The 288,358-nt window shown below is 41.5% G+C and overlaps 3 protein-coding genes across 11 annotated transcripts; all 3 read left to right on the forward strand.

The window, feature by feature from the left end:
* The first annotated feature begins 114,163 nt into the window (after positions 1-114,163).
* Positions 114,164-141,336, forward strand: ARHGAP11A (Rho GTPase activating protein 11A). 4 transcript variants are annotated; one of them, XM_030844093.2, is made up of 12 exons: positions 114,164-115,020; positions 118,964-119,034; positions 120,824-120,920; positions 121,453-121,706; positions 122,384-122,547; positions 122,714-122,860; positions 131,245-131,319; positions 132,119-132,283; positions 134,866-134,995; positions 135,471-135,579; positions 138,263-138,401; positions 138,805-141,336. In XM_030844093.2, exons 1-12 carry the CDS (start codon positions 114,892-114,894, stop codon positions 140,388-140,390), a joined length of 3,066 nt encoding a protein of 1,021 aa, XP_030699953.1. In that variant the 5' UTR covers positions 114,164-114,891; the 3' UTR covers positions 140,391-141,336. The 4 variants fall into 4 exon arrangements, with proteins under 4 accessions (XP_030699953.1, XP_030699955.1, XP_030699954.1 ...); XM_030844095.2 differs by having other exon boundaries at positions 132,119-132,247; XM_030844094.2 differs by having other exon boundaries at positions 122,390-122,547.
* A 2,622-nt stretch (positions 141,337-143,958) lies between these two features.
* Positions 143,959-197,905, forward strand: SCG5 (secretogranin V). 2 transcript variants are annotated; one of them, XM_060294514.1, is made up of 6 exons: positions 143,959-144,099; positions 145,589-145,821; positions 183,193-183,342; positions 187,027-187,139; positions 193,628-193,681; positions 197,522-197,905. In XM_060294514.1, the coding sequence occupies exons 2-6, from the start codon at positions 145,596-145,598 to the stop codon at positions 197,615-197,617; spliced, it is 639 nt and encodes a 212-aa protein (XP_060150497.1). In that variant the 5' UTR covers positions 143,959-144,099; positions 145,589-145,595; the 3' UTR covers positions 197,618-197,905. The 2 variants fall into 2 exon arrangements, with proteins under 2 accessions (XP_060150497.1, XP_060150498.1); XM_060294515.1 differs by having other exon boundaries at positions 187,030-187,139.
* Positions 197,906-199,318: 1,413 nt separating this feature from the next.
* On the forward strand, positions 199,319-242,216 carry GREM1 (gremlin 1, DAN family BMP antagonist). 5 transcript variants are annotated; one of them, XM_060294517.1, is made up of 2 exons: positions 199,319-199,416; positions 238,038-242,216. In XM_060294517.1, the coding sequence occupies exon 2, from the start codon at positions 238,039-238,041 to the stop codon at positions 238,591-238,593; it is 555 nt and encodes a 184-aa protein (XP_060150500.1). In that variant the 5' UTR covers positions 199,319-199,416; position 238,038; the 3' UTR covers positions 238,594-242,216. The 5 variants fall into 5 exon arrangements, with proteins under 5 accessions (XP_060150500.1, XP_060150499.1, XP_030700022.2 ...); XM_060294516.1 differs by lacking the exon at positions 199,319-199,416 and adding an exon at positions 226,322-226,631; XM_030844162.2 differs by lacking the exon at positions 199,319-199,416 and adding an exon at positions 228,311-228,477.
* The last annotated feature ends 46,142 nt before the right edge of the window (positions 242,217-288,358 follow it).

Here is a 288,358-nt window from a genome sequence, read left to right on the forward strand (position 1 = left end):
GGGGGTGGGAGGAATTGGGAGATTGGCAGCTGACATAAATACACTATTGATACTATGTATAAAATAGATAACTAATGAGAACCGACTGTATAGCACAGGGAACTCTACTCAATGCTCTGTGGTGACCTAAATGGGAAGGAAATCCAAAAAAGAGGGAATATATGTATACGTACAGCTGATTCACTTTGCTCTACGGTAGAGACTAACACAACACTGTAAAGCAACTAGACGCCAATAAAAATTAAAACAAAACCAAAAAAAGAGGTAAGGAGTGGGATGGATTTGAAAGGAAAGTGAGGTAATGGACGTGGTTTTGGCAGGTTCTAAACGTAGTCGAGGTAAGAGAGTTGGGTTTCTCAGAAGGGCCCACCTAAGAGATTCCAGTGGCGCCAGCCAGGTCTAGTTTTGATTGTCCTAACGCTTCGGCAGGGAACCGGCTGCCTCCGTGCAGTCCATTTCTCCTCATTGGGCAGCGGGTGGAGTCGTGAGTGCGAAAGGGCCTGTGTGGGCACGTCCCTGTGCGCTGCCTCCACGATGTGCAGGCTCTGGGCATCTGCTCCTACCGCCTGCCCAAAATAGAACGTCCATTTTGTGATGGATTAGTCCTTTGGCTCGGATCTTGTCCGGGTCATCAGCTCAGCCTGCGAGGCGTGTTGGGAGGGCGGTGAGGTGGGAACAGGAGACACTTAACTCCTTCAGCACATTCCCTCTTCTCTCCTGTGGGAGTGCCCTGTCCAGTTGCTCAGCCCTTATGTGGACACACAGATGGGGCCGGCAGGTGCTCTGATGGGCCTCCAACAAGAGGATTGTTTGCTTTAAGTGCCGCGTAGACCCCTGGGGACAGAGAACCTAAGGAAGGGAGACCTTTCTCTTCTCTCTGAACATTTACTTTCTACTTCTCCCTTAACCTATCTGTATTTCAATTTCCTCATCTGTAAAATGGGTTAATCATCTTACCTTACAGAGATAGTATTATGATTAAAAAGTTCATATACCTAGAGTGCTTATAACTTCACAAGAGGACAGATATTGAAGGATTCCAGTTGTATGAGGTACCTAGAGTAGTCAAATTCACAGAGACAGAAAGTAGAATGGTGGTTGCCAGGGGCGGAGGGGAGGGGAAAACGGGGGTTATTGTTTAATGGGTACAGAGTTTCAGTTTGGGAAGACGAAAAAGTTCTGGAGATGGAGGGTGGGGATGGCTGCCCAACAATGTGAATGGACTTAATGACATCAAACTCTACCCTTAAATGTGGCTTAAATGGTACATTTTTTGTACGTTTTACCACAATAAAACACACACAGACAAACTTTCCCAGGTATGTAAGGTGCTATGTTACTCTGACTATTATTTATTATTATTATTCCCTTCTTACTTTATTTTATACACATTTATGTAGATATATTCTCTCAAAAAAAAAAAAAAAACCTCTTGCTCATACATAACTCTCCTGTCACCTCACTCATGGGCAGCTTCATTTTACCCGCACAGAATGAAAGACTATATTTGGGGCCAGACAATAGAACATCCCCAGAGTAAACTCTGTTGCCCTTAACGTCTTGACTTCAAAGGAGACAGTGTCCTCCCCCCAGTGGTAATCCTGAAGGTAGCCCAGACGAGACGCTTGGAAAGGCTGCAACAGAGTGATGACTGGTACTGGTTCTGGAGTTTACTTGGTGAATTAGTTCTGAAGTTTAGGAAAAATCAAGGTTACCCTGTGAGAGCTGCTCCGGGACCCACCTCAGGGCATCCTGTGTTTGGAAGATTGTTTGGAGACAGAGTCAGGATGGCAGGACCTCCAAGGGTTTGGGCCCAGCCTAGGGTGAATTTGAGGCTCCTTTCAAGATTCCCTGATGCCGGTCTCCCAGGACTGGCTTCTGAGCAACCCAGCCTTTGGAGGAAGAAGCCGGGAGTCGTGCATCCTGCCACTCACTATAAAGTCGATCCTTTCAGAGGGCTGTGCTCTCAAATTTTCTTACCACCTTATCACCCATCCAAAGTGAGGGAGGGAGGGAGAGCGAGTCAGTAGTTTTCAGTAAGTGTTCCAAACCTAACTGTTGTGAGTCTTATGGGACATTGTTTAAAAAAAAAAAAAGCCCTTGAATCAACTCATAGAATTCTTTGGAAAGATCCAGAAATGATTAACTGTATCTTGTAAGCTTGGAGGAAAACAAAAGGGAGTAATTTGAGGCTACGTACGTGAAAAGTCTTGACTTTAACACAGTTAGCACGACGCTATTTTTGTGTGGAATATTTTCACAAGCTCACTGGGGTTGGGAGGCTTCGTCAGAAAGCAACCGTTCACCTTGTGGGAGACTAAAGTGAACTTTCAAGGACCTTAAATCACCTTTGGCCCTGGCTTGGGAGGCTGGGGAAGGAGGAGGAGTTGAGTGACACTGGGCAGCAGAAATGCAAAGCCACGAGGCCGATGATTAAAATGGTGGCTGAAAAGGGCAGGAGAACACGGTGAGCCAATGGCTTGAAGATGATGAAAGAGCATCACATGGAAAAAGTTTAGGCTCTGGTCCCCAGCCCTCCCACTGACCTGAATAGTTTCTGCCCCAGACTGACCTCCAGTTTCACACACTTTCGTCTTCTAAAGCGGATTTTGCTTAAATTCCCTGTTAGCTAGAGATTACAGATGAGTCACTGTATATAAAGGGTTGTACCCTCTGTGCCACCTTGGGAAGGCACATTCTGCTGGTGACAAGTCGATGCTTTGTCAGCCAAAGGCTCCCTTTTGAAGCCGCCCCAGGGGGTCTCTGCAGGGACCTGGGCAGGACGGCCTGTAGGAGCTGGGGAACAGGAACCTGATCTGAGCTGCGTCACTTCTGCTCCTTTGTGTGGGATCGATGTAAAGATGCTACCCTCACAGGGGTCCTGACCCACTCGGGCCCTCAAGATCGGCTTGGTGCACACACACCACAAGTGCGCGTGCGCGCACACACACACACACACACACACACACACACCCCGTAGAGCCTGGGACCAGCTTCTGAAGCCAGACCTGGGGCCCCATGGAACCTTGTTCCAGAAGGGGATGGAACTGCTGCTGCTTCCAGCCATAGGACTGAGATACACAGTCCATGTGCACTTTGCATGCAGATAGAAATCCAAAATAAAAATTAATTCAAATAAAAATATTTGACGTTCGTGCTAAAGTGAGGAGAGGCAGTGCCCAGAGAATCAAGAAGCAATCATTTCTAAATCCATCTCTGCTGCTGGTGCCCTTGAACAAATAACCTAACCTCTCTGTTTCTTGATTTCTCTAAGTGTAAGTCAGGAGCTGTGAGTTTGATCAGTTATTCAGCTATGAAAGGATAACTGGGGGGGGGGACGAGGGGGAGAGAGAATGTTAGTAAGATTCCTTGTCTATATGCAAAAGTATGAAGTGTTGAGGAATGCAATGACGCTTTTATAGTGACATTTGGATATGCATGTTGTAACTTCATGTCTCCATCTCATATCTTTGGGCTAAGTGTTCTCACTAACTCAAGCTGAGATACACCCACCCTTCAATGCTGAGCACCCCATAGACACTACTTGCCCCAGTGTAACCAAACAGAGCATACAACCTCACCTTACAACCTTACCTGCCAACTGATCAAGTAAATTTCAGTAAGAGCCCTGACTTATCACTCATAGACATCTATACTTCAGGCTTCTTGTTTTGCTCAGGTTTCTTAGAGATTTTTCTCTCCTCATATTCCCAAGTGGCAGTCTCCATGTAAAAATGAAAATGTCATCATTTTATTAATTTACATTGAATTTATCTAAGAGCTGACCACTTTGGAATTTGGATATAGAAATATTCAATTGTTCTGCACTTGTCAGAGGCAGAAATAATGGTTTCTCTTGAGAGTCATATTCTGTTTAAGGGGATTGTGAATTACAAACTAGTCTTTATTCATTCGGACAAAATCACATCTGCTATGAACCTCTTCTTCATGGCTTACATATTTAGATCTTCATGGGGATAGATTAAGAGAGATAGGCTGAAGAGTATGTATAAGATCTATAACATCCTATCAAGGGATGGGGTAAAGGAGGTTACTGGTATAAACATTTCATCTATGTCCGATAGCCAATTTGTTTGAGACAGTGAGACCTAGCCTGTTTGCTCAGTCCTCTATGGAGAGACTAATCTGGTATATTTCTGTTTTATTTGGAGTCTGTGCTGTAAAACTAAACAGTTGCTTTGAAGTGAAATGAATTAATTTCTCTTTAGCCAATGCAATTATTCTCACTGACTTGAATATTCTGCACGTCTGTGTTATTTTCTACAGCATTTCAATATAAATGTCTAACAAGGTGACCAGAAATAATAAGCTCTTGACATTTCCCTCCCCCTCTCCAACAGGACCTAATTATTCCCTGACACCAACTTTCCTTGTCAGAAGAGTCCCACAGAGCCTAGAAGCAAGGACATTTTAGACTTTACAGATTAGCAGAGCTGAGGAACTTGTACATGTAGCTTTAAAATAGCTGAGGTGTCAAGCAGGGGTCAGTTTTCACGTAGGACATTTATGGTGAAGAGACTGGTAAGTAACTCACATTGCTTAGCATATTTATTTATAGTAAATTAACTATTGCCAAGCTTAGTCCCAATTTATTTCAGGGGCTGTAGGGAATTACATACACACACACACACACACACACACGCATACGCACACAAGACACAGACATCATTTAAATACCAGTTCTTCAAGCTTATTCTACCTTCTAATAATGATTTAGAGAAATTGAGAGGAATTGCCAGAGTCAAATACCCAAAGATTTGATATAAAAACAAGGCTTGGGCTTCCCTGGGGGCGCAGTGGTTGAGAGTCCGCCTGCTGATGCAGGGGACGCGGGTTCGTGCCCCGGTCTGGGAAGATCCCACATGCCGTGGAGCAGCTGGGCCCGTGAGCCATGGCCACTGAGCCTGCGCGTCCGGAGCCTGTGCTCCGCAACGGGAGACGCCACAACAGTGAGAGGCCCGCGTACCGCAAAAAAACAAACAAACAAAAAAACAAGGCTTTATGCTTACAAAGGGGAATTTTCATTAGCCGGTTTTGCAGATTCGTGTTCATCTTAGCATGGGGCCACCCTTCATGGAGCAGGGAAGGCTGTTCCTAGTTCCCTACGTGGGCCCTTTGTTCCCCTTTTCTCATCCTAACCATCTCCCTCTTCCAAAGACCCAGAGCTCTTCCATGGGATCAGGGCTGAAAGCAAGCTGAAAAGGTCATAACCGGTAAGATATTAGGTGCTAACAGGGTACCCCTTTTAAAGGTATTTACATATTAAAGGAGAAGCCTAGAAAAGGTGCAGCCTGAAAGAACTAAATCTCTATCACTGAAAAATTGGGGTCTTCTTGGGGCATCTATAGGGAGGGGCATCTTCCCGATGACCTTAAAAACATACGATAGATGTCACCTTCTATTCTCTGTACTTATAAAGCCACTGCTTGGCCCTTCTGATGAAATTTGGTGTTTCAACAAACTAGGTTCAGTTCCACATTGCTTTCTTCGTTCCCAGAAGATGTTCATATGACTGCAAACGTGTTTATTGGTAAACACTGGACATGCTTTTAGCAGCAAGCTGTCTGATCAGCCTTTTCAGGGTTTTTGGCAGATGGCCACTGTGCACCCCATTTCTGCTCTTTTTCAACTCTTTCCTGACACAGTTCTTCTCCTGCAGGAAACTCACTCAGTCCTGTCCATCTTATCACTGCTGTTGCTGGGCAGTCTGCATCAAACAGTTAAACACTCCAGGTTCAAGGGGAGACGTATGTCAATCCACTGTACACAGTGACCTGCATGTGAGGACAGCTGACATGACATGCCAGGTCTGCGAGGCTCCTGCCTGAGGAACAGCAGGGTCTTGTTCTGAAAGACAGGGAACAGCATGGTCACCGGGGAGGGCTGAAGAGCAGTAAACACCATGTACTTTCCAGTCTCTGTCCGAGCCGTCCTGGCAGCTGGACAGAGCAGAGATGGCTGCAGGCAGCGAGGGCACATCTGTTCACCAGCCCTGCGTCTCTTGAGCCACAGACACAGTTCAGTTGTGAGGAAGCCTGTGTCATGACTTCCCTCACCCGGGCACAAAGAGCATATTCCTCAGAAACAATCATGAAGCATGGCTAGCTTTGCAAGTTAGAGCTGGTTTTTATACTCAGCCAAATTCTGGGGAGGGTGGTAAGGTGCTGGGCCCCAAAGTTTAAGGTAGGAATTCATTTGTGTTACTGAACACATTTTACTCACTGTGGGTCTGAAAGGATGATGGCTGCTGGTCAGGCTCCTTGGAGGTGTGTTGGTGGATGCAGCCTTTTCCACCTTCTCTGCAGTTTAACTCAGACTCCTGTACCCCAGAGTCCTTGGAATGAGCTCAAACAACTATGGACTCTTTCTGGTAGATGAACTCTGTCTGGTCAACTTGATTGTCCTTCACACATGATTGATATTTCTCTAACATCACTGGGGTGGCAGGACTTGAAGAGCCTTGGTTGCCGTTATTATCTGTCTTGGTTGGAAACCATTTTCATGGGGTCCCCTATGATGCAGCTCACGGAGCCCAGAATCCTGGTCTGGACTCTGTGCTTCTACGCTACTTGAGAAAACCGCTTCCACTTTTCTCTCTGGTTCTCCCATGTCTGAGATAAGAGGGTGTTTTTAGTCACTCCTCTCAGGGATTCTGTCAGGTAGGGAGAGGAGGAAGTGCTGAGGCTTGACACTAAGGCCTTCCAAGAAGGTGACATGTGTTGTCAGGGGAAAGACACTTTGGCTGGGAGACTTGGCCATAGCTTTAATCCCACCTCTTCAGCCTCTTCTACGGCAGCAGGGATCAAGCAGCCTGGAATTGGGTGTGGTGTGAAGCGGTCTTGTGGTTACACAAGCTGTACTGCAGGTGTGTTTACCCTGTGTTGTTTTCTTTCACTGGGACCTCAGTGCCTGCAAGCAGTTCAACAAGTACCTGTTGAATAAATGAATGAGTGGCAAAATGAAAACACACTTTTCCGGACTTTAAGTGCAGCGCCTTGTATGCAGCGGCCACTCAGTAAGTGCTTGGTCGATAATGTTATATTTCAACTCACTGCATGCACAGAACTTAGAGCCTAGTGTCAGCTGCTTTGGCATCGTGTTGTTTTAAGATGGATAAGGGGTGGTGTTCAGGGCTGCCCACACCAGCACCCTATTAGCAATGAGGGTGCAGATATCTCTGCAGTGCAGTGAGAGGCGATGCAATTCTGTGGCTTCACTTGGGAAACCCAAGCAGTCAGGAAGTTGCTAGGAAGTCACTGTTGACTCTAAAGCACAAATGGATCCATTCTTTCAACTTCTCATGGAGCACAAAAGCTGGATATAGCCATATCTAGCTATGCCCAGCCAACACCCTCACTGAGCCCCTACTCTTTGCTATTTATTCAGAAAACCCAGAACTGCATTTACGTTTATTTCTAGGTCCTTCTCCAGGTTGCACAGTGAGCGAGCACATCTTACTTACTGCACAGCTCCAGGTCCTCTGGTACCTGCGTGGAGTAGAGGGTGCAGGTCCATACACCACTCACGTGTTTTCTCCAAGTGAGAGCAGAGATGTGCTGGGCCTTTGATCCTGTCTCATATGCAAGTTTTCATATGTATGTGGTGAAGGCAATGCATCAGGGAGGTCCTTTTACTTAGACTGCCTCATGTCCATGTGTGGTTGCCATGCTGTTTCCATTTGACAAAAACTTATTGTATTATGAAATGAGTATTAAGTGAGTATTAAATGGGTAATTATTCTGGTTGCCAACAAATTCACCAGCCTCGGTATTTGTTAAGGTGAGTGGTAACTGATCATAGACGTGATCAGAACAGAAAAGACACCAAGTTTCAGGACTTTATCATGAAATGACAGGGGAAAATAATATTGAAATTGTGACAGAAGGCAATGGGAAATTGTGGCTGGATTCACATAAAGTGACACGCACCTGAATGTGATGATTTCCGAAAAGCTTAAGAATTTTAGTTTTAACCACCAGCCCATTGGAATAAATATCTTACCGTCTCTGAACCAGGCTCCATAAAGGCTATGCCTCTTTCCTACAAGGAGAGATGCTTGCCTGCATCTCTGTGTTGTGATGGGTGTAGAGTCTACCTTGTAAATGCTTCATAGGAACACTTAATATCAAATTACTGAAATAACAGTGCATTTTCCAAAAGTCCCTTCCATCTCCTCTGCTCCATCTGCTAAGTGCGCTCGAGGCCTTGCATGGTTCAGCATTTAGAACACTCCAAACATTTGAGGGCAAAGTGACCTTCCCCCAGGTTGGAGAACTTTGTGCTGTGACCCAATGAGGACATTCCCTTCAAATCTGAAGGCCAGGAACCCCTTCTCCTCTGGATGCTCTCAAGATGTCTGCTGACCACTTTGGCTTCCACTTCTGTGCATTCCTCCACATAGGGTGGCCTGTCAACAATTGAACGATATCCACTTTTTTTTTTTTTTTTTTTTGCAGTACACTGTTGTGGCCTCTCCCGTTGCGGAGCACAGGCTCCGGACGCACAGGCTCAGCGGCCATGGCTCACGGGACCAGCCGCTCCGCGGCATGTGGGATCTTCCCGGACCGGGGCACGAACCCGTGTCCCCTGCATCAGCAGGCGGACCCCCAACCACTGCGCCACCAGGGAAGCCCCACAGCCTCCCTTCTTAACAGAAGTGGGAAAGATGTAGGAGATGTAGGGTTCTGGGTAGAAGTATGTTCTGGAAACTGTTCCTAGTCCAGCTCTTAATGTCCCTAATGAGGATGCAAGCTCTCATCTCCAGACTTTCCGTTAGTCCTGAGCAATAAGTGATTTTTAGATGAGAAACTAAGGATTATGGCTACCTCAATGCTCACTATTTTTTTTTAAAGAATTTTTTTGATGTGGTCCACCTTTTTTAAAGTGTTCATTGAAATTGTTATAATATTGCTTCTGTTTTATGTTTTGGTTTTTTGGCCCCCAGGCATGTGAGATCTTAGCTCCCCAACCAGGGATCGAACCCGCACCCCCTGCATTGGAAGGCTAAGTCTTAACCACTGGGCAGCTAGGGAAGTCCCTCAATGCTCACATTTTTAAAGTACCTACCTGACCTTAGGACTACCCTCTTCCTGTGAAGTTATTCTTTACCCTAGCTCTAAAGGAAATGGCCATATCTTGTTTTTTTTAGCTGAAGCTACTGTGGTTGCTGAGGGCTTATTCAGAAAATATCTTCACAGGAGTGGAATGGCTATTCCAGGGCTGAGCTGCCCAGTTCAGTTTTTCAGATGACTCATGTGGGGAGAACTGAACTGACTCAAGGGAGCCAAGAGCCTCGCAGCGCTGGTAGGTGAGGCACTGCCCTGGCATTGGGTTGGATAGGTGAATCCATGCTGTCACATCCCTTTTTAGGAGCTGTGGAAAGGGAAAGAAATGTGGCTCTCAGAGCCACTCTAAGCTTTTCTTAGGAAGGGGGAGAGGATTCTCTACTGGGTTTGTTCAGAGCCTGGCAATGCAAATTGAAGAGGAAAGTCTGAGACTCATGAACTGTGAAGATGCTGATGGTGTGTTTTATTGTCCTTGTTGTTGTGATTGTGTTTATTTGTTTTAGAAATAATACTTTTTTTTTTTTACCAATTCAAAGTTAAGTGCAGGAAAAAAAGAGCAATTCTGATTTATTTAGAGAAAATGTTTGTGTATGGTGAAGAAGAGGGAGAATGCATGTCTCATTATTTTATAGCCATATCTTACAAAGATATTTTTTTATTCTGGAAGTGTTAAGCAAAGTTCAAGATAAACAAATGGGGAACACTCAGTTTTTGGGGAGACACCCTCTGGTAATGATGATTTCTTGGACAAATTAAAACAGATCTAAATGGGGGCTTCCCTGGTGGGGCAGTGGTTAAGACTCCGCCTGCCAATGCAGGGGACTCTGGTTCGAGCCCTGGTCTGAAAAGATCCCACATGCCACGGAGCAGTTAAGCCCATGTGCCACAACTACTGAGACTGTGCTCTAGAGCCCGTGAGCCACAACTACTGAGCCCATGTGCTGCAACTACTGAAGCCTGCGTGCCTAGAGGCCATGCTCTGTAACAAGAGAAGCCACCGCAATGAGAAGGCCGCGCACCGCAACAGAGAACCAAAGCAGGCAAAAATAAATAGATAAAATAAATTTATATATATATAAAAAAGATCTAAATGGATCTCAGCTACATGGACTGGGCTGCTGTTTGGGTCTGAGCAGTTCTGCAGAGGTTGACATATACTGCAGGAAATCACAACTGATGCATTTGTCCAGGTGAGTCAGTACCTGTCAAGGTACTTCCTTCCTTCAGGAAAGGAAGGTGAGATGTCTCCAGGATGAGAGTTTTCTCCTTGGAGGCATTATAGGCAGGATGCTCTGTTTCATGGGAACTAGTTCACAAGGTGAAGCTTTCTATTCTCGTTCATCAGTTCCCTAATATTGAGAGATTTGTAATATTCCAGATATTAAGAGAGAGCTGCTCTCTGCAAGACACTGTACATAGTGCTATAATCTAGGTCTCGACTGAAAAACATTTTCATGCGGTCTCCTATGATGCAGCTCATGGAGCCCAGAATGCTGGTTCGGCCCTTGTCCTTCTACATGACTTGAGAAAACCTCTTCCACTTTTCTGTTTTGCTTCCCCCACATCTGAGATAAGGGTTTTTTTTTTGGTCTCCCCCTCTTAGGGATGCTGTCGGGTGGGGAGAAAAGGAAGTGAGGAGGTGTTGAGGCTATGACACTAAGACCCTCCAAGGTGACATGGGTTGCTAGGGGAGAGTTAGTCCGGCCGGGAGACATGGCCATAGATTTAATCCCACCTCTATGGCCTCTTCTAAGCCAGGAGGGATGAAGCAGCCTGGAGTCGGTCTTGTTGTTACACAAGCTGTTCTGTGGGTGTGTTTACCCCGTGTTATTTTCTTCATCATTGGGACCGCAACGCCTGGGAGGAGTTTAATAAGTACTTGCTGAATAATTGAACGACTGGCTGAATGAAAATACCCTTTTCTGGATTTCAAGTGCAGTGCCCTGTGAGCCTGGATGTTGAAGAAATGTTTGGTTGATGATAAGCTGTTACATTTCAACCCACCTTAGGTACAGAATTCAGAGCCTGCTGTTGGCTGCCTTGGCATTTCGTTGCCTTTAAGATGAATGAGGGGTGGTGCTCAGAATACACCAGCACCCTATTGGCCACAAGGGTGCAGATACCTATATGGTGAAAAGTAGCGGCATTCCATGACTCCCCTTGGGAAATGAAAAGCCTGGTTTTTGGTCTTTCTTCCACCTCACCTGGTTTAGGGCTTGGGCTTTGCAGTGAAGAGCTCTGTTGAAAGGCTAGTAGCTAGGAGACAGTCACACTAAATAAGTCCTGTTGAAATCTGCTAGGTTTCTGCATCATAATGACCATGTTCATATGATGACAAAGAAGCCCCCTTAGATGAGAGTTAATGGCTTTGAGCAAATGAGTTAATTACTGGGTAAGCAGCACAGTTGGAGGAGAGATGGGAAAGTCTGACGCCTAGTGGTCATTAGGAAGGGCCTGGAACTAACCACACATGATTCAAGGAGGAAAATGTCTAAAGAGCATTACTGAATCCTAGATCTGGAAGGGACTTACTGAGAACCATTTCCACCTTAAAATTTTTTGGTTTGTTTTAAGACACCAGGTCTGAGATCCTGTCTGCACCCTGACTGTTGGTGTACATGGTGAAAAAAATTGTGGTGGAAAGGACTGATTACCAAAAACAATATAGACCCATTTTTTAAAAAAAGTCTAGAGCTTATAACACTGGAGTGGCAGGATGACTCCCTGTCAAGTTGCAGACATCAGCTTCCAGTTCAAGGAAGGACTAAAGAGAGAAGCCCTTGAATTCAGAAATGACACACCTTCCTTCCTCAGTTTGCTATAAAAATAGTAGACTTAGATGAAGTGATTTCAGTTGATATCTCCAGCTCTAAAACATCTCAAGTTTTTAACAGATGGATATATAGGTACCTCAGTGAGTGATTGGATTATCTTCACCAAGCCATTGAGATTCTCTCTATGCCATTGTCCATGAAAAAGTGAAAAGTAATTCTATTCCCTGAAAACCTTTCTGGAAGGTAACTTAGCTGTAGGTAACACAGGAGTTTAAAAGTGCAAAAACCCTTTAACCCAGAATCTGGGAATACCTCCTAAGAAAGTAATAAAGTAAGTCCTGAAAGATGTATAGATGAGTTATTCATCGTAAAAAAATGTTAAAAACAGTCTAAATGTCCATCAATAGAGAATCAGTTAAGTGAGTCAAGTACTTTTATATCATAGAATACTAAATATAAAGGAATTTTTAAGAAAATACAAAACTAGGTCTATATATTCTAATATTGTAAGATGTTAAGAATATCTTGATAAAAGCAGGCTACAAGACATTATGATCTTTTTTTGGCAGTGCATTTAAATATATATTGAAATGTTTGAAAATCTCAACACTCAGTGGTGGGATTATTTGTGTCATCTTTTACTCTTTACGCCCTTTTTTATTGTCTGATTTAGAAACTAACACACCATTGTAAGGCAATTATACTCCAATAAAGATGTAAAAAAAAAAAAAACCCCAGGGCATAGGAAAAACCATTTTACAGATGAAGAAACCAAGGCTCAGAGAGGTTACCGTAACTTCTATAAAACAACACTTGTCTCTTCTCACCCAGTTCTACTCCTAACTATGTTATAAACTCCTCTAGAGAAGGTCTTATATCCTATTCAACCTTGAACCTTTGGGCCCAGCTGCTTCAAAATCACTACTGCAGAATCTAAGTCAGCTTTTGAACTTATGTCAAGGGTCAGTTATCATTAGCAACAACCTCAGCAGCTAATAGTTATTGGACAAAATGAGGGGCAGTTTAGCAGAATAGTAATGCATTTGACTTCTGAAATAAGAATTCTGGCTCCAAAACTTACTGGCTGTCCTGATGGGTGCAAATGACTTAACGTCTCTGTCTCTAGTTTCCTCAGTTGCAAAATAAGGAATGGAACCCTAACCACACAAGGTTGTTGTGAGGAGTCAGGGAGTTGGTATCTAGAAAGTTCTCAGTAGAGTGTAGTACACACCAGTAAACATTATTCATCTTTATTATTATCATAACTGTGTTCTTAATGCTCAGTATCTTGCATGCATCATCTCACTGAATCCTTGCGGTAAGTCTATTCAGATAGGACACTAAGGTTCGGGAGGTTAAATAACCAGTGAAGGAGAAGGGACTAGCCTGTGGAAGGGCTGGGATTCCAACTCAGATCGGATTCCAGAGCGCACCCTCCGCAGCTGCGCAGGTTGCTCATCTGACCGAGACAGTAACGAAATATCACGGATGAAGGAGGACTGTTGAATTTGCTTTCCATGTTGTAACAGGAAGATTGCTTTCAGAGTACAAGAAAATACTCAGGTTTGTTCCTGAGGCTAGAACTATGCGATATATTTTTTAAATGTTTGTGTAAGTCAGAACTTTTTTGGTGAGAGTGACAGCAGCCAGTTTATTGGCTGACTAACTGAAACGCCCAAGGGTAGGTCTCCCCCATTTTCAGATGTGGCTTGATCCAAGTGTCGGGTGATGCCACCAGGGCTATTCCTCTCTCCATTTGTTAGCTATCTTTCCCTCTGTTGGCTTCTTTTTCACTCAGGCTTTACCCTCTTAAAGCCAAGATGATCACCAAGGGCTCTGAGCTTATATCTTAATAGTCACATCTATTGGACAGGGGCTTCTCTCTCCAGTTGTTCCAGCTGGAACTGGATGGCATCTCATTAACCTGGAGTCGCGCATCCCTCCCTGAACCAAACCCTGTGGCCAGGATGGAATACTCTGATTGTCCAGGCCTGGCTTAAGGGACACTCCTTTGCTCCCCCGAAATAAAGTGAGGCACATGGACTAGGAGTGGGGGTCAAGGGACTTTCCAAAGGAAACCTTAATTTGCTGTTACCTGAAGAAAGAGGAATGGGTGCCGTTTAGGCAGCAAGGAACTATGTCCCCTACCAGCGTGCTGTTCACTGATGGAAGATGGTGCTATGGACTGAAGAAGTCCATTGCTGACTAGCTGAGGAAACGTAACACAAATCCCTTAACTCCACAGCTTCAGTTCTCCTATTTGTAGTAACATCTAACATATACGTATAGCCCTACTTACTTCTTTTTTTTTTTTTACATCTTTATTGGAGTATAATTGCTTTACAATGGTGTGTTAGTTTCTGCTTATAACAAAGTGAATCAGTTATACATATACATATGTTCCCATATCTCTTCCCTCTTGCGTCTCCCTCCCTCCAACCCTCCCTATCCCACCCCTCTAGGTGGTCACAAAGCACTGAGCTGATCTCCCTGTGCTATGCGGCTGCTTCCCACTAACTATCTATTTTACATTTGGTAGTGTATATATTAGTCCATGCCACTCTCTCACTTTGTCCCAGCTTACCCTTCCCCCTCCCCATATCCTCAAGTCCATTCTCTAGTAGGTCTGTGTCTTTATTCCCGTCTTACCCCTAGGTTCTTCATGACATTTTTTTTTCTTAAATTCCATATATATGTGTTAGCATACGGTATTTGTCTTTCTCTTTCTGACTTACTTCACTCTGTATGACAGCCTGTAGGTCCTCCACTTACTTCTTATAGTAACCCAAGACTGTACATACTTTCATTAGTCTGTAACTTTCACTTTGCAGTTCAGAAAAACCAAGTACAGACAAATAAATCACTTGGCCAAGGTCACACAAATGGAAAGTGACTGAGCCAGGATTTGAGCTCAGCCAGGCTGACTCCTGAGCCTCCACTGTTAACCACTAGGCATTACTGTTATTTATCTGTATAATGATGAGACTGGACAACATGAGGTCTTTTTTTTTGAGGGGGGGGGGGCTCAATGTTTTTGCCTGAGTGAAGAAGGAGAAGAACAGGAAGAATAGTTAATAATAGAATGGAAACTCCTGAAAGCCCCCATTTTACAATAAATGCTCATTTGGAGGGATAATGTAGACCTGGTCTCTTGGTTTCATGCATTCTTATCTTGAGTGGATGTTCTCTGAATTTGTTAACAGGAAAGTAGTTGCTCGGCCATTTCCAAATGAATTTGGAGTCTGTCTTTTATAATAACCAACACACCAAAGGCTTTATTCACTGTCAGTTTAGTTGCAGAAATGTAATGATTTCTTAATGCAGTTGTGTAAAACACACCACTTAATGAAAACTTAACAGCTGAATATGATGGTGAAGAGGACATTTTTCTGGCCAACAGTAACTTCCTTTTCACTGTTTCCTTTTAATGAATTATTGAGTGAACATCAAGCTGACTTCAATATTCACCTACTTTAAGCGCTTATCTTCAAAATCTACTTCTGGAGCAGTGCTTTGTCACCAGATGACTTAGGGTAAAAGCAGTCTATAAATTAGTAACTTACATCAAAGTGAAAAGTAGCTACTTAGGTTGAATAATGAATAAGGCAAAGCCTTCCAAGGTTAGCAGCTCATGGTTAAATAAATAAAAATAGCCATGTAATGTAGAAAGTTAGCTTATTTTAGATGGTTCAATAATATGAAAGATTAAGCTATAGCTTTTGGTATAAAAATGTCAACATTAAATATATATTATATTCATTTTTAACTTGTCCAGCAAAAGAATACTTACCTTAAACTTCTTGGTGTCTTGAAGAAATTTTTGAGTTTATAGGTTGCTCTGTGTATGTTCCAAATTGTCATCTTCTTTTTGGGGATTATTTGTTCAAACTTCTCACCTCCGTGACATATTAAGATTTTGAAGAGGTTATGACTGGTGTTATGATTCTATTTTAATTGTCTATATGATAGTCATGTGACTTGTTCAGTACTAAGAAAAATATAGCAACCATGAATATTAATTTTCTTCCGAGTTCCCTTCCTAAAAGCAAGAGTGGTATGGACTTCCCTAGCCGTCCAGTGGTTAAGACTCCAAGCTTCCACTGCAAGGGGCACGGGTTCAATTCCTGGTCGGGGAACCAAGATCCCACATGCAGCAAGCACAGCAACAACAACAACAACAACAACAAAAAAAAAACCAAGGATGGTACGTGTAATAATAGCTACAAATATAGCATCAGCAACAACTCCTATTTATGTAGAATTTTCATTGGGCCAGGCTTCGTGCAAAGTATTTCACTTACATTTAGTCATGTAATTCTAACAAGTCTATAAAGTGGATGTCACTATATCTTTTTTTACAGTGAGGGTAAGAGAAGTTAACTCAAATTCGCCAAGTCACACAGATGGTAACCGGTAGACCTAGGATTTCAACTTTCTTAAAATCCTATTCTGAGGCTAATATCTTCCTCTCAGGTTCAGATAAATTTAAATTCCGGACTCAAACAGAGGCCGTGTATAAAATTTCCCCTTGCCACTCTGTTGAGAGCTTAAGAGTTCCTGAACAGAGAAGGATTTCTCTTCATGGCCTCCCAAGGACCAGATCTATAGACTATTTTGTAGGAATAGTCTTGAGGGTGAAAAAAGGTGACCATGAATTGGGTCCCATACAGATCATATGTCACATTGAATCTGTGCTTGAATCACTGGGAAGTTTTGTTCTTTAAGCCACTGGCACTGATTTTTTTTAGCACAAAACACCACAGGTATTATGTTGTCATCAGAGCCATCCTCGGTGATAATTGTAACATGCCAGCAATAAAAACACACAGCCCTGGCTCCCATGGCCTATTTCTGAAAGGAACTGCATGGCTTTACAATTATCACTCAGACTGGCAGGGAGAAGGGACGAGTGGCAGAGCAGCAGGAGAAGAAATCTTTTCAATCTGGATGAACAGATCAGCTGCCTTGGACACCATGCTGTTCTGGCCAAGCCAGGGTTCCTGTGACGTCATGCCCTACTCTCATACTGTCAGCAAAATTCCCTGAGGACAAGAGCTGCCGCTGCCTACAAACGAGTATTTCTGCTCACTCCATTCAAGAACGCATGGCAATTCCTCCTTTTCGTGAGGTTGCTCATCTCCTTTCTACCCCCCAAAGATGCTGAGTTCAGTGAGGATGAGGGTGCTGGAAGAATACTTTTTCATGATAGTTAAGAGGACCACAGGTGAGGTGGCCAAAACCTGGCCATCTCCAGACCTTCCCTGTCAGGGTGCCACAGATGGGTTCCAGGTGAGCAGAGAGGTAGGTCTCTTTTACCTTTGAGCCAGCAGGAAGAAGCACTGAGAAGCCAGAGCCCAGCAGCCTCCTCCATCTTTCCAGGGTGCCATTCACGGATTATTATTTACTATTTGTGCCAGGATGTGAGAGAGTTTGGGAAGTACTGATAAAATGATAGGGAGAGGCTCAACCATTTTCCATCTATCGATCGATCAATCTATCTATCTAACAATGTCATCACTTTGTGATCTATGTTAAGCCTGTAATTATGTCCAAATAACCAGAAAATGCAAGTGTCTAGGTTTTCATGGTTCAAAGTGAAGGTTCTGAAGCATAATCCTAGAGTGTGGTGGGATTATTAAGGCCTCTGAATTATTATTGAAAGCTAAGGTGTTTCCTGTCACTATTGGGTATTTGTTTGTAGTCTAATTCATCACAAAATTGTAATCCATTTATGATGTGATGTTAGAATATTTTAGTTTTATCACTGTGAGTTTAGCCCTTCTGAAGTACTTTGTGGTTAAGGTAATCTAGCAAATCCTCAATAATGAAACAGTGATTATGCCTTGGTTACGGAGTAGTGACATTATCACGTAGATTTCCTAACTTTGTTGCTTTGTCAACCGGGTTAATGGAGAGACTGCCTTGGTCTTCTACTCAACAGTCATTACGTTTTTTAAAAAATTAAGTATGGCAAATTTAAACAGGCTGTATCTCTGAAGGATGATACCGAAGGAGAAAGGAATAAAGTAATGGAGACATATTTTCTATTAATCCTTAACTTCTATCCATTAGGGCAGGGGTCCCCAACCCCCCAGGGGCTACAGACCCCTACTGATCCGCAGCCTGTTAGGAACCAGACCGCACAGCAGGAGGTGGGCGGCCGGCGAGGAGGAAGCGAAGCTTCATCTGTTTCTCCCCATCGCTCTCATTACTGACTAAGCCACACTCCTCCGCCCCTCCCCCGCCCCGGCTGTGGCAAAATTGTCTTCCATGAACCCGGTCCTTGGTGCCAAAAAGGTTGGAGACCGCTGCATTAGGGCATTAAGTTGATCATTATGTCTAGACCACAGTGGACTTTTTTTTTCTTCACTCTAAAAACAGACCATTGCTGGGAATTTGTCTGTAGGTTCCTAGGATTCTAGACTCATTTGGTATCAAAAGTCTCTGGGATAATTTTCCCAGACAACAAAGTAACCCATCACTGTCTACATTTGACTGCTGGTCCTAAACCATCACTCTTGTCATCCTCTTGGGTTCCACCAATCTTCCTGTTTTACACTTAACTGCAAATGTCAAGACAGACTGTCTTATTAGTATGCTCTCTATATGTAGTATTCTCCACTCTTAGCTTTTTCAGTCAAGGTATCTTCTGTTCAATTTTCAAATAAAATTTGTTCTCCAACTCTTCCTTTCTGCATTCAGGAATCTAGTTTCTAAAGTGTGTTTACTAGTACTTTGTATATATCATGTCCTAAGTGCCCAATATCTTGCCTGTAACAAAACACCTGTTTAACAAAATCTTAGTTTACACTAGAGACTGTTTTCTGAAAGTGCTAATGTTTGAGAAAATTGCTAAACAAAGATTTGAAAGCACCTCAAATGTGGTAGATGCTCAATGAATATTAAATTACGTATATACAATTTATTTGATATTTATTTTGCTGTCAGTCAATAAAATCTTATTAAACTGTAGCCTCTGCACTCTAGGGAAAATGACAAAGTATAAAGTATTGCCTCTGCCTTACTGACCTGGCAATGAGCTGGGATTAAAAACTGACAGTGGGCCCATGATAAAGAATACAAAGTAGCTTAAGGTTAGCTGCTGAATGTGTGGCAAAGACCATGCATACTGCAGAGCGTAGAAGCATGGCCGACATCCTGAGAACTGGAGTGGTCAAGTATGGACTTCTGAAGGAGGACAGATGGGCCTGGGAAAATCTCAAACACAGGGAAGAAGACAGTGAAAGCATAAGGGCAAGAGCACATACAAAAACCACCCCTGAGCTTAACCATTTTCAATACATTTGGGTTAAATTAACTTAATTCAACTAAAAAGAGACATATTACTTGATTAAGAATGACTTTGAAAGGCTAACTGGTACACCCTCCTATCTTCTGATACGTCATTTCTTAGCCTACTCCCAGGCAAACACAGATTCGAGCTATTTTTAAAGACCTAAGGAGGCAGATTTCAGAACTTTCTTCAGTGACCTGGCCTGTTAACAGCCCTTGTTAAGAAGTAAGCCTTCATGTGAAGATAATATTATAGTCCTGCTACCCTGTAAGCTGGCTTCTTTCTTGTTCTGTCCTCTGTGATGTTAAAAAGACATGTTGATTACTCTTCTTTTGGTTAGATGCCCTCTGTGTAATTAAATCTCTTGTTGGCTTTCTCTTTCATGTTACCAAACTATTTCTGAGTTGAAGCATCCTTTTTCCTTTTCTGTCTGGTTTTCCCTTGTTCATTCTGCCTGTGGCAGTGAGAGGCCCACGTCCCCTCCATTCCCTGAGGGCCTAATGAGGAGTGATGACCTGCCTGAGTGAAGACTGCCCTCTCCCCATGGCCACTAAAGTCACACTGTGCCTGCCCCTGTGGGCGCCTGGGACATGCAGCAGGTGAAGAGAGTAGTTTGGTTTCTAGAGAAGGCTAGGAAGTGAATAGATTATAGCTGCATCTCATTAGCAGCCTTTGGAATATCTAGCAAACCACATCACTGTGATCTGAGAGATGTGGGTAACAACAGGGAAAATGAGAACTGTTAAAGGCGAGAGAATTGCCTTCCGTTCCCATTTCTGTGCTATGTATCTAGGCCAGAGGGATGTTAATTTCCTATTCTAATTGGAAGTGTTCCTTTTCATTAAATTGTCTGTATAATGGGAGGGAAGTGTCACTTTCACTAGTGATGACCATTGGTTTCTTGTCCTAAAGAAACTATGTTCTTCATAGTGTCCCCCAGCTCAGGGTCATGACAATGGCTATCTCTCCCCTGTAGTACCAAATTGGAATTCCTTTGCCCGATATTCAAGACATTCAATAGCCTGGTCCAGTCTACACTTTCAACCACATTTCTCATTATTTTCTGGAGAAAATCTTTGCTCTACCAGAGAGATCTCTCCACCCACTCTAGCATAAGCCACTACTGTTCCTACCAGTGTCCTTTGTTAACATGTTATGGAAAGCTGTCCCTTCTTGTCTCCTCTCTACAAAATCCCATAAATTCTTCCAGACCCACTTCAATTTCCTCTTGGAATTACTTATTCTCAAATTTGGAAGGGATCACTAAGGTGATCCAATTCCAATCCAGCACCTAGCTTATAACAGAAACATTTTGTAAATATGTGTAGATGAATTAATGGGCTACATCTCGCCTAGAAACCCCAGCTGAAAAAAATATAAATAAAATATATTGTGAGTCAGAGCAAAGGCTAATTAGATTCTCCTAAAGAGCTCGCCCTGAAAACTTCAGTTCTACTTTTCAAAGATCTGGGAAAAGCAATTTGATGGCTTGTGTTGGTTATTGTAATTCATTGTAATTATGAAAATGTACAACAATTGTTTCAAATGGTTAGAATGGACCATGGAGGGTGCCTTGGCTCAATAAGGCCTCCATCAGTGCTTAAGGAATTTTAGACCAGGGAGCTCTTTGTTAAGGGCATTTACTCTTTTTTTTTTTTTTTTTTTTGCGGTACACGGGCCTCTCACTCTTGTGGCCTCTCCCATTGCGGAGCACAGGCTCTGGACACGCAGGCTCTGCGGCATGTGGGATCTTCCCGGACCGGGGCACGAACCCGTGTCCCCTGCATCAGCAGGCGGACTCTCAACCACTGCGCCACCAAGGAAGCCCCAAGGGCATTTACTCTTGCTAATTCATTCTCTTAAGTTGGCAGAAAGAGAGGGCAGATAAGGAATAAGGGATGCCCACCAAGGATGTGACTGAACAGACGCCATCTCATCTTTTAGGAAGTACAGAGAGGACATACCAGTGCCAGAGGAGATACTGGAGTTTCCCCATGTGTAAACTGAGGAAAATTCACAGTAACTGGGAGGATTTTGGGGGAAAAGCAAGAGTTGCTTCAATCAAGCAGTAAGCACTGCATCTGCCACAAGGTAACTTTTCATTAAACGTAAGGGGAAAAAAATGACTTATCGTGTAGAAGGGAAACAATGAGAACTAAAAGGGAGAATAGTAGGAGTTTTTCACTTTCTGAAACACCTCTTGTTGGCAGGGGCAGGGAGTAAGGCTCAGGAAGAGGAATGAATATTTTTCCAGGGGGAAGAGATGATAATGAATGAAAGATTTTGTGAATCAGGAGACACGAGGTCATGTGAAAGAGTTTGATGTAGCTTCACAGTGAGAACTCAGTGTTGTACAAACAGTATGGAAGGTTATGGGTGTGAAGTTAGTAAAAAGTAAGAATAGGTCCCTTGGAGCCTGGGCTGAGGGTTCCAGCAGAGCAGCAGAGTTGGGAATGCAATGGGTGGCTTGAGAAAGGGGACAATTCCTGGGTATGAGAATATGGAGGAAAAAAATACTCAAACATTTTATAGACTAGTGGCCGAAAAGCCCAAGGTGGAGTCCTCTCAGTGACCATTGGATTGGCCCAGAGTAAATACTCAGGCTTCCTGAAAGTAGTCCATAGAGGAGATGGGGCAAAGGGATGTGTATTGAAGGCAGGTGAGGGAGGCATGTGGTGGGGAGGCTGGGGCAACCCCACGGGTTTAGGGACCTGAGCTAACATACTGTTCTTCTATTAAGGTTCGATGTTTGGAAGATGGTTTCTTAGGGAAGAAGTGGTCCCACGGAAGGTCAGTATAAGCAGAATTTGCCTGCCCTACTTTACAGAAGTGTTCATCCTAGGGCGTGCTCTAGGTAGCTCCAGGAGTTCTGAGCAAGGCATATATGCCTAAGTTCATGTTTGGTTACTCACATTCTGAAGTCACTGACACCTATTGGTCCATCTTTGCCCTTGAGAAAAGACTTTGCATTGCAAGTTCTGCTTGGGCTGTTCCCTGAGAAGCCAGGAGATCAACGGGTGTCAATGTTGGCTCCTTGAGAGAGGTCACTTTGCTTGGTGAGAGACTATAAGTAAAAATAGAAGCCCCAGTGTGGCCTCTTGGGCAAATGACTTATTCATGGGTTCTAAATTATTGAGGTCATTGAAGAGAGTGCTATTTTTAATCTTTGAGAGAGGAAAAAATGGGGTGAACTGCGTTTTAAGAAAGGCTGTGCCTTCATAGGGCAAAAGGTGGACGGTGCCAACAGTGACTGAAAGAAGAGGGGTGGGTGTGCTCACCTGTGATGGGCATGTGCTCCATGGATGACCTTCAGAAGCCTTGTGTCTGTAGACCAGTCTGCCTCATCTGTGGCCCTTGCAGAGCTGGGCTTTAGGCACTTTAGCTAGAGCGATGTTACAGAGTGCTGGGAAGAGCTCTCTGCCCCCGAATACTGTCCCCGCCTTTTGTCACTCCTCCAGAACTGGAAGGCCTTGCTTTTCTCTTGAAACGGAAGTGCGTGCTGAGGAGCTGCATACATTGACGACTGGTTTATCAGCTGCCACCTCCATCATTGGTGAACACCTTTGCCAACAAACAAACAAACAACATGATTTAATAGTTGATTAAGAGCAGAAATGGAATGCAGAACAGCCCTTGAGGTGAGGGTAGGGGAGGAGGGTTGCAGTAGATGAAGGGCCTGGCATGTGGGGACGTAGAAGTGAGGACCCTGAGGAAGGAGGGAGAAATTGACAAAGGCAAACTTCTGTTTAAAAACATAGTATTTCCCCTGCACTGTCCCTGAGCTCCTTAAGGAATCCCAGATGATTTTCTCTTCTGTTAAGTTTTCATCCTCTTATAAAAACTTCTCACCCACATTGATCAATAAGTACTGTAGATAGCCTATAATTTATCAAGTCTGTGTGTGGATTTGCTGGTTCTTTCATTTCAGATTCTTATAATCCTTCTTTCTTGGTACCCCCTACCCATTTAGCACTCTTGTTGACTTCCTACTGAATTTCATTTCTAAAATTGGGGGATCCCCAAATTTGTGAGGCAGAGCTTATCTCCCACTGTAGAAGCTATGATGTGAGCCCTAACCTACCCCACCCCAGATATGAGTGCCCACCCTAGACATGGAATTGGAGGGTGAAGACCCAAGGAATCAGGGAGGCTATAGAATGCCCTCTGGGGAGAATGGGGGCAGCTACCTGCAGTTCCCAGTGACAGCATCCTGGGTCCAGCAATGTGGCCTTGGCAACCTGCAGTGTCTGTTGTGTCTTTGCCCTTCACACCTATACTGTCTTCATGGGACAGCTCTGTGGTCTGTCCACCTATTCTTCCCAGACATTCTATGAGGAGCCAATACCCTCTGAATTAAGGTCCAAATCTGCTTAAGTTGACAAGGATTGGTATTTGCTGTGTGCAACTTAGAGTTCTGATTTTTAGTTTATTTAACACATACAAATGTTTCTATGTACCGGCATTTTACAAATATTAACTCATTTAATCAATTAGCTCTTTAATCCTGATACCCAGTAGGGACTATTATCATCCCTATTTTATACATAAGGAAACTAAGATACAGACAGGGCACCTAATTTGCCTTAGATAACTCAGTTGGTCAGGGGTAGAGCTGGGATTCAAACCCAAGCCCTTAACCACTATGTTCCCCTGCCTCCTAGGCAGATCTTTCCCCATTGTCTTCCTTGGCAATCTTCCCCACTACTTCTGTCTGCTTTCATGCTTGGGCTTCCACATCCTGTAATGAAACAGGGCCTGTTTCTCAAATTGCCTGGTTACTTCACCAATCTACAAACCTAAGTTGTTAAAAAAAAAAAGAAAAAAAAAAAGGTTAGGTGTTTTGTTCCTGAGACCTAAAAACATTTCATTACAATTGTAAGAAACAATTTCTCCTGAAAGATCTTAACTAAGTTTGTCTTAACTAAGTAGCTGTGGGAATTTCTAATACCTTTAGATAAGGAAGAAATATTGCTATCAGTCTATCAGTTAAGGAAGAGCAAGGCCAAAAGAAATACTGATATTAATTCAAGCCAATTTATGAGACCTTTCTCTGTGTGCAATAGCTTATGATGAAATTTTGAATAAAGTAGGTTATTTCTATGTAGGATATTGGATAAAGTAGGTTATTTCTATGTGGGATAAATATCAAGGCTGTTTCTGATGGTGTCTTCATTTCTGTTTCTCACTGTCTGTCTTGGTCTTTCTCTTTCCAAGCCTTCTGTCTTTGTATTTATTTGCTCATGATCCTGAGCAAAACACTAACTGGTGTCTAAGAGGACATGCCTTTCACTTGACAGGAAGCCATACAAGGAGAACTGTGGTCCCGAAGACCTGTCAGTGCTCTGTTATCATTTATTCCTTCCAGATCTGTCAAAGCCTCCTAACAACTTGATTCCTTCTGCTGGCTGTTTCTAAGTGTCCATCATTCCCTTTGAAGAGGTTAAAAACCATCCCAATTACATTCCACTTAGGTACCCTTGAGAGATTTAACCAGAAGGTTCCAGTATGTGAAGACACTTTCCACAAGTGAGAGGCAAGAGTTGAGAACTGGGTAAGAGAACAGTGGTTGTTCACATCAGCAGGGGGATCTGAGTGAAAGGTGGAAAGGAATTCTCAGATGGTGAAAGGCAAAAATACTGCACAAGAGAGACTCTTGGATTCTCCTTCTTGGCTGTTTTTTTTTTAAAGTACAGGCAATTGCCAGTTAGAAATGAGAGAGTCGAACCTGCCTCAGAGCATGAGTGTAGATATCCCACTTTGCCACCTGAGTGGCACTGATAGGCTGAGAGTACGTAGGAAGTGCCAAGAGGACCAGGGAGGGAGAGAGAAAAAGAAGAGAATGGAATTAGGCTTTTCTGTAGTGCTGTGCTCTTCAACATTCCCAAGGACTTTACAAAGCTTGTGTTTGAATTAACAAAAATGCCCATAAAGGGTAGCCAATGTACAGATGAGTAAAAATGATAGGTTCACATGTTCTGCAACGTAAGGAAATACATACTTTGACCCTAGGAACACTTGTAGCCAACAAAACAAGACTCTGGGTGGCATTTTAAGGAGTGTCTCCAGTTATCTCCCCCAGTGGCATGAAATGCTATTTATTCCCTCTTTTCTCAAACCTCATTCGTTCTTTATGACCTGACCCAAACCCCATCTCTTCCATGAAGCTGTCACTGGTGGCTCTAAGCTTGATTAAACTTTATTCTGAAATCCTATTAAATTCAGAGTCTGTGCCACTCAGTGTAAAAAACAGATACTTTTAATCTGTGTTAGATTGTTTGTCCTTGTTTCCTGTAAGTTAGTCTCATCTCCCAGTCAGAAGTTGAGCTTCCTAAGAGGCCAGTTTATCCTGTGCTTTTATATCTCCCAAACTCCCTTCAGAGTAGGAAACAACCTAACTTTCAGTTGCAAGTAACTGAAATCTCCAACTCAAACTAGCCTAAACAATAAGGACATTGATTATGTCATGTAACAAGAGGATAGGCGATAGGGTGGGCTCCGGGTGTGGCTTCCAGCTCCACCTCTCTCTGTGATACTGATGGCTCTACCTTCCTTTATAGGTTGATTTCCCCCAGCTGTAGGAAAATGGCTGTGGTCACTCCTGACACTCTCATGACACTATCTGAGAGAGAAAGGGAACGGACCATTTCTCCCTGTGCCCTTTTTCTAGGAATGAGGAAACTTCCTCCACAGCTCCTCCAGCAGACTTTACCTCATACCTTCTTAGCCAGAATTGAGTTACAAGACCTTTAACTATGCAAGGGGACTGGGATTACCAGGGTTAGGGTTAGGGACAGGCTGCCCCTAGAACTGAGGACAAGGTCATCTTCCTCCAAGTCATGTATGGCGATGGTGAAGGAGGTGAGATCTTTGAACACAAATGAAGGAACGAGCGCTGGGTAGACAACCAGTGGTGTCCTGGGGCTGCCTTTTGCAGGCTTGTAAAAGCCAGCTGCTAGATTCAGGAATTTTGAGTGCTGGTGGTTAAACACAGTCACTAAAAATTGAATTATATAATCTTACAATTAAAGTATATTAAAGCAAAGGTAATAAATACTCAAAAGTCATCACTTCCTAATTATTTTTATTACATCATACTATTATCTATGCTTCTGATGTTATTGACAGCTGTGTATCTGTACAGTGGAAATGCTATAATGGTGAGCTACAGTGCATCATTCCCAACTCTGCATTCAGTAACTTCATGTTGGCTATTTGAAAAAGACAATGGTGCTAGTATTCCACCATGGGAATAGTCAAATGATACAAATCGGGGCTCGATTTATTGTTTTGCTGATTGTCTAGATGCAAGAAAGTGACAGAGAATATGTTACTAATGCAGATTAAACTTAAAATTCTGTTGTCTGTAGACATTTTATTGTGAATAGTACAAAATACTGAAGAAGTATTCTTCAGTTTTCAAAAGCCATTATTTGAACCAGCGAAGTCATTCACATTGACAAATGAGTGAAGTTTTGACATATATCTTCTTTGTTTCACTTTCATATTACTCAGTAACATAAATGAAAATATCAACCAACATTCAGATCAGAATTACACTCATTTATTAATTGCAGCCATAAAATGATTGTGAATACAAGAGTTCAGAAAATAATCCACAAAAGCATGCTGTGAGAATTGGTTTTATGGAATTTATAACGAAAAGTGTTGTATACTTTATGATTATTTATAAATTATATGTGGCACATCCTTTATATTAGTAAAATTTGTAACATATATAAGTACTAATATATAGTATAATACTAATATATATATAGTTTAATACCTGACTGTGTGTGTGTGTGTGTGTGTGTGTGTGTGTGTATCTCCCTGAAAGCCTGTTATTACACATTTATCAGTACAACACTGGGACTGTCAATAGATTTAAAAATCTAAAGCATCCTCAATGACCAACCAACTATGGTTACTTTTCTTCAGGTGCCATTTAGAAAATATATTTATCTGATTTTAGATTTCCTCAATAAGTTAAAAAATGGTTCACTAAGTTTATCTTTGTGGAGGTAAAGGCTTGAATGAACAACTCTGCTTTGGTTTAGTTTGGTGGTGATTTCAGCAGATCAGGGAGGTTTATTTCCCCATTGAGTCCATAGTTTGAATCAGTTCAAGTTCCTGGTAATAATAAGCCACACTGACAAAGAGATCTACCATAATCACATTATTCTGTCTCATCATGATGAATCCTCCAGGACAGGGCACATCTAGGTATTTTGACACCCACTGAGCCAGTGTTCAGCTCTGAGCTTATACCAAGGGAAGCAAGGCACTTCATTCATAAAATGTTTCTTCCTCCTTTTTGAGTTGCTTTACCCAGGAGAACAGATTAGCCTTCACCTGCTGTTCTGTACCTTTATCACGTTACCCGATGGTGAGCGGGAAGAAGAGGTTTTGGCCCCTGGAAATGCACGTTCAAGATTTGACTCTCAGGAATTCCCTGGCGGTCCAGTAGTTAGGACTCAGCGCTTTCAGCGCTGTGGGCCTGGGTTAAATCCCTGGTCTGGGAGCTAAGATCCCGCAAGCTGTGCGGCACAGCCAAAAGGAAAAAAAAAAAAAAAAGATCTGACTCTCTTCTCAGGCCAGATGTGAGTTGATGATGTGCCCTCTTTGGGGAAGTTGCCCTCTGGGCTTTAGTCCTGAGGGATGGTTTCTCTTCTCAGTAAATGTGATATATGTTGAAATGGGGAATGAGGGGAACCCAGTCATTATGGTTTCCTCCATTATCTTACATATCTTTGTTGCTTATTTCAGCAATGCTTCTCTTTTAGGTTCTCAGCGTGGTTAAACAAATCTTGACCCCTCATCTATGGTTATTGTTATTATTATTATTATTAATATAAGGGCAATGGTGGTTATTTATTTGTCCTCTGCTATGTGTCAGGCACTAGGCCAAATACTTACCCATATCTTCTCTAATACTCAGAACAACCGCACAGATAGAGATAATCATTTTCTTTTCTAAATAAGAAAACTGAAACCCGAAGAGATTTAATAACCAAGGTTTTAACCAGAGTCTGTCTGACTCTAAAGCACATCCTTTATATTAGTAAATATATTTTTTCCCACTATACCAGGATTTCTCTCCTCCCTCAATAACTCATTAGGGCTGAACCCTATTGGAGCAACATATCGAATGATGAAAAAATTCAAAAGTTGCATTTGGGTAATATAGGCCAATAATCCACATTAAGACATTCTTACTTTAAGCTTGACCATTTGCTAATGGGTTCAACGGATACCAATTTTATTTTTTTTAAATGCACTTTCGGTGTCCTTACAAGTCTACAAAGGTCAGGTAGAGCCAGGGCAATAAGGGCTCAGGGACACTTCCTGAAAACCTAGTGACTATCTGGGGCACAGAGTCCTCTGTTTCATTGGTTTCATGAACCTCTTTGTATTTGAATCTCAGAAAATAGGCTGAGGCCACACAGAATTTTTTCATTGTGTAGGTGTAATGCTGTAGATAGAGGTCCAGCAGTTCCAGAAACAAAATGTGCCCTGCCTGATGTGACTAGTTTTCCTGGTGGAATCCCAGCTTTCAGGTCAGAAAAGGAATGCATTAGGTGTAAGGCCAACCAGACAAGGAACAAGCAGCCTTTCAACAAGATGATCCTGTACTAGTTACAGACTATTATTCTACATCCTGCATCATGCAATCAGAAGAAATTAAAAAGGCCGGATCATCAGCATAGAACCATGGCAATTCCTAGCACCCACAACCAAGTGGCATTATGCCTAGAGAGAGAAAGGCTATTGCTGGCATCCTTTTTCTTCCATGGATCGCTTCTAAACATAAGAATTAAAAACAGATGGAGGGCTTCCCTGGTGGCGCAGTGGTTGGGAGTCCACCTGCCGATGCAGGGGACACGGGTTCGTGCCCCGGTCTGGGAAGATCCCACATGCCATGGAGCTGCTGGGTCCGTGAGCCATGGCCGCTGAGCCTGTGCGTCCGGAGCCTGTGCTCCGCAATGGGAGAGGCCACAACAGTGAGAGGCCCGCGTACCGCAAAAAACCTAACAACAACAACAAAAAAACAGATGGAGATGCTTTATATCATAACAGTTGAGATGCTCCAATGTCATTACAGGTCAAGGTGGGCTTGTCCACATTTATAAGTTCAGCACAGTCCTCAGACACACAAGTAGGTTCAGCCTCACCCAAGAAGATTCTCTCCAGCCCTCATGAAATCATTGAAATGAGCAATTGGGGCATCCTTGAAATAAAGGAGGTATCACTAAAGGGCAACCAAGCCTATGGCAGTGTATTCAAATTGTTTTCCTCCTGTACCCACTTAAAAAATTATGAAAAGCTATATACCCCTCATGTATTTTTAAGTTTACAAGTTTTATCATCAATTTTTTATAGCTGCAAAGGATGTAGTTTCTGACATACCGTGTCGTACAACACATTGGCATTCAAGATCTTTTCAACAAAATCTTGAAGTCACGGAGCTAGTAGCATCCAATCTATTGAAAATATCTACCATGTGTCATTGACAAAGGCAGTCCTCATTGTCAAACTAATAAAGAAATCATGGATAGTTTGTGTCAGAAAAAAACAGTAATGTAAAAACTTCAAAGTAAAATATACATTTCCCCTTGACAGTCTTCTCCCTTCTGAATCCTAATTGTGAGAAAGAGGGAGATTGAGAGACAACAGTGTGTCGCCTGGATGACCTAAAGCCACTGCCCTCTCCAGTGTCTGTCAGCCAGTCTTTCTTGGCTTTCTTGCAGAGACCTCTCCTGCTGGAATGATGTGTTCTTGATTTGACCCTTTGTTTTTACTCCCAGAGCAATGGACCTTGGTAACATTGGGGGTGGTTAGTATGCTTTTCTTTTTAAAGTGGGAGAAGGTCTGTTGTGAAAGTGGAGGTGGGAAGGGAGAGCCTGTGACAGCAGGAAAGTTCTCAGGCGGAGGTTTTAGCAAAGGGTTATAGGGAAGCTGAGTCTGAAAATTTATTCTCTCAAAGCTCTCAATACTGTGTATGGCTTGGAAAGTCTTCCTTATGCCCAGCAGTAAGCAAACCGTTTCTGAAAACCACTGTTCTAAGCCATGGAAACAAATAGGGTTTTGTTGCTAGGACACTGTGTTTATGAATTTTAGGGTCGTCTTTTCTTCTTCTTCCCTTTTCCTTCTTCCCTCCCTTCATCAATGGATAGGATCAGGGAGCATGTGTTTCTCCTCCACTATCTGATGTTCCCACAGCCATTTAAATTCCCTCCTCCCCGAAGGGGAGAAATCCTTCCCTACTTGCCATACCTTAGGGCTGACATACAGAGTTTACCTTGAGAAATGGCACAGAGGGAAATTTACCATGAAGCTCATGAAGATGAAGTGTCTAGTCTCTCACTTTCACGGCCTCTTCCAAAGTCTTGGGAGGGTCCCGAACGTGTGTTTACAATGTCGTGTATTTCTGTAAATTCTTTTTTTAATTAATTAATTTATTTATTTATTGGGTCTTCATTTCTGTGCGAGGGCTTTCTCTAGTTGTGGTGAGTGGGGGCCACTCTTCATCGTGGTGCGTGGGCCTCTCACTATCGCGGCCTCTCTTGTTGCGGAGCACAAGCTCCAGACACACAGGCTCAGTAGTTGTGGCTCACGGGCCCAGTTGCTCCGCGGCATGTGGGATCTTCCCAGACCAGGGCTCGAACCTGTGTCCCCTGCGTTGGCAGGCAGATTTCTCCACCACTGCGCCACCAGGGAAGCCCTGTAAATTCTTTTTTTAAAAGTATGTCTGTATTCTCTTACTTAAAGAGGATCCCTTCCCACAAATATAAGCTTCCCATCCCTTGAGGGTTTCCAGATTTAGCAAATTAAAATACAAGATGCCCAGTTAAATTTGAATTGAAGATAAATTATTAATAATTTTTTTATTATTCCAAATATTGCATGGGACAGAGTTATACCAAAAAAATTATTTGTTGTTCATCTGAAATTTTGTCTAGCAGCAAATTTTGTCTATCAACTGCCCTACCTCTCTCAAAATTTTGATTCTATACTGTTTGGACACAAAATGGTAAGGTAAGCCTTGCCCTTCCCAAATCATATGAAGATATATTGAGTTTATATTGTAAACTCTTCTTAAACTATAATTTGAGACTTTGAAAGTCAGTCCTGACAGATCTTATGCAACCTTATTTTTTTGGCACATTTTTGCTACAGAAACACAGATCAAAATAATTTCCCAACTCTGTGGGAAAATGAGAAACTCTCTTGTTTGGTGAGATACAAGAGAATAGTGAAATGTCACTGTTGGGCTTTGAATTGGGATCCAGTGTGGAACATGAGTGTTGGGAAAGGAACCTCTGTAAGTGGCTGCAGGGGAACAATAACTAGTGGGGGAGGAGAGAATCATGGCTCAAGAAGATTTGGGTCGCAATAGGAAGTACTAGAGAGTATTTCTTAGTTTTACACCCTGACCTACAGTGAGAAACACATTTTCCACTGTGACCCAAAATTTACCTCCCTATGTATGTGATTGAAACAAAAGTTTCATGAAACATTCACCATTACTACATGTACAATTACTGTGTGTAACGCACACTGATATTTTCTACTCTTATTTGATTTTTTTAAAAAAAGCTAATTGCACTCAGTTGATTTCACAGCCAACTGATAGATCATGAACTGTGGTTTAAAAACCACTGCATGGGAGCACTGCTACTCAAAGCAACTGTTCAGGGCACTGGCTGTGGTGGTCTCCAACAGAAAAGGAGCTTGTGGGAATTCCCTGGCGGTCCAGTGGTTAGGACTTGGTGCTTTCACTGCCAGGGCCTGGGTTCGTTCCCTGGCTGGGGAACTAAGGTTCCACAAGCCATGCGGTGAGGCCAAAAAAAAAAAAGAAAAGAAAAGAAAGAAAGAGAGAAAAGGAGCTTGTGTCACAATGTAAATCAATGAGCTGCTTTCTTCATTGAGAAAATCTTTCTCTGAAAACAATGTCAGCTGAAGAGCATGCTTAGGGACAGCTGAGTCATCTTCTGGTGTGAGTTCCTTACCCTGTCACAACGGGTGACAAACAGTTCGCAGGTGAGTGCCAATCCTCAGATGACCCTTTGAGAAGCAGTGTGAGCTAGAGTGTGGCCCAGAAGAGATGAGCTAAACCCACGGAGCAGGGGGCCAGAGGAGCACAGACAGAATGCAGTCTAAAGTGTGAGGGGAGGGGAGCAAGAGCAAGTGCTACCTGCTGCTTGGAACGTCCATGAATACACATCACTGAGACCAAGGGGCCTGCTTCAGAGAAGGGCGAGCCCCCTTTCCACGGATGCCGTGCAACTGAAGGAGAAAGTCCGTTTCAAACAACTGGCTCAACAACAGAAATTTAATTCCTGCATTCAGAGGGATGGGTCGAAGAAAATGTGAAGATTTTACTGCAAAGAACAAGATTGGTTTTTCTTACCCTGAAGAAAGTAAACTTCATCTCTCGCTCTCTCTAGCATCTATGTCAGACCCTCTCCTTTATCCTGGAATCACGAGTTCTTTCATTTGGTCCCCTCCCTCTAACTTAATGACCTTTCTTTACACTTCATAAAGCAAACAGAAGCCCATGTAAAGGAATTCTTTCATCTTTTCTCCACTAAAACTACCAGTCCACCAGCACAGCCCTCAGTCTGCCTTCCCAAGGAATGTACTGCCTGTTGATGTGAAAGATTATGAGAACTTTCATTGCCCCGTTACAGTGGGGGTCTATACTCCTTCAAGCCCAGTACACAAACCTTAAATTATATTGCTGTGTTCGTTAACAGGGAAAAAGACTGATGACTAACACTTAACAAAACAGACCCATTCTGGCTGCCAAACAGCTTTATTCTCTTTGCACTCTACATCTCTAAATTTAAGAAAATACCGTGGAACCACAAGGTCCATTTCTCTTTAGGTAGTAAAATATGTTAGCCACGCCTTTGGGAAGTTGTCTCTGTGTCATATTGGTTGGGAGAAAACTATCAAATGCTAGTCCTTCCGTTTGTGACAGGACCCTGTGTCCCATCTGATTTTCAGGCACTTGATTACCTTCTCTCTTCTCCATCTTCTAGCATTTGCTCTCTACCGGATCCTTTCCCAAGCACTCAGTATATCCCATCTGTTAAAGCATGCCTCCATTTATTCCATGTCCTCCCCCAGTGACTGCGCTCTCTCTCTACACTCCTTCACAGATAATTCTCTCTAAAGAGTTGCCATCTCCATTTATTTCCTTTTGCTAGTCCGCCTTCAGTACCTACCACGCCACCAAAAATACTCTTGCTATAAAAGTCATCAGTGACTTCTGTATTGCTGAATCTAACAGAGACTTTTCAATTCTCACCTTCCTCAACATTTTAGCAGCTTTCGACCCAGTTCCAGCTCCCTTCTCCTTGAAAAACTCTGATCTTTGCTTCCCTGATAACACACCTACTCTCCCAGCTTTTCCTCCTATCCTTCAGTCGTCTATTCTTTACTGGCTTATCCATCTTTCACTGATCTTTGCTTGTTGGGAGATCCCCTCCTTCCCTCAAGAAAAAGTTACTCCCTTGGTCTCCTCACCCAGGTAAATGGCAACTCCATTCATACAGTTGTTCCCTAAAACAAGCCCCCTTGATTCCACCTCCATTATACATCTCAGGTCTGTTCACTTTACACTGTCTCCATTACTCTTACCCCAGACCAAGCCACCATCACACTTCACCTCTACTCTGCAGTCATTTCCTTATTGGTCTCCCCATTTCTACTTTTGCCCCCTACCACCATCCCACCCACCAATCTATTTCCCCTATAGCAATTCTAGTAATATTTCTGACACATAAATCAAATTATGTCACTTCCTTGTTTGGAAATAATAAATCATTTCTCACTGAACTTCAGAGAGAATCCAAGCTCTTGAACATGGTCTGCAAGGCCCAGTGTGGTCCAGCCCCTGCCTACCTCTCCAGCCTCACCTCCTTGCCTTTCCCCTTCACTGACTACTCTCCTGCCACACAGCCCTTCTTTCATTTTCTTATAGGATCAAGATCTTTCCTGCTTCGGGTTCTTTGTACACACTCTCCCCTCTTCTAAGATTGCCAGGCCCTCCACTTCCCACTTCACCTGCTCCTCTACTGCTCATCTGTCCTTCAGGCAGAAGTCGAAATGTTAATTCTTGAGAAGAACCTCTCCTGAGTCACTCACTCCCAGCTGATCATCAATCTGAATTAAGTTCCCTTGGTTATATTCTCTTAGCGTCCTGTATTTTCTTCATAACACATACTGCAATTCATAATTAAACAATGAGCTCTGTGTTCTCTTGTTTGCGTAATATCTGTTTTCCCCATTTAACTGTAGGTCCTATGAGGCTAGTGCCTAGAACAGTACCTAAAACATTAGTAAATGCTCAACAATTTTTAAATGAATGAATGAGGGATATGGTGACTAATTTTTCTAATGTATGCTAAACATTGACACACTGTATCTCTTTCAACCCCAAGGTTGCTGGCAAGTGTGCTTCACACAGTGGGTGCACAATGGGTCTTACACCTGTTTATTAGCATCTATCAGTGTTGTGCTGGAGCAGGCTTGTGTAGGCTTGATAGAGCCGGTTCTGGGCATCTTTCTTCCCAGCTTCACACTGAGTGACACTGTGTTGGTAGCCATGATAGTATACATACCACAAAAATCAGCAAATGCTACAAATCACAACTTGTTTTTCCCTTTGGTGAGCCACTACTGGCTCACCACTTGTGTCTACTATATATCCAACATGTTAGGTATTACAGAACCACCATTAAAAAAAAGTCATAGTCCCAGGCCAGCATTAGTTTCCAGTCTAATCTGGGGAATATGACATACATCAAGACTCAAGGAGAATCAGGGTATAGTTGTGCCATATGAGTGCATCCATGGTCAGAAAAGGATGAGACCAGTAGGGGTTGGAGTAAGTACCAGTGGGCATCCAGGAGGTGGAACCAATGCTGAAACTGGGGGACAGAGAGGATGTATGTAGCTGAACAGGACCATGGAGGGTAATCCCAATGGAGGAGCAGTGAGGACCCAGGGCTGGTCACAAGTTGGGGAAATGTAGTTGGAATGGAAGTAGGAAGAAGTAGAAGAGATTGTCTTAGTTGGAAAGAGTTTCCCTTGAAATTTCTTTTTACATGTAATTTTGCTAAATCAGATCTTATTTTTTAAATGAAGGGTCCAGATGTCAAAGAATTCTTAAGGCATATCTTATTTTGAAAATGAAGTAAAGGGTAAATAATCTTCCTTTATTTTTCAGATTTGGGTTTTGCTGGAATAATTTTTCCTTGAAGCCATGCACATCTCTACTGCATACTCCCAGCCACATCTTCAACCTGACAGATCTTCTGGCAGGCTGGGGATTTCTCCTGTCTTTGCCCTCAGTTCCTCATCTGTGAAATGAAATGGTCCAAGTTGATTGTCTCTCAGATCCTTTATAGCTCAGAAAAATTGCATGGTTCTAAACGGTTAGACATGTGAACCCTATTTCTAAATGAGTCTAAGAAGAAGGCCAGGAAAACACGATTCTGAAATGCCTTTGCCTGTGATAAAAGGAGGCTCAGCAATTCCACTTGGGGATAAAAGGGTGAAGTAAAATGATCCACTTGCTACAGAGTTAGGTCAGTTTTCTTTTGGCCAATGAAGAGATTTGGCGTCTGAGGATAGCAGGCGATCTCATGGGTTTTCCACTTGGGCATCATTAGGTAAATCCAGTGGCCATTTGACAGGAAGATAAGGTCACTATTTTTAAATCAACAGGAAAAGGGCAGAGCAGCAAGATAGAAAGAACTGACTGGAGAAACTAACCGAATCAGGCTTGATAGAGCTGATGCTGCCTTAGATCCCCTGTGCGTAGAAGCCTTGTTGGAGCTGGTCTGCCACAGATCCTGATTTAAGAGAATGGACTTGAGGAGATGGGGAGGGGGAAGGGTGAGCTGTGACAAAGCGCGAGAGAGGCATGGACACATATACACTACCAAACGTAAGGTAGATAGCTAGTGGGAAGCAGCCGCATAGCACAGGGAGATCAGCTCGGTGCTTTGTGACCGCCTGGAGGAGTGGGATAGGGAGGGTGGGAGGGAGGGAGACGCAAGAGGGAAGAGATATGGGAACATATGTATATGTATAACTGATTCACTTTGTTATAAAACAGAAACTAACACACCATTGTAAAGCAATTATACTCCAATAAATATGTAAAAAAAAAAAAGATATAGGCTGACTCATTCACCTCTTCTGAGTAGCAATTCAGCTGCATGCATTTCAATTACACGAGGCTTTGATGGTGCTAAGTAGTGGCAAAAGCCTGGTATCTGCTGAAGGGACCTGTTCCCAGGCATCCATGGACCCCCAGGTAGGGCTGGTTCTGGGCCCCCAAGGCCCTCTTTTCCCTCTCCCTCTTTGCTTCCTCCTCTTCTCTAAAGGCAGGAACAGCTGCTGCCAGGTTGGCTAGTTCAGCCCACTCATCTCAAGCCTCCCTGAAGCTGCAGGACAGCCGGAAGCCAGAGTCATGTGCCTTCCCCATCAGCACAGCCCAGCTGTGGCTCTGCACTGCTGCAGGCAGCCATGTTGACATCTGGCTCAGAGAGAAGAAAGGCCGAATGAAGTCTTCTGTGTGTGGAGTTACCCAGCCCAGGTGGCTGTGGCCCTGGCAGAAAATGCGGGTCAGGGCTCGGCCACCCCAGAGGGCAACTAGACATTTGTTTGCCCCTGAACCTTTTGATTTCTCCTTTTGGGGGATGAAGACAGTAAAAATCTGGTTCTCAGAAAGGTTTGATTCACCACAGATTTAATAAGGACCTGCACCAAAGGTAGACAGGTGAGTACTGTGGGCCAAGAAGAAGACGAACACAGTTTCTGCATTTGAAGAGTTCACAGTCTCCTGTGTGACATGAGAGTGAGATGAAAGGCAGGCAGGTCCTTTGTGCAGAGGGATCGGTGCTCCAAGGCAGTAGTGGTGGTTATAGAAAGGAGTGGGCAAGTCTGAGAATCATTTAGGAGGTAAGCTCAGAAGAACTAGAAAAACTTGATGATGGACTGAATATGTCAGATGGGAGAGAGGGATTTGCCTAGGATGGCTGCCAGATTTCTTGCCTGGGTGACGTGGGTAGATCTGCATTTCTCAAAGTATGTGCCTTGTAACACTGGATGTGAAAAGGTATTGTGTCAAGAGTGGCTATATCCTCAGATAAATCTGAGAAATGTGGGCTTAAACAAAAGTAAACCAGATCTCTTTACTATAGGACTTCTCAGAGCCCTTGATATGCTGCTACTGCCGCAAGTAATAGTAGCTATCATTATTAAGCACTTACACGAGTTCCACTTATTATGTCTTTGAGCAATTTGGAAAGAAGGAAAGTCCCGAGAACACTGTTCTGTAACTTGAAAATAATGTGTGAGCAAGTACACAAATACAAACTAATAACGTAGTAATCTTGGTCACCAGGCAAGAAGCTCCTAGGGTAGGCTATATGAGCCAGAGGCACTGTGGGAACTGGGCGGTGCACGACTAAATATTTGATATACATTATTTCAGGTTCCCATAACAACACTGTGGGGTATGCACTTTGTACCTATTTTGCATGTGGGGAAACTGGGGCTCATAAAGATTAAACAACCAACCAAAATTGCCACACATCTAGTAAAGAGTAGAGTCTCAGCCTTAACAATTACATCATATCATTTCTGTGTGCTAATGTATATAGCGAATCTGCAAGGAAGGGAAGGGTATAGTATGCTGTGTCTCCTGTTAAGCTAAAACAATAAAACAGCCAGTTATTTTACCAGCAAAATGGGTTTATTTAGGAACAGCAAAGGATTGCAATTCAGGACATGCAATCTGCGGAAACCACGGGCAAGTCTGGAGAACAAAGGAGAGGAACGTTCTTTTATAGAAGAGAGGGGGGTGCTGGAAGGGGCTGTTATAAACAGAGTCCATTGGAGGAAACTGGGAGTCCTTTTTAGTGGTCGAGTTGTGAGAGTCTCTCACTGGCTGGACTGCTGCCAGGCAAGGAGAAATGCTTCCTTCCTCCTGCTGGGTAGTAAAGTAGTAACCTTCTTCCCATGGACATGAAAAGGTACATCTTTTCCTGTTGGGTATGCAATTGCTGTTGAGTGGTAGGGTGTGAGAGCGCCCCCTTCTGGTCCCTTGACTCCATTTTAAATGACGCGTCTGCTTATTAATTTTCAAACTCCCAAACTTGTGACCACAGAACCCTGTGTTTATGGAGCATCTCACAGGATTAGTGGTACTTAGAGGGCATTTTGTGGAGAATAATGCTATTAATGGAGATCAGGAGTACAGATAAGAGGGAAATTATATTTTTGTAAGTCATGGTAATACAAGGTTGAAAGTTGCCATAATAGAAATGTGGCTAAAACGTTATAGAAATTCAAAGTGGGCCGAGATTACTTCCAATATCAGTGTTCAGAGAAAATGTTTTGTTAAATTGTTATCAGCTTCAATTAGCAGAAGACCCAACTAAACATGGCTAAACAAACAAATTTATTAAAGCCCAGAACCAAAGCCCAGAGGTAGAACAATTCCAGTGTTGGTGAATTCAGGGGTTTAGCATCATCATCAAAGATGCAAGATTTTTTTTTTTTTCTTATTTTTCTGCCTTGCCATTTTCAATATGTTAGATCATCCTCTGAGGCTCCAAGGTGGCTGGCACAGTTCCAGGTGCCGGATGCCAACAGCAGCACAGAGTACCAAGACTGCACATCAGGCTCTCAGGAAAGAGTGGTTGAAGAGGGAAGCTATTAAGTGATGCTACTAAGAAAACATCTCCTTACACTGCAAGAAGAAAGTGATGCTTCCTCCTAAAAAGCATTTCAATCATTTCTCGAGTCCATTGCACATACAGACTGAACTGGGCCAAGTGCACCCAGACACAGTGCACTTGGGTTGAGAGAGACAGGCTACCATGAGCAAGCAGGGAGCTGGTGTTCCCCTGAACCAAACCTCAGTGAGTACTTTCCTGAAAGCTAATTGTGAGTCAGCATAGGATGAGGACTGATAACTTTGAAATAAAGCCTATCCCAATGCAAGAAGCATCCTGCTGCAGTTGGCTTAGGCCAGGGGCATTGTGGGCCCAGGGACACAGAGATGATCAAAGTTGATTACCAGTTCCCTAGTGGATTGCGTGATAGACTATCACTTGGGACCTCAGACAGGAGGTATGTTAGGAGTGTGCCTCCTGCCAGTTCTCAAAAATCCTATTGTTACCTTCATAACTGAGCAATCAGAACACTTCATGGTTTGTTATTTGATGTACCTGGACTACGTGAGGTCTATTTCTGGCTCAAATTGATTCTAAGCATCAAAATGAGCACAATTTAAGAATTCTGTCCTATGGAGGCTCATTTCTGAATTACAAAAGCACTTGGTACACTGTAAGCCCCCATGCAAATAGTAGCCTTGTTATTAGGAAGCATGTTGAATGAGTTCTTGGCATGCACTTTGGAGGACAAGAAAATGCACACGAAAAAGGAGGGGGAGGGATGGGAATTCCCTGGCGTCCCAGTGGTTACAACTCCGAGCTCTCACTGCCAGGGTCTCGGGTTTGATTCCCTGGTCGGAGAACTAAGATCTCACAAGCTGGGCAGCCCGGCCCCCGCTCCCCCAACAACAACAAAAATATATGTATATATATACATACACACATATACATATAAAGTGGGGTGGGGATTAAAAATAAAATAAAAAGAAAGTATATGTGTAATAATTTAAATAATAGACAACAAAAAAATCTAAGAGAACATCTCTGGTGTCAGTTTTCTTGCAGATTATTTCTGTTTTTCTGTGGCATCAGAGATGTGGTAGAACTGATGGGTTCTCATTTTATGATGCACTAATCACAGTGTAATGGAGTATCAGGGCAAAAACAGAGGGCATCTCACACTGCAGCCTCTGGAACAGCTCTATCGTCTAGTAGTTTGGAGTTTCAAGTTTTAAGGCAGGAGATGACAGTAAAAGTGTACCCAGTTAATATTTCATCTGCAAGTGTTACAGAGTGGTGAGAAAGAAGTGCTATGTTGAAGAGCAAAGTTTTCAAAAACAGAACATCCCAACCTACAAAATGATATTGGAAAGAAGCTGCAGAGGAGTATGTGAAGGCCAAGGACCTAAAAAGGAAAAGCAGACATGGGGGAATGGGGCTGGAGAGGCAACAAACATTTATGGGCATGCAGCTGCTCTGCTAAGTGCTTTCACATGTCAAAACATTTAATCAGGAAGGTATCATTTCAAGGCCATATCAAACAACGTTTAGACTTATAAAACAGAATTTATGTTACGGGCTAAAAGCAATATCAAGTTCTGGAGGAAGAGACACAATGTCTGCCCAAGAGACAGATGTGGTAAGAACATAGCAATAGTTTGTCTCGGAATGACCCATAATAACCAATCACTGGCCAAGGTTATCAGGAAAGCAGTAGATATGCTGTGGTCAGAAGGAAAGCCTTGTCTGGGGCCTTATTAAACAGCAGGTGTTGTGGGATCTGCAGCTTTTCTTTCTCCTGGTTTCAAGTTACTAGTGGAGGAGGCTATAGCTTCTTATTCCATCTGTTCCTCTCTCTCCTCTCCAAGAAAGGAGGAATAGCTCATATAATTGACGAGCTTGGGAGAAGCTAAAAGTACCCATCTCAGCCCCTTTCTCCTTCCTCTTTGGGAATCTGCCACCCCTCAGAGAACACACATCCCTCCACGGTACCCACAGGGGAGACTTGGAGACCTGGCACCACCATGACCAACGGGAGCTAAATCTGAATCAGGGATGCACTTTGGGGAATTCATTGTTGCTGCACTCAAAACCCATGTCCTCCAAGTCCAACCGACCCTGTAGCAGAAATGCAGGCAATATTTTTATTACTACCTGCCTGACTCTTACATCTATGTCTCAGTTGTCTCTAAACCCAAGGGGACTGGGAGGGATTTCTGACCATTTCTGACCTCAACCCCCAATATCCAGAACTGAGGAAGAAGAACCAATCAAAATTTTTTTTTTTTTTTTTTTTTTTTTTGCGTTACGCAGGCCTCGCCCTCACTGTTGTGGCCTCTCCCATTGCGGAGCACAGGCTCTGGACACGCAAGCTCAGTGGCCATGGCTCACGGGCCCAGCCACTCCACGGCATGTGGGATCTTCCCGGACCGGGGCACGAACCCGTGTCCCCTGCATTGGCAGGCAGACTCTTAACCACTGCGCCACCAGGGAAGCCCCAGAATCAAAAATTTTAAGCATACAATTAAATGTAGTAGGCTTTAACTTATTTTACTAAATAAAATTCTGATTCTATTGCCTTGGCATTCAAGGCCCTCTATGATCTGAAACTATAAGCAGATAGGGTAGGGGGTCCGTAGAGAAGGAGAACCAAGCATGGCTTTCTTGACATAAGAGAAGCCACTTTTGGCCTAAGCCATCTTGTGATCTAAGTCTGGCCACAATGCTTGGCCTCGAGTAGGTCTCTTGAATAATGGTATTAAGGGAACAAGAGGACAAACTGTTATCAGGCAAGAGAAGTAACAATAGCAAAGATAATAAATCGGGTGTAAAGACCCCCAGTTCTGTTTCAACGGTAAAGACTAGGCTGAAGGACTGTCTTGAGCTGTTTTGCAGAATTTAAACCCCTCTCAGGAGTTCAACCAACAGACCAACTGTAACTTAAGGGATGATGATGTTGACCTTTTCTGACTCCTGACTTCTGTCAACTGAAGCTTGGACTCTTTCGACCGCCCAAGCCCCTTCGTGAATATGCATGTATCTTTAGCTTAAAACATCCCCAGTTTTGCTGTTCAGTGAGACAATGCTTTGGGAAGGATCCCCGGTGTTCTCCTTACCTGCTGCAGGTAATAATAAATCCCTCCTTCTCCTGATCCTTGGCTTGGTTGTGTCTTTTGGCTTGACAGCCACCAAGAGGTGAACCCAGTTTTTTGGGTAACAATGTCAATATATCCTTGCATGTGATCTAACACTACTTCCCCATATGCACACCCCCATCTGATAGCATCAGGCAGAAGCACGCTCAGCGCCTTTCTGTCTCTGTGCCTTCCCTCAGGGTGTTCCCTCCAAATGGAAAGCCCTTTTGCCCATTTTTTCATGTCTATATCTGACCCATTCTTCAAGGACTAGCCCAAATTTCACCAAATCCATAGGTGCTTCTGTAGCAGGTTCTATTTAGAGGTTCCCTACCTGATAGTCACCCCCACTTTCTTCTTTTTCCACAGAATCCCAATTTCTTTTTTTTTTTTTTTTCGTTTGTAGGTGGCTATACACTTCAGAGGAGGCAGCATCTCTGAGTACCTGAATCAAACTAGGTAGTGCCATTCCCCTTGCCAATGACTGATATAGGAGTGAATGTGTGACTCGGTTTTGGACATGAGCCATTTAGAAAGAAACTGTCAAGGCTGGGAAAATACTTTCCACCTGAGTCTCGATACTCTGGAAATATTGTGTCAAAACTCTTCCAACACTGGAATTTTCTCTTTTAGCAGCATTTTAACCTTCCTCATTTTTCTCTCTGTAAGAGTGCTACCACCATTTCTCCTTTCCTTTTTTTTTTTTTGTATCCTTAGTGACATTCCGTTTTATTCTTCCTTGCCCTTTCTTGACTTTTTCTCATAACCTTGAATTGACTTTGTTTCACCTACCCTGCTACCCCTCACCAATTAAGTGTATTCTAGTGAATTCTCTCCCAGAAATGTCTATTTTGGTTTGTGAATCCTTTTGTTTGACTCTCCTGCTTGAGAGATTTCTAGATATCACACGTTCATATGTTCCACCTCTTGGATACCTTTTATTTCCTTCCTGTTACAGAAGAGACGTGCTGCTGTCTTCAAACAGGATTCACTTAGCTATTCCAGACCTCTATCTTTCACTTTACATGTAACCATGTCTAATCTTTCTTGCATACAAATTATACCAATTCACCTACTTACTCCCTTTTTAATGTAAAGTACAAATGGCCAAACTACAATAAATAAATAATGTTCAATCTTGTTTAATATCCTGATTCTAAAAATTTGGTTTCATGGGTCACTTCATTACTTCTATTCCTTCTGCTACCGACCCTCCTGATTGGATCCCCCAACAAGCGTCCTTCTGCCCAGTGTTGCTCGGGCCAATAGAACGAGACTGAATTCAGTGCAGAAGCAAAGGAAAGCTTTATTTTTCGATCAAAGAATGGAGAAGTGCAAGCTTGAGCTCTAGAGGACGCGCTCTTCCTGACAGGCCATGGGTGGGGCTTCTTTATAGGATTCTGCTCTGCAGGGAGGGGGTGGAGTCCTTGCGGTCCTGCACATGCGTGTTGCTCACAGCTCCGCCGCCGCCATCTTGAATCACAGCGTCCCGCACAGCTTCTGAGCGAGGGCTGCTGAGCTGAAGAGTCTGCACAGGCTTTTTGCGCGGGGAACGAGGAACTCCGGTCTGAAGTGAAGCGTACAAGGCCTCTGCATGCCACCGGCTGTGACTCAGCGTAAAGGAAAAGAAAAAAAAAAAAAGGTCAGACTTTATTATTTTTACCCAGGTTCCATTTTTATTTCTCAGGAATTGTTAATGGGCTCCGCCAGTGACATTTTCACTTTTGCCCAAGGTTATGTTTCAAAATTTGTTCTAAAACCAACTTCCTGGTCTCATAGGAATGGCTCCCAAATCTTAAGAACCTGAAATCGTTTTCTCTTTCAGATTTCCTTATGGGTTGCGTGTGGAGGTGTTTCTTTCTAATGCACATGGCAATCCTATGTTCATGGAAGTGGGGGGAATGAATAGATTTATAAGTATCCGTTATTCACCAGGTTTCCCGTGCCCTTCTCCCCCTCCCCTGCTAGGACTAGGTAAAGGAGAATACACAGGCTTTCTTTTTATAAGAGAGAGAATACGTAGAGATGGGAGCCCCTGGTAAAAGCTGGAGAAAGGCGCTAGGACTTAGCAGAGAAGCTAAGGTGATGCATAGAATAAAAGTCTGGGTGAGAAGGAGAGAAAACCTGGAGAAAAAATTAAAGGGGAGGAGGAATGGGGCGGGGTGTGGGGAAGAGAGACAGAGATTTGCGTTCATGAGGCTCCAGAACATCCTCCCTCAGGGGAAAACTAGGGAGGGAACGAACAGCTTTTGAGAAGTTCCTGGGAAGAAATTGCTGGTAGAGTAAAACTCCTGGTACCATCTTTTCATCAGCCTCACTTAATATTAAAAGCAAATGGCGGGGCTTCCCTGGTTGTGCAGTGGTTAAGAATCCGCCTGCCAAATGCAGGCGACATGGGTTCGAGCCCTGGTCCGGGAAGATCCCACATGCCACGGAGCAACTAAGCCCACGTGCCACAACTACTGAAGCGGGCATGCCTGGAGCCCGTGCTTCGTAACAAGAGAAGCCACCGCAATGAGAAGCCCGTGCACCACAATGAAGAGTAGCCCCCACTCACCGCAACTAGAGGAAAGCCTGCGCGTAGCAACGAAGGCCCAATGCAGCCAAAACAAATAAAATAATAAATAAATTTATAAGAAATAAATAAACCAATGGAGATCTAATCAGAGCAGAAAGAATTGGCACCCCAAAACCTACATTTCTATGAATGTGTGAGACTTAGATTCATTATTTTTAACAATGAACCTTGACCTTAATGTGTAATGTGCCTTCAGGTGTTTGCTGAAGTCATCATGGCTGACTCAATGTTAAAAATATTATTTCTTCCATCTTTAACTCATCCCTTTGATGTGTTTGATTTAAAATGAGTGGTGTATACTAACACAGGAAAACATATATATGATTTATGAAGGAAATATAAGTATACTTGGAGGCAGGTGCTCAATATTTTTTATTGATGGGGTTCATAGTCAACATTGTTTAAAGACCACTCCTTTATATTCTACACTAGTCGTGGGTCCAGTCTCCACTGTGTGGCCAGGACTTCCCAGGCCCTTTGCTCTCTGAAAAAGAGGTGGCATGAGGACATTAGATAATTAAGAGACAGTGAAACGCGAAGTGAATCTTCCCTGACCCTCCTATTTAAAATATAACCCATGCTCTTCTGTATGCCTCTCCTAACCTGATTTCTCTCTACAGCGGTTATCACATCATATCCTATTAAATTCCCTTATTCCATTTATAGCTATCCCCCTCCTTACTAGACTGTAAGCTCTTTGAAGGCAGATTTTTTTTCTGTTTTGTTATTTCCTATATCCCTGTGCCTGGAACATTGCCTGGCACGTAGTAGACCCTCAATTCATGTTGGTTGAATGAAAAGGATAAATACCCATTCATCTCTGAGAAGCAGTTCCAAGAACACTCAGTCGGGTAGATTTGGTAGCAGTTTTAAGCCACTGAGTCTTCAGCAGCATTGGCCTTGTGTTCGTAAAGTGGCCAAGACGGGAATTCTTCTCTGGCATGTTTCCATCTCTGTTGTCCACATTCTTATACTGCTTCCCCGCTGCCAAGAGGGATACCATGTCCCCCCTCCCTGCTCCCACAATTCGGGTACTCATTGTGCTGTACTTCATCTCTCCTCCCTGTCCCATGATTCACACACACTTTAGGTTTCTGTTTCGAATATCATTTCTAAATGAATTGGTGTGCTGCACCGGGCCATGGCTGACTGTTGACCGGGTACATACTTGCATCACAACTCGTAACTGATGAAGCAGTGCCTCAGCTAGGGAGCCTCACTCTAATGGGAGCATTTCAGGAGGGTGCAGAATCCAGAGCAGAGAGATTTTGGTATTTTAGGGTTTCTTCAAATCACCCTCTCTGGGCAGCTGCCTTGGTGTCAGCCTTCACCCTCAGAGGGGTACGGACTCCCTTGTGGCTGCTTTTGGGTTTCCGGGAATTGCTGAGTTGAGAAACGGGCTGGTGATGATGATCAGTAGGCACTGCATGGGCGCTGCTTTCCCTCCAGCGAGTCTTTCAGTGAAGGACCTGAGTCTGAGGTTTCAGATTTTTTGTGCTCTGGGTGGCTGGTGTCAACAGAGGCAGAGAAAGAGGCTCTTGCTGTGTTTCCTTCTGCTCTAGTTGGTACTGAGTGTTGCTGACACTAACCAGGACTGAACAGGGTGCTCCCTAACTTGAATCTTAGGTGGGGAAGGCAGTTGAAATCTCCACATGCCTGAAAACCAGAGACTTGTTTTTCTGGCACATTCTTGGTTTGGAGATAAAGCAACAGATGTTTTGTTTTCGCCTCTTTCCTTTCTGTTCGTGGCTCCAAACATGGGTGATACTAAGTGTGACAGGTTTCAGGGTTTTATTTACAGCAGTGGAAAACGGTTTGCAGGTCTTTGCAGAGTTCTGGGCCTCGGAGGCTGTCTTTCTACAGCCTCAGCTTAAAATCCTGAAGGCTGGGAGTGCAAGAAGCTTGAAGGTTCTAGAAGTTAGGAGTTGCATTCCAAGGGTGGGAGAGAGCATGAGGAATCTGGTGGAACTTCCTCATCCCTTTCACTAAGGCAAGATACATAATGGCTTAGCTGGAAGTGTGGGGTTTATAATTACAAAAAGCTTTACATCATCATAGTAGAAGGCCTCTTGTCTGACATCATTAAAACTGCTAGCAAGACTGAAAAACTATTAAGTTGGGGAATCAATATGATGCCTATCTTAAACATTGTATTTTAGGTCATGTAAATATACATATTCATTTACCAATCATTTGATGTAGAGCCAAAGCCTTTACTTTGAGATGGACCTACTGAGTATAGTTCTGTATTATCTTTCTTAAATAAATCACATCTATAATGCATTTTCTTTAATTTACAAATTATTATTTCTCAAGTGGAAAAATAACTTTAAAACACTTGCAAAGCACTCTAAGTACATCTTCCTTTTGGATTTTAAAAAATTCTTCCCACCTCCCCCATCACCACACACACTGCCCCATCTGTAATATTTGCTTTTTCTGCACCTAATTGATGACGTTTTTAAAATAAAAATATAGTGGGTTATTCCAAAGCATTCAACTATATTTTTATAGAATCAATAACTCCATTTAAAATTCCTTTTTAAAAACAACGAGGTATAATTGACAAACAATAAACTGCACATATTTAAATGGTACAATGTGGTAAGTTTTAATATATGTATGTAACTGTGAAACCATCACCACAATCAAGATAATCACCCCAAAAGTTTCCTCGTGCCCCTCTGTAATTTCTCCATTCTGTTCCTCCCAAACCATCACCCTCTCCCTTTCCCCCCAACCACTGATCTGCTTCTTATCTCTATGGGTTAGTTTGCATCTCCTAGAGTTGTACAGAAATCAAATCACACAGTATGCACTCTTTTTTGACTGGCTTCTTTCACTTGGCATAATTATTTTGTGATTTACAATGTATCAATAGTTCATTCCTTTTTATTGCTTAGAATTCCATTTTGTGGACATACTACAATTTGTTCATTCACCTACTGAGCATTTGGGTTGTGTCTTAGTTCATTTAGGATGCTTTAACAAGATATCAGAGACTGGGCAACTTATAAACCATAGAAGTTTATTTCTCACATATCTGGAGGCTGGGTAGTCCAAGATCAAGGCACCAGCATGGTGAAATCTGTTGGGAGTCCTCTTGCTGGTTCATAGCCAGTGCCTTCTTGCTGTTTCCTCACACGGTGGGAGGGTGTCTGTGGGGTCTCTTTTGTAAAAACACTAATCCCATTCATGAAGGCTCCATCCTCATGACCTAAGAACATCTCAAAGCCTGCACCTCCTAATACGTCATCTTTCATGTTAGGATTTCAACGTCTGAATTTGGGGGGAGCACAAACATTCTGACTATAGCAGATTTTTCCCACTTGTTGGCTATTACAAATAAAGCTGCTATGAATATTCATGATCAAGTATTTGTATAAAGATCTGCTTTCATTTCTCTTGGGTAAATACCTAGGAATAGAATGACTAGATCATATGGTAAAAATATACTTAACCTTTTAAAAAAACTGCCAAACTGATTTCCAAAATGAATGTACTATTTTACATTCCCCCCAGCAATGTGTGAGAGTTCTAGTTCTTCCACATCTTCATCAATGCTTGGTATGGTCAGTCTTTTTTTTTTTTTTTTTTTTTGCTGTACGCGGGCCTCTCACTGTTGTGGCCTCTCCCGTTGCGGAGCACAGGCTCCGGACGCGCAGGCTCCGCGGCCATGGCTCATGAGCCCAGCCGCTCCGCGGCATGTGGATCTTCCCGGACCGGGGCACGAACCCGTGTCCCCTGCATCGGCAGGCGGACTCTCAACCACTGCGCCACCAGGGAAGCCCGGTCAATCTTTTTAATTTGGGCTATTTTAATAGGTGTGCAGTAATATCTCATTGGATTTCAATTTGCATTTCTGTGATGTCTAATGATGTTGAGCATGTTTTCATGCTGTTATTTGCCGTCTATATGTCTCGGTGAAGTGTCTATTAAAGCCTTTTGCCCATTTGTAATTGGGCTGTTTGTTTTCTTAGTATTAAGTTTTGAGAGCTCTTTGTATATTCTGCATATAAGTCCTTCATCAGATGTATGATTTGTAAATATTTTCTCTCAGTCTGTGGCTTGTATTTATTTAATTGAAATTTTTATTAAAATAATTATAGATACACATGCAGTTATAAGAAATAAGATAGAGAGATTTTCCCCTAATGATAGGATTTTACAAAATTATAATATAATATCACAACCAGGGCAGAAATCTTGATACAATCCACCCATTTTATTCATATTTCCCCAGTTTTGCTTGTACTTATTTGTGTATATGTGTTTGTATATGTGTGTATGTGTGCATTAAATTCTACACAATTTTATCATTTGTGTAGAATCCTGTATCTGCCACCCGTCAAGATATTAAACAGTTTCAACACCACAGTGACCCCTCAGGTTGCCCTTTTAGAACACACCCACCTCCTTCTAGCAACGCCACCCCCATCTGTAATCCCTGGCAATCATCAATCTGTTCTCCATTTCTAAAATTTTGTCATTTCAAAAATGTTCTACAAATGGATCATACAGTTTGTAACCTTTTGGGATTTGCTTTTTTTCACTCAGTATAATTCTCTGAAGATTTATTCAATCATTGTGTGTTTCAATAGTTCATTCTTTTATTGCTTTGTAATATTTCATGGTTTATGTGTAGAGTGGTTTCCCCTATCCATTGGGGATATATTCCAAGACCCCCCAGTGGGTGCTTGAAAGAGCAGATAGTACTGAACACTATATATACTATGTTTTTTCTATAGATGCATACCTATGATAAAGTTTAATTTATAAATTACAGCATCACTACTCTTGTACTTTGGGGCCATTATTAACTAAAGGTTACTTGGACACAAGCACTGTGATACCATGATAGTAGATCTGGTAACTGAGTCTACAACTAAGTGACTAAAGGGCGGGTAGCATATACAGCATGGATACGCTGGACAAAGGGTGATTCACATCCTGGACAGGATGGAGCAGGATGGAGTGAGATTCCATCCCCCTACTCAGAAAAGGCATGCAATTTAAAACATGAATTGTTGGGAATTCCCTGGTGGTCCAGTGGTTAGGACTCAGCGCTTTCACTGCCGTGGCCCAGGTTCAATCCCTGGTCAGGGAACTAAGATCCCGCAAGCCGTGTGGCAATTAATCAATCGTGAATTGTTTACTTTTGGATTTTTCCATTTAATATTTTTGGACCACAGTTGACCATGGAAAGCAAAACCGTGGCTAATAAGGGACTACTGTACTATAATTTGTTTAACCATTCACCTGTTGAAAGACATTTGAGCTGATTCTAGTTTGGGGCAATTACAAATAAAGCTGCTATGAACGTTCATGTATAAGTTTTTGTGTGGCCATAAGTTTCCAGTGTTCTGGAATAAATACCCAAGAGCACAGTCGCTACGTCACATGGCAATTGCATGTTTAGCTTTATAAGAAAATTTCAAGCTGTTTTCCAGAGTGACTGTACCATTTTAGATTCCCATTAGCAATGCATGAAGGATCCATTTTCTCTGCATCCTTACCAGTATTAGGTGTTATCACTATTTTTTAAATTTTAACTCTTCTGATAGGTGTGTATTGATATCTCATTGTGGTTTTAATTTGCATTTCCACACGACAGCTAGTAATGTTGAACATCTTTTCATGTGTTTGTCATCTGTGTATCAACTGCAATGAAATATCTGTTCATATCTTTAGCCCATTTTCTAACTGTATTGTTTGATTTTTTTACTGTTGAATTTTGAGACTTCTTTATATATTCGAGATACTAGTCCTTTGTTGGCTCTGTGGGTTACAAATATTTTTTCCCAGCTTGTCTTTTTATCCTCTTCACATGGGCTTCCACAGAGCAAAAGTTTTCCATTTGATGAGGTTCAGCTTATCAATTTTTCCTTTTATGGATTGTGGTTTTGGTGTCAGGTCTAATAACTCTTTGCCTAGCCCTAGACCCTGAAGATTTTCTCCTATGTTTTATTCTAAAAATTTCATATTGTTACATTTTACATTGAAGTATGATCCATTTTGAGTTAACTTTCATGGAAGTTGTGAGATTTAGGTTGAGGTTTATATATCAGTCCTCCAAATGCCTCCTGTGCTCTTTGCATGCAGAATCACTTGTGGTTCCCTGGCAGGAGATGTTCTCCCACACCTCTTCCCCAGGCCTATGTGCACACTTCCTCCTCCTTTCTTCTCACCAAGCTGGTTCCTTGTCCACTGAGACTGTACTCATTCTGCCTGCACTCAGGATCCTACTCCTCTTGCCTCCACAAGAACTTTGCCTTTTTAGTTGTCCCCCCCTCTCTTCCACTGTTAACTTCTCTCTCTTTTTCCTGGACCATTCCTATCACTGTACAAACATGCTTTTATATTGCCCTTTAAAATAATAATCCTTCCTTAACTCCATATCCTCCTCTATCTATCTGCCCTATATCACTGTATCTTGCATAAACAAACTTACTGAAAAGAGTGATCTGTACCCTCGCTACTCAAGTTGAAGTTTGTGGACCAGCAACATTGGCATCACAGGGGGCTCCAGTTGTGAGAAGTGCAAGGTCTCAGGCCCCAACCCTCAAACACTATTCTAGATGTTTCTGTGAAGGCATTTTTTAGATGAGATTAACATTTAAATCAGTAGACTGTTTTTTTGTGGGGGAGGGGCTGCGCCACGCAGCCTGTGGGATCTTAGTTCCCCATCCAGGGATCGAACCCATGTCCCCTGCATTGGAAGCACAGAGTCTTAACTGCTGGACCTCCAGAGAAGTCCCTAAATCAATAGACTTTAAACTTAGTCGATTAACTTCCATTATGTGGGTGGGTCTCATCCAATCAGTTGAAAGCCTAAATAGAAAAAGAGGACCTCCCTGGAAGAAGAGGGAATTCTGCAAGCAGATGACCTTTAGACTAACTACAACTCTTCCCTGGGTCTCCAGCTTGCTAGCTTGTCTGCCGATGTTAAACTCGCCAAGCTTCCACAACTACATGAGCAAATTCCTTAAAACAAATCTCTCAATAAATAGACACAGGTAAAGATACCCTGTTGGTGCAGTTTCTCTGGAGAACTCTAATACACAAACAAACTTCATGTTGTCAAAAACGAATGATTAATTCTCTGCCTCCCATCTTACCTAAACTCTTAGCACTTTTTTTCTTGAAAAATTCTTTGTCTTAGGTTCCCTGACAGTATAATTTCCTGGATTTCTACTTCCCTCATTGGCCACTCCTTCTCAGTTTACTTTGTTGACTTCAAAATATAATATTGAAGTTCCTCAGGACTACCTCAGTCCTGGGTGCTTTGCTCTTCTCTCTCTTCACTCTTTCTCTAGGTTATCCCATCTAGTCCTTCTGATGACACCCAATTTTTCATCTCAAAGTAAGCTCTCCACTCTAAATTGATATGTGCATATCCGTATCACCTCCTCACTTCCTCCATCTGGCTGTCTCATTGCCACCTCAAACTCAGCACACCCAGAACTAAACCTCTGATTTCCACTCTCCCCCTTTTACAAACCTGTCCTGCCCCAGCCTACTCTATTGTGGTAGCTGACACTAGCAATCCATGTAGATGCTCAAGGCAGAGTCCAAAGAGTCATCCTGGATACCATCCTCTTTCTCAACCCCCCATCCAATTTGACAGTGCTTCTGATCCAGTCTATTTCTGTAGTATCTTAAATTTGTCTACTTTTTTATCTTCACAGATCTCCTAGTCTAAACCTCATTTGTGTCTCTAACACCATGCCATGCGTTTATTTTAAATTGAAATATAGTTGATTTACAATGTTGTGTTAGTTTCGGCAAAGTGACTCAGATCTATCTGTCTGTCTGTCTGTCTATCTATCATCTATTCCTTTTCAGATTCTTTTCCACTATAGATTATTACAAGATATTGAATATAGTTCCCTGTGTTATACTGTAGGTCCTTGTTGTTTCTCTATTTATATATAATAATGTGTATCTGTTAATCCCAAACTCCTATTTTATCCCTCCTGCACCCTTTCCCCTTTGTTAATCATAAGTTTGTTTTCTATGTCTGTGACTCTATTTCTGGTTTGTAAATGAGTTCATTTGTATCATTTTTTTTAGATTCTACATATAAGTGATATCGTGATATTTGTCTTTCTCTGTCTGGCTTACTTCACTTAGTAAGACAATCTCATTCATGTTACTACAAATGGCATCATTTCATTCTTTTTTATGGCTGAGTGATATCCCATAATGTTTGTGTGTGTGTGTGTGTGTGTGTGTCACGTCTCTTTATCCATTCATCTGTCAATGGACACTTAGGTTGCTTCCATGTCTTGGCTATTGTAAATAGTGCTACTATGAACATCAGGATGCATGTATCTTTTCGAATTAGAGTTTTTGTCTTTTCCAGATATATGCCCAAGAGTGGGATTGCTGGATCATATGGTGACTCTATTTTTAGTTTTTAAAGGAACCTCCATACTGTTCTCCATAGTGGCTGCACTAATTTACATTCCCACCAACAGTGTAGGAAAGTTCCCTTTTCTCTATACCCTCTCTAGTATTTATTATTTGTAGACTTTTTGATGATGGCCATTCTGACTCCACCCAGTGTCTTTTAATGTGCAGTCATCATTCATCACCTCCTCTGTGAAGCCTTCCTTGACTTCTCCCTCCTAGTTTGGGTTAGGTGCATGTCCTATATACTTTCATGGTACTTTGTTTTTATAAGTAGCATAGTGCCTATTATACCATATTATACTTTTACGTTTACTTGTTTGTCCATCCTGTTAGACTGTGGTCCTTAAGAGTAGGAAAATGATTTTTAAATCTTTATTCCCAGTGTCTAGCATGATGTCTGGCATGGAATATGTCTTCTATAAATGTTTGTTGAAAGTTGAGTGAGTGAATGCATAGCGTGGTAGAATTGGGAAAACCATATTTGGACCTAGTTGCTACTTTACAAAATTATCTTATGGCTCCAAAGATTTCTTTATTTCATATCTTGCTAAAGATCCATAAAAATGAAATTCCTTTAACACTCTTTACCCAAGACATTTTAACTATTAGACTATGATTCATTCCCTACACAAAGCACTTAATTTTTTGAGGCTTAACTTTACATCTTACTCTTATTTAAAGTTCAGTTATAGGGACGTCCTCTTAGCTGTTTCTATGCAGTTACTGCAGTGTCCCTTTCTTTCTTAGTAAAACAGACATAGAAATACGACTTAGAACACAAGGAGAAAAGTCAGGACACAGTTTTTCTTCAGTTTCACAAGCTACCCATGCCCATGAGATTTTCTGCCTTAGAATCATTCTGCCAGCCTATTAAATATGTTCTCTTGCCTGGGGCAGTATTCCTGAGAAGGGAGAAAGTTGCCTAGAATCTCCTTAGCAAGTTGTAGAATATTGAGTAATGAGTACCCTTCCTGCCTGACCTTCATTATGTTTACATACCCTCTGCAGTGCGTAACCTTCACATATTTTATTTCACGTATTAAGGCAGAGCAATTAAGTTTTTCAAGGATTCAAACAAAATTCCATGCAATTTCCAAATCTTAGTCTCCATTATGTCTCAGTACTTGGTTGTTAGTGATTTTTATCTGCGTTGGATCTACTTTATTAAGCTTCACGGAATGAGTAACAGCTACTAAGATGGTACCAGTAGATGTCAGAGACTGGGACAGAATGGCTGAGTGAGTGGGAAACTGCACAGCTGAGAGCAACCATGGCAGTTACAGAAGTAGGACGTGGGCGTTGGAAAGCGCGAAAGGATAATTTTTAAAAGAGGATATAATCATGATTCCCTTGTAATATGAAGATATGTCAAAGGTTCTATTTAACTCACTAATTAATGAAGGAACTAGTAAGATGTTACAACTGGCTCAAATGAGGATTTGACTTAATAGAGATTTACATTCTTTACTGGAAAAAAAATCCACTTGCCTTGCCACATACAGGAATCATAAGAACGAGAAACATTTGCATTGTTATTGATTTTCTACAACTTTTCTCTCTAAAGAGCTGTAAAATAAGCCTGTCAAAGACAACCAAAGGTGGAAAAGACCCAGATGGACGAGCTAGACAGGACAACCACTAACCTCTTTTGTTGCCCAATTCAAAGTCTTTCATAATTTTTCTTAATAGAAGAATATAAACATATGGACAGATGTTCTGCTCCTAAAGAGAGACTAGAGAATGTTGGAATATATTAATCTTAATGGATACTTACTGAGCACTTACTTATTATCTACCAAGAACTATTCTAGGCCTTTACCTGTATTATTTCATGTTCCTTAAACAAGCTAGTAAGGAAAGTATTACAGATAGGAAAGTGGAGACTCGTTGATTTTGGGTACCGTGACCAAGGACACACAGCTGAGTCAGGACTGAGACTCAAATCATCACACTGGATTATAGTAAACCTAGCATCCCTACCCGCAACTGTGGTTTTTATATTTGGAGCAATGGGAAAGTTGTGATTTTCAAGGTCACAAGTCTCCGAGCCCAGAACTCTTCTCACTCACCATTTTGCCTGTTAGATCTGGTGATGAAAGAACCAGAATAACACACAGGAGAGATGGTTCCGCTCTCGTTATCTAGCTGTATTATCTTGGGCAAGTCAGCTGTTGAGATGTTATTTCATTTTTGAAACAGGAGGAAAGTATCATACCTACCCAGGTCATGAAATTCTTTGAAAATCAATTGAAAAAATATATGTGTAACTCTTTGAAATATAACATCCTGAGTGGGTGTTAGTTTTCCCTATTATTAAGTTTTAAAAGTGAGGGTAAATGCTGGAAGCAGGATATTTAATGGAATGAGCCATAGCATGCATTAAAACAATATATATATAATATTTTAAAAATAAATTTTAAGTTTTGTATATATACACTTTCCCCCTAGTATACAGCCCATAACTTCTGAGAATAGAGAGTATCTGAAAACTGAAAGGCCCTATAGGAATGCCGACAATGTCTCAGAACTCTTCAACCCAAATAAAAGATGAAAAAGTGAAGTTGATGATAAGTGTAAGTGGCTTCCCATACTCAGGGTCCCTACTGTTTAATTCATGATTCTCTCTGGGAAAGCATCTGATTCTGACCTAATTACCTCCCCATGGAACTCACTGGCTCAGTGATAGGCTAAATCAGCAGCTTCAGTGGAGCCCTCAGCCCTCAAATTAGAAGGTGGGGTTGTACCCCTGGTTCATAAGAGGATTCTATAAGGTGTTTGCCCTGCTGAAGTAGAGAGAACTTTAATAGGCATCTTATCAAACTAAGCACAGAAGGTACTGGCTTAACTCTTCATAGCCTTTCAGCACTTTCCATCTCTCTAAGTAGGAAAATTCTGCACTTCTTGGTCTGGTCGGATTGCTGATTCTATTTTAGTCCCCATATATTATACATGATAAATATAAAAGGAATTCATTTTTTTCTGATGAAAGAGGCTTTTATTCCTACATAAGAGAATCATAACTTTTAGTAAAAAATGGAAATTCACCCTGTTTTCATTAAATGTTTTGGATTTGTTTTGTTTAAGTGGAAGAAGCCATGAAGAAAAGTGGGCACAATTCTACCCTAGCACCTAGTGGTAACTGAACTGTGTGATTAGAAAAAGCATCCTCTTCAGACACACAAATTGTAGAAAGGCGCCTCCACCGGACATGGCAGTTAGACCAGAGCTTGTGGCCTTGCCCCAAGAGCAGAGGTGGAATTCAGCCCCCACTGCTTCCTTCTTACCTACTGGAAGGGGCCCAAACAGCACAATGTAGCCCTCTATGCTGAACAGTCTATTTCTTAACACTCAACCTTCTTAGAAAGTCAAGAATGGGAGAGGGAGGGCTGTATAACTAAAGCATATCTTTTCTTCCTATCTCAACGCTATGACTAGCACAACTGTAAATGCTGAATAATAATAACAAGGATGATGAGAGTGTACCCTGAAGAGGAGGGACAGGTGAGGGATGTGTCAGAGGGCTGGAGGATGAGTAAACCTCATGGGGACAGGGATGTGGGCTTTGAAATGAGTTCTAGTGAAGGGAGTCAGCAGGAAGAGAGAGGTTGTTCTATGAACAGTTTGGACAAACCTCAGAAGTTATGAAGAGAGGAAAGTCGGATTGAAGCTAACAATGGAGAGGTGTAAGCTAGACAGTGAGTTCTTTGAAAAGATGGCTGGGTCGTCTTCAGTCTAACATCCGCATTGTTTAGCGTGGAGCCTGGTTCAATTTATTTACTTAATAGATTGATTAATTAATAGATTTTAGGCAATGTCAGATTGACCTAGAGTCAGTCAGTGCAGCAGCAGGTGAAGTCATCCCCTACTCTTTGTTGATGACCCAGCCAGTCCCTTCTGCCTTCACACTGCAGCACTCACATCTGCCCGTGACAGCTGCACTTCCAGAACTCCCCGATTGGCTCAGTCATTTCAACCAGGGATTGCAAAAACTGAGTAACCACTGAAACACTCAGGGCACATTTAAACACAGCTCCTGGGTCCCCAGATGCTTCTGGTCATCAGCCAAGTGGAGCAACCATTCAGTTAACCAATAGCAGGAAAGAGGAGAAATTAGAGGCCTTAAGCTGAGGGAATGTGGGGAGTGGGAGCTTGCTGACTTCAGGCTCTGGGAGCATTCCCTTCTTATGCCCTCTCCCTGCACATCTCGGTTTCCTGTATCACCTAATGTTGACGCTACAGCAGCATCTGGGCTACTTCAGGTTCACAACCTTCGGGGCCACAGCATCATGTCAGCTGTCACTTTGAATTCAACCTAGGTCGTCAAAGTAATTGTGCAGAAAGGCAGCAGAATGCTCAGGACCCAGCCCCTCATATGGTTCCATCTTCCAACCTTTCCTATTCAAAATACACCTTCTGAGCTGAATCACTATTTTTTCCCAGCTCCCACCTCCATCCCCTGTCTTCAACCCCACTCTTCGAAAATCCTCCTTTCTAAACTACACAATTGTTATAGGATATTTCTAAGGTATAAGGGATTATACATATTCCAAAAATTTCTTTGTTGGAATTCCTTTGGAACTCAAAGCACATTTCCCAGAAAAATGATGTCAGACAGATTCTTAGGTCACCCATAAAGTTCTATTTAACATATGATTAAATTAATTCATGACCTTTTACTCTCTCTAGTTGCTACTCATTTAACTGATGAGTAAACCAAGGCCCAGTGAAAGTGAGTTGCCCAACCCAAGGTTCTCAAGAAGGTTGGAGTGAGGACAGGGAATGCTTGGTGGTTGTGTGACAGGTGGCTTTGATGGGCTGGAGCTCAGGCAGTGGAGAACAGCTGGAGACAGGGTTATGTGGACACAGTTTGAAAGGCATCAGAGGAAAAGGGCTGGATGGCCACCTGGATTCAATAACCAACAGAGTGCTACTTGCACAGTGTAGGGACTACCCATCTTCCCCCATGGGCCCTCCGTGACTGAACATAACCCTCCTCTTTTAGGAAGGAGGTGGTGTCTTGCCCTGACTCATGCCTAGTGTGTAGGTGTCCAGAAAGCAGGGAGGCCCTTGAGTTTGTAGACACACCGTGGTTCTCAGGAGGACTCCAACACTGGAGAAGAGGGAGGCTGGGGAATGCCTTCACTTGCACCCAGGAAGAAGTGGTGTGGTGAACGCGAGCGGCAGCTGCCACGGTGGTCCTTTCATTTAGGTGAATATTCAACATGTAATGAGCACCTACCATGGTGTGACGTATTTCCATATATTGTCCTTGAAGTTTGCTTTAAGTTGATTCTACCTATATAAAAGTAACTAAATGGGGGCAGGGGTGGTGCAGGAAGGCTACTCTCCCACTCCTGCTTTTATAAGTGGATATATATTTTACAGTTTTCATGTCATAAGCATATGAAGAACGCCTGCTTTGTGTAAAACCTTGTGATCAATTGTATGTTGTGGCAGGAAGCAGGAAAGTTTGCAAATATAAAAACAGTCTTTCAAAAGACTTTGCAATTTATATGGGGAAGCAAATGTGCCTCAGTTATATGGGAACGTCAGGGAGAGGAATGCTGACTGTGCAAGGGATGCACAGAGGGTCAGCCTTGATATCGCAAATTGGGATTCTGCTCCTAAGAATGCACTTTTTCATAGTTTATTTCTTATGTATAAGTAAAGCATGCACAGAACACCAACTCCAGTAGGGACAAAACGATATTCAATGAAAAGCCTATCTCTCCTTCATCCTAGTCTTCTTTCTGTCCCCAGATGCAGCCATATTTACAGGTTCTCATACAGCCTTCCAGGGTATTCTCTGTATTTACATACATCAGTTATGTTTTTCCTCTTTGATTTACTTCACTTAACAACATATCTTAGAATTTTTTCCAGAGTAGTATATAGAGAGACTTCCCTCATTTCTTGAAATTTTCTTTAAACTACAGCCCACAGGTCAAATCTGGGCTCTATCTGTTTTTGTAAATATAATTTTATTGGAACAAAATCACCTCTGTTCATTTACACATTGTCAGTGGCTGCTGTTGCACTACAATGGCAGGGCTGAGAAACTGCAACAGAGAATGTATGATCTGCAAAACCTAACATATTTTCTATATCCCCTTTGCAGAATAAGATTGTTGACCCCTGCTTTAAATGACTACATAATGTTCTGTGTATGAACTGTTATAATTTATTTTAAGAGTCCCCTATTAAAGGATACTTAATCTAATCCTTTGTTATAATTAACATAGCTGTAATGAACATATTTGTGTTATTCTCAAATATGTGAGTATATCTGTATAAGAACCCAGGAGTGGGATCACTGGGCAAAAAATATCATAGGTTTTTCGTAAATTTATGCATTAATGATGTAAAGGAAGTCTAAGGCCAGAAGATGGACCAATAGCGAGAATGAATTGAGAACTCTGGGCTGCTAGGAGATGAAATGAAGAACACTATTGTAAAGGAGAGTAAAAGGTAGTTGCTTTCAGCCACATGCCTTGAATGGGACTGTAGGAATCTGATGGATGGAAAGTATGTATCTCCATTCAAATAAATCTACTGATGTATCAGGACTGTGGAAACCAATGCAAGAGCATTCACTCCTGTTAGGGTCACTCTTTTTTTTTTTTTTTTTTTTTTGACGTCTTTATTGGAGTATAATTGCTTTCCATTGTTGTGTTAGTTTCTGCTGTATAACAAAGTGAATCAGCTATATACATACATATATCCCCATATCCTCTCCCTCTTGCATCTCCCTCCCACCCTCCCTATCCCACCCCTCTAGGTGGTCACAAAGCATGAGCTGATCTCCCTGTGCTATGCAGCTGCTTCCCACTAGCTATCTGTTTCACTCTTTGTCCTAATTGCAAACTCCTCTCCACATCCCTCCCTGTTCTCATTCCCCAAAAAGAGCTGCGTCAGAGCCTTGGAGGCAAACACATTTGACTGTCAGAGCTGCTGCTTTTGGGGACAGCTGCATAGATCACTGGGGTCAGGGAGTTTGACTTTGTGTGGACAGGTTTGCTTGACTTTGCCTTTGCTAGACTGAACAGGTCTTGGCGATGGGGCTGTGGGTTCCCCAGCCCTGGGAGACCAGTTTGAGCTCATTCTTAGAAAAGGGGATCTGGAATCAGCAAGCTTTGGGAAGAAAATCACCCCAGGAGGCGCAGAAGAGTTCAGATCTTCTCTGTAGAGAACAAGAGGTGGATCTGAGAACCAGGAGCAATTCAGGCCTCTCCTTTCACCCACTAATGCCCTGCTATGTGCCAGGCCGTATGCTAAGGGGGAGTGTATAGGGATAAAGAAGACAATTTGGCTGACTGTCAAAGGGCTCACAGCCTAGTGGAGGAAAATAGAGAGACCTGCAGTCCCCAAACTGTGTATACCTTATACATTTTCAAGAAAAACACATCCATGCTTGACATCTGTCAGACCTGGCACAAACAGCTAACTCAGAGTAGTCCACAGCTTCAACATTAGGATGAAGCACTCCTTTCAATGATGCCATGTCTTTGCAAAGCTAGGTTTTTGGAAGTTATTATGCTAAAAAAGAAGTAACACATAAAACTCAACATGGAAGAGAAAATGAGGGTGGTGGTATCCAGTTTGACACCAAGTTTGGGAAGCTATGCATGCCAAACATGTACACACATCCCATTAGTGAGTGAGTGTGGTTAAGAATTAAATAAAACATGATATTTTTTTCTCCCAATTTATATGTGTTGTTTTTTGAAATGACTACTAAGTTGTCAGGACAGAAATATTTATAAATAAATGGAACTGTTAGTTATTTCTTTTGGCCTTTGTGCACTGGAAAAAAATTAATGAAACACTAGGGCACAGAGAACTGAAAAAGTTTGGGAACTCTGAGATGGACATGTAATGCTACTTCCAGCATTGTGGCCTTGAGAAAGTTAACACTCCAAGCTCAGCTACCAGTTCCTCAAATAGGGATAGGATAACAAGGATAATAAGGAAAATAGGGATAATAAGACTAAATACTTTTGGGGGCTGTTGTAAAAGTTAAATGAAATAGTGCAAGTAAAGAATTTAGCACAGGGCTTGGCACATAGTAAATGACCAAAAAACACTGGCAAGTATAAATCCACAGAACCTTGGAAACTGTAAGTTTAGCCCTAACTACCCTAACAACGTCAGCTTCAAATTCATTTTTAAGCCTTCTGTTTCTCAAATCAGGTGCTGTTGCCATGGTAACTGTTGTAATGTCCCTAATATCTGGTGTCAACCAATTCATTCTGAAACCAGGAAATTAACAATCCCCCAGGAAATTAACAATCCCCCTGAGATTTGTCATGGGACTATGTGAATGATTTCACTGTCAGTCTTCCATTAGGGCTTTCCTCCTTACATTAGTTCACAGATTGCTTATTCTGTTTGATAAATCTAAGGATCCTTTAAGAAGCAAATTTAAGACAAATTGCATCAACATTACTTTCTGGTGTCTCTGAAATATTTCTGTTTCAAAAACTCAATTGGCTTGACTATGGTACGGTTTTATCATGGTTTATATTTTTTTAAAACTAATTTTGTATGTAAGATCTTATTTCCCTCCCAAAGACAAATTTATAGTAAGATCCATGAGTCCTCATTAAAAAAAAGAAATCCTGGGCTTCCCTGGTGGTGCAGTGGTTGAGAGTCTGCCTGCCGATGCAGGGGACACGGGTTCGTGCCCCGGTCCGGGAAGGTCCAGGAAGATCCCACATGCTGCGGAGCGGCTGGGCCCGTGAGCCATGGCCGCTGGGCCTGCGCGTCCGGAGCCTGTGCTCCGCAACGGGAGAGGCCACAACAGTGAGAAGCCCGCGTACCGCAAAAAAAAAAAGAAATCCTTCCATTTTGGACGCTACCTTAATTCCAAAACATCCATGAAGATGGCTACTTCTACTATTAAACAGAGCCTTCCAGGCCTTTCAGCAAAGCTGGTAACTTTTCTGCTAGTTCCAGATGGGTTTTAAGAATTTATTAGACATGTTAACTTTAGGACAGTTGATCATTAGATAAAAGAAGAGAGAAAACCTGCACTCTAATTGTCTAAATCATTGGTTCTCAAATGGGATCGGGGAGGGCGTTTACGCACCAGGAGACATTTGGCAATGGCTGGAGACATTTTTGGTTGTCAGAATTTGGTGGGGGGAGTGTAGGGAGGCGGCACTGCTACTGGCGTAGAAGCCAAGGATGCTGTTAAATTTCTTACAGTACACACAGGGCAGCACCCACAACAATTATCTGACCCCAAATGTTAAGATTACTGAGGTTGAGAAACCCAGGCTGGTGTTGATATTATTCCTTTTCTTCATTGAATCACACTTTTTGGTTCTTCATTCTAATACCTCTTCTCCTGACCTTATGGATTCCTTTGAATAATTAGCTTCTGAAATTAGGTTACAGTAACTGCAGAAAAGTATCAGGCTTGTCTCCAAGTCAGTGGTCCTCAACATTTCTGCACATTAGTATCACCTGGGGGAACTTTCAAACTATGTCAGTGTCTGGACTGCATCCTTGACCAATTTAATCCAAATATCCAGAATTAGGACCTAATTGCAGTTTGTTTCAGAATTTTCCCAAATCACCGTAATGGGCCACCAGGGTTGAGCACCATGATCTAAATAAATAGAAAGGTTATTTACTGTACTAATCATGCACTCACAAAGAGAGAACTCAGTTGCAGGAGGGGGGGATAGTGATGTTTCTGTCAATGTAGAAATGCTGTTTTTTCCCCCTAAGCGTCAGGTTGACTATTTGAATCAAGGGCTATTTGAGATTTTCACTCATGTGGCTTGATCACCTGCGATATTTCACTTTTGGTGGCTGATCTATGCATGACCCAAATTTTATATACCTATAAGTTCTCAAGGGTTTTCTTAATCTTTTTCAAAAAATTATAAGTTAAAGAGAATTATGTAGCGCTCCTCTGGTGCCCCAAAACTTGACTTTCACCTTTACTTGAGTCTAAAGAAGACAGGAATATTTCTTCTTTGGATCTCATGCACCAGTGGAACCCAGATGCCTCTTAGCATCCTGAAAGGCCAAAGGACGGTTTTCCAAATTCACCCTTTCTCTGTCCCTTTCGCCCTCACTCCCAATCGCCCTAGAAAATACCGCTTGAGCAGATGGTTTTGGTGTGATGCCCCAGAGGCTAACAGATGTGAATTCTGATGGAATAACAAGAGGACAGAACTTTTCCACTGCCATATTCAAACTAAACTCATGGTTTTCCCCCCAGCAAACAAAAGGTGCTTCAGATGGCTGACTTTAAACATCTAAGCCAGGGTCAGAGACTTCTCAGAACAAGGGGAGAAGTAGAAGCCAATAAGAGAGAGCTGATTTCATCATCACAAGAAATGAACACTTGTTAGTATGCAGCCTACTTCTCATTTTCCAAGGGTTGCCACCTTCTGGCCCTGCCCAGTGCCCTCCTTGAAGGACACCAGATGTTTAGGGAAATAGGCCTCTTTCTCTTGATGGACTGTGATAAACGAAAAGTGTTTTATCAAAATGGGGCACAGGACCATAGTTGTATCCTCAAGAGTCCAAGAGTTTTAATGAATATCTTTAATATTATGCTGTCATGTCATTCTAAACAGTATGTTAGCACAATTCTGATCATCTGAATAATTACCTTAAAATTAAGATGCCACTTGCTATAGGTACCTGAAATAGTGTTTATGTTCTAACCCTGCAAAGGGTCGGTGATGTTGCTGAGTGCTGCCCTAAAACTTTGGTAGTTGACTACAGAAAGATGGGACAATGGAGTCATCACATTTTCATAGCATAGCAGTCCCACAATATTTGCTTTGTGAATGGATACGCCACACGGATACCAGTCGTGAATATACCACCTTGAGACAACAGGTGATTGACAGTGAGCAGAGTGACAAACAGACAATAAAGCATTCTTTTATTCAATTCTATAAAAATATTTTGATTATTACTACTAATACCATTTTATAATAGCTACTTATGAAAACCAGCATTCACTGCTTTAATGCTTTTATTTTGAAATATAAAAATGACTAAATTTAGAATTGTACCAGAGGCTACTTCTTTCTAGCATTAAACCCAAAATCATGTTTTGCTTCTGCAAATCATTAGTTATCATATTTAATTGGTATTTTAAATTTAATTTTCATTAGTCTTGTATTTTGTTTGTATTTAATATACAAATTTGGGTTTTGTATTTACATAAGAGCCATAAATATATGCATGTTTGTATTTAGGTAACATTAAACATGTTGGTTCATGCTGGAATTCTGTGTGCACTTATTTTTTCCTTTAAGAAAGATTCACACATTGGTCAATTTTGAGAAATGCAGGACTAAAAGATTTCTTTTGAAACCAAGGCTGGTTGAAACCTTAGATTTGGACTAGGTCTGAGCCTGGAGACTGACTGGGCCAACTTAGGATGTTAAGGCAGATTTGACCCAATTTCCCCTGCCTTCACCAGAAGGCGAATAGCCATATTTTCTTCCTTCCTAGGTATACTTGCTGAATACTTGTTCAATGATAAAGAGAAGGAAGAAAGAAGTTTAAAAATAGACAAAAACAAGTAAATCTGAAAATAAGATTACAAACAGGAAGAATACAGATTGTGAACTTTACTTCCTATTGGTATAATTTCAAAACTAACACCCATAATCCTTGTATCTAAAATCTACTGTAACCTATTCCACTGCATGATCTCAGCCCCCTGCAAAGTCCTTCTAACCAAATATTTCAGAGTGTTCTAGTCTCACAGATGCTCGTGAAGGCATCTAGTCAGATACCATGAGCTGTTCACCACTTCTTTCCCGGCCCCTCCTGGTAGCCCTATAGCAACCGGTCCTCCTGTCACAGTTACCACTTCGCTGGACACTGCTCCTGGTGCCCTGTGCTCTTGAGTTCAAAGCATTGGGAATGGCCCCCATCTCTCTTTTTTTTGGGGGGGCACACCCCCTGGCACGTGGGATCTTAGTTTCCTGACCAGGGATCGAACCCACGTCCCTTGCAGTGGAAGAGTGGAATCTTAACCACTGAACCGCCAGGGAAGTCCCGCCCCCTCACCTCTTTTTTATGTAACATTTTGTTACCAGGATACCAAAGGCTTTGTGCTTTAGTGTCTTACAGATTTTCTATTTAAAGGAAAAGAAAAAAAGTTTTTACCTTCAACTCTCCTTCCCTAGGATCAAGAAGTAGAATTACTAGCACAGAGGTAGAAGGGAGAAGACAGTCATGTACAAGGCAAGGAGAGAGTTCTCAAAAGATGCTAACCCAACCCTGCTGACACCTTGGTTTTGGATTACTAGCCTCCAGAACTGTGAGAAATAGATTTCTGTTTAAGCTACCCTGTCTGTGGTACTTTGTTGTGGCAGCCCTAGCAAACTAGTTCAGGGAGAAAGAGCTCGGAACTTTCAGAAATCCACAAGTATTATGGAGGGGCCCATTATGTGGTGTCAGTCTTAACTTTTCTTCAAAATGCTCTGTGTAATCGAGTGACTTGTCAATAGATTTACTTAGTACATAGTGAAACATTAGTTTCACCATTTCCATCCCAAATTCTAATGTTCTCTGAGCTCCCACAGGCATCTTACTTGTACCTTTATTATAAAACTATATCCTGGGCTTCCCTGGTGGTGCAGTGGTTGAGAGTCTGCCTGCTGATGCAGGGGACACGGGTTTGTGCCCCAGTCTGGGAGGATCCCACATGCTGCAGAGCGGCTGGGCCCATGAGCCATGGCTGCTGAGCCTGCATGTCCAGAGCCTGTGCTCCGCAACGGGAGAGGCCACAACAATGAGAGGCCCGCGTACCGAAAAAAAAAACCCACAAAACTGTATCCTATGTTTAAACTGTTTCAACCATTATCTGTTTCTCCACAAGACCATGAGCCCCTGAAAAACAGGGACTGTGGTTGTATTTCAGTCTTCTTTGTATGCCTGGTACCTAGTATATAGTAGGTGCTCTACAAATGTTTATGGAACAAATGAGTTAATAAATGAATACATTAAAAACAAAAGCCACCTTTATCCAAAAGATAACTTGAAGGAGTTTTTTTTCTGGGAGATTTAGACACAAGCAGCTAAAATTATTTATGCAGCCCTTAAGTCTAAATTGTGGTGGCAGCTGGGCACCAGAGCAGTATCACTTTTTGGAAGCCACCCAAAAGCCACTGCACATTTGCCCAGCTATGGGTGAGATCATCTGCACCCTGTCTTAGCAAGTATTTTGGAGGGAAGATACCCCAAGGTACACTGCCCTGGGAAGTCTTCTATGGCCTAACCCTGGGAGGAACCTATGTTATTGTTTTGTTTTGTCTTTCGTCTTTTCTGTTACATTTTATTTTTATTTTTTTCTTAAACATCTTTATTGGAGTATAATTGTTTTACAATGGTATGTTAGTTTCTGCTTTATAACAAAGTGAATCAGCTATACATATACATATGTCCCCATATCTCCTCCCTCTTGCATCTCCCTCCCACCCTCCCTATCCCATCCCTCTAGGTGGTCACAAAGCACTGAGCTGATCTCCCTGTGCTATGCGGCTGCTTCCCACTAGCTATCTGTTTTACATTTGGTAGTGTATATATGTCCATGCCACTCTCTCACTTTGTCCCAGCTTACCCTTCTGCCTCCCCGTGTCCTCAAGTCCATTCTCTACATCTGCATCTTTATTCCTGTCCTGCCCCTAGGTTCTTCATAACCTTTTTTTTTTTTGATTCCATATATATGTGTTAGCATATGGTATTTGTCTTTCTCTTTCTGACTTACTTCACTATGTATGACTCTAGGTCCATCCACCTCACTACAAATAACTCAATTTCGTTCCTTTTTATGGCTGAGTAATATTTCATTGTATATATGTGCCACATCTTTTTTATCCATTCATCTGTTGATGGACACTTAGGTGGCTTCCATGTCCTAGCTATTGTAAATAGAGCTGCAATGAACATTGTGGTACATGACTCTTTTTGAATTATGGTTTTCTCAGGGTATATGCCCAGTAGTGGGATTGCTGGGTTGTATGGTAGTTCTATTTTTAGTTTTTTAAAGAACCTCCATACTGTTCTCCATAGTGGCTGTATCAACTTACATTCCCACTAACAGTGCAAGAGGGTTCCCTTTTCTCCACACCCTCTCCAGCATTTGTTTGTAGATTTTTTGATGATGGCCATTCTCACTGGTGTGAGGTGATACCTCATTGTAGTTTTGACTTGCATTTCTCTAATGACTAGTGACGTTGAGCATTCTTCTATGTGTTTGTTGGCAATCTGTATATCTTATTTGGAGAAATGTCTGTTCAGGTCTTCTGCCCATTTTTGGATTGGGTTGTTTGTTTTTTTGATATTGAGCTGCTTGTAAATCTTGGAGATTAATCCTTTGTCAGTTGCTTCATTTGCAAATATTTTCTCCCATTCTAAGGGTTGTCTTTTCGTCTTGCTTACGGTTTTCTTTGCTATGCAAAAGCTTTTATGTTTCATTAGGTCCCATTTGTTTATTTTTATTTCCATTTCTCTAGGAGGTGGGTCAAAAAGGATCTTGCTGTGATTTATGTCATAGAGTGGAACCTATGTTTAATGCTAGCAAAGGAGAAGCTAACTGAAGTAAAAGCTTTGCTCACTCAGACACATTTGTTGTTGAAAGGGTATATCGTTCCCCTTGTGAACTGCTTTCTTCTTGGGAACTGTTTGCTTGCTGCTCAGCGTCTACCTAGAGACGGCAGCAAACATTTTCTGTAAAGGGCCAGATAGTAAGTGCTTTAGGCTGTGTGGGCCATGCAAATATGCACATGTGAATATTTCTAGAAAGTCATGGACCCTCTGCTCAGTCATTTCCAGCTCCCTGGGAATGAGTAAATAGCTAAGGCCTTTCCTCAAAGGCTGGAAGAAAATGAAGGTCAAGGATACTTGAAAGAAAATAAGATAAAGCCAAATTTAACCCAGCAAAGCCTTGCCTGACACCTGCAAAACAGCTTGCTTTGGTTACAGCTCAAGTCAGGTGGATTTTTCATTGAAAAAGAATGAGCTTATTTCTCTCATCAGAGGAAATGCTCTCATTTCAGATAAAGCAAGGAAACTGTTGACTCGCTGACCTCAAATTAAGTGAATGCCTGTGAGCGGTTGGTCTGGGCCTCGGTGTGAAGGAAGGAGGACTCACAGCTGATATGACTTGGTGTTGTGCCAGTCTGTGCAAAATTAGAAGATGGATTATTGTGGATTTGTTTTCCTTTAGGAATTAGGGCTGGCACTGGCTTAGCTTCAGTGCAGCTGAGCTATTAACTGAAATGCATTTTTATCTTAACAGCCACATCCCATTTAGCCATAGTGACTTTGGGGTGACTTCCAAAGCAGTCTCATCAGAATGAGTCGGCAGATTAAGGCTAACCTTCATGTCAGAACTGTAGGCAAGAAGAAATGAAATGCACTGCATTGATCCTACTCCGGCTGCAAAAAATGAAACTGAACTGTGAGGTGGGCTAATGAATATTGGTGGAACTTTCAAATGGATCTCCTTTAGTCAGCCAGCTTCAGGAAGATTCAAAGCAGTATAAAACACTCACGACAAGGTAAAAATGTGCTGCTGTGTCTGGCCATGCACCATGCTGGAGGGCTCTTGTGATTCCATGTCAGGTCTGATTTGAAGTCTTTCCCTTGTCTCCTTACCTGTTTGGTAAATTCACTCAGCTCAATCGGAGCATGTATGTGCATGTGCACGGAGCATGACTCCCTCTAGATGGCCCTCCCCTTCGCTGAGAAGTCAGCTAACTCTGGGAGCCTCAGCTTTCTCATCTGCAAAATGGGGCTTAGCGTCCACATCTCAGGACTGATATAAGGATTACATGAGATAACACATGTGAGGATGGCTTATAAACTCTACAAATATTGGCTTTTGTTTTACCCTCTCTCCTTGCCTAGAACCCAAACAGAATGTATTCTCTTCAGCTGCCTGCAAACTGGGGAATGGACAGCTGAGTCAGCAACCCAAAGGACTGTGCTCTTGTGGTCTTCTTGCCTTTTGCCTCCATCAATCAGCACTTATCAAAAGTATGTATGCATTAGAGCAGGAGACATTTGATTTACAGAAGCATGGATTTCTTCAAGGATGCAGTTCAATTTGTTGGTAGCCTCTAATTTTTACCTGCCCACCCCTGCCAAGCCAGTTCTGCACAGATCTATCCTTCAAACACACATAGAAAATTCCCAACACCGTACCATGCAAATGAGCACTACATACGTGCAGAATCAGTCTTACAAATAGACAGCTGGGTGATCACCCCTATTCTGTAGTATAGGAATGCCACTGTGGTTCCTCTGCTATAAAATACCTCCCTACTAACTTGGATTGTATATGCAAAATGCCACCATTATGGAGTTGTTCACTTAAGCTATAGAATTGCCCCTTTTCAAAAGCAAATATTTCTTAGAAAGGTAATATTTTGCTACCACCAGATATTAACAAATTCATGTAAATGTCTTTATTATATCTTCTCTAGAGTATGAAGCCAAGGGCTTCCTTTAATCTAGTAGAATGGGTAGGGAAACTGGGGGCACAGAGATGGAGGAAGGACATATCAAAGAAAGGAAAATTTCCATTCCATTCTGTTTGCTGTTCTGCAAAATTTTCCAGTGAATTCTTGGCTGTCTCTTCCGCTTTGTGTCAAAGGCACCCTGGGGAGCATTCATTTGATTGGTCAACCCCAGGCCCCATGCCTATGCCCTATCTACAGAGCTGGGGATATAAAACTGCCAAGGTTTTCACTTCTTAGTGGGAGGTGTACTCTGTCTTAAACTGTTAAGAAACAAAATCCCATTGAGTAAATTTTAAAGATCTTACTGGCTCTATTCAGTAATTCCTGAATCAGGCAGCATCCAATCTAGCAGAGAGAAAGGAGCTCTGAAGACCTGAATAAGGCAAGAGAATTTTATAGGCCAAAGTGAGCAGGAACAAAGGAGATATGCTGGGCATTTGCTGATTGGTTAAAGCAGGATTTGTTTCCTTATATGGAACAAAGGGAAGTCTTAGAGCCAGGTCAGGTAACTAAGCAAAAGCCGATTGGCTGACCTAGGACTGCCTTTTCTGGAAGAGTTAAGCATAGAATCGTAATTAAATCTGGGCTTGCTGATGTGGGGCTTAGCATGAGTGACTCCATCTTGGGCCCAATCTGGCTACTTTAATAGCATCGAGACTCATAAAGTGAATAATTCCCTCAAATATAGAAAGGGAGCAAAATGGTGAGCAGTTCCCAAAATGATAAATACCTTTTACCGGCCTGTTATGTGTCAAGCACTGTGTTTGATTCCAAGAATAAGACACAGCCACTGTCCTCAAGTAACTGATAGTGAAATGGGAGAGACAGGCAGGTCAGGGGACAGTTACACTGCAGTGCCCATTGTAGCAGCATTTAATATAGTGCAGAAAGTGCTGTTGGATCCCACTGCAGGGAGTGACTAATCCCCAGGAAATAGGAAAAGGCCACAGAGAGGAAATACCATTTGAAATGTGTCTTGAAGGATCAGTGGGAGTTGCGTCCTGGAGAAGAGAGGGAGGTAGCCACCTTTCTTGTGTGTGGGGAGGAAAGCTTATACAAAGGTATGTAATCATGAGAAGTGAACAACTGAGAATTCTTCGTTATAATCAGCTTCCACTGATTCTGGCCAACTTAATTTGAAAAGGAATTCATGAGATGCATGGCTGATAGCTCAGAGTCAACAGAAAGGCAGGAACTAGGGCTGGAAAACTGGCAGGAATCAAGGGATTGTTGCTAAAGGGCTGGATCTTAACCTAGGAGCAGCCTGTCAGGACCCCAGTCACTGGACGAGGACCCCACCACTGTCCTTGCACACAGAATGCTGCTGCCACTGCCACCAGCAGAATGGATTATCAATGGCCTTTGCATCTTTCAAAGTCCTGGGCCAGAACACTCAAGTGACCAAACCAGAGGATACACCCATACTGTCAGTGCTCCCCAGTGAGAATACCCTTGGACTCCCACCCAAACTCACGCCTTGAGATTCTCCCCAGATAGGAAAGGGGTTCATAAACTGAGTAGCCAGAAAATAAATAAAACTGACAGATGTCCTTGGCAAAGGGTACGGCCTAATCTGAGAATATTCAGAAACTCTGCTTGTTAGTTCCTAGAATGTGTGGAGCAAAGTAATGCTAGAGGAGGTTGAAGAGAGATGAAACCGAATTTTTGAAGACTTGCATGACCACCTCATTAATTTGAACTTACTCCTATAGGCAGTGAGAGTCAGCAGAGGTAGTAACAGCCAAATGACTGTGTGTGGGTTCTTCTTTTTCGAGAAAGATAACGTTGGTGGCAATGTGGACAGTGAACAAGAGTGGAGAGAGATTGGTATCTGGGTATCTGGAGAGTCAGTCAGGGCTTGTTGCTATATTACAAATGATAGACTTGGAGAGTTTGGGCTATGACGGTGCTCGGGCTGGAACTGAAATACAGTCAATGGGATTTGATCAACTTGAGGTTGCACAGATTTTATCACCTTCGCTTAACCTGCTCAGTGACTTCAGTGTGGAGAGAAGTGGAGGGCCAGGAAGCAGCTGGGGATAAAGAAGCCTTATGTTCGCCCCTTGTCTGTTCCAACCCCAGGAGTGAGATCCTTTGTGTTTCCCTCATCAAGGCAGGAGCCTGTATCCTGAGGCTCCTTAAACAATCGCAGCTGCTGGCAAGAACTGAGGGTGTGGTGCTGCCCTGGTACCCTGCTGAGAATTATGTACCTGCTCCACAGCTAGCTCCTTTTAGACGAGGGAACCTTTGGTTCTTACCAATTTCCATCTGTCTCCAGCTTCCCATCATGGCGGAAGCTAAAAAGGTGAGGCAGATGGGTCTTATAAGCCCCCGGAAGCCAGGGGGTGGAGGAGGCTCTAGGACCTCAGGGTCCAGCTATTTCCCTTGTCCTTTATGCATTCATTTTCAATGTTAATGAAGTTTCCACTACTAGCAGAGCCCTGCACTAGATTCTATGGGGTGTCAGAAGCACTATAAGACACAAGCGTCACTCTAAAGGAAATTACAGTTGAATGGAGAAGACGAGGCATGAAGCCAAGTCAACAAGTGTCTGTTAACTGTGTGTTGTGTTCCTGGCACACTAGAGAAAAATTACAAGGCTCCATATGTCATGCATGCTAGCAGTGCTTGGCTAAATGCTAAGGATGCAAAATATAAAGAAATGAAAAGTATTGGGCAAGATAAATTGGAGAAGACTGCTTGGAGAAACTGATTCTTACTCTGGGCCTCAAAAGAAATGCAGCATATAGGTTCCTCAGTAGAGAAGAAAGGAGGAGTATTCCAAGGTGGGGGACCCTCAGGAACAAAGGCACTGAGGAGAAGTGAACAGGCAGTGCACAAGGGACAGTTCAGAGGCCGGCATCACTCTAACCAGGTGGCTGTGCAATAGAGTAGAGAGAGATGAGGATGGAGAGTAAAGTGGACCCAGCCATGAAGAACTTCAAATATCTGGCTAGGGGATTTCTGATGCACTGCCACTGAGAGTTGCTGTGTGGGTGAATCACATGTCAGATGATATTCAAAGGGGGTTAATCATGGGATTGGTCGGCATCATGGCCCAGGACAAGAAAAATTCAAGATCTCGCCCCTTGGGGAATAGTGTAGTAGTTTGGGTGTGGGTAACCAAGGGTCTGGAAAAGAGTATTGGGTATAGAATGAAGAGAAAAAAGTCAGATCTGGAAAACACATTGAAGCATTGAAGAAAGAGTGCATATTCCTGATAGGATCAGGATTTGGAGGTAGAATCAAAAAAATCCCAAGGCCTCCAGGAGCCTTGGAGAATGGTAGTATCAATAACAGAGAAAAACAAACATTGACCTGGGCGGGGAGGGAAGACTGGGCAGGTCAGATTTTGAAATGTCCTACATGGAAATAATAAATACCTCTTCTGTCTGACCTGGTCATATCACCTCTGAAGACTGTAAGTGGTTCTAGTCTAACTGTGGAGACAGAGAGGAAGTATTATGGAGAAAAAATAACATATCATTTTCAAGCTTACACATTCGAAGGTGAAACCCTAAAATATTTTGACTACACGCTTCAGACTGTATACTAACTCATCATTTCATATTAATCTCTTGCATTTGTGACCCACTTTATATTTTTTAAAAGATTCCCCCATATTTTTTCCTGTGAGTTCATAATAACTGTAAAATAAACAGGGCAGGAACCACTGTTGGGACTGAGGTACAGAAAAGTGAAGTGATTGGTCCAAAATCACATAGCTAAAAATCATTGGAATGTTGATTTCTGGTGTTGTGTTTTTACCATTATCCAGGTTACCTTCCTCATATGGCATGGTGACACTAACCATTATCTTATGATACAGTATTACTGAGTCTAGTATGGACTAGCTGCAATGCTAAGCCCTTTAAATACACTACCTCATTTCATTCTCCCACCATCTCTGCAAAGGTTTGATGATGGGCTAGCAGCACTGTGCTAGTTGTTTTAGATACATCATTCCATTTAATCTTTACAACAACCCTATGAGGAAGATACTGTTATACTCATTTTATAGGTGAGGAAAACAAGGCTCATAGGAATTCAATCACATGTACAATGTCATGAAGCTAAAAAGAGGCAGAGCTGGGATTTGAACTAGGACATTCTGGTTTCCAAGCTCATAGTTTTCCATTATTTTACACCACTTCTAAATTAGCAGCTAAGAGATGATTTTTTAAAATAGTCTGCATTACATAGTGTTACATTGTCAAATGGAGCTGGATTCTGGAGGCTATGCTTAGTGTACTCTGTAACCAAAGTGCTCGTGATATTGGGTTTTCTTTTTGTGATAGGGAGAATGATTTTAATTTTCCTCTTTCACTGCTGAAGCCTACAGATCAGTCCAGGATACTCCCTATTGTTTTTTTTCATTCACTCTTTCCTTCTCTTTCTACTTCCTTTCCCAAGCTAAAGCAAAAATGCTCACCTGCAATGATTCTATCCTGTAAATTAAGAAAGGAATTAGAAATGTCATAGATGACTTCTTTGGTCACGTGTACCTGGCCTCCAAGGTTCACGTTTCAAGAGTTCATCCTGAAAGGATATGAAGGTCTTCATAAGCTTGGAGGCTTTTCAAATACTATAGATCTTATGGCAATAATTACACTCCTCCAGAATCTCCATTTCAAGAATCACAGTCCATCACCGTCACATCCTGTCCTTTGAGTGAGCGCCCTCACAGTGCCCACACCCTTTACTCTGTTGTCTCTGACGCAAAAGCATAACTAGCCTATAGAACTGACTATGAGCCTTCCTGCCACAGTATGGTGGCCTCTCAGGTTCTGCTCCTTACTGGATAAATCACCTGACCTCAATGAGCTTCCACATGGGTATCATAATAGAACCTACATCATAGGTCCATTGTGTGGGTTAAAGAAATGTTTAGCACAATGCCAACCACTAGAAAACACTCATTAAATGATTCTTATCATAAGAAAACTTCAAAAAAATAGTCCCTGAGACATGGGACAACTGGCTTTGGGGAATTACCTGGCCCAGTGCAGAGCCTGTTGTATGTAGGCTTCTAGGAGTCAGTACCAGCTAGATCTGCAGTGAACAGTCCCCACTTAAGTGCTACTATCCTGGGGGGCTGAGTTCACATGCATACCCCAGCCTCACACCCTTTTCTTGAAGCACAGCACGTTGGGCACTTCCAGAGGGAGCCCAATGCTGGACCTGAGCACGAAGACCAAGGGTGCAGCAGCTCTGCAGCTCAGGAAGCTGGGACTGCCTCAGAGTACACAGAGGCTGACCCCAAGCCTGCACGTCCATCCTGACATCTGCTGAAATGAATGGATTGAAGCCTAAGGGTGAATGGAGGCAGCAGGGAAGCATTTGATTTTTCAGTCAGGTTTAGAGAAACCCCAGAGCAGAAGTGGATTTTTTAAAAAGTAATTTTGAAATGTCTTGTTGTATCATGAATGAAATTAATAGGGCCTCCATCCCTGCCTCAAAGGGGGGAGTTTGACAGACAAACTGCCCCAGGAGGAGCTTGGTGCCTCTACATAAGGCCTGACTCAGCCCTGGGAAGCAATCCCAGTGCTCCCTAGGACTCATGAGGAGACACCACAAGGCAGGGTGGAGTAGGGTGTGATAGCCATCCTCTAATGTTTGGAAGGCTGTCACATGAGAGACAGAGTAGACTATGTGGTTCCAACAGGCAAAACAAGGACCATTTGTTAAAATTACAGGACAGACGTTTTTCACTTAACCAAATAAAGATCTTTGTAAATCTACTACAGTCAAACAATTGACAGGCAGTATTGTGATAGAAAGAACACCTGTATAATGCTTTCCAGTTCTAGTCTTCCATAAGTCAAGATGGACTTGGCTGTCTTGAAGGGATAAGAAGGATTCTGCACACCAAAGGATCAGAAGTCAAATGCATGTTTCATGCTTTTTAATGTCCAAAGTGTTCTGCTGTGAGAACAGGGCACACCTCAGGAAGCCAGGATAGCCATGGATGGAAGACCTAGGAAACACGGCCTCTGCTGGAGCCCCATATGCAGTGGCCCCTGATGCGTAACTGCCGTGGCTCAGGCATACTCACTAGCCCTTCTGGCTGTCACCTGTGTGAGCTGCCTATCTCTGCTACACCTGGAACTTATCTGGTGCCTGCCTAGGTCTGCGTTCTACAGTTTCTAACCTGACTCTTCAAATAGCCCCTTCCTGGTTCCCTAAGCTCCCAACCTAATCCAGAATAGTGGCTGGATCCGGTCTAAAATGAGTGGGGACGGGGGCGCGAGAGGGGATAGCCCGTGACGTTCAGAGGTGGCTGGTACTCACAGCTGAGCCGTGTGGCTCTCCTCTTAGATCTGAAAATCTCACAGAACTCCAGCTTCAGACAAGGTCACTCTGAGATCATGATAAACAAGGCCATGTCATAGTTTTGCCTAAGCACAGACAAAAACAAGGTCACCATGCCAACTACAAAATACCAAATACCTTTCTCTCAGCCAAAATGAGCAACCGTTACCTCTTTACCAATTACAACTTTATACTTATTCTAGTCTTCCTTCTCTGTAGATAAGACTTACTGAGATACCCAATTAAAGAATTGCCCCCACTGACAGCATCCAAGCTAGAGCAAATCTTTTACGAGCTTAGACCGTCCCCTGAGTAACCCAACAAAAACCCAAATCTCATAACTGGTTCTTTCTATACCCTCTTACTGAGATGCCCTAAGGCTCTCTGTGGTGTGTGTTGCCTCTCACTGCAATGAGTAATAAGCCCAACTTGTTCAACTGCAAGTGTTTTCCTGGTGTTCTCTGGCTGGAGTGTATTGACAGCCTACCCTTTGTCTAGAGAATGAGCACCAAACCTCCTAGCCACCATTGTATTTTGCTTTAAATTTAGAGGCAACTTCATTGGACTGCCTCACCACCCAGTGAATTTAAAACCATCATATTCACACTCATGGGTCTCCTCCAGGTGCTCATTTCCACAGCTAGCCTTTCTCTAGTTATGATGCCTCCAAGCTACCCTACATACATTTGATGCACCAGATCCCCTCAAGTCCCTCTGCCATCAGGACTTGCAGTAGTTGATGCCACTCTCACAGAGTTATCTTTTAGCCACGATGAAGAGGATCAGAACCAATATTTCCAAATTCTTGACTACTATCTCATTATCTACCACGCTTATCACTTCACCCCCATTGACTCTCCCAGTACTGATTTGGGGATTTTTTTCTGTTTCCTACAGCTGGTCAGCATGGCTTCTTAGGGTCCTGGGGTAACTTAAGGAAGACAAAAACATGTTCAGCTTCCAAATCTTAATCTTACTGATTCCTGTTGGTATGGAAACAAAGCATGAATGTCTCCCTCCTTGCTCAAAGGCGACTATTTTGACTCAGGTTTATATAAATCACCAAAGCCCTTCTCTGATTGCAAATATTCCTAATTCCTTCCCAGTTTCAACGCTTTTTCATTACCCTAACTGCCTATTTACCAAGTAGAGCAGCAGGGGAAATAGCAAATGAAAATGAAAGAGTCAGCCTAGCAATACAATCTTTGCCACCAATTTGGAGATGTCTGTCTTCACAAAGCCTTCTCCTTGGGAACCCTCAGCATCTTATGACATTATTTTATGGATTTTTCAGCCTAACTCATCTTCTGGTATCAAGGTTATCTCTTCTGTCCTCCCCAGTGCCCAGCTCTAGCAGATCAGAGAAATGCAGACTTTACCTAAATGCTGAGTATTAACTAGACAATACCTAGCAAACTATTCTAAGGAAAAAGAGACAAAACCAGACAGTTTGCTTTGTTGAGCAGATAAGGAAATGCAGGATGATGTACGGATGTGCTTAATGCTGGAGAACAAAAGAGAAGAAACATTTAGGGTTTTTTTAGAACTTAGATTCTTTCTTAGTTTCTGCCATTTTAGTTCCAGTCTTGTCAGCTTAATTGAGTCCAGTGTTGACTCTCCACTTCTATTTGAAACACATTCAACATAAGCTAATGCCCACTGTTTGTTATAGATCGGCAGTTTGGCTCCAAATTCCTGCAAACTCATGAAGGCTCCTTTTGTCTAGAACAGAGGAAATTCAAGTGGCTTGTTCCTTGACTCCTTTCCTCTGAGTCTATAGTAAGTCTGTTTTCTTGATCTCTGTACTTTATGGGCTTCAGGTATAGAAACTAGAGTCTTCCCCTTAAGAACTGACCACAAAGGCTCCCTTTCCCTTGGACCCCACCCTGGCCCTGCTAGGCCTTCCAGGATGGAGGGCAGGACTCCCCCAAAGGGGTACAGTTGAACCTCTGCAACAGTTGACATGGAGTACTTATCATATGCCAGGCCCTATTCTTGAGAGCTTTATTTCCTGAATTAATTTAACTCTCTCATCCATTCTATGGGCTAAATGCTATTATAATCCACATTTTACACATTAGCAAGCTGAAACACAAAATTATGTAACCTGTGCAAAGAAAACTGACGAGTAGGAAAATCAGGACTTAAACCCTGGAATCTGACTTCAGAGGCCATGTTCAGCTGCCCCTCAAGAAAGGAAAAGGAAAGAAGGAAGTGATCCAAAAATGCTTTGCATATTAGCGCCACCGTCCATATGGGTATGTCTGAGTACATCATGGTATCCATGTCTTGGAGTAAAACTTCTCTTCCCCAAGGTCAGCAGTGGTCTTCACACCTGGGAATGAGTGCCCCTAGGCATATGCAGAGGCTTTCCAGGGTAGTGTGGGTGCAGTCAGTTTTAAGGGGACTGATTTCCATGTCCCCACCTTCCATGTGTTCTTTCCTAAAATGGATCTTCTTCAGAACTTACCAGCATGGACAGGCAGGCTCTCCCTCCCATCTCCCCTCCATAGTAGCCCTTCTTCCAATTAACAGAAGAGCACACCTCTCAACCTTCCCAAATATTGATACGGTTCATTGTCCCAGGTTGTAAACATCTAGGGCCTCAGTTCTGGAGCTGAGAAAGTGAATAACTCTAATGATTGGCTAACATATTCTTTAGAAAATCAGTGTTTCAACAAAACTGAAACACTACCTAATAGAGATGATGGATCACTAAAAATAATTGTTGATGCTAGAGTACCACTTGACTTTAGCATATGATTCAGGAGTCTGAGAACTGAATGACATTGCTATAAAAAAAAACTCTTCAGATGTGTATGTGAACAAGATTATTTAGTGCTTACATCTGTTAAAATGGAACTAGGAATATAATTGTACCTTCATTTGTAATATTCATCCATGGATATATAATAATACTGTTTACCCACAGATATATGACTAATTGGGGGGCTGGGGGTGACACCCACTAGAGATGTATTTCCAAAATTTTTTACTTTTATGTTTTTTTATTGAGGTATATTTGATTTACAATATCATGTTTCAGGTGTACAGCACAGTGATTCAGTTATACACACACACACACACACACACACATATATTCTTTTTCAGATTCTTTCCCCATATAAGTTATTACAGTGTATTGAGTAGAGTTCCCTGTGCTGTACAGTAGGTCCTTGTTATCTATTTTATATATAGTACTGTGTATATGTTAATCCCAATCTCCTAATTTATTCCCCACTCCCTTCCCCATTTGGTAACCGTAAGTTTGTTTTCTATGTCTGTGAGTCTCTTTCTGTTTTGGAAATAAACTCATCGAATCTTTTTTTTTAAGTAAGCCAGACAGAGAAAGACAAATATCATATGATATCGCTTATATGTGGAATCTACTATTATCTTTAATAATCATCAAAGGTTATAATATAATTATATTGTTTTGATATATTACATACCAATAGTCATTTTGATAATATCTCAACCCAGAAGACTGTTTTTAAAACTTAGACCAAAGGTTCTCAAACTTTCTTGTTTCACGGCACCCTTAATGAGCCAGCAATATTTCCAGTGTCCCCAGACTAAAAGAATTACCTATCGGTTCCATTTATTAACTGCTTAGATCCCAACAACGTAATAAGTATTTATATCCTAACAACATAGTAGCCATTGGCAACAATAAAACACGTAAAGTGGAAGAAAAATTAATATTTTTTAATTTCATTCTTAAACAATCACAGTTACTTAATGAGATGTGTGCACCTGTTGTACTCTGCACAGCTTCTCAAACCTGGGGATCAGATTGGGCACCACACCCTCATTTCCTGTCCCACGCCATCTTTCGCGCTGACATGCTTTCGAATCACAGCAACTGCCGAAAAACCAGCTTTGCAAAAATATAACCTCATCAAAGGAATGTAGTTCAATCTAACGGAGAAGCTATAAACTACTTCTAAACTGTTGACACCGTGTTTCCTTGCAAATTTAAAGTACCCCACAGTTCCCCTGCGGATTCACTGAAGAGCCCCTGGCACACCTGGGTAAATAGTTGGGGAGTAGCAGACTTAGAGTCTCAGGTTCACAGGAAATAATTTTTTAAATCTCAATTTATTTATTTTGTTGTAGAGAAAATGGTTGTGTCATAAGTCTTACAAGCATAAACTATATGCTTGTAAGCTTATGCTTATGCTTATAAGCATAAGCATAAACTATATTATGTTGCAATAATATTCCACAGAGGAAGTGGAATGGAAATACCCTTTTTTATGTATCTTTTAAAAAAGATGATGTTAGATATCAATTTGATATGGTGCTTAAATATCATTGGATATCTTTAAAACAATGATATAACTTGTATTGTTAAATATTTATTTTTAAATATCAGACTTAATAATATACCAGCCATTACAATCCTTTGCCACTGTTTAAACTTATGATGAAATATTTACATGTCAGCCTATGTGTAAAAGGGTCATATTTTTCAAAATTCTTTTAGGGCAGAGCTTCTCAACTTTAGCACCATTGGCATTTGTGGCTGTATAGGTCTTTGCTGTGAAGGGCTACCCTATATGGTAGCTACCTTATTAGCAGCAGCCCTGGCCTCTTTCCACTAATGCCAGTACTATTTTCCCCACATTGTGACAACCAGAAGTGTTTCTAGATATTGCCAAATGTGTTGGGGGGGGGTGGTTGGCAAAACACCCCCAGCTGAGAACCATTGTTTTCAGGGTATTTAAGCAAAAAGTTATAAAAACCACAAGCTAGACTTATATGAGACGCAATAAAGAATGATCGTTAGGAACTCAGGTTTTAGAACTTCTGGTCCTACTGTTACTCACCTTGGGCAAGATAGCTAATTTCTCTAAACCCATCTCTTCAACTGTAACTGAGAATAAACTTTATTACCGCTCCAGAGAGTTGTTGTGAGCCTTAGATAAGAATATTCATGTGAGAGCCTTAGGAGAACCTGACACACAGTAATCTGTTAATAAGTCTTAGACATTATTAAATAGTTACTCCCAGCACCTCTTCAGTATGTACTTCCCTACAGAGGCCACTCGTCTACAGCATCATCTGCCTGAACTCCTCTGGCTGATATTCATGCCTTTTATAATCTGTCCCCACACTATCTAGCTAGCCTTATGCCCTAGTGAGGAAAGCATTGCACATCAGACTCAACATGATGCAGTCTGATTTCTTGTCTGAGTCTAGTTCCCGGTTCTGTGACTAAAGACCTGTGTGAGCCTGTGCGTGTGTGTCTTTCTGTGTGTATATGTGTGTGTCCGTGTGTTTTGGGAGGTGTGTAGCAAGACTTGGTAATCTCAAATTGTCTCTTTAAACTTCAGAAAGAGGAGGGGGAAAGGAAAAGAAGAGGAAGAAGAAGAAAGAAGGAGAATGCTGTGGACTGTGGCAGGAAATTCTTTTCCTAAGGCAGGACTCTATTCTCTTAACAGGCCAGACTCCCTGCCTTTATTCGTGTTATCCCTGCTCCTCTCTGCTCTTCTGATTCCCTCAGGGCAGCTTACATTCCACCTCTTCTAACCCTGCCCTGCTCACCCAGCTCACACAGCTGTCTCTCACTTCTCTAAACTCCTGTAGCACTTGTGGTCTGTAAACTAATTAAGTGTAGCACTTAATTATATACCATCAATTCTCAATGGTCTCCCTTTATGTCTTGTGTCTGTCATATGACCCCATTGAGATGACTTACTTAGGGCAAAGAGTGCCTCACATCCTTTTTAATCTTTTCTTTTTTTAACATCTTTATTGGAGTATATTGCTTTACATTGTTGTGTTAGTTTCTGCTGTATAACAAAGTGAACCACTATACATATACATATATCCCCATATCCCCTCCCTCTTGCGTCTCCCTTCCACCCTCCGAATCCCACCCGTCTAGGTGGTCACAAAGCACCCAGCTTATCTCCGTGCTATGCGGCTGCTTCCCACTAGCTATCTATTTTACATTTGGTAGTGTATATATGTCCATGCCACTCTCACTTCGTCCCAGCTTACCCTTCCCCCTCCCCGTGTCCTCAAGTCCATTCTCTCCATCTGCGTCTTTATTCCTGTCCTGCCCCTACGTTCTTCAGAAACTTTTTTTTTTTTAGATTCCACATATATGTGTTAGCATACGGTATTTGTTTTTCTCTTTCTGACTTACTTCACTCTGTATGACAGACTCTAGGTCCATCCACCTCACTACAAATACCTCAATTTCGTTTCTTTTTATGGCTGAGTAATATTCCATTGTATATATGTGCCACATCTTTATCCATTAGTCTCCTGATGGACACTTATGTTGCTTCCATGTCCTAGCTATTGTAAATAGTGCTGCAGTGAACATTGTGTACCTGACTGTTTTTGAATTATGGTTTTCTCAGGGTATATGCCCAGTAGTGGGATTGCTGGGTTGTATGGTAGTTCTATTTTTAGTTTTATAAGGCACCTCCATACTGTTCTCCATAGTGGCTGTGTCAATTTACATTCCCACCAACAGTGCAAGAGGGTTCCTTCTCCACACCCACATTTATTGTTTGTAGATTTTTTGATGATGGCCATTCTGACTGGTGTGAGGTGATACCTCATTGTAGTTCTGATTTGCATTTCTCTAATGATTAGTGACGTTGAGCATCCTTTCATGTGTTTCCTGGCAATCTGTATATCTTATTTGGAGAAATGTCTATTTAGGTCTTCTGCCCATTTTTGGATTGGGTTGTTTGTTTTTTTGATATTGAGCTGCATGAGATGCTTGTAGATTTTGGAGATTAATCCTTTGTCAGTTGCTTCATTTGCAAATATTTTCTCCCATTCTGAGGGTTGTCTTTTGGTCTTGTTTATGGTTTCCTTTGCTGTGCAAAAGCTTTTAAGTTTCATTAGGTCCCATTTGTTTATTTTTGTGTTTATTTTCATTTCTCTAGGACGTGGGTCAAAAAGGATCTTGCTGTGATTTATGTCATAGAGTGTTCTGCCTATGTTTTCCTCTAAGAATTTTATAGTGTGTGGCCTTACATTTAGGTATTTAATCCTTTTTGAGTTTTAGTGTATGCTTTAAGGAGTGTTCTAATTTCATTCTTTTACGTGTAGCTGTCCAGTTTCCCCAGCACCACTTCTTGAAGAGGCTGTATTTTCTCCATTGTATATTCTTCCCTCCTTTATCAAAGATAAGGTGACCATATGTGTGTGGGTTTATCTCTGCTTTCTATCCTGTTCCATTGATCTGTATTTTGGTTTTTCTGCCAGTACCATGCTGTCTTGATTACTGTAGCTTTGTACTATAGTCTGAATTCAGGAAGCCTGATTCCTCCAGCTCCATTTTTCTTTCTCAAGATTGCTTTGGCTATTCGGGGTCTTTTGTGTTTCCATACAAATTGTGAAGGTTTTTGATCTACTTCTGTGAAAAATGCCATTGGTAGTTTGATAGGGATTGCACTGAATCTGTAGATTGCTTTGGGTAGTATAGTCATTTGCACAATGTTGATTCTTCCAATCCAAGAACATGGTGTATCTCTCCATCTCTTTGTATCATCTTTAATTTCTTTCATCAGTGTCGTATAGTTTTCTGTATACAGGTCTTTTGTCACCTTAGGTAGGTTTATTCCTAGGTATTTTATTCTTTTTGTTGCAGTGGTAAATGGGAGTGTTTCCTTAATTATTCATCATTAGTGTATAGGAATGCAAGAGATTTCTGTGCATTAATTTTGTATCCTGCTACTCTACCAAATTCATTGATTAACTCCAGTAGTTTTCTTGTAGCATCTTTAGGATTCTGTATGTATAGTATCATGTCATCTGCAAACAGTGACAGTTTTACTTCTTCTTTTCCAATTTGGCTTCCTTTTATTTCTTTTTCTTCTCTGATTTCTGTGGCTAAAACTTCCAACACTATGTTGAATAATAGTGGTGAGAGTGAACAACCTTGTCTTGTTCCTGATCTTAGAGTAACAGTTTTATCTCTTCTTTTCCGATTTGGATTCCTTTTACTTCTTTTTCTTCTCTGATTTCTGTGGCTAAAACTTCCAACATTATGTTGAATAATAGTGGTGAGAGTGGACAACCTTGTGTTGTTCCTGATCTTAAAGGAAATGGTTTCAGTTTTTCACCATTGAGAACGATGTTGGCTGTGGGTTTGTCATATATGGACTTTATTATCTTGAGGTAAGTTCCCTCTGTGCCTACTTTCTGGAGGGTTTTTATCATAAATGGGTGTTGAATTTTGTCAAAAGCTTTTTCTGCATCTATTGAGATGATCATATGGTTTTATTCTTCGGTTTGTTAATATGGTTTATCACATTGATTGATTTGTGTATATTGAAGAATCCTTGCATTCCCTGGATAAACCTCACTTGATCATGGTGTATGATCCTTTTAATGTGTTGTTGGATTCTGTTTGCTACTATTTTGTTGAAGATTTTTGCATCTATTTTCATCAGTGATATTGGCTTGCAGTTTTCTTTCTTTGTGACATCTTTTTCTGGTTTTGGTATCAGGGTGATGGTGGCCTCATAGAATGAGTTTGAGAGTGTTCCTCCCTCTGCTATATTTTGGAAGAGTTTGAGAAGCATAGGTGTTAGCTCTTCTCTAAATGTTTGATAGAATTTGCCTGTGAAGCTATCTGGCCCTGGGCTTTTATTTGTAGGAAGATTTTCTTAAAAATAAATTTATTTATTTACTTATTTATTTTTGGCTGCATTGGGTCTGCGTTGCTGTACACAGACTTTCTCTAGTTGCAGCGAGTGGGGGCTACTCTTCATTGCGGTACATAGGCTTCTCATTGAGGGTGGCTTCTCTTGTTGCAGAGCATGGACTCTAGGTGTGCAGGCTTCAACAGTTGCAGCATGCAGGCTCAGGAGTTGTGGCTCACAAGCTCTAGAGCACAGGCTCAGTAGTTGTGGTACATGGGCTTAGTTGTTTCGTGGCAAGTGGGATCTTCCCGGATCAGGGCTCGAACCCATGTCCGCTGCACTGGCAAGCAGATTCTTAACTGCTGCACCACCAAGGAAGCCCTGCTTGGAAGACTTTTAATCACAGTTTCAATTTCAGTGCTTGTGATTGGTCTGTTTATATTTTCTATTTCTTCCTGGTTCAGTCTCAGAAGGTTTTGCTTTTCTAAGAATTTGTCCATTTCTTCCAGGTTGTCCATTTTATTGGCATATAGTTGCTTGTAATAATCTCTCATGATCCTTTGTATTTCTACAGTGTCAGTTGTTACTTCTCCTTTTTCATTTCTAATTCTGTTGATTTGAGTCTTCTCCCTTTTTTTCTTGATGAGTCTGGCTAATGGTTTATCAATTTTGTTTACCTTCTCAAAGAACCAGCTTTTAGTTTTATTGATCTTTGCTATCATTTCCTTCATTTCTTTTTCATTTATTTCTGATCTGATCTTTATGATTCCTTTCCTTCTGCTAACTTCGGGGTTTTTTTTCTTCTTTCTCTAATTGCTTTAGGTGTAAGGTTAGCTTGTTTATTTGAGCTTTTTCTTGTTTCTTGAGGTAAGATTGTATTGCTATAAACTTCCCTCTTAGAACTGCATTTGGGGTATTCCATAGGTTTTAGGTCATTGTGTTTTAATTGTCATTTGGTTCTAGATATCTTTTGATTTCCTCTTTCAGTTCTTCAGTGATCCCTTGGTTATTTATCAGTTTGTTATTTATTGTTTAGCCTCCATGTGTTTGTATTTTTTAGTTTTTTTCCTGTGACTGATACCTAGTCTCATAGTGTTGTGTTCAGAAAAGATACTTGATACGATTTCAGTGTTCTTAAATGTACCAAGGCTTGATTTGTGACCCAAGGTGTGATCTATCCTGGAGAATGTTCCATGAGCACTTGAGAAGAAAGTGTATTCTGTTGTTTTTGGATGGAATGTCCTGTAAATATCAATTAAGTCCATCTTGTTTAATGTGTTATTTAAAGCTTGTGTTTCCAGCACTGAAATTGAGACTGTGATTAAAAATCTTCCAACAAACAAAAGCCCAGGACCAGATGGCTTCACAGGTGAATTCTATCAAACATTTAGAGAAGAGCTAACAACTATCCTTCTTAAACTCTTCCAAAATATAGCAGAGGGAGGAACACTCCCAAACTCATTCTACGAGGCCACCATTACCCTGATACCAAAACCAGAAAAAGACGTCACAAAGAAAGAAAACTACAAGCCAATATCACTGATGAACATAGATGCAAAAATCCTCAACAAAATACTAGCAAACAGAATCCAATAACACATTAAAAGGATCATAAACCATGATCAAGTGAGGTTTATCCAGGGAATGCAAGGATTCTTCAGTATACACAGGTCAATCAATGTGATATACCATATTAACAAACTGAAGGATAAAAACCAAATGATCATCTCAATAGATGCAGGAAAAGCTTTTGACAAAATTCAACACCCATTTATGAAAAAAAACCCTCCAGAAAGTAGGCATAGAGGGAACTTACCTCAAGATAATAAAGTCCATATATGACAAACCCACAGCCAACATCGTTCTCAGTGGTGAAAAACTGAAACCATTTCCTCTAAGATCAGGAACAACACAAGGTTGTCCACTCTCACCACGGTTATTCAACATAATTTTGGGATTTTTAGCCATAGAAATCAGAGAAGCAAAAGAAATAAAAGGAATCCAGATCGGAAAAGAAGTAAAGTCTTCACTCTTTGCAGATGACATGATACTATACATACAGAATCCTAAAGATGCTACCAGGAAACTACTGGAGCAAACCAGTGAATTTGGTAAAGTAGCAAGATACAGAATTTAATGCACAGAAATCTCTTGCATTCCTATACACTAATGATGAAAAATCTGAAAGAGAAATGAAGGAAGCACTCCCATTTACCATTGCAACAAAAAGAATAAAATACCTAGGAATAAACCTACTTAATGAGACAAATGACCTGTATGCAGAAAACTCTAAGACACTGGTGAAAGAAATTAAAGATGATACAAAGAGATGGAGAGATACACCATATTCTTGGATTGGAAGAATCAACATTGTGCAAATGACTATACTACCCAAAGCAATCTACAGATTCAGTGCAATCCCTATCAAACTACCAATGGCATTTTTCACAGAACTAGAACAAAAAATTTCACAATTTGTATGGAAACACAAAAGACCCTGAATTGCCAAAGCAATCTTGAGAAAGAAAAATGGAGCTGGAGGAATCAGGCTCCCAGACTTCAGATTCTACTACAAAGCTACAGTAGTCAAGACAGTATGGTACCAGCACAAAAACAGAAATATAGATCAATGGAACAGGATAGAAAGCACAGAGATAAACCATGCACATATGGTCACCTTATCTTTGATAAACGAGGCAAGAATATACAATTGAGAAAATACAGCCTCTTCAATAAGTGGTGCTGGGAAAACTAGACAGCTACATGTAAAAGAATGAAGTTAGAACACTGCCTACCACCATACACAAAAATAAACTCAAAATGGATTAAATACCTAAATGTAAGGCCACACACTATAAAATTCTTAGAGGAAAACATAGGCAGAACACTCTATGACATAAATCACAGCAAGATCCTTTTTGACCCACGTCCTAGAGAAATGGAGATAAAAACAAAAATAAACAAATGGGACCTAATGAAACTTAAAAGCTTTTGCACAGCAAAGGGAACCATAAACAAGACCAAAAGACAACCCTCAGAATGGGAGAAAATATTTGCAAATGAAGCAACTGACAAAGGATTAATCTCCAAAATTTACAAGCATCTCATGCAGCTCAATATCAAAAAAAATCAAACAACCCAATCCAAAAATGGGCAGAAGACCTAAATAGACATTTCTCCAAATAAGATATACAGATTGCCAACAAACACATGAAAGGATGCTCAACATCACTAATCATTAGAGAAATGCAGATCAGAACTACAATGAGGTATCACCTCACACCAGTCAGAATGGCCATCATCAAAACATCTACAAACAATAAATGCTAGAGAGGGTGCTGGAGAAGAGGGAACCCTCTTGCACTGTTGGTGGGAATGTAAATTGATACAGCCACTATGGAGAACAGTATGGAGGTGCCTTATAAAACTAAAAATAGAACTACCATATGACCCAGCAATCCCACTACTGGGCATATACCCTGAGAAAACCGTATTTCAGAAAGGGTCATGTACCACAGTGTTCTTTGCAGCTCTATTTACAATAGTCAGGACATGGAAGCAACCTAAGTGTCCATCAACAGATGAACGGCTAAAGATGTGGCACATATATACAATGGAATATTTCTCAGCCATAAAAAGAAACAAAATTGGGGCATTCGTAGTGACGTGGATGGACCTAGAGACTGTCTTACAGAGTGAAGTAAGTCAGAAAGAGAAAAACAAACACCATATATTAACGCATATATGTGGAACCTAGAAAAATGATACAGATGAACCGGTTTGCAGGGCAGAAATAGAGACGCAGATGTAGAGAACAAACATATGGACACCAAGCGGGGTAAGTGACGGAGGGGTGGTGGTGGTGGTGTGATGAATTGGGAGATTAGGATTGACATGTATACACTGATGTGTATAAAACTGATGACTAATAAGAACCTGCTGTATAAAGAAATAAATAAAATTCAATTTAAAAATTTAAAAGAAAAAAAGACGAGATAACAAGTGTTGGTAAGGATGTGGAGAAAAGGGAACCCTTGTGGACAGTTGGTTGGAAAGTAAATTTGTATAGTTACTGTGGAAAACAGTATGGAGTTTCCTCAAAAAATTAAAAGTAGAACTACCAAATGATCCAGCAATTCTACTTCTGGGTATATATCTGAAGGAAACAAAATCACTATCTCAAAGAGATATCTGCACCCTCATGTTCACTGCAGAATTACTGACAATAGCCAAGATATGGAAAGAACCTAAGTGTCTGTCAACAAATTAATGGATACAGAATCATGGTGTGTATGTATATGTGTGTGTGTGTGTGTGTGTGTGTGTGTGTATATACACACACACGAATGACATATGAGTTATATATATATGTATATATGTGAATGACACATATACAATGGAATATTACTGAGCCATGAGAAAGAAGGAAATCCTCCCATTTGCAAGAACATGGATGGACCTTGAGGGCATTATGCTAAGTGAAATAAGTCATACAGAGAAAGACAAATATTGTATTATCCCTATGATCTCACTTATATGTGGAATCTAAAAAAGCAAAAAAAAAGAAAAAAAGATGTGGCACATATATAGAATGGAATATTACTCAGCCATAAAAAGAAACAAAATTGAGTTATTTGTAGTGAGGTGGATGGACCTAGAGTCTGTCATACAGAGTGAAGTAAGTCAGAAAGAGAAAAACAAATACTGTATGCTAACACATATATATGGAATCTAAAAAAAAAAAAAGTTTCTGAAGAACCTAGGGGCAGGACAGAAATTAAGACGCAGAGGTAGAGAATGGACTTGAGGACACGGGGAGGGGGAAGGGTAAGCTGGGACAAAGTGAGAGAGTGGCATGGACATATATACACTACCAAACGTAAAATAGATAGCTAGTGGGAAGCAGCCGCATAGCACAGGGAGATCAGCTCGGTGCTTTGTGACCACCTAGAGGGGTAGGATAGGGAGGGTGGGAGGGAGACGCAAGAGGGAGGAGATACGGGGATATATGTATATGTATAGCTGATTCACTTTGTTATAAAGCAGAAACTAACACATCATTGTAAAGCAATTATACTCCAATAGCGATCTTAAAAATAAATAAATAAATAAAAAGCTTGTGTTTCCTTATTTATTTTCATTTTGGATGATCTGTCCATTGGTGAAAGTGGGGTGTTAAAGTCCCCCACTATTGTGTTACTGTAGATTTCCTCTTTTCTGTCTGTTAGCATTTGCCTTATGTATTGAAGTGCTCCTATGTTGGGTGCATAAATATTTACAATTGTTATATCTTCTTCTTGGATTGATCCCTTGATCCTTATGTAGTTTCCTTCTTTGTCTCTTGTAATAGTCTTTGTTTTAAAGTCTATTTTGTCTGATATGAGAATTACTACTCCAGCTTTCTTTTGTTTTCCATTTGCTTGGAATATCTTTTTCCATCCCCTAACTTTCAGTCTGTATGTGTCCCTAGATCTGAAGTGGGTCTCTTGTAGACAGCATATATACAGGTCTTGTTTTTGTATCCATTCAGCCAGCCTATGTCTTTTGGTTGGAGCATTTAATCCATTTACATTTAAGGCAATTATCGATATGTATGTTCCTATTACCATTATCTTAATTGTTTTAGGTTTGTTATTGTAGGTCTTTTCCTTCTCTTGTGTTTCCTGCCTAGAGAAGTTCCTTTAGCATTTATTGTAAAGCTGGTTTGGTGGTGCTGAATTCACTTAGCTTTTGTTTCTCTGTACAGGTTTTAATTTCTCCGTCCAATCTGAATGAGATCCCTGCTGGGTAGAGTATCTTGGTTGCAGGTTTTTCCCTTTCATCACTTTAAATATGTCCTGCCACTCCCTTCTGGCCTGGATAGTTTCTGCTGAAATATCAGCTGTTAATCTTATGGGGATTCCCTTGTGTTATTTGTTGCTTTTCCCTTGCTGCTTTCAACATTTTTTCTTTGAATTTAATTTTTGATAGTTCGATTAATGTGTCTTGGTATGTTTCTCCTTAGATTTATCCTGTATGGGACTCTCTGTGCTTCCTGGACTTGATTGACTATTTCTTTTCCCATATTAGGGAAGTTTTCAACTATAATCTCTTCAAATATTTTCTCAGTCCCTTTCTTTTTCTCTTCTTCTTCTGGGACCCCTATAATTCGAAGGTTGGTGTGTTTAAGGTTGTCCCAGAGGTCTCTGAGACTGTCCTCAATTCTTTCATTCTTTTTTCTTTATTCTGCTCTGTGGTAGTTATTTCTACTGTTTTATCTTCCAGGTCACTTCTGTTCTTCTGCCTCAGTTATTCTGCTATTGATTCCTTCTAAAGAATTTTTAATTTCATTTCTTGTGTTGTTCATCGTTGTTTGTTTCATCTTTAGTTCTTCTAGGTCCTTGTTAAATGTTTCTTGCATTTTGTCCATTCTATTTCCAAGATTTTGGATCATCGTTACTATAATTACTCTGAATTCTTTTTCAGGTAGGCTGCCTATTTCCTCTTCATTTGTTTGGTCTGGTGGGGTTTTATCTTGCTCCTTCATCTGCTGTGTGTTTTTCTGTCTTCTCATTTTGCTTAACTTACTGTGTTTGGGGTCTCCTTTTCACAAGCTGCACGTTCATAGTTCCTGTTGTTTTTGGTGTCTGCCCCCAGTGGCTAAGGTTGGTTCAGTGGGTTGTGTAGGCTTCCTGGTGGAGGGGACTGGTGCCTGTGTTCTGATGGATGAGGCTGGATCTTGTCTTTCTGGTGGGCAGAACCGCGTCCGGTGGTGTGTTTGGGGGTGTCTGTGAACTTACTGTGATTTTAGGCAGCCAATCTGCTAATGGGTGGGGTTGTGTTCCTGTCTTGCTAGTTGTTTGGCATATGGTGTCCAGCACTGTAGCTTGCTGGTCGTTGAGTGGAGCTGGGTCTTAGTGCTGAGATGGAGATCTCTGGAAGAGGTCTCACCGATTGATATTACATGGGGCCGGGTGATCTCTGGTGGTCCAATGTCCTGAACTCAGCTCTCCCACCTCAGGGGCTCAGGCCTGACACCTGGCCGGAGCACCAAGACCCTCTCAGCCACATGGCTCAGAAGAAAAGGGAGGAAAGAAAAGAAAGAAAAATAAATAAAATAAAGTTATTAAAATAAATTTTTTAATTATTAAAATATAAAAAGTAATATACATACACACACACACACACACATATATATATATATAAAGTAATAAAAAAAGAGCAACCAAACCAATAAATAAGTCTGCCAATGATAAGCGCTAAAAAGTAAACAGATAGGGGGCTTCCCTGGTGGCGCAGTGGTTGAGAGTCTGCCTCCCGATGCAGAGAACATGGGTTCGTGCCCCGGTCCAGAAAGATCCCACATGCCGCGGAGCAGCTGGGCCCGTGAGCTATGGCTGCTGAGCCTGCGTGTCCGGAGCCTGTGCTCCGCAACAGGAGAGGCCACAGCAGTGAGAGGCCCGTGTACCACAAAAAAAAAGAATTAAAAACTATACAGAGATAAACATAAAAATCAGAAACTGGTCAGTCACATACAGCAAACCCCAAGTCTACAGTTGCTCCCAAAGTCTACTGCCTCAATTTTGGGCTGATTCGTTGTCTATTCATGTATTCCACAGATGCAGGGTACATCAAGTTGATTGGGGAGCTTTAATCCGCTGCTCCTGAGGCTGCTGGGAGAGATTTCCCTTTCTCTTCTTTGTTCTCACAGCTCCCAGGGGCTTAGCTTTGGATTTGGCCCCGCCTCTGCGTGTAGGTCTCCGGAGGGCGTCTGTTCTTCGCTCAGACAGGACCGGGTTAAAGGAGCCGCTGATTCCGGGGCTCTGGCTCACTCAGGCGGGGCGGAGGGAGGGGCACGGAGTGCGGGGCGGGCCTGAGTCGGCAGACGCTGCACCAGCCTGAGGCGCACCGTGCGTTCTTCCGGGGGAGTCGACCCTGGATCCTGGGACCCTGGGACCCTGGCAGTGGCGGGCTGCACAGGCTACCCAGAAGGGGGATGTGGATAGTGACCTGTGTTCGCACACAGGCTTCTTGGTGGCGGCAGCAGCAGCCTTAGCGTCTCCTGCCCGTCTCTGGGGTCCGCGCTGTTAGCCGCGGCTCGCGCCCGTCTCTGGAGCTCCTTTAAGCAGCGTTCTTAATCCCCTCTCCTCGCGCATCAGGAAACAAAGAGGGAGGAAAAAGTCTCTTGTCTCTTCGGCAGGTCCAGACTTTTTCCCGGACTCCATCCCTGCTAGCCGTGGCACACTAACCCCTTCAGGCTGTGTTCACGCCGCCAACCCCAGTCCTCTCCCAGCGCTCTGACCGAAGCCCGAGCCTCAACTCCCAACCCCGCCCGCCCCGGCGGGTGAGCAGAGAAGCATCTCAGGCTGGTGAGTGCTGGCCGGCACCAATCCTCTGTGCGGGAATCTCTCCGCTTTGCCCTCCGCACCCCTGTGGCTGTGCTCTCCTCCGCGGCTCTGAAGCTTCCCCGCTCTGCCACCCGCAGTCTCCGCCCGAGAAGGGGCATCCTAGTGTGTGGAAACCTTTTCTCCTTCACAGCTCCCTCCCACTGGTGCAGGTCCCGTCCCTATTCTTTGTCTCTGTTTTTCCTTTTTTCATTTGCCCTACCCTGCAGGTACGTGGGGAGTTTCTTGCCTTTTGGGAGGTCTGAGGTCTTCTGCCAGCGTTCAGTAGGTGCTCTGTAGGAGTTGTTCCACATGTATATCTATTTCTGATGTATTTGTGGGGAGGAAGATCATCTCCACGTTTTACTCCTCCGCCATCTTGAAGGTCCTCCCCTCACATCCTTTTTAATATGTGTTTGTGATGCTCAAATCATATCACACAGCAGTGAATCAGTACGGGTTAATCAGTTAATTGTCTGTGTCATTATATTTTGGTGTGTGCTACACATGACGTGTGTGTCCTAGAAAAGTTTATTCAGAAATTATCATGGGGTTTGAAAATAAATAGCCACTCAAAATTGTACAAGCACAATCACACAGGGCTATGTTGTGGAAATTCCCCAGTTGTTTCACATTTATTATGTCCTTCCATGACTGAACAGTGATGGAAAGGACAGAGAACATTAGACACCCAAGCTACTCTTGTTCATGTACTTTTATAGTCTCTAAGAGTGCTCTTCTAAGTAATTCCCTCAACTGTGGTTCATTAAGGACCGTTAACAATCCCCTTCTGGCCCTAATTAATTACCTTGCTTTGGAGTTAAAGAGGGAGAATTGTTGTCAAGGGCATTATTTGCTCAATTACCCAAAAGCCATAGATAATGTGTGGTAATGAATTGGAAGATGGAACACCCAGCCCTTCTCCAAACCCACAACTGTAAAACCTTGTTCTGCCCTTTAAGGTGTGTAACATCAGCCCTTAGAAAGAGCTTGTATTCAGGGCGACGCTAAATGGAATTAGAGGATGTAATATCTTCATTTTCCTTCCAGTAGAAACACTAAAATTCCACATTAATGTGGAAAGGCTCAGCTTTTTAGATGATTCATGGACCAATTACCAAGGCTTCTTGTTTTTCTTTCGTTGTCTACTCCTCCTCGCGGTCTGCTTTTTGGCCCTTTCACGGCTATTTCATAGCTGACTTCATCCCTAGGCTAATTATATCTTGTATGGTATAATTAGACCTCTGCTTGCAGGGTCTTCTGTTATAAATCTACATTTTACTTTTGTTTGCTTTTTAAAAAGCATGTTCTATTAGGGCTTGGGTTTTAAACTATAAAAGGAATGCTTTTCTTCTTTTTTAAAGAAAGAAGTAATCTTCATCAGACAAGAGTTATATCTGATCCTATTTGAGATAGTTGCTAAGGAGATACTTGGTGTCATGTTGAAAATAACAAAGCTTCAGGGGTAAAGAGCTAAGGTGAAGAGAAGTAAATCAGAAGCCAAGCACCTCTTCTCTAACAGGAAAGTGAAATCATGGCATTTTCCTTCTCTAAGAAGAAAATGATATGCTTTTTTCATGTGCTTGAGATCTTTCTCTTTTTACTTGAACCAAGAGAATTTGAAAGCAAATTTTTCTGATTAAATCATGAGCTGTCAGTACTTTGTGGCTTCCTTCTACCCATCTATAACAGATTTTGAACTGACATCGGCTTAGGGTCCTAAAACTATTACAGTTCTAGGGTAGTCGGGGTGGGGGGTTGGGGTAGGATTAAGCAGTGGTTGCAAACCACTTTGGAATTCATAACACTTGAAATGCTCTAATTGTTTTTAAATATAATTATAAGGAAATTATTGTTTAAAATGTCTGATACGTGTAACAATAGGGGTATGTCAACTTGCACTGCTAGCACTGAGGAAAGGGTGTCTAGCTTTGCGATGGTGGTGGGGCTGTGTGAGGTGTGTGTACGTGGGTGTGTGTTTGAGTGTGTGATTGGTGCATGAGTGTGTGGTATGTGTAAGTGTTCATGTGTGTGGTAGGTGTGACATGTGTGTGTGCATGTGTGTGTGAAGGCTTCACTCAGAAGGTAACTCCTGAGCTGAGTCTTGAGGGATGAGTGTTCCAGGTGGATAAGAAGGGTGAGGACGTTTAAATCAGAATAAACAGCACTTCAGCAGTAGAGAGGCCCTGAGGAAAAAGAAGCTAGATCCTGCTGAAGCAGAGACTGCAGGCTGGGAGATGAGGCTGTCATCGATGAGAGGCTGCAGATCAGCTCACAGATGCCTTGTCTACCCATCCCTGGGCAAAACATGACACATGAGGAGAAGGCAGCTAGTCTGATCGTTGATCAGATAACTGTTAAACTGGCAGCATGGAGCTTACCCTTCTGTACTGAGGCTTAGCCTGTCTGTTCCCTGGCCATCTCCTTGGGTTCCCTGGTCCTCTGGAGCTAATCTAAGCCAATTTGTTTAGACCCACTGGATTCAAACTTTGGTCCATTCCCCCAGTGTACCTGTTACCGCCTATTTGGCAGACACTTTAGGCTTTGTTTCCAGCTTGCCAACTCTGAATCTGCTTCTCTTCAGCTAAAAGGCACATCCAGATCCCTCCTTAAAATGGAGATTTTCAGATGATTCCTTTTGTGCATACCTCATGTCTGTACCTTTCATATCCACTTCTCCAACCAAGCTTTTATTTTGGACATTCTTTTCAGCCCATGACACAAACTACAAATGCCTTTGCTTACCTATTTGAATAAAAGATTTTTTTTGCTTTGCTTTGTTGTGTCTTAAAACACAATTGACTGAAAAACTATGTGCCATCCTTTCCCCACTGTGGTACAGTAAGAAATGTATTTGGTCTTTGTCCCCAGTCCCTGGCACAAAGGTGCCAAAACCCTCGGGATTTCCTGAGTGATAGGAGCCCCTTTTGAGCCCACCTGATTTTATGCTAATGAGGTGACTTAGAGACCCATAGGGAGCCTCAGGAAGGGACTGGTCACCAGAAAGCCTAGGCGATTAGAGGACTGGAATTTTTAGCCCCACCCGCTGACCTCTGGGAATTAGGAGCAGGTGGCTGCAGATTAAGCCCTATAAAAGCTCTTGAACCACAACAGTTGATGGGCCTCCACATTGGTGAATGTATCCACGTGCTGGTAGGGTGATGGACCGCAATTTCATGGGGACAGAAACTCCTGTGCTCAGCGTCCTTCTGAGCTTTACCCTATGTACCTCTTCATCTGGCTGTTCATCTTTATCGTCTATCATATCCTTTATAATAAACTGATAAAAGTAAGTAAATGTTTGACTTCTGTAAGCTGCTCTAGTAAAATACTTGAATCTGAGGAGGGAATCACAGGAACCACCAGTTTATAGCCGGTAGGTCAGAAGCACAGGTAACAGCTTGCCCTTGTGAATGCCATCTGAAGTGGGACAGTCTTGTAGGACTGAGACCTCAGCCTGTGGGATCTGACAATCTCCAGGTACGTAGTGTCAGAGTTGAGTTAAATTTTCAGGACACCCAGTCAGTGTCCACTGAGAATTGGAGAATTGCTTGGTGATGTTAGAAAACATACATCAAACCCACTAATCAGTCACATTTGGCCATTTAGGCCAAAAGGTCTCATTATCAGCCATTCCCCCATCCTTCATCAGTCGTGGTTTGGTATAGTCCTTCTTGAAGACAGGAAAACACATTTGGAATCTATCAAAGTTCTTCCAGTTCTCATGACTTCATGGTTTTATCCCTAGATGTAATTATTTGTAGCCCATAAATGCCAACAATGAAAGCTAAATAATACTTTTTGAATGATTTCTTTTCAAATTTCTGATCCCCATAGAATCACTTTTCTGTGTCAGAGGAGACCATGTTTACAATCTCTCTCATAGAAAGAATGAAATGTCACCAGGAGCTCCCCTGCTGCCACCCCCTGAGGATAATAAATGCTGTTACACTGACTAGTATCAAGGCATCATCAGCCTGGAATGCTTGCATGGGGCTCCCTCATTCTAGGTTATAACGAAAACAGACTTTCTGATTTCAGTAGGCACCTGACATCCAAGAAACTTGACTGTAGTATTTTGAGATGATTTTAGTCCCGCAGTTCACATTTTATCGTATTGCAGCACCTGGCTTGGTTTTTGTAGTGTCACCACTGTCACTGGAGGCCTGTCACAACACCTTGGCACCTCATCCATATTTCTCGGTAAATCCACGTATTTGCAGTTTGCAAAATGATCAGATTGTATCTTAGCTGTTTGGACTACTATAACAGAAATACTGTAGACTTGAGGGACCTAAACAACCAACATTTATTTCTCACAGTCTGGAGGCTGAGAAGTCCAAGACCAAGGTGCCAGCAGATTTGGGGACTGGTGCGTCCTCTTCCTGGTTTGTAAATGAATGCCTTACTGCTGTGTCCTCACGTGTTGGAGAGCTAGATTGAGAAGAGACAGTATTATGGACTGAATTGTGTCCCCCCCCTCCTAGATTCATATGTTGAAGCCCTTACCCCGCTGCCCCCCGTACCTCAGAATGACTGTGTTTGTAGATAGGGTCTTTAAAGAGTGATTAAGTTGAGGACTTTAGGGTCAGCCCTAATCCAATCTGATTGATGTCCTTATGAGAAGAGGAGATTAGGACACACAGAGAGACACTAGGGATGCACATGGAATGACCGTGTGAGGACACAGAGAGAAGGTAGCCGTCTGCAAAAAACAGGCCTCAGAAGAAACATCCTGCCAACATCTTGATTTTGGACTTCTAGCTTCCAGAAATATGAGGAAATTAATTTCTGTGTTTTAAGCCACCCAGTCTGTGGTATTTTGTTATGGCAGCCTGTATGGTCAGGCCATTCAAGATGGCTGTTCTCTTGCTCTCTGTGCATCCCCTGCTCCACTAGTCCCTTCACTCACATGACTATCCAGTCCACTTAATTAGGCAGCTTAATCAGTAAATGCCTACGTGCTTGCTCCCTGCCCCAGCCACTGGTTTCCCTGGTAACCGATGAGCCTACCTGACATTAATTCCCCCTGAGTAGTAAAGATTGCTGACTGTCCTGCCTGCTGTCTGCTGTTCACAGTGGGGTGTTGCTCCAGGACCTTTTGCTTCAGACTTGTAAGATTCCCTATTCAACAAACCATTGATGTCTCCTATTGCTGTCTCTGGGCTCTTTCTTTGGTCTTGCAGCTGGGCAATTGGAAGGCTTGAAGGCCTGTGGGGTGCACCCCAATACAGCCCTAGCAAATTAATACATATATTAATAATTATTAATAAGCATTTAAACAAATAAAATAAGAGACTTCTTTTTGAGGCTACAGGGTGAAGCAGAAATAAAATAACCCAATGATCCTACAGTTTCACCCTTGTTTTAGGGTGTTTGGAGGAAGACAGTATCACCCATAAGCCCTCTTAGAGACTGAATTGGGCTGATTCTGGATCTGGATTACTGCCACTACCCAGGCGCCTAGTGGTAAACTACTGACCATATGTTTTCACCTATTGTAGATCAGTTACTGTCTTTTCATTCTTTTTAGTGCCCACTTGAACTTTGAAATGTGTCCTGACTTATATGAGAAGTGATATAGTCATCTTTTTAGGTAAGTTGGGGTAACGTGCATCTCTACAAGAAACCTCTTCGAGCTGGGATCAGAAAATCAAGCAACAGTTTCCCTGGATGATTTGCTGAAGGAGAAAAGGAGCCAGGCGTCCGCGGCAGTGTGGCAAGCGCATACCACACAACAAATGAGCACGCTAACAAATAAAAAGCAAGATTTAGTACATTGTTATAGGTCTCTGTACCACACGCAAACACACAGACAGCATCAGCCTAGAAAACGTCCACCATCCCTGGGTCCAAGTGCCTGGGGTTGTATCACACCTGACCTCTCTTCCTCCATGTTCTTTCAAAGGGTTTCTAAAGGATTTTAGCTTTGGTGATTTCTCCCATTAAACCTGCTTTTTAAAGGAATTGAATTTTACTTGCTCCGTCTGCATAAATATATGTGAGCCTGTAGAGGAGATCCCACAGTGTAGTGGACCGGCATCCCCCTCCACTTCCTGCCTCTGCACAGAGAGAGGAAGGATACTTCCCCTTCTCCCAAGTAAATTTACTTACAGGCAGAATTGGATGCAAATGAAATTTTAAAAGAGTAGCTGCAAAGAAAGTAGATCATAAATGTTCTCAGTGCACACACGCACACACAATTGCAATTATGGATGTGTTAATTAACCTTAGTGTGGTAATCATTTCATAATATATACTTGTATCAAATCGTCCCCTTGTACATCTTAAATTTACACAATGTTATATGTCAATTATATCTCAATAAAGCTGGAAAAATAAAAGAGTAGCTATAACGAGGAAGATAGCAAGCAACAGTAGCTTAAGGAAAAATAAAACCTTTATATGAAATAATAGGAATCTAGGGAAGTGGCCTCCTAGACGCTATTTTTATTTTCAGCATTTCAGGTTAACACAGATTGAGTTAATGATGTTTTCCTATAGCTCCCAGGCAACTCAGAAATGGCAGGGCTCAGACTAGCAGAGATGCACTTCGTGCAGATTTGGAAGGGGTGAGAAGCCAGGCCTGGGGGTTTTGCTGAGTCTCCAGTCAGTAGATATAGAGGAAAGTAGTATTATATCAGGGATTTTCTACTGCACCCTAGACACGTGGCAATTTTCACAGATCTTCTCCTTGTCAGTTTAACCAGTTTGAATCAGCTACCCAATTTCAGTGGCTAACAGGCTTTTTTATTAAAGTAACCCCAGAGGTTCAATGATGGAAAATGAGCCATATTAGAGTAGAGGACCATTTCAGAATCCTAAATTCCATTTCACCCCTGGTGTTTATGTTTTCCATGGGAGAGATTAAAATGTGTATGTTCACAAAAAGGAAATTCCTGAAACCCTAATGGGAAAGTTTGAGATGTTTCCTGCTGCTAATGGATTGTTAAAGACTAAAGAATCAGCTCAAACTGAGGTCCACCTTTTGGTTGACTGGTGATTGCTACTTAGAGACTTTATGTCAACCTGTTTAAGTCAATGAAGATTGGTAGAGACATTTTGAAGTTCCAGCTCTACTTTCTTCTTTGGAAACATTTTCGCAACATCTGCCTTTTATGGAATTCTTTAATTAGTTTCTCAACATTACTTAATTATTCAAAAGCCTGACTCATGAATGCTTCACGAGCTACAGCCAGCAAGTGGTGTGGTGTGTGTGTGCACGCATGTGCATTGCATGCTCACATGCACGTGTGTATATTTTCATGTGCTCTCTTTGGACAACTCTCTAAGTTTTCTAGATAATTGTCTGCATTGGGATCATATTCTTTGAATCATAAGCTCTAAGAGGACTACTTCTAGGTCTGTGAGTATTGAATTATATTATTAGATGGTGCTTAAAACATAAGCATAATAGAGATAGTGTAAGAGAGAGGACCTTTCCTGAAAAGGGAATTGGAATTTTTGGGTTATTCATATCATATTATAATTCATATTAGCAATGCACATTGTCATATTTTATTATTGTATTAAAATATTATGTTTTTTTAGTATTGCCTTTTTTGCCAAAAAAAAAAAATGCATTCAGGATAGATGAGATAAAGACAGTCAGCCTGATGTGACCTATAAAAACAGAAGTCATGAATGTTTGGTCTTCCTATCAAACACTTGGCCTCCAGGCAGCATCTATTTCATGTCAGATGCACTGTCTATTGTGCTTTTATTGATTTGTTTTATTGTGGCAAAAACCACAAAACATCAAATTTACCATGTTAACCATTTTTAAGTGTACAGTTTAGTTGGGTTAAGTATATTCCCATTGTTGTGCAAAGGATCTGAAGAACTTTTTCATCTTGTAGAATTGAAATTCTATACCCATTAAACAACAATCCCCCTTTCCCCTTTTCCTCAGGCCCTGGTAACTACCATTCTACTTTCTATTTCTAAGAATTTGACTACTTTAGATATATAAGTGGAATAATACAATATTTGTCTTTTTTGTGGCCGGCTTATTTCATTTAGCATAATGTTCTCAAATGTCACAGCATCTGACAGGATTTCTTTCCTTTTCTTTTTTTTTTTTTTGCGGTACGCGGGCCTCTCACTGTTGTGGCTCTCCCGTTGTGGAGCACAGGCTCCGGACGCTCAGGCTCAGTGGCCATGGCTCACGGGCCCAGCCGCTCCGTGGCATGTTGGATCTTCCCAGACTGGGGCACGAACCTGTGTCCCCTGTATCGGTAGGCGGACTCTCAACCACTGTGCCACCAGGGAAGCCCTCCTTCCTTTTTTAAGGCTGAATAATATTCCATTGAATGTATATATCACATTTTGTTTATCCATTCATTCATCATGGACATTTGAATGCTTCTACTCTTGGCTGTTATAAATAGCACTTCTATGAACATAGGCATGCAGGTATCTCTTTGAGATCCTGATATCAGTTCTTTTGGATACATACCTAGAAGAGAGAATGCTGGATCATACTGTAGTTGTATTTTTAATTTTTTGAGGAACCACCATACTGTTTTCCGTAGTGTTTGAACCTTTTTACAGTACTACCCAACAGTGCACAAGGGTTCCAGTTTCTCCACATCCTCATCAACACTCATTTTTTCCTGTTTTTCTGATAGTAGCCATCCTAATGGGTATGAGTCTTACTGACTTTTGACTAACAGGTTCCATAAATTCTATTAGGGCCTATTTCAGTGTCCTGTAATCTTCACTATTGAAATACCTTGGTTTACAATTGTTCACTCAGCCTTTATTTAGTGCCTACTTTGTGCTAGGGATAGGGGATACAAAGACTTTTTAAAAAGACATCTTGCATGCCATCAGAGAGCTGACAGTCTCATCAGGGACAGACCTGTAGATAATCATGTATTTACATGTGATACAACATGTTATATCACATAAGCAATGTGGTAAGTGTCAAAATACACTCAGGTACAATGTTTCAACACAGTACTAAGGAGTGAGTACTTAACTACTTGGAAGAGAACCCCAAGGAAATGATGGTTGAGCTGATTCTTGAAGCATTAGAGAACGAGAAAGGAAAGGCTTAGGGAGTTTGCATTTGCAGAGGTACAAAGCAATGGAAGAATATTCAAGTTTAGGAAACCACCAGTTGTTTCTCTGGATATGGTAAGAGCATAGGATATGTTCTGGAATGTGACAAAGGCACAAAGGAGTGTGACAAAGGAAATGGCAGAGTTGATGCTAAAATGTAGGCAAGAGCCAGATGTGAAGAGTCTTGTGTGTCATGCTCTAGAAGAGGATGTCACTTCCACGAGCAGGGAAGTGACATAGATGCAAAATGTAATGGAGTTGGAGGACCAGTGGGGAGGATAAGACTGAAGATAAGGAAGACAATTTAGAAACTTCAATTGTCCTATACAGGTTAAATTAAGTAGAGATGTTAATGTTGGACCAGATTCAAAAGATACTTATTGGCTGAATATATGGGCTCTGATGAGTCTCTTGATGTGGTACATAATGGAAGGTGAGGAATCTAGGATGGCTCATATTTCTGATTTGGGTGGATGGTGATGGCATTAACTGAGATGAGAATATAGGAAGAAGGCCAAGCAGGTTGTTTGGTGTTTGTTGGGGTGGGACTCTAGGAGGATGACAAGGAGATAGAGAGGTAAGAAACACCTGTAGGATACAGATAGAGAGATGTTTAAAGGGGTAATTGGAAAAATGAGCCTGGAGTCCCAGAATGAGGTCTGAGCCAGAATAGCATACATTTGGAAGTCACCACTGATAAATTAGTAAAGCCATGGGAAGGGATGCCATTATTCAGGCAGACCACGCAGAACAGGAGAAGGTTGAGTACAAAACTCCGGGGAGCCCAGTCTTCACAGGGTGAGAGATATGGGAGGACTTTAGAAGAGCCAGAAGAAAAGGGTTCTCTGGTTGGCCAGAGAAGTGACATAATGACTGAAAATTGTCCAGTGAATTTGGCAACCAGGTTATTGTCACCTTGGCAAGAGCATTTTCAGTGGATTAATAGCCATAGAACTCAGATTACAGTGACCTGAGGGAGGTGAGGACTGAAAGCCATAAGCCATGTAGAATACTCTTTCAAGGTTTTTGTAAAAAGAAGAGGAGAGGGTAGGAGGCATAGCTGGAGAACTGAAAGAAAGTTTTTATTTTTCACTTTTTTTGTTGTTTTTCTGAGATGAATATGTTTTTAGGCTGGGAGAAAGGAATCAGTGGAGAAAGAAAAATTGGCAATGGAAGAGAAGGGGGAAAACTGATGGAACAAGATGCTAAAGTTAAAAGTTGGATGGGCTCAAAAGTGCAAGAGAAGACATTAGCATTGGACAAAAGAAGGGTCCCTTCTTTACAAGAAAATGAAAAAAGATGTTCTGGGGTACACACCTCTATATGTAAGTGAGATCATTCCTTATTCTTTACAGCAAGTCTCTTAATTCTCAGCAAAGATGGAAAATGGATCAATACCTTTCTCCATTATAATTTCTACTCCTCTCTTAGTCATTTGAACTATAGTTCAATCTTTTGTAAAAATCACCTTTGGTTTGAGTGATCCAAAAACAATAGAAGGACTCTCCTAGGCTTACTCTTTAGGAATTCCCAGCAAAGAGGGATCCCAAGTTCATTGATGTCAAGGTAGCTAAGCAACCATGTCACTATCTAATATTATCTACCACAATGGCCTGACACAGAAAATAACCTGACTTTAAGTGTGAACGTAACTCCCTACTTCATTTTGCTGTCTCCCCCTCCCCCATAAATTTGGTGGTCTGTATTGAAAGGGAGTATTTGCCATAAAACACAAAGGGTATTTGCTTCCTTAACTGGAATTTCAGCATTCATTTAGCCCACGATGCAAAAATAGTGCCTATGTCCATCCCAGAACAGAAATCAGGGAAATCCTTAAGAGTTGTTAGTGACTTCATTTAGAAACACTCCCATCCATTGTACAGTTGCATCATGTTTGCTGCTAGGGAAAAATAGAAAAGATCTGCCGTAAAGAATTATAGATAGGATTTAAGTATGAACATTTTTTATGAGCTTCAAGGTACTATTTTCTTGAGCATAGAGCACAAGAAGGTGGTAGAGGAATACAATATTTCTTATTTATGCTTATATTTATTATTAAAATTCTTGATAATGTATTTTGTGTAATACTGAGATAACATTTAATGCTTACCCACTGTCATTTTTTGAGGAGAATTGTATTTCTAAGATGAATTATGATGACTGGGAGAATGGAAAGGGAGCTAATATTGATTAGGTCCCACTCGTAGGCTGGGAACCTTGGGCACATAATCTCATTTATCTCCCAAACCTGTGAAATAGTTATTATCCTTATCTACTTATCTACTTGAGGAACCGCCATCTACTGGAGTTGCTCTCAGGTTTATGTGTTAGATCCAGGACAGTGTCGTCCCTTTTTTCCAGGTAGGGCGTCTCTTAAACTCCAGAAGACTAAGTGATCTCTACTACTTGAACCCTCTCAAACTCATCATTTTTTATAACTCACCTGATATATAACTGCTTTCTTACCAAGCACTCTCCTCCCTGGACTGAGTGTTTTATTCCCCCTTTAATGCTCTTTATTCTTACCTTATCTTTGAAGCCTGCTATCATTCCATTTTCTTATCAGGACCTCCCCAACAGTCCCAGAACTCTTTGATTGTCTGGTGTGCTGACTTAGGCCCTCACTAAGGCCACTAACAAATCAAGCCTATCTTATCAACTGACAACACATGCTGGAACTATGATGGATCATTAGACATCAAGTCTTCTATCAAGACCTCTATAAATACTTGATGTTCTGGGACTGGAAAATATCAATATGAATAGAAGAACTTCAAAGCTGCTAAACAGGTAAATAACAATGTGTACCGTATACTCATTAAAGGAAAGAGGATGGTATTACTTCTAGATCCTGTATAAAAAAATAACCAATGAAGATGAAACTGATGAGTGGACACTTCTTGAGATGAAATCTAAAGCTATCACTTTCTTTCTCTCACCTACCAGATTGGAACTCTCTGGTAAGAGCACAAAACTCTGGTTACCACTGTTAAATTAATTGAACAAGGAGACCATGAGGCCAAGGTGGCTCTACTGCTGTTGTGGCCCACATAAGCAAACTGCAGTCTTAGCCTATAAATGCCTCCAGGCTACAAAATTGAAGCCTAAGGACAGCTAATCACAGACAGCCAACTAGGCTTCAACTATACCTGATCAATAATTTCCTTGCTTTGCTCCGCCCTTTCTCTATAAAAGTCTTTCCCTGAGCTCCTGTTAGTGGAGCACTCCTAACCACTTCTGGTTTGGCACTGTCTGATTCAAATATATTTTTGCTCAGATAAACTCTTAAGTTTTTTTTTAATACGCCTCGGTTTATCTGTTAACACCACTCTATGAAAACTATGGACTGAATGAATGTGAGGGGAAAACTTGGTGAATAATACCTTGGTTTGCTTTTGCAATTCTAACCTATTGGTGATTGGTCTTCTCTTTCCTTCAAGGGATATCTCACTGCAAAATATACTCTGGTCTGCCTCCTCAACTAGATGTTCCCTCTCAAGGTAATGGCCTCTTCAATGTTGCTGTGTCTCTAATGCCTAGCACGGGAATCGCTCAATGTATATGTCGGGTTGCTGACAATGATCCCTGAGATCTCTTCCCTCTAGGAAAGGGTTCAAACCTTCTAATCTATAGTCATCTTCCTTCAAGATCCAGAGAAAGAGATTTTGGAACATTAACTACCATCCATCTAGAGGTAAATAACTGGCTTCTTAAAGGTGTGTCTGCATATGTGCTTCTGATACATTTTGAACAGGCATCAGATTGTGTTCCCACATCCCCTCTTCATCTGAATAAAGACTGTATATGTCTCAGATACAGTCTGTGAGAGTCAGATTTCCACCCACAATAACACAGAGCTGCCTTGAAAAGTGCATTTCACTGGAATTTCATTCTAAATGAGTATTCAAAACTAGGCATGCAAAATTAAGAAAAGAAACTGATTTTAATACAGTAAAATTGATTTCACCATAGTTCTAAGAAACTTGGAAAATAAAACTTCACACTTGGCAAACTTGGCCATAAAAATGCACTAAGGTAGCTCATTCTTCTCATCAACCGTAACTTTTGATCAAAAGTCAATGCCTTTGTGGCCTACAGATCTGTTTGTCAAAGACTGGGCTGTTCATAAAATGTAATGTGTTCATGTGGATCCACTGGCTAATAAGAGAAAAGCATGGATTTGAGGACTTTTCTGCCCAGTTTATGCACAAAAATTAGCCTAAAACTGAAAGGTGTTTTGTGTTCCTTTACTCCCCTCTGCTGGTGAGTTCTAATATAGTGCTTAATTTTTAAAAAGTTGGTAGAAACATTGTGTTTTTAAAACTGTAAGAGAAGATAATGTTGAAAATCATGAAAAGATTTTCTACAATGCAGTTCTTTCAGTTTGAATTTCATGCTAGAGATTTCTCTCTGGATGATGCTCCACAGTCGAGTAGACCAGTTGAAGTTCATAGCGATCAAATTGAGACATTCATTGAGAACAATCAGTGTTATACCACGCGGGAGATAACTGACATATTCAAAATATCCAAATCAAGCATTGAACATCATTTGCACCAGCTTGGTTATGTAAATCGCTTTGACGTTTGGGTTCCACATAAGTTAAGTGAAAAAAACCTTCTTGACCGTATTTCCACATGCGATTCTCTACTTAAACATAACGAAAATGTTCCGTTTTTTAAAACAAATTGTGATGGGCGATGAAAAGTGGATACTGTACAACGGTGTAGAATGGAAGAGATCGTGGGGCAAGCGAAATGAAACACCACCAACCACACCAAAGGCCGGTCTTCATCCAAAGAAGGTGATGTTGTGTATATGGTGGGATTAGAAGGGAGTTCTCTATTATAAGCTCCTTCCGGAAAACCAAACGATTAATTCCAACAAGTAGTGCTCCCAATTCGACCAACTGAAATCAGCGATCAATGAAAAGCATCCAGAATTAGTCAACAGAAAACGCATCACCTTCCTTCAGGAAAACGCAAGACCGCATGTTTCTTTGATGACCAGGCAAAAACTGTTAACAGCTTGGCTGGGAAGTTCTGAGTCATCTGCCGTACTCACCAGACATTGCACCTTCGGATTTCCATTTATTTCAGTCTTTAATGGAAAAAATTCTCTTAATGGAAAAAGTTTCAATTCCCTGGAAGACTGTAAAAGGCACCTGGAACAGTTCTTTGCTCAAAAAGATAAAAAGTTTTGGGAAGATAGAATTATGAAGTTGCCTGAAAAATGGCAGAAGGTAGTGGAACAAAAGGATGAATACGTTGTTCAATAACGTTCTTGGTGAAAATGAAAAATGTGTCTTTCATTTTTGTTTAAAAACCAAAGGCACTGGCTTCGCTGGTGGTACAGTGGTTAGGAATCCACCTGCCAATGCAGGGGACATGGTCCGGGAAGATCCCACATGCCGCAGAACGGCTGGGCCCATGAGCCATGGCCACTGAGCCTGCGCGTCCGGAGCCTGTGCTCCGCAACGGGAGAGGCCACAACAAAGAGAGGCCCGCATATCGCAAAAAAAAAAAAAAAAAAAAAGAATTGCCAGGGATATTTAGATTGATGGAACATCTGTGTTTGAAAGGCTTTTGATGATTTCAAACTGTTACTTTCCTCATACCCACTCTATTTTCTCCTTCCTTTAATGGGAAACGTATATGATCTACAACTATGTCCAAACTTCTTAGATCTGAGAGACCACATAAACATTTGACTAAAGCTTGCAGACCCAGTGTGGGTATAGAGATAGGAAAGCCCACCAATAATGAGAAGAGCATTGCTGAAGGGTGTCTCAATGGGTTTACATGAACACGGTGCACAGGGCACCAAAGCTCACTCCTCAAACACTAACCACCAAGTGCTTTGAAATAATGAGAAAAAGAATAATTTAACAGTGAAATACTAGGAAGTGCAGTCCAACTCCCTCCTCTTATTGGAAAGTCCCAGCGCACAATGGTGTATTAAAGGCCTCTAGAGACCCTATGGTAAGGAAAGTGGTTTAAATCCCCACGCTTATTTGCCAGGAGATCTTTTTAACATTCCACACAACTAGGAATCTGGAGTCTGCCCATAGACATGTTGGTTCCCCTGCCTTCCTCTCTTCCCAAATCTAGAGTCTTTCAATTTTCATCCTTTAGGTGTTTTGTTGCTTTTGTTTGTTAGTTTATCCTACTCTGTAAGAGTGGGAGGGAAAGCTTTTCTTGCTAATAGGAATTCCTCATTCAATAATTCAAAAAGCATTCATTGAGATCTTTATTCAAAATTCAGGGCGACACTTCATGGGAAGTGAACATGAACCTGGCCCCTGCCCACTTGTGGGACTTAGACCTGGAGGAGAAAATGTAAGGCATGCAAATAGCTGCTCCCGACAAGGACTCTAGTGTTGCCCTCTGAACTGTCAGGGAAGGTTTTGTGAGAGAAGTCACCTTTGTGCTGGCTGACGTGTCATCTTCCTTCACGTCAATTATAGCTCCATTAAATTTTCAAAATGGCAGTGACTTTACTTTTTAATGATTATCAAGTAACATGTGTATTAGTCACGTAGGGCTACCTTAATGAGGTACCACAAGCTGGGTGCCTTCAAACAACAGAAGTTTATTTTCTCACAATTCTGGAAACTAGAAGTCAAGGTTGGTAGGGCAGTGCTCCCTCTGCAACTCGTAGGGGAGAACCCTTCTTCGCCTCCTCCTAGCTTCTGGTGGTGGCCACCAATCTTTGGTGTTTCTTGGTGTGCAGATGCAGCACTTTAGTCTCTCTCTCCATCATCAAATGCGTTCTCGCCTCACATGGCTGTGTCTCTCCTCTTCTTATAAGGATATTAGTTATATTGGATTAAGGGGCCACCCTACTTTGGTATGACCTCAACTAAGTACATCTGCTAATAAGGTCACATTTTGAGATACTGGGGGTTAAGAAATCAACACATCTTTTGGGGGGACACAATTCAACCCCTAACAATAAACCCATTATGAAATATTCAAATGATAATAGCAGAAAAGCACAAAGAAGAATGCAAAAAAGAAAAGTCACTTGCAAAGTTACCACTCAGACATAACTACTGTTAATATCTTTCCATTTTTCTTTGCATACACACATATAAAGCACAGCAGTCATATTATACACACAACTTTGTGACTTCCTGTTCTCAAATTATATCCTGGATACCCTCCAAATCAATAAATATATCTATGTAATTGGTGCACAATAACTTATCTAATCAAGCCTGTACTGTGGTTGGTGGCACTATTAAACTGTCCATTTCATAGTTTTGTCAAAGACAGAAAAATTCTTAAGCTTTTCTGTACTTACAGTTTTTATTTAATCATTTTGGCTTATCTATCATTATCTTTTTCCATCTCATTTTTCCTACCTTCCCCCATGCTCCCCATTCCCCCCCAAAAAAGCAGCTTGAATTTCTTGCTCTAGAACAGAACAGAAATTTGTATGTGTCTCTTCCACTCACAAGTCTCAGAAGGCTATTATTCTCTGTTTGACATTTTTTGTCAGTCGTTTCAGAGTTGGCACAAGTCCTGGACTATTCTTTTGGATATTGGAACACCATACAAGGCAACCTTAAAGGCAAGAGAAAACCCTGTGACCGGAGACTAAAAGACCTAAAATTGACTAGTCAGGTGATGACATTTACTCTCTGGGTGCCCCCCACTTTTATTTGTTTAATTTGTGTAATATAAAATACAACAAAACATTTTGTTTGGTTTCCCCACCTAACAACCCAGAGTAAGAAACATTTTTGAACTTAGACCATTGTCCTTTGAACCTGGTCCACAGGTTCTTAAACTTTAGTGTACAGACAAATCATCTGGGAACCTTATCAAAGGGCAGATTCTGATTCAGTAGGTCTGAGTGAGACCTGAGTTGCTCCTTTTCTAACTTCTCCGTGTTGACAACAATGCTGCTGGTCCATGGACCACATTTTGGTAGCAAGACTCTGGTTGAGAGCACTGGTTAGGGAAAACCATCAACCCTGTATCTTAAGTTGGGCTGCCTGAATAACAGACACTGAGGTGGAGATTCGTGAGCAGGAGTCTTGCTGGGTCAAACTCTTGGAATAACAAGAGTAAAGGAGTGAAGATAGTAGGATTGGACAGATGGGAAGGCTGAGCTGTGATACGATTGCCACATAGGCCTCAGCCCATCCCACAGGAAGCTCTGGAGCCGGGAGGCCCTTCAGTTGCCCTGAATTGAGGCAAGGGGCCAAGCTTATGGACCCCCATATAAACCAGACACGGTAAGCACACTGCAGGCCGCCCCCAGGAGGCATCATGTGGGGTGGGGCAGCTCCCTTCTGTGAGAGCAGTTCTCACTTCTCACAGGGGACTTGGCTGTGAGCCATCTGTAGCCAAAATTCCTGCGAGCAGGGAAAGCAAGCACCTCAGCCCTGGAGGGGGATCTAGGTGAAGCATCGCTGTGTCCATTATTCTGGTGAGAGCTCCAGTGACCTGAGAAAATCATTGTATTACTTTCTATTTTAGTCAAGTCTGAATTTTAGACATTTCCCCAAATGTTTTGGTTTTTGAAATTGTGTCTGTGCAATGTGCCAGGCCTTGGAGGCAGTGATTTCAAGGACAATCACTTTAGATTTACAGAGAAACGCTCTGTATCTGACTTGAAAAGCTACCTGAGTCACCTTTTCCCAAGCAGGGGTGCAAGAAGAAAATCTAGGGAAGCCCTTTGGCAGATACGTGATTTATGTCACGGTAAAGAGAGCTAACTGAAATATCTAAAGAAAAAGATGTGTGCCATCTAGTGGCACTAACTAAAAGCAAAGTCTCGGTAATTCCCTGGTGGTCCAGTAGTTAGGCCTCCATCCTGCCACTGCTGGGGGCCCAGGTTCGATACCTTGTAGGGGAACTAAGATCCTGTAAGCCACGCAGCACAGCCAAAAATAAAAATGAAAATAAAATAATAAAAGCATAATCTAATGTTCAAGTGAAAGCAATTTCCCCTTACCCAGTCAAGGTACTCTATGGGCATTCAGTAGTAGTGTTCTGCTACTTTCAGAGGCAGGTGTCAGGGGTTGCTGAAGTGAGATAAAATTAAAATGTCTAGGACTGGGTAGCCATATGGAAAATAATAAAATTTGATCCATTCTTTATTCTACACTGGATAAATTCCAAATGGATCAGAGATCTAAATATTTTAAAAGAAAGAAACAAACAAACCTGGCATTTAAAAACTGGCATTTTTAAAAAAAGAATAAATTATTTTGTAACTTGGGAGTAGAGAAAACATTCCTATCATTCAGAGTCTCAGGGACGAGGTTGATTATCTTAACTATAATTTAAACAAACAAGCAAAGCAGAAAGTCCAATAAAGGTTAGTTTTTAAAAGTGCAACCCATATCACATAGGGCTAATATATAAAAAGTTTCTAAATTTTTTTTTTTAAAAGAAGGCCATCTTGATGGAAAATAGGTAATGGATTGACAAGTCAAATAAAAAGAAATAAAATTCAGATAAAAAGAAACAGATGAAAAGATTGATTCACTTATTTCAGTTTGTTTTCCACTCAGTGGTTGCTTTTAAACTTTATTTTGTATTTTAAACATGTTAACCATTTACATGACTCCAAGGTCAAACTATAAAACAAGATATATTCAGAAAGCTAGCTTCCATTCCTGCTCTCTCCCTCCCCTTGCTCTTCCCCTATTGGTTCCCATTTTTATTAGATTTTGATTTACGTTTCCATTTTTTTAATCTTTTTTTTTTTTTGGCTGCACCATGCAGCATGTGGGATCATGTGGGATCTTAGTTCCCTGACCAGGGAATCAAACCTGTGGCCCCTGCAGTGGAAGCGTGGAGTCTTAATCACTGGACTGCTGGGGAAGTCCCCTCCATTGTTTATTTTTAAAAATGTAAGCAAGTTTACATTTGTGTATGTATTTCTACCCCTTCTTACGTACATACTGCACACGGTCTTCCGTGCCTTGCTTTTTCCACATCATAGCTGTATATCTTCCATATTCCTTAACGGATTCATCCTTGCATTTCATTATATGTATTCATTTTATTCATGCACCATTCAGAAAGATGCTCCATATCATTCATAAAAAGATAAATGCAAAACTATACTGAGATACCATTTCTCACCTATCGTATTAGCAAAAATCTAGGAGTTTGACAATCCATTCTATGGGAGAGGATGTGGGGAAATAGGAACTCATATATTACTGGTATGAATACAAAATCACACCACTTCTATGAAGGTGAATTTGGGAATAATAAAGAAAATAACATTCTTTTACTTTCTAACCTAGTAATCCCATTCGTCCCAATCTATGCTAAAGATCCATTAGCAAGTAACTTTTTGTGATAGCAAAGACTGGAAACAGCCCACGTATCCATCAATATAGGTCTGGTTGATTAAACTACGGTACATCCATAATAACCAAAGAGAAGATGTACGTCCAGTTCATTTAAAACACAATATTTTGTCTGTACATTTCCAATGGGATATAATGTGAAGGGAAAAAAAACAAACACAAATTTAAACTTCATTCAGCAGCCTTACGTTAGCAGTATTGCTATTCCTATTCTGTTTTTTATATATATATGTATATGTGTGTATATATTTATATACATGGATAAAGCAAATTTAAGTAATTATGTTAATATCATTAAGAACTAATATTTTCATCTTAAAGGACAAAACACAAAATCAAAGAGCTCAGCTTTAAAAAAGCATTAATACATAGTTAGAAAAATTAATATTAAGAGACATAGGGGGTCCTAAAGCCCAAAACAATGTGAAGTTTGGGGACGGGAGGAGGCTAAAGATAACATAAATAATTATTTATAGTTATGTCTGAAGGAAAAGAGGAGAAATGGGTTCAGCATAGCCTCTGATGTACTGGCTCCTGTTAAAACTGATGGCTTTTTCTGCAGTGCCTTTTGTCTCCTAAATGCTGGTCCCAGTCCACCATCCCACCTTCACGTTTTACTAAGTTAATTTCTGCTGATTCTTCAGATCAGTCAATTGGTACACTGCCCCTCCCCCATCAAGGATCTTTCATTGTACCCTGTCATGGAATAATATTCCTTTCCTAGTGCACGCCTCTCAGTTAATAATTATGCCCCCATTCGTAAGTTACTTGGTTGATATTCTTCCCCGCTCCCTTCGAGGGCCAAAATTGTGTCTGGTTTTGCTCATCATCCTATACCAAACTGCATGATAGGGGCTCAACAAATAACTGTTAAGATAAAGCAAAATGTTTAACTTCCATTTTGTTCCCACTTCTTCAGAGAATCCTCTGTAGATTGGGAAGGGTAGCACACCTAAAGACCGGAACTCCAAAAGGAGCAAAATGGTTCTAAGAAAACTGTTTCCCACTTAAATCCGTTCACGTCCGCAAATATGCATTTAGCCCCTGGCACAGTTAGGTAATAGGCACACAAGTGGATAATGCAGATAAAGTTCTGTTGATACTCTTACCAAGTTTACATGGGAGTGAGGCAAGGGTGGTAGTAAATGTATGCTGTATTGTCTGCAGTATTTGAGTCCAGTCTCCAGCCCTAAACAAATTACATCCCCCCAAAACAGAAAACACCCTGATGGGATTGCTGATGTTCGAGAATGGAAAAGCAGCCCGGGAACTAGGGCCTAGTATGTGTAATCTTGTCTGTCAACAAGATAAGCAAGGTTTCTGCATTGTGTGGGCCCGGAGCCAGGCTCCTCCCTGGTGTCCTAAATCCATATTCCACCAAATGAAGCTTCTGCAGCTGCCGCCTTCCGCGGACTTCGCATGCCTCCCGCACTCTATACTCTCTCATGACGGGTTTTCTTTGTTGTATTTAACTACCTAAGAGCTAAGATTTGGGCGTCACCATCAGCCCCCACGCCAAGTATGGACCAGTTCCCATAGCCGAAGTTCCCACCAAACGCCCCAGCTGAGGGTTACTAAGATCAGCGTTTGTGAATTCTGACCCAAATTGTCTCCCCTCCGGTTCCGTAGAACAGGTTTCTCTGTAAAAGGGCCTTCAGCCTCGGCCAAGTTCTGAAAAAATAAGAATTAGGTGTCTATTACATATCCCCGAATATATTGTCTCAGGCGCAGGCCGGGTGTTTTAAAATACACGATAAAAAGTATTTTCCTCCAAAATATGGCTAAGAAGGAGCAAGTGTAACTCGTCTTTTCGTGTTTCTTAGTTTTGCCCGCCACACCCTTCGTGGTCCCGCCCGTTTGCCCTTAACTCACTAGACAGGCAGTTTCTGGCCACCTTCCGGGGTCCTGATTTTGAAAAGAGGAGCGGGCCAATCAGAGTGTGGAACGTTTTTTGGCGCTGCCGTTTGAGGCTGGACTGGAACAGAAGGTGGGCCGGCCGAGGTGGCTCCGGTTGTCTGTCGAGGCGGTGGGGCGGAGGCATGAGGAGGGACACTTGACTTTCAGTGAGCGCACCCGGATGTGCTGGCCGGGGGCGGCAGGCAGGTTGATGGAGGAGGGAGGGAGCAGCCTGTGAAACGGTGACGGCGGCCACCAGCCCGGGCGGGGACCGGGACTGGAAGAGGCCCCTGAACAGCCGGCTGGTCCGGCGACTGGGCTAGGGTGGGGGACTCGGGGCCGCAGGGACTAACGCCCAGCTGAGTCTGCGGGGGGTGGGGCAGGAGGGGCGAGGAGAAGGGTTGTCTTTACAGTTCGGAGAGAGACGAGGGCAAAGGGAGGTTTGGAGGAAGGTGGCCTGAAATAGTGAGAAGCTGGTAACGGGCGTGGTACAAGGAACCGAAAGGATATGGAAGAAAGAAGGGAGGTCTGTGTAAGTAGCCGAAAGGATTAAGTGACTAGAAAGAATGCCGGTGTAAGTGAAGGAAACGTGAGGTGTGGCTAGGTCAAAGGGCTAAGAGAAGACGGTCGGTGGAGCAAGGAAAAAGCCGTGGAAGTGGCTGGGGTCCGGGGCCGGAAGAGTGCCAGACGTGGCCGGAAGGCAGCGGAGCTGAGCGCAAAACTGAGAGTGTTCGGAAATTGGAAGACTTGGTGGCGAAAGAGGGTCAGGACTCAGATCCCACCTCGGAGAGTGGGCGACGTGTCCGGGATGTGGGATCAGAGGCTGGTGCGGTTGGCCGTTGTACAGCAGCTTCGGGCTGTTTATGGCGTTAAGGTCAAGGGTGGCCGTGGGCAGTGCGATCGCAGGAGACAGGAGACAGCAGCCACGGAAATCGTGGTAAGTTCTGGGGAAAGAGATTTAGGTTAAAAAAGGAGGGGGGCGTATTCCCTACCATCACTTATTACCGGGTCATGCTAAAATGTTCATTCTGTATGGATCCAAAAGAGAATATGTTTAAGTGTGTCAACTTCAGCAACACTGACATTTTGAACTAGATAATTCTTTGGGGGGCATTGGGGTTAGCTGTTCTGTGCATTATAGGATGTTTAGCAGCATCTCTGGGTTCTATGCTCTAGATGCGCATAGCGTGTCCCAATTGTGACAAATAAAAATGTCTCCAGATACTGCTAAGTTATTGTATTTTGAACAAGTTGCACGTGGGAAGGGAGACAAACACTACCCCACCACCACTGTTTGAGTAATGTTTGGAGAGGAACAAGGGGTACCAGTATCTTTTTTAAATGAATCAGTAGATGAGGTGTGACAGTATTAGAAATAGACTTTAGATAATAACTTTATATTCACGTATTTGAAAAGAACATGCTTGCTGCTTGGCTATATCATATTTTTGAGACATAAAGGTTTTTTTTTTAATTAATGAGTAAATTGAGAAACCACAGTGGAATGATTCAGAAGCTGTTGAATTTTGGGTGGTTGAGGTTAGGGGATTTCGAATGAGATTTTAATATCTCTACAGAATCGTCAAGAATTTCATTGTGAAAAATAAGTTGAATATAAAGCATTTTGTTTTAGATTTACTTGCCTAATTATATGGTGCTTTCTAAATACAGATGAAAACTAAAAATTTCATAACTCTTAATAGTTTATAGTTTCTGAAAGAAAATAAGTACTTGGAGAAGAAAACTGACAAATAATGTATATTCCTCTTAACAGCTTATAAATTCTGGAGAAATTATTTTTGTTGTTTGCAACTTATTGGCAACGTATTTGTTTATATTTAAAAACTAAGGGCTTCCCTGGTGGCGCAGTGGTTGAGAGTCCGCCTGCCGATGCAGGGGACACGGGTTCGTGCCCCGGTCCGGGAAGATCCCACATGCCGCGGAGCGGCTGGGCCCGTGAGCCATGGCCGCTGAGCCTGCGCGTCCGGAGCCTGTGCTCCGCAATGGGAGAGGCCACAACAGTGAGAGGCCCGCGTACCGCAAAAATAAAATAAAATAAAATAAAAAACAAAAAACTAAGTGGTTTCTTCTGATTGTAAAACTGGCTTTCCAAGATCTCAAATATAGTAGGTTTTGTACGTATATGAAAGAATTTGTATGCAGATTTTTTTCTTACCCCTCAAGAAAAACTGACACTTGGCCTTTAGAGTCAGATAGACCTGAGTTTGATTCCTGCTCTACCCCTACCTGGGGTGTGATCTTGGGCTGCTTGTCCTAAGCTTTAGTTTCCTACTCTATAAAATGGGAATGGTATCTCTCGTTGAGTTGTTTAGGGGATTTAAAAAAATTATAAGATCTGTAGATGAGACTAGCACACAATGCCTGTCACATGCCACTAGTTGTTACGATAATCAGAGGTCCTCATCCTAATTGGTAATCATGCTAGAAACCCTAATAAAAATATTCTAATAGAGAAATACAGAAGATCATTGTGTTAACAGGAACGAGATCTAACATGTTAGGTAATTATTTGAATACTAGATTTCTTTGGCTCTTTGGTGTTTGTTATCTAATGATAGTTTTGAGCTCTTTAAGAAACTTGCTAGACATCTTTTTAAAGATGATATTGTAAGTGATGTTCTAATACATAAAATTTTAAAAGCATGTTATTAGTTTTATTTTATGAGATTAAATTATAGCACTTACTTGTGAAGCCAGTTATTGAGCGTAATGAGACTTGAAAAAAAAAAAACCCTGAATTCTGGTTATGTAAGACATTTGTAAACTTACAATCAGCTTCAGCATCTGATTTATTTTTGCATTTTGTTTGGTTGCACAGTATCAAGAAAATTCTGATTTACCCAAATAAGGGGTTGCCCATACTAAGTTTTTTTTTTTCTTTAATTTTTTTTTTGGCTGCACCATGCAGCATGTGGGATCTTAGTTCCCCAACCTGGGATGGAACCTGTGCCCCCTGCCATGAAAGCACAGAGTCTTAACTACTGGACCACTAGGGAAGTCCCCCTAACTTTTTTTTTTTTTTAATAGCTCACCTTGAAATAATTGTAACAGCAACAAATATTCTTTGAATGTTTGCTTTGTCAGACACTGATGTTTTACATCTTTTAATTCATTTAATTCTCTCTGCAACTCTGATTTAGGACCTATATAAGGATACTGAGGCACAGACAATGACCGTTTAATCCAGGTCACTCAGCTAATAAGTGGAAGAGCCAGGATTTAAAACTTGGCAGTCCTGCCTCTAGGAGGCTCCTCACTTAAGCACTATGCTACACAGTCTTTTCTATATTCGTCAGTTAAATTGAGCCAGCTACTTGAAAAAGGACTGGTAAGATTTTGTCAAATCATTAAGAATACTGAATGATTTTGGCTGCACCGTGGTTTGCGGGATCTTAGTTCCCCAACCAGGGATGGAACCCAGGCTCACAGCAGTGAAAGCGTGGAGTCCGAACCAGTGGACCACCAGAGAATTCCCTGAATGATTTCTTATTATAAATAACAGGTTAAATAAGGTACTCTTACAACACAAGTGCTTCAAGAGCATTCATGGAGAGCAGATGTATCTAAACTAAATTAAATCACATATGATCTAAACTAAATCACATATGAGTGATTAGGTATGCCCACTTAATCTAATTTCATATAAGCAGACATATACAGGCTTGAATTTTTTTTTTAATTAATTAATTTATTTTTGGCTGCATTGGGTCTTTGTTGCTGGGCACGTGCTTTCTCTAGTTGCGGCAAGAAGGGGCTACTCTTAGCTGCGGTGTGCAGGCTTCTCATTGCGGTGGCTTCTCTTGTCGCAGAGCACGGGCTCTAGGCGCTCGGGCTTCAGTAGTTGTGGCACACGGGGTCAGTAGTTGTGGCTCGTGGGTTCTAGAACACAGGCTCAGTAGCTGTGGCGCACAGGCTTAGTTGCTCCACTTGCGGGCATGTGGGATCTTCCCGGACCAGGGCTCGAACCTGTGTCCTCTGCATTGGCAGGCGGATTCTTAACCATTGAGCCACCAGGGAAATCCCTTGAATTTACGTTTAAGTCCAAGGCAAAGCTACAACCTTCTTAATCAGTGACTCGTTTTTAAGAAGTTTGAATATATGCCCAAAGATAGTGGCAGATTCTTTATTCAGAGGTGTGCACAAACACTCAAGTTAACCAACATACAAATGTGCTCTTGGGATCTTCAAATGTATTAAAATTTGAATGCGAGTAATACATTCCACTCTGACTTTTTAAAATTGGTTTTGAAAGTACGACGTGAAATTTAAATTGTTTGCAGAATCCCTTCCTTGGATACCTCAGAACAGTTTGATTAGTCCTCTTCCATAGAGTGTGGAAAAGATAATCAGGTATAAAAGGAACCACCCTGATATAATTTTAGGAAGTACTGAGTGACAGGAATTACTGTTATAGGCCAATTTGGCCTTTTCAAGTTAGTATTTATAAGGTGACCAACAGAAAGTTTAAGGTCAGTATTTATATAGTTACTAAAGGAGCTTGTAGTATTTTCCAGAAATGTTAGCATATTGGGCCAAATTCTGTTTAAGAATTTCCTTACTGAACACTAAAGGGATTGATTTTCTGTTGTGGGATTGGAAACTGAGGGAATTTGCTGCGTTGCTTAAGGGCAATGACTCTATCTTGACCATTTTTGTACTCCCAGCATCTAGCATAATATCTAGTATAAAGTAGCTATTTTTTAACAAATATACTTGATGTAATTGTTTTCTGTGTCTCGACCAATAGTTTATTTCTGCTATCTTGTTTTATTTTGTGAGGTTTTTAATTTGCCTAATGTTTAAGAAAACTTATATTGAGCCTAATATTTGTGTTAGAGTAACTGACTTTGTCGTTTTAGGGTAAAATATTTGGAGTACCTTTCAATGCATTGCCCCAGTCTGTTGTTCCAGAATATGGACATATTCCAAGGTGAGCAAACTTTGAAATGAAGAGTAAATATTTCAAACTGGTATTGGAATGTTTAACAATAAATAGTTGAATGGCGCACAAAATTAGTTGGAACTAGCAAATGATTTTATTTCTCAACTAATGTTAAAAGTTGTTTTTTAAACTTTTGCATATTTTAACTTTTTAATTTGTACTCATTTTCAGGATTGAATTTTAAGGTTTAGTAATAAATAAATGTTAGAAAGCAAATTATTTTTGTTCTAAGGCAGAGTTTTCCGTTCTGTACCGATGTTTTCATTGCTGTTTTGATGATACTCAGTAATATACTAAACTACCAATTCATTTATAATTTTAATATTTTTTATCTTAGAATTGTTGGACAAAAGAATATTTAACTATCGGAGTATTTGTGAATATAAATTATTTAACACTTGAGCTTTTCTGTGTCACTATTTGTAAATAACCTTTTGGACTAACTGCATCAGAAGTTGCTAGGGAAGTTTACGGCTTAAGAAAATAGTTTAAAAATGCGTAGTAGAAAGATACTACCTTAGCTCTTACTAATTCATTTCCCCTCTATCCAAAGTAAGGTTCATTCTGGCTGCTCTAGTCTAATAACTTAGGTTTTTAATTGGTGCATTGTCCAAAAGTATTTGTTGAACACCTTGCTGCCTTAGAACAATTTTCCCTCACTCACCCTATAGATACAGATTCACAATCTTCATGAGGTAACCACTTACTATTTTGCTTTTTAAATGGCCTATGAAAGGTTTTTTTTAATGATGATTTTCAGCGTTTAGAATTGCAGTCATATCTCTAGTAATAATGACTAAATCTTTGTTGTAGTTTCTTTGTCTGCTTTTTTAAAAAGAAAGTTTTTCTGTCAGTTACTCTGCAACATTCAGCCACTATGCACCAGTACAATGCTTTCGTTTACTTGCAGCTGACATCCATTCAAATTTTTTGTTACCAGCTGTTACCTAAGCATCTAAAGCCAGTATTGTTAAAAATTATTCAGTATAAAGAAATTGAGCCCACACCTCTAAATGTGTGAAGGATTGTAAGGACTGGGATGGATATATCTGACTTTCTGACAGGTAATGTTGGTGAGAAAAAAAAAAAGCCTTGCCTTATTTTTGGGCAAATGTAGTTGATGGTAGGTTTTTTAAGCTATGTGTGCTGTGCAAGATCACCTGTGGAGAGAGAATAGGTAAAGAAATGGAGAAGGCCTTAGAGCCCTGGTTGATCCTAGGATGGAGAAGTCTGGCAGAAAAAGAGAAGCCAGAAAAAGTTTGAGAAAGAGCAGTCAGGGAGACAGCAGAAATTCCAAAAGTGTAGTGAAGAAGAGTATTTTCAGGGCCATCACAGAGTGGTCGAGTGTATCAACTGCTGGTAGGACAAGCAAGATAAAGACAGTGAACTGACCATGGATTTGGCAAGGCAGAGGCCATTAGTGATCTTGATGGAGTAATGGGGATGAGTCTGATTGCAGAGGGTTGAGCAAAGACTGGGATATGAAGAAGTGAAGGCAGTAAAAAAAAAGACAAATCTTGTGCTCTGAGCTGAAGCAGAGAAATGGATTAAGATTGGCAAGGATCGGGGATGAGCAGGCTCACTGAAGTTGTCATGGGTAAAAAGATGGGCTTTAGAGAAGAATTTAGGAAGCAAGAAGGGAAACTAAAAGTAACCTTCTATCACAGAGATTAAAGGAATTTGTAGCATCAGAGCTGAAAGGGGTGTAGTCTCTGGCAGGAGAATAGGATTTAGTGAGATGTGTGTCTTACCACCTAAAAAGAGTTCTCTCTTTCAGTTTTCTTGTTGATGCTTGCACATCTTTAGAAGAGCATATTCATACAGAAGGGCTTTTTAGGAAATCAGGATCTGTTATTCGTCTAAAAGCACTAAAGGTAAGCATATTCTTGAACTATAATTTTTCATTTGTACCACTTTTTAATTTGGTTTTTAGGATTGAAATATTTAGAACTATTACATGAATTATGGACAGAAATTGAGTTTGCAGAAAGCTTTTTTTCATGGCAGAAGAACCTTTTTCTTTTTTCCAAAATGTATATCATTTATATAATGCTTTTTTTAAAAATTGAGGTATAATTGACAAATACATTTAAGGTGTACAACCTGATGTTTTGATATATGTATATGTTGTGAAATGATTGTCATAATCAAGCTATTTATATTTTATAATGCTTTAAAAGTTTACAGAGTACTTTCAGATTCATGGTCCTTGTTCCTATAATGTACTATATGAAATGAAAATTTTTTTAAATTTTGTTTTTAGCCTTCTAAAGAGAAGTGATAAATACTAAAACAAGAGTTAAGAGAAATTTATTAAAGAAAGCTCTTTAGAGTATAAGAAAGGATACTTTATTTGCATTAAACCCTTAAGCCCCCGAACGCTCAAGATTGTTGTATTTATTTCAGAATAAACTGGATCATGGTGAAAGATGCCTGTCTTCTGCACCTGCTTGTGATATTGCAGGGCTTCTTAAGCAGTTTTTTAGGGAATTGCCAGAGCCCATTCTCCCAGCTGATTTGCATGAAGCACTTTTCAAAGCTCAACAATTAAGAACAGAGGAGAAGAATAAAGCTACATTGTTGCTTTCCTGTCTTATGGCTGACCACACAATTGATATATTAAGATACTTCTTTAACTTTCTCAGGAAAGTTTCTCTTAGGTGAGTAGTAATTAAAAGTTTTGGGAGATGGTAGTTTAATTTCTCAACTAGCTAGATTTACCCTTATGATAAGAAATTAAATTTCATTTGGCATGGAAATTTTTCTTAAAAATACTATATTTTTCCTTACTATAAGAGGTATACCCTGTATCATTTAAAAAAACAATATACCAAATATAATATTTCCTTGCTGTCTTAGGGTTGTCATGGTGGATGCCTTAATGGCTTATTGGTGTTTATAGGCTTCTTAGTCCATTGAATGGCTTCAGATTATTGTGTTTCTAAAATATTTGCGATTTGCTTTTCAAATTTTTCCCTTCTCCCTGCTGTCATTGAGACTGCTGGTTTTAGACATACTTGGCTGCCTTCAGTACTTTGAATTTTCTGTGTGTGGGTTTGAAAAATCAAAGAAATGTGTTCAATTTGTGTGGAAAAACAAAGCGTGAACTCTATGGGTAGCAATGTTTTTATGACATATATTTAAGCACAGAGAGGCTGTGTATTTCTGGTTCTGTCTTATTTCAAGCCAGTCATGTAGATGGGTAGATGAAGGATAACTGTGTCTTGATTTGTGTTTAACTGATAAAATAAGAGGTCTGCAAAATGTGCCCAATATGTTATTTTAACTCTGCATTTTTATCTTTAGCTCCATCTCATAAAACCTTTTTTCCTTTAAGGTGCAGTGAGAATAAGATGGATAGCAGCAATCTTGCTGTGATATTTGCACCAAATCTTCTTCAGACAAGTGAAGGGCATGAGAAGATGTCTGCTAACACAGAAAAAAAGCTACGATTACAGGCTGCAGTAGTACAAACTCTTATTGATTATGCATCAGATATTGGTAAGATGTAGTTGCATTATTAAATAATGGGATTTGTTTAAATGAGGGAGATCCCAGCTTTTTCTAAGTGAACTATGAAGACAACTGTTAGAAAGTGGCTATATACTATTGCAATGTTTTGAGGGGGAGTAGAGGAACCATCTTAATTGTGAACATTTTCGTTTAGGACATGTTCCAGATTTTATCCTAGAAAAGATACCAGCTATGTTGGGTATTGATGAACTCTGTGCTACTCCATCACTAGAAGGCTTTGAAGAAGGTGATTATGAAACTCCTGGTGACTGTAAGAGAAAGCGAAGACAAAGTGTAGGAGGTAAGCGGTCATGGCAGTCCTGTTTGTGGATGTACAGCAATTTGCTTTTGCCTGAAATGTGTTTGAACATAAAAAAGCATAAGCTATGGTGTATGCCTTTTTGGTGCTTACAGCATAGTTGGAGAGGCATGACATATGCATGTGAAAAATAAAAATGACAATATAATCTAATATTTATGTGCTAGATGTTTAACACAAATATTAACTGCATTCCAGGGAGAAAAGTTCCCTGGTTGTAATGACCAGGGACACTATAAAAAGAAAGTTAAACTGAACCTTCTTGAAGAATGGGTAGAATCTAGGAGAACTGGGTGGAGGGTCAGAATATTTGTATCCTATTCGAGGATGCTATGAAGAAAGATTTGTGTAAACTAGAAGTAATCTATGTCTGTGTCTGTAAGGTAGAAGTAATCTATGTCTGCATGACTTGAGTGGCTCAACCTAGGGATTAGGATGGTATTATGATAAGCTTGAACTCACACTAAAGAATTAGAACATTAAACTGGGTATTGGAGAACCATTGAAGGTTTGGAGAGAGGCATAACATGATTACACTATTTTAGAAAATCATCTGGTTTGGAGAATTGAGACTTGGAGGTAGGGAGAATAGTCAAAAATGTGTGGCAGTAGTCCATGTGTGAGATCATGACTTGAAACAATAATATAAATTAGCAGTATGAACTAAATAATGAAGGAAACATTACCAAGGAAGAATCAAAAAGAACCAAAGTTTCCTCTTGGTGGAATCAATCATGAGACTTCTTAATCTTCTTGATTGGGAAGACAGACTATTCCTCCAGTTGCCTTAGGAAATTTCTTATCTTTTGCGTATCAGAACCAATTTCTGTTAACTGTCCGATGCCTTTTTGAATCTTTTGGCTGATATGATTTTGCCTCCTCCTTGGTTTTTTTTTGCCTCCTTTGTAGATTTCCCTTATGCCTTCTTTGTTCTGTAACAAAGTACTGTACTGTACAGTACAGTACTGTAACAAAGTACCACAAAGTACCACAAATTACCACAAACTGGGTGGCTTAAAACAACCAAAATTTATTGTCTCACAGTTCTGGAAGCTAGAAGTCTGAAATCAAGGTGTTGTCTGGGCCATGTTCCCTCTGAAACCTTTAAGGGAGAATCTTTTCATGCCTCTTCGGGCTTCTGGTGGTGGCTATCGATTCTTGCCATTCTTTGATTTGCAGCTGCATCACTTCAATCTCTGCCTGTGTTGTCATATGGCGAACTCCCTAGGTGTTTCTCTGTGACACCAATCACATTGAATTAGGGCCTACCCTAATGACCTCATCTTTATTTTTTTCTTTTTTTTGAGTGAAAGCAGGTTTATTTTAGAGATACACACTCCACAGACAGAGTGTGGGCCATCTCAGAAGGCAATAGGTAGACTGTCTTGAAGGGCGAGCGGCCCTGAGGTGTGAGGGTCTTAGTTTTTATGGGCTGGTAATTTCATAGGCTAACAAGTGGGAGGAGTATTCTAACTATCTTGGAGGAGGGGTGGGGATTTCCAGGAGTTGGAGTACCACCCACTTTTTTGGCCTCTTATGATCGGCCTCTGAACTGTCAAGGCACCAGTGGGTGTACTAATGACCTCATCTTAACTTGAGTTCATCTGCATAGACCCTAATTCTAAATGAGGTCACATTCACAAGTACTGGGAGTTAGGACTTAAACATATCTTTTTGGAGCACACAATTCAACCCACAAAACTTCCTACCCCAAATTCAGATATTCTTGGATACAGATCATCTTATTACCCTTTTCCCTTTGTGATTTCATTCACTCCTGTAAGTTTCACTTATTGCATCTAAATAGATGAGCACTTAAATCTCTACCACTGTTATCTCACAAATGTCAAACCACTTTAGTAAAAGTCTCTACTAGGCAGACATCACACTTCTGCTTTTCCTTGGTGCTTGAGCTCAGCATTTTGAAATGATCATCTTCACCTTCTTTAAACTGGTTCTTCTCGAATTCTTTTTTCTATTAATGGTACCACCATTCTCTAGTCACAGCTTTAAGCCATAGGTGCCCAACTATTACTTTACCGTCTGTATTCACAGAGTTTTCAGGTTCTGTAAGATTCTATCTGCAGTGTTTACTGCATGTTTACTGTAAGAATTTCCTTCTTGGTCTTTGTGCCTCCTCCTTGAATCTGCCCTGCTTATTGCTGTCAAGGCGATATTCTTAATATATAATTCTAATCATGTATCTCACATGCATACCCTTCAGAAACTTTCATTAATACTGATATCTGTAGCCTGACATTAAAGATCTTTCATAGGATTGCTTTACCATGCCTTTCCACTGTATCCTATCTCTCCTTTATGCAGTCTATACTTTAGTCAAACTGCTTTCTTTATTCATTATTTTTAGACACTTTGTTCTTTTGCTTATACTTTTTGATATAATGTTTTACTTCCATCTACCTCTACTGTTCAAATAATATCCACTTGTCAAAACCCAGCCTAAATGTCTTATCCAGCAAGCTTCCCCACTCCCTTTTAAAAATTTACTGTTTATGTATTTTTATTGATCTGACATTGGTCTATAACATTATTGTAAGTTTCATGTGGACATTAAATTTCGACTTACCTATACACTGTGGTGTGCTCACCACCAAAAGTTTCATTTCTATCCATCACCATACAGTTGACCCCCTTTACGCATTTCGCCCTTCCCACACCTCTCTTTCCCTCTGGTAACCATAACTCAGTTCTCTGTATCTGTGTGTTTATTTTGGTTTATTTGGTTTGTTCATTTATTTTGGTTGTTTTAGTTTGTTTGGGATTTTTATTCCACATATGAGTGGAAGCATGTGGTGTTTGTCTTTGTCTGACTTATTTCACTTAGCATTATACCCTCAAGGTCCACCCATATTGTCACAAATGGCAAGATTTTGTCCTTTTTTATGGCTGAGTAGTATTCATTGTGTATATATATACCACATCTTCTTTATCTATTCATCCATTGATGGACACTTAGGTTGTTTCCTCCCCCTGCCCCATTTTATTTATTTATTTATTTTTACATCTTTATTGGAGTATAATTGCTTTACAATAGTGTGTTAGTTTCTGCTGTATAACAAAGTGAATCAGTTATACATATACATATATCCCCATATCTCTTCCCTCTTGCATCTCCCTCCCTCCCACCCTCCCTATCCCACCCCTCCAGGCGGTCACAAAGCACTGAGCTGATCTCCCTGTGCTATGCGGCTGCTTCCCACTAGCTATCTACCTTACATTTGGTAGTGTACATATGTCCATGCCTCTCCTTCGCTTTGTCACAGCTTACCCTTCCCCCTCCCCATATCCTCAAGTCCATTTTCTAGTAGGTTTGTGTCTTTATTCCTGTCTTACCCCTAGGTTCTTCATGACATTTTTTTTTTTCTTAAATTCCATATATATGTGTTAGCATATGGTATTTGTCTTTCTCTTTCTGACTTACTTCACTCTGTATGACAGACTCTAGGTCTATCCACCTCATTACAAACAGCTCAATTTCGTTTCTTTTTATGGCTGAGTAATATTCCATTGTATATATGTGCCACATCTTCTTTATCCATTCATCCGATGATGGACACTTAGGTTGTTTCCTTATCGTGGCTATTGAAAATAATTCTGCGGTGAACATAGGGATGCGTGTGTCTTCTCAAATTAGTGTTTTCATACTCTTTGAATAAATACCCTCATATGGAATGGTTGGATCATAAGGTGGTTCTAGTCCTAAATTTTCGAGGAATCTCCATAATGTTTTCCACAGTGGCTGCACCAATTTACATTCCCACCAACAGTGTATGGGGGTTCCATTTTCTCCACACCCTCTCCAACACTTGTTATTTCTTGCCTTTTTGATAATAGCCATTCTAACAGGTGTAAGATGGTATCTCATTGTGGTTTGGATTTTCATTTCCCTAATAATTAGTAATGTTGGACATCTTTTCATGTGCCTGTTGGCCATCTTTGTCATAAATTAATTGTCCATATATGTATGGATTTATTTCTGGGCTTTGAATTTTGTTCCATTGATATGTGTCTGTTTTTCTGCCAATACCAGGCTGTTTTGAATACTATATAGCTTTGTAATATAATTTGAAATCTGGGAGTGTGATACCTTCAGCTTTGTTCTTTTTTCTCAGGATTGCTTTGGCTTTTCAGGAATTTTTGCGTTTCCATATAAAGTTTAGGATTTTTAATTCTGTTGACATGAAAAATGTCATTGGGATTTTGACAGGGATTGCATTGAGTCTTTAGGTTGCTTTAGGTACTATGGACATTTTAATAGTGTTAATTCTAATAATGTATGAACACAGAGTATCTTTCCATTTCTTTGTGTCTTCTTCAGTTTCTTTCAACAGTGCCTTAGCATTTTCAATGTACAGGTCTTTTACTTCCTTGGTTAAATTTGCTCCTAGGTACTTTATTCCTTTTGTTGTGATTGTAAAATGGGATTGTTTTCTTATTATTTCAAATAGGTTTTTAGTGGAGTCTTCAGGGTTTTATATATATATATATATATATATATATATAAAAACTATGTCCTCTGCAAATAGTGACAGTTTTACTTCTTCCTTTCAATTTGGATATCTTTTATTTATTTATTTTTTCCTTTTCTGTTTGCTCTGGTTAGGACTTTCCATACTGTATTGAATAAGAGGGGTGAGAGTGGGCATCCTTATCTTCTTCCTGATATTAGAGGGAAAGCGTTCACCTTTTTGCTATTGAGTATAAGGTTGACTGTGGGTTTATCATATATGGCCTTTATTATGTTGAGGTACTTCCCTTTTATACCCATTTTATTGAAAGTTTTTGTCACAGATGGGTGTTGAATCTTGTCAAATGCTTTTTACATCTATTGAGATGATCATATGATTTTTATCTTTCATTTTATTAATGCAGTGTATCATGTTGATTGATTTGCGGGTATTTGATCCTTTTAATGTAGTGTTGTATTCAGTTTGTCAGTATTTTGTTGAGGATTTTTGCATCTATGTTCATCAGAGATACTGGCCTATAATTTTCTTTTTTTGCATTGTCTTGCCTGGTTTTGGTGTCAGGGAAATTTGGCCTCATAAAATGAGTTAGCACGTGCTCCCTCCTCTTCAGTCTTTCGGAAGCATTCGAGAAGGATAGGTATTAAATCTGTTTTGAATGTTTGGTAGGATTCACCTGTTTTGTTTTGTTTTTCGCCTTTGATTTCTTGATTGACCCAGTAGTTCAGTAGCATGTTGTTTAGTCTTCACGTATTTCTGATTTTTCAAGCTTTCTTCTTGTAGTTGATTTCTAGTTTCATACCATTATGATCGGAAAAGATGCTTGATATGATATCGGTCTTCTTAAACTTATTGAGACTTGTGTTGCAAGTTATGGTCAATCCATGAGAATGTTCCATGTGCTCTTGAGAAGAATGTGTGCTGCTGTATTTGGATGGAATGTTCTGTATAAATCTATTGAGTTCATCTGGTCTGATGTTTCATTTAAAACTGCTACTTCCTTGTTGACTTTCTTTCTGGATGAACTATCCATTGATGTAAGTGGGGTGTTAAAAGTCCGTACTGTTATCGTGTTGTCAGTTTCTCCCTTTAGGTCTGTTAATACTTGCTTTATATATTTGGGCACTCATATATTAGGTGCATATATATTAACTGTTGTTTCTTCTTGGTGAATTGTCCCCTTTATCATTATATAATGTCCACCTTTGTCTCTTGTTAACTTTTTTAGCTTGAAGTCATTTTTGTCTAATATGAGTATGGCTATACCCATTTTCTTTTGGCTGCCATTTGCTTGGAGTATCATCTTCCATCCCTTTGCTTTGAGCCTATGTTTGTCTTTAGATCTGAAGTAAGTCTCCTGGAGGCAGCATATAGTTGGGTCTTGTTTTTTAATCCATCCAGCCACTCTGTCTTTCGATTGGTGAATTCAGTCCATTTACATTTAGGATGATTATTGATAGATGAAGACTTAGTACTGCCATTTTATCTTTTGTTTTCTGACTGTTCTGTATCTCCATTGTTTCTTTTTCTTTGTGTTTCTGTCTGCCATTTTGGTTCGATGGTTTTCTATGATGTTTTTCTCAGTTTTCTCTTTTATGTTCTGTGTCTCTGCTCTAGATTTTTATATATATATATATATATATATACATATTTTAAATAAATTTATTTATTTTGTTTGTTGATTTTTGGCTGCGTTGGGTCTTCATTGTTGCACAAGGGCTTTCTCTAGTTGTAGCAAGCAGGGGCTACTCTTCGTTGTGGTGCGCGGGCTTCTCATTGCGGTGGCTTCTCTTGTTGCAGAGCACAGGCTCTAGGCATGCAGGCTTCAGTAGTGTGGCATGTGGGCTCTAGAGCGCAGCCTCAGTAGTTGTGGTGCACAGGCTTAGTTACTCTGCAGCATGTGGGATCTTCCCAGACCAGGGCTCGAACCCATGTACCCTTCATTGGCAGGCAGATTCTTAACCACTGCACCACCAGGGAAGTCCCTCTAGATTTATATTTTCTGATTACTATGAGGTTTGTGTAAATTGTCTTACAGATAAAAATCCTTTTTCTGCCAATAGCGTCTTACTACCTTCATTTGCCTATATGAGTTTCATCCTTTTCCTTTTACCTTTCTGTTGCCTGAAATTGTCTCTTTATGTTTTGTGTTCTCTACCAAATTGAAGTAGCTATAGTTTTACTGCTTTTTTCCCTTTAACCTTTATTATAGAATTGTTTGACAGCTTATTTTGATATAGAGTTGCAATTTTCTGATTCTGTTTATCATCTTACTCAAAATTTTGTTTACTTTTGCCTTTTTGTTTTCTGGTAGAAGAGTTCCTTCCAGCATTTCTTGTAAGGCAGGTCTAGCACTGATGAAGTCTGTCAGCTTCTGTTCATCTGGGAAACCCTGTATTTCTCCTTCACATCTGAATGATATAGCTGACAGTTTTTATCTTTAAATATATTGAGTATGTCATTCCATTCTTTCCTGGCCTGTTGAGTTTCTTTGGATGGCGCCATTGTCTACTCAGTCATCAAAGTCAGAATTCTAGACGTCCTTATCTGCTCTTTCCTCACTCGCACATCCCACTATCACTTTGATCTCTTAAATACCTTTAATAATGCCTCCATTTCCATAGCTGCTACCTCAGTTAAGACCTTCTTCTCTTGCCTGGCTAATTCCCACTCTTCCTTCAGGTCTCAGCTTAAATACCAGTTCCTCAAGGATACCTCCTCTAACTCCACAGTCTAAATCCATTGTTATATTTGTACTTCACACTATTTACCCATTTGTCAATAGGTATTTATTTCCTTAGTATATTTAATGTTTGTTTCCTCCAATAGAGTAAGTTTTGTAAAGGTCACTGTTTCATATTTTGGCCACTGTTGTATCTTCATTGTGTCTGACACATAATAGGTACAAAATAGATATTTGTTGAATGACTGAATAGCATACTTAGAAGAAACTTTAGCTAGTTTGCCTGTCTCCATCCAAGGAGGCTTACCCCCCAATAAATCTGTCATACTGCTGCAGATTTAGTGATTTTCCTAAAGTGCAGAAATGATGACTTTGTTCCTTTTTGCCTTTGGAGAAGTTCAAGTTCTTCAAAATGATACACAGCCCTGTTCTGCCTAATACACAAGACTTATCTCTTACCGTATCCACTGTTCACTGTTTGCTCTAGCAGTATCAAACTCCTGGTTTCTAGTATACATAAATTCTCTTTTTTCTTACATACCTTTGCATATACTAGTCACCTTGCCTGAATTCTACCTTCCACCCTAATCAACACCTACAAATCCTTCAGAACACTGTCCAGGTTTTATTTCCCTTGCAAAGATTCCTCTCTTAATGCCATTTCTTTCCTTCCTCAAAAGGTAATGATTTCCTCTTCCATACTCTTTCTATACATTATAGATACTTGTTTTACAGTTCATTCTGTATTTATTTATTTGTATGTTTTTTGTTTTTGTTTTTGATGTGGACCATTTTTAAAGTTATGTTTTTAGTTTTTTGACTGTGAGACATGTGGGATCTTAGCTCCCCGACCTGGGATCGAACCCACACCCCCTGCATTGGAAGGCAAAGTCTTAACCACTGGACCACCAGGGAAGTCTCTCATTCTGTATTTAATGTCTTCCTATTTATCTATTTTTTTTTTTTTTGAGAGATATGAGAGTATAAGAGGGGAATGAAATACAAATATATCCTTTAGTATTTTTCCCCTATTTTGAAATAATTCCTTTTACATGACCTTAAGTGACTTTAAAACATATAAGCTGATATAAACTTAGATGCTAAAAGACCACAAATAGCAATATGAATTATTGATAAAAGTTAGGTAAATGTTGTTATAATTGATTATATGATTATAAATATGCCTTGCATTTCAGATTTTGTTAGTGGAGCATTAAATAAACTTAAATCTAACAGGACACCCTCTATTACACCTCAACAGGAAAGAACTGGTAGGTATTATATATATTTATTTAAGTGGACATTTATATATATTATACAAAAATTAATTACGATAATGATTACCTAACTTATTTTGTTTAATCAATTCCAAATGTAATTTTTAGTGGAGATATTGTACTATAATATTATGACATTGGATATATATATGTAATACATAATATATAATTACATTGGATATAATGAACGTAAAATTGTAGGTATGAATTTATTTTAGTCTATTGTTATATCTTTGATCTTCTGAATCATGTTCTTCCATTTGTAAGTTGGATGATATTGAACATGTGAAAATAAATCTCATTTTTATTTTAGAACCAGAAGTTTATTAATATTTGTTCCAATTTTTTTTTTTTTTTTGGTTTGCTTGTGGCTGAAATTATTCAACCCAGTAATAGAAAATTTGATCACTTGTTTTGTTTTCTAGATTGAAGACATTAACTGGTTAATACTCAGTTATGATGAAAATCAAAAATATTTAGATCAGTTTTTGTTTCAACACCTTGATTATAATTTTTCTTGCCTATTTAATACTCTTTAATGTGAATTATATGCATCTTTTAGTCTATTTGGTGTTGAAGTTACTAAGAGTCTGGCCTCTTTGCAACTTCACTGTTTTTATTTTAAGTAATTGCATAGTGTTAATTTAGTTTTATAATATATATTTGATAATGTTAATGTAAACATATCCCCCCCATTTTTGGTTCTAAGAAATAGCTTTATAAGAAGAAATTATATAAAGTGTTTGTATTTTATCAACTTTGTGGGAGAAAAAACAAGTTTTCTTTTTTTCAGCCCAGCTATCCATTTCACCAATGATTCTTACACCAAATGCTAAGCGTAAACTACCGGTAGATTCCCATGGTTTCTCAAGTAAGAAAAGGAAGTCCATCAAGCACAATTGTAACTTTGAGTTGTTGCCAGGTAATCTCTTCAGTAGCACTTCTACACCAGTATCAGGTAACAAATAGAATTTATATAATTGGGTTATAAACATTAACATGAATGCCTATTCTGGGCAAAGTGCTATTTCATATTAATATGACCCTTTAGGAGCCAGAGTTTTATTCTCTGTTTTATCAGATCTCTGAATTTTATAAAGTCCCCTAACTTTTAAAATAGACAGTGGTTCAGTATAATTTGTGTGTGTGTGTGTGTGTGTGTGTGTGTGTGTGTGTGTGTGTGTGTGTTTTACTGCCATGCCTATTGAAAGTTATGGGTCACTGTGGATAGGATAGCACTTGTGCTCAGGTTTTACGTGATTGAACATCCTAAATTCTACTTTAGTTACTTCTGGATCTGTAGCTGTGGCTGGATTGCTGTCTTTTGTTGAGTTGAGGTCACCAGCGTTTGAGCATCTCTGAATCCAGAGTAGGGGTGTTACCATTGAAGTACCATTGTGGGTTAATTTGGGGGGCAGTATTTTTAAAGTTTTATACTCAAGTGGCTTTTATAAAAAGCCATCCTTATGGCATGGTTTCCACATCCCTTACCAGCCCAGCCATTTTATTCCAAATGAAATACAAGTTCCTAATGTGGCCAACCAGAGCCTTCAGAGAAAAATATAATCATGCTAATTTGAATACCAAATTTTTGTTAGTGTGATCTTGGATTGAGTCGGCTCCTTTAGCATGTGTAGAATACAAGTTGGCTCGTATTAACCTGTGGTCAACCCAAAATGAATTGAAACTCTAAGCCCAGAGTCTTCCATCTCATATTTGTGTCACATTTAGACAAAATGTGAGTAGCCTCTGATTCTTTTAGATTTTCTTTGGTTTCAGACAATGTTAAGAGTTTCAATTTGAATTTGTTAGCTGGGTTATGAGGTTTTCTTCCCAAAAGCCTCTCTTTCGCTTTTGTTATCCGAAAGATTTACATTTTCCTTGTTTGTTGTATTAAAAAGGTGAACAGAATAGCAACTTGTTCTCTATGGTTCTTCAGGTTCTCTGTGGTTCATTAAAGTGTAATGATAAGAACTCTGAAGCTATGTCTGTAGTTCTATCTGTATTCACAGGCTGGAGACTTAAACTCCTTTAAAGTAACTTAGTGTGTTTTTAGTATTTAAAGGCTTTCTGCTTTGGAGGACTACTTCCAAGTGACAGATGTGAATCATAGTTCTACCTGCCTTTGTTTATTAGCAATACATCATCTTCCCCAAGAAATGAACCTGCAGATTCCTTCTCTCCAAGTTCCCCAAAAATAGATTAAACATTATGTTACTGTAACATTAGCGAAACTTCTTTTATAAAAAAATTAACAAGTTCAGCATCAGTAATTCTATTATTTTAACTCACCATTTTTCTTTGACCCTTTCTCAGCCACAATTCAGTAAATTGCATCTGCAAAATTGAAAATGAGTTGGTTTCTAAGTTTGGATTATAACAGATATGATGCTTTTCTTTAATATATGTAGGCAACAAGATTAATCTACAATCCATAGTGTACTTATTTTTAATTTTTTTCTAATATGTGTTGTAACTGTGTGTTATTCCATCTATTCTGACTGTGCCTCCTTGTCACCACTGATATATTTTCAAGATAACTAGACTGCAGCCCTAGAATAAAGCTACCTATGTCACATTGGATATATCATATTGCCTCCAAGCTTTCTTTTTAGCCAAATGCACCCAAAAAGTCACTGTAATGGTTGTATTATTTTCTGGTTTTGTAATTGAAAAAACATGGATATTTCTGTTTGGGGACCTGTGAATTCTTTATCGATACCAATGATAAGTTGAGAGGGTTCATGTTTGTTGAGTGTATCCTGGGCAATATTCAAATACAAATCAAATGTATATGGAGCCTTTGCTCATAACTATTATACTTTTCCCTAATTTTTTATTATAGTTGGTTTCATGGTATAGTGTTAAATAACTTAATCAAAATGAGCTGTTGTAACCTCCAGTTGTTATCATGGAACATGGCAGTAGCCAAGTGGTTAGGTGTATGTTATAGATCATCAGTTTTTGTTTGTTTGCCAAAACTTTTGGACAAATTGCACTCCAGAGTCAGGTAGACAGCAAGTTGGCTAGCAGGTGCATACTGGATACTCAGATACTAAATTGTTTTTCAGTAGTTTATTTTTGATAAGAGCATTAATTAATCTTATGTACCAGGTACTGTGCTAGACATCTTATATACGTTATAGTAATATTTATATTCACCATAGAAGTCCAGTTTTAGAGCCTAAAGCCATTTAGTAAGTGGTGGACAAACTCAAGTCTGTCTCGAAAGCTTGCTCCTTCTCCAATCTGCAACAGTGCCCACCCCTCCCTTGTAGTATTAAAAGAGTTTAAAGCAAAACTCTAATATAAAAATAATGTTTAATCTGACCTTTAATTGGTAACTAAAAAGTAAGAAATAGATTTTTTTTTTCAGTTGACTTGGGTTATTTGACCCCTGAAGATTCTAACCAGAAATTATGTGATTTTGTGGTTGTTTAGGGGTGGAAATTAAGACTTCAAATCTAATTGCTATTAATATTTTATACTTTGAAAAGAAAATGAGTATGTGTGGTCTATCACGTGTGGTTATTTTTATAGTTCACTTTGATACAAGCCCAGAAGGGTCATCTCAGAGTTCACTCTCTCCTGTCGCCGTCAATGGAAACCATTTGATCAGTACAGGTGTGCTAAGGCGAAGTAAAAGGCTTGCAAGCAAAAAAGTTTGCAGGTAATTTATCCAGGTTGGATAAAAATTTGGTATATACAGTTAATAAAATATTTTGTGTCTTTCTACTGAGAATCATAATTTTTAAAAATGCCCTTTGCCTTTATAGTCTTATTAATCAAGTGCATATCCTCTAGAGAAAGATTCCTAATTTGAATCCATTTTACTTGCTTAAAATCCTATTTTATGTTGATGTGTGTAATTTTTAAATTTCCTTTTAATATAAAAAGCTAGTCTACCCTAATGATTCTCGTTTATAAGTGACTAAACTCTGGTGATAAACAGGAAAGTTTATTTTATAAAATACTTGTATTTTTTATGCAAATACAATGTGTTCCTATATGGTATCTTAAACCTAAAAAATTATTACTCTATTCAATTACTAACAATGTGATTTGCTCTGGACTTTCAAACTTTATTTCGTAGGAATTCCAGTTCTTATGCTATAAACTGATGTTTTTAATTTGACTCTTTCTAGGGTGGAATCAGGAAAAGCAGACTGCTTCTCTCCTAAAATCAGCCGTAAAGAAAAGGTTCGAAGATCTCTTCGTTTGAAATTTAATCTAGGGAAAAGCAGCAAAGATGGAGTAAGTGTCTTTCACCATTTCATTGAAGTTTATATTAGGATAAAGCTGAAGACTTGATGCTAAAAGACTCTCTCAACCCTGCCTCTCTTCCATCTACTGTCCCATTCTCTGCTCTTCTTTATACCAGCCCTTACACTTGAGTTGTTATCTCCAGTTCCTCCTTTTCTATTCTGCTGAAATCAATTCCAGTGAAGCTTTCATCCCCAACACTCACTGAAACAGCTCTCATAAGATCACTCATGAATTGAGCATTGCTCAGACCAGTCCTTGTTAGCCTTGATATGTCAGCAGCATGTAACCTGGCTGATGACTTGCTCCTCTCTGGCATACTTTCTTTCCTTGCTTCAAGGACATATAGTCTCATGATTTTCTTCCTTCTTTGTCAGTTAATTTTCTAATTCCTTTACATTGGAGTGCCCAAAACTTTGCCCTTGGGTTTTTCTTTTCTCACTCCACTCACTCAGGGTGATCATCAGCTCTAAACATCATGTATATACTTACGACTTATATACTTACGACTTCAAGCTTATATACTTACGACTTGAAGTTTATATCTCTAGCCCCAAATGCTCTCCTGAACAACTTGACTGTTTAACCGACCTACCTACTTGACCTCCCTACTTGGGTGTTGATCCCAAGTAGGGAGGTGTTGACATCTCAAGTGTAACCTGCCCCAAATAGAGCTCCCAAGATGCACTTCTCCACTGTTGGTATTTCTCCACTCCTCCCCGTCTCCTCCACCCACACTTCTATTCTACCTGTAGTCTTCACCATCTCACTTATGGCAACTCATTCTTCTAATCACTTAGGCCAAAAACCATGCAGGCATTCTTTTTTTTTTTTAACATCTTTATTGGAGTATAATTGCTTTACATTGTTGTGTTAGTTGCTGCTATATAACCAAGTGAATCAGCTATACGTATACATGTATCCCCATATCCCCTCCCTCTTGCGTCTCCCTCCCACCCTCCCTATCCCACTCCTCTAGGTGGTCACAAAGCACTGAGCTGATCTCCCTGTGCTATGCGGCTGCTTCCCACTAGCTATCTATTTTACATTTGGTAGTGTGTATATGTCCATGCCATGTATATGTCCATGCTTTCTCACTTCGTCCCAGCTTACACTTTCCTCTCCCCAAGGAGAGGAAACGGTCCTCAAGTCCGTTCTCTACATCTGCATCTTTATTCCTGTCTTGCCCCTAGGTTCTTCAGAACCACTTGTTTTTTAGATTCCATATGTATATGTTAGCATATGGTATTTGTTTTTCTCTTTCTTACTTCACTCTGTATGACAGACTCTAGGTCCATCCACCTCACTACAAATAACTCAGTTTCGTTTCTTTTTATGGCTGAGTAATACTCCATGGTATATATGTACCACATCTTCTTTATCTATTCACCTGTCCATGGATACTTAGGTGGCTTCCATGTCCTGGCTATTGTAAATAGTGCTGCAGTGAACATTGTGGTACCTGTCTTTTTTTGAATAATGGTTTTCTCTGGGTATATGCCCAGTAGTGGGATTGCTGGACCATATGGTAGTTCTATTTTTAGTTTTTTAAGGAACAACCATACTGTTCTCCATAGTGGCTGTATCAATTTACATTCCCATCAACAGCATGCAGACATTCTTGACCCCTCACTTTCTCTCACATGTACCGTCAAAACCATTAGGGAATCCTGTCTAACTTCTGCTTTCAGTCTATCCAGGCTGACTATTTCTCACCAGTACTACATTTCTAACCTTCTCTAAGTTATGTCATCTGGAACTTGGATTACTACAAGTTCCTACTAGTAGGTCTACCTGCTTCTACCTTGCTGAAGTACTAGAGCCAAAATTATCCTCTAAAAACCAGAGTTAAATCATGTCACTCATGTCACTCCTCAGCTCAGAACCCTTCAGTGACTCCTTGCTTCACTCTGAGGGGAAAAAAAGAGAAGCCAAAGTTCTTACACTGATCTGCAGTGCCCCGCATGATCTGTTCCTGGCCTCCCTCTTGGAGCTCTCCTCCTGCCACCCTCCCTTGCTCTCTCGGCTTCATTCACTTTTGCCTCCTGCAGTTTCTGAAGTGTGCCAGACCTTGCTTCAGCCTTAGAGGCTGCACTGGCATTTTCCTGTTCTGGAATGTTCTTCCCCCTCATACCTTCATGACTGTCGCTCTCATTTTTCTTTACTCACAAATCATCTTCTGTTCACTGTGTTTAAAATTATACCCCACCCTTCACCACTCCGTATCCTCCTTACCCTGCTTTGCTTTTGTCCTTAGCACTTTTCACCTTATATATTGTATATTATACTTTATAGTTTATTGTCTGTCTTCTGGTCTAAATCTGCCCATCAAGAATGTAAATTCCATGAGGTAAGATTTTGTTCTGTTTTTCTGTTTTCTTTCACTCTTGTGAACAGGTACTGGCACAGTCATCACACACACAAAAAGTTTTTTAAGTTAATTTGTGAGGCTGTTTTTATTTTAGATCATAAAATATCCACTAATAGCCAAGTCAAATGCTTATAATTTTCATCAGCATGCATGCAAGTATATTGTGTTTGCTATAAAATTGTTCCTCAATTATATACACACCTTTTAAAATCAGCTGTAGAGGATTTTGATAACTACAAAGTAATATTTTGAATTAACTAGGTTTATTTCTTAACCAAAACTTTTTCATTTTGTTCTGTACAGAATGTGTGTTCTGGTGTCGATAGATCTGAAAATGTTGGTCGACGACTTGCAAATCAACAAAGTTTAAAAAATAGGATTGAATCTGTAAAAACAGGTCTGCTTTTTAGCCCATATATTGATGAAAGATTAACAAAAAAAGGTATATTTACATGATATTGTTAGAGTTTTATCCCAAAAGCCTACTTTCGTTGTTTTTTAAAAAATTTTCTTCCCATTTTAGTGAGATATAATTGACATATAACCTTTAGTTGTTTTTAATGATAAAATATATTAAGTAATTTACTATTCTAGAAATTGAAAATTCGTGTTTGAATAATGAAAATATTGGAATTGCAATGTATTTGTCTATGAATAATTGGAGGATCTTTAAAAATGTAAATATAAAGATGTTTGACATATTTATAGGTAAAAATTATCTCTTTTAACACAAATCTAGTTTATCGGAATTAAATGCTTAGTATTTAATTTGTCATGTATTTGAATAACATTTCAAAACTAGGTCAGATATAAATGATTAAAAACACTGAACTGCTTTATTTTAGGTTCAAAAAAGATCAGTAAGTCTGAGGAAAACTTATTAACTCCAGAGCGACTAGGTGGAAGAAATTACCGGATGTCTTGGACAGGACCTAGTAATTCAAGTTTTCAAGAAATAGATGGAAATGAAGCTTCTCCAATAGATGCAGTTCTTGAGGTGGAAAACTCTTCCTTGGAGACCGATATGATGGTTGAAAAGTCACCTGTTAGGTCATATGAGCTTACCCCTTCTAATGTACACAGTAGGCATAATAACAACGTAACTGGCAGCTCTCTTAGTGGGGATGAAAATAACCTGACCACAGAGACTGTGGTGAAAATTCAGAAAGCATTTTCTGAATCTGGAAGTAATCTTCATGCATTGATAAATCACAGGCAGTCGTCATTAACTAATGTAGGGAAAGTAAAATTTAATGAAACATCTTCTATCAAATGTAGCACAGAAAAAAATCTATTTGAAATTAATAATTTCACTGTGATAGAATCCAATGAACACCACACTAGTAAAGATGAAATTAGTTTTTCAGAAAGAGACTTCTCACTACATCAAACTCAAAAATTGGGTAGAGAAGCCCCTATAAAATGTTACTCAACTCAGATGAAGATAGAACTAGAAGACAACATTCATTCGAATATACCAAAAGATTATTTAAGCAAGCAGGAATTGTCCAGTGATGAACAAATAAAGAAACAAGAGTCCCCAAGGGATACACTAAGTACTAAATTAAAGGAGAATGAAAATATGATTGAAGAGAACTTACTGAAATGTGCAGCTTCTAGAGAGGACGTGGCTAGCGCCTCTTCCTCAGAGCAGATTGCGTGTAATAGTGCAAACCTGTCAAAACCTAGGCCTGTGAGAATTGTTAAACAGCAGTCACTGGTGGAAACATGTGATAAAACGGTTTCTGAACATTTACAAATGACAGAGCATGGAAAGGTTTCAGACCACATACAGTGGTTTAACAATCTTTCTTTAAATGAACCAAATAGGACAAAAGTTAAATCACCTCTTAAGTTTCAGCGTATGCCTGTCCGTCAGTCTGTCAGAAGAATTAATTCTTTGATGTTGTATGGTGGACAACCTCCAAGACATAAACTAGCAAGTCTTGGTGATGCTGCTTCTCCTCTGGTTAAATCAGTGAGCTGTGATAGTGCTCTTCCCTCTCATGTAGAATGTACATCAAAAGATTGCTCTATTCCATGTACCAGATCAAGTCCTAAAGAACAGAAGTCTACATCATGCAAACAGTCGAATGTTGATGCGATTTCAAAATCAAGCATGGAGGTAACTTCTACATCTTTCTCACAAATGAAGAGGCACCCAAACTCTGGAAATGCTTCTCTTGGGTCCACCAGAGTTTGTAAGCAGGAAGTGATATCTAATGGCCAAATTAAGGTTCCCTTGGATGATCTGACAAATCATGATATAGTAAAATCTGTTGTAAATAATGATATGGGCTTTTCTCGTGGCATAAATAACAGGGTCCTTAGAAGACCATCAGATAAAGAGAGGGTCTGGTATAAAGGTTCTCCAAAAAATCCTATTGGAAAAGCTCAACTACTACCAACAAGTAGACCTGTAGACTTGTAATTGGTAAATGTTATACTACTTGTCATTAATGTAAATAAAATTAGCAATTGGTGATATGACTTGCAAGGTAATCTACGTGTTAGTTTGTAGCTCAGAATGATTGGTGTGTGATCAATTTTAATTTCATTGCACAAGCAACTTGAATTCTTAAGCTTGTATAAATGATGACTTTGTTTTTCTTAATTATGGCAATATTTAAACTTATTAATTTTATTGTCATCTCTCAAAGCAGAGGTTACACTTTACTTTTTTAAAGAAATTGTTGACTGGGTTTTTAAGAAATTAATTTTTGAAAATTGCATGAATTTTATTTTTTAACATGCGATAGAAGAATGGAATGAGTTGTGCCTATTTCCTGTTACTCCTAAATCAGATGAGGTTTCTCTAAGAAATGTCTAACACAGAGAGAGAGAGAGAGATAAGCCCTGCAAATCTTAGTTCCCAAATTCCGTTAATGTTTATTGTCTTTATTAAAGTCCCTAGAAATTAATTTGTTTCAATAGCATCTTAATCCTTTATTCCTTTTGGGTGCAGAGTAATTAGACATATATTGTCTATAGATGTGACAGTGTGTTAACTTGAACTAAGAATAATGGCTAATGCAGAATGACAACTCAAGTGTGCTCATATAGTATGATGCTGCAGAAGTAACTGTGACTTTAAAGCCATACTATGTTTTTTAAAGTTAATTTGCACAAGTACATTTATATCTGTTTTGTCCAATATAGAATTTAAAATGTTTTAAGAGGGAGTAATTAAGCTTGGAAGATTTTAATCAAAGTGATTGCTTATATACAGATGCTTGATTTTAGACTTTGAAATAGTTGATGCACCTCTGTACATTTACCTTGGATTCTTACACTTTGGATTCCTACAGGAGCCTGTGATGGTTTTGTCGTGTGTGTAAATGTTATTTATTTAGCAAAGACATTAAAGATAACTTTCTGGAAAATGACTTGCCTGAGACTCTAATGAAATTCAAAATAACCTTTTAGAATTTGACCCAAATTGTCAAGCAAATCTATCTAAATTTATATTTTAAATTATTAGAAATAACAAATCTTTAAGGAAAGAATAATATCAACAGTAGAGGGTATTCTCTGAGTTTTGGAGGAAGGAATATGCATGCAGACTCAACCACTAAAGACAGTTTTGCAGGTCAGTTGTTAGGGTGCCACATTCAAGCTTGGGGCAGAATAGAACCACACTGCACACCATTCGGAGCAACCAGGCAGCATGAATTTGTGTGAGGAATTTAAAGTCATCAGAGGTTTGCTTTACCAGGTTCTCCCTAATAGCAGTACATCTGTTTTATTTCAAAGCTATTTCCTGTTTCTATATTCACTACCTAGGAATCGACCCTTTCTCAGAATTAGTAAGTATTTACTTATATAAAGACTAAAAATCTGTAGATATAAACATCATGTTTATCTGACATGAAAACAGGTTTTTAATGTAGACTGGGTATGCATTTCAGATGTTTATGGTATAAGAGTAAGTGGATATAGAAAATATTTATAAATTCTGAGATGTTTGTTGTCTGGTTCAAAGCAGTTTTTTTAAACTTTGCTTTTAAAAGTTTTAAAAATACATCAGTGTCCTTTTATATCCATGGGGGTAGGTGAAATGTTGAATTGGAAGACTAATTCAGTAAGAAGTCATAGGAAATTAACTGTACAAATCACCTGAATTAGTGGATTTTCTGAGAGATTAATCATTAATCAATAATGAAAGATATTTATTTAAAAAAGAAAACTACCCATATATGTCACTCCCATTTTTTGTTAGCTGAAAGCTGCAATACAGATTAAAGGATTATGAAGGTGCAAACCTTGGAGATGAGGTAATTGGAGAGTCGTGAAAGCTGAGTTTTAGACTTGATTTAATATTCCTGCTTTTATTTTTTTCTTATAAAAAATAGAGATAATGTTACCAATCTCATGGGGATATTTGATCAGATGATATACAAACATACTTAACAAAGTTAAAGTGTCTGGACATGTGTAGTAACGCCAAAAACTATTTTTACTTTGTTCTTACAAGTAAATAAATTAATATTAATTTGATTATTATTATGAGCAACAGACAATACAGTTATACATAGAACTTAATAGACTGCTTGGCAATATTCTAAAATCACTAAAAACTTGATATAGGATTTTGAAAATCATCAAGCCCAGGACATATAATAGATGTTTTTAGAAAATCAAATTTCATATGAAGCATAAACAATTTAGTGTATTTCAGTCAAGTTTCCATTCAGCACGAAGGCGGTAAATTGTAATAACGGCTTCTCCATTTTTCCAAGCACAAAATGAAGATAACAGTGAAACAACATCAATGTAAAATTCAGAATTGAATAAAACCTCAGTATGTGTGAATAATAAATATTAAACCCCAGCATGGTCTTTTGAGCCTAGAACCAATAGACAATATTTGTCCAGCTGATTTAGCATGCACTGAAACAAAAAGCTGGAAACCGAAGAGCATCCATGGAAGAAAAGGTGCCAGGAAGGAGGTTGGCTTCAAACCAAAAGGCCATGGATGGATTTTGCAGGCCCCCTCTTCATTGCATAAAATTGCTGTAGATGATAATGGATCTGGGGAACAGAGCTGGGGTATGTACAGAGTTCTGGATTCTAACCTCCTCAAGGTACTTATTCTTGGACCTCCAGGTACTTTACTCATCCCCAGTCTTATTTTTTTTTTTAAAGATTTTTTCTTTGATGTGGACCATTTTTAAAGTCTTTTGTTGAATTTGTTACAATATTGCTTCTGTTTTATGTTTTGGTTTTTTGGCCACAGAGACGTGTGGGATCTTGGCTCCCCAACCAGGGATTGAACCCCGCAGCCTCTGCATTGGAAGGGGGAGTCTTAACCGCTGGACCGCCAGGGAAGTCCCTCAATCCCGTCTTGACGAAAGAAATTTAAGTACTTATATTCATTGTATGGTTTTCCATTTCAATTCTTGTGTTTGAACAAAATTCAAATGTTCAAAGTTGCCCTGTAAATCTTTTACAGAAGGTATTCTGGATCTACCTGGATACATTTCCGCAATGTGCAGGGAGTATGGTTTCTCTTCCGGCAAAAGGAATCTTACTTGATAGTTGGTGTGGAAGTTTAGAAGTAGCTCTCAGAACTAATATTCCTAGCGGTTTTCACGTGGTTTTGGTTTATCACTTTAACAGAAATTTCTATCAGCTTGTATTAAATATCCCCATAGGTTTCCTGCTCAATGAAGAGGCTTCTGAAAGCACTCATGATTTACCTAATCAGTGCCATCATTAAAAGCTCTTAAGGCCTCTTCAACTTTTGTCTCTTCTATTGCCCCAGTGCTGCTTTTCTCTTCAAGCTAAAACACTTCTAAAAAACTGGAAGGTGTGCTATTGAGAACGAAAGACAGAAATGGCGAGGCGATCTGGCACACTGTTTGGATAATTGCTTGAGGAAAGGTTAATTACTTACACAGGGGTCGATAGAGGAAGAGGGTCTCTGTGAGATGTGTATGTGGAATGCGTGGACGGAAGGCCCCAGCATCTGAGTTTGAGTTCTGGGGAGTCCTGGCCAGGCGACCTCCACCTGCTGGAGGAGGGACGGGGCGGGGCTAAGACGAGGAGGGAGGTGACGCACCAGAGACCCAGATCTCCCCGCTTCGCGCCCGACCCCCACCGAGGCCCAGACCGCAGCAGGCTCCTCCGGCTGCCGCTCGGTGAGTGCTGCGCTGAGGCCGGCTCGACCTCCTGATGCCCACCCAGACCAACGGGCTCTTCACGATCGGGAGTGGGGGAGGGCGTCAGGCTGAAATCCTTGAGCTGGAGGCTGGGGGCAGACAAAGGATGGGTGTGGGAACCGGAGGTTCGGCTCTAAATAAGAGGGAAAGAGTACCGAGGAAGGAGATCAAGTCAGAACGCTGTTGGCTGGGGGTGTAAATGAAACAAAGACATCCTGCATTCAGAGCGGAGGAGGGAAAGATGGAGATGGCCGGAGAGGCTGGTGTCTGCCTCTGGCCTTTTTCGTCAGATTTTGCGGGCTTTGCTGTCTCAGCTCTTTGTAGTACAGGGTTTTACATCTGAGTGGCTTTTTAAAAAGCCTTTCCTTTACAGAAGTAGATATTGGGGATAATGAATATTTCAGTTTCAGGGAAGAAATGCATGCCGCCACCACCTTCTCCCCCCGCGCCCCCCCCCCCGCGCGCGCGCTCCCATAGAAGGAGGGTCAAAAGAGGTTTTGCATGGCCACTGCCTGCAGTCTCCACCCTAACGTTCAGCAGCTGCAGAGGGAATTTGCGTGAATATTTGTTCTCTTGTTCTGCAGGCTTCTGGTTGCGTGGAAGCCAACATTCAGGACAGGTTGACTCCCCAGACTAGGTTTCTCCAGTCTCCTTCACCTGTTCTGTTTTCTCTCTCATCACCCTTCGATTCCCCAAATTCGAACCTCTGGAACAGTAAGGCAATATTGCCAACATAATAATAGCAATCTGGGGGGCTGTGTGTCTGGCATTGTTTTCAGTCCTCTTACATGTGCCCTCACACTTAACCTCAGAGTAACCCTATAAGACGGATGCTTTTCTCATCCCTTTTTGCAGAGAAGGAAGTTGAGGCATTTGCCCAAGTTTGCCCTGCTAGCATGTGGTGCAGCAAGAATCCTTCCCAGATTAGAGGGCAGGCCTGAGCTGTGTGTATTGATGTTCCCTTGTACCACTCCTAAGCTTTCTATGCTTCTTTACCATTTGTGTCTTCCAACTCCTTCCCCTGAGCCTTTTCTTCACCAGGACTAGAAAAGTCAAGATGTCACTCTCCCTCTCCCTTTCTCAAAATTGAGGCAAAATTTTTTGTTGTTTGTTTTTGTTGGTTTAAGGGAGGGAGAGAGTGGTGGGGTAGGCATAATGCAGAGCTTCCAGGGAGCTGTAAGGACAATAAAAAATGAGTGAGAAGTGCCATTATAGTCTAGTCTTCCCAAGAATGTGAGGACAGAGGGAACTGGCTATCTCAGACAGACTGTTCTGTTTCTTTAATACCTTCTCACAGCTGATGTCCTGGCTAGGGTGGACACATAAGGCCTAAGCAAATCCTTAAGAATTTTTCATTGCAGTCCCTTCCTGGGAGGTCCTTGAATCACTCCCTGGAGTGATTACATGATTACATCATCACAATTGCCAGTTGTGGCCAATCGATATATGTTTGGTCTTTTTTCTGCAGGTTAAAAATGGTTGCCAGGATGGTTTCTACCATGCTGTCTGGCCTAGTGTTTTGGCTGACATTTGGATGGACTGCAACAGCTGCTTATAGCCCGAGAACCCCTGACCGGGTCTCAGAAACAGATATCCAGAGGCTGCTCCATGGTGTGATGGAGCAGCTGGGCATTGCCAGGCCACGGGTAGAGTATCCAGCTCACCAGGCCATGAACCTTGTGGGCCCACAGAGCATCGAAGGTATTTACTGTGTTCTGCCAGTTTGCAGTTTCCATTAGCAGTAAAATAATTAATGCATATTGAAGAAACTCTACTTCCTCCTTCTGTTTTCCCTTTCTTCTTATGCTACACAGTATATAGATACATACATACACATGAGAATATAAGTCCTGTGAGGGCAGGGACCTTATCTAATTCACAGCTGTAGCCCTAGCATCTAGCACAAAATCTGGTACATTAATATTTAGTAAGTGAATGAAGGAGCATCTAGCATTATCACTAAAAAAAGATTAGAACCCAGACCCCATGTCTTCTCCCAAACTGATCTTTGGGAAATTGTGTCCCCAGCTGGCTGCCTCTGAGCCACTGCCAGCCAGTATTTGTAAAAGATCTTCAAAATATAGGACCTAAAAGATCTGATTTGATTCTTAGGGATGATGTCAGATAAGCCCAAGGGAGCCAAAAGAGGTACTGATGTTAAGAGTTTATGTCAATAACTTTAAAAAAAGTTTTTTAATATAACAGATGTTAATTTAACTGTTTTAGGGTGATAAGACCATTTCCCACCTGAATTCCTCTAAGTTTCTGGCAATATGATTGTAATACTTTTATTAGAAAGTGATACTTTTTTTGTTTAGTGATTTACTTATAGAGAGAATTGGAATCTCGCTCTTATGAGGTGGTGATGAGCAGCTCTTAAGAGCAGGTGCCTTATTTCCATGCCTTGCTTTGTATCCCTCTGATTCTGAATGCTCTCTTTCTCCACCGAGGTGGAGCCCTAAAGCAGTAGCATGGTCAATTTAGTCTGAACACAAAAGAGCACTTCAAGTGTTTGCCCACAGGAGTGAGTCCTAAGGAAAAACATGAGTTCTTTCTCTGAGTTTTGTCAAAACACACACCCAGAAAATACTATTTCCTGTGCAATGATTTTGTATAATTTTGTCTGAGTCTATAATTTCCTAAAACAGCTATCTGCTTTGGGGGTCCTGGGAATGCCATGGATATTGTTGATATATGATTCTCATTTCTGTCTTGTTACCCATAGTTTTAAACCATTGAGTAAAACTAACTCTGTGGAGTTGTTGTCTATTTAGGCTGACATTTGATTTCAGGAATGGATTAACACAGATGATTTGAATCAGAAGCATGCAAATCTAGCACAGGGCTTGAGGCAGAACAAATCAGACAGAGCTTCGCACCACCCCTTCTGGGGTGAATCTAAATCCTTTCCAGCGTCTGCTACCAACTCTGGCTTCAAGTACACCTACCCATTTCAGACCAGCTCTTTCAAGACAGTAAATATCTGCCCTTTTGACCAGTAAAAGTGCTTGATTAGTCACCCAGCTGTTGTCATGGAGATGGCTTTCTAGGTTTCCATTAATACTGGAGGCCTGATCATCTGTGTGGAAAAGAAACAGCAACTCCCTGGGCATCAACAGCCTATGTGTATCCACAGCCTCCTTTACTCAGTAGCCAGCTGTTCAGCACCGGCTCTGTGCCGGCCACCGTGCAGGAGACTGAGGCAGCTCTGCCCTAAAAGTTTCTCAGTCTTGTGGGGTGGGAGCCGGGAGAAGTTATTACAGTGTATCATGGCCAGTGTTTTGATAGATGGACAGGCAAGCTGCTGCCGTGGAAGTAAAGAACACAGTAATTTATTCTGCTTGGGAGGGGATGGGGGTGTCTGTAAGGAAATGCTGTTTTGAAGAAGCAACATTTGACCTGGGTTTTGTAGTTTGAATAGGAATTCATCAGGTAATGTCAAGTGAAAAGGCATTGGAGGTGTGAAAGAGCATGGATTAGAACAATTCAGAATTAAAAACTGCTTTCATTATTACCCTTGGGGTAATGTGACGTCATAACCATGCTGGGTCTCCTCAGTGTCTGTGGAAGGGATGAATATCGGCTTGTGTTTTGGTTTTCTATTAGGTTTTCTATTACCACACGTTTAGCAGCTTAACACAACACCCATTGATCAGCTCACAGTTTCCTTTGGTCAGGAGTCAGGCTTGGGTTAGCTGGGCCCCCTGCTCAGTCTCATCAGGCTGAAATCACAGTGTTGACAGGAGATGCAGTCTTGGCTGGAGCTTGGGGTCCTCTTCCAAACTCATCTAGGTTGTTGGCAGAATTCAGTTTTTTGCTGTTGTGGGATCAAAGTCCCCTTTCTCTTGCTGGCTGTCAGCAGGGTCCCTTTCAGCTCTCAGAGGCCACTCTCAGGTTGGTTGTAAGCCACTGACCCTCTCACAACATGGCAGCTTACTTCCTCAAATCTGGAGGGAGAATATCCCTTTAGTCTGCTAATCATAATACAATATAATTATAGGAGTGACTATCTCATTACTTTTGTCATTTATCAAGGGAGTGATAGCCCACAGGTCCTACCCACACTCAAAGGCAGAGGATTATGCAGGGCATGTACACCGGTAGGTGGGAATCTTGGGGGTCATCTTAGAATTCTGCCAGCTGGGTGCAAGCTAACAGGGAAACAAAATAAGCCTGGGATTTTTCCCTGTCCTGGAGTTTGGCATTTAATTTATTGGGTGGTCTAATATTTTCTCATGTGAGTGTAGGATTGTTTCAACTCATCCGTTTATTTGCATTGTCTCTGCTGACATTCATTCATGCTAATTCCCAGGGGTCTGACAGATACATGGGGTATCTTCCATATCCCTTCAACATTTATTTTAGTATTTTGTTATGAAGGACCAAGTTAGAAAGTTTTTCTTTCTAATTTTTATAGAAAGAATATGATATATATATATATATATATATATACACACACACACACACATACATACATATATTCTGGTGTGAATTTTAATGCACATTTAACATAAACTGTTCCCAAAGATATCTGGATTTAACCGGCAGCTCCATCATTTATCAGTAATGTGACCTTGAGTGAATTACTTCTTGAAGCTTCCATTTAGCTTGGGGGTAGGATTTAAATTTATTCACCTGCAAGCAGGTAATATTCCAGTTCAGAGAAACAAAAGTAAAGTTTTAGCATACTCCAACTATTCTACCATGAAATCATTTCTAAATGAATCATCATTGTCATTTTAGGTGACAATTACTGGACTCTTCAATTCTTTGCATGCAGCGCTGTTCATTGTCTAATAAGTGGCACATGGAAGACAATTTCCTCTTATTGTGTCTACTCTGATTAATTAGTTGTATAATCCTTAGATTAATCTCACTATTGAAGATGTATATAAGCTCTCAAACATAGCATAATAAACTCTCCTTTTAAAATAGGATGTAGTATCAGTGTAAATTACTATTAGGTCACTGGGGTCATATATCCCACTAAAAAAAAATTTCCTCCTTTGATCCCATATCCCTTCGAGTTACTCTACCATTTTTCTTCCACAGCAACCTTTCCACACATGCTAATGTACTTCCTCACCTCCTGTCCTCTCCTAGTCCATTGTAGCCCACTGTTCTCACCACTCATTTGTCAAGTCAACAAGCATTTTTTGAATGCTAGGCACTGTTTTAGGTACTGAAGAAATGAACATGAACCTGAAAGATTGGCAGGACAGGGGAGATAGAGTCATTACATAAAGAAATAAGTAAAATATGTAATAAGCCAAATGGTCATAAGTGCTATAAAAATATAAAGCAGAAGAGGGGGATGGAGGAAACAAAATAGGGGCAGGGGACTCCTCACTGGGAAGACAGGCAAAAATAAGAGTTGAGAGAGTCAGCTGTGTGATCCATGTCCTTCTAGGTGGAGAGGGCTGCAAATGCGAAAGCCATAAGGTTAGAGCAAGGAGGCTAGTATGGCTGTAGCCCAGGACTCAGGAGCGCAGGAAGAGATGAGACTGGGGTAAGGGCAGGAAGGGGAGGTGGGAGGTGGTGTGTGGGGACAGATCATGTCATAGGGTCTTACAGTCCTACAGCGGCTTTGGCTTTTCCTTTGAGCGTGTATCTGAAGCCGCTGGAGACTTTGGACAGTGATGTGATCAGCCTTCCTTTGAAAAGGACCACTCCAACTGCTGTCTTGAAAATACTCTGTAGGGAGGGAGGACTGCAATGGGGGAGATGAGTTAGGAGACTAAGGAATAATCCAGGTGAGGGGTGTACTAGCATGGCAGCTAGAGAAGTGGCGAGGCATGGTCGGAGGATGGATATATTTGAAGTTGGAGCCAATAGGATTTGCCAGTGGGTTAGAGGTAGGAACTGAAAAACAGAGAGGAGCCAGGGGTGACGCCAGGATATTGGCATGATATCCTGGAAAGGAACTTTCTTTGTTTTTTTTTGTTTCTTATTTTTGGCTGCGTTGGGTCTTCATTGCTGTGCGCGGGCTTGAAGCGAGCGGGGGCTACTCTTCATTGCGGTGCGCGGGCTTCTCATTGCGGTGGCTTCTCTTGTTGTGGAGCATGGGCTCTAGGCGCGTGGGCTTCATTAGTTGTGGCACACGGGCTCAGTAGTTGTGGCTTGCGGGCTTTAGAGAACAGGCTCAGTAGTTGTGGCGCACGGGCTTAGTTGCTTCGCGGCATGTGGGATCTTCCTGGACCAGGGATTGAAACCGTGTCCCCTGCATTGGCAGGCGGATTCTTAACCACTGCACCACCAGGGAAGCCCTGCACAGGTTAATGTTGAGATGCCTTTTAGGCTGTGCTTGTGAAGGCCAACAACTTCCTTGCCCGTTTCACCTGCACTCTGCCTTCATCCCTCCCAACCTCCCTGCAGCCCCACACCCACACCAGTGTCTTCCCTCCTCCAGACTCTCACCTGTTCTTTCCACTCTGTGTATACCTGTCCTCCTCTGCAGGGCTCGGCTTCAAAGTCATCTGCTCAGAGAGGCCTACCAAGCTTCTCTGAGTGGCCCCCCTTCTCTGCCACAGAGCCCTTTTGTTTTTTTAAAACTTTATAGCATTTTAAAAATTTATAATGAATGTTTGTTTCCTTGCTTATTTATTGTCCGTCTCCCCACTGGAACGGCAGTTCCATGAGGCAATAGCTATTTTATTTACTGCTTTATACCCAGACACATAGTAGGCACTTGGTAAATATTTGAAGAATGAATGTATATTTGAATAAATATTTAAAAAATAAGTATATCTGGCAGCAATAAGTACATAAATTCTATTTGACTTCTGGATCTTTTGAGACTCTATTCCTTTCAGTTCAAGGAAAATATTCCATTTCTGTTCTGTGTTTCAAAAAATCTACCTAGAGGTTTTTGCCAGGAACTCAGTGATAATGTGCTTGGCAAAAGGTCTATTTACTTTGACTATGACTGATCACCAGGGTGCAAGGTTTGAACCTTCTGTACAGGGGCCTATTGAGAAATGGGAAAGGCTTTTTGCAGTTATGGAATGAAACCAGCAGGGGGCCAACTAGACTTGAGGCAATAGAGGATTCCTGAAACCTGGTACGCAGCCTCCTGGTTGTTAAGTCACTCGTTGTTAAGCCAGACTTCTGGTTGACCTGCTCTAAGTGGTCCCTGGGGAGGAAACATTTGCCCAAAACATCCTAAGAGGTTGGAGGTTATTTTTCACTTCTCCGTAGGTATGTTAAACATGACTTGGTAAGGAGCATCTTTCAAATGTGTAAATTCTATTTTTTTCTTTTTTTGAAACTTCATAAATAAATGTATTCCTTTAATTACAATTGTAAAGATTTTTGATGATGTTATAAACATTGTGAGGATTAATCTTACTTTGCCCCCAAATTAACTGATTTTACATAGCTTTGCATATAGTGTAGAGAAAATAACCATGGAGTTTAAAAATTTGTATGAGAAACATCTTCTAGCATGAGAATTGCTAAGCATTAAGTAATTAATGGAGAGTTGTGATTTGTGCTCATCTTCTGTCTGGGGAAAAAGAGAGACTATAGGGCTTCCCTGGTGGCGCAGTGGTTGAGAGTCCGCCTGCCAATGCAGGGGACACGGGTTCGTGCCCTGGTCCGGGAGGATCCTGCATGCCGCGGAGCGGCTGGGCCCGTGAGCCGTGGCCTCAGAGCCTGTGCTCCGCAACGGGAGAGGCCACAACAGTGAGAGGCCCGTGTACCGCAAAAAAAAAAAAAAAAGAGAGACTATATTATTAAAGGATGGTCATCAAATGTGTAAATTCTTAACCCAAAGCAAAACAAAAATATAAAGTAAAGACAAACAGGCACCAACTTGTTTTATAGAGAAGAAAACACGCTTTGATGGTAAGGAAAAGCGGGGTTGAGTCTTTTTTTTTTTTAAATACATCTTTATTGGAGTATAATTGCTTTACAGTGGTGTGTTAGTTTCTGCTTTATAACAAAGTGAATCAGCTATACATATACATATATCCCCATGTCTCCTCCCTCTTGTGTCTCCCTCCCACCCTCCCTACCCCACCCCTCTAGGTGGTCACGGGTTGAATCTTAACCATACTATTTATTAGCTGTGTGTGATCTCAGCGACTGTTCTGAAACCTGGTTTTCTCATAGTGGGGCTTCAGCCCGCTCTCACAGTGGGTTCCGTTAGTAACTGAATGTAGGCCTGCCTCCTCTCACTCTGTGGATATCAGGAACACACTTCCAGTCTTTAATGGCTTTCCCTGATATTATTTTGGATGACTCCCCCAGTGAGCAGTACAGTTCAGCTGCGTTTCAGTGCACCTTGTATCTCAGCAGTGCCCACCTCCCTCCAAGCTCAAAGTGGCTCATTGGTCCCTATGACATAGCTAAATGGCTACTGTTGTTATATTATCCCCAGAAACAAATAAAGCCACCAGCTGTCCAAGGGATTGATTCAGAGAGCCATTAGCTATGGGATAGAGATGTGTGGGAATCAGAAGTGGCTCTGCCAGCTGACACTAATGTTAGCTTTTGATGAATCCAACCGGAAAATGTGCTTCAGTCTTCAGAATAGGAGCCTCAGGTAAAAGAGGGTCTCCTCAATGCCACTGGTTCATTTTCCCCACCATTCTAGACCACATGATAACCCCAGATACCAAGCCACTTGATGGATCCCGATTAAATTTAAACCAGTATTGCCAAACCTAAAAATATCAAAATTCCTTTTTATAACACTAAATTTTGGGCTTCATCTCCTAAGGAGTCTCTACTTGGCCAACCTTTGGCCTCGTAAAGGAGCCGTAGTGCCTCCACTTGGCCACAGGGTGGCAATAGTTGCTTCCCATTTGAAGGTTGGAGGGAAGAGTTGTTAACATTGAACAACCGACCTGGGCCTCGCAAAGTTTCAGGCTAGCCTCTCTCGGCATTTGGAGGAAGGGGTGGGGCTGACTCTTGACCCAGGTATCCTGACTAAAATCTCTTTCTAGGTTATCCTCATCCTGGGAGAGCCAATGAGAGCAATGGGCTTGAAGGGTTGTCTTTCAGTGGACCAGGGCCTCCCGTTTGGCCCATGTCCTTTGGGGTTCCATTGAGACCACCCTGAACTCAAATCCTTAAAATTTCCCTGGATGATTTCCAGTGTTTTGTCTTAGGCAATTGCATGGATAGTGATAAGAAATTGAAAAGGAATAGGAGGAGGTCTGCGTTTTTTTTCTGGTGGAGCGGGGAGGATAAGGAGATGAAAATGATGATTTTGTTGTGTTTAAGGTGCCCTGGGACATCCAGGTGCAGGTGTGCAGAAAGCACACTCAGATGTATCTGACACAGGAGAGCTGTCTGGGTAAAGGAAGGAGTTTGGGAGTCACCCCATATTAGTGGCAGCTCATGCCATAGAAATGGATGAGATTACCTGGGTTGGTATCAAGTAAGAAGAGCAGGGGCTTCCCTGGTGGCACAGTGGTTGAGAGTCCGCCTGCCGATGCAGGGGACGCAGGTTTGTGCCCCGGTCCGGGAAGATCCCACATGCCGTGAAGTGGCTGGGCCCGTGAGCCGTGGCCGCTGGGCCTGCGCGTCCGGAGCCTGTGCTCTGCAACGGGAGAGGCCACAACAGTGAGAGGCCCACGTACCGCAAAAAATAAATAAATAAATAAATAAAAGAAGAGCAGACACCTGAGAAAAGGCCCGGACTACTCAGTCTACAGGGCCAGGTAGAAGGATCTGTGAAGGAAACCAAGAAAGATTGGGCATTAGGGAGGACCAGTAAGGTGCGGTGTAAACAAGGAAAGAGTGTTTCAGGAAGGGGCAGTGGTCACCTTTGTCAAAATCAGCAGAGAGGTCGTGTGAAATAAGGACCATTGGGTGTAAAGTGTATACTGTGTGTAGCAACACTGAAGTTCCCGGGGGTCTTTGGGCAGAACGGGTTCTGCGGAGTAGTGGGGCCAGAAACCACAGTGCAGGAAACAGGAGAGAAGACACGATGTAAACATCTGTTCCAGAATGTCGGGTAGTGGGGAGAAGACTGAGTAACATTTGTGGAAGGATGATGATGTAGAGATGATGGTGATGTAGAGATGAGGAAGGTTTTTGTGTAGGTGGTTGTTTTAGAGATTTGCACTTGTTGAAGTGCTAATTGGCAAGACCCAATAGAGAGTTAAAGATGTGGGATGAAGAGCAGATGACTGAGGGGTGAACCTTCCTGGGGAGGTGGGAGATGAAACCGGGAGCTCAGATGGAGACCTGGATTTAGGTCTTTCCTCAGCTGGGAAAAAAGGGAAGAGGCAGAAGTATGTCGGGATGCTGTGAAGTTCATGCTTGCAAGCAAGTTCACACTTGCTTCCTTGATTCAGGCAAGGAGAGCAGGTATTCTTTGCCACATTTTACAGTTGTGGAAGCAGAAGGTCAGAGAAGTGACTTGTCCAGGGTTGCAGCTAGTATTTGAATGTGTTTCAGAGCCTGAGCTGGACCCTGGCGTACCCTTCTTACGCTAGTTGATTAATGGTGTGGTTGAGGACAGGCTTGATCTTGGACCAAACTGGGGAAGTAGGTTTATCTTTAAGGATGATCCTTGTTCCTGGGCTCATTATTGATCTTTCTTTGAATTTGCTGCTCTATATAGACTGCCTGTGAATTGGCATTTATGATGAGGTTGCTGCTTGCCTTCTTCACCAGACTGTAAGATCTGCAGGAGCAGACACAATGTCTACCCTGCTTTTTGTATCTGCAGAGCCTAGACAGGGCCAGGCACATAATAGATACTCACAAAATATCTTTTCAAAGAACCTCTCACTGTATTTGCTCTTTGGAAACAACATTGACCTCTGAGATGCCAGCAGGTGAAACTAGTGTTAGATCAGTCAAGATCATCCAGCCTGTAACTATATTTCAAGCATTTTATTTTTATTTTTTATTTCTTTGGCCGCACCACGCGGCTTGTGGGATCTTAGTTCCCCAGCCAGAGATTGAACCCCTGCCCTCTGCAGTGGATGCACGGGACCGCCAGGAACTCCCTATTTCGAGCATTTTAACCCTAAAATTCAAAATTCACTGGCTCTTCTTCCACCTACTCACTTAGGACCTCAGCTCCTGCAAAGTGCCCTAAATCCACGTATGATTCTGAACACAGAGCATTGGGCTGTTACAACCTCAGGGAGCCTGTCGTAAAGTGTTGGGTGGCGAGGGCATGGGGAGCCCCGTCAGTGTACCCCGTCAGTGTGCCCCTAAACCCTGGAGAGTTTTAGGAAAACAGAGCTTTCCATTTTATTTCTCACTGTTCCCAGCAACACCCAGCCCCCCACCTTGCTCTCCGTAGATCACAGGAGAGGTTGCACAGGGAGAGAAACCTAACTAGGCATCAGGCACCGTAGGGGTTAACAATCCCCCCCACCCACCCCGCCCACTAACCACAAAGGCAGGACTTATCCCTGCCTCAGGGTCTGCCCGCCAGACTCCTCCTTCCTTTGGTATGAGCTTCTCCCCAGGAGGCATCTCAGTTCCTCATGCAAATAGCTTCTGGCTGGTGTCCTCCCAGACACAGCTGTCCTATCTGAAGCCCAGAGCAGGTTCAAGCTGGGACCTCGTCACCTGAGACTTGCCATCTGGAGACAGGGCACGGCAACAGCAGCGTTCTGAGTCACCACAGGACATGATTTCCACAGATAATGGACAAAGCAGATCACACACATGTGGGAAATGGAATAGTGGTAACAAAATCTTATATAATACTTTATGGTTTGCAAAACTACTTTCCCAAACCCTGTCTCGTTTGATATAACCTTTCTAACAGTGAAAAAAAAGTGTCAAGTTGCCCACAATCACACAGCTTGAGCTTTTCGATCTAGCTGGCAAGCCAGCTGTGTTAGGTTTGACTGAATTTCTCCAACCAGCTGTCTTCCATCCCCGTAGACTTGGCTAATCCTGTGATATTTAGCTGAGAAGCTGTAATGATGCTGGGAGTCGTGGTAAACCACAGGCGGGTTGGGGCAGATGGTGTTTCAGGGACGTGAAGCTTCAGAAAGCAAATTTTCCGACAGACTGCCCTCTTGGAACAAATTGGTGCAAATACCTTGGGCACCACGGTTCATAAAGAAAGCTGTGAAAGCCGGCTGGGAGGGTTTAGCAGCCCACAGCTTGGCACCACGATTAAAACTAAGTGTGGCTTTTACCCATGGTGTGCCATGGGACTGGAGTGGCAGAAGGGGCACGTGGTGTGGATGGTGGGGGAAGTGATCATCACGTGGCGTAGCAGGAAAAGCACCGAGGCTCGAAGCCCAGGGGTTTGAGTCCTGGCTCAGACCCGCCATTGTGGCACTAAGCAAGTCCCTTAAACTCTATGAAGTTTAGTTTCCCAGTCTGAAGATGGAGGTAAGCTACCCAGGCCATCTCACAGGGTTGATATAGCAGTCAGGTTAAATGATACATATAAAAGTGTTTGGGACAATATGAGATATTACTCATATGGGAAGCATTGTTGTCATGGTCATTACCTGTTTCATTCTACCATATGTATTTCTAGGTATAAATGGCTTCAGGGCTGGAAGGTGGTCATGTCTACGGTCATATCCTATGTTCCCTGTTCCCTGTGTCCTCCTAGGCTTGGCCTGGGGAAACTGCCCGCCATAGCTGCATGTAAGACTTTGGAGAAACCAGTACTGTACCCATCCCCCCCAATCCCCCCACCCCCAGTCCTATGAAGTGCTCTACTAGTGTTGACCTTAAGAGTTAGGAACATGTGACTATAGTGAAGAGAGATGCTTCCTGAAAACCAGTAAATAGCAATTTTTCCGTACCCAACCATGCTCTGTTCTATTTCTTATCCTTATATGTCCTGTGTTTGGCCATGACATGGGTTATAGAAACATCTTTTAAAAGTCAAGAAGACTGACTGTTTAGTCAGCTGCGGAGCCAAGAGCGAAGCATGCTCATGTGCATGTAGGAGATGCTGGTGTGAGAATGGTGTGCAGATGGGTTGGAAAGCGTGTTCTCAGTCGCTTGAGAGCAGACTGTCCACGTGCTGGCGTGACTAGCAGGCCATGATCAGTATGCTTCCCCTGAACCATGCATCCTATCAAAATATCATCTAACACATTTCCATTTTTACTGACTCCATAAGTAATTACTGGGTGCCTACCGCATGCCAGGTGCTGTAACCTTGATACATTTTCAAACCAACCAACACACATCTAATTTTTTTACATAGGATCTTTGTGAAATAAGAGTCAGTCATTATCTTCTCTTAGCCTGTTAGTAAAAGTTAAACTCTGACCCAAGGAATTGGGTAGTTTTCCTGAGGATCGGGGACAGAACAGGACTGGACTGCCTTTCCCCTCACCCCATCCCCGGATGCGTTTTCCATCGGTGCTCCAGAGGGGTGAGAATGAGAAAACACACGCAAGATCAGGAATGATAAACTATTTTCATACACCCCCTCGCTCCAGTGGAGTGGGTCAGTGAAATGGGTGTGATACAGACTGGTATCCGCGGAGCTGCAGGGGAGCGGCCGGGCCCGTGTTCTCTTAACTGTGACTGTAGCAGCCCTTGTCTGAGGAGCTTGAAGTCTAGGTGAGGGAAAGGGACATAAAAATAGAAATGCACACTTTCCACACGCTGGGATAGGAGCTGAGAGTCCAGAATGTGGCTCTCACAGTCACCACGCAGGAGCTCTGAGGGGAGGTAAGGCGTTGCCCTACGCACCCCCCAACCCCGCAAAAAAAAAACACAAAAAACGCTGCAGGTCAGTTGAACTTGAGCCGGGCTTCCTTGAGGAAGGATCTTGTGGATCATGGGGACTCAGGTTCAGGCAGGAGGAGGCGGGAAGAAATAGACATTGTATCCAGAATGTGTTGAGTGCAGGGTGGTTAGGGGTGGAGGGGAGGTGACAGGAAAGCTGGTCACTTTGAGGGTTGTCACCGAGTTTTTCTACTTAAGAGCATCCGGGGACAGGGGTACATGGTGCGTGTGACTCTGCCTGTCCCCCTTCTCTGCAGAGTGTCCTGCACCCTCCTCTGTCTCCTTGCAGATAAAAAGGCTGCCCCGAGCCTGGCTGGCAACGGCGGCGGTGGTGGTTTTAGGTGGGAGGTGGGTGGGGTATTTCTTTGTGTCTTGGTCAGATACGTGCGCATTAGGCACCAACACCATTGGGATCTCGGGGGACGGAGGTGGGTGTTGCTTCAGTCACTCAGCGTGTGTGGACGGCAGAGAGAGAATCGAGGGAGCGTGCCTCCCGCCGTGCTCAGCACAGGCTGGATGGTCTGTGGACCAGCTCTTTCCTCTAGCTGCTCCACCTGTTCTGTGCTGGACACACTGGATCGTAAGCTCTCAGGGGGCCAGAGGCTGACCCCTCCCAGTACTTCAGAGGACGCTGGTGCCCAGTGGGTGTGAGAACTTTGGCATGGTGTTTGGCCTGAGCAAAGCAGGGTGATACTCCCCCCAGGGCTGGAAACAACCAAGGTGACAGGCTCGGGGCACTACTGGCCATCTCCCCCGGAGGCCTGTCCGAGTTTATCTGCATGAGACAGATTGTGGCTGGGGAGATGGTCAGTCCAGTAGAGTGGCCTGCCCTGTAGAGGCCCAGGGGACCTTCCTGGTCCGAGAGCTCAGCAGGCCTGTGTCAACAAGCCCGGCACCGTTTGGACGAGATGTGAGTGACTCACGTTCTCCACCTGAGCAGCAAGATTGGATGGGCCTGCTGGGAGGAGTCCCTTTGCTGTAAACTACCGCAGACACCCGTCTCCTGAACTGAACCAGCAGGTCGCTTCTCCTGTCTCTTGCTTGCCTGCCTTCTTTTTTTAATCCTTCAGCATTTGACGGGAAGGACCACTTGTTGAGTTTGTCCAGACTCTGAATAGCCCTTGTTCGCTGGAGTGTGCAAAAATATGGCAACAGTGCAGGTGCTATTGCCTGAAAATGTTTCCGAAGGGATGGGTAAAAGAGCAGTTCTTCTGACGGTAAATGATGCATTTTACTAATATCAGAAGGATTCTTTGTTTTCGCATGGGGTCAGTGAAGAGGATTTTTGGCAGTTGGTTCTCATTGAACTGGGTCTGTATACAGCACTCTGGAGCCAGGTCAGCGCCTCTGGCTTCTTTTTACAGGCAGAGTTGTGGAGCCTGGGGGTCTGGGCTGTGCAAGACGTGCCTGCAGGCAGGGAGTGGTCAGCTCCTCCCAGTTCTCCAGATCCAGGCCTTGAGCAGAGTAAGCGATCGGTACCTGGTACCCACGCAACTCTCTCTGCAGCCCGCCTACCCACCCAGGCCTCCCCACCATGCTTCAGAGCCTTCATCTGTGGTCCAAGACGAGTCAGATCTCATCCCTCACCCCCACTTACAGCACCAAGGAGAGCACGTGATGACCGTCAGCCTCCCTCCGATTTAAGCAGAGATGCACACACAACACCTGTGTGTCCTTTGGTGCCCTGTGTCCCCCTCCAGACCCCAGGGTGGACCCAGTGGGCAGTGTCAGGACAGAAGATCAGCTTTTCACCTACATTAGCCCCAGTACTTAGAACATTTGCCTCCATGAGTTTTTGGTAGATTCAAGAATTCACTTTTTTTCATCCTATCAACCTGATATTAAAGCTCTAGAATCTGGGGAGAGCACATGAAAGCTGACTTGACTCCAAATGTGCGTTTGAAAAAGGTAATTGAGGTTAGTTAAAAGGTTAAGAAGCTCTCTTTTTATAATACCTAACAAAAGGAAACACAAAATTGAATACGTAATAGTATTTTTCCTTTAAATGTGGTTCTAGGGGAAGAGAACTAATGTTTATTTTGCATCTACTATGTGCCAGACACTATATATATATATGCTTACTTTTGCCCTCAGAAATCCTATGGTTACTTTTGCCCTCAGGAATCCTATGCAGATGCTGCTCTCTCACAAGGGCAAGTTGATGTACAGAGTTGGTGAGTAGTTGACCAGGACTGACCAGCTAAGGGGGATACAGATACAGGTCTGGATTCAAATCGTGTGAGTTTGACTTGAGAGCAGGGTTTTCACTCTCAGCACCCGTGACATTGGGCCAGAGACTTCTCTGCTGTGAGGGCTCCATCTCTGGCACCTGCCCTCTACATGCCGGCAGAACTCCCTGACTTGTGACAACCAGAACTAATGTCATCTGTGGGTCAACATCGCCCCCTGTGGAGAACCACTTCTCTGCAGGCTTTATCTTTCCTGGTGCAGCACATTTCAGAAGGAAATTTGGGGTACCTTTAAAGACTCTGTAGGTGGTATGGACTACTTATATTTATAGTAATTTTTCTTATTATAAAAGTAATTTAAAAAAGTAATAAAGGCCACTGTGGATGATTTGGAAAATAAATTATTTACAATCTTACCACGGAGAGATACCTACTTTCAACATTTATTGTGCTTCTTTCCAGTCTCTTTTTCTATGCATATAAATGTAATTTAAAAAAATCATACTGTAAATATTTTTTTGTTGATTTACAATGTCGTGTTAGTTTCAGGTGTACAGCACAGTGATTCAGTTATACATACATATATATATTTTTCCAGATTCTTTTCCCTTATAGGTTATTACAAAATACTGAGTATAGTTCCCTGTGCTGTACAGCAGGTACTTGTTGGTTATCTATTTAATATGTAATAGTGTGTATGCATTAATTCTAACCTCCTAATTTATCCCTCCCCCCCATACTGTAAATATTTTAATCTGGATTTTTATACTTAATATGATATCAAGAGCCTTTTTGTTTATCATTTTTAAAAATCACTGTAATTATTCTTAGTAACTGAATTATATTCTATTATATGTTTATCCCACGTTCAGTTAAGTATTCCCCAAATACAGGACATTTAGAGTTGTTCCAGTTTGTCCCCATCAAAAACATTGCTTCAGTGATCATATTTGCATATGAATCTTTGTGTAGACTCCTGATAAATTCTCTAGGGTATATATTTCTATGAAAAGAAAAATTGGGTCAAGCTCCATGCATATTTTTAGGCTCCATTTCCTACCTACTGTCAGATTGATTTCTGTAAATGTTGGAGTAATAGGGCTGCTCTCTCTTCCTCTGTTTGTGGGAATCTTGTCTCCCTTGTTAACTATTAGTATTACCTTTTTAAATCTTTTGACAGGCAAAAATGACACTCATTGTTTCAGCTTGTATTTATTTGATTACCAGCAAAACTGACCATCTTTCCATCTATTATGTAGCTATTTGCTTTTCATATTCTCCAAAATATTTGTTAATAAGGTGCGTTGTTCTTTATTAGATCGGATTGTGACTAACCACTTTCAGATTTTGCCTTCTTCACAGTGCAGGCTTATAACTGAAGTTCCTTAAGCTTTTTAGCAGCAGTTGAAGGGTTGGACTCTGGGAAAGGATTGGGAGAAGAGATGGAAGGGAATGCTTGTGTATAAATTGGAGATTACCTAAATGAGAATTAACTGAACCCTGAAGTTGGCAGAAGAAAACGAGAGAATGGCTTATGCCTGAGGTCCTCAGACAATGAGAGAGGAGGTAGCGCAGAAATACCCAGTCAGAGATTTCCTGGGTTGGCCACCAGGTGGTGCCATTGTCCTGGGACAATTTGGGATCTGGTTTGGGAGGGTGGGAGGAGGGTCATAACAAGTGGTCACAGGTGAGTGAGGTGATAAGGAGGCTGAATGCCAAACACGGAGGACATTCACCTGTTGGGTGTTTGTGATTAACCTGCCAGTGATCACAAGTTGGCGTGGTACGTGTGTGGGTGTGTGTTTATGTGTGTGTGCAGAGGAGGAAGGGAAGGTTAGGGCTGGTTATTTTATTTTATTTTATTTTAAATGTTGAGCCTTCTTTTAATTTATTTATTTTATTATTTTTGGCTGTGTTGGGTCTTCGTTTCCGTGCAAGGGCTTTCTCTAGCCGTGGCAAACGGGGGCCACTCTTCATCGCGGTGCGCGGGTCTCTCACTGTCGTGGCCTCTCTTGTTGTGGAGCACAGGCTGCAGACGCGCAGGCTCAGTAGTTGTGGCTCACGGGCCTAGTTGCTCCGCGGCATGTGGGATCTTCCCAGACCAGGGCTCGAACCCGTGTCCCCTGCATTAGCAGGCAGATTCTCCACCACTGCGCCACCAGGGAAGCCCAGGGCTGGTTATTTACTGATATATTTATTGAGATATAATTCACATACCATACAATTCACCCATTTATGGCATACATTTTAATGGTTTTCAGCATATTCACATCACCACAGTCAACTTTAGACCATTTTTATCATCCCCAGAAGAAACCCCATTCCCCTTAGCCATCACCACTCCTTCCATCTCTGCCCGCCTCGTCCCCTCCCTTTACTTCCTATTCCCCTTTCCCAACCCCTGGCAACCACTAATCTACTCTATGGAGTTGTCTACTCTGGACACTTCATATAACGGGATCGTACAATGCGTGGTCTTTTGTGATAGGGGTGTCCTCTGGCTGCTGTTACTTGTCCCAGCCAACACTGCCCCAGCTGACTTTGTAACAAGAGGCATCAGAGTAGCGGGATAGACGGTTTCAAGTGCTGTGGCATTTCCAGGCCTGTTAAGATAGAGAAAACTACCGAGAACAGCGATATTCTCACCCGCTGGGTAATCAGAATCAGCTGGGAAGCTTTTAGAATTAAAGATCCCTGGCCCCCAGTATCTCCAGGAATGTAAATTTGGGAGTTCTGGGGAGTTGGGGCTGCTGAGGACTGTTTTTTTTTTTTTGGGTGCCCCAGATGATTCCAATGATTGTCCAGCTGTCAGCAATGGACAGTCAAGTAATGGAGAAAAGGAAACCTGGTTTGGAATGGAGGCATGAGGGAAAAAAAATGACGTTTCCCTGCAGACCGGCTGTACCAGCTGCAGCTTCAAATCCACTGCCTCTCGTGGGAAGGGAGCTGCACGCTCGTGATCACCACGTCCACACGCTACAAGGCTGGTTCATGTCAGAGCGTCATCTTTGACTCGGCATGACAACAGCGCATTTTTTGAAGGCCATCAAAGCCGGTGACATCAGCCTTATTTACTGTTCGGCTGGCAAATGTCAGTGGGGTGTAGCAGAAAGAACACTGAATTAGAAGCCAGAAGCTCACCAGAATACCCCACTGAATACTCCCTGGGGCTCTTGTGAGCATCTGATGAGAGTAGGTGAGAGGTGTGGCCTACGGCATAAATTAGGGTATTGGAAGCACAGGACGAGATGGGGCTTCAGAGAGCATCTTGTCCACCTGACGCGTTTCACAGTAGAGAAAATTGTGGTCTGGAGAGGTGAAGTTCCTCACTGAAGGTCACATACCAGCTGTTAGCAGTGCAGCCGGGACTGGGGCTGGGGGCTCAGGTCCTTTGCTGCTTTCTTTTCCCACTGTATCTTCTCCACATCTCTCTCTTTTGGGACTTGAGGAATCCTATGCAGTTGCTTGTTATTTTCAGAAGCGAGGAAACCCAGGCCTAATTTGTCCATGGTTCCAGAGCTAATTGATTTATATTTGCTTTGGATAAGTAGGAGTTAAAATAATGGCAGATAAAAACTCCACGATGGTATTCATGGAAGGCTTTTAAGAACAGCTCAGAGCAGATCCAAGCTTTGTGAGGCCTGAAGCTTATGTAATTTGGAAACCTCTTTAAGGCAAATAACACCAAATTACAAAATTAGGTCCAGGGCCTTGGAAGCAGTATATGAAAATGTGAGGTTCTGAATCTTCAGCTTCATTCACTTCACTGTAAATCCACCTCTAGGAGCAGTTATGGCAACTAGTCATGTGTGTTCTGCTAGAATTTTTTGTTTGTATAAATAACACATAACCTGCTGAGAACCATTTAGTTACCTCCAGTCTCACAGAACGGAGGCCATTCCATCAACGAATATGTCTTGAATAGCTGCTGTACGTAAAGAATACTGAAGGGGGGAGTTCCCTGGTGGCTTAGTGGTTAGGATTCTGGGCTTTCACTGCCATGGCCTGGGTTCAACCCCTGGTCAGGGAACTGAGATCCCACAAGCTGTACGGCCAAAAAAAAAAAGAAAATACTGAAGGGGACAGAGAGAGGTCAGGAGGCTACAGTCTCACTTAGGAGATGAGGCTCCAAAGCATAATAATAAATCCATAATAATTTCTTCACAACTGTGGGCTGGGCCAGGGATGCCTAAGGAAACCCAACCTCTATCTGTGCCTCCAGTTTGGGTCTCAGAGACCCTTCTTCCTCTCATAATCATTCTTCTGCCTCTCTCAGGTGGGGAATAGATATCAACATAAGTAAAACCCTTGGGATTTCTGGATGAAAAACTTTTCATGGTTTAAATGACATTTCTGTGGTTGTGCAACCCTCCCCAACTCACCCCAAAGTCCCTTAAATCTCAAATCACTGCCTTTAAATGAATTAAAAGTACATTTATTCATCAGGGCCCCTTTTCCCTAAAACTGTGCCTGATGCCACTGAAGTAGTTGGAATACCATGAGTATCCTGAATAACCTCTATGCAGATTCTCAGGATATTTATTTCCATTTTGGTAAGGCATCTGTCTGTGCCCAATTCTGTTTTATTTAATGGATCATATCAGCATTAACTCCTGTATTTAAAAAAAAAGAGTGGTTTTTGCCACTTTCTGAAAGATATAACATGGCTACAGAGATAAATCTAGGGTCACAAGGGGACCTAGTTTAGTGGAGGGTGTTTTTGTGATGTTTGTTTTATTTCATTTTTTATTGTTACACTTAGTTTTATTGAATTCTTTGGAGAAGTAAGGAGTCAGAGCTGTGAGTCCCATTAGGTAAAATCAAGTACTGTTCGTGTCTTATCGAAATTTCCCTTTCCATTGGTGGGAGGAATGGCTGAGCCCTTGGTATCATCCAAAGCTCACTTTGTTTTTCGTGGCAGTTTTATTATTATTCAGAAATGAGCCTTCTGGAACGTTAAAGCATGAAGGGGCATTAAAACCTTGGGAGGGTTTACAACATCTCCTTGAAGTGCAGGGTGGAGTGTTCTGAGCCCCTGGTTTGAGGAATGGCTGGATTCTTCTGGTGTCATAACCAATCCCATCACTCTTGTGACCTTCCCTGTTTTGAATCATGGATTTCAAACATCCTCAAAAGCTCTTCTCCGGTAATTCCAAAACTCTTAACAAATCAATCCTAAGAAAAAATAAACAAATATGCAGAGGAGCAGAAGGATATTTAGGATATGGTTCTAATTAAAATTTTTAAGTTTTCCTTCTCAAAATCTTGTATAAGACATTAAATATGAAAAAAAACAAGCCTCGGAGTAGGAAAGCAGTCAAGGCCATTACCAATAGAGATTTTGAATTATATAGTAACTAAATAGTTTATTTGTTTTTCTTCTTATTAACACCAAGAGAACCAAGTCATGGCTGTAGCTTTAAAATATCGAATGGCTGTCTATTGAATTGGGCATACATAGCGACGTATTATATAAGATGCAAATCCATCCTCCATCAGCCTATGAAACAGTGAGCCTGCTTGTTGTTAGATGGCTTCTAGTACAGGGACTACAAAAGAAGCACATCTCGTGGGCACTCTCAAACTGCCCGAGGTAGGTTGGAACCATCTAGATGCTTGCCTGTCGCACAGTTACCTTGTGACGATCAGTTTGCCAATTCCCAGGCCCATTTACCTCTGTTCCAACTGTGCTGGCCCTTTGGCTATTTCTCTGTTTGTTGACACCTGAATCCAAGGGGAAAGAAACGAACATTTATTAAGTGCTATGTTGGTACAAGTTAATCTTCTTAATGAAGTATTATTATCACCTCTGTTTTACAGAAAAGGAAAATGAATATTTAAAGGGGTAAGGTAACTTGTCCAGGATCACATTAAGTTTTTAAGTATGCAGCACATGTATTGTAAAATTACAACAACTTAATATTTGCCAAGATCCATGCAAAAAACCTCACAAGGTCTATTTTATTTTATTTTTTTAGTTTTTATATTTTTATTATTTGTTTTATTTTTTATTTTTAAATTAAATTTGTTAAATTATTTTATTATTTTAAAATTTATTTGATTGATTGATTTATATTATTTTTTTTTAATTTTATCCTCATACCAACCCCTTCAAATTGGCATTATTTGTATTCTCATTTTACAGATGAGGTCATACAGTAGTGTGATGGAGCCAAGATTCAAACTCAAGCATTCAGACTGCAGAGCCTCCACTTTTGCCTAGCATGCCTCACCTCCTCTGTGAACTTGAGCTGTCCACACAGACCCCAGCCATGGGTGACTACTACACACTTGACATATGGCTGGTTGGAATTGCGATGTACTCTAAACTACAACCCAGATTTTGAAGGCAGTACCAAAAAAAAAAAAGAAAGAAAGAAAGAATGCAAAATATATAGGTCATTTTTTATATTGATCACATGTTGATATAGCAATTTGCATCGTTTGGAATACATTTTTCTAGTTATTAAATTTAACTTCATCTGTTCCTCTTTATTTTTTTGAAATGAGACTACTAGACAATTTTAAATTACCTATGTAGCTTTCATTATATTTCTATAGGACAGAGCTGCTATCTACTATTGCAAGTAAAGAGAGACTATGAAATTTAATTGTTTCTCATCAGTAGTTCTAGTTAAAATTTTGGTTGGTAAGGTGGGTGGAGAGGCTGAAGCCATTTAAAAATCTTTTAAATTATTTTTTAAGGCTATTTTAAAATGTAAGTCTGGATTTATGAATGAATTTGAATTCTGCTTTCTTCACTCCCATTACCATTTGTGGGTAAGAAAGATTGCCATTTTTAAGGTTCAGAAGAAACGCGTGAGTTATCACTTCAGTGTTGCATGGCGTATACCCTTCTTCTGTCCTCCCTTGTGGGAGCTGCTTCCACTTTCCACACAGCTTTGTGACAACCAACTTTGTGTCTCCTCCAGCATGCCATGAGCCCCTAGCTCCAGGTATGGTGCTTGGCACTTATTTTATACTCAGTAAGTAGCTAAGCATTTTTTGTTGGTTTTGACGTTGTCTTATTCCTTTTTAAAATTGATGGACATTTAGTTTATTTCCACTTTTTGGCTATGATGGATAATGTTGCTATGAACATTGAGTACGAGTTTTGGGTGGGTGAATGTTTTAATTTCTCTTGGGTATATACCTAGACCTGGAATTGCTGGGTCATATGATAGCTCTGTTGAACCGTTTGAAGAGCTGCCAGATTGTGTCCTGAAGCAGCTGTATCCTAGTACATTCCCATCCACAGTGTGTGACGATGTTGTTTTATTCTTAATAACGTCGCCAGGCAGGGATTACATGGCTACAAAAGGAAGAAGTTGGGAATATGTGTGTGAGATGGGAAAACTACAGGCCAGAAAAACTATACCAAATGTTTGCGGAGGATTTAGTCCCGGTGCCCACCCCTGCCCACCAACCCTCCTACACACACACCACCTGCCCTCTCCTCCCGAGGCTGCAATTCAAAAACAAAAAAGAAAGAAAGAAGAAAGGTAATAACTGCTAGAAACTCAGAAAAGAATGTCCTATAAGGAGATCACTGTTTGTCCAAAACAAATGTTTATGCTAGCTCTTTATAAGATGCTTAGTTACTTATAGCAGCTTTGGATGGAGAAAGGGAAACAGGGGATCGATAATGCAGATACCAATTGGTAAGACCAGGTGGGATCGTTCTTTGTCATGGCCCAGAGGCCTTCCCTGACCGGAATTGAGTCCCTTTGTCTTAATCTACAGACAAGAGGACTGCCATAGGAAATGATTGCATTCCTGGGCATGTACCTTCTGGGCTAGGTTGCTGCTCCTCTGGCCAGTACAGAACCTCACAAAGGAGACTCTTGACACCAAGCACATGACTGCTAAGCCCTGTCACCTCCCATCTCCATCCCATCCAGAATGGACCCGCCATGGCCTCTGCTACCCTTTATTCACGCCTCCTTCTCAGCTCTGTGTTCCTAGTGACCTGCTGCCCCTGTAACACTCAAGCTGGTGGGAAAGAAATTATCAAAGAGCTTTAAGTCTGGAGCAGGGGACCACCTCCACGATCCCAAATGGCTTGTCGTTGACGTCACCTGTCGGCTCACGCAGTCATTTTTTCCCTATTTTCTACACTTCTGCAGCCCTACTTCTTTTTCCTTTGTGTTGGAAGCTATTTCCTTGGATGCTTAATCACTAATCATGAACCTTGCAGCCATTTACTTGGCTCCGGTTTGGCCTCTGATGTCCTCCTTACGTTTATTTCTGCCTGCCTATCAGGATCGTCACTGCCATTGTCCTTCCTCCTGACCTGAGAACCTGACATAGCCTGCTTGTCTCTTTAGCTGGTACACCAGGGGGACTGGAACTCCTGTTAGTGGAGTCATGACTTTAAGTTAAAATAATTATCCCAAGAATTCTCTAAGGTGCAAATATATTATACAGGAGCAGAGTACCACGGGTTAATTCATACTTCTTAGTAGAGGAATGACACCCAGGATTTGTGTCAGGAATGACGCCCAGGCTCTGGACAGAGGATGTCATCAGTAAGTGAAGTTTCAGAAAGGAAGATGCGGTTGGGGGCTTTGAATAGTTGGAGACAGCAGGACTCCTGGATGGAACCAGGTGCTAGGGGGTCCAAGTTCATAGTTTGCCTTTTTTACCAATATCCTCACCTACTACCAATCCCCCCACAATTTTGTCTGTAGTCCCATTTTTTCAACATTAGTTGATACCTCAACTTAAGCTCCACTGCCTCCCAGTTAAGTCATATAATTTCAGCAAGAATCATAGCCTACAGGTTTTAAAGGACCCTAAATGGGTTTTAACCTCAGTACAAAAACATACCTGGCCTCCATACAAATTGCCAAATAGAGACTTCATTTCAGGCAGCAAATGAAGTTACATGAAGGGACTGAAAATGCTACTGTAAATTACCTGTTAAAATGATGTTTTCAAAACCCACAAAATTCACAGCTACCCTAAAAATGCCTCATTTTCAAATTAATGTATTTTGCTTTAATTTGGAGTTTTGGGGTGTATGTGTTGGGCAGGGGCGGGGCTTGTGGCTGCAGGAAAATGAGTTAAATTCACAGAATAGAATCTGAACTTTTGCAAATGAGTAAACAGCCAAAACAAACACCACTTTGGAAAAAAATACACATTTTCTCCTTTTGAAAAGCAAGCAATGCCTAAGCAAAATACCTTAAAAGTGAACTAAAAAGCTTTTCTAAAATAAACAACTCTGCTTGTGATCCTAAATTGGGACCATATGGAGATGTGAAAGCTACAAACGCAGTACACTTCAACCCCGACTTTCTGCCTTCACTGTTTGCGTGCCTCCGAGTAGAAGCTGATAATGTTGCCTTTGGTCCCAAAGGAGCCTGAGTCTTTTAGATCCTAGGATGAGGGAGGAAGCAAAAGAAGAAAGAAAAGCCATGAAAACAAATGCCTTTCAAGACAAAATATCAACAGTGAGTTTCATTTTTGCTTCCCTGCCAACAGGCGCAACTCAATTCAGATCTGTCCGGTATGTATAGGATGATGCCGCTGAAATGGGGTGCATTGGCCAGTGATGCAGGCTACGTGGGTAAGTCCCTGTTGAGGGACCAGGCTCGCACTCAGAGCGTTAAGATAGCTTTAGCAAGCTGCCTGGACCAGCCCCCTGCCCCGGGGCAAATCGATGAATAAGCCAGTTCAGCATAGATAGAATCATTCCTTTGTTTTTCTCAATTACCAAATGTTGTGTGCTTTGGGGTCACTTGTCATGAGTTTAGAGAATGTGAATGTTGCAACATAAGTCCTCACCGTTCTAAACAGCCTAAACTACATTCTGTTACTAGGGAGGAGAGTTGAGGACATAACATCCATCTCTAATTGTACATGATCAGATGCTCATTTTCTCATTCTAGGATACATGTTTCTTTTCCCCCACTGTGCTCATGGTCTGTTTCATGAAATTGGCACTTATATGTGTTTATGTGGATGTGTTTTGTCCCCTGTAAGTAGATGGCAAAGCCTTGAGAAAGAGATTATGCTGCCTGGTTGAGGCAGAGGGGTGCTTGCCCTGAAAAAAATGAGTAGAATGAGTTCAAGCATTAATTTTTTAGTTTTTAGTGGATGAGGAGGCGCTGCTGTAAGTAAAAAGTTCAACTGTTTTTGAGCCCCTGTTTCTCACTGCCCCAAATACAGAACTGTGGGCATCAGAATGAAAAATAAGTAGGATAGTGAATTTGGCCTCTGTTAATTGTGCTGTTAGGAAACATGGATTGGATAATGAAAGCAGTTAACATTTATTGAGTTCTTACTACATTTCAGGCACTTAGCTATGCAATTAGCAAATTATGCCCAAGTGAAAAAGGGTTTGGGATGTCATCAGATGTGCGAGAGCATGTGGATTTGAACCCAGGGCCCGAAAAAAGGGAGGCTATAAAGGTTCTTTATATAAAAGGTGCTCTCTTGTCTGTGGGTCTTAGTAAATGAAAATTAGTTGCTTTTCATAACTATGTTTGAATTTTAGGACTCATTTCTCACCAGGAATCAAAGCAAAAAAGGCCTTAATGCACAGAGTTAGTTTTGAGAATGGACATGTACAGAAAGCTACTTTTAAAAGAAAATTTTATTGAAGTATAGCTGATTTACTATGTTGTGTTAATTTCCTCTATACAGCAAAGTGATTCAGTTATACATATACATATATATTCTTTTTCCTATTCTTTTCCATTATGGTTTATCATTGGATATTGAATATAGTTCCCTGTGCTATACAGTAGGACCTTGTTGTTTATCCATCCTATGTATAATAGTTTGCATCTGCTAACCCCAAACTCCCAGTTCTTCCCTCCCCCACCCCACCTCCTCCTTGGCAACCACAAGTCTGTTCTCTATGTCTGTGAATCTGCAGAAACTACTCTTAATTGTTTTCATTTCTTCCTTTTATCCCACTTAAATTATTGGGCTTGAAGGAAGAAGAAACAAATGTCAGACATCAAAAATTTAAAAATCTCACCCATTAAGCGGGCCATTTCTTTCAGGTATTTTTCCCCCGTTAATAAGGGCTAAGTTGTTTGTCTCTTTCCAGCCCTTTCTCCTTGCTTCTGTCTTTGCTCCAGTGCAGACAGTCGTGTGCTTGCCTGAAACTTGCCTGAACGCTGCGCTAAGGAGAAACCCATGGCTGTACGGGAGGTGACAGGTTACAGTCATATCTCATTTTATTGCACTGCACAGATGTTGCGTTTTTGACAAATTGAAGGTCTGTGGCAACCCTGTGATAAGCAAGTCTATCGGTGCCATTTTCCCAACAGCATTTGCTCACTTTGTGTCTGTGTCACATTTTGGTAATTCTCTCAATAAGTCAAACTTTTTCATTGTTATTGTATTTGTTATGGTGATCTGTGATCAGTGATCTTTGATGTTACTACTACGCCTTGCTGAAGGCTCGGAGGATGGTTAGCACTTTTTAGCTAGATGTTTTTTTGTTTGTTTGTTTTGTTTTTTGCGGTACGCGGGCCTCTCACTGTTGCGGCCTCTCCCGTTGCGGAGCACAGGCTCCGGACGCAAAGGCTCAGCGGCCATGGCTCACGGGCCCAGCCGCTCCGCGGCATGTGGGATCTTCCCGGACCGGGGCACGAACCCGTGTCCCCTGCATCGGCAGGCGGACTCTCAACCACTGCGCCACCAGGGAAACCCAAGACGGTATTTTTTAATGAAGGTATGTGCATTTTGTTTTAGGCATGATGCTATTGCACACCTAACAGACTACAGTATAGTGGGAACATAACTTTTATATGCGCTGGGAAACCCACACATTTGTGGGACTGGCTTTATTGTGATATTTGCTTGATTGTGGTGGTCTGAAACTGAACCCGCCACATCCCCAAGGCCCGCTTGTTGTCCTCCAAGCTGAGAAGTGACGGCACTTTTTGTAAAAGTGTGTTTATAGGTTGTGGGAAAAAACCCTCAAGCTTTTGGGGCCAGCCAGCCCTTCCTCCTTAAGCCCCCTCTGTCCCCTCATGTCTAGCCGGGGCTGCCTGATCACAGCACCCACACCTGCCCTGTGGCCTCGGAAACCAATATGAGGGGCCCCGCCTGCTTCACTTTTCTTTCCTCCCCGCCGGGGGCCTTTGCTGTCTTTCGGCTTTCTTTCCCCTTTCTCAGCTGCCCCCTCCTTTGCCCCTTCAAAGGGACAAACCAAAAGAGGGCAGCATTAGTTGGGATCACCTCTCTGGCTGCTTCAGTCTCCCAGACCGTGAACAAAAGGAAAGCTGGACATCGCTTTATAAATGATGTATGGAGACACGCGGTTGGAATGAAGGCCCAGACCGCAGTGTATTTTTAGCATCTGCTGTTTGTGGTAACATAAGTGAAAACTGCTGGATCCGTTCCCTTCAGCCGAATGGCTGGTATTCAGGCGAGTGTGCCCGCTGCCTGCCAAACTCTCCTCACGGAACTCCTTCTTTAGGAGGAAGGTGACCGGCTCCCTGGCACCAGGCTGCCCCGTCGCACGGTCCCCCCGGCGGCCCCAGCGCGGGGCTGCGGGTGAGACTCCTGGCTGCGAGCTTGGCAGGGTGTTGCCGGATTGTGAAGCCGAGTCTGCAGGGCAGGGGCTGTGCCTGGCCACTCTCAACCTTCTGGCGTGAGGCTGGCGCTCAGACACGCGGGACCCACGGTGGGGAGGCCCGCGGCTGCAGCCCTGTCTTAGAGTCACCCCGCTGGTGCCTGGCTCGAGGGGGGCCGTCGACCCCCGCCCTGGTCGCTGACACTCTGGAGCCTCGGAGTGGGCTAGAAAATACGAGAGAGGCCCCTTTCATGCGGATAGGCCGTGCTACCAACTATTGTTCGGGAGCACGAGCTGATCTGTGGATGATGGACGGCAGGAGGCCCCGGGAGGGCTCTCCTGGTGCCTGGAAACAGCGCTGGGATCCCAGGCTCCCAAAAGCACTGACTCGCTGAGCGGCTTTAGGCAAGTAACGATCTCCTAGGACTCCCTTTCTCACAGTTATGAGTAGTAACGCTCGTCCCACTGACCTCACGAAAATGGTTTTAATAAGGAGATGAAAGTACTTTGAAAGTGTTGAAATCAGAGCGTTACAAAAAGGCGGGGGAGTGGTGCAGGCCCTGTTCATTTTTTTCTTTTCTGACCAACCTTGACTTCTACCAAAACTAGCCCCCTCAGCCCCGGGCTCTTGCATCGTGGCGCGAAGCAATGGGCTCCGCAGAGGACGTCGCTTATTCCCTGAGAACATAACCTTCGTGCTTCATGAGCAGGTCTTTACTTCCAGTGCCCACGGAATTAATTAGAATGGGAAAGGGTGCAGTGGGCTCCTTTTCTTGTGAAATGTGTGCGAGTGCCTCTATAATTAAAATACAACCTTAAATAAAGGGACTTCAGCTGTAGCTAGAGCTCCCTTATCTGAAACCTCAAGTGACTTTTAAAAAGCCTCTCAGCAGCCGTGCTGAATGTCACAAACTCCATGAACCAAGGTGGTCACTCCAAGGTCTCTCTCAGTGCTGACTCTTATTTTGCATATAATTCGAATAAGTCTGGCCCTCTGGTTTTCGAGCCCTCGCGGCTGAAGGTGTGGTTAATGGAGCAATAGCATCGGCATCACCTGGGGGCTCGTAAGAAATGCAGAGGCAGGTCCACCCCATCTTTTGATCAGACTCTGCATTTTGACGAGATCCTCGTGTGATGCATATGTGTGTGGTGAAGCAAATTTGAAGACAGGACTTACAGGGCCTTGACCCACTCCGTTTATTTATTTATGCACTGAGCTTTATTATGAAAAGCACTGGGGATGACTGGGATTAATAGCTTACAAAGAGGGAGGAGACAAAGAACTTTAAAAGCCCTAGCAGCTGGGACCGCTTAATACAGTTGTATTGCTGTATGCATTTTAATGCTCTGAGAACACACTGCTACAAAACTACACAGTCACGGATATTCCCAATACTAGGCCCAAGTTATCAAGAAGAGGTAAAGCCATATTTCAAAGCTGCTGTGTAGAGTATTTACCTAAAATTCATGGTGAAAATTTTCCCTTAAAGTGGTTAAATACATGAATATTCATGTTAATGGGGATGTTTCAGTTATCTGGATACTATGTGGAAAACCACATTCTCCAGTAAAGAGATAAGTGAGACGTTACTATAATTGGAAACCCCAGTTCGCTCAGATTTTATTGTTTTTGTTTTGAATTTTATTTATTTTTTTATACAGCAGGTTCTTATTCAGATTTTGTTTTTTATGCACTACATTTAGGAGAGTTAGATGACATCAAGATAAGGTGCGATACAGAAGATTTACTGCATAACTAAACAGCTAAAAAATTCAACTGTTATAACAAAAAAAAAACCCATGACTGTCCAGAGCCGGGTAAAATTTTAGGGGTCAGTAAGTAGTATTCAGTTTTCATATTTTCATTTACTAGATAATGACAACTGATCTTCAGAATCACTAAGGCAGGAAAATGGACTTGAAACTGAATGGAGTTTTTAATTAACTAGAAGAGTGAGTGCCTTTTTCTGGATAAGTGATTATTGGTAGTGCTGGCTCCCGGCTGGTGGTCCTCTGGAGTCTTGCTGGGAGCTGCCATGTTGAGACCAGCCAAGGCTACAGGTGGCAAAGCATGGAGCTGAGGCTGACCAGATAGCTGTCTGAAACCAACAAGATCAACCACCCATTAGAATTGCCAAACTAAAAGGACACGCAGAGGAGGGAGAATCCCAGCACAAAGCAGGGATGGGAGTGCGGGAAAGAGCTGAGAGATGTTGGAGAAATTCCCCAAGATGTGGAAACAGCCTTGGCAGATTTTTATGGAGGGCTCCAGTGCAGGCCAAGAAGGAGATTTAAGGGCCTTGGCCTAGGTCAGACCAACCCAGGTCCCTTTCCCTTCTTCCCCTTCCCTGCTCTCCCTTGCCTCTGAACATCACAACTGACTGGCATTTTATTGCCACAACAATGCAGAGAAAACCTACCAATGATTTGATATCTAGAATTTGAAAATAAACAGCTGGGTGGTCCCAGTTTTATTGTATAAAGCAAGGTTTATATAAGCAAAAGGGCTTATAACTTATTTGGCAAGAATTAAATATTTTCTGTCTATTCTAGAAACATGTGGGTGTGACGGAAACAAACAAAGTATCATCACAGGATAGAAATAATTAATTGCCTGAAATAATTTAAAAGCTGTAATGAAAGATCCTGTCTTTGCCAATGGCATTATTTTCCCAAATCAAGGGGGCTCTAGACTTTGGAAACCTCATGGACTCTTGACTCATCTCTCCCTTGTGCACTGTTTGAAATTTCTCTTATTTCTACTCATGCTGTGGCCACCCCAACCCCAATCCTTATCGCTTCTCCCCTGAGTTGTTAGCAATAGCCTTTTATTAGGTCTTCTTAACTTCCTTCCAATTTACCTATGTACAGTGGTCTTCAGGGTGCAGTGGATCTGGAGTAGAGGGCATTGGAATTTTGAAAAACTCCACAAGTGATACTGATGTGCACCCCGAGGTAGGAAAGGGGGCTTTAAACTGTTGATAAATTAATGTTCTATACAACATCCAATTATTATATCACTCTCCTGCCCAGAAAGCTTTTGTTATATTGGTTGCTATTTGTTATATCAATTCATACTTTTCGGCTTGGCATTGGCCTTCTCCTCTCCCATCCAGCTTCTCCCTTCCCCAGCAGTGCTCATCGCTGGTGCTCAAATATCCCATGCTCACACCTACCTCTGTGCCCTCGCGTGTGGTTTTTTCGTTGCCACCTGTAAGGATGGATCCTGCCTTTCATGATTCAACTTAAGTGTCACCTCTTCCATGGAAGTTTTCCTGGAAGGTTCCCTATTTCCTGAATGTCTACATCATTTATAGTCTATGCCATAATGAATTATATCAGGGAATGTATCTTATCACGTACCACTGGCTTATTGTGTTGGTGTTAAACAACCAACTAGAATGAAGAACCAAGTAGAGAGCAGGAATCGTGTCTTTTATGTTTGTGTCTTCTACAGCACTGCACATAATCATTGGCACATTCTTCTTGCAGGCAATCCTCCACATCTTAGATCTGGGTTAGATGTTTCTTCTCTACACACCTGTGACATCTCACTGTATCCCAGTTACACTATAAGTGCATCACAACTCTGCATCTTAAATCTGCGCTTCTTTTTTTATTGAGTTATAGTTAATTTACAATGTTGTGTTAATTTCAAGTGTATAGCAAAGTGACTCAGTTATACACCTATATATATATAATATATATATATTCTTTTTCAGATTCTTTTCAGATATATTCTTTCAGCTACATTCTTTTTCAGATTCTTTTCCATTATAGGTTATTACGAAATATCGAGTATAGTTTCCTGTGCTATAGAGTAGCCTATTTTATATATATTAGTGTGTATATGTTAATCCCAAACTCCTAATTTATCCCTCCCCCTTTTAACCCTTTCCCCTTTGGTAACTATGAGTTTGTTTTCTATGTCTGTGAGTCTATTTCTGTTCTGTAAATAAGTTCATCTGTATCATTAAATATGTGTTCCATTATGTATCTCTTACAGACTGTAAGCTCTGTGAGAGCAGGGCCCATATTTACCTGGTTCATCACTGACCCTCTAGTCCACGTCTTGATGTGTAGTATGTACTCAGTACATATTTTTTTAAGCTGACTGAATAATGATTTAAAAATATGTTTGGTTGAGTATGAGACAAATGGACCAAATAGCATCCATGGCATCCTAACAGTTTGGTTGACTTGGTTTCAGGTGCAATAGATCAGCATAATCTAAACATTATACTGAACCAGATAACTAGCATTTGATTGTATACTCAATTATATCTTTTTCTAATTATTTTCTATATGTGGTTACTTGTCTATAAAATTCAAGCTCTTGGAGAGCAAAGGATAGCATTTTTTTTTTTACTTCCATCTATCTCCCATAGTTCCTCAGTATTTCTTGATTTGATGTCATTAAATATAGTTTTAAAAGAGCCTGTGTTATAATGTATCTGCCTGGTGCTAAACATCTGTTGCTTCCTAACAAGAGTACCATTCATTCTAATGGCACTGGTACACAGAGGTAAACAGAGCCTTGGCAGGTCTTCCATAAAGGAAACTGTGTTTGCTTCTTTCATTAATTACTAATGGAGCATTAAGACATGCACTCTTTCTGAAGCCAAGTTGGATAATTCCTGGCACTTAAGGCTAGGGTGCTTTCAAAAGTTGAGACATGTATTGACACACCAGAAGGCATGCCCTATAGCAAGCACAGTGGTGGCTCTAATGCCAAGATTGTACAGAACTTCGAATATATCAATACCAAGTGTACTGATCTGTCTCTCTAACGTTTTGCAGGTCTTGGGTTAATGTGAGTTAATAAATGTGAATTTCTAGAATGTCTCTGAAGGCAGGCACCTCAGTGTGAATTGGAAAAGTCATCAGAGAGATAAAGAAAGGTTAAAAATAAAAGAATGATCAAAGATTCACCAGACAAAACAACAGAATGAGAGTGGCAAAGCTAATAGAAGAAATATGTATCAAGATATGATTTGTCACAGAGCTGGAGGAATCAGGCGCCCAGACTTCAGACTATACTACAAAGCTACAGTAATCAGGACAGTATGGTACTGGCACAAAAACAGAAATATAGATCAATGGAACAGGATAGAAAGCCGAGAGGTAAACCCACGCACATATGGTCACCTTAGTTTTGATAAAGGAGGCAAGAATATAAATGCAGAAAAGACAGCCTCTTCAGTAAGTGGTGCTGGGAAAACTGGACAGCTACATGTAAAAGAATGAAATTAGAACACTCCCTAACACCATACACAAAAATAAACTCAAAATGGATTAAAGACCTAAATGTAAGGCCACACACTATAAAATTCTTAGAGCAAAACATAGGCAGAACACTATGACATAAATCACAGCAAGATCCTTTTTGACCCACCTCCTAGAGAAATGGAAATAAAAACAAAAATAAACAAATGGGGCCTAATGAAACTTAAAAGCTTTTGCACAGCAAAGGGAACCATAAACAAGACCAAAAGACAACCCTCAGAATGGGAGAAATTATTTGCAAATGAAGCAACTGACAAAGGATTAATCTCCAAAATTTACAAGCAGCTCATGCAGCTCAATAACAAAAAAGCAAACAACCCAATCCAGAAATGGGCAGAAGACCTAAATAGACACTTCTCCAAAGAAGATATACAGATTGCCAACAAACACATGAAAGGATGCTCAACATCACTAGTCATTAGAGAAATGCAAATCAAAACTACAATGAGGTATCACCTCACACCAGTCAGAATGGCCGTCATCAAAAAATCTACAAACAATAAATGCTGGAGAGGGTGTGGAGAAAAGGGAACCCTCTTGCACTGTTGGTGGGAATGTAAATTAATACAGCCACTATGGAGAACAGTATGGAGGTTCCTTAAGAAACTAAAAATAGAACTACCATACAACCCATAAATCCCACTACTGGGCATAAACCCTGAGAAAACCGTAATTCAAGAAGAGTCATATACCACAATGTTCATTGTAGCTCTATTTACAATAGCCAGGACATGGAAGAAACCTAAGTGTCCATCGACAGATGAATGGATAAAGAAGATGTGGCACATATATACATTGGAATTGTACTCAGCCATAAAAAGAAATGAAATTGAGTTATTTGTAGTGAGGGGGATGGACCTAGAGACTGTCATACAGAGTGAAGTAAGTCAGAAAGAGAAAAACAAATACCGTATGCTAACACATATATATGGAATCTAAATATAAATAATTAAATGGTTATGAAGAACCTAGGGGCAGGACAGGAATAAAGACACGGATGCAGAGAATGGACTCGAGGACACAGGGAGGGGGGAGGGTAAGCTGGGATGAAGTGAGAGAGTGGCATGGACATATATACACTACCAAATGTAAAATAGATAGCTAGTGGGAAGCAGCCACATAGCACAGGGAGATCAGCTCGGTGCTTTGTGACCACCTAGAGGGGTGGGATAGGGAGGGTGGGAGGGAGACCCAAGAGGGAGGAGATATGGAGATATATGTATATGTATAGCTGATTCACTTTGTTATAAAGCAGAAACTAACACACCATTGTATACCAATTATACTCCAATAAAGATGTTTTAAAAAAAGATATGATTTGTCCATTAATTTTTTACTTTGCCAATTAATAACACAATTAAAATGAAGAATTTATACTCTTGGACATGCCACTTAGCATAGCATCAAAATGCTAAAGTAAAAATGGTGAGAAATAAAAGATACTGACAGACACTTATTGGTAGTAATAGATTTTAACACATAGCCATCAGATTATGATAAAGAGATAAAATATGAATAAGGATATAAAAGAATATGATTAAGAATGTTGAATAATTGGCTATATATTTTTTAACATATTTACTTTATATATTTATTTTTGGCTGTGTTGGGTCTTCGTTGCTGTGCGCAGGCTTTCTGTAGTTGCAGCTAGTGAGGGCTACTCTTTGTTGCGGTGCGCAGGCTTCTCATTGCGGTGGCTTCTCTCTTGCAGAGCAAGGCTCTAGGTGCGTGGGCTTCAGTAGTTGTGGCTCGCAGGCTCAGTAGTTGTGGCACACGGATTTAGTTGCTCCGCGGCATGTGGGATCTTCCCAGACCAGGGCTTGAACCCATGTACCCTGCATTGGCAGGCAGATTCTTAACTACTGTGCCACCAGGGAAGCCCTTGGCTGTATTTAGATGTTTATGGATTATATAAAAATACATCTTAAATACTCACAAGGAAAATTTATAAAAATAATATATTTTTCTTTAAATGTAGAAATTTTGCAGGCTTGCTCACAAAACAACCCAGTTACTTTACAGTGTCTATATTTGGAAGATAGAGGAATTTGGAATTAAAGGAGGTACAATTATCCTTTTAAGAATAAATGTTAATCTGGACTTCCGTGGTGATGCAGTGGTTAAGACTCCGCACTTCCACTGCAGGGGACGCAGGTTCGATCCCTGGTTGGGGAGCTAAGATCCCACGTGCCATGCTGTGAGGTCAAAAAAACAAAGAAACAAACAAAAAAGAATAAATGTTAATCAAACATAATAAATTAAGACAAAAAGATGCAATGTCACTTCAAAGAGACCATATGATTCCCAGGACACTAAGAGCTAGCCATGATCCTACTGAATATATTATTTCCAAAGAAAAATTGTGTTGATCCAAAGGGGAGCTAGTTCAACCAAAAAAGAGAAAAATATAAAGCAAGTGTCAGAGGGCACACCTTGGCTCAGCTCATCCAGGGGAAAATAGAGCCTCACCCAGCTAGACTTAGGTAATATAAACTGTTGGCAAGACCATTCTTCTCATGAAGGTGGAAATATGGTTACCTTAGCCTGATTTTGTTCTAATTTCATGCACATCAAACAAACACCTTTTGATTTGGCCCTTTGTGTATAGGTCTATGTACAGGGTGATTGTGCATCAAGGGAGCTGTGTCACAATAAGGTTAATGAATAGGAATTCATTCCTGAAATGGCTGCTCTAGGGTTGGAAAAGTAAGGTTCCTGAACCTTATAGGATATTAAGGCTACAAGAGGAGAGTCCGGAAGTTGATATGCATTATATTTAAGTAAAGCAAGTTACACAACATAAGTTGCTCTTATTCACTGCTGTGCCTTGGTATTCAGAGCAGGTTTTGGTATCTATGGGGCACCTAAATATTTGCTGAAGGAATGAAATATGTGGGGAAGAACAGAATCACTTAACAAATGGGAAAATGGTTAATTATTTTACATGCACTAAAACACATAGCGTATAGATTACAGAGTTAATTCTTTCTTTTCTTTTTTTTGAAGTATAGTTGACTTGCAATATTATATTAGTTCCAGGTGCACAGCATAGTGATTCGATGTTTTTTAAAAATATTTATTTATTTTCCTTTTTTTTTGGCTGCATTGGGTCTTAGTTGCGGCACACGGAAATTTTGTTGAGGCATGTATGATCTTTTTCATTACAGCATGCAGTCTGCTTGAGTTTCTCTCTAGTTGTGGCATGGGCTCCAGAACACATGGGCTCTGTTGTTTGCACATGGGCTTAGTTGCCCTGTGGCATATGGGATCTTAGTTCCCTGACCAGGGATCGAAACCGCATCCCCTGCATTGGAAGGGAGATTCTTTACCACTGGACCACCAGGGGAGTCCCAGTGATTCAATATTTCTATAGATTATGCAATGTACAAATTTATTATAATATCATTGAGTATATTCCTTATGCTGCCCATTACATCGCTGTGACTTTTTTATTTTATAACCTCAAGCTTGTGCTTCTTAATCCCCTTCATTTATTTCACCCAACCCCCTGCCACCCCCATTCCTTTCTGGCAACTACTAGTTTGTTCTCTGTCTCTGCAAATCTGTTTCTGTTTTGTTATATGTGTTCATTTGTTTTGTTTTTTAGATGCCATATATAAGTGAAAACATACAGTATTTCACTTAGCTTAATACCCTCCAGGTCCATCCATGTTGTCATAAGTGGCAAGATTTTATTCTTTTTTATGGCTGAGTAATATTCCACTGACTCTCTCAATAGATAGATAGATATAGATATAGATTCTTTATATATATATATATATATATATATATCTTCTTTATCCATTCATCTGTTGATGGACACTTAGGTTGCTTTCATATCTTGGCTGTTGTAAATAAAGCTGCAATGAATATTGGGCTGCATATATATTTTTGAATTAGTGTTTTCAGTTTCTTTGGATAAATACCCAGGAGTGGAGTTGTTGGATCATATGATAGTTCCATTTTTCATTTTTTGAGGAACCTCCACCCTGTTTTCATAGTGGCTGTACCAAAGAGTTAATTTTAAAAATAGAAAAACTGAAAGAAATATCTAAATGTTGATAGTACTTTTGAAGTGGCAATAGTTTTGTAAGTTTAGAAGGTGAGGAGAAATCACAAAGGATAACAAGTCTGAGTGAATAAATATTAAAAACTTATGTTAGCAAACTATCGATATTACAAATTTAATAACCAGAATTCAGTCAGACAACATGGGGAAGTGTTTGCAGGAAATGTAATGGCCAAAGGCCCGATATCTTTATTATGTAAAATGTTCATGCAAATTGATAAGAGAAACACTAAAATTCCAAGAGCATAAACAGACAACTCACAGAAAAGAAATTAAAGCTAGTAAATAAACACATGGAAAAATATTTGAGCTAGTAATCAAAGACATTCAAAATAAAGCAGTCATTTTTCTAAAAGATTTTAAATTAGCAAAGACAACATAAAAATTTATTTTTGTAGAACCCAATGCTGGTTAAGATGTTATAAAAATGGTATTCTCAGATTTTCTTGATGATATTTTATTAATTGATACCTCCTTTTTGGAAAACAGTTTGGCAATATAAAGAGCCATAAAATATAGCCTTTGACCCAGTAATTTGACTTCTGGGAGTCTCTCCTGAGGAAAACGAATCCAAAATATGGAAAAAATTAAATGCCCAAGAGTAAATTGGGAAACGCTAAACATCCCACAAAGTGGCAATGATTAAAATGTTGTGGTAGAGCCACTGGATAGAAGACTACATATTCATTTATAGTCAAGGGCATAGAGACCATGCAGCCACATGCTTTAATAGTAAGTGGAAAACCAATAAACACTTAGATATAAAAAGATGTGCAGAGAAGAAAATTGAAGCAAATGCACCCAGTTTTAAGTGGTTGATCTAGAATGGCAGGAGGACAAAGACCTTTTCCTTCATCTCCCTTTTTTGTGGTCTTTGGTTGTCATTCAGCCTGTTCGTTTACCTGGATGCCAGTTGCATCCTCTTCTCTTCCCTGAGCTCCATGCCCAGCTTCCAAACCCCAGCCCATCTGTGTCAGTGCCACTCAAGCTCCAACTCGTTCAAGAAGCCCTCCCCCTCCTATCAGCCAAATGAAACACTCCCTTTACTCTGCTCCCAATGCTATATTTTAACATGTCTATTATAGCACATACACAGTGTGCCCTGTGTGGAAATGATATATGTGCAGTATGTGTCTGTTTCCACAACTAAAATTTTAACCCCCTAGAGGGTAGGAACTGTTGGATTTCCTTTTTTCTCTCCACAGCATAAGGCACAGTGCTTTGTCTGTATGGTATGCCCGAATAAATATTACTTGAAATGAATGTCATTGCACTGAAATGAACTACTTCTGATTCCCTGGCAGGTGGAGCTCATGAAGGTCTTCAGCACTTGGGTCCCTTTGGCAACATCCCAAACATTGTGGCAGAGTTGACCGGTGACAACATTCCCAAGGACTTCAGTGAAGATCAGGGCTACCCAGACCCTCCAAATCCCTGTCCAGTTGGAAAAACAGGTAGTGGGCATGCCCTTGGGTTCTCATGAAAGGTAGAGCCTTTGGGAGGAAATTAAAAATTCTAACATTGGCTGCACACGTTCAGAGAAATAGTATTTCTATTCCGATGAGCCCCTGTGTATCTGTATGTGGGTTGGAAAGGGAAGTTGATTCTAGAACCCTTGGTGAGTTCTGGTGTTCCGATACACCCACAGAGGACTCCCCTAGCCAAGGCTTTATCTTCTGTCTCTCTCCCTCTTTGGGAGTTGATGCTCTTTTCTGCACTGGCTCCAATTTTAATAAAAAGGGAGACGGATTTTCTCTTTTTTTGCCTCTTCTATGATACAATCGCTGCCCACTTTTAGTGTCTTTGGAACTTTTTAGTATGTGGATGATCCATGCTCCTTTGTTTTCCTTACCTTCTCTTGACAATCGATATCTCAACTATGTTGTAACCAGTGAGCATCTATCCTGAAATATTTCTTTGGGGGCTGGGAGGCGGCATGAGAGAGGGGGGGCCCTGGAAGGCAAGAAGTTGGTTAAGGGAGAAGGTTGAAACTTTCCTTGCTCCTCATGTATCGCTCCCACTTTCCTACCACCCAATTCCAAAGAGAATGAATGGTGAGTGTGCTACACTTATGCTGGGCTTTGAGCGGCTTACCTTGGTGGTTCAGAGTAGTGGCTCTAGACTGACGACTACTGGAATTCAAACCCAAGGTCAAGATATGTGACCTCGAACAAGTTAGTGAACCACTTGCACCTCAGTTTCCTTATTTGCAAAATGGGGGTTATTGGGGAATTACATGAAATTATCCATGTTAAACACTTGATACAGCACCCAGCACAGAGTAAGGACTCATTAAATGTCATCCTGATTATAAATAGCTTTGCCACTAGTAAGAAATGACTCTCTGTCCTTGGGCTTGTACTCGCTTCCAGCAACAGAGTAGTCTTTTCCCCACAACCTAATAATAATACTAGGTAATATTTATTATCCCTACTTTACATATAAGGAAACTTAGAAAGTAACTTCACCAAGGTTATCCATGTAGCAAGTAGTTGAGCCAAGGCTCAAACCCGGATCTACCTGATTCAGGACTGTGCATGCAACCACCATGTCATGATGTCTTGCTCTGAAAATTCTGTCCGTATTGGCCCCTCAGCTTTTCTAAAACACAATACAGGCTCTCTCTGAAAGATATTCCTCTTTTCATTTAGGGCGAGTTCTCTGTTTTCCATGGGGGACAGAGGCTTCATCCTGGGATGGAACAACCAGAGTATTTGGATGTGGCCAAGCTAGTGCAGGGACGCTGGCCCAGGACCACAGGAAAATCTGAATCAGCCACCTTTTACTTGCTTGTGGGACTTTGGATGGGAAGGAAGAAAGGCCAGTTCAGGCTCCATGGGGATTTGGTTAAATTGATTCCATATCATATGATACAGTGGTTCTTAATATATAGTCCCAACAATATCAGCATTACCTGAAACTTACTGGAAATGCAGATTTTCAGGCCCTACTCCAGACATATTGAATCAAAAGCTCCGGGGATAGGACCCAGAAATTCATATTCTAACCTGCCTTTCATGTGATTCTGGAGCATACCAAAGTTTTGAGAACTGTTGTTGGAGAATGGAAAGAGAACCAGAGGTTGAGCCAAGAGATCTGAGTTTCTGTCCTAATCATAGTATGTCAGTTTACTTCCCTGGACCTCAGTTTCTTCATCTGTAACATGAAGACATAGTCAGTGCCTTAAAAAAAAATTCAGTGTAGTCCTAGCTTATCCTGAAAGAAAAGCAATATATAGATCTATGTGATCAAGCAATAATTAGGAGCACGTAGGAGCTCCGAGATGGAGCAGTCAGGGCGGTTTGATAGAGTTGGATAAAAGGACCCAGTTCCCAGGACCTTTCTTGTCTGAGATTACCTGCCATTTCCTTCCCTGTCTTTTCATTAAGCTAACATACGCTGCCATATGCAGACTGCCTGACCTCTCTTGCTTTGCTATCCCTTTCCTCCATGTTAATTGCTCTAGATGAAGTTAGATAAATAGTTCAGTGAGAAGTGGGGAGCCACGTCAGAGCCACACTAGGGATTTGTTCCAAATGCTCGTGCCTTCCTCAGGAGCTTCATGCTGTTAAGGGCTGAGAGACTGGATGCTTAAAGCTGCTGGAAGGTGTCAGAGCAGTCTCAAGAGACCAGACTACCTGTATTAGACCCCCTTTAGTACTGACTTTGATGCCTCCCTATCCCTTTGAAAGGAAGTCTCTTTCATTCTAGTCCTGCACAAAATTCACATCCCTCTCCAGCGCCACCCCCCTTTTTTTTTTTTTTGCAGTACGCAGGCCTCTCACTGTTGTGGCCTCTCCTGCTGCAGAGCACAGACTCTGGACGCGCAGGCTCAGCGGCCATGGCTCACGGGCCCACCCGCTCCGTGGCATGTGGGATCCTCCCGGACCGGGGCACGAACCCGCGTCCCCTGCATCGACAGGTGGACTCTCAACCACTGCGCCACCAGGGAAGCCCCCCAGCCCCCCTTTTTAAAGCTGTTGTCTAAAACACATTAGAGACAGGGGAAAAAATGGCTTATTTTCAGAGTATTGTGTCTATTAATGATAGGGCTTAGGTAAAAGCAGCAGCCAAGAGGGATAACCTTTCTTGGGTTTGAACGGAAGACATGCTTTATTTCAAAGAGCATTGATAATATGAACTGTCATTTAAAGAAAGATGGTGAGGAGGGAACTAAAACATGGAGGAAACCTATTATGTGCCAGATGCTTTATATATGATCATCTCTATTCCTCATAGCTACCCTATAAGGTAAGGATTTGATTATTCCCATCTCATAGATGAATAAATGGACTTAGACTAAGTTAACTTTCCCAAGAAACTAAACCCATCTATCACTCATGAGTTAGGATTTGAACCCTGAGCTTGGGTCTAGCTTGCTGACTCCAAGCTTACCCTGTTACCACTACAACACACAACGTCAAGTACTATCTAATAATTATTGTTCTTATATAATGGACTTTCGCCAAGAAGCCAGAATCATTTCTAAAGAGCCCACCCAAGAGAAAACAGAGTGAGTCATGTGGAATGGAAGTATACCAGTGAAGGAAATACTTGCCGTTATGACAGATAAAAAATAATAGTGGCTTAACACAATAGAAGTTTATTTCTCGTTTGTGTGAAGTCCTGCCAAAGGTGGGTGAGGGTGTGGTAGGGATGGATGGTTCAGCAACGCAAACTGCCATCTTTCATCTTTGCACTTGACATCTACAGTTACCCTGGTCGGCAACATGTAGCAAGCAGACCGACAGAAGGCTGGGGGTTGGGGAGAGAAGGAGAGGGGGTCATATAGAAGGGTTCTATGGGCCAGGCCTGGAGGTGGAGTACATCACTTCTGCCCACATTCCATTGGCCCAAATCCAGGCATATGACTCCACCTGATTGCATAGCAAGGCTGGGAAATTAGCCATGTGCCAACGGGGAATAGGAAGTGGGTTTGGGGAGCAGCCGACCAGTCTCTGCCATGGGTAGGAGAGGAGTGGGAGTCTGGGATGAGCAAATCCCAGAAGGAAAGTGACTTAGAGTGACTGATGTGAATAGATTCTGACCTTTGGGTGCCTAGTTGTTTTTAATAAATTAACTCTTAGAATAACAATAGATGTCGTGGCTGTTCCTCAAAAGCCTTTTGTTGTTTGCAGTAGATGATGGATGTCTAGAAAACACCCCTGACACAGCAGAGTTCAGTCGAGAATTCCAGTTACACCAGCACCTTTTTGATCCAGAACATGACTATCCAGGCTTGGGCAAGTGGGTAAGTCCAATCTTAATTGCTAATAGGTCTTATACTCTGGTACTCTGAAGGTACTGATGGTAGAGATGAGCAACATGGGTGGGGAGAGAGAAGGAAAATTGCTTAGAAGCTGATTTTTTCCAGAAATCTCTGGTCGAGAGGGACTTTAATTCCAAACCACACTCACTGTCTAGGGCTCAATACACCAATCCATCCAAAGAGTCAGGGACCTGAACCAGTCTCATCAGCTGTAGTCCCAGAGGCTTCTACTCTGGTCTACTCCATAGCCTGTGTCACAACACGTCCTAAAGTCTCATCAGTGTTTCCTGCAGCTCTTATAGGAAGTATATGATATTTTTGTTTTTAAAAAAAAGGATACTAAGAAAATTTGCAAGTTTTATCTCTAGACTGAGGGAGGTGGTCTCTGCAGAAATAAGGGAAGACCATGCCAGAAGCTGAGAAACAGACGTGTAATCCTGCTCTATGGAAAGAGAAGATAAATTCCAAAATGTGTCGCAGTGGACTTGCTGTCAATACCAGGCAAGAATCTGTAACTGTCAGTTAAGGAAATTGTTTATAAGCACTTAGAAGAGAAATCATGACCATTTGGAGTAGGTTTGCTAAAAAACAGGGTTTGTCAATCTAATTGTATTCTTCTACTTGCCAGCATTATTCATTTACTTGCCAGCTTGATGAGGGAAATGAAGTGAGCATGGTGCAGTTGGACTTCAGCAAAGTGGTTGATCAGCTCTTTCATGATCTCCTGTCTGAAGAAGTGGAGGGATACAACCTAGGCAGGAAAACATTATCAGAAGGGAGTTTCTTAAAGAGTCCGTGTCAAGAGGGAGAGCGATTTCACATGGTATCCTGTGTGTCTTAGCGCTATCGCACTCCACATTTTTATAAATGTTTGTAATAAAAACGATAGAACATGAACTTATCAGATTCTTCAGAAAGACACGAAGTTGGAAGGGAGAGCACTGAATGACAGAGTTGGGATTCAAGAAGATCCTAACAAGCTGGAACAATGAATTGAACAAGATCACAATTGAGTGGAGAGAGATCTATCTTCCTGTGGCTTGGATGATGTAATCAAATGCTGAAGCCACGTGAGCAAAGTGGAAAAATACTAAGAAGTGTTAGTTCACGTATACATAGGTGGTCATTACGTCTGTGGACGGAGTGAGTGAATGAGGAATGAGGAGATACTCCTAATTGCCTAAGCCCCTCTGAAATTATAGGTCTCTTCTCAGCTCATTACTGGCAGCCGGCTTGCTGCCTACTTTACTAGGAATACTGTGATCTCAGGACTAAACTCTCTCACTTTCTTTAAATTATTTCAGAGAGAGAGGTCCTTCCTCATTAATAACCACTTTCATTTTTCCATCATCCAAGCAGTTTGATTCCCTCTCCTGTCAACATGCACATGTTTCCTGTCTTAAAACAACAAAGCAACAATACACTCTAAGTTAATTTTGCTTTTTCCATTATGCATTATCCTATTTCTCTTCTTTTTCATAAGCAGTTCTGTTAGGGAGAATTTGTAGAGCCATCCTGAAGCTTACTAGCAGTGTTTAAATATGTTGAATTACATAGGCAATCATCTATAGGTTCTTGAATAGGAGACTGAAATCATGAAATTCTTCTATAAAAGTTATTAGGGTGGCATAGAGAATGATGAAGTATATAGAGAAGAGACTAAAGGCAGGAAAAAAATAGAAAAGGTAATTCTAGTTATGAAGGCTGTGAACATAGAGAATTTAAGTGAATCTCACCAACACAATGAGAATCCACGACATTTCAAAGGGGGCCAGGGAACTGACTAGAATTGGTTTATGGCATATACATAGCATGAGGAGGAAAAAAGAGCTATATCAGGTTTATAAGAAATGGAAGGTATGAACTTTTCCTCTGAGGGAATTAAAAAACAAAAAGAAAGGAAGAAGAGGGAGGTAGCAGAGAAAGAAGGAAGCAGAGACAGGGTAGGAAAAAGTAGAAGACCACAGCAGAGCACTGGGAAGCAATCCATAAGAAATGAGCAGAAGTATTGCCAAACTGAAGCAAGGGCCAGGATGGAGCCTGCTTTGTTCCAGGCACTGTGCTAGGTGCTTGATATACAGTAGTCATCAACATGGTAGTGGTCTTCGATGAGCTTACCATCTTGTGATGAATTGCATGAAAATAAAATGAACCCAACTTAGCACTGTTCAGCTTCCTGATCCAGCTATACCATGAGTATACCAGGTTAAATTACTGGGGGAAAATGCAAGAGAAGGGTAGAGGAAGACCCAGGACTGAGGACTCACGTGGTCAATTGTATGATAACAATTGAGGACATCAAAGACACTAAAAAAGGGCAGCACTGAATTCTAGGGTGACATGTCTACCTTGCATGACTGGTAGGCCGGAAATGAGGGAAAAGATGCAAGGGGGAAATGGAGAACAGTCTGAGTGAGGGCAGAGAGCCCAACTGAGGAAGTGGGAGAGATGGAAACTTCTCTGTTGCCAACTTTCCTCATCTCTTCTTGAAAACCTTTACAGATTTCTCTCATCACGTTCCACTCACTCCCAGCACTCCAGTACAAGGCCAGCCACCATGTCTCATTCTTTTCTTGCTTCCTTCTCTAAATACTGATTTGTTTTCTCTCAGTCACTCCCATTCTTTGTCTACATCAGAGCTAAAGACTAGAAGTTAGGACTATTACAGATCAATGACCAGGAACAATGTTTACACACCTTTCTCATCTGTAATTATGTGTCTGTTTAAACTTAAGTTTCCTTCATTTATTTTCTCATTACCACCCAGCAGTCAAACGTGATTTGCTTGATCTTCGCATGGAAGTGTGAATTGAGTATGTCTTGCTTTTGCAAGCTGGGGTCCCGAAGCTTTCCTTAGTGTTTATAAAGAATGATGGTCTCAAGCTTGTCTTAAGCTCCACTACCCTTTAAGTTAACAAAGGAATTATCTTTCACAAGAGACCTGCACACAAGACCCTTATTCCTTATTTGCTAGTAATGTTTCCCTGTCTTTGATATTAGCTGGAGCTCAGCTGGGTTTTGAGCAGTGATTCACATATTATAAATATCAGTGTCTGTCTAATTTCCTGCATTCCTCTCTCTTTGTTAATACATCAGGATACATTTATTAAATGCACATCATATGCCTTCCAGGCCCTGTGCTAGGTGATGGAAATACAAAGATGATGATAATAGTCATTGTATTTTATACTAAGATAGTAAATAGTCCTATTTGTTGAACACCATACTGTGAGGCAGACACTATGCTAAATACTTTACATGAATTATTTCGTTCAGTCTGCCCTTCCCTATCATGCTCATTTTATAGATGAGAAAAGACAGGCTTAGGGAGTTTGAATAGCCTGCCCAATACCAAACAGCTGATGATTGGCAGAGCTGGGATTTGAACCAGACCACTCAACTCTGAGAGTTCTGTAAAAACTGGATACATTCCTTATCTTTTCTTGGCTCATCGTTCATAGTGTGTCCTGTACAGCGGTCCTGTCGAGTCCTATCTAGGACTGGTTGTCTTTCAGACGACGTGTGTATCCACAGCATTGAGCGGCCATATCAAAGGCTGGCTACCATAGATGTCAGCCATCTCCCCCTCCACACATTCATTGCTGAGTGTTACTCACTTAGGAAAAAGTTGTCTCGAAAGCAAATGTTTCTCCTTTCCAAGTGCTTTCCACATCTTTTCATCAGCAGCTCAGGTCTTTAATCGGATGCAGTTGAACGGAGCCATGAACCTGAGCCATGGGAGAAATGAGACACAGACCCTCTGCCTTTCTTTATCTTTCATGCCCTCAATGTGTCTGAAGAGTCGCCTGCTCTTCAGTTTGGGTTTCTCTCATGCTTCCGTGTCATTAGACATGAGCTATGCCTTTCTGATGTGTTCTTAGTGTTTCCCTCGGGAGGCCCATGAAGCCAGTTTGTCCCAGAATTGGTGGTGACTTGGGCAACGTGGTGTCTGTCAAGTTTCTCCAGTGTAAAATCAGTATCTTTCCCTTCAAAATTAATCGTTGATCTATGGGGATTTACTTCAAGACTGTATAAATATTCTGTACCCATTAAACTTTCAACTAACAATTTTAGAATCCATTGATGACGCTCACCAGAATCAATGATAACTATGGTAGTTGTAAATGGTGATTTTTTTAAAACTCTACTATTCTTTCGGCATTTCTTGGTTGGCATTCTCTTCTAAGCAAGATTTTTTCCCTGCTCCCCCATTTATTTATTTATTTTAAAATTTATTATCAGTATAGATTCATTGTTTCCTATTATTATTTATTTTGCTGTGCAAACTGTCCTAGATTTAGCCAGTGGGAGTCTCTGCAGGCTGGCTTTCCATTCCTTTCACTATGTCTCATCACTTTTTTGAGTACTTTCTGGCCCAATTAGATATCCCAACTTCATTCATCCTTGTACTTTCCCTGCCCTAGCCCTAGAATCAGACATTTCTCTAAGAAGCCTCTCTGGTTCCATTTAGGAATGGAATTTGAAGCCAAGATCTGGGCAGTTGTCCAAAATCTTGATGACACCATGGAAAGCTCTCTCCATGAACTCAAACCTGCTACTCACCTGGAAAACAGGCTCACTGCTCCCCCCTCCCCACCCCACCTATAGGGAATGGATGTCAGGAGAGGGGCTGGTTTCTTCTCATTCGTTTTTGTATACTTCTTTCACCCACCTGCCAGTCCCTGCCTTTAAATCCATATGATAGCGGGGCTAATCGGGAATGCCAAGGCCACCGTCAGGCGGGGGTTGGAAAGCATCCTGCTAATCCTAACCTGTGCTCTTAGGGAATCACAGGGACCATCTTTGAGAGGAAGACTTGACAGACCTTTGCATTTCTTTTTGAATGAAGGCTCTTATGAGTATAACCTGTCCCACGACCTTCTAAAGGGGAGTAACTAAAATGCTGCTGTCTTTAACCCTGCTGGCGGCACAGTGGACCTCTGCCATGGCCGATTGTCTGTCCCACCCCATGGTACCAGCTCGTGGGCCCCTGTGCCCTCCCTCCCGCTCAGGCAGCTGATCCCGGTGCTACACATGAAGAAGCCTCTTTCCTGGCCCCCTATCTCCCAACCCCCTTCCCCAGCTTTAGCACGAACTCCCAGGACATTCTCTTGCATCAGGAATTGTTTCATCCACAGAAAGGCAAGTCCAGACAATGGGAATGAGCTTCACAGCAATATCCTCATTCCTCGAGTGAATGATCTGCAAGTCCGTCTTTTCTCCCTTCTGAGATTAAACTGATCAGTTCTCCAAATGAGCATGAGATGGCGGCTGTGGCCAGGGCCGGCCTTTGGGGCTGTGGAGGCTCCTTGACGCCCTGGCACGGCCTCCGTGCATAGCTGAGGTTGGGCAAGAGATGCACATTGTAAATTGTGGGTGGAGTAGATTTTAATGAACATGAAAACTATGAAGCTCATTCTTGGCATTTGTCATTTTCATTTGCAAATCTATCAGGAAAAAAAATTTGATATCCAGACAGCTCAGGAGATACTAGGATTGTAGAAACTTGTTCCTTACCAGAACTCTGTCGTCTCCTTTTTTTTTTTTTCCAATCAATGTCAGGGTATTTTATTTAGAGTAAGATGAATCACCTCTTTTATACATTATCTCCCTTCTGATTAAAAAATCAAATAAAACAACCACCTAAGGAAGCCCCCAATTCCCCTTCTCCCGTTCTCCCTCAGGTTAAGTGTTCTGTCTCTTATAATCCCAACAGAATGGAAATCTGTTCAGCGTGCGTCTGATATTCTAGAGCTCATGTAAGTCCACTACGTGTTTGAAATCTGGTAATATGAGGCAACACTTACACAAACTGTGGTAACAGAGCCTGTCCCCACCGCCCAGCCCCAACACAACTTTCCTTCTGCCAAGAAGTTTTTTGGCAGTTTTTAAAAGGTTCACTCTATTAAAAATGTTATAGACCGAATGGTTTTCCGATTGCCTTGACTGGGGGCACTGACTCAAGCCACAAGAGGAAGGGTCACAGAAGTCAGGTGTCTCGTTTGCTTACACAGAGGATTGTTACTAATAGTCAGACCCTACTCTAGAGAACGATTTATGTGTACAGCTCATAAAAAGGGAGTTAGATACCCCTTTAAAATAAGATAAAATAAGATAAAATAAGATAAGATAAAATAAGATAAAATTGTTTGTTTTAAACAAAGCCTGTTCAAAGTGAGGAGATGGGTCTCCAGTGCCCCTTGTGTGTTAGAATGTCGTATTTTCTTGTTTATGTGACTGTTGATGACACTGGTGTGCCTCGGGGCATTGCAGAGCACTTTATTAAAAACTGTACAACCACTGGCTTTTCTCCTGTAGTCTATCTTTCTGCCACGACATTCCTTTCATCTGGCTTCGTTTCCAAAATATGTGTATGCAAATATCCAGGGGGACACACCAGGTGTAAAATAGACATTGACCAAATGTGATCCATACTTCTGCATTTGTGTTTTCTTTTCTCCCCACTCTAGAACAAGAAGCTCCTTTATGAGAAGATGAAAGGAGGACAGAGACGCAAGCGGAGGGTAATGCCTGGCTGGCTGGCGGGCTGTGGGGATGCCTGGAGCTTTCTGAGCGGGGGCAGTTGACAAGCTGTTAGCCTCAGTGGTTGGAAGGTAGCAGAATCCTTTCACGTGCTGAACGGTGGTCCCAAGTGACAAGGGCCATGCCTAAAAAGTCTGCCCTTGGTTTCTGCGATGTCCTCCCCAAGCTTTAGCATGTGATTTTTAGTGGCATGCTAAGTTTTGTGGCAATTCTGCCAGCTCCACTGCACTCACAAAATGTCAATTGCATCCCTACCATGGGTATAGGGACGCGGGGAGTACAGGAGGGTATGTCTTTCCTCAAAGGGTCTGTAGGCCACTGGGGGAAACTGCTCACACCTCTGCATCAATTATATAAAAACTCGAGACGGGAGCCAGGAAGTGTTGAACTGCCTGCTCCAGGCAGTAATTTTGAAGGAATGTAGGGGCAGAAAATGAGATGAACAAACCTCATTCCTTCTACATACTTTTTTCCCTTGCTCTAGCCAGATTGATGTAAAAATTCACCAGATCCATTATATCTGTTCGCTGACTGGTGAATTTACTGCAGGCTTAGTTATTAACCGTCTCTGGGCTGCCCAAGGTGCTGTGCGTTTACCCACTACAGTGATGCCTCTTGTAAAGCTGATGTCAATTTGCTTTGAGTTTACGATGCATTTTATGGTGTTGATACTGATCAAGTGGTCGGTGGTTGGTGCCTTACTAGACAAAACCACCTGCCATTTGTTTTGGATCAGATGGAGGAAAAAGTTAAAGTCCTGCTTATTACATAGCAAAGTGCTACCAGGGAGTAACCGTTTTAGTTAAAATATACAAACCAAACTGTATACCCAAGGCTACTGACTGTTTATGTAGAATAGCAAGTGCTTGGATCCTGGCAAAATTTGGGAATCTGGACAGTGGTAACTGTGGCCATTCTGAATAGTTTTGCCGAATCCAGGCAGAGAATGCTTTAAGAGGGGTGGATTTTCTGGACTCAACATTAATTCCTCAGGTCCCTGAAACAGAAAGTTCCAAGCCCCTGTGCTGCCTGACAAAATACAGAAGACCCGTGGCCAGCTGGCTATTTGAGAAGCAAAGTTTTGCTTGTAAGCAGATCTTCAGAGAGTTAACAGTGTTATTAGGGGTTTTTCTTGGGTGATTACAGTTTCTAGTGGCAGATGATGGCAGGAAGGATCCGAAAGGTATAATGCGGTCTTGAGAGAACATCAAGAAATTCTATTCCAAGAGCTCAGGATACCCGTAATTTACCAGTAAGATGGCTTGAGCATCTCCCCATGGCACAGCAAGGATATTTCCAAATCAGACCAATGACCGTACCAAAATGAGTAACTTAGCATGAAGCTTTAATCGCCTCTCCTTCCTCGCTCACTATTCCTTCTGCCCTGACTCAGTTAATGACTGTGGGTCATGATTTAGATCATTTTTCCATGAGACCAGTGACTACCAAACCTCAGGACTCTGGCTAGAACACATGTTATAAAGGATTTTACTTTGGCTTCAACTTCCTCCACATAGGAAAGGCTTAGAGTTTATGAAAATAACGATCACTTTGACCCAGAGGTACCAAGTTCTTCCTACTCTCAGGCGTCTATTGATACAAAGATCCATGCTCATGCCGTTAACCAGGGGCCTTTCAGGTCTGGTGGAGAAACAGAACTTGCCTCCCCTGTCATCAGGCCTCAGGTGGTGTTCCCACCTTGACTGAAGACTTGAAACGACTCCCTCAAGTGTGCGAATCAATATAAAGAAATTATGGGCTTTTGTGAAAAATCAAGGCTTTCTCCAACTGAGCTCAGCATCTGCTGTGGTTTCCAGAGGTCACTAGAAGCAGGGATCCCATCCTAATGGTTCTGCGGTTGTGAAGTGGCAATAATGTTCTCTGTGTAACCTAGACAGTCTCTCACCCAAGGGAGAAGGTAAATATCTAAGTGCCTTGTCATTATTATTACTCTTATGTGTAGGATTCAATACTCATAGACATTTATCAAGAAAGTTCAAGCCCCGTGTGCTGCAACGAAGACCCAGTGCAGCCAAATAAATAAATAAATATTAAAAAAAAAAAATACTACTGTAGTTTAAATTAAAAAAAAAAAAAAAGCTCAAGTGATTGCTCCTGTTACTTCCTCATTACTTCACTTTCCCCTGCCCTCTATCATTTGGCATGTTCCGGGTCTGGGCCAAAGGACTTGCTGCCATGACAGTCCCTTGCCAGGAGGGATTCTCCCCAGAGTTACAACAGAGCCTCAGGTGGTTTTATGCAAATTTCTATACTTGCTCAAATCTGGTTGAATTCCTAGTTGCTTCAAGAGTAAAAGGTCAATTCACCTTTTAAATGACTTTGCAAACTAACTCTTAAGATGTATCTTGTTGATATTTGAGATCTACTATTATTTAAAGAGTTTATCAACCCTTTATTCCCATATTTGATAACATGAATATCTCATATCCTTTTAAAATATATTAGAATTTTTAGTAAAATATATTTTTACTAAAAAACAATCAAAATATTTATAATCCTGAATACACATTTTCAGTTCACACATGCTCCACGTAGCCAGAGATTCTGATACGATTCCCTGGGATAGGCCAGGCCATTCCAGTTGACAATTCCTGATATAAAAAGGTATTTTAGTTATTTAAAATATTTTAAAGATGCTTCCCAGCAAAGTACTGTTATTTGGTGACATATCACTTTTCAGATATATGAGGACATTGCATACTTTGTAATTCTCAGCTTGTTGGTGATGCATTTTTGCACAATGTGTGGGACCTTTCATCATTCATGCTTTTACCTGTCAGAATGTGGAAGGACATTCATTAAATACTAAACTCCGATTCCAGGCCTTGTCTTTTGGAGAATGTCTGCTCACCCTTCGAGAGTTATGGCAGACAATGTCCCGTGGGCAAGAGAGACCCCCTGCAAAATGCCTCCATGCATCCATGGGGACTAGAGGTGTGATGGGGTTGCTGATTATTTGTAACTACAGCTTCTTTCTTATGTTTTTGTTCAGTTATTGGCAGGCAACTTCAATAAACAAATATCTTCCAAAACTTCTGAATTTTTTCTGCTTGCTAAATACTGTGTTGAAAAGCTCCAGTTACTAGTTCAAATCCAAACCTCAAAACATAGATACGGATTAGAGAAGGAATGGAAAAACCTTGACTGATTCAGAATACCAACAGCTGAAAAGGATTTCAGATGGTGGAGTCTTGAGTCAAAACTAAAGGAGCTTTCTGTATAACTTCCTTCTTTTCTTCGTGTTTTGAATTTGACTGAGGGAAGGTGAAAATGATTGCTAGAGCCCCTGATGTGTCCTCTTTAAGTAGAATACTGCTTTGAAAGAATCAGTCACAGCAACAGGTGATCTGTGACCACTCTGCAGATACTAATTCCCATCTGGCCCTGCTCTGTCATCGTCTTTAGAACATTCTTCTTGTAAAATGATTTAATGCCGTTCACATTCTCTCTCCCCTAAAATAAGGCCATAGGATAATAATTCTGTTTCATGTGAGGCTTTGTATCTAAGTTAATAGTGAGGGTTTCTTAGCTGGTTCACTTCAAATCTTTATGCCAAAAAAGGGGATGGAACCCAATTGTATGTGATACTTAGCTGTGTGAAAGACAGAGACACCTTGTCAGTCAATGTTTCTCTGGCCACTGAGGTATTGATTAGTGCACTGGAGTAATCATCTGGTAGGTAGTAGGCACCACTGTTACCTTGTTAACCCAATAGGCCAGAAACAATTCTCGTTCACTTCTTCTGTGCGATGTCTGTATCCGATGTCCACATATGACTCCAACCGTGTATTTTTTTTCAGAGTGTCAATCCATATCTGCAAGGACAGAGACTGGACAATGTTGTGGCAAAGAAGTCAGTCCCTCATTTTTCAGGTGAGGATAAGGACCCAGAGTAAAGCGAAGATGTTGAGTGGAAACGCACACGACCTGACCCGTCAGACCTCCTTGGTGTTGCTTATGTGCACTCGTTGTCAGAGCCCCTGTGAATGGCAGCATGTTTCTAATTTAGACAAGTATGGATGAAAAGCAGCTGTATTTTGATATCCTATTGTCCTTCACACTGATAGCTCTGCTTTCTGCTAAATTAGGATAAGAGCTTTTTTCCTTTAGATGTGGAGCTGCAGTGAGCATTAAAATTAAAACGTATGTGTCAATAACAATAAAAAGCAAATGAATGAAATGTCCTCCGATTTCTTACAGTTTAAAATGGTGTTTCGGGTGGCACTGTTTTGGCCAAGTCTGTAAAAGGCTGGCATTTGATTTTGATTATGTAGTTAATCCAGCCCTTGGGCATTATTACACACCAATAAAGAAGATTGTACCCAGGAGGAGCTGACACATTTCACTTGGCCGCATCTTAATAAATGTGTCTGCAAGCGTGAGTATGTGCATTTCTTTTTCATTTAGAGCATTCTAAAAACTCTCTGCTTACTAGAACAAACTCACAGATATGATCTTATCTGATCTTAACAATAATACGGTGAAGTAAATGGCGGGGGGTATTATTATTCCCATTTTACAGATGGTGGGACTGAGACTCAGCTTCCAAGAAAAGCTGAAAATGGCACAGTCAGTATTCGGGGACTAAGGTCTGCTGACTCTGAGTTTTTATTCAGCAAACATTGTTTCTACCATGTGCCAGGCACAGGGCTGGGCTCTGGCGGGGGGCACACTGGGGACTCACACGGACACCAGCCAGGTCCTCAGGCAGTAAAGCATCCAATCCATGAGCTCTGAGTAGGTCAGTCAACTCCATGCTGCTTTCAAAGTTCGGAACGGCAGATGCAGACGTGCTCTCCTGCATGCTTCTGAAGAGGCAGGCAATTTTCTTTCAGCCGAGTCCTCCCGAGTCAGAAAAATCAGTGAAAGGCTGGCAGGAATCGGTTCACTGGTGAGATTATTCTCGTGCTCTTTATACCTCCTCACTGTAAAAGAGGTGATGGTTTCAGGCTTTGATATCATTGGCCTCAATTTCGTTGTCTGTAAGAGGGAGACAGCAGTGAGAAAGGACTCAGGGAAGAAAGATCATTCTTGATTTTAATTTTAATAACTGCATATTAAATCCAAATGTCAGTGACTTGTCTAATAGAAATAGCTTGTCCATGTTTAGTTAGCATGTGAGTCTGTTATTACTTATACAAATCAAGAAAGGTATTGGCCCCTGTTTTACGGCAGGAGGCATGTTTCCTAGAGGGCTTCACCAGGCAATTTCTCCACAACCCGTAGTGTCATTTCAGAAGCATCATTATCACCTGATTTTAAGAGAGAGTTCCCTCACGTCCTAGAGACGTATAGAGCTGGGAGGGTCTCCTTTATGGATTCTGTGTTTTGTAGGCATTTTAATTACATTTTATACCAGTTCCAGTCCTCTTAGAAGAAGGACAAAGGACATCTCTTTCTCCAAGATTGGACAGAAGGAAGGAAAATGGCTAAAGACATGCTTTGAGGTCATGAGGAAGGAAGTAGAAGTGAAGCAGGAGAAGGGGAGGTCATTGTGCCTGGGTTAGGCTTGTTCGCCATCCAATGCCTTTTCTGCCCTCCCCTGTTTCACAGGCTGCCTTGTCAGCTGACTTCTGGCTGGGTTTAATGTGAGGTCCCTGAGGGCGGAGTAGAAGGTGAGAAAATGGGAGAAAACAAGGTAATTCATTTTTGCTCCTGGTAGCTGCATCTTCTCTGAGGCTCCATCTCCTGCCAGGTAAGCCTGGCCCCTGGGCCCCAGTCATGTCACCTCTTCCACTGGTCCCTGCAGCCTAAGGAGGCCATGGCTTCTGTCATATTGTTCATTTCTGGGTTATCTCACCAACTCCTGTTTGGCTTCCTGGCCTTTCTATCACCTGTATAAGCCATTTTCTACATTGAATTATTTCTGTTTGAAATCTTTAGAGTGTTTTCTGTTTTCCTGGTTGGTCCCTGACTGATGCAGTCATCCATAGGGGAAATCAGGAATAAGTTGAAGTATTCTGAGAAGAATTTAGAACAAGCGTTGTGGAGAACAAAGAGGACAGTGATCCTCAATCATTAATGTAATAGGATTCACATGGGGGTATTGTTAAACATGCACGCTCTGATGCAGTAGTTCCAGGAAGGGCCTTAGATTTTGCATTTCTTATAAGTACATAGGTGATGCTGGTGATGCTGGTCCGTGGGCAACATCTTTTTTTTTTTTTTTTTTTTTTTGCGGTACGCAGGCCTCTCACTGTTGTGGCTTCTCCCGTTGCGGAGCACAGGCTCCGGACGCGCAGGCTCAGCGGCCATGGCTCACGGGCCCAGCCACTCCGCAGCATGTGGGATCCTCCCGGACCGGGGCACGAACCCGTGTCCCCTGCATCGGCAGACAGACTCTCAACCACCGCGCCACCAGGGAAGCCCATGGGCAACATCTTGAGTTGCAGAGAAATAGGGAATTAGGAGAGGATGAATGAAAGTGCATGAACTGCTCTGAGAGCCCAGTTAATAACTTAGTCTGAATTCGTAAGGACCCTGCCAACATTGTTGAGTAACCTTCTCCAGCCACTGTCAGCATCTTGGGAGGAAGGGCAGATAAGGCAGATGTGAGAGTGGGCCCCACAGATTGGCACATGGTAGAACACCAAGGAGTCAAGATTCTAAAACATGAGGGAAAGCAACCCTGAGATGCCCCATTATAGACATGAGGCTCTGTAATGGGTCGGGTTGGATCAATGATCTGAGAAAGGTCAAAAGATTAGCGGAAATAATGTGGCTTGAAATAAGCTTCAATAGGTACAAAAGAAAACAAGAGGGAAAGGTAAAGCGTTGGTTACCTGAGGGCAGCTGAGTCTGGATTCTCGGCAAAGGAAAAATTTCGAGCGACAATGAATGACATCTCCTTTGTGACAATTACAGGAAATAGAGTTGAGTGGAGCTGAAGATCAATGGGCTTGAGGAAGCAGAAAAATTGTAAAGTCAGAGAACAAAAGACAGGATCACTTAAATGCGAGAGGTAAAGTCTTCGAGTTAGAGGGGGAGCTCAGGGGAGTAAGATTACGTATGAGGTCAAAGCTGCCCACAAGCTTGTAGAGTGCAGGCGAATCTGAGGTCCAAGAGCCTCTGACACTGGCATTCTGTGTGCCTATGCATACCCATGCATACCTAGTGGGGTTTTTTTTCTTTAGAAGTTCAAGATTCTTAAAGGGATCTGTGACCTTACAAAAGTTTAGAAATCACTGCTGAGAGCAGTCGTGTGAGCCACGTTGGTCATCACTGAGGAACAGCAAAGTTTGTCGTGAGGGACCCTTGAGAAAGAAAGAAGAGGGTAGAGTAACTTCTCTTATGTGGATTTCAAAAGAAAATTGTCGTGGCCAATAATCGTCAATGGCTTCTAACCACCAGGTGAAAGACCAAAGAGTTAATTGCTAATAGATCAACCAGGCCAGCAGCACCTGAACCCACTAGGCAATCAGATCAAACAAGAGACAAATATTATGTGCCTCCTGGTATGATTAATATGAAGCACTGTCAATGAAATACTCTTGCCCAAACAATCTTACCTGAACCACTGGGTTTAACTCCCTGCTAATAGAAACAGGTTAAACACACCACTAGGAAGTAATCACCAAAATCCAGAACCGGAGAGACTCTACAGGACCAGTGACCCAGCATTTTTCAACAAATAAATGGCAGGAATAAAAAAATAGATGGGGAACTACTATTATAGATTTAGAAAGACTTAAGAGACATACAATCCAAATACAGTGTGTGAGTCTTAACTGTACCCTGACTCAAATGAAAAAGACACTGATCAGACAACTGGGGAAATTTGAGTAATGACTGGATATTTGGTGGTATTTAGGTGCTATGAGATATTATGAGATTTTAATTTTTTATTATTTATTTTATTGAAGTACAGTTGAGTTACAATGTTGTGTTACTTTCTGGTATACAGCAGAGTGATTTGGTTATACATATATATATTCTTTTTCAGATTCTTTTCCATTATAAGTTATTCCAAGGTATTGAATATAGTTCCCTGGGCTATACAGTAGGAACTTGTGGTTTATTTTATATATAATAGTGTGTATCTGTTAATCCCAAACTCCTAATTTATCCCTCTCATTATCCCTAATTTTTATTATCTCTCATTATCCCTAAAATTATCCCTAATTTTCCCACTTTGGAAACCATGTTTGTTTTCTATGTTTGTGAGTCTGTTTCTGTTTTGCAAATAAGTTCACGTGTATCATTTTTTTTAGTTTCCACATATAAGTGAAATCATATGACATTTGTCTTTCTCTGTCTGACTTACTTCACTTAGTATGACAATCTCTAGGTCCATTCATGTTGCTGCAAATGACATTACTGCATTCTTTTTTATGGCTGAATAATATTCCATTGTATATATGTACCACATCTTCTTTATCCATTTGTCTGTCGATGGACATTTAGGTTGCTTCCATGTCTTGGCTATTGTATAATAAGTAGTTCTGCAATGAACACTGGGGTGCATATATCCTTTCGAAGTATGGTTTTCTCTGGATATATGCCCAATAGTGGAATTGCTGGATCACATGATAGCTCTATTTTTAGTTTTTTAAAGAACGTCCATATTGTTCTCCACAGTGGCTGTACAAATTTACATTCCCACCAACAGTGTAGGAGGGTTCCCTTTTCTCCACACCCTGTCCAGCATTTATTGTTTGTAGATTTTTTAAATTAATTAATTAATTAATTTTTATTTTTGGCTGTGTTGGGTCATCGTTTCTGTGCGAGGGCTTTCTCTAGTTGCAGCGAGGGCGGGCCACTCTTCATTGCGGTGCGTGGGCCTCCCACTGTTGTGGCCTCTCTTGTTGAGGAGCACAAGCTCCAGACGCGCAGGCTCAGTAGTTGTGGCTCACGGGCCCAGTTGCTCCGCGGCATGTGGGATCTTCCCAGACCAGGGCTTAAACCCGTGTCCCCTGCATTGGCAGGCAGATTCTTAACCACTGCGCCACCAGGGAAGCCCAGTTTGTAGATTTTTTGATGATAGCCCTTCTGACTAGTGTGAGGTGATACCATACTTCATTGTAGTTTTGATTTGCATTTCTCATATAATTAGCAACGTTGAGCATTTTTTCATGTGCCTGTTGGCCATCTGTATGTCTCCTTTGGTGAAATGTCTGTTTAGGCCTTTTGCCCATTTTTTGATTGGGTTGTTTGTTTTTTTGATATTGAGCTGTATGAGCTGTTTGTATATTTGGGAAATTAAGCCCTTGTCGGTCACATCATTTGCAAATATTTTCTCCCATTTTGTAGGTTGTCTTTTCATTTTGTTTACGGTTTCCTTTGCTGTAGAAAAGCTTTTAAGTTTGATTAGGTCCCATTAATTTATTTTTGCTTTTATTTCTTTTGCCTTGGGAGACTGACCTAAGAAAACATTACTACGATTTACGTCATAGAATGTTTTGCCTAAGTTCTCTTCTAGAAGTTTTATGGTATCATATCATATCTTTAAGCCACTTTGAGTTTATTTTTGTGTATAGTGAGAAGGAGTGTACTAACTTCATTAATTTACATGTGACTGTCCAGTTTTTCCAACACCACTTGCTAGAGAGGCTGTCTTTTCTCCATTGTATATTCTTGCCACCTTTGTCATAGATTAATTGACTGTAGGTGTGTGGGTTTTTTTCTAGGCTCTCTACTCTGTTCCATTGCTCCATGTGTCTGCTTCTGTATATGGCTATATTTTTTTAAAACAATTCTCTTAGGGATAAATATTGAATTATTTACAGATAAAATGATAAGATATCTTGGAGTTGCTTTAAAATAATCCAATGATAGTGGTAGTGAAGGAGGGAATTGGGGGTATAGATAAATCAAGATTGGCCATAAATTGATAATTGTTGAAGCTGGGTCATGGGCACATGGCGGTTCATTGAACTTCTGTCTCTACATTTGGGTATATTTGAAATTTTCCACAATAAAACCACAATTAATGGTGAAATAGCAATGTCAGACAAGGTATAAAGCTTTACTGGGTAAGGCTGTGGAAAATGTGGGGAAGCAAAAACAGAGACTGATGTTTCCCTGGGGTGCTGGGGAAGGAAGTAGCAGGGGGTTTCCTAGGAGACAGAATCTGGTGGTGGCGGTGAGCTGGATGGTGAGGGCTCAGAGTCCCTGGGAGGAGAAGAGGTCCTCCTGGAAAGAGGATGACGACTTGAGGCAGGAAAGGAAGGGACCCTCCATCAGAAAGACAGACTCAGAAAGGCCATTTCCTTCTGGTGGAGTTTGGGCTGCATCTACAGCAGAAATACTAAATTTTCTGGGTGCTGGAAGGGTCTTTACCTCACCTCTGAGGTCTATCAATTTTTCCACAATGCTTCAACCAAGGATCTTAATAAAAAGGAAGATGGTTGTAGATCCCCACTCTCTCCCCCAACACACTCACAAGATACCTACTACTTCGCAGGCGGGCATGCACAGAAGAAAGAGTGAGAAAACATAGGAGTGGGTGTGGGTTGAAAAAGATTGAGAAGCCCTGTTTCTGGGGGTTCTCCATTAAATAACTTACAGAAAATACCGATCTAGGTATAACGTGTGTGGGGTGGAGAGGAACACTACTAAAAGATGGGAAGGTAGCAGCAGTAAAACTAAAGCAATAAAGCCAATGCAGAGTGCAAAGGCATGGTTTGCCAATGCAAAGGTTCAGACAAGCCCACACCCACCTATTGGGGTGACATTGCAGAGTCAAGTGGAATAGTGAATAAAGATGATGGAGTCTTGGAGCCGAGCTGGGGCTGGGGGTGGAGTGGGGAGATTGGGCAGGATGTTGTAGCAGCTGCAGTTCAGAGCCTAGTTTATTCCATATCTGCAAAAGCCCTCACTTCTAGACTCTAGTAATCTCATGATTCCCACAAAATTAAAGCAAATCAAAAGAAAATAGATACTGCGCTTCCTCTGACACCTAAGAACTCTAAGTTTAGCTATATCCTGTTTAGCCAGACCTCACCTGGAGCCCTTTGGGAGTCAGTGAACACCTATTTCAGAGGGAAAGATGCTCCATCAGAGCATCAGAACTGCAGGGGGCACCTGGTGGGCTACTGGGAAAGGAAGCCAGAAGGTCACACCCGAGCTGAGTCTCAAAAGAGTTCTTCAAACCAGGAAGGAGATGGAAGGCAGAATATTTCAGGCAAGGGAGCGCATGTTCAAAACTCCAGAGGAGAGAGAGGCAATAGCGTGTGGAGGGAGCCCAGTCTGGTGATAGTTTTAAGGGTAACATGGAGGGGAAATCTAAGAGAGGAGTCTGGTGAGGAGGAAGAGCCAGTCATGAAGAGCCATATGGGCCACACTAAAGAGTATGGATTTCATCCCGAAGGATGAAAAGTCCCAGGAGGATTTCATAAGCGGTAGGGACATTACCAAGTTCATGTTTTAGAAAGATCGCTGGTGATAGTGTATGGACCAGGCCAAAGGCTGTTCAAGTTTATAATCTAGACAAGAAAAAACAGGAGAAGGGGGTAAGGGAACTAGAAATACTGAAATGTCAGGGCAAATAGAAATTCCAGGTCTTGTGATGCCTGGGAGCTATTTGTAACGCTAAGCGGACTCCGGGCTGGGCTAGTGTACCATCTCCACCTCACTGTGTCAGAATAGTTAAGGCTCATTCTAAGAGGATATGAACTCCAACATACTGGGTAGCTATTCTTCCCAGCAACTTTCACCTGGAAATACAGTCAGGTCAGAGGTCACTCTTCCCCCCCAACATCAAGTAGTATTGACCCTTTTATAACCCTTTGTGTTCCTAGGAGACCCCACACATACTTCCACTCAGTCCCTATAACAGGGCATAATAATGATAAGAGTTACTATATATGTAGAGCAGTTTATATATACATGGTTCATTTAATTCTTCTGCTTTACATTTTCTAGATGAAGCAATTGAGGCAGAGAGGTTACATCACTTAGCCAAAGCTCTACAACTAGTAAGTGGCAGAGTTGGAAATTGAATTTTAGTCTCTTCATCTCTGCAGTTAACACTCTTTTCCTTGTACCACACGGCTACCCAATACTTGTCTGCTTATTATGTGTCTGCCTCACTCTACAGGGTTATAAACTCCTTGAGGCCACGGACTATGTCTTATTTTTCATTCTATCATGGTACTTACCCAGGTGTTGACAAATGCAATAACTGCTGAATGAAGGATATTATGGGATGTTTTTAAAATTCATATAAGGTTGAATATCTCAGACTATGTATAAAGAAGGAAAGGTGGGGGAATTCCCTGGTGGTCCAGTCATTGGGACTCGGCGCTTTTACTGCTGGGGCCCGGGTTCAATCCCTGGTCGGGGAACTAAAATCCTGCAAGCTGCTCAGTACAGCCAAAAAAAAAAAAAAGAAGGAAAGGTATTACTGGCGTTACCTCTTACTTTGCATTGGTTGACAGATTGACAATAAGCTGTGTATACGATTGTCAGGTCCTTTTAAAAATCATCTGATATGACTGCTCCCTACTTCCCTGAGTCACCGCCCAAATGTTGACAGCTGGGGAGTGTCAGGCACCTTTATTTGCTGTCCTCAAACGATGGCTGTGCATGACTTAATCATCAGGGAGATAGACCAGACCAGTGTAGTGGTCCTGCTTACCCCAAGGGCAGGTCTCTGGGCAGCCTCAGCATCAGGTTGTGCCATGGCCTTTCAACTGCCAGGGCTCCTCTGACCAGGGGAAGATCCAGTAGCCATGTGGACAGCACACAGAGCATATGTCAGCCTTTAACTATATCAAGTGCTACGGTAACTGCTTTTGGAATTAGAACAGTGAGACCTTGGGAAACATTGGCCAATCCATGGAAGCTTGCTTAGCACACAGAGGAGCCCCAAGGTGAAGTCAGGAGGGTGGGTCAGTTCCATCACCCCTCAAAAGCAACTCCCAAGACATTCATCACAAAAAATAATGAAAGACAGCCCTACTTAAAGAGGAATCTATTTTGAGAAAGTATCATTCCCTGAAGCCTCCCGAAACCTTGGTTTTACCAACAGCCTGAGCCTAGTAGGAGTGCTCGCTCTTCACATCCATAACTTCCTGTTTCTAAAGGAAAAAAGAGACTCTACCAGGACTTTGTGGCTGTCAGGCTGCTCTCCCCAGTTTGGTGACTGAGTTGTAGATGAATCAGAAAGAGATGGATCAAATTTCCTCCTACAATACACATGGGTTTCGCAATGAAAAGAAAATGTATAGAAGATAGCAGATCTGGGAGCTCTCAGCCCTAAAAGAAGGCAGAAAATTATCATAACTAGTGAAAGAAAACTGTATTGCTAATGGGCACAGAGGAAACACTGGAGAAAACTAGCAAGAGATTTGTGGATGTCACCCTTTGGCTTCGGAAGCAAAGGCAAGGTGTTTGCAAAGGTTCTAGTAGAAACAGCTCCTTGAAAAGAGGTTTTTTAGGAAAGAACTGCTACAAGATGGGGTGAGATAAATAGACCTGGAAGTCCATCCTAACAGACTGAATGTTCTATTGTTTGATGCCTTTGATGAGGCAGGAGAGCTTGTCGATTAGCTATCCCTCCCAACAGAAACTAAAAATATACACACAGGAAAGAGAAAAATATTTGTAATAGCTCTTAGGAGAGGCAATTGAACACATGAGGAGTGAGAAACATCTTAATAAAACCAGTCTGACAATTTAATAAAACCACAAGCAGGCCATCATATGAATGTCATCTTTTAGTATCACTTTCCTTGGTAGTATTCATCACAATACCGTTCATTTATTAATTCATTTATTCTTTCAGCAGTAACTTATCAAGGAACTATTCTAGGTGCCAAATACTGAGCCATACTCTGGGATTTGGGAGTCTTCTTATACAAAGATGTATAAGATGTAGACTCTTCCCTCACGTACTTTGTAGCAAAATAAACAAATAATAAAAAATCTTCAGCTATTTGTACACTATTATTATGTATTTGACCCTGTACCATCAGAGTTCATCAGAGTAGTTAGGCACAAAAATTTTGTAATTAAATTTACATTTGACCTTGGGTTCTGCTACTTCCATATTGAGTGACCTTGACCAAGTTATTTATTTTTTGAATTTTATTTTATTTACTTTTCTATACAGCAGGTTCTTATTAGTCATCCATTTTATACACATCAGTGTATACATGTCAATCCCAATCTCCCAATTCATCACACCACCCCCACCCCCCGCCGCTTTCCCCCCTTGGTGTCCATATGTTTGTTCTCTACATCTGTGTCTCTATTTCTGACCTGCAAACTGGTTCATCTGTACCATTTTGCTAGGTTCCACATATATGCGTAAATATACGATATTTGTTTTACTCTTTCTGACTTAGTTCACTCTGTATGACAGTCTCTAGATCCATCCACGACTCTACAAATGACCCAATTTCATTCCTTTTTATGGCTGAGTAATATTCCATTGTATATATGTACCACATCTTCTTTATCCATTCATCTGTTGATGGGCATTTATGTTGCTTCCATGACCTGGCTATTGTAAATAGTGCTGCAATGAACATTGGGGTACATGACTCTTTTTGAATTATGGTTTTCTCTGGGTATATGCTCAGTAGTGGGATTGCTGAGTCATATGGTAATTCTATTTTTAGTTTTTTAAGGAGCTTCCATACTGTTCTCCATAGTGGCTGTATCAATTTACATTCCCACCAACAGTGTAGGAGGGTTCCCTTTTCTCCACACCCTCTCCAGCATTTGTTGTTTGTAGATTTTCTGATGATGCCCATTCTGACTGGTGTGAGGTGATACCTCATTGTAGTTTTGATTTGCATTTCTCTAATAATTAGTGATGTTGAGCAGGTTTTCATATGCTTCCTGGCCATCTGTATGTCTTCTTTGGAGAAATGTCTATTTAGGTTTTCTGCCCATTTTTGGATTGGGTTGTTTGTTTTTTGGATATTGAGCTGCATGAGCTGTTTATATATCTTGGAGATTAATCCTTTGTCCATTGATTTGTTTGCAAATATTTTCTCCCATTCTGAGGGTTGTCTTTTGTCTTGTTTGTAGTTTCCTTTGCTTTGCAAAAGCTTTTAAGTTTCATTAGGTCCCATTTGTTTATTTTTTACACTAGAGGTAGATCAAAAAAGATCTTGCTGTGATTTATGTCAAAGAGTGTTCTGCCTATGTTTCCTCTAAGAGTTTTATAGTGTCCAGTCTTACATTTAGGTCTCTAATCCATTTTGAGTTTATTTTTGTGTATGGTGTTATGGAGTGTTCTAATTTCATTCTTTTACATGTAGCTATACAGTTTTCCCAGCACCACCTATTGAAGAGACTGTCTTTCTCCATTATATATCCTTGCCTCCTTTGTCATAGATTAGTTGACCAAAGGTGCATGGGTTTATCTCTGGGCTTTCTATCCTGTTCCATTGATCTATGTTTTTGTTTTTGTGCCAGTACCATACTGTCTTGATTACTGTAGCTTTGTAGTATAGTCTGAAGTCAGGGAGTCTGATTCCTACAGCTCTGTTTTTTTCCCTCAAGACTGCTTTGGCTATTCAGGGGTTTTTGTGTCACCATACAAATTTTAAGATTTTTTGTCTAGTTCTGTAAAAAATGCTGTTGGTAATTTGATAGGGATTGCATTGAATCTGTAGATTGCTTTGGGCAGTATAGTCATTTTCACAATATTGATTCTTCCAATCCAAGAACATGGTATATCTCTCCATCTGTTTGTATCATCTTTAATTTCTTTCATCAGCCTCTTATAGTTTTCTGCATACAGGTCTTTGGTCTCCTTAGGTTGGTTTATTCCTAGGTATTTTATTCTTTTTGTTGCAGTGGTAAATGGGAGTGTTTCCTTAATTTCTCTTTCAGATTTTTCATCATTAGTGTATAGGAATGCAAGAGATTTCTGTGCATTAATTTTGTATTCTGCAACTTTACCAGATTCATTGATTAGCTCTACAAGTTTTCTGGTTGCATCTTTAGGATTCTCTATGTAGAGTATCATGTCATCTGCAAACAGTGACCGTTTTATTTCTTCTTTTCCAATTTGTATTCCTTTTATTCCTTTTTCTTCTCTGATTGCCATGGCTAGGACTTCCAAAACTATGTTGAATAATAGTGGACATCCTTGTCTTGTTCCTGACCTTAGAGGAAATGCTTTCAGTTTTTCCACCATTGAGAACGATGTTTGCTGTGGGTTTGTCATATATGGCATTTATTATGTTGAGGTAGGTTCCCTCTGTGCCCACTTTCCCAAGAGTTTTTATCATAAATCAGTGTTGAATGTTGTCAGAAGCTTTTTCTGCATCTATTAAGATACTCATATGGTTTTTATTCTTCAATTTTTTAATATGGTGTATCTCACTGATTGATTTGTGTATACTGAAGAATCCTTGCATCCCTGGGATAAATCCCACTTGATCATGGTGTATGATCCTTTTAATGTGTCGTTGGATTCTGTTTGCTAGTATTTTGTTGAGGATTTTTGCATCTATGTTCATCAGTGATATTGGCCTGTAGTTTTCTTTTTTGTGGCATCTTTGTGTGGTTTTTTTTATCAGGGTGATGGTGGTCTTGTAGAATGAGTTTGGGAGTGTTCCTCCCTCTGCTATATTTTGGAAGAGTTTGAGAAGGATAGGTGTTAGCTCTTCTCCAAATGTTTGATAGAATTCGCCTGTGAAGGCAGCTGGTCCTGGGCTTTTGCTTGTTGGAAGATTTTTTTTTTTTGCGGTACACGGGCCTCTCACTGTTGTGGCCTCTCCCGTTGTGGAGCACAGGCTCCAGACGCACAGGCCCAGGGGCTGTGGATCACGGGCCCAGCTGCTCTGCGGCATGTGGGATCTTCCCGGACCAGGGCACGAACCCGTATCCCCTGCATCTGCAGGTGGACTCTCAACCACTGCACCACCAGGGAAGCCCTGTTGGAAGATTTTTAATCGCAGTCTCAATTTCAGTGCTTGTGATTGGTCTGTTTATATTTTCTATTTCTTCCTGGTTCAGTCTTGGAAGGTTGTGCTTTTCTAAGAATTTGTCCATTTCTTCCAGATTGTCCATTTTATTGGCATAGAGTTGCTTGTAGTAATCTCTCATGATCGTTTGTATTTCTGCAGTGTCCGTTGTTACTTCTCCTTTTTCATTTCTAATTCTATTGATTTGAGTCTTGACCCTTTTTTTCTTGATGAGTCTGGTTAATGGTTTATCAATTTTGTTTATCTTCTCAAAGAACCAGCTTTTAGTTTTATTGATCTTCGCTATTGTTTTCTTTGTTTCTATTTCATTTATTTCTGCTCTGATCTTTATTACTTCTTTCCTTCTGCTAACTTTGGGTTTTGTTTGTTCTTCTTTCTCTAATTCCTTTAGGTGTAAGCTTAGATTGTTTATTTGAGATTTTTCTTGTTTCTTGAGGTAGGCTTGTATTGCTATAAACTTCCCTCTTAGAACTCCTTTTGCTGCATCCCATAGGTTTTGGATCGTCGTGTTTTCACTGTCATTTGTCTCTAGGTATTTTTTTATTTCCCCTTTGATTTCTTCAGTGATCTCTTGGTTATTTAGTAACGTATTGCTTAGCCTCCACGTGTTTGTGTTTCTTACGTTTTTTTCCCTCTAATTGATTTCTAACCTCATAGCGTTGTGGTCAGAAAAGATGCTTGATATGATTTCAATTTTCTTAAATTTACTGAGGCTTGATTTGTGACCCAGGATGTGACCTATCCTGGAGAACGTTCCGTGCGCACTTGGGGAGAAAGTGTAATCTGCTGTTTTTGGATGTAATGTCCTATAAATATCAATTAAATCTATCTGGTCTATTGTGTCATTTAAAGCTTCTGTTTCCTTATTAATTTTCTCTCTGGATGATTTGTCCATTGGTGTAAGTGAGATGTTAAAATCCCCCACTATTATTGTGTTACTGTCAATTTCTTCTTTTATAGCTGTTAGCAGTTGCCTTATGTATTGCGGTGCTCCTATGTTGGGTACATATATATTTACAATTTTTCTATCTTCTCCTTGGATTGATCCCTTGATCATTATGTAGTTTCCTTCCTTGTCTCTTGTAAAATTCTTTTAAAGTCTATTTTATCTGATATGAGTATTGCTACTCCAGCTTTCTTTTGATTTCCATTTGCATGGAATATCTCTTTCCATCCCCTCACTTTCAGTCTGAATGTGTCCCTAGGTCTGATGTGGGTCTCTTGTAGACAGCATATATATGGGTCCTGTTTTTGTATCCATTCAGCAAGCCTGTGTCTTTTGGCTGGAGCATTTAATGCTTTCACGTTTAAGGTAATTATCAATATGTATGTTCCTATTACCATTTTCTTAATTGTTATGGGTTTGTTTTTGTAGGTCCTTTTCTTCTCTTGTGTTTCCTGCCTAGAGAAATTCCTTTAGCATTTGTTGTAGAGCTGGTTTGGTGGTGTTGAATTCTCTTAGCTTTTGCTTGTCTGTAAAGCTTTTGATTTCTCTGTTGAATCTGAATGAGATCCTTGCCAGGTAGAGTAACCTTGATTGTAGGTTCTTCCCTTTCATCACTTTAAATATGTCCTGCCACAACTTTCTGGCTTGCAGAGTTTCTGCTGAGAAATCAGCTATTAACATTATGGGAGTTCTCTTGTATGTTGTCATTTTTCCCTTGTTGCTTTCAATAATTTTTGCTTGTCTTTAATTTTTGTCAATTTGATTACTATGTGTCTTGCCATGTTTCTCCTTGGGTGTATCCTGCCTGGGACTCTCTGCACTTCCTGAACTTGGGTGGCTCTTTCCTTTCCCATGTTAGGGAAGTTTTCAACTATAATCTCTTCAAATATTTTCTTGGGTCCTTTCTCTCTCTCTTCTCCTTCTGGGACCCCTATAATGCAAATGTTGTTGCGTTTAATGTTATCCCAGTGGTCTCTTATGCTGTCTTCATTTCTTTTCATTCTTTTTTCTTAATTCTGTTCGGTGGCAGTGAATTCCACCATTCTGTCTTCCAGGTCACTTATCCATTCTTCTGCCTCAGTTATTCTGCTATTGATTCCTTCTAGTGTAGTTTTCATTTCAGTTAGTGTATTGTTCATCTCTGTTTGCTGTTCTTTAATTCTTCTAGGTGTTTGTCTTTCATTCTTCTAGGTCTTTGCTAAACATTTCTTGCATCTTCTCAATCTTTGCCTCCATTCTTTTTCCAAGGTCCTGGATCATCTTCACTATCATTATTATGAATTCTCTTTCTGGAAGGTTGCCTATCTCCATTTCATTTAGTTGTTTTTCTGGGGTTTTATCTTGTTTCTTCATCTGGTACATAGCCCTCTGCCTTTTCATCTTATCTGTCTTTCTGTGAATGTGGTTTTTGTTCCACAGGCTGCAGGATTATAGTTCTTCTGCTGTCTGCCCTCTGGTGGATGAGGCCGCCTAAGAGATTTGTGCAAGCTTCCTGATAGGAGGGTCTGGTGGTGGGTAGAGCTGGCTGTTGCTCTGGTGGGCAGAGCTCAGCAAAACTTTAATCCGCTTGTCTGCTGATGGGTGGGGCTGGGTTCCCTCCCTGTTGGTTGTTTGGCCTGAGGTGACCCAACACTGGAGCCTACCCAGGCTCTTTGGTGGGGCTAATGGCAGACTCTGGGAGGGCTCACGCCAAGGAGTACTTCCCAGAACTTCTGCTGCCAGTGTCCTTGTCCCCATGGTGAGCCACAGCCCCCGCCCCCACCTCTGCAGGAGACCCTCTGACACTAGCAGGTAGGTCTGGTTCAGTCTCCTATGGGGTCACTGCTCCTTCCCCTGGGTCCCGATGCACACACTACATTGTGTGTGCCCTCTAAGAGTGGAGTCTCTGTTTCCCCCAGTCCTGTCAAAGTCCTGCAATCAAATCCCTCTAGCCTTCAAAGTCTGATTCTCTAGGAATTCCTCCTCCTGTTGCCAGACCCCCAGGTGGGGCTCAGAACCTTCACTCCCCTCCCGTGGCTGGACTTCTGTGATGTAAATGTTCTCCATTTTGTGAGTCACCCACCCAGCAGTTATGAAATTTGATTTTACTGTGATTGTGCCCATCCTACCGTCTCATTGTGGCTTCTCCTTTGTCTTTGGATGTGGGGTATATTTTTTTCGTGAGTTCCAGTGTCTTCCTGTCGATGATTTTTCAGCAGTTAGCTGTGATTCTGGTGCTCATACAAGAGGGAGTGAGAGCACATCCTTCTACTCCGCCATCTTGAACCAATCTTGACCAAGTTATTTTATCTCACCGAATTTTAATTCTTTCATCTGTCAAATGGGAAATATAATACTTAGATCATTAAACTGATGTGAGGATAAATTCCTTGTGATACCACACCTGTATTAAACCTTGATTTGGGTGCCAAATTCAGAATTAGTGAGATTTTAAAGTATGAGAAACAAAGAATTTACTCTGGATGTTTCCATTTTTTTAATTTTCTTTTTTTTTTTTTTATTTTTGGCCATGCCATGCAGCTTGTGGGATCTTTGTTCCCTGACCAGGGATTAAACCCAGGCCCTCAGCAGTGAGAGCATGGAGTCCTAATCACTGGACCACCAGGGAATTCCTTACTCTGGCTATCTCCAGATGAAAGCAATTTAATGAAAAGAATTAGGTGCTTACAAAATTATTTGAAGATATGGAGGAGCAGGCAGGAGCCCATGGCTGGGCTTAGCCAGTTCAAGGTTAACAGCATAACCTGGATCCAGAGGTCAGGAATGGTGACTGTTGTAACTGCCGACACCACCCTGCTATGACACCCCCAAAGCAATTGTCTTGACACAGGTGTGCCGAGTTTGCCTTCAGCTACTGTCTCTCATAGTAGAATAGCAGCAGAAAAATAGTTGTTCTCTCTTGTCTTCCAAAACTTGTGGGAGTGCATCTACCTGGTGTTCTGTTTTGCTTCCAGAATTCTCACTGCCGACAAGTTAGCAAATGCAGTTTTGAGTTTTCCAGTGCCTGCTATACAAGAAGGCGCATGGAAGGTGATGGGACTAAATACCGTGTGCCAGTGGACCACATCCAATGTTTCAACTACTTAGCACAGTGTTGACATAAGAGATCTTAAATGTTAATCATCATGATTAATAGATATACAAATTTAGGCCAGCATTCATAAGCTATTATTCTTAGAAGTGAAGGTCGTCCACATCACACTTCCTTGCTCCACTCTGTCAAGTAAATCATCAGGAAATCTATATTGTCCATCTAGGAGTGGCTGAAGCAAAGGTCTGTTGAATGCTCTGTCAAAGGTCCAAGTAGAGCCCGTTGATCTGATCTCAGTTTAGCCATCAGTTCATCATTTTATAATAGCTCCATAGGAGAAAGTCTGGCCAAATAGTAGACTGTGGAATTTTCTTTCTTTCTTTTTTTTTTTGGCGGTATGCGGGCCTTTCACTGTTGTGGCCTCTCTCGTTGTGGAGCACAGGCTCCGGACGCGCAGGCTCAGCGGCCATGGCTCACGGGCCCAGCCGCTCCGCGGCATGAGGGATCTTCCCGGACCGGGGCACGAACCCGTGTCCCCTGAATCGGCAGGCGGACTCTCAACCACTGCGCCACCAGTGAAGCCCACTTTGTCCTTTTTTTTGATTGAGGTTTGGATTGGGCTGTTACCTTATTTGTCCTCCACAGCTTTGGGAAGCTTTCAAATTGGATGATGTTATTTTAGAGTGCCTGATGGGGAATCATCGTCATATCCAGGTGACACCCATTATCCAAAATGGTCAGATTACTTTTCCATTAGTCAATCATACCCCCAGAAAACTCTGAGTTTAGCATCGGAGGGAGTTATTTTTATTGTAACAGCGGATGAACTTACAGAGTGAAAGGGGCCAATGGAAAAGCCAGAAAGAGTGTGGAGAGATGCCCCCATGTCCTACCCATCCCCCCATAACCCAGAAGAAATTTTCCAAATCACTTTTTACATATGCCTTGACTGTTGATTCATCAAAGCTGTCTTCAATAGATTCACAACTCAAACCACATTGCAGTTTTTTTTTAATAAAGAGGAGAATTGAAAATGTGAATAGAGTATTGCTTTTATTTTTACAAATGGGTGTGTTCAATACAAAACACTGTCAGCAGCTAATACTATGCTTGTTAATATGCTCAGATCAAGTGCGTACACGTTGCCAAATGAAGTATGTATGATCAGATGCTCTCACATGCAGTTTGTCTTCTTCCCTCACATCATTAGAGGAAAGGGCTTTTTTTTTTTTTGATACATTTTGTCAATACTAAACAGTGTAACAGCTTTTTTCAAGAGGCTAGAGTGTTTTCCTCCTGATTCATTGTGAATGTCTACCAGAGTATTTCCTTTTAAGTTAAAGCATTTTACAAATTCTTTCTCCTGAATCAATTTACATACTTTTCTTGTCACTATTTTTAACACATAACATTTCTTACTGAAACTTCATTTCATTTTGTCCCAACCTTTTTGTGATGTTTGGAAGGAAAGAAACAGAGTTCATTTAAAACACTCTTGTTTATGATGGAGGAAACCACACTTTTTGTGATGTTAACCCACTCACGGACAGAGAATCTGAACTTCAGAATATTTTGTGTTTGGAGAGAATGCACACCAAGGAGAATGGGCTCATTTCAATTCAATATAATATAGGAAGGAAAAGATCAAGGAAGAGCTGGTCTTAAAACTGTCAAAATATGAGAATTTGACGGGAAGAAAGAAGGAAAACAGAGCAGTTGGAAATGCAAAGATAAAAGAGTTGGATCCAGACATGTCTATGTAATTTCCCAGAAATGGAAACTGTAGTGGCAATTTGGAAAGAGATAGCGAGAAGCAAAATGCATTAAATGTTGAGCATTTCTTGCATCGATGAAATTGGAAGGCTCTTAGAACACATGGCGTAATGGTCTTATGATTCATCTACATATGGCCTTATTCTTGGTGACTGACAAAGGGAGAAATGAAGTTCCATAAGGAATTAAACACAGAAGAGGAAGCTAAACACTATTTCAAAAAAAGATTCTGGGAAGACTCTAGGTCACCAGCAGAGTATTAACTAACTTGGCCTATTAAATACCCATGAGGATTGATCCCGTCTGTAATTTCCTTTAATTCTGTGCATCCTGGTTATGTAGGTGTCATTTCTTCTGTTTTCCTGATAGTCCTAGAGGTGACTTGTCTGAAGTTGGTCAGGCAGTTGGTGGTTGGGTTTAGGGGCAAATAGAATTCTTACCGCCACACCAGTGATTTCCAACCCAGGTTACTTGTCAGAATCATTGAAGAGTGTTGTAAAAATACAGATTCTTGGGCCTTAGCCCAGGAAATTTTGATTCAATAGTCTAGAGCAAGCTCTGAGAATCAAAAAAAAAAAAAAAAAAGTAAGTCCCTCCAATGACTCTGCTGCATGTTCCATTTGGGGAAACAATGCCCACAATTATGACCAGAGATAGTGTGAGAATGGTTGAAGATAAGAGACCAGGAGAGGAGGGGGTGGAATATAGGCACTCCACCGCTGTGTGAGCAGTGAGCAAAACTACACCCAACCACAGTCAGTCTCACAAAATTCTACCAGATCTGAAAAGTATGCCTTAGCATCACCTGAATTTATTTCTGAGACCCCAGGCCTTTCTAACTAGCCCACTTCCTTCCAAATGGCAATTGGATACTCCTGTGGTTTGGAATTGTGCTTTCAGAAGCCACAGAAACCATGATAAAATGCTGTCACTATATCCTGTCTCCTCAAGATGAATTAGGGGGCTTCCCTGGTGGTGCAGTGGTTAAGAATCCGCCTGCCAGTGCAGGGGACACGGGTTCAAGCCCTGGTCCAGGAAGATCCCATGTGCCGCGGAGCAACTAAGCCCATGCGCCACAACTACTGAGCCACTGAGTATTTTGCCACAAATACTGAGCCCACACGCCACAACGACTGAAGCCCACGCGACCTAGGGCCCGTGCTCTGCAACAAGAGTAGCCACCGGAATGAGAAGCCCGCGTACCACAACGAAGAGCAGCCCCCGCTCTCCACAACTAAAGGAAGCCCACGTGCAGCAACAAAGACCCAATGCAGCCAAAAAAAAAGAGTAAAGGAAGAGGCATTTGGAAATATGGATGCCCTGAAAGTGCACTTACTAGACCGAGCTTCAAAAAAAAGAGTAAAATATAAAATCAGTGGCAAAATGTGCATCATTCCTGGCCACATACACAAATGTTCCTTCTCTCATTCAATATCGCTTTCTTCTTTTGTGCCCTATTTCATCAGGCTAAGAAAACAAAAGTATCTGCCTACGGCAAATCTTTAAGGCCTCCCCCAAACACAAGAGGGACAGTGTATTATTAATTTCTCACAAAACTTTACCATGATATTTTTAGTGGAGTGGATGCTATCCTATCTGGCAGGCAATGAAACTTCCTCACTTCTCTGGGGTCTTGGAATGTTGTCTCATGATTGGTTTTACAAGGGATGTTGGGACACAGTTGAAGTTCCCAGAATGAGTCTGTGCCATCATTGCTGGCTGGTTCTCAATGGGTGGGGCACACACAGAGCACAGGGATGTGCTCTCTGATTCCACAACAAAACTAAAAACTGAGGCTCCACCGGAAGGCTTAGATCCAGAGCCATACCACGCTCATTTGTCCAGTGAGATCCAGGCAAAGTGCGGAAACCAGGAAAACGCGAGGTAGCACAAGGTTTCTAAAGTGAAGGAGAATGATAATAACTCTGCGCTTTTTATCTATTCATTCAACAAATGTCTGCGAGCATCTACTATATTCCAAGCACCATGCTAGGGCCCAGGCAGACAGGGAACCAGAGATGGTTCTTGCCTCACACAGCTTGTGGAGGAGACGGACAAAAACGAGGCAAGTTAACAAAGTGAATAATTTATAAGTTCAGTAAGAGCTAGAAAGAAAGCTTTTAGGCTGGGGAATGACATGATCTGGTATGTGATTTAAGAAGTTGACTCCAACAGTTCTGTGTCAGCGTTGGTGGAAGTGAGGAGAGGAGTCAGTAAAGAAGACACTGCATCTGTCCAGAAGAGAAATGTCCGCGACCTGGACTGGGGTGCTGGCAGCAAAGAGATGGGGTGGACCCAAACTCAGCACCTTAACGGCCACCACCAGCAACTAGCTGGTGGATGAACGCTAGTGCTTAGTACTTCTGACAAGAGTTCCCACAGGTGATGAGATAAAACAGAAGACTGAAACAATAGGGAGATTTGGGGCACTTTTGTTACGATTCAACTCAGCCTCCTTTAAGTGAAATCCTGGCTTCCAGTTCAATGAACATCTACTGAGTGAGCAACTTCTTTGCTCAGCACACAGCCCTAGGCCCACAGCGAACTCAAGGATGAAGAAAGAAATGATGCCAGACCTCAAGGAGTCTGTGTTCCATGGACAAAATATGTCAAATAAACATGCAACTAAAACAAAGTAGAAATGTGACTAGAATCACAGAAAATGCTAAAGCGTCTGGAAAGGAGCCTTGAAGTAGAAGTAGGAATTTAAAAGAACGATGTGATCAGATGAATGGATAAAGAAGATGTGGCACATATATACAATGGAATATTACTCAGCCATAAAAAGAAACGAAATTGAGCTATTTGTAATGAGGTGGATAGACCTAGAGTCTGTCATACAGAGTGAAGTAAGTCAGAAAGAAAAAGACAAATACCGTATGCTAACACATATATATGGAATTTAAGAAAAAAAAATGTCATGAAGAACCTAGGGGTAAGGCAGGAATAAAGACGCAGACCTACTGGAGAACGGACTTGAGGATATGGGGAGGGGGAAGGGTGAGCTGTGACAGGGCGAGAGAGAGGCATGGACATATACACACTAACAAAGGTAGTAAGGTAGATAGCTAGTGGGAAGCAGCCGCATGGCACAGGGATATTGGCTGGGTGCTTTGTGACAGCCTGGAGGGGTGGCATAGGGAGGGTGGGAGGGAGGGAGACGCAAGAGGGAAGACATATGGGAACATATGTATATGTATAACTGATTCACTTTGTTATAAAGCAGAAACTAACACACCATTGTAAAGCAATTACACCCCAATAAAGATGTTAAAATAAATAAATAAATAAATAAAGAACGATGTGAGGGTGGGAAATTCTAAGTGGAAGGTGCAGCAGGAGCAAAAGCCTGGAAGTGGGGATCTGGGTATGTATTCGGGGACCAGCCCTTGGTCCAGTTTGGCTCAAGGGTTGGATTTGCAGAAAGTGAGACTGAGAGCATCCCAGGGGCAGCAGCAGACACTGGCAGCTCCTTTCTCATCCTCCTCTGCTGTATTTGTGCAACTTTGTATCAAATGTTTGTATCAAAAGCAAACTCTAGGGCTTCCTTGGTGGCGCAGTGGTTGGGAGTCCGCCTGCCGATGCAGGGGACACGGGTTCGTGCCCCGGTCCGGGAAGATCCCACACGCTGCGGAGCGGCTGGGCCCGTGAGCCATGGCCGCTGAGCCTGCGCGTCCGGAACCTGTGCTCCGCAACTGGAGAGGCCACAGCAGTGAGAGGCCCACGTACCGCAAAAAAAACCAAAAAAACCAAACTCTAACTCTGAAATTCCTCTTCCTAGGGCAAGATTCTTTTCCCTAGATTGACAGCACAGAGCTCACATAGCAATCACTGCCATTAATATAGACACTTAGAATGACAGAGCCAAAGTTAGGTACCAATTAAGGGAAGCTGTTGTTTTCTGAAATAGTTTGTCTTTCTTATTTAAAAGGTGTGATCCCTTCCCTCCTTCTCTCCTTCCCTCTCACCCTTCCATCCTTTCAAGAATATAGGCAACCTAACAAGGGCTCAGGCTAGTGTCCTGAGGTCTGGGCTAGGCAGGCTTTTTGAGGCTGCTGGTGCTGAGAGGTGGCCACAGAGATGTGTCGAGGGAAAGTACATCCTAATCTGTCCACAGACTCATGGATCTCTCTGGCTAGCAGAGTAGCTGCAGCAGGAATCATGGTTTATTTTCAGAAAGTTTTTCTTCTTTAGCTCTATGCAACAGTGACTAAGAACCATGCTTGACAGTATTTTTTATTGAAGTATAGTTGCTGTACATTATTATATGTTACAAGTGTAGAATATAGTGATTCATAAGTTTTAAAGGTTATCCTCCATTTATAGTTATTATAAAATACTGGCTATATTCCCTGTGTTGTACAATACATCCTTGTATCTTATTTTATACCTAATAGTTTGTACCTCTTGCTCCCCTATCCCTATATTGTCCCTCCCCCTTTCCCTCTCCCCACTGGTAACCACTACTTTATTCTCTATATCTGTGAGGCTGGTTCTTTTTTGTTATATTCACTACTTTGTTTTGTCCATGCTTTATAATCTTTAAGAGCCTGTGCTCAGCCCTGCACTTCCCTACAACATGGTGGGCCTGGGCAGGTAGACACATGCCCCTGGGAGATCCTGAGATCCCCTCACCACTCAGGCTGATGGGGTATCCAGTCACCAGGAAACCTCTGGGAGATCATCTGAAAACCAGTATCTGGGGACACACTGCCATGTAGTCCAGTCCAAAGTGTGTCCTCTGTATTTTTCTCTTTCTTGTCACACAGACAAGTAACATGGTATCTAGAAACCAACATTACAGGCCAGGCTGCCTAGTCTCCTTGGAAGTTTCCTCCTCCCGCCATGGCCTCCAATATAGGGGGAAATGCAGTTTGATGCTCATCTTGGAGATGTCCTTTCACATTCTGGATGTGAGGATAAAGGACTTTCTCTTCCCATTGGTTTCTTCCTTCTCTGATCCTCTTTCCAGAGGCACTACATTTCTCTAGAGAGTGTGTCCCAAATACCTTATGTCTACGAAGCTTTACAAACATTAATAGACAAATGGTTAGTTTATATAAAGCACACATGTATTACTCTGACATAAGCAGCGAGGGGCCCACAGTTTACATTTTTTGTCTTTCTTTTAAAAAGGAATGAGAAATCATATTCCAGGTGATCCAACCTTTTAAGCTAGGGAGGGAAGGAGTGAAGAAGTTACCATGACTTAAAAGAGATTTAAATTTGAACGCTTTGTAAGCCAAGTGCAAACTGACATATGAGTTTCTACTGATCTTTAGATGGGAAAAGTAGGGCTTGAATTTACTTTCCCACCTCCAGCTTGGCGCTTCTCTACCCTGAGCAGACCCCCAAACGCTGAGCTTATTGATGAGTTCCTAATTTTAAAAACAGACTGATACTGTCTGGCACTAATAACAATTGTCATCGCAGAAAAGCAGTTTTCATACAAAACCCCAAGAAGACAGGGCATATCTGAGTTTTCAATGACCACGTGTTCAGAATTTTTTATAAGTCAAGTCATGTAGAATCTAACTCGTATTTCTCATATATATGTTCATATCTTACATAACCAATGTCTTGACAATACCAGCTATTGAATTATTTAAATCGCTTGGCATTTAGGGTGCTGGTTTGTGGAGTGCCCATGGTGTTTGAATACCAGCTCTGACACAGTATGCAGTGTAGACTCTTAACTACACAGAGTATGGTGTGGAAGGTAAGCGGAGGGGGCCTAGGTATCAGCCGGCTGTGAATATTTCCTCTGCCTCATACAGCTGTGTGCCCTTGAGACAGTTACACAACCTCTCTGGACATCGGTTTCCTCACCTTCAAAGAGAGCAAATCATAGAAGCAACTTCATAGGACTGTTATAAAGATTAAATTAGATAATGTATGTGAAGCCTAGTGTTCGGTACATGTTAAGTAGTTAATAAAAGTCAACTTTAAGATATACATACACACACTTTATATCACTGGAATTAAATCCATATATGTATATATGGATTGTGTCTGTGTGTGTGTTGTATATGTATAAACAGTGGTTTGGGGGAGGTTGTGAGCTTATGGAAAATTTCTTTGTATTTTCTCTATTTTCCAAGTTTTCTAGGATGAGTTTATCATATACTTGTAATGTTATAAACTCTTTTTTTTTTTTCAATGTAATGAACCAGAACAAGTGACTTATTAGGACAGTTATAGCAAAAGCAAAGTCAGGTATATGTTTCAATGCCTTAAAGATAAATCTTAAAACATAGTTCCTAGTAAATAGCAGAGATCTTGAGGGAACAAAGGCTGCAAGTGAATTAAACGAGCCAAACGTAAAAGAAGGAACAGGGCAGTCCAAGACAATGAGGTAAAACCCAGAGAACTTCAGTTTAATAAGCACCTTCAGTAGATCTTCTCCAAGGCGCCAGCATTTAGAATTTGCAGTAGAATGAGCTTTTCTTGGGAAGTGTACCCCAAAAAAGATTTAGAAAATGAAGACCCACAGCAGTTCAAACACTAAGGGAAAACAGGAAATCAATAACTGATTAAAATCCCATCCAATGTTTTCCAAGAGGGAGGTCACATCAAAGAGCTCAAAGCAAATAGAAACTTTTCAGACTTAACAAGTCACCTAGTCTGCACACAAAGATGGGAGCCTAATTTTCAGCAGGTCCCGTTATAGTCTGGCACCGGGGATGTGAATTCTTGCTGAGATACATTTCTGTCTCTGCCTTTGTCTCGTTTCACTCCCGTGTCTCTGCCGGCAGACCTCGGCTGGGGAGCTTCAGCCTGTCTTGTTACACGTTCAGGCATCTTCTGGTCTCTTTTTCTCAAGTTCTGTCACTGCAGTGAAAACAGCCTGAGGATTGTAAGTTTGGGTTTAAAGTGATTCTTATGACGCAGGCAGAAGAGTGCCAGAAGGGTTTTCTGTTCTGCTTGAGCCCCTCTGTGGGGTATTTATACCATTCACTGGTTTTACCAAAAACAGAAGTCGCTGTGCCATTTACTGGAATGGGATTGCTTCTTTTCATTTCTTTTTCTTTTCTTTCCCTTTCTTTTCTTTCTCCCCCTCCTCTCCTCCCTTCCTTCCTCTGTTTCTTTCTCCCTTTCTCCATTCCTCCCTCCTTCCCTCTCTCCCTCCCTCCCTTTCTTCCTTTCCCCTCTGCAAGTACTCATTTAGTAGCTTTATCAACCACCTACCATGTGGCATCCATTGTGTTATGCACTGTGAAATTAAGATTCATAAGACACGACCCATACTATTATACTTTCATTGTCTTGGTTGAGCTCCCAATTGAACTCTAACATCCATACAGACACGTTTATTACGTGTCTGTTACATGTCTGGCACTTTCATGGAGCTTATTTTACTTAGTTCCATCATCCACCCAGAGGTAGGTATTATTCCCATTCTTGTAACACAGATGATTGAATTTAGGTAGAGGGTTTAAATATCTAACCCAGGGGCACTCGGTTCCTATGAGGAGGAGTCAGGACATTCTGATTTTTCTGATTCCCAGTTCAGTGTGTTTTCCACCGTGCCTGCATATTGGCTGGGAAGGACTTTTATGCTTTCGTCTTTTATATACTGCACTGCACATGTAATGTGCACAATAAATACTTGTGTAGAATTAGATCCAAACTGTATTGAAATTTGCATGCTTCAGCCTTTTCATATGCTTGCATTTGGCAGCATTGTTCAGAACTTTCAAACGCATTTTTTTATATACAGACAACGGGTAAACGTTCTACTGCTTATGTGTAAAGAGCAAGGTGACTAGTCAGGAGTTGACCCTTAGACAGATCTGCAGACATACAGACCCCAGTAAGGGCTTGTATGTGTTCTGAAAGCCTGCCTACCTTGTTTAGAGCTGGTTACAGAGGACACGCAGGAAGGAAAAATCCTCAGCGCCCAAATGAGCATCAAAGTCGCTCTTGAAATCATGATAGAAAGATCAGATCCTTTTTTCTTTTAACTTTGAGAAAATTTTAAAAATAACCAAAATGTAAAGAGAATAATCTAACAGATATCCACATACCCCCACCCAGAGATGAAAGTTGTCAACATTTTGTCATATTAGTTTCGAGATTTTTTAAGAAATAAAATTTTCAAAAGCATTATAAAATTACAATCTCTTTTGTCTTCTATCCCCAGTCCAACCCCATCCCCTACTAGATTCTGGTGGGCACCGTCAAGGGTCTGGTTTCCAATCCACTATTTATATATTTACATGAACACATATGTTTCCATAAACAATTTATACTATTGTTTTATATGTTTATTATAAAATATACATAATGGTGTCATACTGCTTGTATCATTTTACAACTTGCTTTTATTTTTGCAAATATCACTAAGGTTTTGAGCTGTGTGTTGAAACAGAAGACTCTAGTCCATTCCTGTTAGTAACTGTATAGCATTTTATTATATAAATAAAATGATTTCTTATGCCTTCTCCTACTCCTGTTAATTGGAACTAAGATTGTTATAAACAAACCACAGTAGAAGTGCTCACACAAGTTTCTATCCTTCATACACGTGCTCAGATTCTTCTAAGGTGTTTTGCCTAGAAGTGGAATGGCTGGATGGTATACTAGGTATATGTTTAATTTTATCACATTTTGAAAAATTACTCTCTGAAATGGTTGTACCAGTCTACAGTCTCATTGTCAATGCATTTAATTACCTGCTTCTCCATATCTTTTCAATGCTAGATACGGACAGACTTAAATCTTTGCTCCTCTGCTTGATAAGCAAGCGTGCCTTCTTATTTCTTTTGCATTTCACTATTTACTAATATAATCTAGCACCTTTTCACGTTCATTGGCTATTCAGGTTTCTTCTTTTGTGAAATGCGTGGTCATGTGCTTTGCCAACTCCTACAGTTATTTGTGGAGTTTTTTTCTTGTTAATTTATAAGACAGATCCATTTTGGATACGAATCATTTAACTGTTATTTGACCATTGCAAATATCTTTTTTTTTAATCATTGTCAAGTTCATTATCACTTTTTTTTTTTTAAAGAGGGCCATACAAGATCAGTTCCAAATGGGTAAAGATCTTTATTCTTTTTTTAGGTCAATGCAAGACGGCATACACGGTCTCTGCAATTGAGGGAATGGGCATAAATAGCTTTTGCAGATCTAAGCGAAAACTTCCCTACAAAGGCCTTCAAATTTCTTCTCCAGATCTTTAGAGTAGCCCCCTTTTAGCATCTTGTGAGTTAGATGGAGAGAAACACTTTTTATATTTAGATAGGAGAGCAAAACAAGAGAAATGGACTTTCCTTTTACAAGCCAGTAGCATCAACGCTTCTCACAAGAGCCTCAAATTAATTTGAAAGTGGTTTCTGTAAGTGAAATTTATCATTTAATGATTACTGCTTAGGCATCTCAGATTTCAGATTTTAAGTTTGCCTACATGGAGTCATTCTACTTCTTCCCTCTTACTAAGAGCAGGTTTCAATTATGTAATTATGGTTAAAGAGGTCTGAAGAGTTTTTACTCTTATGCCTTCATCCTGAGTGGATAATGGTTTGCAATGACTGGTTGACAGCTGTGGAAACACAAATGTGAGGCAGAAAACTTGATAAATATTTACCAACATACTAGACTATAAACGGCGAGATGAGGGCCTGTCTTTACCATCTGCATGATGGTTATATCCTCAACATTGGCTCCGCTGATAATCTTACCGAGTGAGCACGTGCTGAATATTCCCAATCTACAGCTGGTTATTGAATCCCAATTCTGTGTTAGATACTTCTGTATTCTATACACTCGTGTAATCAAAGTGACCAACATTGACAAAGTGCCCACCCTCATGAAGCTTACATTCTGGTGGCAGGGAGAGATAAGTGACAATGAAGAAAAAAGATGCAGTGAAATGGGGTAGAGAGCTGTGGGCTGGTGGGATGGGGGTCGGGATGTTTCTACTGTAGGGAGTGTGGTCTGAGAAGCCTCCTGAGGAGGGATCCTAAAGATGAACAACATTTACTAGATAGAGATGGTGAGAAAAAGAGGGGATATATAAAACCACAGGCTCGGAGCTCTTAAACAATTACTTCCGATATAGGAGGTAAGCGCTTGTCTCTTTGTATTTTTATTTGGAGCAGTTCATATGAGTTTTGGAAAAAAACATGACTAAAGCATTGATTTTAGATTAGAAGAAATTAACGAATTTGTAAAATATGCTTCCTTTTCTTTGGCGGAATAGTTTACACAGGGAGAGAACAGCTGGCTCCTAGGACTTGGTGGTGCACTTTGGCTGGGCTGTTAATTGCGTAAGTATTTTGTGTATTTCTGACTGTGTATCTCTCCTGCAGCCCACTTGACCAAGATAAGTCTTTTGAGCCCTACTGAATGTTTGCATCTCGCAGGCAACTACAAACTATGGCTCACGGGATGATTTAACAAAAAATTATCGAAAACATTTAAAGTGCAGCACTGAGTTCATGGATAGAAACTGCTGTTTGCACAAACAAAACATTCAGATGATGAAGATTCTCTAGATATTGATTTAATGCAGACTTCCTTCTTGTTTGATTTATTTGGAAAAATTGATTTCAAGTTCCTAGCAGTATCTAGTAGAAGTTCAATATTTCTTGCCCCCTCCCCCTAATGCCTGCCTAGAGAGAAAAACAAAAACAAAACAAAAAACCACACTGTTTGGGGGTTTTGTTTTGTTTTCTTAAGCCAAATACTTAAATCACGAATGTCTCATAAGTGCCTTTGGATGGCTTTCATTGCCTTGTTTATTTTGCTGTAGTCAGTACAAACACCTTCAAATCTCCTTCTGTAACAGATGATTTTCAAAGTCATCATCTGACCTCGCTGATGGAGCTGGTCTGCAGACCTTGCAGCCGAGTTGATTTTTGCACGGACTCTAACTTCCACACACAAAACTTTACAGCCTCTTTGAGGAACCAATTTCCAAGCTAAGAGAACAAATGAAAAGTGTTCGCTCATCTCTCAAAAATATTTCTGCGCTTGGTATGTTCCCACTCTTATCGGGTTCTCAGGAATGAACACAGAATGTGACATGGGTTTTTCACATACGTAAGTTTTTGTCTTCCATTTCTGGGAAGTTATTTCCTCGTCTGAGGTTTTATTTTCTTGATTTATTAAACTTTAACATGCTACGGAAAACCTCTTCTCTCCTAGCGACTGTTCTCTCCCTTTTAAAAATGGCTCAGGAATGGAAAGCTTGATTTTCCATCTTAGATTTTTTAGGGTCCTTTTAGGTTTATTCTGCCCCTCGTTACTCCCTCCTGTACACTCACACCCGAGGCCGCCGGCATCTGGGCTGAAAGAACCCGTGGCGGGCGAGGAGAGGAGGGTGTCATATTGGCGACAGGCTCCTGCTGGCGGCCGGCGAGACCGCCGGGGTTAACGGGGGCGCAGGGGTCAGCGCCCTCGAAGTTGGGGGCCTCGGGCGGAGCCGCACCAGAGCCGTGGCGACCGCTCAACCAGAGCGCCTTGCAGTCCCGCTCCGTCCACGGGGAAAGGATCGCCTAATTGGTCGCGATCCCACGGAGGTCTTGCTCTTCCCGGGGCAGTCTCCGGGACCGAGAGCGTCGCGGGGCCGACGCAGGCGGAGCGGAGCCGGCGAGAGGAAAAGCCCAGGCCTGGGGCAGAGGAGGAATGAGGGGCCGGGAGCCGGGGGGATTTCCTCCCGCGCTTCCCCCTCCAACGGGAGCGGAAAATGTGATTTGCTGTGCATTCCAGGCGCGGTTCCCTGGGGTGACCTCTCCCAGCCGGCCTGGGCGGGGGGAGCAGACAAAGAGGCGAGGCAGGCGGAGAGGGGACCCCGCGGGGAGGCAGGAGGGGTGCGGGGGGCGGGGGCAGTACCGGGAAAGGGGGCGGATAGCGGGTCCCGCGGCGGCGGCGGCGCCTGGCCAATGGAGAGGCGCGGCCCCGGGCGCCGCGCTCCGCCGCCGGCATTTAAACGGGAGACGGCGCGATGCCCCGCACTCGGTGCGCCCTCCGCGGATCGGGCGACCTAGTGTGCAGCAAGAGCGGTGCTCTCTGTCCCGCTGACCCCGCGCCGAGCCCGGGCGGCTCGTGCCGCGGCCGCACACCGCGCCACGCGTCGAGAGCGCAGGCCCCGAAGGCCCGCAGCACTGACAGGTGAGCGCGGAGGCGCGGGCGTGTGTGTGTGTGTGTGTGTGTGTGTGTGTGTGTGTGTGTGTGTGTGTGTGTGTGTGTGTGTGTGTGTGTGTGTGTGTGTGTGTGTGTGTGTGTGTGTGTGTGTGTGTGTGTGTGTGTGTGTGTGTGTGTGTAGGGGTCGGCAAACGACTGCCGCGTCTCGCTCCGTGCAGACTTGCCGTAGCCCTTCGTGAGCGCAGGCCGAGGCCCCGCGATCCCTGGGTGAACCCTGAAGAACCATCGCGGGGTCTTTCGTGCCAAGGTCTTGGCTGCCATGACCTCACCTTGCGCGGTCTGCAGGGCAAGACTGGGAAAGAGGATGTCAAGAGCAAGAGCCCCGCATCCCAGTTCCACCTCCCGGAGCTTCGCTAATAACGCTCCTGGTGTGTTTGGCAGCCGCGCTTGCCAGTCGCGTCCGCTGGGTGAGGGCGCAGAGTCCGTGAGTCCAGAGCGCAGGAGCAGAAGGATAATGAGCGAGCGGGAGCAGTGAGGCGCTGCGGGGACCTTCAGCTCGACCGCAAACACCGGGGCAGGTTGCAATGAGAGGGTCCCATTTGTTTGAGGCGGGGCGCTGGGTCTGGGGACTTTCGGGGCGCGCACGTCGGAGGGCCGTGAGTGATCCTGCCCTGAGGTGGTGGATCCTGAGAATCAGCGATGCATTTGCCTCTCCCCAAAATGGAGACTCATGCAACAGCGGAGCTGCGGAGTTCCGCCGTGGCGGAAACCCAAGGGTCAGGTAACTGGACAGCTGAAGTGAGGTGCGCGGTCCCGGACGCCTAGTCCCGCGAGCCCGCGGTGCTCACATAGCAAACACCGCACACACTGCGCGCTTGTGCGCGCTGTTTCCTCTTCTAGGCTTCTCCCTGCCCCATGCGCTTCTCGGCTGAACTGCGGACGTCCGGGCAATGGGCAGTGACAACTCGCCGGGTCCCACTTGTGCGGGTACCCTTTAATTTGTGTCCGAGAGGCCCCTGCCTCACCTCGCCGCGCCTTCCTAGAGACGGACTAGGCGGGACTGGCGGCGGGAGGCTGGTCCCCGGGCTTGGACGCCCAGGTCATCCCTCGTCCTCCCCCGCCACTTTGCTGACCCCTCTGCAGCTCACGGAGCAAGGCAGGCGGGCGGTGGGGTGTCGGGGCCGTCACCTTGACGGCCGGAGTTACTCGTAGATTTCTGGCTTAGGAAGAACAGACGCGCCACCGCTCTGGCTTGGCATTGTCTTCGGATCCCAGCTCTGCCTTGGGGGCGCCCCAGCCTGGCGTTTCCCCGCGCAGGGCTCTGGTGATGGCCCCCCGGGCGAGGCAGGGGGCAGACAGGAGCCTCTCCAGTGAAGCCCTTCCAGCGCGCCCAGAGCTGGCTCCCCAGTCAAATCTGGGTGCGCTTTCTCCTCTTTTAGACAGAAATATAGCCTCGAAGTTAGGGGTTAAAAATCTCTTCTTAAATGTTACAAGGGCAGAGAGGCGACCATCGGTAGGTAATTGGATCTCCCGCTGGAAAGAGCAGATCCAAGCGGTGTGCGCGTCTGTTTATGTTCCCCTTCGAGATGGTGCCAGGACACGAGTTGATTAAAACAATCTACTGTGTTAAGTGGGTCACCAGGGACTTAAGCTGTCCCAGGGACCCCAGAGTAGTGGCTTCCTTTTGGCTGTACATACAAGTTAAATAAATAGCGGAGAAGAGGTTAAGATAACCCTGAACTCAGGGTGAGGAGTCTTCTTTCACCCAGGGCTTTCCACTTTCCAGCACCCTCTTTTTCTTTTTCTTTCTTTCTTTCCTTCTTTTTCTTTCTTTTTTTCTTTCTTTCTTTCTTTCTTTCTTTCTTTCTTTCTTTCTTTCTTTCTTTCTTTCTTTCTTCCCTCCCTTCTCTCTCTCTCTCTCTCTCTCTGTCTCTCTCTCTCTCTGTCTCTCTCTCTGTCTCTCTCTGTCTCTCTTTCTGGGATGCAGGACTTAAAAGGATGGACTTTTCAAAGCAAGGAGGGAAAGAAGAATATTAAACAAAATTACAGATTCTCATCTCCTCCCGGGCACACTGCAGCCTACAGTGGTAGGCGATTTGATTACCATCACTGGATAAATTGCACACTCCAAATTGTTAGTATTAACTAATTATTTAAGGGCTCTTTAGAACTTAGTTGCTGTGTGTAGGGCTGTGTGTGTGTGTTTAACCCCCAGGTCATTGTAGGAATTAAAGTGTTTTGTAAACTTTGTAATTTCACAGGTTTCCTATTTTCTTACAAGTTCGTTTTGAGTGAAATGTTTTGGTAACCCATGCACGATCTATGGGAAATCCAAGTTGGCTAACATAGACTTGTGTGAATGGTTACACAGGGGAGAACAGAAACCTATTACATCCTCACCTCTCTGAATGAGAGCTGCCTGCCTTGTCTTCTAAACTGAAGCCCTAATCTTAAGGTTTAAGTGTTAAAAGTGATACAATGCCACGAAATTTTATGCCACAAACCCAGCTCCCAAGAAATGCTTGTCAGCAGCAAAGCTGTGAAGCAGCAAAGCTGTGCAGAATAGAGAGTGTAGGACAGACGGGAAAACCTAAACCTTTTATGTAAAAGGAGTGGGGGAGGTAGGGGAGGTGACTGTAGCATCCAACTGAAAGCACAAATCAGGCCAGTGTTATCAGCCTATGTCTTACATCTGCAAGGAATTGTCTTTAGTTTTAACATATGCTCTTAGAAATGCAAAGTACAACAATAATTCCTGGGACCAGAAAGGTTTTTTTCTTTACATGTGAACAAAATAGAGAATTATTTGAGTCACAATATTGTTCAAATTTGATTGCATTAGAAACAAGTCCATGTGTCCCTTATTAAATACCGTGCTGAGTGTCCATAGAATAGTGGTTAAGGACATGTGTTTGGGGGCTAGGGAGAATGGGGCTCAAACCCTGTCTTTCCCATGAGGGGCTGTGCGACCTTGGACAAATTCCTAACTTTTCAGAGTCTGAATTCCCTGATCCGTAAAAGGAAGATGATATTGTCTACCTCATATTTTGTTGTGAAAAATCAATTATAAAATTCAGTCAGAATTGAGCATAATGCCTGGCATAGGATTTAAAAAATAGAGGTGGCTCTTAGTGGTGGTATTGGGAGAGGCAGTAACATTATAGGACATCAGCGTGTACCACAAGGTGGTTCTGAAATGAAATCACAAATCCCACTCACACAGGGACCAACACACATCTTTCACTACAATATAGAACCTATGGCTTGACTGACTCTCAATAGTGCCGCTCAGTGAACATTTAACATTTATTACTTTCTAACTTGTCTCCTGTTGACCACAAGAATTGTATACCATCATTAACTTCACCAAAAAATCTTCGGATGAGCCTCAAGAGCTCCTGAGATACTTAACTACTAGGTGGTCTCCTCCCTGCCCTATATGATGTTGGGCCCAAGCCTGACTTAGCCTGAATGGTCTTCAGAATAGGGAGGTTGCAGTTAGGGTACTTGCAATACATACAGGATGAGACTTTATCCTCTACTAGTTTGCCTTTGGTGCAAATTGTCTGAAAACAAAAAAATAAATGCAGTATATTCTTTTATTTTTTTAATTTATTTATTTGTTTATTTATTTATGGCTGTGTTGAGTCTTCATTTCTGTGCGAGGGCTTTCTCTAGTTGCGGCAAGCGGCGGCCACTCTTCATCGCGGTGTGCGGGCCTCTCACTGTCGCGGCCTCTCCCGTTGCAGAGCACAGGCTCCAGACGTGCAGGCTCAGTAGTTGTAGCTCACGGGCTTCGTTGCTCCGTGGCATGTGGGATCTTCCCAGACCAGGGCTCGAACCCATGTCCCCTGCATTGGCAGGCAGATTCCAAGCCACTGCACCACCAGGGAAGCCCAATGCAGTATATTCTTAAGAGCTTCTCTGCTCAATTTCTAAAAGTTGACTGCCTTTTTAAAAATTAAAGATCCAATTTAAAAACAACCTTTGCCCTTCTCAAAGATTTAGTTCTGAGAAATAGGAATAGGGTCTTCTAAAACCTGGCCTGCACTTAGAGCCTGTGCTGTCACTTCCATTATTTTTTTAATACTGGGGAATAATTTGATGGCATGCCTGTTGAATAGCTTTCTAAAATTCAATTCATCAAGAGGAATTGATCAGCCCCAGACATTTGGCTTGCTGGTCATTGTCTCCCCACTGTTTATCCCACTCAGCACTCCATTTAACTGAATACAAGCAGGTTGCTTAGCGAAAATGAGAAATACGGCAAGAAGAGTGCTGAAAGGAGCTGGCCTAAACTTTTCCAAAGACATCGAGAATATTGGAAACAGGTTACATGTAACACTTTTATTTCTGATTCCCCAGAATTCCATGATTGTGTTCTCACAGCCTGGCGAAGATTGGAATAAATCACCATGACCTGCACAGGACAGAGGGTGGCTGATAGGGCGTATTTTTGTGCAGATGTTCGCTGTTGATCACTTGGGGCAACCTGAAGGAAAGCATCAGATAGAGGAGACATGCTCTGAGAGTATCTACGTCCTCTGGGACAAATGGATTAGAGGGGAGAACAGTGGTAAAGGAAGAAAAAAGATAGGGGTGGGTGGGTCTTGCTGGTGGGAAACAGTTGCAGAGAAACTCATCATGAAAATTTGATCACATTAGTTGGAGAAGCAGAAATACATTAAGGGGAAGCTGAGGTAGCATCTGAAAAGAATATTGTCCGCAAAGGAGAATAAAGGGAGGTCTTTGTGGGTGTCTGATGCGCTCTGGGTCCATGAGATGCAGCTTTCATTTAATAATGTGAGTGGGTCATTTCATGAATGCAAATTACCAGAACTGTTTTCAGCTCTCGTTTGGATAATGGATGATAATTCGTAAGACCTAAATCTGGATTAGCCTTTGGATTCATTTTTGATAACGAGGCACTTTGCTAGGTGTTGATGGGAAAAAGAATTATACCTAAGGAACTTACATTTTCTTGGTTTCCTCCATGTCTGTGATATTTACAGAGTGAAAATTATTTGGTGGCAATACAATTGGGATTTCAAGAACACAACAGCCCTATTTCCTTTAATGAGTAATCAAGATCATTTTGGTGTGGAGGAGGTTGGGTGACTGACCACAGTGACTTGACAGAGCCCTGGTTCTAGAACCGGTTCTAGTTCTCATCCCCCTCCCTCTTACTTGTGTGGGATATGCAGAGTCCTTCAGAGCACTGCTGTTCTCTAAGAAGCTGAGGTCTCTGTTGATTGAGATTCCTAACGTTTTTTTTTTTTTTTTTTTTGCGGTACGCGGGCCTCTCCCTGTTGTGGCCTCTCCTGTTGGGGAGCACAGGCTCCGGACGCGCAGGCTCAGTGGCCATGGCTCATGGGCCCAGCCGCTCCGCGGCATGTGGGATCCTCCCGGACCGGGGCACAAACCCGTGTCCCCTGCATCGGCAGATGGACTCCCAACCACTGCGCCACCAGGGAAGCCCCCTGAGGTTGTTTTTTTCCTCTCTCCAAATAACTAGTTATAAGATTTAAGAACTCAAAAGCTGAAGATATTTAAAGAGTAGGCTTTTTGAAAATGAAAAGCCATTTCATAATATTTTTCACACCTAATAAACTTTGAGAAAAATTTACTTTTCTTTAAAAGTCTGTCACTCTAAAAAAAAGAAAAAGTCTGTCACTCTAGACCCCTTTTTCTCATGGGATTTGCACACTCCCATAGGAACAGGAAGTCAGTCCAAATTAAAACAGAAAACCAGTTGACTAATTTTGAATTTACTGCTTTATTGTTGGTTTCTTCCAGAGTGAATACAATGGCTTTTTTTTTAACATCTTTATTGGAGTATAATTGCTTTACAATGGTGTGTTAGTTTCTGCTGTATAACAAAGTGACCACTATACATATACATATATCCCCATATCCCCTCCCTCTTGCGTCTCCCTCCCAACCTCCCTAGGTGGTCACAAAGCACCGAGCTGATCTCCCTGTGCGATGTGGCTGCTTCCCACTAGCTATCTATTTTACATTTGGTAGTGTATATATGTCCATGCCACTGTCTCTCTCTCTAAAAAAAAAATGGTTCTGAAGAACCTAGGGACAGGACTGGAAAAAAGATGCAGACGTAGAGAATGGACCTGAGGACACAGGGAGGGGGAAGTGTAAGCTGGGACAAAGTGAGAGAATACAATGGCTTTAATTGGAAATATAAACCCTATAGTGTTCTCCATGGGACCACGTAAAAAGAAGTAGGTATTTGGAGTTTTCTTGGAAAAAGGAAGAGAAGCATTAAGAAGCTCCCTATAGGCTAGACTCTGCTGATCTTCAGCATGTGTGAAGACATTTTAAATGCAAAGAACAGAAACTCTGTCGGTCAGTGTGGTCCATGACAATCATTCATTGAACAAAAGAGCATCTACTCTGCCAGGCATGGAGGAAGAGGTGATGAAAAAGCCCTCATGACTCTCAGACTTGATATTTATTTAATGACAGATGGGAAATGCCAGATAGGGAAAGCTGAGTATAAAGGAGGTCCTTAAGTGGTGTAGAGAAAGAAAATTGCATTTTTTTGGATAGATGTTTGTGGGTATGGCTGGCCCCATGACTTGAATCTCTCCCATGCAGTCAATATACCTTCCCAGTCAAGTCTCAGATTGGCCTCTGTGATGTTGGCTCTGAAATCTTGGATTGTTCTGGAGGCCATTTTTAGGAGGGATGGGGAAGATGGTGGGTGGTGGCCTAGGGCTGTCTTATGTGTTCCTCTTGGAAATGGGCAGAGAGTGAATTTTAATTTAGATCGTGGCCTGGAATTGAATAAAAACAGAAACTTGTGAAAGCTTCTTGAATTCACAAGATATTTGCCCAGGAGACTGGTCCATCATGGCTCAAGTTGTCCTACTCTCTGGAGAAAATCAGCACTGTTTTATAAGTGGTGTTTTAAAGACAAAACAAGGAAATTAATTTGTTGCTGTTGTTGAGGCAAAAAATGCTCTGTTTAAAGAACAAAAATGCTGTAACATAAACTGACCAAAGCCAGGGAGTCAGAGCAGGAGCTAAATGTCACATTATCAGCTCCAAACTTGAACTTGCCCAAAAGTACTAGGTTAATGTCTAAAAGATGGTGCCATTTAAGAATAGTTTGAATTTAATATTTAATTATCTTAATTGGACATTATCCTTAGGGTTGCATGGTATTTACTTACAGGGGCTGCCCTTTAGAGAATGCAGATTCCACCCTGCCTTTGTCTTTGAAAAGTAACTGCTCCAGCTACTAATACCAACTTGGATAGCTCCTTGGGGGCCACGGTGAGGTGACTGTTAAATTGCATTTAGTGGTTATCATGTGTCACACTGGTGGACAGAAGAGAGCAGGGACGTGGGTACTTCACAGCTGTGTCCTCGGGTTCAGAACTGTGGTGGACGTGGAAGACAGGGGAAACCTCTGGATTCAGGTCAGACTTGGTGTGATGGCCTGAGGAGGGAGGCTGGGAATTTGAAACTGTGCTCATTGAGAAGAAAATCCCTCCACATTTTCACAGCTCCCTCTGTGCCCCACGGCTGCAGGTGCCACAGGTGTTGCAGCTCAAAGCTTATTAGAAAGGCAGACCTACCGAATGATATCTGCATTTTAACAATATCCCCAGGTGATTGCACACTCAGGTTTGAGAACCACTGTCCCAGGAGAATCTTAAGACTCTGATGCTTCTCTCCTGCACCCTCTTTTTTTTTTTTTTTTTTTTTTTGCTGTACGCGGGCCTCTCACTGTTGTGGCCTCTCCCGTTGCGGAGCACAGGCTCCGGACGCGCAGGCTTAGCGGCCATGGCTCACGGGCCTAGCCGCTCCACGGCATGTGGGATCTTCCCGGATCAGGGCACGAACCCATGTTCCCTGCATCGGCAGGCGGACTCTCAACCACTGCGCCACCAGGGAAGCCCCAACTTTCCGAGTTTTTTGTCAGTTTTCCCTTTGCCTCCACTCCCCTTATTTCATTTTTTTTTGCCATTGTTCATATGCCATTGCTCCTACTGACCCATATCTAACTCCAGACCCATCCACAATAATTCATTATCATTAACTTATTCAACATGTCTGTGGCACTTACTAATGTAAATATTTGCACATACCTGTTCTCTTGTGTCCATTTTCTACCTTCTAAATTCTATATACACACACACACATATGTGAAGGACGTACTTCATTATTTTAAAAGTAGATGGGCTTCCCTGGTGGCGCAGTGGTTGAGAGTCCGCCTGCCGATGCAGGGGACACGGGTTCGTGCCCCGGTCTGGGAAGTTCCCACATGCCGTGGAGCGGCTGGGCCCGTGAGCCACAACGACTGAGCCTGCGCGTCTGGAGCCTGTGCTCCGCAACGGGAGAGGCCGTGATAGTGAGAGGCCCGCGCACTGCGATGAAGAGTGGCCCCCGATCTCCGCAACTGGAGAAAGCCCTCGCACAGAAACAAAGATCCAACACAGCCAAAAATAAATAAATAAATAAATTAAAATAAATAAATAAAAGTAGAACAATGTGTATCGTGGTATTAAGAATGATATAATGAATATCTGTGCCCAGTATAAAAATGAGAATGAGTGATCCAGGAATCTTATGAATTACGTGATCTTTCTGGTAAAGTAATTTGTTCTGTCTGCAGTACCACCATATTTAGTTAGTTTTCTAATTGCTTTCAGTTTTACATCAATTTTGATCTGAACAACATATCTGGGGATATGAGGTGTTTGTATCTTTGCTTAAATAAAGTCATTTATTAAAAGGTAAAGTGAAATTTTCTCTAGGTCAGAAAGCAAGCTGTTATCCTAGGACTTCGACTAGAAGCTGAGTCTTGACTTTTCGTCTAGTGCTCTTCCTGTGAAGGATTCTTCCTCTTTCTGGCCTCCACACATCTCCTTCCGATGCCTGATAACACTGAACATCTCATAAGCATCCAATGAAGCGAACTCAGGAAGGGCTCAGGCCAGTCAGGGAGAAATAGTGAGACCCTTTCCTGTCAGATGAGCCCTCTGGCTGGCGAGGCTAATTCATCTATTTACGTAGCAGGAACTTAACCAAATATTGTCAAGTGCAAGAATGAATAACTATATATAAAATAAACAACAAGGACCCTAACTGTATTCAGTATCTTGTAATAACCTATAATGGGAAAGAATCTGAAAAAGAATAAATATATATATATGTATAACTGTGTCACTGTGCTGTACACCTGAAATTAACACATTATAAATCAACTATCCTTCAATTAAAAGAAAAAAAGAATGAATACAGTTAAGGGACCATAATACAAAGTCAAACGTAGTTGGTGTCAGAAGCCAGGAAGCAATTCCCCTGGGAGGACAAGTGACAGAGCTCACATCTTGGCTTATTCGCTGGCTGACCCTGGGCAAGCTACTTCATGGCTTAATGGCCCAGAGGGTCACGAGAATAACAGTACCTAATGCACGGAGATACCGTGAGAGGCAATGAAATCGTTTACGTCGAGTGTTTAGCAAGTGCCTGACAAAACATTAGCTGTTTTATGAATGTTTTCATTAATTATCTTTTCCATTTTTCATGTCTCTCCTCTCTGTGTCTCCCCCCTTTAGCATGAGCCGTACGGCCTACACTGTGGGAGCCCTGCTTCTCCTCTTGGGGACCCTGCTGCCGGCTGCTGAAGGGAAAAAGAAGGGGTCCCAAGGGGCCATCCCCCCGCCAGACAAGGCCCAGCACAATGACTCGGAGCAGACTCAGTCTCCCCAGCAGCCTGGCTCCAGGAACCGGGGGCGGGGCCAGGGGCGGGGCACTACCGTGCCCGGGGAGGAAGTGCTGGAGTCCAGCCAGGAGGCCCTGCATGTGACGGAGCGCAAATACCTGAAGCGAGACTGGTGCAAAACCCAGCCGCTGAAGCAGACCATCCACGAGGAGGGCTGCAACAGCCGCACCATCATCAACCGTTTCTGCTACGGCCAGTGCAACTCCTTCTATATCCCCAGGCACATCCGGAAGGAGGAGGGCTCTTTTCAGTCTTGTTCCTTCTGCAAGCCCAAGAAGTTCACCACCATGATGGTCACGCTCAACTGCCCCGAACTACAGCCACCCACCAAGAAGAAGAGGGTCACTCGTGTCAAGCAGTGTCGTTGCATATCCATCGATTTGGATTAAGCCGGGCCTACCCAGCCTGTCCTTGGGGTGCAAGCCCCCAGGCGGGCCCAGAACCAGACCTAAATCAACCTGATTCTTACTTGGCTTAAATCTAGAGGCAAGAAGAACCACCAGCTGCCTTCTGCCAGGAGCCTGCTAGTGCGTAGTTTGTGTGCATGAGTGTGCATGGGTCCCTGTGGTTGTTTGCAGACACCAGAGGAAACACAGTCTCTGCTAGAGGGTACTTCCTATTATGTAAACGTATCTGCTTCCATGCGGGATGGTACGGAAAGCCCACACCACCTGAGGCACATTTGGAGGGGCAGGGTTCTGCCTTGGTCTTCCATGTGCCCTCCTGGGGACCAGAACCTCCCTTCAGAATGAATGTTAATGGAAGAGGCTACTCTGAGGGCAAGAGATCTGTTTTAGTGCTGCCTTGGCCTTAGGATATTTCAACCTGTGCTTGCTTTCCCCCTTCCTCTTCCCTGTCACAGTCCATCCCTTCTTAGGATCTCAGTGACTATTTCCGTCTAATCCCCTACCTGCCAGAGGCTCTAAAGTAACTCACTTGACCACAGATGCAAATGTTTCCTATTTGGGGAAGACCTTTCAGACTCTGGGGGAGGCTGGTAGGGCAGGAAGGTTAGAGGATTGAGAGAAGGGAGAGATCGCAGGTGAGGACCAGTTGGCCCAGCAAAATTCAGGAGGGAGGTGTGCAGAGCCTGGAAAGGCCAACCCCCAAACATGGTGAGACCCATGCTTTAGCAAGTTTTTTCCTGGTATTTAAAGAACCCAAGGAAACAGAGGAGAAATGAAATTGCCCCCCCAAGATCATTAACTTTGTGAGTCACTGTGACTGTGGAAATTAGCTGTAACCCAATACCAAACTTAAAACATAAATATTGACCACTCCTATTTTCAGAACCAAGTGAGTGAGCAAAACCAAAACATCCCCTCCTGCTTGGCCCCTCAGATGGACAAAAGATGTAGTTCAGAAACCCCCCCCCCCCCACAGGAATAGGCAAAAGACAAAAACCTTATAAGCAGAAGGTCTTATTATCTTTCCTTTAGGCTGGGGTATAATCACCTCTTTCCCAGTTCCTTATTCCTGTGTCATGTTTCTGAGAGCCACAACCCTGTATTGTAAAGATTCTGCCTCTGCCGAATGTACCTGACAGTGAAGGACCAGGCTAAGATAAGAGCGTTTAGGCCTGCTCCTTTCTAGAAAGAAGTATGTTTGGGGTCTTTTTGTTTTAGCCATCTATAAGAGATTGAGCTGGAGAGCAGAGGAGAGTAAGGAAAGGAAGGAGATTGCCTCTGGCTAAGGAGTAGTCAAAAGTCAGGGAGGACATGTAAGGGATACACCAGCCCTTCTTCCTTTGCCCTTGAAGGGTCTAATGGGAACCCCCAGTTAAGAAATGAGAGTGTTTGTGTGCATTAGCTGTCCTACAGCTGGTAGGATTTATGTAACATTGTAACCATTTGGAAACTACTGTTCCCTGATTAAACTTAGGTTATTTGCAATGCGTATTTAGTATTTATCTGATGGCCAAAGCACAGGGTGGGTGAACCTTCCTGCATTTTGGATTTGGACAACTTGCTCTCTTCAAGCCTGAGGTTTTATATGTAAACCCCCCCACCCCCGATACGATTCTTGCCTTGCATCCTCTCAGTCTCACCAGCCAAGTCATGTGTAACATGGGAAACAAACACCATAGACTTGTGTTTCAGTTGCCCATGAAGGCTCCAGCATTCAAAGAACCAATGCAACTAAAGAGGCTGTTTTTATTTTATTTTTGTTTTGGTCCAGTGCTTTCCCTACTAACAAATAAATAGGAACCATACTTTGAGGCAGAAGTCATCTTGAACACCCGAAATATTGGGTCTAATTTTAAAACTTTGAAATTCACTACTGATGATTCTACACTAGGCGAATTTGTGCAAACACATCGTCTGTGCATGTCACATACACCGTATGCCCCTGCCCTAAATCCTTGTATCGTCCACGTCCTCCCAACAATAAAATGCAGAATGGATTTAATTAAGCATGCAAATGCTAAGCTAGAATTTTGAGGGTGGGGGAGAGGAAAAGAAAGGGGAAGGAGCTGAAAATATAAAACCACACTAGAGAGGAGGAAGGACGCTCAGAACCAGCACACACCGAATCTCTCTTGTTCTGACTCTGCCACGAGCATGCAGTTTTGTTAAAAAGAGATGACTTCAGTTGGCAGCAGGAATCTTCTTTTTACTTTTTTTTTTTGCGGTACGCGGGCCTCTCACTGTTGCGGCCTCTCCCGTTGCGGAGCACAGGCTCCGCACGCGCAGGCTCAGCGGCCATGGCTCACGGGCCCAGCCGCTCCGCGGCATGTGGGACCCTCCCGGACCGGGGCACGAACCCGCGTCCCCTGCATCGGCAGGCGGACTCTCAGCCACTGCGCCACCAGGGAAGCCCTGTACCACAGTCTTGCATGTAAGTTGGATTTGGCTTAAGTAAAGAGAATTTCCTCAAAATGAGCTTCACTGGGGTAATCAGCAGCATAACTGCCCTAAAAGCACAGCACTAGCCAAAGAGGGAAATGTCTGCTTTTCTTATTGTGTCTACATTAAGACTAGCCCAAGTCCCGCGTGTCTTCCAACATTTATTGAACGTGCCGTATCTGTCACATATTGTATTGGAGTCACCGATGATGTAATGATATGTTTTTTTCATTACTATAGTAGAATTTTTTATGGCAAGATATTTGTGATCTAGATCTTTCCTATTAAAATAATGCCAAACACCAAATATGAATTTTATGACGTACACTTTGTGCTTGGCATTAAAAGAGAAAAACACATCCTGCAAGTCTGTAAGTTGTTTTTTGTTATTGTAGTTCTGCAAAGTTAAAAATGTAAGTGAAAAATCTGGAGGAAAGGATAATTTCCACTGTGTGGAATGTGAATAGTTAATCAAAAAGTTATGGTTATTTAATGTAATTATTAACTCAAATCCTTTGGTCACTGTGATTTCAAGCATGTTTTTTTTCTCCTTTATATGACTTCCTCTGAGTTGAGCAAAAGAAGAGGCTGGCGCATTGTATATTGTTGGAGGCTTTTATCAGAGGGAAACAAAATCTTGACACATCTGAACGTGTGTTACAGAGTCAAGACCTGAGCTTTTATTTTTTTAATTGAATGTTCCTTAAAGGTTAACATTTCTGAGGCAATTTAAGAAAGATCTTAAATGTTATTTTGGAAGAATTAAAATGTGTGTATACAAACAAATAGCAGATAATAATGAACAGTTCACAAGTTCCTTTAAGGAGAAAATCTGAAATAAAAAATGTATGTACAGAACATTTATAAATGACCAGTTAATGCTGAAGAGTGAAAGTAGTTCTACTGATTTGTCATTCTCAATGTATTTAATATCAACTGCATTATGTATTATGTCTGCTTTAATCATTTAAAACAACAAATTTATGAAGACTATGACTGGGGTCCTCTGCTGTCTCTGAGGATGAGAGGGGATTTGATAGTCTCATAAAAGCTAATTGGGTTGAAAGCAACGTTTTATGAATCTGTAACTAGAATTTAATTCCACCACAATAATGTTCTATATAACCTTTCCCAAAGAGCAATCAATAAATTGAACCTCTTCTCTGTTTGCGTGTGTGTGTGTGTGTGTGTGTGTGTGTGTGTGTGTGTGTATTTCATTGGTAATGTTCACAGGGCAGGGCTGGGGCAGGGATTCACTTGTCATGGGAAGGGAGGTAGAAAACAGATCATGAGATCTCTTGTGATCTGAAAGGAAATTTATTTTCTCCACTCAGACCTTCCAGGTCCCACTTGATTTCAGGAGGACACCTCAGGCCATGGCAATTAGAGGCAGGGGAGATCTGGTGAGCAGTGGAAAGTACCAACCTCTTCCCCAGAGCTAGAAAGAAGAGTTAGAATGCTTCTGAGAAGCCTTCAGATAGTGGAAGAATTGTCACACTGAAAAGATAATAGCTTTATTTTGAGGTGTTCAGGGGAAAAGGGGGAGAAAGATTTGGGGCTCAGTAGAAGAAAGAGCTTTCTAACGACGAGAGTGATGCGGCAATGCAATGAGTTGCCTTTGAGATGGTCAACTCCCTGTCCTTGGAAATATTAAAACGTATGCTAGATGTCATTTGATAGGGATTTGCAGCATTGTGAGGTATTGTCCTGGATATGCAATTGAATGAGTGGATTTCTGAGGTCCCTTTCTACTCAGATGTACAATACAGGATTTATACTAGGTATTGGTACTCTGCCAGTGATAATGAAAGTGCCAGAAACTATATATGGAGTGCTTATGCCAGACACTGTCAAGGATTTTGTTTTCCACTTAATTTTCATAGTGACTCAACAATATGAATACCATTATCATCACTGCTAGGAGGCAGTGAACTCATAAGTCTTAACTGCAGTAGCTGTGCACTTAAACACTATGGAAAACTGTGAGATTTTCAACTTATCAGTTTGTTCTTTTAAGGATAGAATGCAGCAGTCTAAAAATAGATCCAACTCTTGCTTATTTCATCTAATGATGAAGGCCACCCTGAGTTTGTAGATGGCGTCATCAGGAGCCCCAGCTCCGAAACATTCGAAGCCTCTTTGCCACCACTCTTTCTGTCGCGGCCTCCTTGGACTTGGAGCGGAAAGAAGGCAGCAAGTACTAGGAGACAGTGTCCTCAGAAAAGCCACACTCACACCTAGGAGGTAATGGCTGGACAGGGTTTGAAAAGGTAGTGGGATTGGAAACAAATGCATTCTAGGTTTCAAAAAAAGTATGTAACAAGACATCAGCAAAAATGTTGGAGTGAGGAGTTTTGAAAATTTTTTCCTCCATAAAAGCAATGAGAAACTGGCAAAAATGTTTAGAACTCTGGAAATTAACCTAAGGCTTGCCGCAGTCTGAGGAACGTTTATTGAAGAGAAAAGCTGAATCTCTGTAACAACAGTGAGCACTGTGATTTTGTAACTTGCCCTATTCTCATCTCCCTCTCCAGCTCCATAGAAGACTTGAAAACCGACAGCTGGCAACTATAGTGAATACCAGCAGTCTGGCAGCCACTGGAAGAGGTAGAATGAGACTGGAGTTGTTTCAAAGCCAAATACCCAGAGAACTGTAATTATTTGACCTGTCAGGCCCTGAAGGCCCCCCTTGCAAAGGTATCTTTACTTGACCTAATTGGAAACTGCCAAGTGTGAAAAGCCCCGTTGAAAGCAGAGGCAACTGATTATTTTTGTGGCTGCATGAGGCAGTAGAGCAGTTGGGGCAAGCAATAGCCTAAACAAAAAGCTTAAAAGGATGGGGCTTCCCTGGTGGTGCAGTGGTTGAGAGTCCGCCTGCCGATGTAGGGGACGCGGGTTCGTTCCCCGATCAGGGAAGATCCCGCATGCCGCGGGGTGGCTGGGCCCGTGAGCCATGGCCGCTGAGCCTGCGCATCCGGAGCCTGCGCTCTGCAACGGGAGAGGCCACAACATTGAGAGGCCCGCGTACCGCAAAAAAAAAAAGGGAAAAGTACTATGAAACTTACAAAAATAAAAAGGACTATAAGAATACCATAAACAATTGTATGCCAACAAATTAGAAACTTTGATAAAATGGACAAATTCCTAGTCTTTTAAGCCTTACTCCTCTCTCTTCCCCTCTGTCCCACATCTGAGCAAGCTGAGAAGAAAGCCCAGGTTCTTTCATTTACCACTGATGAGATGATTGAACTATACAAGGGCCCCTCTCCCCCAGGTGGGAACCCTCATCCCAGCATCATTTGTTAACCATCATAAAAACTGCAAGTCAGTTTCCTTTCCCTGCTCTCTTAAGCCATTTTCAGACCAGGTTGGGAGGCCTGCCCTGCTCTCCACAGAAAGCCTCATTATGTGAGTAATAAATCTTTTCATATACTCTTGGGGTGTTTGTGGTGTCACCCGTCTGAACCAAACTTTGGGTAAGGGTCTACTCTGTTTATACAGGTGTTCACAACACCTAGAAACACACAAACTCCTGAAACTAACTCAAGAGGAAACAGATATTTGAATAGAACTATCAGAAATAAAGAGATTGAATTCGTATTCAAAAAACTTTGCACAAAGAAAACCCTAAGACCATATGGCTTCACTGGTGAATTTTACCAAATATTTAAAGAATTAATACCAATTCTTTATAACCTCTTCTAAGAAAATAGAAACACTTTCTACCTCATCCCATGAGACCAGTATTACCATGAAAACCAAAACCAGACAAAACATCATAAAAGAAAACTATAGACAAATATCACTTATAAACATAGATGCAAAAATCCTCAGCAAAATACTAAGTAAGTGAATCCAGCAACATATACAAAGGATTATACACCATGCTTAAGTGAGATTTGCCCAGGAATGTTAGGTTAGTTTAATCATAAATCAATGCAATATGACATATTAATAGAATATAGGAAAAAAAACACAATCATATGGAAAAATCACTTGACAAAATCCAACACCCTTTCATGATACAATCACTCAACACACTAGGAATAAAAGGGCATTTCCACAACCTGAAAAGGGCATGTATGAAAAACCAACAACTAACATTACTTAAAGGTGAAAGAAAGGCTGAAAATTTCTGCATTAAAATATCTTTACCGCTTCTCTTCAGTATTGTACTGGAGGCTCTAGCAGGGTAATTAGGCAAGTAAGGGAAAATAAAGTCATCCAGACTAAAAAGGAAGAAGTAAAACTATTTCTATTTTCAGATGACATGATCTTATATGTAGAAATCCTAAGGAATTTACAAAAAAAGTATTAGTGCTGTCTTAGTCTATTCAGGCTACTATAACAAAATACCACAGATTAGGTAGCTTATGAACATCAGACGTAACTTCTCACAGTTTGGGAGGCTGGGAACCCAAGATCAGGGTGCTACATTGGTCAGCTGAGGGCTTGCTTTCAGGTCCCGGACTTCTTGTTGTGTCCTCACATGGTGAAAGGTGTTAGGGATATTTCTGGATCCCCTTTTATAAGGCACTAATCTCATTCATGAGGGTCCCACCCTCATGAATTAAGCACCTCCCAAAGACCCCACCTACTAATTCCATTATCTTTGGTGAGGTTAGGATTTCAACGTATGAATTTGGGGGGACACAAACATTCAGACCATAGCAAAAGCTAATATCAAAGTTGCAGGATACAAGATCAATATTCAAAAATTAATTGTACTCTATACACTAGCAGTGAAAACTCTGAAACAAAATTAAAAAATAATTCCATTTGCAATAGCATCAAAAGAACAAAATACATAGGAATAAATTTAACAAAGGAAGTGTAATAAAACTATAAAACACCGTTTAAAGAATTTATGGAACACCTAAATAAACAGAAAGACACCTTGTGTTCATGAATTAGAAGAATTAATATTGCTCTACAGATTTCACACAATCTCTATCAAAATCCTTAACTGGCTTCTTTGCAGAAATTAACAAGCTAATCCTAAAATTTATATGAAAATGCAAGGGACCCAGAATAGCCAAAATATTCTTGAAAAAGGACAAAGTTTAAGGACTCACACTTCCTGATTTCAAAATTTACAATAAAGAATTGCTATAAGGCAAGCACTCTTTTAACGGCCATTAGGTTAAGAAATATATTTTTTCCAGTCTCTGCAGAAGCTCTTCTATGCCCCAGCTCAATTTTACCATTTTTTCACACCATAATAATAATCACTCTCCTAACTTTTACAGTAATTTCTTTGCATATCTTTAGTTTTATCGCCAAATTGTGAATCCCTAAACTCTACAGTTTAGTCTGGTTGCAAACGTTTAAGTGGGAAAAGATAAAAGCCTAAATTACAGCAGTGCTAAACACCTTCCTATGGTCTTAATGGTGATTACCAAGTAGAGGATTACCAGTGTTCACTTCCTGTTGCACCAACAAGTTTACTGGGAAAAAAGGTTAAAATAATTGTATGTATCAAGGTATTTAAAATAATTATTCTCCCAGAAAAATGATACAGATGAACTTTGCAGTGCAGAAATAGAGACACAGATGTAGCGAACAAACATATGGATACCAAGGGGGAATGGGGGGTGGGATGAATTGGGAGATTGGGGTTGACATACATATACTACTATGTATAAAACAGATAATGAGAACCTACTGTAGCACAGGGAACTCTACTCAATGCTCTGTGGTGACCTAAATGGTACGGAAATCCAAAGAAGAGGGGATATATGTATACATATAGCTGATTCACTTTGCTGTACAGCAGAAACTAACACAACATTGTAAAGCAACTATACTCCAATAAAAATTAATAAAAAGACAAAAGCAAACAAAAGATAATAAAATAATTATTCTCACTGTTCCCTATCATCATATAAACAAGGCATAGATTCTAATGCTCACAAAAGGACTCTACCGTCTTCAATGCTCATGATCAAAACCACCTTCTCTATCCTATTTATCACTAAAGCACGTAGCATGAGTCCATTGGAAATGAGCTTCACTGCCATCCAGACAACCCATTACACAACTGTCAATACTGATCCCTTGAATGTAGAAGTTTATACTATGCACAATGACAGCAGAAGTTTAAATATGGGAATAGCTTTTCAGTAGATACCTATTGTTTGTTACTTCTTTCATCTCTTTTCCTTAATTTTTTTTAGAACTATCCTTCCCTCATTCCATGTGGTACCATCCAGGCTTCTTATCACTGTATGGTTTTTCCCTGATCCCTCTCTAGGCATAGGGGTGACATAAGGCCACAGCAGAAAATCAGAATACTCATTCCACTCGGCCACCATGACTGGCTTTAGAAATGGGCTTGAAACTCAAGCTGGGTCCGCAGAATCTTCCTATATGATGGCTGGGAGATCTATTTCCTCTTCTAGGATCACAAGTCATAATAAGCCTGTAGAACAAAATCTGTTGACAGCCATCTTTCCCAAGTGTATGGATAAAACTTTCTGAAGAATGAAGCTTCTACACAGAAAACTAGAGCCAAAAGATGAACTAAATATCTCGATGACAGATTTTCTTTCCCCTGGATCAAGCTATGCTGGAAGTTAGGCCAACCTCTGAGTCATTTCATATTAGTTATACATTGCTCTGTAACAAATTATGCCAAAACTTAGTAACTTAAAACAACAAACATTTACTATCTCACACATGTTCAGATAGGGATCTGGGAGTGACTAAGCTGGGTGTATCTGGCTCAAAATCTTTCATGAGTTTGCAGTCACGGTGTCAGCAGGGGCTACAATCATCTAAAGGCTGATCGGTGCTGGAGAATCCACATCCAATATGGCTCACCCTCATGGCTGTTGGCTGGAGGCCTCAGCTCCTCACAATGTGGACTTCTCTTCACGACGTGGGAGCTGGCTTCCTTCAGCAAAATAATCTAAGAGAAAGCAACGGGGAAGCCACCATACCTTTCACGACATAGCCTCCAAAGTCACATACCTTTACTTTTATTTTATTCTATTAGTCAGAAACAAGTCACTAAGTTTGTCCACATTCAAGAGGAGGGTTTTTAGGCTTCAACTTTTCAAGGGAGAAGTATCAAAGAGTTTAAAAACTAGCATACTTGCAGTTCCATAAATAAATAAATTCCTCTTTTGGGCTTGGTTTGTATTGGACATATGTCACTTAAAACCCAAAGAGTCCTGACCAACATCTATATCTGCATCACTAAGAAAGTTTTAGATTTTATAATCTGTTGCTTTTACTCTAGTGAATTGGTCTCTCATGATCTCTTGCAATCAGAGCAGTGTTACGTTCGCCATCTTACATATGTATCATCAGTAGCAACAAAACTAGTCTACAGAAGGTGAGACCTTAACATATATCAGAGGTAACTTACTTTCTAGCAGGCCCAGAGCATGGCCTTCTTGATAGGATCCAATATTTAGTACCATGGAGCGACCTGTTACACTGCCTTTCAATTCCTCTTCAAATCTCAAACTCAGGCATCCTCTTCGTAGATCAAAATTTTGGAATCAGTTTTAATTTGGAAGAAGAAAAGGCCTAATTAACACTTGTTCACCTTGAAGTTTTCAATTTAAGGGCCCAGAAAGAGAATATTAATGTTGAAGATTCTAAATATTACATTTTTGAAAATTTATGCCAGTAGAATGAAGTAAAGGATGCTTTGAACTGAAGAGACTGTAAACCATGGTAAAGAAATTGTCCCTTGAATTACATTTATAAACTAGTTGACTAGAAAAATTATTATGAATTTTAAAAATTAATTCTTGTTTTTATTAAATATATCAGTGAGTGTTCTTGGTTATAAACAACAGAATCCAGTCTAGGTAGTTTAATCAGAAAAAAAGTATATTAAAAGTTATGAGATCGCTCACAGAACCTCTTGAGAGGGGGCAAGAATCTTGTTTGGATGTTACATAAGAATATAAAATCCAGAAATGAGCTAGCCATGGACAATGTCCAACACACCATGGGGCTATTGTAGGAAAACCCCACTGGTTTGCCTACTATTCACGTTTTATGTCACTAGGGACACATGTAGAAACTGCAACCCAGCTGCCCAAGAACCCAAGGACTCCCTCTCTGTGCTTGACAGAAATTGAGTCTCTATGAATGGTTGCTGACTCAGGTTGGTTACTTCTGCCTACAAGTCTAGTGTAGTGTGTCTGTTCATTAGGACCTAGGGCAAATTATTAACTTCATGGGAGTCTGGGAAATACAAGTGTTTAGCTTTCTATGCTCTATAGTACAGTAGGCAATCTAAAAGGATACAGGAATAGGTGTCAAAGTAATTCATAAACACAGGGGTGGAAAAAAACCCAGATTTTAAAGGCTTCTAATGAAAGACATCAGTCTCTTGTCCCATCTCTCCTACCTGACTCTCCTCAGTCTCATCCTCAGGATCAACTGTTTTCAATTCTTTTTGTCTGTTTCTTCTGCCATTGCATCCATTTTTCCCATTTCTTATTTTATTTTTACGTATTGTCTGTCAGCAAAGTGTTGTGGGAAAGAATCCTTAGCTCATTCGTTGTCCACTTTGCTCACTCTATCCTATCAATACAATTATATCACAAATTTTGCTTACATCAATAATCAGAGTTTGCATTGTTATGACAATTATTATTTACTGCTGAATTACTTTTCTTTGTTCAACTTTTTGATCCTAGAATTATTTGATCATTTTTCATTCACTAGGTATTCATATAAATATGTGTATCCATCCTTATCCTTATTTTTATATTCTCCATTAGTTTTTTATATGTCTATAATACTGATTTTTAGGTGTTCAAATATTTCAAAGAGGGACTTCCCTGGTGGTGCAGTGGTAAAGAATCTGCCTGCCAGTGCAGGGGACACGGGTTCGAGCCCTGGTACGGGAAGATCCCACATGCCACAGAGCAACTAAGCCCGTGCGCCACAACTACTGAGCCCACGTGCCACAACTACTGAAGCTCGCGTGCCTAGAGCCCGTGCTCTGCATCAAGAGAAGCCACCACAATGAGAGGCCCGTGCACTGCAACGAAGAGTAGCCCCCGCTTGCTGCAACTAGAGAAAGCCCATGTGCAGCAATGAAGACCCAACGCACCCAGAAAGGAAGAAAGAAAGAAAGGAAGAAAATAAAAATATTCCATAGAATATATTAGTTACATTTTGTTCACTGAAGAACTCCCTTTCAGGACTCTCTACTTAACCTGCTTAAGTGTGGACTGGTTATTCTTTATTTGAGAGTTCTCTGAGTCCTTGTACATTTTAAAATGTCTCTGGTTTTTCCTCCTTTGATTTATAGAGTTAATGAGCATAAAATTTTAAGGCCCTCAGAATTTTTAAGGCATTCCTCCATTGTGTTCTATGTTCTGCCATGCTTTTAAGAACCTCAAAGGAATTCTAATTTTTCTCTCTGGAAACTATTAGGGATTTCATCTCTTGTGTTCTAAAAATTCACAATGATGTGCTTTGATGTTGAGTTTCTTCTTAATTTTTTTTTAATTTTATTTATTTATTTTTGGCTTTGTTGCTGCACGCAGGCTTTCTCTAGTTGCGGCACACAGGCTTTCTCTAGTTGCGGCGAGCGTGGGCTACTCTTTGTTGCGGTGCATGGGCTTCTCATTGCGGTGGCTTCTTTTGTTGTGGATCATGGGCTCTAGGCATGAGGGCTTCAGTAGTTGCAGCACGGGCTCTAGAGCGCAAGCTCAGTTGTTGTGGCACACGGGCTTAGTTGCTCCACAGCATGTGGGATCTTCCCGGACCAGGGATCAAACCCATGTCCCCTGCGTTGGCAGGCAGATTCTTAACCACTGCACTGCCAGGGAAATCCCTCTTCTTAATTTTGATAGGCACTCCATAAATCCTTTTAATCTACAGAATCATGTCCTTCAGTTTTGGGACATTTTCCTGTATTATTTCTTTGTAAATTTCTCCATGTTTTTTCTCTGGTCTCTCTTTCTAGAAATACTATTAGTCAGATATTAGACATCCTAGACCAATCCTCTCAGTTTATTATATTTTCACTTCTATTTCCATAGCTTTTTAAGTGATTTCCTGAATGCACTATTACAACTCTTCTGTGGGAAGCAGATTTGTAAGTGACCCCTACCATGTTTTAAGTCATTCCCCCAGGAAAACCATATTCAGATCTTTACATGGTACCCTCTCCTTCAGTGTGGCTGGGTCCTGGAACTTGATTCTAATCAATGGAACGTGACAAGGGGAATGGGATCCATGTGATCATCACGTGAATGTGATTGCATAAAAGTGTAGCTCCCATCTTTCTAGGATCTTTCTCTTTCTCTTTGGTGGCTTTGAAGAGGCAAGCTGCCATGAATCCTACAGCTGCAAGGAAATGAATTTTGCAAACTACTTGAAGGAACTTAGAATTGGATCCTTCCCTGGTCAAGCTTCTGATAAGAACCTAGTTCTGGCTGATACATTTATTGTTGTCTTGTGAGACCCTCAGCAGAGGACACAGCTAAACTGTGCCCAGACTCCTGACCCACAGAACCTGTGAGTTAATAAATGTGTGTTGCTTTATGCCATTGAGTTTTTGGTAATTTGTTTTGCAGCATAAAAAATATATATTTTCCTATGAGTTTTAATTTGGGCTATTATGTATCATTTCTAAAGGCTCTCTTTTGCTTGTTCTCCTTCTGTCTCTCTCTCTCTTTTTAAGAAATATCCTGTTTTTGTTTCATGGATGTGATATCTTTTTCCTTTGTCATCTTTTTCCTGTTCTCTCTATTGTCTCTGTTTAACTCTGAATTTTTGGGTGTGTGTGTGTGTGTGTGTGTGTTTAATTTCTGACTTTTCTAAGATGTTGGGGATCCTTAGTGGTGTTTCATATTTAAGAGTGACACTCTGATAAGTTGATGAGAAGATCTGTGTGTGGGAAGCATCATTAAATTGGTATCCTTAACTGTGAAGAAATCTACGGGTGAGGCAACCTTTACATCGGGGGAACCCCAGATGTCAGTATTTAATGATCTTTTCTCTGGGGCCATTCAGTTTTCCCAAAGAAGGCCCTACTATCATCTTTTTTGGACACAACTAGTCTTCTGTGAGGGTGGGAGAAAAAGGATGGGTGTGTTCTTTGTTTAGCATGACGACTTTCATTTATTTCTCTTCTTTTTAGCTCTATGGCTCATGGCAGTCTTTAGTTGTCCTGAATTCAGAGGTTTCCAGGTTATTTTCTTAAAAGAATAAGCCTTTTTTAATGGTCAAGTTAGGTTATGTGAGGTTACGGTTGCCTGGTATAACCTGGTGTTCCAGTTATCTCTTTTTGCATGAAAAACCACTCTAAAACTTAGTGGCTTACTTTTTAAACTTATTAACTCTTATAGTTCTATGAGTTGACTGAATTCAGCTGAGCAATTCTTAATTGGGGTAGAGGTTTCTCATGCTGGCCAGATAGCACTTGGGGCTGGAATCATCTGAAGGCTCAAGTGGGGTAAATGCCCCCAAATGACTCACTCAGATGTTGGGCAGTGGATGCTGGCTACAGCTGGAAGCTTAGTTTCAAATGATCCCTTCATGAGTCTTAGGCGTCTGAGAACATAGTGGCTGGGTTCCAAGAGCAAGTGTTCCAAGAAAAAGAAGGAGCAAGCTGACAGTTTCCTAAGGTTGGGCCTGAAAACCTATATAGTGTCACTCTCACCCTATTCATTTGGTCAGACTAGACTTGCCCAGATTCAGGCAAGGGGATGACCCTACCTCCGGATGAATGAAGTGTCAAATAATTTGTGACCATCTTTAACCTACCACACCTGACTTTCCTGGCTGGGAAAGGACATGGGGGTTCAGCCCTTCTGCATATAGACTTAGACTCAATCTCCTCGTGTCCAGCTTTGCAACTCACTGTGACATCTCTCTTCTGCTGCATCTTGCTTCTGAGCCTTGATTCTCTCAGGATTTTTAAGTCAGTTTGAAGCTTCTTCCATTGTGCTGTCAATGTTCACTGTCCTGTCTGCCACCCATTTCCTAAAAATTTTACTGAAATCACTCAATTGCTATTGTTTTTTTTCTCATTCTTTGGTCTTGTATGTTCATAGTCTTTATAGTTTTTACTTTCATTTTAGTGGGGTTCCACAAGGAAGAAACGATAAAATCATGTGGTACATTTTTCTGAGTCCAACAAAAATTTATACCCCTTGTTACTTGAAAACAAGTTGATTTTGTAGAGTGCTTTAAAATTTTATTTTTTAAAAAAATTTAAAATTTATTTATTTGGCTGCGTTGGGTCTTCATTGCTGCGCGTAGGCTTTCTCTAGTTGCGGTGAGCAGGGGCTACTCTTCGTTGCAGTGCATGGGCTTCTTATTGTGGTGGCTTCTCTTGTTGTGGAACATGGGCTCTAGGCACATGGGCTCCAGTAGTTGTGGCACATGGGCTCAGTAGTTGTGGCTGGCAGGCTCTAGAGTGCAGGCTCAGTAGTTGTGGCACATGGGCTTAGTTGCTCCGCGGCATGTGGGATCTTCCCGGACCAGGGCTCGAACCCATGTCTCCTGCATTGGCAGGCGGATTCTTCACCACTGTGCCACCAGGGAAGTCCCTGCTTTAAAATTTTAAGATGCGCTTTTGTATACGTAATTTTTTCTGATCCTCATTAATTTTGAAAGAAAGGCAGGAAAGATATTTAAATGATCTCTATTTTAGAGGTGAACAAGCTGAAATTGGAGACACAAAATGATTTGTACAATGTTGCACATGTGATTTGCTTTCATTTAAATACTCTAGAGAAATATTCTGGAATTAAGTCTAAAGGACAAGGGCAAGTCAAAGAAAATAAAACTTGTCTTTCTTTTTATTTGAGGGGGAGGATGCTGTGCATGGAATTCAGAAAAACTACAATTTGTATAGCATTGGAGAGGCCACATCACAATCTGGAATTTTTATATAAATGGGTAGTGGTGGGGGGGGTGGGTCAGGAACCTATTTAGTAACAAACTAGGAAGATTTTGACGACCTAACTCAGCTTCCTACTCAGGCTACGCTGGTGATTCTGTTCACTTGATCCACATGCTGGGATGTGAGAATTTTTTCCCACATCCCTTTGCAGGAGCCCATTTTGGCTGTTCTTAGGGTAGTGACTGCGTTTCAAAGAGGAAGACCCTATAATATCTCCCAGGCATACTACAAAGGAAATATAAGTCAGCAGACAGTTGGATCTGGATCTGGGCCAGGATAACTCGACTCTTCTTGTAGAAGGTGCCATGGGATGTCTAGTGATGGCAGGTGATGGAAGAAGTGGGTCCCTTCAGCTTTCAGCTTTATGTCTTGTCTGAAAGATGATAACCATGCTAATAAATTTAGTGCCACATTCTTTACAGTGTGCTCATCCGACCCCTAGAATAAGGCCATAAACCATAATGGGGTCCATGATGCTTTCAATTATTAGACATTCATTTCTGCTCTTCAATTTTTTTCTCTGCTGCCCAAATTTGGCTTTATTGATGTGCTTTCTGGAGGCATGGGAGAGGGCAGGGGTGGAAAAAAGAGTCCACTTTTTAGAAATCTGAGAAAAAAATTATATGTCTATCAATATAAAACCTAGGCTCCCTCATGGGGGAAGACATAACATTTTGTAATTGTATCCGCAATAAATACATAGATATAGCATAATGAACAGAACCTATTTGTGGGCATTGCTGAGTCTTTTCAGAGCCATAGGCTATTTTATGTTATCTATACTCTAATTAAGAGAAGCATTACGTTTTTCTTTTGGTAGATAGAAGTTAGGATTTGTGTAACCCTATGTCTAAGGCTTTTCTGAGAGCAGGAAGGCACCCAGAAAAGAGTTTATGGGATGTGGCACTGAGCCCCAGAGAGAGGCTGAGTTTGTTAGGAAAAAAGGAAAAAGAACAGAAGTCGGTGTTAAAAAGAGGACACTTTATCTGGGTCTCTTGCCCTGACACTCAACCCTGAAAAATTCCCTTTCCAGTTGTTTGAAGCATGGCTGGAAAGGTTAGTTTCTTCCTTGCTGGTCTCTCCCTTTACATTTTATTAAACATTTCAACTCTTCACTGCCTTTCTAGACACACTATCAAAACTTGAAGACCAGACCCATAACAAGATCTCACCTCTGATGCTCACTCATGATTCAAAGGAAACTGGGCACTACTCTCAAAACAGAATTAAAGAATCTTTAATGTTAATGAAATACTAAATGCAAAAATTGTGATTCCAACTCCCTTTGGAAATTGAAGACCCTTAGACATCCTACTCTGAGAGCTTGTCATGCAATAAAAGTAAAATTTCCCCATCCATTCTTACGTCTCACCCAAGATTCTGTTTGTGAATGACAGTCTTTCATGAGCAAAAAAACTCCAAAAAGTAAAAAACAAAACACAAACAAAAAAACAGGCATACTTAGTGAAAAATGAAGAAAAATTATGGAAGAGAATCATGTCTCTTGGAGAAGTTTATCAGGCTAGGATTATGCCAAATTTCTCTTTTTTTAACTTTCGGTTGGCTGAGAACATTTCACCTGAAAGATTGGCGTAGGGGAGAATAGATGAGGAGAAGAGAAGGCTTAGGTAATAAGTGAAGACAAAAGTTTGGTTTGGTTTGTAAGTTTCCAGAAGGCCTTTAATGGAGAAGACTAAAATTAGAATGAAATTGGGTGGAAGGGAAATATACAAAGGACTGAGTAATATCAAGCAATCTGTGGGGATCCTTCAGTAGAAACCTTGTCCATTATATTGGAAAATGAACCATGTTAGTAGTGAAGAATGCTTCTGGGAGCTTTGTGGGATGTCTCCAGTACAGAATTCCTATTGCCATTTCTGCAGTTGTCTCTAGACTCTAGGGGGGTAAGGAACAGGTGAGAAGAGAGAGGGTGGTGTTGAGGCATGGGGCAACTGGAAAATGTTCTTAATTGTGGTGCTTACTTCTTTGCTTGCTCCCCTCTGAAACAATCTGGGGGGAAAATACCCTGCATTTGTCTTATTTACTCATGACCAGAAATGAAATTAGAGCCATGTACTGACTGAAGTGTGAAGAGTTCCTAGTTTTGAATATTAATGATGGTCTTTAAATTGCTGTAATTCCCTCATCAGTGCTACAAGGGAGATCTTATTCATGTAATTTAGAACTGAATCATGTATAGAATTTGGACAGACACTAAGTAACTTGCTAGACTAAGAGCACAGTTGACATTTCTTTCAAAACTGTTATTATGAAAAATTTACGGTATGACAAATCTATGCTTTTATAACCAAAATGGAGGAAAATAAGCACATAAGTTTTCAACTAAACATTCTGTGACTCAGTTCTAAACTGTGATAGGGCAAAACAGATTCGAATAATCTAACATGGATGTACATCCTCAATTTTGAAGTCAGCTTTGCAAATCCGAAAGTTCTAGCTTTGGGGGAGGGGGCTGGGCCACGTGATGACAATAGGGCCATGGCTTCGAGCTCTTGAAGGCCTCACACATGACCAGAAAGGCATAGGGTGGAACTTATCAGCACATTTTTAGATGATCCTGTGGAACTTGTTTCATTTCAAAAGTATCAGGAGGTTTGTCTGATTCACCCAACATGTTTCCCTGGGAGCTAAAAAAGCCCGGTTCTCTAGACCCTGAAATAGAGAGAGTAGATGAACCTAGTGATTGGTAGGTAACATGATCTGCCTTTTGTAGCAAGCCAGAAGCCAGATGTCCCCTCCCCTTTGATCTGAATAACACTTTAGGCTGCAGACAATAAGATTGGTTTTAAATTTATTGTCTCTTTGATTTCTGCATTCTAACGCTTTTTAAATTCTTTACACAAGACAGGGCTATATATAGGGTGGTTCAATGGAGGCCAAAAAAATGCCAGTAGCTTTTGAGAAGTGCTGGGCAGAGCCTCGTGCATATTTTTCTGCAAGGAAACAAAGATGATTTACTCGAGGGTAGGAACTTTTTTCTTTTCCAGGCGTTTTACTCCAAAAGGAAGTTTCCTACCCCTGGTCCCAGCCAGATTTGTGCAAAAGTTCCTTGCAGAGCTCTCCTCTTAGTAAAGCACTAAAGCAGAAGAATCCAATTTAAGCGAAGGAACCTAAATCAGAATGTCTTCCTTCTCTAAGCCCTCTGTGACCTTCACCCCGGTTCATGATTTATTCCTGCCCTTGGCGACGCAGCCTGTTGTGAGGGAGTCAGCTGAGGCCATGAGCTCGATTTCATTAGTCCTGTTGAGGGTGGAGATGCAAATGTCTGAATCCAACCTCATCCCCTGAGAAGAGTTACATGGCATTTGGGAATCTTCTTCAATTAAGCTTAAGTGAGCAATGCTGAGCAGGTACTCAATCAAACGGGTAAAACCATTGGTCCAATTCCTACCCTGAAGTGGATCAAACCAGACAACTGCCCCAAGAAGTTAGCCTGTTCTAGGAAGAGAACCAGGGGATGGCACGAAAAGGGGTTCACGTCTCCACATGTTGGCATTGCAGCTTTGTGACCTTGAGTAAGTCATGGCTTCTCTTCGTCTCGGTTTTCTGAGCTAAAGGGCTGAAGGCATTCCTGAAAGCCTCATTACTAGTCTGGGGCAAAGGTGAAACGGAGGCTGAGATCTCGCGATACGTTCTCCAGCGCTCTGTCTTCTTCCTGGGAGGAGTAGCCCAGCCTCGCTGCTTGTTGGTGGTGAGGAGCAGAGCGTGTTTTGTCTGTAAGAAGGCTTTGCAAATAGATACAGTCATTACGGCAAAATTCTGATCCTTCTCCCCAAGAACCCCCTGTGAACTTCTCCGGGAAGAAGGGACCAGGCATGGAAGCGCTCAGTGCCGTGAGGAATAAGAAAACATCGAACGCTGGTTTTCCCTGCGTTCTGAGATGCAGTTCACCTTTGCAGCGTGGGAGCAGAGTCCCAGAGGCTCTCCTTTGTGTCAACAGATCCATCAGATTTTCCAGGCCGTTTTCAATCAATTCCTTGGATATCAGGTATTAAGGTGGAAAGCACTTTTTTCTCCTTTATGGTTATGAAATATGAACGATGGCCACAGCTGAAGCTTTTAAGTTTGATGGGGATGGCTCCCTAGAGAGGCTCTTACAAACCTAAAGGATAGTCAGGAGGGGCTGTGAGATTGGAAAAGCACTTAAAAAAAAAATCTGTGAAGTCAGCAACTGCAGGATTATATCCTAATAGGTATACCTGAAGATAGATTCAGGTTCAGTCATGGAAGTGTTGATGTTGCTGGATTTGCTCATGTTCTTTTTCCCCCGCTCATGTTTTGAAGAGAGATCTCTTAACGTGACTGCTTCAAGGTGTCCTTTCAGACCTGGGGTCCACCTGCCTCTTCTTACACTTTCATCCTTTTTCAGAAAACTTAGAATTCTTTCTATCTGAATGAAGGCTTCCAATGTGTTGAATGAATGCCAAGCATGTTCTAATTACATGATCTAATTACTTTAGATGGCCCGAGAAAGAACCATATGGAGACCATGGAATTTTATCCCAAAGGCCCAGAACCTAAATTTGTACTGGATATCTGAGAGTGAGCCCCAGTTCTCCCCTCTGACTTCCAGTCTGGCAGATAGAATTGGGTGCTCTCCACGATGAGGTCTGGTCTGCAGGTGACATGGTGCTGTGGGCAGGGAAGCAGGGTGCTACTTGAATTCTGCATGAGGGAGAGATCACTGCTGGGAATTGAGGTTTATAGTTCAGTATGGCCTGTCCAGTCCTGGAATTCAAATGCACACTAGATTGCAAAGGAGCCTGGAAATTCCATTGTCATGCCTTGTCCTAGCCCCAATCAAAACGTGAGGAAGGTAGCCAGGTGGCACCATTAAACTGAGATCACCTGATGTCCATAGATAGCATGGGGGTATTTAAACATGAAATTTAAAGTGTAAAGAATATTCCAGTTCTGCTGTCTTACAGTGTATAGCAACTTGGTCTTTTCTAAAGTGCTACTGTCTGATATCATTTGATTCCCATAGCTTTGTGAGGTAGGGAGGTGAATGCACATCCGGCAGATTGAGAGATCAAGATTCTAAAAGGTCCGGTGACTTGCCTAAAGTCATAGAGCAGAGTTGTGACAGGAACCCAGCCTCACAATGCCTAATGTAGCGCTTTTGAACATTTTCATTAGTTTATTTTTGCCACAGAGTTGGATCTGTGTTAGTCTCCGAGGCTCCCTGGATTGGAATGAAATTGTGGCTTCTGTGTTTTGTTCTGTTTTGTTTTTTTTTAAGATTTCCTTTCTTTACCATATACATACAGAGGAATAGGCAAAACAAAGTTACGTTTATTGAATCATTAGAAAACAAAGACCTCTGTAACACTGCCAGCCTCCTGGAGTCCTTCTGTGAGTGCTACCTGGGGCAGCTGCATAGGCATGAGATAGCATTCTGGGCTTAGCAGGGCTCCACACTTGGCCGAATGCTCCGCTGTCACTGTTGTGAAATTCTTAGTAACTTATGAACAAGTGACCCTATGTTTTCATTTTGCACTGGGCCTGTCAATTATGGATCCGGTCATGCGCCTACCCAATCATGACCCCTCCCCCAAAGTAACCATTATCCTTACTTTGATGGGATGACTCTTCTCTATAGTTTATTACCACAGTATGCATATGTAAACATTATGGTTTAGTTTACGTGTTTTTGAAATTTATATAAATAGAACAGTATGGTATATTATTTTGTGTGTATGGCTTCTTTCATGTGAGTCTTATCCATGTTGTTTGTAGCTGTTGTTCATTCAGTCTCACTGCCATATAATATTCTGACATGAATATATATCACAGTTTTTAATTTTTTCTACTTATGATGGAAATTTGAGTTTTCCCCCCCAGTTTTGGCGATTACGAATAAGGCTGCTATAAACATTCCTGTGTATGTATCTTCGTACAAAAGTACATTCACTTCTGTTGGGCATTTACCTAAGATGAAATGTCTAGGTCAGAAAGTATGTTTGTTCAGCTGTAGCAGGTAATGCCAAACTTTGTCTAAAGTAGCTGTCTCAATTTACATTCTCTCCAACAGTGTAAGAACGATGCTCTGCATTCTCATCAACAATGGGTATTGTGGGCTTCCCTGGTGGCGCAGTGGTTGAGAGTCCGCCTGCTGATGCAGGGGACGTGGGTTCGTGCCCCGGTCCGGGAGGATCCCACATGCCGCGGAGCGGCTGGGCCCGTGAGCCATGGCCGCTGAGCCTGCGCGTCCGGGGCCTGTGCTCCGCAACGGGAGAGGCCACAACAGTGAGAGGCCTGTGTACCGCAAAAAAAAACAAAAAAAAAACCCAGTGGGTATTGTCTGTCTTTTTAATTTCAACCATTCTGGTGGCTATATTAACTCACAGTGATAGCTCATTGTGATTTTAATTTGGACTTCCCTGATCAGTAATGAGGTTGAGTATCTTCTTTTTGAAAATGTATTGGCCATTTGGATATCCTCTTTTGTCTAGTTTCTTACTGATTCTTGTATTATATTATTTGGGGTCTTTTCATATGACTGTATCATAGGAGGTCATTATGTATTCTGGATGGGAGTCCTTTATCAGAAATATGTACTGCAGCTGTCTTCTCCCAGTCTGTGCCTAAAAGTAGGTATTGAAACCGTGGGTCAAGTCCATTTTACCTGCCTTCACTAATCAAGGTAGTTTTAAGACTTGCATGTGCTCCAGGCAGCACGTAGCCAGGCAGCACGTAGCCTGCCCGAGTTAGTTTCTAGGAACTTGGAGTCTCAGCTGCATCTAGTTTGAGCTGAGCTGATTAAGACTGGATGGGACCACCTGTCCTCCAACTGGGCCTGTGCCAGTGTCCGCTTGGTGACCTTTTGCACGTGCAGAGGCCTGTAGCTTCGTTTTACCTGGGCAGAATGACAATTACCTTTTTTCCAATCACCTTTCCCCATGCTCCCCATTGCCCAGATCATCCTGCTTCTTGATTGGTTATCCCATAAATACCCCAGATTTGAAATTGGTTTTCCCATTTCCATGCTTGGCCGCCTTGCGAATAAACCCTCTCCTTGTTGTAAACCTCCGTGTCTCAGTGTTTTGTCTTGCTGTGCATGGAGAAAGACAGACCTGGGCTGGTAAGGAGTTTGGCAGGCTAGTCAGGAGTAAGTCCAGATAGACATTTTGCCCGTGCTTTGTCAGCCCCTTACTGGTGTTGCGAGCCGGTGGGTGAGTCCAAGCAGCTGCCTGGTCTCTTTGTTCCAGGGACTATCCTTTGGACTTCCCCAGTGAGGTGCCATTGACCTTGGGTGCTTAGTTTTGTTTTACAGCAAGAGAGATGGAATTTGGGTTTCTGGGTTTGGAAGCGTCTTTGGATGAGTAACTTTGGTAAAGAGCACCTGTGCCTAGATTGTTTTTGCAAATCCTGATCAGACTGTGGGTTGGAGGCCCACCTGGTGGGATTTTGGCAGACAACATAAAAGGTACGTTGAGGTACTCTGCATGCGGAGTAAAGGCCTGCAGCTCTGCTTTCTGGTTTTGGTTTGGGCTTATTTGCCCATGACCATCTATGTCTGATTATCTTGTGTGAAGAATTGGCTATTAGGGATATAGATTCTTGGTTCCTGGAGCAAGGATCCTTAGAAAGATGTTGTTGCTGTGACCACGTGGAAGCAAGGCCCCTTCAAAATGGGAAAGTTTAATTTAATTCCCCCTTGCAACCTTCTAGGCTGCGTTCTCCCAAACTGGGTGACTTTCAGTTATGCCACCTTTTCCTTTTGCATGGTTTTTTATATATATATATATATATATATATATATATATATATATATATATATACACACACACACACACATATATATAATGTGTATATATAATTTTTTTTGTATCACTGCAGGGCCACAATATCATTTAGACTCTGGAGGAAAATACCCTGAAAGTGGATCCTTATATTACAGTACAATTTTGCAACTAGACTTATTTTGTAAATGAGAAGAAAAATGGGATGAAATATCTTACGAACATTTTTTTTTTTTTTTTTTTGCGGTACGCGGGCCTCTCACTGCTGTGGCCTCTCCCGTTGCGGAGCACAGGCTCCGGACGCGCAGGCTCAGCGGCCATGGCTCACGGGCCCAGCCACTCCGCGGCATGTGGGATCTTCCCGGACCGGGGCACGGACCCACGTCCCCTGCATCGGCAGGCGGACTCTCAACCACTGCGCTACCAGGGAAGCCACGGACAGTCTTTTATGTTATTAGAATAAATCTGTTTTGCTTGATTCTAATGAAATGGAGGCTGACTTGCTGTTAATTCAGTCCAACACTTCGACTGTTCCCCCTCCACCCATATATGATAGTGCTGCTTCTCCTTCACTGCCCCGTTCCTTAGCCACAGCCTCAGGCTTGTCGCCTTGCCCCCAGTCTCTGAGGACTGAGCCATGGGAATGGTCTACCCCCTCAAAGCTGCCAGGGCACTCAAGTTGGCCAGGGAGTTAACTAAACTCAGGTGGGGCAATATCCACGAAGGCCAGTCACACACACTGGGGGTGCGAATGCTGAGACTGGGCAGCCCATGAGATCGATCTGGGTCCACATCCCTTTTTCAACTTTGGATTTATTTAGTTAGAAGAACAATATGCTGACTTGCAGAGTTGACCCACAGAGAATGGAAAATCTTTTTTGATCGATTTTTGCAACCCACAACCCAAACTGGGCAGATGTTCAGTATTCATTCAATATCCTCCTCACATCAGAAGAATGTAGAGTGGGGCTGAATAAAGCTCGGGACGAGGCATACTGGTTTCCTGCAGAAGCCTCTGGCAACCCCAGTATGAGCTGCTGCAAGCGTAGCTGTACCAACAGTGGATCCGAGTTGGGATGTAATGCTGGGGACAGGCCAAAACTGGAACGCAATCGAGATTGCATTCTCGCGAGATGGTGAAGAAGGGTGCAGAAACCAGGAAGGCTTAATAAAATACGGGGGGCAAAACAGAAACCAAATGAGGATACTTCAGAATTTCTAGAAAGAGTCTTTAAAACCTATAGGCTATATACAGATACAGACCCCGAGGCCCCAGAGCATTTAAAGATGGTTAAAAGATGGTCAGAACACCCCTGAAACACAGAAGAAACTGAAAAGGGTGGAAGGGGCTTTAGGAAGCCCCTGTCTCAGCTTGTTAAAATTGCCTTCAAAGTTTTTTTTTTTTTTTTTTACATCTTTATTGGAGTATAATTGCTTTACAATGTTGTGTTAATTTCTGCTTTATAACAAAGTGAATCAGTTACACATATACATATGTTCCCATATCACTTCCCTCTTGCGTCTCTCTCCCTCCCACCCTCCCTATCCCACCCCTCTAGGGGGTCACAAAGCACCAAGCTGATCTCCCTGTGCTATGCGGCTGCTTGCCACTAGCTATCTATTTTATATTTGGTAGTGTATATATGTCCATGCCACTCTCTCACTTTGTCACAGCTTACCCTTCCCCCTCCCCGTATCCTCAAGTCCATTCTCTACTAGGTCTGTGTCTATATTCCTGTCTTACCCCAGGTTCTTCATGATATATTTTTTTCTTAAATTCCATATATATGTGTTAGCATATGGTATTTGTCTTTCTCTTTCTGACTTCACTCTGTATGACAGACTCTAGGTCCATCCACCTCATTACAAATAGCTCAATTTCATTTCTTTTTATGGCTGAGTAATATTCCATTGTATATACGTGCCACATCTTCTTTATCCATTCATCCGATGATGGACACTTAGGTTGCTTCCATCTCCTGGCTATTGTAAATAGAGCTGCAGTGAACATTTTGGTACATGACTCTTTTTGAATTATGGTTTTCTCAGGGTATATGCCCAGTTGTGGGATTGCTGGGTCGTATGGTAGTTCTATTTGTAGTTTTTTAAGGAACCTCCATACTGTTCTCCATAGTGGCTGTACCAATTCACATTCCTACCAGCAGAGCAAGGGTGTTCCCTTTTCTCCACACCCTCTCCTGCATTTATTGTTTCTAGATTTTTTGATGATGGCCATTCTGACTGGTGTGAGATGATGTCTCATTGTAGTTTTTTTTTTTGTTTTTTGCGATACGCGGGCCTCTCACTGTTGTGGCCTCTCCCGTTGCGGAGCACAGGCTCCAGACGTGCAGGCTCAGCGGCCATGGCTCATGGGCCTAACCGCTTCGCAGCATGTGGGATCTTCCTGGACCAGGGCACGAACCCGTGTCCCCTGCATCAGCAGATGGACTCTCAACCACTGCACCACCAGGGAAGCCCTCTCATTGTAGTTTTGACTTGCATTTCTCTAATGATTAATGATGTTGAGCATTCTTTCATGTGTTTGTTGGCAGTCAGTATATCTTCTTTGGAGAAATGTCTGTTTAGGTCTTCTGCCCATTTTTGGATTGCGTTGTTTGTTTTTTTGATATTGAGCTGCATGAGCTGCTTGTACATTTTGGAGATTAATCCTTTGTCAGTTGCTTCATTTGCACATCTTTTCTCCCATTCCGAGGGTTGTCTTTTGGTCTTGATTATGGTTTCCTTTGCTGTGCAAAAGCTTTGCAGTTTCATTAGGTCCCATTTGTTTATTTTTATTTATTTATTTATTTTTGTGGTACGTGGGCCTCTCACCGCCGTAGCCTCTCCCGTTGCGGACCACAGGCGTCGGACGCGCAGGCCCAGCAGCCATGGCTCACGGCCCCAGCCTCTCCGCGGCATGTGAGATCTTCCCAGACTGGGGCACAAATCTGTGTCCCCTGCATCAGCAGGTAGACTCCCAACCACGGCGCCACCAGGGAAGCCCTATTTTTGTTTTTATTTCCATTTCACTAGGAGGTGGGTCAAAAAGGATCTTGCTGTGATTTATGTCATAGAGTGTTCTGCCTATGTTTTCCTCTAAGAGTTTGATAGTTTCTGGCCTTACATTTAGGTCTTTAATCCATTTTGAGCTTATTTTTGTGTATGGTGTTAGGGAGTGATCTAATCTCATACTTTTACATGTACCTGTCCAGTTTTCCCAGCACCACTTATTGAAGAGGCTGTCCTTTCTCCACTGTACATTCCTGCCTCCTTTATCAAAGATAAGGTGACCATATGTGCGTCGGTTTATCTCTGGGCTTTCTATCCTGTTCCATTGATCTATATTTCTGTTTTTGTGCCAGTACCATACTCTCTTAATTACTGTAGCTTTGTATTATAGTCTGAGGTCAGGGAGCCTGATTCCTCCAGCTCCGTTTTTCGTTCTCAAGATTGCTTTGGCTATTGTGGGTCTTTTGTGTTTTCATACAAATTGTGAATTTTTTTGTTCTAGTTCTGTGAAAAATGCCAGTGGTAGTTTGATAGGGATTGCATTGAATCTGTAGATTGCTTTGGGTAGTAGAGTCATTTTCACAATGTTGATTCTTCCAATCCAAGAACATGGTATATCTCTCCATCTATTTGTATCATCCTTAATTTCTTTCATCAGTGTCTTATAATTTTCTGTATACAGGTCTTTTGTCTCCTTAGGTAGGTTAATTCCTAGATATTTTATTCTTTTTGTTGCAGTGGTAAATGAGAGTGTTTTCTTGATTTCACTTTCAGATTTTTCATCATTAGTGTATAGGAATGCCAGAGATTTCTGTGCATTAATTTTGTATCCTGCTACTTTACCAAATTCATTGATTAGCTCTAGTAGTTTTTTGGTAGCATCTTTAGGATTCTCTATGTGTAGTATCATGTCATCTGCAAACAGTGACAGCTTTACTTCTTCTTTTCTGATTTGGATTCCTTTTATTTCCTTTTCTTCTCTGATTGCTGTGGCTAAAACTTCCAAAACTATGTTGAGTACGAGTGATGAGAGTGGGCAACCTTGCCTTGTTCCTGATCTTAGTGGAAGTGCTTTCAGTTTTTCACCATTGAGGATGATGTTGGCTGTGGGATTGTCATATATGGCCTTTATTATGTTGAGGAAAGTTCCCTCTACGCCTACTTTCTGCAGGGTTTTTTATCATAAATGGGTGTTGAATTTTGTCAAAAGCTTTTTCTGCATCTATTGAGATGATCATATGGTTTTTCTCCTTCAATTTGTTAATATGGTGTATCACGTTGATTAATTTGCGTATATTGAAGAATCCTTGCATTCCGGGAATAAACCCCACTTGATCATGGTGTATGATCCTTTTAATGTGCTGTTGGATTATGTTTGCTTGTATTTTGTTGAGGATTTTTGCATCTATGTTCATCAGTGATATTGGCCTGTAGTTTTCTTTCCTTGTGATATCCTTCTCTGGTTTTGGTATCAGGGTGATGGTGGCCTCGTAGAATGAGTTTGGGAGTGTTCCTCCCTCTGCTATATTTTGGAGGAGTTTGAGAAGGATAGATGTTAGCTCTTCTCTAGATATTTAATAGCATTCGTCTGTGAAGCCATTTGGTCCTGGGCTTTTGTCTGTTGGAAGATTTTTAATCATGGTTTCAATTTCAGTGCTTGTGATTGGTCTGTTCATATTTTCTATTTCTTCCTGATTCAGTCTTGGCAGGTTGTGCATTTCTAAGAATTTGTCCATTTCTTCAGGGTTGTCCATTTTATTGGCATAGAGTTGCTTGTAGTAATCTCTCATGATCTTTTGTATTTCTGCAGTGTCAGTTGTTACTTCTCCTTTTTCATTTCTGTTTCTATTGATTTGATTCTTGACCCTTTTTTTCTTGATGAGTCTGGCTAATGGTTTATCAATTTTGTTTATCTTCTCAAAGAACCAGCTTTTAGTTTTATTGATCTTTGCTATTGTTTCCTTCATTTCTTTTTCATTTATTTCTGATCTGATCTTTATGATTTCTTACCTTCTGCTAACTTTGGGGTATTTTTCTTCTTCTTTAGGTGCAAGGTTAGGTTGTTTATTCGAGATGTTTCCTGTTTCTTAAGGTAGGATTGTATTGCTATAAACTTCCCTCTTAGAACTGTTTTTGCTGCATCCCATAGGTTTTGGGTCGTCGTGTCTCCATTGTTGTTTGTTTCTAGGTATTTTTTGATTTCCTCTTTGGTTTCTTCAGTGATCACTTCGTTATTAAGCAGTGTATTGTTTAGCCTCCATGTGTTTGTATTTTTTACAGATCGTTTTCTGTAATTGATATCTAGTCTCATAGCACTGTGGTCAGAAAAGATACCTGATACAATTTCAGTTTTCTTAAGTTTACGAAGACTTGATTTGTGACCCAAGGTATGATCTATCCTGGAGAATGTTCCATGGGCACTTGAGAAAAATGTGTATTCTGTTGTTTTTGGATGTAATGTCCTATAAATATCAATTAAGTCCATCTTGTTTAATGTATCATTTAAAGGTTGTGTCTCCTTATTTATTTTCATTTTGGATGGTCTGTCCATTGGTGAAAGTGGGGTGTTAAAGTCTCCTACTATGAATGTCTTACTGTCGATTTCCCCTTTTATGGCTGTTCATATTTGCCTTATGTATTGAGGTGCTCCTATGTTGGGTGCATAAATATTTACAATTGTTATATATTCTTGGATTGATCCCTTGATCATTATGTAGTGTCCTTTGTCTCTTGTAATAGTCTTTATTTTAAAGTCTATTTTGTCTGATATGAGAATTGCTATTCCAGCTTTCTTTTGGTTTCCATTTGCATAGAATATCTTTTTCCATCCCTTCACTTTCAGTCTGTATGTGTCTCTAGGTCTGAAGTGGGTCTCTTGTAGACAGCATATATATGGGTCTTGTTTTTGTATCCTTTCAGCCAGTCTGTGTCTTTTTGTGGTAGCATTTAATCCATTTACATTTAAGGTAATTATCAATATGTATGTTCCTATTCCCATTTTCCCATTTTTTTTTCTTGCGTTACGCTGGCCTCTCATTGTTGTGGCCTCTCCCGTTGTGGAGCACAGGCTCTGGAGGCGCAGGCTCAGTGGCCATGGCTCACAAGCCCAGCTGCTCCACGGCATGTGGGATCTTCCCGGACCGGGACACGAACCCGTGTCCCCTGCATCGGCAGAGGGACTCTCAACCACTGCGCCACCATGGAAGCCCCTTATTCCCATTTTTTAAAATTGTTTTGGGTTTGTTATTATAGGTCTTTTCCTTCTCTTGTGTTTCTTGCCTAGAGAAGATCCTTTAGCATTTGTTGTAAAGCTGGTTTGGTGGTGCTGAACTCTCTCAGCTTTTGCTTGTCTGTAAAGGTTTTAATTTCACCATGAAATCTGAATGAGATCCTTGCTGGGTAGAGTAATCCTCGTTGTATGTTTTTCTCCTTCATCACTTTAAATATGTCCTACCACTCCCTTCTGGCTTGCAGAGTTTCTGCTGAAAGATCAGCTGTTCACCTTATGTGGATTCCCTTGTGTGTTATTTGTTGTTTTTCCCTTGCTGCTTTTAATATGTTTTCTTTGTATTTAAGTTTTGACAGTTTGATTAATATGTGTCTTGGCGTGTTTCTCCTTGGATTTATCCTGTATGGGACTCTCTGTGCTTCCTGGACTTGATTAACTATTTCTTTTCCCATATTAGGGAAGTTTTCAACTATAATCTCTTCAAATATTTTCTCAGTCCCTTTCTTTTTCTCTTCTTCTTCTGGAACCCCTATAATTCTAATGTTGGTGCATTTAATGTTGTCCTAGAGGTCTCTGAGACTGTCCTCAATTCTTTTCATTCTTTTTTCTTTATTCTGCTCTGCAGTAGTTATTTCCACTATTTTATCTTCCAGGTCACTTATCCGTTCTTCTGCCTCAGTTATTCTGATATTGATCCCTTCTAGAGTATTTTTAATTTTATTTATTGTGTTGTTCATCGTTGGTTGTTTCATATTTAGTTCTTCTAGGTCCTTGTTAAATGTGTCTTGCATTTTGTCTATTCTATTTCCAAGATTTTGGATCATCTTTAATATCATTATTCTGACTTCTTTTTCAGGTAGACTGCCTCTTCCCTCTTCATTTGTTAGGTTTGGTGGGTTTTTATCTTGCTCCTTCATCTGCTGTGTGTTTTTCTGTCATCTCATTTTGCTTATCTTACTGTGTTTGGGGTCTCCTTTTTGCAGGCTGCAGGTTCGTAGTTCCCATTGTTTTTGGAGTCTGTCCCCAGTGGCTAAAGTTGGTTCAGTGGCTTGTGTAGGCTTCCTGGTGGAGGGGACTAGTGCCTGTGTTCTGGTGGATGAGGCTGGATCTTGTCATTCTGGTGGGCAGGTCCACGTCTGGTGGTGTGTTTTGGGGTGTCTGTGGACTGATTATGATTTTAGGCAGCCTCTCTGCTAATGGGTGGGGTTGTGTTCCTGTCTTGCTAGTTGTATTGGCATGGGGTGTCCAGCACTGTAGCTTTCTGGTCATTGAGTGAAGCTGGGTGTTGGTGTTGAGATGGAGATCTCTGGGAGATTTTCGCTGTTTGATATTACGTGGAGCTGGGAGGTCTCTTGTGGACCAGTGTCCTGAAGTTGGCTCTCCCACCTCAGAGGCACAGCACTGACTCCTGGCTGTAGTACCAAGAGCCTTTCATCCACATGGCTCAGAATAAAAGGGAGAAAAAGTAGAAAGAAAGAAAGAGGATAAAAGAAAATAAAGTAAGGTAAAATAAAATAAAGTTATTAAAATAAATAATTATTAAGAAAAAAATTTTATAAATTAAAAAAAAAACGGACGGATAGAACCCTAGGACAAATGGTGAAAGCAAAGCTATACAGACAAAATCTCACACAGAAGCATACACATACACACTCACAAAAAGAGGAAAAGGGGAAAAAATAATAAATCTTGCTCTCAAAGTCCACCTCCTCAATTTGGGAGGATTCGTTGTCTATTCAGGTATTCCACAGATGCAGGGTACATGAAGTTGATTGTGGAGCTTTAATCTGCTGCTCCTGAGGCTGCTGGGAGAGATTTCCCTTTCTCTTCTTTGTTCGCACAGCTCCCGGGGTTCAGCTTTGGATTTGGCCCCGCCTCTGCGTGTAGGTCACCGGAGGGCGTCTGTTCTTCACTCAGACAGGATGGGGTTAAAGGAGCCGCTGATTCGGGGGCTCTGGCTCACTCAGGCCGGGGGGAGGGAGGGGTATGGAGTGCTGGGTGAGCCTGCGGCGGCAGAGGCCCCCATGACGTTGCACCAGCCTGAGGCGTGCTGTGCGTTCTTCCGGGGTAGTTGTCCCTGGATCCCGGGACCCTGGCAAAGGCGGGCTGCACAGGCTCCCCAGAAGGGGGGTGTGGATAGTGACCTGTGCTCGCACACAGGCTTCTTGGTGGCGGCAGCAGCAGCCTTAGCGTCTCATGCCCGTCTCTGTGGTCTGCGTTGTTAGTCGCGGCTCGCGTCCGTCTCTGGAGCTCCTTTAAGCAGCACTGTTAATCCTCTCTCCTCGTGCACCAGGAAACAAAGAGGGAAGAAAAAGTCTCTTGCCTCTTCGGCAGGTCCAGATTTTTTCCCGGACTCCCTCCCGGCTAGCCATTGTGCACTAAGTCCCTGCAGGCTGTGTTCACACTGCCAACCCCAGTCCTCTCCCAGTGCTCTGACCGAAGCCCGAGCCTCAACTCCCAGCCCCGCCCACCCCGGCAGGTGAGCAGACAAACCTCTCGGCCTGGTGAGTGCCGGTCGGCCCTGACCCTCTGTGCGGGAATGTCTCCGCTTTGCCCTCCGCACCCCTGTTGCTGCACTCTCCTCCGTGGCTCCGAAGCTTCCTCCTCCGCCACCCGCAATGTCTGCTCGCGAAGGGGCTTCCTAGTGTGTGGAAACGTTTCCTCCTTCACAGCTCCCTTCCAGAGGTGCAGGTCCCGTCCCTATTCTTTTTGTCTCTGTTTATTCTTTTTTCTTTTGCCCTACCCAGGTACGTGGGGAGTTTCTTGCCTTTTGGGAGGTCTGAGGTCTTCTGCCAGCGTTCAGTAGGTGTTCTGTAGGAGTTGTTCCACGTGTAGATGTATTTCTGGTGTATCTGTGGGGAGGAAGGTGATCTCCGCGTCTTACTCTTCTGCCATCTTCCCCCTCTCCCAAAGTTTTTAATGTCAGGGATAAGGTTCAGGAGAAAAGGGAACAGCAAAGATCAGAAATGCAGGCTGCTTTGCTGGCTGCTTCCTTAACACAAGGAAGAGCCAGACCAAATCGAGGACTCCCACGAGGTGCTTGGCAAAAGGTGGGAGGCCCCAAGGCCCAAACTTCCACTCAAACATGGCACCAGATAGGGGGACTCCACCAATGTGCATATTGTGAACAGGAGGAATGCTGGAAAAGAGACCGTACCAAGTCAGACTCTTGAAGGTAAACAAGATGCCTGAGCTGAGAATGACAGTGACCTCTTGGTCATTCCTAGGACAGCGCCCCAGGGGCTCCTCTAAATCCTACCAAGTCCATCAGTAGCTTCCATGCAGACCCCCAGGTGACTATGACAGTGGGAAATCAACTTTTGGATTTTCTGGTTGGTATGGGGGCCGTTCACTAGGTTTTAGATACCTGGTTTTCTAAACTTCGTTGTTTGTTCAGACACTATGGCGTGTCTGAAGAACCCTGGAAAAAAGCCTTTTTCCAGCCACTAGACTGTCAGATGGGGAAAACCCATCTGAAGCATAGCTTTTTATACAATGTCCCATTTCTCTTCTGGGATGAGATTTACTAAGTAAGTGCCTAGGTTACCTTTGCACCTGGACAAACAGACATTAAAGTATCACCAGAGCAGGCCTGAGCATTGCAGTCTCTATTGCTCCAATCCCAAAAAGAACAGCTTGCAACCATTCTGGAAGAGATACTGCAGAGGTGAGTCTGGAGGTATGGGCGGATGGGAGGTCGGGAAAAGCAAAGACAGCTATGCCCTTACAGGTTAGGCACTGCCTTGGGGTGGTTTGTACACAACTTAAGAGCAATTGATCAAATAGTAGAAGATAAGATATTCACCCAGTAGTCCCTAATCATACACTCTGCTCACTATGTCCAGAGATTTTTGTTGGTTTACCATTTTGGATTTTAAGGATGTCTTTTTTGTATACCCTTGAGTTTTGAATCCCAAGAGATTTTGCTTTTGAATGTGAAGATCGAGGTACAAGTTAAACAGTACTGCTGAACAGCACTTCCTCAGGGGTTTAAAAGTTTCCCCACAATATTTGGAGAAATCCTGGCAAAAGACTTGAGGGACCCTCAATCAAACAAGAGAGCCCTGATCAGTATGTAGATGATACTCTGATTACCAGTAAAACAAGGGACACCTCGGACCAGAGTACGGTTTAACTGTGAACTTTCAGCTGAACAAGGCTATAAGGTGTCCAAGAAGAAGGCACAGATCTCTCAGCCCTCAGTTAATATTTGGGTTTTGAACTCTCACAAGGATGGAGACTAAATCCCCGACAGAAGGGAACCTCTAGTCAGGGGTGGAATTTTCACTACCAAGATAAAATTGTGGGGAGTCCTGGAAATGGCTGGGTTCTGCCCCATTTGGATCACCAACTTCAGACTCGTAGCAAAACCCCTTTCAGAAGCTCTTAAAGCAGGAGACAGTGAACCTCTAGAATGAAATCGTGGAAGGATAAACATCTAGACGACCAGCTCCATCCTCGCTGGACTGGACTTTATGAGGAACATGATGAAAACTGAAAATCATGCTGCAGAAAAACCATGACTGAGATCATCCGAGTCTTGGCTGTTTCCAGAACCCTAGCACTGATTTGTCCAAGAGGGCAAGAGAACCCCTAACAGATCTTAAGTTGCTTTTCGGAAAGAAACCACAAGAAAGAAACTAAGGTGAAGGGGATTCTGCAGTGTTTTCTTCAGTAAAGTAAAATTCTTCAGAAGGCAATTCAAATGACTTGTTAGGCTACCAGAATTCTTTCTTTTGTTAGGCTTTGTTTCTAACTTCCCAGGCTTGGAAGGACAACTCAATAATTAGGATTTCTCAGATTTTGGCAGAAGCAGGTAATCCCTCTAGCTGTGGGATATGTCATCCAGAGCCTTTTTCTGTATTTGATCATTCTGACGCTTTGATCGTGCCTGAATTTTTTGAACATTCCTTACTTGACTATGTCTTCAGATGTAACATAACGGGTTAGGCTAATCGGCAGAATTGCCTGTCCCCCGTTTTTTCTTCACTAAGCAGAAATTTGATTCTAGTGTGCTCAGATAAAACAGTAATCCTGATGTCTACCCCGTCAAGGTTCTACTTGGTCAGGATATTGTAGAAACTGTACTTAGGCTAGGAAAACTATGTCCCTTCCATATTTAATACTCAGCCAAACAGAGTGATTGAGACACTCCAATATGTAAATAGGTAAAACGCTGATCCCTGGCTTGACCGTGTAAAGTTTAACAATATGTCCTGCGTTCTGTGTGCTCCCTCAGGGTACATCTTTGTCTGTGGTTTCGATGACCAATCTTGGACCTGTGCCTTGACAGCTGGTACAAAGGTGGTATTTGTTTATTGGGATCGAAATGTTAACTTGAAACCGGGAACAAGAGAATATTCTCAAATGAGTTCTAAACAGTTCCATTCCTCAAGGACTGTTAGGTCTCTGCCCCTACACCCAGAGCAGTCACCCCACTTTCCTCAAGATTGAGGAATGACCAAAAGATACCCAAACCATGGGTCAAATCCATTTCACTTTCACTAATCAAGGTAGTATTAAGACTTGCATGTCCTGCAAGCAGCATGTAGCCTAAACAATAAGATGTTTGCCTGACTTATTTTCCAGGAACTTGGAGTCTAAGCAGCATCTAGTTCAAGCTGAGCTACTTAATTCTGGATAAGACCACCAATCCTCCAACTGGGCATGTGCGAGTGTCCACTTAGTGACCTCTTGAATGTGCAGAGGCCCATAGCTTAGATATGTCTGCACAGAATGACCATTACTGCAACTTTTTCTAATCACCTATCCCCACGCTCTCCACGCCTCAGACCTCCCTACCTCGTTATTGGTTACCCTGTAAATACCCTGAACCACCTGCCTTCAGGGAGGTGCATTTGGGATTTGTCCTCCTGTTTCCTGGCTTGGCTGCCTTGCAAATAAACCCTCCTTGCTGCAAACCTCCGTGTCTCAGTGTTTTGGCTTCCTGTGTGTCAGGTATGACAGACCTGGTTTGGTAACAATACCTTTTGATGAACAGAAGCTCTTAGTATTTTTTTTTTTTTTTTTTTTGGTACGCGGGCCTCTCACTGCTGTGGCCTCTCCTGTTGCGGAGCACAGGCTCCGGACGTGCAGGCCCAGCGGCCATGGCTCACAGGCCCAGCCGCTCCGCGGCATGTGGGATCTTCCTGGGCCAGGGCACGAATCCGTGTCCCCTGCATTGGCAGGCAGACTCTCAACCACTGTGCCACCAGGAAAGCCCAGCTCTTAGTTTTAACGTAGTAAAATTTATCAGTCTTGATGGTTGGTAATTTTTTTGTGCACTGTTTAAAAATCTTTGCCCAAATCACGAAGATAGATTTCTAAAAGCTTGACTGCTTCGTCTTTAACATTTAGATCTACAAGAGGTCTGCAGTTGATACTTGTGAATATTCTTAGCAAGAGGTCAAGTTCTCTTTCCTATATAAATACACCACTATCTCAGCACCCTTTATTGCAAACATCCTTTTCCCACTTGTTTGGAGTGCTACCTGTGTCACAGACCATGTGTCCATATATGGGTCTGTTTGGGGTTCTGTGCTACTTTTCTGTTTATCCTTGCACCAATACCACACTGCTATGATATCTATAGTTTCGAATTTTTGTATCTGAGGACTTTTTAAAATACCTTCTCTTCAGAAGTTTCTTGACACTTTGCCTTTACAATCAAATATTAGAATCAGCTTGTGAAGTTTCACAATGAATAGGATTGCATTGAATCTGTTAATGAGTGAGTTGACAACCTAAAATATTCAATGCATAAATATGCTTACCTCTACTTGTTTAGATCTTTACTCACAAGAGTAATAATTGTGTGGAGGTTGTACAGATACTTTGTTAGGTTTGTTCCTTGGTGCTCGGTATTTTGTTATGCTATTGCAAATGGTATCTTTTAAAGTTGTGTATTTGCAACAAATTTTATATAAAATAGATTTACCTTGTATCCAGAAATTTTATATGATTATTCTAGTAACTTGTCTATAGATAATTTTGGAATATATATGTACTTATATATGTAAATTTTATTTCTACCCTCCTAATTTCTACAAGTTTCACATTTTAATTTTCTTACATTATTGTACTGCTTAGGTTCTTCATCTTGTATAAACATGATTAGAGATGATAGTAGCATTCTTGTCTTGTTCTCAATATCAAAGGGGAAAGCTTTCAACATTTTACCATTAAGTATGTTTGCTTAGATTTTAAAAAGTATATAGGTCTTTATCAAATTTAGGAAGCTCTATTGTATTCTACTTCGGTAAGAGTTTTAAAATTTGCATTTCATCAAATGCTTTTGCGTCAATTGAGATTATCATTATTCCCCTTTATTCTGTTACTGTGGTGGATTAAATTGCTTGATTCTGTGTTCCCCCCAGTATTAACTAACCACAGCATTTCTAGAATAAACCCAATTCAGTCATGGTATGTTTTCATATATTAGTTGGATCCAGGTTGCTAAAATTATTAAGAATTTTTAGAGCAAAGGTTATGCCTGAGAATCACCTGTAATTGTCCTTTGTATGCCTTTATTATATTTGAGTATCAAGTTTATTTTGTCATTATTTTGCATTTTCCTCCTTTCACTGAGGTACAGTTGATTTACAGTGTATAAATTTCAGTATACAACTTAGTGATTCACAGTTTTTAAAAATTATGCTCCATTTATAGTTATCATAAAACTTTGTCTGTATTCCCTGTGCTGTACTACATCCTTGCAATTTATACATAGTTTGTACCTCTTAATCCCCTATCATGCCCCTCCCCCTTCCCTCTCACCACTGGTAAACACTAGGTTCCTATATCCGTAAGTCTGTTTTATACTCACTAATCTCTTAGATTCCACATAAGTAATTGTGTCCTTCTGTCTGATTCATTTCACTAAGTATATTCTCTAGCTCCATCCACACTGCTGCAAATGTCAGTATTTCATTCTTTTTTATGGCTGAGTAGTATTCCGTTGTACACACACACACACACCCCCCACCTTTATCTGTTGATGGACACTTGGATTGCTCCCATATCCTGGCTATTGTAAATAATGCTGCTGTGAACATTAGGGTGCATGTACCTATTCGAATTAGTGTTTTCATTTTCTTTGGATATATACCCAGGAGTAGAATTGCTGGATCATATGGTGGTTTGATTTTTAGATTTTTTGAGGGATAGCCATACTGTTTTCCACAGTGGCTGCACCAGTCTATATTCCCACAAGTGTATAAAGGTTCCCTTTTCTCCACATCCTCACCAACATTTGTTACTTGGGGTATTTTTGATAGCCATTCTGCCAGGTATGAGGTGATATCTCATTGTGGTTTTGATTTGCATTTCTCTGATTAGCGATGTTGAGCATCTTTTCGTGTGCCTGTTGGCCATCTGTATGTTGTCTTTTGGAAAATATCTATTCAGGTCTTCTGCCCATTTTTTCCTCAAGTCTTTTTGATGTTGAGTTTTATGGGCTGTTGATAAAATTTGGACATTAACCCCTTATAGGTCATATCATTTACAAATATTTTCTCCTAGTCAGTAGATTGTCTTTTGATGTTGTTGATGGTTTTCTTTGCTGTGCAAAAGTTCTTAAGTTTAACTAGGTCCCATTTGGTGTATTTTGCTTGTTTCCTCTGCCTTAGGAGACAGATGCAAAAAGATGTTGCTATGATTTATGTTAGACCATTCTGCCTTTGTTCACTTCAAGGAGTTTTATGGTTTCCAGTCCCTAAGACTTTAATCTGTCTTGCGTTTATTTTGGTATATGCTGTGAGGGAATATTCTAATTTTTTCTACATGTGGATGTCTAGTTTTCCCAGCACTGCTTACTGAAGAGACTGTCTCTTCTCCCCTGTATATTCTTGCCTCCTTTGTTGTAGATTGACCATAAGTACATGGGTTTATTTCTTAACTCTCTATTCTGTTCCGTTGATCTGTGTCTTTGTGCCAGTACCACAGTTTCGATTACAATAGCTTTGTAGTATAGTTTTATGTCAGGGAGCATGATACCTCCAGCTCTGTTCTTCTACCTCAAAATTGTTTTGGCATTTGTGGCCTTTTGTGTTCCATACAAATTTAAAAATTCTTTGTTCTAGTTCTGTGAAAAATGCCATTGCTACTTTCATATGGATTGCATTGAATCTTTAGATTTTCTTGGGTAGTATGGTCATTTAAAAAATATTAATTCTTGCAATCCATGAACCCAATGTCTTTCCATCTATTTGAAGATGACACAGTTTCTTTCATCAGTATCTTAGTTTTCTGAGTACAGGTCTTTTACCTCCTTAGGTTTATTCCTAGGTATTTTATTCTTTTTGATTCAGTGGTAACTGAGATTGTTTCCTTAATTTATCTTTCTGATACTTCATTGTCAGTGTACAGAGATGCAGCAGATTTCTGTATATTTTGTATCCTGTAACTTTACCAAATTCATCAGGATCTAGTAGTTTTTTGGTAGCATCTTTAGGATTTTCTATGTATAGTATTACATCATCTGTAAACAGTGACAGTTTTACTTCTTTCCAGTTTAGATTATTTTTCTTGACTGATTTCTGTGGCTGGAACTTTGAATACCATGTAGAATAAAAGTGGCAAGAGTAGGCATCCTTGTCTTGTTCCTGATCCTAGAGGAAATCCTTCCAGCTTTTCACTGAGTATGATGTTAGCTGTGGGCTGGTCATATATGGCCTTTGTTGTGTTAAGATATATTCCCTTTGTGCCCACTTTCTGGAGAGTTATCATAAATGGATGTTGAATTTTGTCAAAAGCTTCTTTGCATCTATTGAGATCATATGGTTTTTATTCCATTTTTTAAGTGGTGTATCACATTGATTTGCAGATATCGAACTATACTTGCATTCCTGGGAAAAAAACCCACTTGATTGTGGTGTATGATCTTTTCAATGGATTGTTGGATTTAGTTTGCTAACATTTTGTTGACAATTTTTGCATTTATGTTTATCAGTGATATTGGCATATAATTTTCTTTCTTTGTGATATCTTTGTCTGGATTTGGTGTCAGGGTGATGCTGGCCTCATAGAATGAGTTTGGAAGTGTTCCTTCTTCTGCAGTGTTTTGGAATATTTTCTCCTAAATGTTTGGTAGAAATCACCTGTGAAGCCATCTGGTCCAGGACTTTTGTTTGGGAGTTTTAAAATTACTGATTCAATTACTCTACTTGTAATTGGCCTGTTCATATTTTCTATTTCTACCTGGCTCAGTCTTGGGAGAATATACATTTCTAGGAATTTGTTCACTTCATATATATATATATTTTGTTTGGATGATCTGTCCTTTGATATAAATGGGGAGTTGAAGTTCCCTACTACTATGTTACTGTCAATTTCTCCCTTTATGTCAATATTTGCCTTATGTATTAAGGCGCTCCTGTGTTGGGTGCATATATATTTTAAATTGTTGCCTCTTGGATTTATCCCTTGATCATTATGGAATGTACTTTTTGTCTCTTAAAACAGTCTGTCTTTAAAGTCTATTTTGTCTGATACAAGTATTGCTACCCTGGCTTTCTTTGGATTTCCATTAGCGTGGAATCCATTCCCTCAATTTCTGTCTGTTTTTAAATCTGAAGGGGTCGCTTGTAGGCAGCATATATATGGGTGTTATTTTGTATCCATTTAGCCACTCTGTCTTTTGATTAGAGCATTTAATCCATTTACATTTAAAGTAGTATGTATGTTCTTATTGACATTTTGTTAATTGTTTTGGGTTTGTTGCAGTGTTTTTGCTCCTTTGCTTCTCTTCCCTTGTGACTTGATGACTCTTTAGTGTTATGTTTGTATTCCTTTCTCTTTAGTGTTTATCTATCATAGATTTTTGGTTTGTGGTTACCATGAGGTTTATATAAAGCCATCTGTATACATGATGTAAGTTGCCAATCTCTTAATTTCAAATGCATTGAAACAAACAACCTGCCTTTTTTTTTAACAACCCTGCATTTGTACTCTCCCTCTCACAGTTACTGTTTTTTGACATCATATTTTACATCTAATTGCTTAGTGTATCACTTAACTGCTTACTGTGGATATAGATGACTTTACTACTTTGTTTTAACCTTCCTACTAACTTTGTACGTGTTTAGCTTTTCTACCTTTACTGTATATTTGCTTTCACCAATGAGCTATTTCCTTTTGTAATTCTCATGTTTCTGTTGGGACCTCTTTTTGCTTAGAGAAGTCTGTTTAACCTTTCTTACAAAACTGGTTTGATGTTACTGAACTCAGCTTTTGGTTGTCAGTAAAACTTCTGATCTCTCCAACAGATCTGAATGAGAACCTTGCTGAGTAAAGTATTCTTGGTTATAGGTTTTTCCTTTTCATCACTAAGTATATCATGCCACTTCCTTCTGGCCTGCAGAGTTTCTGCTGAAATGTCATATGAACACCTTACAGGAATTCTTTTGTATGTAACTTGTTTTCCCCTTGCTGCTTTTAATATTTTTTTATCTTTGATTTTTCCCATTTTATTTTTTATTTATTTTTTTAATTTTTATTTTATATTGGAGTATTGTTGATTTACAATGCTGTGTTAATTTCAGGCGTACGGCAAAGTGATTTAGTTATACATATATCTATTCTTTTTCATATTTTTTCCCATATAAGTTATTACAGAGTATTGAGTAGAGTTCCCTGTGCTATTTAGTAGGTCCTTGTTGATTATCTATTTTAGATATAGTAGTCTGTGTATGTTAATCCCAACCTCCTAATTTATCCCTCCCCCCCTTACCCCTTTGGTAACCGTAAGTTTGTTTTCTAAGTCTGTGTGTCTGTTTCTGTTTTGTAATGAAGTTCATTTGTATCATTTTTTTGATTCCACATGTAAGTGATATCATATGATATTTGTCTTTGTCTGACTTACTTCACTTAGAATGACAATCTCGAGGTCCATCCGTGTTGCTGCAAGTGGCATTATTGCATTCTTTTTATAGCTGAGTAATATTCCATTGTGTGTGTGTGTATATATGTATATATATATATGTATATATATAATGGCTGAGTCATATTCCATTGTATATGTATATACCACATCTTCTTTATTCATTCTTCTATCAATGAACATTTAGGTTGCTTCCATATATTGGCTATTGTAAATAGTGCTGCAGTGAGCATTGGGGTGCATGTATCTTTTCAAAGTATGGTTTTCTTTGGATATATGCCCAATAGTGGGATTGCTGGATCAAATGGTAGCTCTCTTTTTAGTTTTGTAAGGAATCTCCATACTGTCCTCCACAGTGGCTGTACCAATTTACATTCCCACCAGCACTGTAGGAGGGTTCCCTTTTCTCCACACCCTCTCCAGCATTGTTTATAGACTTTTTGATGATGGCCATTCTGACCGGTAGGAGGTGATACCTCATTGTAGTTTTGAGTTGCATTTCTCTAATAACTAGTGATGTTGAGCATCTTTTCATGTGCTTTTTGACCATCTATATGTCGTCTTTGGAGAAATGTCTATTTAGATCTTCTGCCCATTTTCTGATTGGGTTGTTTGTTTTTTTGATGTTGAGTTGCATGAGCTGTTTGTATATTCTGGAGATTAATCACTTATCGATTGCATCATTTGCAACATTTTCTGCCATTCTGTGAGTTGTCTTTTTGTCTTGTTTATGGTTTCCTTTGCCGTGCAAGAGCTTTAATTTGTTTGATTTTATTTTCATTACTCTAGGAGGTGGATCCAAAAAGATATTGCTGCGATTTATGTCAAAGATTGTTCTGCCTATATTTTCCTCTAAGAGTTTTGTAGTATCCAGTCTTACATTTAGGTGTTTAATCCATTTTGAGTTTATTTTTGTGTATGGTGTTAGGGAGTGTTCTAATTTCATTCTTTTACATGTGGCTGTCCAGATTTCCCAGCACCACTTATTGAAGAGACTGTCTTTTCTCTATTGTATATTCTTGCCTCCTTGTCATAGATTAATTGACCATAGGTGCATGGGTTTACCTCTGGGCTTTCTATCCTGTTCCATTGATCTATATTTCTGTTTTTGTGCTAGTACCATACTGTTTTGATTACTGTGGCTTTATAGTATAGTCTGGAGTCACAGAGCCTGATTCCTCCAGCTCCATTTTTCTTTCTCAAGATTGCTTTGGCTATTCTGGGTCTTTTGTGTTTCCATACAAATTGTGAAATTTTTTGTTCTAGTTCTGTGAAAAATGCCAGTGGTACTTTGATAGGGATTGCATTGAATCTGTAGATTGCTTTGGGTAGTATAGTCATTTTCACAGTCTTGATTCTTCCAATCCAAGAACATGGTATATCTCGCCATCTGTTTGTATCATCTTTAATTTCTTTCCTCAGTGTCTTATAGTTTTCTGCATACAGGTCTTTTTTGTCTCCTTAGGTAGGTTTATTCCTAGGTATTTTATTCTTTTTGTTGCAATGGTAAATGGGAGTGTTTCCTTAATTTCTCTTTCAGACTTTTCATCATTGGTGTATAGGAATGCAAGAGATTTCTGTGCATTAATTTTGGATCCTGCTACTTCACCAAATTCATTCATTAGTCCTAGTAGCTTTCTGGTGGCATCTTTAGGATTCTCTATGTATAGTATCATGTCATCTGCAAACAGTGACAGTCTTACTTCTTCTTTTCTGATTTGGATTCCTTTTATTTCTTTTTCTTCTCTGACTGATGTGGCTAAAGCTTCCAAAACTATGTTGAATAATAGTGGTGAGAGTGGGCAACCTTGTCTTTTTCCTGATCTTACTGGAAATGGTTTCAGTTTTTCACCATTGAGGATGATGTTTGCTGTGGGTTTTGTCATATATGGCCTTTATTATGTTGAGGTAAGGTCCCACTTTGCCTGCTTTCTGGAGGGTTTTTATCATAAATGGGTGTTGAATTTGTTGAAAGCTGTTTTTGCATCTGTTGAGAAGATCATATGGTTTTTATCCTTCAATTTGTTAATACGGCTTATTACATTGATTGATTTGCATATATTGAAGAATCCTTGCATTCCTGGGATAAACCCCACTGCAGAATGCTGTATGATCCTTTTAAGGTGCTGTTGGATTCTGTTTGCTAGTATTTTGTTGAGGATTTTTGCATCTATGGTCATCAGTGATATTGGCCTGTAGTTTTCTTTCTTTGTGACATCCTTGTCTGGTTTTGGAATCAGGGTGATGGTGGCCAGGTAAATGAGTTTAGGAGTGTTCCTCCCTATGCTATATTTTGGAAGAGTTTGGGAGGATAGGTGTTAGCTCTTCTCTAAATGTTTGATAGAATTCGCCTGTGAAGCCATCTGGTCCTGGGCTTTTGTTTGTTGGAAGATTTTTTTTTTTTTAACATCTTTATTGGGGTATAATTGCTTTACAATGGTGTGTTAGTTTCTGCTTTATAAGAAAGTGAATCAGTTATACATATACATATGTTCCCATATCTCTTCCCTCTTTTGTCTCCCTCCCTCCCACCCTCCCTCTCCCACCCTTCCAGGTGGTCACAAAGCACCGAGCTGATCTCCCTGCGCTATGCGGCTGCTTCCCACTAGCTATCTACCTTACGTTTGGTAGTGTATATATGTCCATGCCTCTCTCTCATTTTGTCACAGCTCACCCTTCCCACTCCCCATATCCTCAAGTCTGTTCTCTAGTAGGTCTGTGTCTTTATTCCTGTCTTACCCCTAGGTTCTTCATGACATTTTTTCCCCTTAAATTCCATATATATGTGTTAGCATACAGTATTTGTCTTTCTCTTTCTGACTTACTTCACTCTGTATGACAGACTCTAGGTCTATCCACCTCATTACAAATAGCTCAATTTCGTTTCTTTTTATGGCTGAGTAATATTCCATTGTATATATGTGCCACATCTTCTTTATCCATTCATCCGAAGATGAGCACTTAGGTTGTTTCCATCTCCGGGCTATTGTAAATAGAGCTGCAATGAACATTTTGGTACATGACTCTTTTTGAATTATGGTTTTCTCAGGGTATATGCCCAGTAGTGGGATTGCTGGGTCGTATGGTAGTTCTATTTGTAGTTTTTTAAGGAACCTCCATACTGTTCTCCATAGTGGCTGTACCAATTCACATTCCCACCAGCAGTGCAAGAGTGTTCCCTTTCCTCCACACCCTCTCCTGCATTTATTGTTTCTAGATTTTTTGATGATGGCCATTCTGACTGGTGTGAGATGATATCTCATTGTAGTTTTGATTTGCATTTCTCTAACGATTAATGATGTTGAGCATTCTTTCATGTGTTTGTTGGCAGTCAGTATATCTTCTTTGGAGAAATGTCTATTTAGGTCTTCTGCCCATTTTTGGATTGGGTTGTTGGTTTGTTTGTTATTGAGCTGCATTAGCTGCTTATAAATTTTGGAGATTAATCCTTTGTCAGTTGCTTCATTTGCAAATATTTTCTCCCATTCTGAAGGTTGTCCTTTGGTCTTGTTTATGGTTTCCGTTGCTGTGCAAAAGCTTTGAAGTTTCATTAGGTCCCATTTGTTTATTTTTGTTTTTATTTCCATTTCTCTAGGAGGTGGGTCAAAAAGGATCTTGCTGTGATTTATGTCATAGAGTGTTCTGCCTATGTTTTCCTCTAAGAGTTTGATAGCTTCTGGCCTTACATTTAGGTCTTTAATCCATTTTGAGCTTATTTTTGTGTATGGTGTTAGGGAGTGATCTAATCTCATACTTTTACATGTACCTGTCCAGTTTTCCCAGCACTACTTATTGAAGAGGCTGTCCTTTCTCCACTGTACATTCCTGCGTCCTTTATCAAAGATAAGGTGACCATATGTGCGCGGGTTTATCTCTGGGCTTTCTATCCTGTTCCATTGATCTATCTTTCTGTTTTTGTGCCAGTACCATACTGTCTTGATTACTGTAGCTTCGTAGTATAGTCTGAAGTCAGGGAGCCTGATTGCTCCAGCTCCATTTTTCGTTCTCAAGATTGCTTTGGCTATTCGGGGTCTTTTGTGTTTCCATACAAATTGTGAAATTTTCTGTTACAGTTCTGTGAAAAATGCCAGTGGTGGTTTGATAGGGATTGCATTGAATCTGTAGATTGCTTTGGGTAGTAGAGTCATTTTCACAATGTTGATTCTTCCAGTCCAAGAACATGGTATATCCCTCCATCTATTTGTATCATCCTTAATTTCTTTCATCAGTGTCTTATAATTTTCTGCATACAGGTCTTTTGTCTCTGTAGGTAGGTTTATTCCTAGATATTTTATTCTTTTTGTTGCAGTGGTAAATGGGAGTGTTTTCTTGATTTCACTTTCAGATTTTTCATCATTAGTGTATAGGAATGCCAGAGATTTCTGTGCATTAATTTTGTATCCTGTTACTTTACCATATTCATTGATTAGCTCTAGTAGTTTTCTGGTAGCATCTTTAGGATTCTCTATGTATAGTATCATGTCATCTGCAAACAGTGACAGCTTTACTTCTTCTTTTCCGATTTGGATTCCTTTTATTTCCTTTTCTTCTCTGATTGCTGTGGCTAAAACTTCCAAAACTATGTTGAATAAGAGCAGTGAGAGTGGGCAACCTTGTCTTGTTCCTGATCTTAGTGGAAGTGCTTTCAGTTTTTCACCATTGAGGATGATGTTGGCTGTGGGTTTGTCATATATGGCCTTTATTATGTTGAGGAAAGTTCCCTCTATGCCTACTTTTTGCAGGATTTTTATCATAAATGGGTGTTGAATTTTGTCAAAAGCTTTCTCTGCATCTATTGAGATGATCATATGGTTTTTCAACTTCAAGTTGTTAATATGGTTTATCACGTTGATTGATTTGTGTATATTGAAGAATCCTTGCATTCCTGGAATAAACCCCACTTGATTATGGTGTAAGATACGTTTAATGTGCTGTTGGATTCTGTTTGCTAGTATTTTGTTGAGGATTTTTGCATCTATGTTCATCAGTGATATTGGCCTGTAGTTTTCTTTTTGTGACTTCCTTGTCTGGTTTTGGTATCAAGGTGATGGTGGCCTCGTAGAATGAATTTGGGAGTGTTCCTCCCTCTGCTATATTTTGGAAGAGTTTGAGAAGGATAGGTGTTAGCTCTTCTCTAAATGTTTGATAGAATTTGCCTGTGAAGCCATCTGGTCCTGGGCTTTTGTTTGTTGGAAGATTTTTAATCACAGTTTCAATTTCAGTGCTTGTGATTGGTCTGTTCATATTTTCTATTTCTTCCTGATTCAGTCTTTGCAGGTTGTGCTTTTCTAAGAATTTGTCCATTTCTTCCAGGTTGTCCATTTTATTGGCATAGAGTTGCTTGTAGTAATCTCTCATGATCTTTTGTATTTCTGCAGTGTCAGTTGTTACTTCTCCTTTTTCATTTCTAATTCTGTTGATTTGAGTCTTCTCCCTTTTTTTCTTGATGAGTCTGGCTAATGGTTTATCAATTTTGTTTATATTCTCAAAGAACCAGCTTTTAGTTTTATTGATCTTTGCTATTGTTTCCTTCATTGCTTTTTCATTTATTTCTGATCTGATCTTTATGATTTCTTTCCTTCTGCTAACTTTGTGTTTTCTTTTTCTTCTTTCTCTAATTGCTTTAGGTGTAAGGTTAAGTTGTTTATTTGAGATGTTTCTTGTTTCTTCAGGTAGGATTGTATTGCTATAAACTTCCCTCTTAGAACTGCTTTTGCTGTATCCCATAGGTTTTGGGTTGTCGTGTTTTCATTGTCATATGTTTCCATGTATTTTTTGATTTCGTCTTTGATTTCTCCAGTGGTCTCTTGGTTATTAAGTATTGTATTGTTTAGCCTCCATGTATATGTATTTTTTTACAGATTTTTTTCCTGCAATTGATATCTAGTCTCAGAGCATTGTGGTTGGAAAAGATACTTGATACAATTTCACTTTTCTTAAATTTACCAAGGCTTGATTTGTGACCCAAGATATAATCTATCCTGGAGAATGTTCCATGAGCCCTTGAGAAGAAAGTGTATTCTGTTGTTTTTGGATAGAATGTTCAAATATCAATTAAGTCCATCTTGTTTAATGTATCATTTAAAGCTTGTGTTTCCTTATTTATTTTCTTTTGAATGATCTGTCCATTGGTGAAAGTGGGGTGTTAAAGTCCCCCACTATGATTGTGTTATTGTCGATTTCCCCTTTTATGGCTGTTAGCATTTGCCTTATGTATTGAGGTGCTCCTGTGTTGGGTGCATAAATATTTACAATTGTTATATCTTTTTCTTGGATTGATCCCTTGATCATTATGTAGTGTCCTTCTTTATCTCTTGTAATAGTCTTTATTTTAGTTTCTTTTGTCTGATATGAGAATTGCTACTCCAACTTTCTTTTGATTTCCATTTGCGTGGAATATCTTTCTCCATCCCTTCACTTTCAGTCTGTATGTGTCCCTAGGTCTGAAGTGGATCTCTTGTAGACAGCATATATATGGGTCTTGTTTTTGTATCCATTCAGCCAGTCTATGTCTTTTGGTTGGGTTGGAGCATTTAATCCATTTACATTTAAGGTAATTATTGATATCTATTACCATTTTCTTAATTGTTTTGCGTTTGTTATTGTAGGTCTTTTCCTCTCTTGTGTTTCCTGCCTAGAGAAGTTCCTTTAGTATTTGTTGTAAAGCTGGTTTGGTGGTGCTGAATTCTTTTCGCTTTTGCTTGTCTGTAAAGGTTTTAATTTGTCCGTTGAATCTGAATGAGATCCGTGCTGGTAGAGTAATCTTGGTTGTAGGTTTTTCCCTTTTATCACTTTAAATATTTCCTGCCACTCTGTTCTGGCTTGCAGAGTTTGTACTGAAAGATCAGCTGTTAACCTTATGGGGATTCCCTTGTAACTTATTTGTTGTTTTTCCCTTGCTGTTTTTAATATGTTTTCTTTGTTTTTAATTTTTGATAGTTTTATTAATATGTGTCTTGGTGTATTTCTCCCTGGATTTATCCTGTATGGGACTCTCTGCGCTTCCTGGACTTTATTAACTATTTCCTTTCCCATATTAGGGAAGTTTTCACCTATAATCTCTTCAAATATTTTCTCAGTCCCTTTCTTTTTCTCTTCTTCTTCTGGGACCCCGATAATTGAAACGTTGGTGTGTTTAATGTTGTCCCCGAGGGCTCTGAAACTGTCCTCAATTCTTTTTACCTTATTCTGCTGTGTGGTAGTTATTTCCACTCTTTTATCTTCCAGGTCACTTACTGTTCTTCTGCCTCAGTTTTTCTGCTATTGATTCCTTTTAGAGAATTTTAAATTTCATTTATTGTCTTGTTCATCATTGTTCGTTTGCTCTTTAGTTCTTCTAGGTCCTTGTTAAAACTTTCTTGTATTTTCTCCATTCTATTTCCAAGATATTGGATCACCTTTGCTATCATTACTCTGAATTCTTTTTCAGGTAGACTGCCTGTTTCCTCCTCATTTGTTTGATCTGGTGGGTTTTTACCTTGCTCCTTCATCTGCTGTGGATTTCTCTGTCCTTTCATTTTGCTTAACTTACTGTGTTTGGGGTCCCCAATTCGCAGGCTGCAGTTTCGTCGTTCCCATTGTTTTTGGTGTCTGCCCCCAGTGGGTAAGGTTGGTTCAGTGGGTTGTGTAGGCTTCCTGGTGGAGGGGACTAGTGCCTGTGTTCTGGTGGATGAGGCTGGATCTTATCTTTCTGGTGGGCAGGACCGCATCTGGTGGTGTGTTTTGGGGTGTCTGTGAACTAATTATGATTTTAGGCAGTCTCTCTGCTAGTGGGTGGCGTTGTGTTCCTGTCTTGCTAGTTGTTTGGCATGGGGTGTCCAGCACTGGAGCTTGCTGGTCGTTGAGTGGAGCTGGGTCTTAGCGTTGAGATGGAGATCTCTGGGAGAGCTCTTGCCGATTGATATTACGTGGGGCCAGGAGGTCTCTGGTGGACCAATGTCTGAACTCGGCTCTCCCACCTCAGAGGCTCAGGCCTGACACCCAGCCGGAGCACCAAGACCCTGTCAGGCATACGGCCAGGTACGTGGTGAGTTTCTTGCCTTTTGGGAAGTCTGAGGTCTTCTGCCAGCGTTCAGTAGGTGTTCTGTAGGTTTTGTTCCACATGTAGATGTATTTTTGATGTATTTCTGGGGAGGAAGGTGATCTCCATGTCTTACCCTTCCACCATCTTGAAGGTCCCCCCCTATATCCCTTCTTCTGGGACCCCTATAATGTAAATGTTAGTATGCTTGATGTTGTCCCAGAGATCTCTTTAACTGTCCTTGTTTATTTTCTTTTTGTTCAGGAATAGTGATTTCCACTACTGTCTCCCAGCTTGCTGATAGAAAGGAATGTATCATTTGGTCCATTAATACCTTCTAGTGTATTTTTCATTTCAATTATTCTTCATATGTTTGGTTGTTTATTTTCTAAATCTTTGTTTAAAAACTACTGAGTTCTTGATCTGTGTATCTAGTCTTCTGAGTTCTTCAATAATCTTTCTTCTTCTGGGTTTTTCTCTTGTTCCTTTGTTGTTTCTCTTGTTCCTCCATTGC

Source organism: Globicephala melas, chromosome 2, assembly GCF_963455315.2.
Source record: "Globicephala melas chromosome 2, mGloMel1.2, whole genome shotgun sequence".
In the NCBI taxonomy this organism is placed as follows: domain Eukaryota; kingdom Metazoa; phylum Chordata; class Mammalia; order Artiodactyla; family Delphinidae; genus Globicephala; species Globicephala melas.

What these genes read in the sequence shown, in the direction of transcription:
- ARHGAP11A (XM_030844093.2), top strand. Translation starts at nt 114,892, where the DNA reads ATGTGGGATCAGAGGCTGGTGCGGTTGGCCGTTGTACAGCAGCTTCGG. An exon ending in CTCAGGAAAGTTTCTCTTAG is followed by an intron (nt 121,707 to 122,383) that starts GTGAGTAGTAAT and finishes TTTTCCTTTAAG; the next exon opens with GTGCAGTGAGAATAAGATGG. An exon ending in TGAAAGATTAACAAAAAAAG is followed by an intron (nt 138,402 to 138,804) that starts GTATATTTACAT and finishes GCTTTATTTTAG; the next exon opens with GTTCAAAAAAGATCAGTAAG.
- SCG5 (XM_060294514.1), top strand. Translation starts at nt 145,596, where the DNA reads ATGGTTGCCAGGATGGTTTCTACCATGCTGTCTGGCCTAGTGTTTTGG. An exon ending in ATCCAGGCTTGGGCAAGTGG is followed by an intron (nt 187,140 to 193,627) that starts GTAAGTCCAATC and finishes TCCCCACTCTAG; the next exon opens with AACAAGAAGCTCCTTTATGA. An exon ending in GACAGAGACGCAAGCGGAGG is followed by an intron (nt 193,682 to 197,521) that starts GTAATGCCTGGC and finishes ATTTTTTTTCAG; the next exon opens with AGTGTCAATCCATATCTGCA.
- GREM1 (XM_030844162.2), top strand. Translation starts at nt 228,311, where the DNA reads ATGCCCCGCACTCGGTGCGCCCTCCGCGGATCGGGCGACCTAGTGTGC. An exon ending in AAGGCCCGCAGCACTGACAG is followed by an intron (nt 228,478 to 238,037) that starts GTGAGCGCGGAG and finishes TCCCCCCTTTAG; the next exon opens with CATGAGCCGTACGGCCTACA.